Source organism: Candoia aspera, chromosome 2 (genome assembly GCF_035149785.1).
Source record: "Candoia aspera isolate rCanAsp1 chromosome 2, rCanAsp1.hap2, whole genome shotgun sequence".
Classification (NCBI taxonomy): Eukaryota; Metazoa; Chordata; class Lepidosauria; order Squamata; family Boidae; genus Candoia; species Candoia aspera.
Window position 1 is genome coordinate 124,727,562 of NC_086154.1, and position 262,252 is coordinate 124,989,813.

General features: G+C 42.4%; 6 protein-coding genes across 13 annotated transcripts; 2 read left to right on the forward strand and 4 right to left on the reverse strand.

Annotated features, from left to right (window-relative positions):
* Positions 1 to 4,353: 4,353 nt before the first annotated feature.
* SUOX (sulfite oxidase) lies at positions 4,354 to 17,042 on the reverse strand. Of its 2 annotated transcripts, none has more exons than XM_063293511.1 (4): positions 16,101 to 17,042; positions 10,366 to 10,432; positions 6,646 to 6,817; positions 4,354 to 6,168 (listed from the first exon to the last, which is right to left on the reverse strand). In XM_063293511.1, exons 2-4 carry the CDS (start codon positions 10,419 to 10,421, stop codon positions 4,738 to 4,740), a joined length of 1,659 nt encoding a protein of 552 aa, XP_063149581.1. In that variant the 5' UTR covers positions 10,422 to 10,432; positions 16,101 to 17,042; the 3' UTR covers positions 4,354 to 4,737. The 2 variants fall into 2 exon arrangements, with proteins under 2 accessions (XP_063149581.1, XP_063149580.1); XM_063293510.1 differs by lacking the exon at positions 16,101 to 17,042 and adding an exon at positions 14,166 to 14,846.
* Positions 17,043 to 20,243: 3,201 nt separating this feature from the next.
* Positions 20,244 to 56,814, reverse strand: RAB5B (RAB5B, member RAS oncogene family). 3 transcript variants are annotated; one of them, XM_063293513.1, is made up of 7 exons: positions 56,716 to 56,806; positions 54,831 to 54,915; positions 37,255 to 37,553; positions 36,089 to 36,240; positions 27,357 to 27,479; positions 25,539 to 25,632; positions 20,244 to 23,285 (listed from the first exon to the last, which is right to left on the reverse strand). In XM_063293513.1, the coding sequence occupies exons 3-7, from the start codon at positions 37,415 to 37,417 to the stop codon at positions 23,173 to 23,175; spliced, it is 645 nt and encodes a 214-aa protein (XP_063149583.1). In that variant the 5' UTR covers positions 37,418 to 37,553; positions 54,831 to 54,915; positions 56,716 to 56,806; the 3' UTR covers positions 20,244 to 23,172. The 3 variants fall into 3 exon arrangements, with proteins under 3 accessions (XP_063149583.1, XP_063149582.1, XP_063149584.1); XM_063293512.1 differs by lacking the exon at positions 54,831 to 54,915 and having other exon boundaries at positions 56,716 to 56,814; XM_063293514.1 differs by lacking the exons at positions 54,831 to 54,915; positions 56,716 to 56,806 and adding an exon at positions 37,988 to 38,009.
* A 4,265-nt stretch (positions 56,815 to 61,079) lies between these two features.
* CDK2 (cyclin dependent kinase 2) lies at positions 61,080 to 70,839 on the reverse strand. The gene is made up of 7 exons (XM_063293515.1): positions 70,427 to 70,839; positions 69,131 to 69,208; positions 68,604 to 68,727; positions 67,176 to 67,346; positions 64,450 to 64,551; positions 63,438 to 63,641; positions 61,080 to 62,819 (listed from the first exon to the last, which is right to left on the reverse strand). The coding sequence occupies exons 1-7, from the start codon at positions 70,540 to 70,542 to the stop codon at positions 62,715 to 62,717; spliced, it is 900 nt and encodes a 299-aa protein (XP_063149585.1). The 5' UTR covers positions 70,543 to 70,839; the 3' UTR covers positions 61,080 to 62,714.
* A 3,463-nt stretch (positions 70,840 to 74,302) lies between these two features.
* On the forward strand, positions 74,303 to 90,500 carry PMEL (premelanosome protein). Its single transcript, XM_063293516.1, has 12 exons — positions 74,303 to 74,457; positions 78,151 to 78,279; positions 78,724 to 78,870; positions 78,987 to 79,124; positions 82,829 to 82,990; positions 83,319 to 83,723; positions 85,042 to 85,443; positions 86,754 to 86,915; positions 87,896 to 87,989; positions 88,277 to 88,479; positions 88,923 to 89,013; positions 90,043 to 90,500. The coding sequence occupies exons 1-12, from the start codon at positions 74,355 to 74,357 to the stop codon at positions 90,200 to 90,202; spliced, it is 2,196 nt and encodes a 731-aa protein (XP_063149586.1). The 5' UTR covers positions 74,303 to 74,354; the 3' UTR covers positions 90,203 to 90,500.
* Positions 90,501 to 95,281: 4,781 nt separating this feature from the next.
* On the reverse strand, positions 95,282 to 177,611 carry DGKA (diacylglycerol kinase alpha). 5 transcript variants are annotated; one of them, XM_063293519.1, is made up of 24 exons: positions 177,457 to 177,611; positions 128,169 to 128,264; positions 127,390 to 127,466; positions 124,911 to 125,040; positions 124,610 to 124,690; positions 123,820 to 123,869; positions 122,762 to 122,836; positions 121,676 to 121,795; positions 120,344 to 120,461; positions 113,192 to 113,280; positions 111,887 to 112,006; positions 109,862 to 109,960; positions 108,285 to 108,368; positions 106,381 to 106,454; positions 104,967 to 105,041; positions 104,766 to 104,851; positions 103,134 to 103,223; positions 101,128 to 101,288; positions 100,614 to 100,678; positions 100,159 to 100,249; positions 99,521 to 99,719; positions 99,132 to 99,252; positions 98,539 to 98,599; positions 95,282 to 96,955 (listed from the first exon to the last, which is right to left on the reverse strand). In XM_063293519.1, exons 2-24 carry the CDS (start codon positions 128,236 to 128,238, stop codon positions 96,857 to 96,859), a joined length of 2,235 nt encoding a protein of 744 aa, XP_063149589.1. In that variant the 5' UTR covers positions 128,239 to 128,264; positions 177,457 to 177,611; the 3' UTR covers positions 95,282 to 96,856. The 5 variants fall into 5 exon arrangements, with proteins under 5 accessions (XP_063149589.1, XP_063149588.1, XP_063149587.1 ...); XM_063293518.1 differs by lacking the exon at positions 177,457 to 177,611 and adding an exon at positions 177,177 to 177,269; XM_063293517.1 differs by lacking the exon at positions 177,457 to 177,611 and adding an exon at positions 128,372 to 128,790.
* A 43,475-nt stretch (positions 177,612 to 221,086) lies between these two features.
* PYM1 (PYM homolog 1, exon junction complex associated factor) lies at positions 221,087 to 228,580 on the forward strand. The gene is made up of 3 exons (XM_063293522.1): positions 221,087 to 221,153; positions 223,235 to 223,328; positions 226,848 to 228,580. Exons 1-3 carry the CDS (start codon positions 221,093 to 221,095, stop codon positions 227,365 to 227,367), a joined length of 675 nt encoding a protein of 224 aa, XP_063149592.1. The 5' UTR covers positions 221,087 to 221,092; the 3' UTR covers positions 227,368 to 228,580.
* The last annotated feature ends 33,672 nt before the right edge of the window (positions 228,581 to 262,252 follow it).

Here is a 262,252-nt window from a genome sequence, read left to right on the forward strand (position 1 = left end):
TTGCTTATAGATATGGTGGCATTTCCTGAATTCTTTCTTCCACGTGATGCAATCCAGATGTATTGGAGAACAGCTTTCAACATCCCCAGCCAACAGGACCACCAAGGTATCCGCTTGGGAAAGGCAATCTTGTAGGCTCAGCCATAGTGACTGGACAAAGCACTTGGCCCCTTCACAGCCAGCACAGTCCAGACCAGTTTCTCAACCCTGGCAACTTTAAGTTGTGTGGACTCCCAGAATTCCTCAGCCAATTCCCCCTCCCATGTGGGAGTTGAAGTCCACACATCTTAAAGTTGCCAAGATTGAGAAACTCTGGTCTAGACAGCCTTCCAGTTAGATACCATAGCCCACCTGATGTCCTTCCAATACCAGTGAAGGCTAAAGAGATTATGAGAACTGTAGTCTGAAACACATGAGGGGTGCCAAGTTACTCATCCCTAATACTGTTGCTTGTTCTTTTTGGCTAATTAACTAAACCTCCTTGGGCAACAGAACAGCTGCTTCTTCTGGAATAGCCCAGGGCATACATAGAAATTACTTCCCCCTTATCATTTCAAGATGATGGAGCAGTGGAGAGAACACTTTGTTTCCCCTCTTTTAACCCCTTTCCTTGATTGCACCTGTTTGATTCTGGGGCTCCCCCACTGGCTATAAGGACAATGGAACTGAGAAAATCTGCACCAGGCAGGAGAAAATTAAAGGGCAGCTCCCTTCTTTCTTGGACTCTTCAAGGTCCTGAAACAACTTCTTGCAATTTTCCCGCTGGCTATGATCAAGCATGCTCACAGGAGAGGTGCACACTCTCCAGGTCAGATCAGGAAGGGAAAGTTTCCACTGTAGCTACATTATCATAGCAGAAAACATTAGGTTCAGTTATGTATCCATTTGTCATGTATTTCTTTGTATCTCAGTATATGTATTGTCCAGGTTTTGTGAAATTGGCTGGAGTCAGTAATTGCTGGTCCAGGCCCTTCTCTGAGACAGAGAGGACTTGTCCAGATCAAGCCCAGAGGAAGGACAATGGTTGGGAGTCCAGTCTTCACACTGGAACCTCTCAAACTACACCCATCCAGCTTATTTGCTATGCTATAAATACAACCAAGGAAGCCAGAAACAACAAAGGAAACAAAAACAACAATGCTTACATCAGTCTTCCAGTTTTTAAAGAGACAGTGACTTCAGCCAGAGTACAGAAAGGCTTAACTTGGTCTCAATTAATGATGAAAAAATATGCTAAGTTCCTCATTTCAGAATTAGAATTTTGACTCAGGAGATTCCATGCTATGTTGGCTCTTATTCAAGTGATAGGTTTGTACTGTGCTTTCAAAAATTATGCTTGGGCTTTGTTTGAATCATGATGCTGTATCAAACCAGCTTTCTCAACACTGCACCACTTGAGGTATTGCTCTATGTTCCACCATTTCCAGCCAGTTCATTTTGGTCTGAGGGTGACAGACGTCATGATCCAACACCAGCCAACTTGGGAGTCAGCCTCTGTTGCTGAATTATTGAAAGGTCCTTTCCCCACCACTGGTCTTCCTGGAATTAACTGGATCCAGGGTCTAACCAAACAGAATAATTTCTTGGAATTGCCCATAAAATGTAGTTACCTCAGAAAAAGTAAAACAATTCCTGATTGTTTTTCCCCTTGTGAAGTGCTATAGCATGGTGAGATTGGGGAAGATCCACCTAGCCCTAGAATTTCTGCAAGTCCCCAACTTCCGGTGGGCACATGGTGGACTGAACAGCTGTGCTCGCGGGCTCAGCAGGCAGAACTGACATGTTTTCTTTCAGGCTCAGACAGGTTTTTCCTGAAGCCCAGGAGTGCTTTTCTGGTGAAGGAAAACACCTGGAATCACTTCTGCTTGCAGCCAGAAGATCGCAAACAGCATTTGTGTTCGACTGGTAAGAGCAGCCGGGAGGTGGGGACGTCACCATTTCCTTTTTTTAATTATTATTATGCAGAACCCGCTAGTATCAATTGGCTATTTATTAGATAAATTGCAAGAATTTGGAAAATTAGCAGGCTTCAAAATAAATAATCAGAAAATGAAAATGATAAACTTAAATATGACACAAAATAGTCAAGCTATGTTAGAAAATAAGACAGGCTTCAAAAGTGTAAAAAAATATTTGGGAGAAACTGCAACAAAGAACAACGACCTATTTCAAAATAACTACTCCAAAATATGGAATGAAATAATGTTAATGTTTTCTACTACAGATTAAGGTTACTATGGTAACTAATTATTTTGGCCGGGTGAAGAGGTTGAATTCAACTGTCCCCTTTTCGGATGTTAATTTTTGCACCTGGGGGAGGTGTTGAGGGTTGATATAGCAGTGCTGCAGTGCCAACATTCAGGTGAACTGCAAACAAGCTCATAAATCAACCTTGAGGAATCAATCCAGCTGCCTGCTTGAACTGATGCCCGGAACAACAAAGCAATCTTGCAGAACAGCTTTCGCATAACCACATGCAGCCAAAACTGATGCCCTCCAGCTGTTTTGATCTACTGCTCTCGAGCAGGATGGCCCTAACCTGAAGGAAACAAAGAGTAATGCAACGAAAATTCAATTTGGGGCAGCAAAAAGGATCTCGGTCAAGGTTCAAATGACATACTAAGCTATCGTATAGTTTGTTTGGGTTTGGGATAGAATGCTGTGTGAACCCAGCCACTGACGGTTATAAAATATGGTTCATAGCTTTGTGAGTCATACAGCACCAGTTATGGTTTATTAAGTCACGGCTAAACTATGGTTTAGTTCCTTATGTGAATTCCATGGGCTTTCTATCCCTTTCTAGATAAAATTCAGTGTGCTGAGATACTGGGCTTAGTATCTTGGATTTGGGGCAGCTGAAGAGTCTCTGACTTCCCACTCTGCCTAGCTAAATAAAAACTAATGGGTCACAAACAGGGAACAGTTTTCTCTATGGCGGCATTCCACCTGTAGGCTGTTCTCCCAGGGCAGCTAATCTGTCACTTATTACTTTTAGGTAGCAGTCAATTTTTTTTTAACTGCTCTAGGACCTTAAATAATTCACTTCTGAATTTGAATTGGACCTAATCTATGCTGTCATTTATAGGACATATCATGGGTATCAAGAAGGGTGTCAGGAAGGTACAACATGCTCAAGATGGCACCAAGAAGACTTCTCTGTTCAAAAATGAAAATGGATCCCAGCACGGCCTGGAAGAATTAAATACCTGCTACCGCCAGGAGCAGCAGCTCTTGTGGCAACATGAATCCCTTTGTGAAGCTCAGGCCATGCAAAGAAAGAGATTACTTTTCCTACCAAAAGGCCCCCTGCTTGCCTGGCTGTTTTCACAGAACAGAATCCCTGTATGTGGCAGTCTCTCTTCTTGAGCCATTCTCTCTCTGACACCTGCTGGCTCAGGAGACTTAATTTAAAATGTTTCTCAAAGTGCATGTCAAGGCCCTTCTCCACAGATAAAGAACAGGGGTAGAACAGTTTGGTGTAGTGGTTAAGGCATCAGGCTAGAAACCGGGAGACAGTGAGTTCTAGTCCTGCCTTAGGCATGAAGCCAGCTGGGTGACCTTGGGCCAGTCACTCTCTCTCAGCCTGAGGAAGGAGGCAATGGCGAACCACTTCCAAAAAACCTTGCCAAGAAAACTGCAAGGACTTGTCCAGGCAGTTTCCGAGAAGCGGACACGATTGAACAGATTAAAAAAAAAAAAGACACAAAGAATTCCAGTGAGGATAAAAGCTGGTGAAATCTGCTCTTCTCCCTAGTCTTCCAATGGTTCAAGAATCCCATCCAATTTTACATCTGGGACAACTGAAGCACCTGTTTTAGGCAGGGATGAGAAATTAGAAACAGCTCTTATTTCAGCAGTAAGAACCTGTAAGTGCACTAACTGGACCAAGATCTAGCAGCAAAGATAATGGAGGCATACTGACAAAGGTTACAACAGACACACATTTGAAATATAAAAGGGAAAGCACTAAGCCAGGCATAAGCAAGTTTGTGTTGCTTGAGAGCAGTAGATCAAAGCAGCTGGGAGCATCAGGTTTCTTACCCTAGTAAGAGGACAGCAAAAGCTGCCCAGAATGATAGCTTAAGAGAAGAGGTGGACTAAGTGCATTCATGCAGCAAGAACTGATTTGCCAGACTTGATGTGGGGCAAAGTTCCAGGTCTTTAAATGGGGAACGCTTACAGTTTCTGATACTGCTCAGCATTACAGTGGGAGAAATATCAGCTACTTAAGTTCTCCCATAAAATAGCTAAAGACACTAAATATGGCAAGACTGAAGTGGGCACCCCATTGAACAGGGAAAGCAAAGTAATAAAGTGGGCCATGTTCCTAAAATGATGGGGTATTTAGTGGTAAGTGATCGAATACCTTTAATAAATATCTATCTTCGGAGGAGGTATTAAAAAAGCCAGCAAACAAGTAGGTAATTTTGACAACTGAAAAAATTCTGAATACTATAAAAGCCACAATCCAAAATTCCTAAGGAAAGTGGATCTCTGTTAGGGAGAAAGCTAAGTGAAGGAGAGTCATCAACACTTTCCTCTGAGACCACCACACCCTTAGAAAAAGAAGATAAGCACCCTAGCCCTAAAACTGCTACATTCAGGAGCTGCACAGAGAATGAGGAAAGCAGCCCAGAAGTTACAAGGCACCCACCCTTCTTCTTGGTTTCTTCAAGGGGCAGCAGCAGACAAATGTAGGGAAGCCAAGTTCCACAGCCCTCCATGCTTTTAGGCCTCTCAATCCTCTCCCACACGGATATGTACCCGATGCCAAGCATTGTTGAGTACTCCCAAAATGTTCCAGATTGGCCCCACGCACTCAGGTTGCACATTGTAGCTGGTATCCACAGCCTTGCAGACAATGTTCAACTCCTTGGTTCCAGCAGGCACAGAAGTGTCCAGCTGCCAAAGCTTCCAAGCCCAAGCTCGGCCAGGCAACTGCTCCTCACCAGTTAGTGATGCCTCTTGCCAGCTTTTTCCACCATCCAGCGAAACATCTACACGGATCACCCTTTGCCCCCCACCACTCCAGGCATAGCCTTTCACCTTGAGCTCCCCAGGGGAGACAGAGGTCTTAGGAGTTGGCTCAGTAATGGCAGACTGGATGGACATCTCTTGAATGGCAGGTGCCTTGGAGAAGTCCACGGTCTCCCACGTTACAGAACTAGAGAATCCTTTGTAATCCTTCTGCTGCCAGTGACTCTTGCTTTCCCCTGGTCCCACTGTAATCCGGGCCAGCCATTTAACATTACGAGCCCCCACTACACCTGGCACAATGACTCTGAGTGGGAACCCATGATCCCGAGGCAGCTCCTCCCCATTCATCTCATAAGCCAACAGGACATCCCCGTCAGGACTCATGGCTTTTTTAAAGGGGATGGAGGCTCCGTACACAGTGCCACTATGATCCTTGTCCAGGCCCTCAAAGCAGACATGCCCCTTATCACCTGGCTGATACCCAGCTTGTATCAGGACATCCCGAAGCCGGGCACCACCCCAACAAGCATTGCTAATGGCCCCAATGTTCCACCCGAGCCTGTTGGTATTCTGAATGGTGTTCATCTCTGCACGACGATTGCCAGCACACTGTAGGGTGGCTGTAACTTCATGTTTTTGAAAATTCTGTTTCAGGTCTTGCAGAGACAAGGACAGTGTCTGTCCAGAGGGACTCCGAATACACAGGCGGTAGGTTTCAGGGTCCACAACTGGCACAGGAAGATGGTTGCGCTTGAAGAAGAGCTGGTTGGGAGTCAGAAAATATTCTGAGAGTAACTCTGGAGGAGGTTCTGCATTGAAGGGCTTGACGGTATTGACTCGGAGGGCAGGGTGTCTTGGAGGATCGTTAGCATAAGGGTCGTCTGGGCTTGGCAGAGGAGGCTCTTCTGGGCTCAGTTCTCCCACTTTGTATTCCTGAAGGATGTCCTGAACGTGCTGTTGTTTGTGCATGGCGTAGAGAGCCCAGAATGGTTCCAAAGCACCACCTGCTGCCAGAAGAATCTTACTTCTGCCCCCAGGATGCAGCTCTATGAAATCGGTGACATCAAAAACCTCACTGCCGTAAGTCACCCACACCCGATTAGCTTCGTCATGATGGCGAGCCACCTCTTCTCGGGTAAAGCGAGGGAAGGAGGGAGCAGGTGTGGATATTGGAGGCTCAGCCTTTGTTGCCTAAAAGAAAACCAAGAGAGAGGCAATCAGGAAAGGAACAGTACTGGGGGACACACTTCTCTCAGCAAAAGAGCCACATCAGACGTGGTTTGAAATGTTAAGGGCTGCACTCCAAAAAATAGGGATGCAGGGCCTGTTTCAGGAGTTTTAAGCAGCAAAATAGCTGCCTTAAGCATCAGCCCCAAGCAAAAATTAAAAGGGAGGGGGCAAATATTTGACTCCCATCTGTTCCAGGGCTATGAAAGGGATAATGGTGACTGCACAGGGCCTAGGACAAACCTTTTGTGCCCCTTCAGTAATGGGGCCATTCAGCCTTAAATAGGGTCCATTTTTTTAAATCAGAAAGCTATGAAGCAAAGCATTTAAGTAGTCTCAGCTGAGGCAGAGTTTCAACAACTTCCTCTCACAACAGGTTCAAGCCTTTCCTGTTCCATTCCTCCCTTGGTGACATGCCATGCCATCCCACGTTTCACTCACCTGCCAACAGTGATTTCCATAAGCCAAGATGCTGCATACACCCAGACCTGCCCCTGCTGCTACCATAAGCCTGCGCCTCCTGCTTCCAGCAGCGTTCCAAGTGCTATGGGCACAGAAGGGGAGCCTGACCCAGCAAGTGGGTGGGTAGGTTCTCCAAGTCATTTCTCTTAACCTGTAAGAAAAACAGGCCAGATGCAGTACTTTAAGAAGACATATATAAAAAAATTCCCTTCTTACCCCACTGGGTGGTATGTGTCTTCCTCAATCTCGGATCCACTACCAGAGGCCTGGGAGTTTGAGGGTTCTGCGCAGTATCTTGGCTGTTCCTAGCACTGCACTCTTCTGACAGAGAGCTCTGATGTTCCTCCTGGGATCTGTTGGAGCCACTCCCCCAGCTTGGGGGTCACAGCCCCAAGTGCCCCTACCACCACTGGTAGGGACCGCTTTGGCCTTCACTTTCCACCTCCTCTCTAGTTCCTCCTTCAGGCCCTGGTACTTCTCCAGCTTCTCATATTCCTTCTTCCCGATGTTGCTGTCACTTGGCACTGCTACATCTATCACCACCACTGTCTTCTGGTCCTTGTCTATTACCACGATGTCCAGTTGATTGGCCAGTACCTGCCTGTCTGCCTGGATCTGGAAGTCCCACAGGATCTTAGCCCTGTCATTCTCCACGACCTTCTGTGGAATCTCCCATCCGGACTTGGGAGGGTCTAGCTTATAGACTGTGCAGATGTTCCTGTACACAATGCCAGCTACTTGATTGTGCCGTTCAGTATATGCTGTTCCTGCCTGCATCTTACCCCCTGCCACTATGTGTTGCTGTCATGAGTGCCGTTGAGCTGAAGTCATCAGCGCAATGGCACACATGACAATAGCAAGGAAACAGGGGAAGGGGCTCAAGATAAGTAGCCATCAACTCACAACGACTAAAGGTCAAGAAACAATAGCTAAACGGATTACGGAGCACACCCAAGCCATTAGCGCTAATACAACGGAGATCGCCCAGCTGACAGCAATCACCGGAGGAATAGAGAAACCGATGATGGGCGATCCCGGAACGCCAGCGGGGCCTCGCAACCCCTCACCCACCGGCAGGTCAACGTGTTGGACAAAGGGGGGTGACGTGACCGCGAGTGAGGGGGCGCTGACCGGCGCGGGGTATTTAAACCCCGCACCGGCGCGCTCCTGTCACTCTCAGCTTTTTTCCCGATGCTGTACCTGCGCTGTGAATAAACCAGAGCCTGTTCCACCGAACCAGTGTCTGAGCATTATTCAGAGGTAGGCAGCGCATGACAGTTGCACTGTCTCTGAGGCCTCTCTGCACAGTCTGCACCTCAGGTCCTGTCTAGTGTGGTAGAACCCTGCTTCTATGGATCTGGTGCTTAGTGCCTGTTCTTGTGCTGCTGTGATCAGTGCCTATGTTCCTGCCTGCATCTTATATATCTATATCTACACACACACCGAGTTAAGCCTTCCTAACTCTTAATGAAAGATCAGAGACGCATCACAGTTTCCCAAAGAAAGACAATGTGATATCCATTATCTTAGGGGGCTTTTAAAAAGAGGAGGAAGAAAAGAGAAACATTTATGGAAGATAACTTGGTAACAAGCTAGAAGCTATATCCCTGAACATTAGGGACAAGGAACATGTTCAGTGTTACCCAGTTTGCACAGTTCCTGGAAATGACAGGTTGTCACCCACAAAAGTAGGATGCCAAACTACATGGATATTTGATCCCTTCTACCAGGGCTGCTCTGTGTTCTGAAGGGCTTCAGGTTGCCAATACAGAATTCTCAGCAACCTCACAAAGCTATTTCCCATTCAGTTCTTCATGGATAGTAATAACAGCTAAATGGTTTTCAAGTTGGGTACTGCACACCATGACTGACTCCTTTCTGATCCTAGAAAGCACATACTGTATTCTGCAAGCAGTAATGTAAGAAGAGGTGTCCCAGTGTCCTTTAAACATGCTGTGTCGTAACTTTGATCTTTAGAATGTGCCGAATCATACTCCGCAGACTTACAACACCTGCCATGTAACACAGACACGCAAAGGCAAGGCAAACTGTAGAAATACATTACTGGAAGGAAGAGGGGGAAGCATTAAAGTGAGGCTGCCAGGAAGCAGGGGTGCTGAGAAAGAAAGAACTCCTTTCTGGTCTCCAAGCAACAAATCTTAAGAATTCCCTAGCCTACTTTCAAATAAATCTTCTTAAAGAAAATGAGTTTCCTATTTCTAGAGAGAAAAGTGTGAACATGCGACCTAGATGGCTGTTTGCCAGATCTATAAAACATGAGTTTGCTCAGTTCCCTGGCAGGCATTCTCATGGCTTGGCAGTGTTTGGTTTTCGTTTCTTAAAGCAGCCTGCATTCCCCACATGCAGCAGCTTCTGAAACTTTTAAAATAAAGTCAACAGGAAAGGAGCTTCTGGATTTTTTTTTTAATCCATTCAATTGTGTCCAATTCTCAGAGACTGCCTAGACAAGTCCCTGCAGTTTTCTTGGCAAGGTTTTTTGAAAGTGGTATCCCATTGCCTGCTTTCTAGGGCTAAGAGAAAGTGACTGGCCCAAGGTCACCCAGCTGGCTTTGTGCCTGAGGTGGGACTAGAACTCACGGCCTCCTGGTTTCTAGCCTGGTGCCTTGACCACTATACCAGACTGGCTCTGGATGATTATTAGAAACAGATAAAACATTTCCCTGAAAGCAGAGGCAAGCAAACTTTTTGCCGTTGGGTTGTTCCTTTTCCTTAAAATGTCTGAACATAGGATTCTTGCCATCATTAGCAATAGGGGGCAGATGTCTGCTTTCCAGGAAGCTCAGAGATTACTGATTAACTTCTGCCTCCACTCAAGGTGAAATTGAAGGGGTAATAAAAATGATCTCTAAGTTTGTTTCCTTCCTCTGGAGCTGCAGAGGCAGAAGCCTTGCTAAAAGGGAAAGGAAGCACTTATAGATAAGATTAGAGTCCATACATATATATATCAGGGTAAGGAGCCAAGGCAAATTAGTATGAGACAAGATTGTTTAGGGGAGTTCAGTCAAGGTGTCTGGCTTTCTTTTTATTAGGTTACAGAATGTGTAGCACCACCTGGGAGTGAGAAAAATGGTAGGACGGCATTGGGACAGGCTTGAAAGGAGAACAGCAAGAAGGTGATAGGCTAAGCTAAGCTCTTGGAAGACTTCTGTTATTTAATAAAATTGATTTAGTCTTGCCTGAGGTTAGAAGCTGGATAACTTAGAAGTTTTTTAACAGTATCAACACTCCTGGGTCAATTAAAAAGAAAACCTTTGAGCTTTACTGCCTTTCTTTTAATCCCATAAGACAGTAGCAATGCAAAAACAAATTCCCTGCCTAAAAATGGACCTAAAGGGGAAAGGTCAACAATGATATTCCAGTATCTTTTGAGTGATCTTAATATCATGACAAGTTATCTCCTCTTTCTTCTCCTTAGAGAAACTTTTAGCTGAATCCAAGAGTTTTACCTTTCTAACTTTGTCCAGATAGTTCTAACAAATAAAAAGCATCTCTGAAAATATCTTTATTCGTTGTCAAATGGAATCTCAGAAGTGGTGGCAAAGTGCTTTGTACAGCAGCTTTTAGCATCTTTGACAGGATTGTGGGTAACAGGAACTCTGAATTTGGATGTATTGTCTGAGATTAAACATTTCCCTTCACTGTAAATATGCTTTCAAATAAGTAACTCTTTTTCCATACCAGTATGTTCTCTGAAGAGTGCAGAGACCATTTCGGCTGGATCTGGACAGCGACATCTTTTCCAAACCTCTCTGCAAAAGAGAGAATCTGTGAAAGCTTGTACAAAAAAAAATCCCCCAAATGCCTACCAGATGCGCATTTGAAAACCACATTCTTTTCTCTAACTTTACTGCTGGCAAATACTTACATCTGCCTAGGCCTGGTAAACTTTATAAGAAAAAATATGGCAGGAGATTAGCACAGAAAACATTCAAATCTGTTTCTAAACAGCTATTCCTAGAAAGCAATTTGTGAAGCTAATTGTTACCAGTAGCGTCAAGATAGGTATGTCCATGAGTTACTTCACTGATATACTGCTTGATAAAAAAAATGTAGCAATTAAATTACAGGAAAAGGATGTTAGTTCTCCTTATAGGCAGAGACTTCAGTTCCCATGGTATCTGCCCAACTGGTTCAAACTGGCAGGGTTGGCGTGCTACGGGTTCCATCAATTAAACAATGCCACCTATCGGGACCCCAGAAGCGCACCTTCTCTGCAGCAGTGCCTGTCCTCTGGAATGAAATTCGAACAGCCCCCACCCTACTGGGATTCGAAGGGCCTTAAAGACCTGGCTCTTCACCAAGGCCATTGGAGAGGACGACTGATGCCTTCCTTCCTTCCTGCCTTCCTTCCTGTTCCCCGCTGCCATTGTTGTTCCTTGTCTTGTGCTGTTTTTGTGTTTTCTGCATTGTTCTTTGTTTTTAAAAAGTTTTAACCACTGTAAACCGCCCAGAGTTGCTGGGAGTTGGGCAACATATACATGTAATAAATTATCATTAGTTATAGTTCATGAACAATTGCAATCAGCGTAGGAGACAGCAAGCATAGTTCTGGACAAAGTCACACAACTCCTCCTCTTCCTCACTATTTTTTTTCATTGCAGGGAATTTAGAAACTGGTTGGTCAAGTTTGTATATTCTGTGGGACAGTATAGTGCCTATAAGAGCTGTAACTTCCTGTATGCAGGCAGGCAAGCTTGAAAATAAGATTCAGTGAAGCTGATCTCCGTCTGGTTTTGACAGAGCAAAGATTCTTTAGCCTAGCTACTTATTACAAAAAAGGCTGATATATAACCTAGATATCACATCATAGTACGAACTTTTTCAAAACAGCACTGGGAGTCATTCAGCTGCAGTTTCTTCCAGTCCTCTTTGAAAAAAAGACCCAGATAGCTGTTGGGGGCTATTGCTTGTTCTGGCAGATGGAAAGCTGGGAAATTGATATGGAGCAGGAGACGTGGACAGGCAAATCTCCAAATAACAACTGAGGAACCCTACCCATTTTAAGTGTGCAACATGGTCAATTTCTATTCCAATTATAAAGTAGACAGTATTTTGAAGTAACGTATCTGAACAAATACATAGCCATTAATCCCCTGAGGAATTACAAAAACTGGTGTCCTGGAGTACTTAGAAGCAAAGAATAACTTGTCCCAAGCCATCCAGTGAGCTTGTATTGAAAGGTTTCAAGTCCAGGTCCAAATCCAACTTTCTAGCCATTATTTCTGAAGCTTTTGGTTGGAGAAATAGGGATAGACTGTTTTTTAATGAAATCCATCAACTCTGAACAGATACCAAGAAATTTTCTGAAGCCACTGCCAGCTTTAGTAGCTTGATAGTCACAGATAAAGTTGAGCGGGTATCCATTTTGTTGGAAGATGCTGTACAGATGATCTTTTTCCTTTTTCTGGTGTTCTGGGTTGCTGCAGTGCATTTGTGCTTGTCTGAACAATGTCCTTACACAACTCCTCTTGTGGGAGGTTGGGTTGTTGCTTAGGTAATGGAGTACTTGGTTAGCGTGGGTTCATTTCTAGCAGATTTGTTTCTAGCTTGCCATCACTTCCTCTGCTGAAGAGGATGTCCAAGAAGGATAGTGTGTTATTGTTTTCTTCTTCCCTTGTGAATTTTATTCCTTTGAAGATGTTGTTGATGGTTTCATGTGTCTTATCCAGTTGTTCCTTTATTATGATGGTGTCATCAATGTTAATTTATTATGACGGTGTCATCAATTTTCTTGGCCCAGTACAGTGTATCAATTGGGTCCTATGCTACATATGGGAATGACTAGATTAGTCTATACTGCAAGGCATAGGCTAATCCTAGTTAATATATATGACAGCCTTTGAACGTGTGATATACATTAATTGTACAACATTGCTAAGAATGCCTTTTGCATTATGCACAACCACACACATAATTCTAAACAATTACACAATACAGCTGAGCAAGTTCATATATAAAGCTTCTTAAATCATAAATGAAATTAAGCAATTAAGGGCTGCAGGCACTCAGAGCGCCAGGAAATTAATTTGGAGTTGCAACATCTAGCACCCTTCCCTTGCTTCCCAAGCACAGTACAGGAAGATAATCTTGCCCATACTGATAAAAGTGACCTTTTAAAAAGTTATGCAAATATACAGATTTTGTGCAACCCACCAGCATCACTTCTGCAGCCTCCAGAGTTTCTCTAGCATGGGAGGAACCACACATTCTGGGGTATTTTTGGGAACTGCGGCAGTGAGGCTTAAGAGAAAATGGTGACTGAGGTTTGCAGAAACTAAATATATTTATTTTACCCCTTAAAATCCCCTGAACTCTCAAATAAAATAGCTGATGATCTACTCTCTTTTGGAGTGCAGCCCTGGAGAGCATGGCTACCAGATCAGGGCTGCAAAAATCCAAACAGACACTAACTGGCAGCCAAATTTTGAATTTTCTCCATCTCTTTGCTACTATCTGGGAGCTGGTTAGATTTTCAAAGGCCAGATCTAGTAGCCTACTTGATATAACATACAAAGTAACTGGCCCTCTGGTCAAGGAAGTTGTTTATTGCTACTTTACACCCATTTATATAATACTTTTTATTTTATACTGGTTTTCAATCCTGTTTTTATCTATTCAGGACCACAAAAATTACATGTTAGCAGTTTTCCCATCACTTTTTTTTTTAATCCATTCAATCGTGTCTGATTCTTGGAGACTTCCTGGACTAGTCCCTGAAGTTTTCTTGGCAAGGTTTTTCAAAAGTGGTTTGCTCTTTCCTGCTTCCTCAGACTGAGAGAGGGGGACTGGGCCAAGGTCCCCCAGCTGGTTTTGTGTCTAAGGAAGGATGCTTAGCCTGATGCCCTACCCACTACACCACTTTTATTAAGGAAGTTCAAACTGCTGTATGTCAGATTATGGGGAAAGAAACAAGAAGAACAGGAACAGGCCAAAAAAAGTTCAGCTAAAAATGAGTGTAGAACAAAAACATTTCCCTATACTAACAGTTGTGTGGTATGTGTGTCAAGCTAGCTTAGAAGTGATGTCTATTTTGTTTTACATGGAAAATACCTAATAGTTGTGAAACAAAAATACAAGTATATGCTAACTTTTTAGTGACGCAACCCAGAATTAAGCCCTACTGAATACAAATAAGCCATTCAACCAAGTACATGGTTTCTTCCAATCAGGTATAATCCCGATATATTTAGATTGTAATTTTATCACCCTTGGCTGTGTTAGTTGGGAATAATATTACTGTACCCCCGATTAAAAGCCCATGTGGTGTAATGATTATGGTAATGGACTAGGATGAGCCAGATTCAAGACCACCATAAACCATAGGGTGACTGTGGGCTGGTCACTCACTCTCAGTTGAAGCTATTGGCAACAATTAAAGAACAGGATATTACCTACACCACCTTCAGTTCCTGAAGAAAAGGTGGACACCACCTCTAAAAAAAAACCTCAATCACAGCGAAATAAAACCGGAGGCTCACCAAGTTCAGCGGCGCTGCCCTGTAAAGTCGCGCTGGGTGGAAATCGATTCTAGAGCGAACAACCGACGATAAGCCAAAATATAACACCACAGGTCTTCTCTTCGATCAAAGCAAGCGATAGGCCTCTTTGAATAAATGCTACATCGAAAGAGAAAAAGACTTTCGGAGCTTCGTCCCAAGGCCAGCTAACGCCATTCCCAGGAGCCCGGAGCCGTGATCCCGCGGGGCGCCCTCCAGTTCGAGAGGTCGCGCGCGCTCCGGGGAAGATTCCAAGAGCCAAGGACAGACCGAACACGTGTCACTTGGCCTTGCCAGATCACGGGAGCGCGTTGGAAAGACAACTTGCCCCAAACTCCACCCGATAAATCCGCTGGGATCTGGTTCGAAACGCTGTTGCTATTCCAAGTCCGATTTCTCCCAATCCCCACTGAAGGAAGAGCCGCCCATTCCTTTCCCTTCGGACCGAGCCCAGCACCTTCTCGATACCCGCGCCCTCGTCCCGCCTTCGAGTCAAGCCTGCTTGTGGTCCGAGGAAAGAGCGCTCTCAGCGACGACGACGCGCCTTCGCCTTGGAGGAACCGCAGGGAGAGGACCGGCTCTTACAATCTCGCCCAGCAGCGCCTGCCGCACAAGAGGAAGGCTTCGAAAAGCCAGGAAGGCGTCCCAGGCAGCTCCCACGCCAAGCTCAATGACGTGGGCATTCAAATCACTCGCACAGCTCCCTCCGGAACACTACTCACTACCAAGCGCTCTCGCCGGTGTACGCCTTTTAAGATGCTCCGATTACCGCGTGGAGTTCGTGATGCGCAGGTGCCGCCGGCTTGGCCCCGCCCTTTCCCGCACAACTTGAGCGTTGCTGATGTACAGCGCCCTGTGGTTGGTTCCAACTGCTTGATTTGGATCAAAGTACGTGAGGCCTCCTATAGAGTGGCTCAGCCTTTTACAAGCTATACCCTGCTCAGGCGCTGCGGTACAAACCCCATAGTCCTCGTACACCAGAGCCATTCACAGGGTTGTAGAAGTCTATTGTGTTTATTAATACCTATTGTGTTTTTAAATATATAGAATAAAAAGAATTACTAAGATAATTGGCATTTTGCCCAAGTAGGATTGCACAAAACTTCAACGTTTTATAATTATTTAATGATTTAATAACCCTGCATCAGCTAGAAACCAGGAAACTATTTATTATTCAAATTTAATTACCGCCCATCTCCCCCAAAAGAGGAACTCTTGTTCTAGTCCTGCCTTAGGCATGAAAGCCAGCCAGGTGACCTTGGGCCAGTCACTCTCTCAGCCCCACCCACCTCACAGGATTGTTGTTGTGGGGAAAAGAGGAGGAACGAGTAATAGGTACGTTCACCGCCTTATTTATAAAAATAAAGGCGAGATAGAAAATAAACCATTTAATTAATTAATTAATTAATTAAATACTATAGTCTAAAACAGAAGATGTAGTGGCTTGCGAAGTTTATAAATACTATGTCTGGAAGTAGTTTTCTCTACCAGTCTTTGCAAGTCCTTTATCTGTAAAGCCAAATGAAGATTAGGATAGTTGATATTCTAAGGCAGGAGGAAGCTTCTAAGCTAAAGCTACATGGAGTGATATTTGTTAGGTTTATAACCTACCTTTTCTTCCAAAAGATCAGCACTTGATCACTAGTCTTCTCCCCCCCCCCCATGGGAAGATTGAGTTTCCATGGCTAAGGGTGGACTTGAACCTACATTTCTCAAGACCAACACTGTGCATCACATTGCACAACTAAGCTTGAGTGTAAATCCCACTGAGCTGCATCCCCAAACCTCTGAGTAAACATGCTAAAACCTGAGCTCCAAGTGCCAAATTCACATAAAAGGCCTCAAGTAGCTCAAGGAAGAATAGAATACAAGGACTCCCAGCAAGATACTGGGCAAAAAGTAAAGGTGTCATCTCACCTTTAGTAATTAGTTAATACAGTAGCGCTGTTCCTATATGACAGAATAGTGCCCTACACAAAGAGATCAAGAAATTTATATGGTATTGTGGCGTGTTTTCCAAAACATGGAGACTGAATCTAAAACCTTGTCTACGCAAAGTACTTGCTGTACCACTGAGGTACAGACATTTGCTACATGGGAAAGCTTGTGAAGTTTCCACCTCCTCTCAAACCAGAGGATCATTAACAATCCTAGTTTACTTGATCCTCTCTGGCTAAATTTAGCAAAGGAAAAAAAATTGCAAGCCGAATGATAGCACTCAACCACTCTATCCCACTCTTTTTGACAAACATGTTCCAGCATGCAGAGTAGATCATTCTCAGAGTAGATAGTTTCTCCAGCACCTGGAATTCATATTGAATCTTTTATAACACAATTAAAATACATGAACATGGGTTAATAGTGGACTAAGGATTCCTATGCTGATTTTGCTTTACTAAAGAGAGCCAGCCTCCCCATTTATGATACTGCTGGTAATAAAAATAACAGGATGTAATTAAGATTGTAGCAATAAATGACCTGCTAGATAATGAATGATGAAGAGAGTCCTTTTCAAGATTTAGAAAGAGTATTTCTTCGTGTATCCTACATATTTAATGGCACAAACTTTTCCTATTCTCATTTCAGTGCAAACAAAATTGTTAAGTGTGCATGAGAGAATAACACAGCCAACTATCATTAACATTTATTCAGTGTACCTCTGCCATGTTAATATCAATGCATGACTTACAACTGCTAAAATGTAACAGTTAACATTCCTGGACAATTTTCATTAATGCCCAAGAATGTTCAGATCTTGATAGGTGCTACATGGAGTTAGCATTCATTAAGATACACCAAAACATCCTTGAGCAAAAAACGGTTCCAAAATGATTGAAACAGGGAATTTCAAATTTGAACTGTTTTACACACTTTATCTTTACTTGTTTAGAATACATTTCTGGCATTAAAAAGTATTAGCTGTGATAAAAAGAATGGAAAGACTGATTTAAAAGCACAGTGCAAGTGTTTTTATTCAATTTATATTCAAGAATGTTAAGACAGTTAAAGCTTTTGGAAATATAGTGTTTTAAATTAAATTTTAAAAGGGAGCCCTAGAAGATACTTTTTTTAAATAGAACACTGTATTTGAGGAGAACTGATTATACACTAAGGTTGAAGTGCAAAATCAGCCAGTGAATGTCTGGAAATGGGGATGCCTTTTATTAAAAAGTCACATCCTTCCAGCTAATTCTAAAAAGCATCTGAAACCATCTATATTCATAGATTTTAAAAGGGCTGCCCTACATAAAACAGGAAACAAACTTTGATATCATAAAATAATGGTGGCAAGCAGTTATCTGTTCAATTTTTGTAATTTCCCCAATAAAATTGGCAGAATGCAGGCAAGTACAGACGTAGAAAATAAATACCGGCCCTTAACAGGAAAGAGATTTTACCACTCACCGCCTCTGAACCCGATTATGGAATTTAAAAAATGGGAAAAGTATGTCATGTTATATTCATGTGAAGCATTCTGATAGGACCTAGCTTTCCTCCTGAAAGAGTGTTGGTTCTTGAGTTTCACATATATTTCCCATGCATCCCACTGAATTCCGTGGAACTTCAAAAATAAGCATATATTGGATTCAGGTTTAATACTACTGACTGATCAATTACAGGAGTATGTAATTTCAGTTTAAGCATGTCTTCCAAAATGATTAAAATTCTTAAGCTGTCCACATTCCAGAAAGGCAGACTGGGTGTTTGACAAACTGACACTATTGGGAGGGGAAAAAAAGGCATATTACTTTGACAAAACTTCCCCTGATCAAAGCTATCCATGCACAGTAGTTTTTTTTCAGTTATTGTTTCTGGAGGCCACCCTTTAAAGTCAAAAAAGGTCTTTTGCCTTATTATCAAGGACAAGATGTAACTCAGCTGGTTTACTTATAAGTTCTGATCAAGGATGCTGTTTTATCCAGTAACATAAATGCTGGCTAATATAGTCTATAATGTCTAAGTCTAAATTGAAAGGAACTGGGGTAGCAGGAAAGAAAGTAAGTTCTGGTAGGGGGTTGAGAAAGGACAGGGACAAGAATATGTGTATGGGGGTAATACTCCTGATTTTTAGTAATATTCAATAGAACAAATCCATTTAGGGCAAACACTGAACTGACACATTTGTTTGAAAGCCTTATCCACAAATACCAGGTTCCACTTTTAACCATTATCAGTACAACCAGCCTTCAGTAATTCAATAGTGTTTTGGTAATGACTGGGGAAGATAAAGGAATAGAACATGAAATATTAAGGGAGTTTGAATCCAGTGTATTAACCATCAGTGAATACCTTGATTAAAATAGGTTTAAGCCTCTGTTGTATTCAAGTAATTTGCTCATCCCAAGGAATATCCACAATACCTAATAATAATTTTTGGAACAAGTTTTTTCTTTTCATCCTTTTTGGAAATAACATATTCCATCTGAGGTCCCAGCTTCCCAAAATGACATTATTCAGCAGCACTCCCTACAGGCCACTACGCAGAAATACAGTCAAAACTTTTGCTGATCTGCAGTTGTCCATTTCTTTTAGGGTGAGTCCTTGCTTTCCATATACTAATTTAAAAGTTTATGGTGGCCAAACGGAAGAAGGGTCTATAAAGGGACAGAAAGAATGTGGTTTAGATGCAAGTTCAGGCTAACAAGCATTAATTATGGAATAATTTGTGTCGCAGCTCTGATTATACAGTATGTACAGAATGCAGTTCATAGCAAACTGTAATATGTAATATGCAATAAGCCAATATAGTCATGCTCTTATTTTGTCAGTTCATTTGCATGTTTGAAACATAAAACATATATTCATATTGCTTGATTTTAATAGGGAGAACAGTGAAATCTGAAGGTGGATGATTGTTACTATGGCCCAGTTACTGTGGCCCTCCAGATGTGACTGGACCAACTCCCATTAGTTTCTGCCAGGAAGGGAAACAAGCATTCCATCCCAACATTTGCAGAGTTATACATTACCAACCCTACCCACACAGCTGAATATATGTATGCTAGAGGCTCATGAAGACCACTGAAAATAAAGGGTTCCAGCCTCTGAAGATCTGGATTCTCCAACTTCAAAACCGGAAAATGTGCATGAGAAAGCAATGCCTAAAAGATTCCCCAAGACCGGGAGTTGGCTGTATTAAATATCTTTACCACTACCCTTGCAAAAGGTTTATACTATCATCAGGAAAAAAATGAGCAATTTTCACACACAGTTAAGTTGTTCATTTTGCTACCCAACATGTTTGGCAGTATTTACAGATGTCTTATTTACAAACTCATACAAGGTACCTTGTGAATGATGAATCGGGAGCATTTTTCACCCTTAGCCAATACCATTAACTCTTTTCAACTGAACTGACACTTCTTTCCTCAGGTGAATTTCAGTAGAAATGTCCAAGGTGCTAGTATGGGGAATTTTTCCATGCCTATCCTATGGTGATCACATTTCAGGGAGTAGCTGTCGGTATAAGATGGCTGAAATTTTATACTTTTTTGGGGAACAAAATCTTATTCATGTAAGTGGAACTATACCAAATAAGATGAGTAGCTTGGGCTAATAATTATACATATTTCTGTAACTTATTCTAAGAAAATTTGTTATAAAGTACTTCTATATCCTATCATCCATTTCAAATCCCTTTATTTTTCATTAGATAAAACTTGTGCTGCTTGAGTTTTAAGAGGGGTTTTATCTAAACCTGCTGGGTTTGGTTCTTCTACTGTCTTCTGCTATATAGAATCATATTCGCATACGGCAGGCTCAAGGTTTTAAGCTAAGTAATTATTTTATGTCAACTGATCTAGCATATGTAGCCCTATCTTTTCCAGTAGACTGACCAGAGTCCAAGAGCTAAGCCTGGTTTATTAGGCACTTTGGAGGAAACTTCTTGAACTCAAAAGTATCCTAAGTAGCCATCTAGTCTGCTTCTATGTCTGGGCTAGCTCTGGGTTGGTGCCATGTCTTTCCCCTTGCAAAAGGATATTTACACTTTTCAAAGTTACCTCGTATTTCTATCATCATTCGGCATGTATTTGAAATCACAATAAAGCAGCAAGCTCATCTAATACACTGATTTTTGTTTACTTACATTAAATACATTGGTAAATCAGCAGTTGAATTCTGTTACCATGATTTGTTATTTTAAATGCAATATAAGAAATTTCTCAAAAAAAAAGAATTCTGATCAGATGAGAAGAGTAAGTTGAAGAAAAAGGGGGACTGCTCTGTTTAGAGAAAGCTGCAGTGTCCTCACTTGATCTAGGAGCTAATAGCAAAGTAGTAAAAACAAGTTGTGGGCAATAACTGAAATAAATGAGTTTGTTTGATACTTAGATATAAAATCTACTTTTCCGTTGCCATGAACTGAGCACAGTGCAGTATTTCAGCTTTACTGAAGAGGGAAAGGACACGCTTACTGACTCCTCCCGGGTTCTCCACAATGGCTGCAAGTGTCATTTTATGCACATTAATCAGAGCACCGTCAGCAAAGAAGGGCTTTACAGTTAATGAATCTGTAAGCACAAGACTCCATTTCAGGATTCATGTAGAACTATGGGGGTTTGAACAAAATGAGAATTAGATCTGAAATGAGTCTCAGGAAGTACTGAGAAATTCTTAAGGTAATGTAGATGATCACAAATAGCTTTATAGACTATATGAGCCTTTTAGAGAAAAGCCAGATTAAACCTGCAGAGGTAACTGTATGGGTGAATTGGGTGAGAGAAGGTGTTATAGTATGTACAACTTAATCCTACAGCATCTTGCTGAAGAATTAAAGCTGTGGGCCAGTCTGCCTCCATTCATTGCTTCCAGCTCAATAAAGCCACCAGTAGAGATAGCTAGCCTTTATAGTGGCCGCATAGTGAAGTCATAGGCCAGCAGCAGTGCAGCGTTTAACAGTTTCCACATAAGGCTACAGGGTGGCTTCGAGTTCAAATGCTAAATGCTCACACCGATAAAGTGGACCTCAGTACTTAAGTTACACCAGTGAATGGGAGAAAATGCAAGCCTTTATATAGAACACAGGAGGAAATTATGTGCAAAACACAGTGTTAAAATGCATGGGCAGATAATGAAGAAAAGATGTGCTTGTGTGTGTTTATAAACCCATGTCAAGCTGTTGTGGTAGAACATTCAACCATGTGAGAAATTTGCATGGAGTAGACGTAATATAGCCAAGAGACGCTCCTAAAACCAGATCTAGATAGCACCGGGAAACAGCTCCTCTTCAGAAACTGTACTCAAGTTTGAAGCATGAAAAAAATATGAACACTTAGGGGGAGAGCATGGGGCTGGAGGAATATGCTATTAACTTTGTAAAGGCCACAGCTGAGAGGGGAGACAGTTCTTATGAAGGAAACAGATGGCTGCTGGCGAATTGAGAGTGTCGTGTACTTTGTTTTACAACACAGCACTATCTACAGTTAATTTTTAAAAGCTATTACTTTTGTTTAGCTAATAGCAGGAAAGTAAAAATCCCAGAGTCACCCACCTCCTCAATTTATTGTTTTTGCATGCACAAAAAACTGTTACTTTAAACAGTTCTCAAGTTTCGATGGCCTTTGAGGTCTGAGAGAAGGAACTGCTCAAGCAGCTACTCAAAGTGCTACTTCTCAGCAATGTAACAGACCCAAGACTTGTATGTCAGGAAGGATTCAGAAGGCAAAAAACTTGGCGCTTCTCAGCAAGGAAAACGTATCAAGTACAGTGCTAGTCCTCCTGCTCGTATTTCCTGCCAACAAGAGTGCTGCCTTTTTTCTCTCATTCTGCATCCCAACCACATAGCTTAAAACTTCTAAAATCTGCAGTGGCCCTTGGGAACGGTCCCTGTTCAAGTTTTGCTAAGGACACATGGACTTTTTTCCTTTTGGCAACTCAGAACACCTTTCTACTTAATGGACAAAGGTTGTACATAGGTTACTGCAAGGTGCAGGCTAAGCAGAAAGAACCTCTCCAAGGAGAATCCTGACACGGGGTCCAAGGTAACAAAGAGAACTTAGTCTTCTTTGTAGATTATTTCCACAGACAGCGATTCCGTCTTTCTTCACCTAATGGGACTGACAACTGAATGTTAACAGAGGCCTTCTGACTTGGAACACCAACTTTAAAAGCCATACTTATTTCCATTCCCCCCACCCACCCACCCACCCAGTATTGTCCTGGCCAACAAAAAATATAAGGCAACAATCAAGAGCAATCCAAGGGTCCTGAAAAGTATTTCTTATACTCTATATTTATAACCATTTAATTCCTGTATTCATGACATTGAGACATAGGACCACTCTCATGCCATAGTCAGGAAAAACCAAACAAATACAACCATCCTTTCCAATCTAGCCACAAAACTCTGCCCTGAAAAAAGTTAACTGAGGACACTGCAGCTTTTCTGAAAATGGAAAATGAGTAAGAGACCTCCTAATAGGATCCTCTCAAAAAACTGAGTATTTTTTGAGAAAGTCAGTTAATCTTGCTCTTAAAAAATAAATCTACAAGAATTATGTTTCTCCTTGTGACTGTCCCCCAGATTATTAAAGAAAATGAAGGAAAGGGGAGGAGGTGCAGGGTGGTGGTAGATGTTATAGGACAAAGGACACATATTTTATCAGAGCAAAGACAGTGTGAATGTGTGTGGGTGCACGTGCGCTGGAGGGGTAAAAGATGGCAAGGGAAAGGAGTAATTATCAGGGAGAACACAGAGCAGGGAAATCCAAATAAGTAGGTAGCTATTTGCACCTATAATACAAAGTGAATAAGAGTTTGTTTTTGGAAGTTAAGTCCCCGGTCGGTCTATCTCCACTTTCCTTTGGGTGGTGATAACAGACGTCTGGTGATGGTTTCTGAAGCATTAGAAGTGCAGTTAAACGGAGCTCTCAGGAGAAGGAAGGGGACGGCTTCCAAGTGTGCCAATGCTGTTATTGGAGGGGAGGGGAGGTGGAGTGGGGTAGAAATGGAGGTTATATCTTATCTCTCGCTGCCTGAACGCCACGATTCAGTTGCTACAACACTGGCTCTTGTTCTGCTGGGACTGCTCGTGAAGGTCCACACCTCGCCGCCCCACAGCACCACCTGTGCTCTGGGGCTCACTCTTTGGCAGCTTCTTAGCTAGAAGAACAGACAAAGATGTTACTGAGGGAAAGTGGTTACCTCATTTAATCCTACAGAGTTCTGAATAAATAAAATACATTTGTACTACAGCTATATGCTACTCCACCATTACTGGCCTTCGTCTGGCGAGTTAAAACTTACAGTATATTAGAAGCATGTTTGGGGCCCCTGCTGAACCAGAATTGCTTTTCTGCCATCGGTTTGTATTGCTTGAGTTACTTTATTGATTATATGTTGTTTTATTCTATAATTTACATATATTTAAATATTAATATATAGTAACACATGTTATTAATCCATTTACGTATCAACTTTTAGCCTTCAAAAACCCATCTTTAAAGACAATCTACAACATTAAACACAACAATCAAAACTAGAGAGAATTAAAGCAAGCCATCCACATGAGATAGCTTCATATGAACATTTTAAATAAAATACTTCAGGCTAGTTAATACTAAGCAATTCTTCTTGAATCTGCATTCTCATGCACAAGTGTAAGGTGCTTGCTAGACAATCACTGATACAACGGGCAGGTTGTAACTGAACACTGTGGCATCCATAGTTTGTGCAATCACAAGACAAAACAGATCCTACGTATCAGTCACATCACTCTGTACATCAAATGAAATCACCCTTTTCTTCTGGAATTATTTAGAACATACTAGACAGGAGAGTTTCTCTTTGCAAATTCACCTATATTTAATTGTCTAAAGCAGGGATTTTCAAACTTTTTCAGGCTGTGGGAACTTTAGGTTAAAAAAAATATGCCAGAGCCTTTGATCAAGAGGCAAAACTGTAGTGACAGAAAATTGGCTGTGCTTGAGTGGACATCTCTTATGAAAGCCCATCAAGTTCTTGCAGAACCCTAGGGGTTTGGGGACACAGTTTGAAAAACCCTGGTCTAGGGGACATTCCCAATGAGGTTTCCGCAATGTTGATATTGCTGAAGTTTTGTACCAGCAATGTCAGGTTTCTGCAGCACTGGCTAACCAAATGGTCCCTGCATGACCATTGGAATAATAGCAGCGAGCCTAGGTATACCAAAATAGGAGGTCTGCACTAAAACACCAATATTTCCATCCATCATGGAAATACTGAAATTAAAGTTAAAATAGATATTACATTGAATGCTAAATAGGTATGATCACATAAAAACCAGAACTGCAAAGGGCTATAGGACAGAGAAGTACACTTCTACCTAAGCTGGAACTTATAAGGGGCCAGTTTAAAACACCCCCCCTCTACCATTCAAACTTGATTAGGTGGGAGGTGGTATTTCTTTAGTTTTTGGTCAAGAATTTGATAAATGCATAATTATTTATATCAAAGTTACACAGTGTATGATCCCAGGGTTGCATACAGGCCCAAGGAATTGCAAAACTTGTTCCAAAATTGTAATTTAATTTGATGGGGGGAATTATTAAATATATGATTGGAAAATAAATGGTATCAAAGGCCAAATTAAATAATTTAATCTTGCCCACCCTTTTTTGGAGCATAACTCTCAACATACTATTTAAAAGCCAAGTGTAGCTCCTGGCACCAAAAAGCTGTACACTGAAGATTTATACAGAATAGGCTGAAATATGAAATTATAGCCCTTATAAATCCACTTGCTAGCACCAAGCAAACCCTGAAGAAAAACCAATAGTCTTTTGCTGCCCCCTGCTAGCTAACTAGGCTCAGAACTTCAATTTACAGATGACTTCACCAGTAAAGCAGCTGAGGTCCTCAGAGGGCACAAACTCTGAAGACAGTTAGAAAGCACAGCTGGTACCTGTCTCACTTTCTCCTTCTTGAGAATGCTAAGAACACAAAAACCATTTTGGGGGAAATGAAATATAAGCTCTACATTAGGGTGGGGAGCCTGTGACCCTTCAGAAATTGCTGAACTATCGCCAGAAGTTTGCAACCAGCATGGCTAATGGTGAGGGATGCTAAAAGCTGTAAGCTGGGCAACATCTGGAGGGCCACAGTTCCCTATCCCTGCTCTAAATTGTAGGTTATAAGTGTGTAACATAAAGCCTACAGAAATAGTTGCAAATAGCTCTCATTCTCTTCAGAAAATATTTGCATCTATTAAAACAGACTAGCTGGAGAATATTTCCCTATATGTGCTCTAATTAGTAGTTCTTAGCAAATACCTTTAAACAAGAGGAGGCAGTTTCACATGATATGAAACCAATCCATCTGAACTTTAATACAGCCAGAGCCCTTAGTAAGTATTGTAATGAATGCCTTGCCCGTTACCTATTGCCAGGAAGAGATCATTAACGTTCATTGCTGTCTTGGCTGATGTCTCCATAAACAATAGACTGTTGTCATCTGCATAAGCCTGGGCTTCCTACAGGACAATCATACAGAGAAGTACAGGATGAACTTTAGACAAGTTTAAATGCTCTAAATTAGATAAAGCAAAGTAGACAACATTGTTCACAGTTTAAAATACAATATCCTCAGAATGGATATCTTTGAAGAATAGCAATAAATGGCCTTGGGCAACTGGGAAGGGAAAGCATTTAGTCCTTCCTAACAGAACCACTAGGATGAAATAGGTTAAGTAGAGCCCCCATTTCAATCTAGAGCCTCTGCTATGATGCCAGATATAAGGGAATATCATACAAAGGTAAGTCTAAGACTGCAGTTTGGAAAAGTAAACAAACCGCAAATGGCATATGAGCTTCAGAGTCTACCTTCGATTTAAAATGCTGTGTTCACACATACTGCAAAACTTTCCTACTGAGTTTTACTACACTGAGCCTTGAACATCATAGATCTAAAAGGGCAAAAGAAAGCAACCCATCTCTCAACCTAAGCTAGATCTTAGGGTTAATGTGGGGATTAAGAGAAAAATGTACATTTTGGAGTCTAGAAAGAAAGATATTATATACATTCAATAAAAGTATCTTGCAACATTGAATAATCATTGCTGATTCTATTTCATTTCTATGCAATCTGGACCTGTTTTTATTTCGTTATTAATTTAATAAAAGCAATTTCTAACTGCTTCGCAGACATGGAAAATATGTGGAGAATGGCATGATGTTTGTAGCAGTTTTAAGCGCATAATCACCACAAGGGTTCAAGGGCCAATTCAGAAATTCCTCAATCAAAAATGTGCTTTTGAATGTTTATCATTCTCATTTCCTAGTGATATTATATTGTGAATAACATGTAGTACGCTGGTGTGAATTACTGCCTGTAACTGTGATCAAAGACTGCTAAATGTAATACTGTACATCCAAGCAGCTGCATCCACAAGCTTGCTTTGCATACAGTTTCACATACATGAACCATCTTTGCTGTCACCATTTTGAGGCTACTATTTGAGGGAAAATAAGGTTGAAGGATTCTGTATTCTGTGGCTCTGAGCCTTTTTCTTCTTGCTTTACCATTTGTAAACCTCCCTTTCTTAAATTTTAATTTTCCACACATTCCCAGGTACTATACTTATATACATTGCGACCATTTTGAACCCACATTATGTAGTTCCTTTGGGCCAAATTATCAATATAGTGGAATGGTATGGCAATAAGGGTAACTCATGGTAAAGGCCTTATAATAAAATGTGGGGAATACAGATCTGCTTTATGTCAGAGGCATGTAAAGTATTACATACGAAATAAAATAGAACATTTGTAAGCATGCCATACTTGCAACTTTTGGGGGTCACCCTTCATTGCAGAAACTCTAAAGATTAATCCTAGTTATCTCTAATTAAAAGGACAGGGCTAAAAGATATTTGCCTGAGGAATCAGAAAGCCAGAGTTGAAAATATTAAGCTGGATGGTCCCAAATTCTGATTCAGTATTAGCTTAGCCCAACAGCGGTCAGCCAATAGCTAATGAAGCTAATGATCACACGGAACAGAGATTAAGCTATGGAATTCCAACTGCACAAGCTAGGAAAGCCATAGGCTATCTCACTTTTCTTTTATCAGATGAAAGGGGGAGCTAACACCATTCACCTGGACATGTTCTTTAGCCTTGCAGAATTATAGAAGCCACCACCAAACTGTGAACAATCCCTTCTGTCCAAAATTAATCTTAGTCAAAAGATACCACTTACTTCATACTCTACCATGCGCTTGTTGGCAAGATCAGCCTTATTTCCTGCTAAGGCTATAACAATATTTGGGCTAGCTTGCCGTTGGAGTTCTTTCACCCATGTTTTTGCTCGTGCAAATGTTTCCTTTCAGATAAGAAAAACACAAAAATATCAGAAGTACAGACAAAAGAAAAATATACTTCCTAACTACTACCAATACAACATTTCAGCAGTTATTCAAACTGGCTGATTTTCATGGAATAAAAGGAGATCTTTTGGATTAAAATGAAGGTCTAACTACTTTAGCATTTCATTTTCCACAGTGGCCAAATCCCTCTGGGAAGCCATGAAAGGAAGAGGCCATGAAGGTAATATTTCTCTCCTATTATTAATCTCAGTAGCTCAGATCAAGTGGCAAATTGGCTCTTTTTTCCCCCTTTTTATTGTGTTATTATAAATCTTGATATATTATTTCAGTACAATTATATTTGTATAGCATAATCAAATTTTTGATGTTCTGTTATAAAGGTACCTTACAGTATTGGAAATGAAGAAAAAGAAGAAAAAGTATAAATTTTATCAATATTAATTACAATTAATTACAAAGTATCAGTGTTACAAGCATTATAATTGTTTTTTCCATTTAAAGTTAAATATAGCATTGGAAAGGAAGAGATGAAAGAACAACATGCTGAGACATACATCAAGGTATTTGTTATCTAGTAAAGGTTTCAGTCTTAAGTTAAATTACTTGATCTTGGTATATGTGTGTGTATTAACAAAAGGAAAAAATAATGGACAAAGCAAGTTTAACAAAATTAAAATACTAAAAAAATAAGAAAAAAAGAAGGCAAAGGAGAAAAAAAAGTAAAACTTTTCTTCAAAAAAAGCTATTAAATTTCTGACTTTCCCCTTTTTTTACATCTCCCAATTTGCAATATTTGTAAAGATTTAAGCCCTCTTAGATACCAAACTGTAGATGGTTATATCTGCAGTGCTGTGTGATGTGCTGTAGGTACGGGAACCATTCTTGCCTAAATTTGAACTTATATTATGTACAAATACAGTTAGTTTTGCCATTGCTGCATATTCTCCAGATTTGAGTTCCCAATCACATATTGTCAGAATTGTATCCTCCTTCAAACAATGAGCAAAATTCATTCTTGCTGCTGTAAACATATCTCATTAAATGATGTTTCTTGTTTTTTCTGAGATTATATCTAGTAGGAAAAGTGGTTTCATTTCAAATTTAAATCCCAAAATTTTCTGCATTGTACTAGGTATGTCTCTTCCAGCATTTTAGGAGTTTTTTACCTGTCCACATGCGATAAAATGTTCCTTCCGTTTCATGGCATTTCCAACATCTATTACTGTATTTATCTATCTTAGATATCATTGATGGGGTTGTGTACCATGTGTAGAACAGTTTGTACTAATCTTCCTTTAGGTTATAACTTGATGTAAACCTTACAGATTTAGTCCATAATTCTTCCCATTGTTGTGTTATGACTGGTTCTTTAAAATTTTGTGTCCATTTTATCATAGTTTTTTGTTTGTGTCATATCTAAGTAAAAAAGTATATAAATGTCCTAATAGGTGGTGTTGATTTTGTATTAACATTCCAAATTCTGTTTTTCTTCTTAGTATCTCTCCTTCCTTTTTGAGATCTGATTTTATCTTTCCAGCTATTTGTAGATACATAATCATGGTACATTACAGCCTTTACTAAGTAGTTGTTGTGTTTTTAATCTATTTGTAAAATCTGAGTGGACCATATCTGCATATATACAGGTAGCCCTTGCTTAGCCACCCTAATTGGGACCAGAATTTCCATCGCTAAGCAAAGCGGTCATTAGGTGAAACAGCATGTGACCGCCCTGCTTAGCAATGGCAGTTCCAGTAGTCCCAGTTGCGGTTGTTAGGCAAGGACCTCACACTTCTGCCCTGCCGCGCTTGCCTCTGCTTCAACTCTCTCCACCTGCCTACCTCCCCCACCTCTGCCCTTCTGGCCATCCTGCACTCTGCTGCTGCCTACCCCTGGTGCCCCCCCCCCGCTGGTCCCAGCTGACCTTGCCGTCTTCTTCATCCCACTGCTGATGAGGTGCACCTGGCCAAGGCAGCTGCTGGCAGTTTGCAAGGCCTCCCCATGGCCTTGCAGGGAGGCTGGGCCGCCTCATCAGCAGCAGGAAGAAGCTGGTGAAGGTTGGTGGGGGTCGGCGAAGGGTGGCCAAAAGGGCAGAGATGGGGAGGGAGATAGGCAGGTGGGGGTAGTTGAACCATATCCTGTGGCCATAAATGCAGGTGGGCTGCCAAGCACTCAAATTTTGATCACATGACCACACAGCAAAGATAAGCACAGCAATGTTCTTATTACTTCAATTCTAAAAATAATTATGGGAATAGAGATGTATATTGACCTGATGTACATGCAAAGAGTAAGCTTATTTCACATCCTTATGCACACAGAGCATGGATCAAGGAAAATTACAATTTTCTGTGAGGTCAAAATGTAATGCAAAAGAAATGATGTTGCCCTTCCACAGGACAGGGAATGTCACAGTTCCACAGTTTATAGACAAGAGTACTTTTACTGTCATAACATTTAAGCTAGCTTAATATAAACCTAAATTAATGAAAATATAAAGCTGACAATGTTTTATCTTCACATTAACACAGCAACAGACAGACAACAGCCAATAACAGGAATCAAAATGCCAACATGGTTGTACAATAAAACCCCACACATTTCCACATTTGAGATCAAATGTCATCAGGGAATATGAGATACAAACCCACCCCACAGTAGGTACCACAAAAATGGGCTCTAGAGCAACATTCAGTTGAAAATGTAAACATGGTGATTAGGAAGTAAATTCTATTTCAGTCTAAAGAACTTTTTAACCAGTACTCTTTAGAAATACCAGTTATATATTATCTTTTAAGCCTTCCAGAATGATTTGATTCTCTTTGGGGCAAGAGTTGTATTTACTAAATGCACCGAGAAGATCGCATATATATTCTTCAAATTAAGGGCCAAGCAGTTTTTCGGTGACAAAGGCTGCCCTTTTTTTGGTAACCAAGGGGCAGAGCTGACTGGCAATAATACTGTAACATCACACAAATGGTGTCATGAGTGCCGTTGAGCTGAAGTCATCAGCGCAATGGCACACATGACAATAGCAAGGAAATAGGTGAAGGGGTGCAAGATAAGTAGCCATCAACCCACAACGACTAACGGCCAACAAACAATAACTAAACGGATCACGGAGCACACCCAAGCCATCAGCGCCAATACAACGGAGATCGCCCAGCTGACAGCAATCAGCAGAGGAATAGAAAACCTGATGATGGGCGATCCCGGAACCCCTCACCCACCGGCAGGGCAATGTATTGGACAAAAGGGGGTGACGTGACCGCGAGTGAGGGGGCGCTGACCGGCGCGGGGTATTTAAACCCCGCACCGGCGCGCTCCTGTCACTCTCAGCTTTTTTCTTCCAACGCTGTAACTGCGCTGTGAATAAATCAGAGCCTGATCCACGAACCAGTGTCTGAGTATTATTCAGAGGCAGGCAGCGCATGACATAAAGCTGAGAGTGCTAAACTCAGCCTCGCCGAGCCCCACCGGACGACAACGAGCCGCGGGAGGAGTAGACGGCGAGAAGACCAGCAAGATGAGGCCGGAGCGGCGCGGGCAAGGAGGGCGAGCCACGCGGCAAGAGACAGAGGAGGACCGACCAAGGCCAGAGGCACCGCGGACTCCCGGAGCCATGGACGCCCACCCCACCCGACCCGAGCCTCAGCTCCAACCCCAAGGGGAGATGGCGACGGAGGCAACCCGACCGCGGGAGGGAGCAGCACGACTTCCGAGACCAGCGGAGGACCCCGCGCCCCACATCGCACCCCAGCAACGGGAGTGGAGCGACAGCCCAACGGCGGTCAACACGGTAGGACGAGCGGAGGCGACCACACAAGACAACGCCGCTACCACAGCAGACCTACCAGAACAATACGCCGACTTCTCCGAGGTCTTCGGAGAGGCAGAAGCTGACCAACTACCCCCCCACCGCAAGACGGATTGCCGGATCGACCTACTGCCCGACGTCCCCTTACCTAGACCAAAGATCTATTCGATGACCCCGAAGGAGATGGCAACCCTCCGGGAGTTCATCGATAAAAACCTAGACAGGGGATTCATAGAGCCAGCATGCTCACCGGTCGGAGCCCCCGTCTTATTCCGGGAGAAGAAAGACGGGACCCTACGGCTCTGCACCGACTACCGGGGCCTAAACGCGGCTTCCCTGTCCAACAAATACCCCTTACCCCTGGTGAAGGACATGCTCGCCCACCTGTCCACGGGCAAAGTCTTTTCCAAACTGGACCTTCGCGAGGCGTACTATCGCATCCGAATCAGGGAGGGGGACGAATGGAAGACGGCGTTCAACTGCCCCCTAGGCGCCTTCCAGTACAAAGTACTGCCCTTCGGACTCGCGGGGGCCCCTGGGGTGTTCATGCAGCTCATCAATGAGGTACTGCATGAACATCTGTTCAAAGGGGTCCTGGTTTACATCGACGACGTCCTTATTTACACAAAAACGCACGAGGAACATGTGACCCTAGTCAGGCAAGTCCTCGACAAGCTCAGAAGGGCGCAGCTCTATGCCAAGCCTACAAAGTGCGAGTTTCACAAAGAGCGCCTAGACTATCTGGGGTACCGAATCTCCGTGGACGGCATCGAAATGGACCCCGCAAAAGTCGAAACGGTGCTAAACTGGGAGCGCCCCCGCAACAGACGCCAACTACAGAGCTTCCTCGGATTCGCGAATTTTTACAGGTCATTCGCCCGGGGGTTCGCAGAGATAGCCCTCCCCCTAACGGACCTCCTCAAAACCAAAGGGGTGGGGGACACCCGACGCGCCAAGAACCCAGGCACAGTGCTGAATTGGACTCCCGCGTGCCAGACCGCATTCAACAAGCTGAAAGCGCTGTTCACTACGGAGCCAATCCTCGCGCACCCGGACCCAGAACGGCCGTTCGTGGTCCAAGCCGACGCCTCAGACTTCTCCCTGGGAGCCATCCTGCTACAGAAAGACCCCACGGGACTCCTGAAACCATGCGCCTACCTGTCAAGGAAGTTCTCCGAGACAGAAAGGCGATGGCACGTCTGGGAGAAAGAAGCCTTCGCGGTGAAATCAGCGCTAGAGACATGGCGACACCTACTCGAGGGAGCCACCCAACCATTCGAGGTCTGGACTGACCACCGGAACCTCGAGGCCCTACGAACGCCTAGACGCCTTAGCCCAAAACAGGTCCGATGGGCCCAATTCTTCAGCCGCTTTAATTTCCAGCTGAAGTTCATGCCGGGCAAAAAGAACTTCCTGGCCGACGCCCTCTCCCGACTGCCCCAAGACGAAGAGCCCGCCCCAGACGCCATTGGGACGGTCCTATCCGCCTCGCAACTGGGGATGGCCGTGACCACCCGAAGCGGCGCGCGGAGGCAGCTCGACTCTACGGCGCAGCCGACGGCGGGACAACCGGCGACCGGAAGAAGCCAACCGCAACTACCAGGGGGAATGCGCACGGACCTCGCCGCCGCCCTCAAAACCGACCCCTGGTTCCTGGCAAACCCCGACAAGGTAACGACGGCACAGGACCTGGCATGGGGGGAAGGCAGAATCTACGTCCCGGACTCGCAACGCCAGGCGATCTTGCATAGGTCACACGACGCCAAACAAGCGGGACACTTTGGGTTCCTCAAGACCCTACACCTAACACGGCGTCAATTCTGGTGGCCCGCGCTCAGGCGAGACGTAAAAACCTACGTAGCGTCCTGCCCAACGTGCGCTAGGGCCAAACGGGCACCAGGCAAACCCGCGGGGCTATTGCAACGGGTGGCAGAACCCTCCCGCCCATGGGAGGAAATCTCTATGGATTTTATAGTGGACCTCCCACCCAGCCAGAAGAAAACGGCCATTTGGGTGGTGAAGGACTACTTCTCAAAGCAGGCCCACTTCATCCCCTGCACGTCAGTCCCATCCTCACAACAGCTAGCCAAACTCTTCTTCATCCACGTGTACAGGCTACACGGATGTCCCGCACGTGTGGTGACCGACAGGGGCACACAGTTCACCTCCAAATTCTGGCGGGCCTTCCTAAAGCTGACGGGGACCCAACAGGCCCTATCTACGGCTTGGCACCCCCAGACGGACGGAGCCACAGAGGTTCTTAATGCCACCTTAGAGCAATTCATACGATCATATACTAACTACCACCAAGACGACTGGGCTGAACTGCTCCCGTTCGCCGAAGTCGCATACAACAACGCCGTCCACACGAGCACGGGGAAAACTCCGTTTGAAGTAGTCTCGGGGCGCGACTTCGTCCCCATACCGGAGCTACCTCAACCCCCGGAACCCCAGGTGGATGCTAGCGACTGGGGACGGAAGATCGCGGAAGCATGGCCAGTAATCACGGCGGCGCTGAAGGATGCACAGGCAGCCTACAAAGAGCAGGCCGACAAGCACCGGCGCCAACAACCGACGTTCCAAGCGGGGGATATGGCCTACCTATCCACCAAGTTCCTAAAGTCAACCCAACCCTCGAAAAAACTGGGGCCTAAGTACATCGGGCCATTCCGAGTCACGCAAATAGTGAACCCGGTAGCAATACGCTTGGACCTGCCACACAACCTACGGAGACTCCACCCGGTGTTCCACACCAGCCTCCTGAAACCGGCAACCACCTCCCGATGGCACCCAAGCACGCCACAGCCCGCACCGGTGATGATCGACGGGCAACACCACTTCGAGATAAGGGACATTCTCGACTCCCGCAAGCAACGAGGAACTCTACACTATCTGGTCAGGTGGAAACACTTCCCCCACCCGGAATGGGTGGCGGCGCACAACGTTAACGCGCCTGACCTGACCAGAGCATTTCACCGGGCATACCCCGACAAACCACAACCAAGGTCAGCAAGCCAACCCCCCCCCCGCAGGCCCCCCCCCGCCTCCCGTGCCCCAAGGGAAAGGGCCCCCCCAAGCCCGCGACTTGGGTGGACCTCCCCCCCCCGGGACTCACTCCCCCCGCCCCGGGCCCACGGGGTGGTGACAAGCGTTCGCCAGCACCCTCCCCCCGCCCCCCCGGCCGCGGGGGAGTGGCAAGCAAGTCAACAGGGCAACCTGGGGGCAACGCCCAGGAGATACAACAAAGGCGACGCACTTTAAATGAGAAAAAAGAAGGGCCCTACCTGGAGCTGATAAGCACCCGACCAGCCACGCCTCTCTCCTCGCCGAACTGAGCCAAACAAACAGGGTGTGGCTGGAGCATGCGCACGCCAGGACAGGACCCGAGCATGCGCACCATGGACACACCCTGGGAAGGCACGTGGTAGAGGGAGGAGCAAAGGGAGGGACGACAACTACTCCGGCGGGAATTTTGAAAAAAAAAAAAAAAAAAGTGCCGTTTTGACAGCTCCACTGAAAAAAAAAAAAAAAGAAAAAGAAAACCGGGGGGGAGCACTATTCGGACAGGGGGCAGTATGTCATGAGTGCCGTTGAGCTGAAGTCATCAGCGCAATGGCACACATGACAATAGCAAGGAAATAGGTGAAGGGGTGCAAGATAAGTAGCCATCAACCCACAACGACTAACGGCCAACAAACAATAACTAAACGGATCACGGAGCACACCCAAGCCATCAGCGCCAATACAACGGAGATCGCCCAGCTGACAGCAATCAGCAGAGGAATAGAAAACCTGATGATGGGCGATCCCGGAACCCCTCACCCACCGGCAGGGCAACGTATTGGACAAAGGGGGGTGACGTGACCGCGAGTGAGGGGGCGCTGACCGGCGCGGGGTATTTAAACCCCGCACCGGCGCGCTCCTGTCACTCTCAGCTTTTTTCTTCCAACGCTGTAACTGCGCTGTGAATAAATCAGAGCCTGATCCACGAACCAGTGTCTGAGTATTATTCAGAGGCAGGCAGCGCATGACAAATGGGCTGGATAAGAATCCTTCACAATCTGGGGAAGCCTTGGCTATTTAAGTGTGTTAAGCCTCTCCAATGATTCATATATATTTCTATCCAAAATTGTACCTGTTGTTTGCAGGAATTTGCCTTCTAATTTCAGCAGTGAGTTACCAGGGAGCTACAAAAAACAGGCCCCCCAAAAAACAGGTCCAGGGGCTGTGGATTGCCCATCCGCATTCCTGATAGACACAGATAGCAATGTATGGTTTTCAAAGAAATCAGAAGTCAACCACTATGAAGAATTCTGTGCCCATATTAAACTTGTATTGCACAAGTCTCTGATCAGGCAGGGGTAGCGTTTCTGATCAACTGTCACCTACTTTAAATGGGCAACTCAAAAACCCAGAAAGAACCTCCAACGTTCTGTGCGTTCTGAATCTGGTAGCTATTTTTCCCAATCGTCCAGCTGATCAAACATCTGGGGGGTAATGGGGACAACAACTGCAACAAAACAGTGACCTTTATCAAGGTTGCAATTCCAATAAGGAGGTCTGCAGGGAGAGGCTTTAACTCTCCTGGCACCCAGCAATCCCTAAACGGAAACAGCCATCTATAGCAGGAGACTGGAAGGAGGCTAAATTCTCTGCCCTGCACTAAAATGATCTGTATGTGCAGAGGATAGGGATAGGAGTTTAAAGAAGCTAAAACACTGCCTATTAGCAGACCCTTCAGGTTAACAATACCCCCTTCTCTCTGCACATTAGCAAACAGTGGAAACTTACTTGGTTGGTTATATCATATACCACAATGGCAGCCTGAGCCCCTCGGTAATACATAGGAGCCAAACTGTGATATCTTTCCTGACCAGCTGTGTCCCAGATTTCAAACTTTACCGTTGTATCATCTAGGCAGACAGACTGTGTGAGGAAAGCCGCTGTAAAACAAGACAACAGAAAGTCAGTTATTGAGATGAGAACAGAACGGGTACAATCCTTTAAATTTAAGATTACTAAGCCATTTGGTTCATCAAATTGTTAGAGGTCATTCAATGAACACCTATCTAATTATGCAAGGGGTAATTGGTACAGAGTTGCACACAAAAGTGAAAGGTGTGTTAAACTTTTGTCCTGCAAACAGTTTGCTAGAGCCAGCTAGACAGGTAGAGAGCATGTGATGCAGCCTTCCTAGGATCAACTTATTTCAAAGTAAGATAAAGAAACACATGCTTATGTTCTCTCAGAACAACTATATGCAGAAAAACAAACTTTCTTCCCACACTTCTCTAACTGGTACAGAATTCAGATCTCCTTTTATTCTAACTACAAACAAAAACTCTTAAAGTTTAAACAGTATTTTTAAATGAAACATTGTTTTATTTTACAAAAATGTAATATGTTCATACATAAACATGCTGTAACTCAGTGTAGTATTTCCCGTAAATGACAGGTTTTGATGACTCAGTGATTATAAAGGTGTCCCTATAAAAAGATTTTCTATGGCACTCTTATCAACCAATTATGTAAAAGGTCCATAAGTTATTTTTACAAGTGCATTATTTTAAAATATAATTTTAAAAACCAGTGAATAGTTTATCACCCCATATAAAGCCTTTTGTAGACAAAGTAAAACACTGAGCTGTGTAACACACATTTTAAAATGGGTGTTGATAAACTGGATTCTGATTTATATTAAGTGAATGAAATAGTGGCTTATTCTTATTTATTTACTTATTACATTATACCTCATCACTATCCCACAAGATTCTTGAAGGGGCAAGGTGATGAACAGAGTACTTAGGGATGAAAGCATTAGGAAGCACACAAATAAAATGTTGATGTCCTAAGGGAGACTATGAATTAATATAGCTATGATGGGATCTAGGGAGTATCTAAGGTTTAAGCTGTAGATTTTCCACCTTTGAAGAGGAGATATGCAGAAGGTTCCTTACCTCCAATGGTGCTCTCCTGATATTCATGGAACTGTCCCTTGACAAAACGCAGCACCAGGCTGGACTTGCCTACTGCTGATTCACCCAACAGTACTAGCTTGAATTGGCAGATCTTGCTGGCTTGTGATTGCCCATTCGGCCTGGCAGCTCCTCTGCTGGTCATGGCCTATACTCCGAGAGCAACCTGTGCTCTAGCCAATGCAAAAAGCTACCACCGACCAGAGCTTGTCACACAGGATGTTTTCCCCCACCTGCTTCGAACAGGATGACAATTGCTTCCAGTACCAAGTAGCTTATTTCTGAAATAAGAAATAGTTTAATGTTTTAATAAGTGAAAGATGCCAAGGAGGTTTGGATTTGGCTATAACGCAAATATATTAAGGAACTGACAGAACTAAGCAACAAAATTACTTCAATGGAACCTAAGTAATGTGGGGATAACAAGGCTAGTTCCTCCATGTATGAAATGAGGAAGGCAGCCCTATCATAAGAGGGCTTGCAAGTACAGGTATAGTATTGTTCTCCCCTCATTTTGTATTTAACAGTGTTTAGTCCATAAGCAGCCCAGACCATGCAATTCAGTTAAAATAAACTCAGCAAAAAAGCAGATTAGATTCTTGTGCTCTCTTATATTTTGCCTAAGCACCACATACAGGAATTGAAATGCTAAAACCCTGGTGCCCAATCTTCAAGAAACAATTCTTTTTGAAATGGACCGTTGAGGAAACCAAACTTTTTTTAAAATTCAGCCTTCCAGAGTTAAGACTAGAAAGAAAAGCACCACCATGTGTGATGAATCTCTGTGATCAATGAATCAGCAACTCATGCAGATGTCTGTCTTGCTCGCATTCTTTAAGGTGTAGCAAATGGCTCTTGGCATGGAATGCCTGTCGCATGTGATGAGTAGAGCCAGATCTGAAGGAGAAACATCATTGAACTTGCCCAAATATTAGATTAGGACAATGCTTAACATGCCAGTGACGTTACAAAATCTGGTCAGGACATCCCTAGGATTAATAGGCAACAGTCCATGAAAACTTCACAATGCAGAATGATCAGCCAAACATTTTTCATCACTTTTTTCAGGCAAATTTTTCTTTATACCTAACCTGATTTAAAGATTAATGTGAATATTAGAATAAAATGAATTTAATGACATATACAGAAGCTATGCTTTTCAAATTCCTAGGTATCCAGGTATTTTTGAGAATTCTCTGAGAATAAATCAAATCACAACTGTCAAGCCCTCAAAATCCATCAACATGTTATAGCCCACTACATTTGTCTGGCACAAGCAGTTCATAAACATATACATTCAATTTTTTTCTAGAACAAACTGACATCTCTGGCACAAATAGCCACATATTAAACCACCTGCATTTTGTATCTGCCCATTTCTTTCTATTTTAGATTCTATTATTGTTCTGGATTCACGAACTAGAAAAAGAAACCAAATAATAATGAGCGCCTAGGAAAAACTAGGAATGAACTACTGATCCCCAGTACCTGGACTAGCATGTTAATATGTCCACATAGAAGGGAATTCTATGATATGGTTTACACATTATGTAAGATGTGTTTTAGTCTGCTAGCTAGTCCAGCTAGCTAGTCTAGCACAGGACTGCTCAACTTTCTGTCTTTAGGGCCACTTAAGAAGACTAAAAATCACGAAGGTCAGGCAGTTCCTAAAATGGCAACAAGAGGAAGAGTGTACAACAACTATCATTGAAAGAAATAATTTTATGAGAAAAACATTCAATAAGAAAAATAATCCATTACTTCTAAGATTCTTTATCTTTTTGATCTCCTGCTATATTTTTCTTTTTAATTTGTTTTTATTGAAATTTTAAATACATAATTAAAAGTTAGAAATAGAAACACAAAATTAAGAAAAAGGAAAGAAAAAGTGTAGTAAAGTAATAGACCGAAAAAAGTATGAAAGATAAATAACTTCCAATCCATCTCTGGTCATAAAAACACAGGAATCTATCTTAAGTACTAGTTTTTCATACAATATATAGAAATAATTATTTGTCTAATATATCCTATTATATTTACAATCTAATCTTCAAATCCCCATGTAAGCTTTGCCCCTCCTGCATTTTGTAAATAATCCAATAATGGTTTCCACTCTTTGAGATAACAACTACTTAAGTTTTCTTTCAATAAACAAGTCAATTTGTCGTTTTCTGCCATGTCCATCAATTTTAACAACCATTCTTGTATCGTTGGTAAAGTCTGAGTTTTCCAAAATTGTGCATAAAGAAGTCTTGCTGTGGTGATCATATATTGTATAATTCTGACAAGGTGCTTTTCTATTTGTAGATCCAATATCCCCAACAAAAATAATTCTGGCTTCAATGGTACCTGTATCTTTAATATACTCTGCATCAACATACATATTTGGGACCAAAATTTCTTTGCAACCTCGTACATCCACCACACATGGTAAAATGACCCTTCTTGTTTATTACATTTCCAGCAAACATTGGAAACATTCCCATACATTTTAGAGAGTTTTTGGGGGGTCATATACCAACAGATCATCATCTTATAAAAGTTTTCCTTGAGATTATAACAGAGGGTAAATTTCAATCCTTTAGACCATGTATGTTCCCATTGCTGCATAGATATATTATGACCAAGGTTTTTCGCCCATTTAATCATGCATTCTTTCACTTGTTCTTCCACCATTTCCCCTCTCAACAATAATTTATACATTTTAGCAATTAAATGTTCATCTGTTTCACAAACTTGTACTTCAAATTCCGATTTATTCTGTTCAAATCCAAAGTCTTTTTTATCTAACTTAAATTTCTCTGTGTATAAGAAATTGTATATAAGAAAACCATTGAAAGGTATATCCTTCTAAAGCAAGTTGTTCTTCCAATTTGATTTTGTATTCTCCTTGTTCTTTTTCTAATAAATCCTGGTAACTCAATCATTTATCTTTATCTCGTTTCCGTTCTATAAAATGCTTCTTGTGGAGAGGTCCACAAGGGCATCCTAGGACATAGAATTGGTCTATATTTGTTCCAAAACCTTAGCAAAGATCATCTAACACAGTGGTTTTTAAAGTCCACATTAACTTTGACTTTACCATACCATAAATATCCGTGCCATCCGAATCTTAAATTATGGCCTTCTAAGTTCAATAATTTGTCATTCTTCAAAACTATCCATTCCTTAAGCCATACTAAACAACAAGCAGCATAATACAACTTAAGATCCGGAAGGCCCAGACCACCTCTCTCTTTCGCATCTTGCAATACCTTATATTTTATTCTAGGTTTCTTCCCTTGCCATATAAATTTAGAGTTGTCGCGTTGCCATATCTTAAAGGGCGTTTCTGTAGCCAATGTAGGTATTGTCTGAAAAAGATACAAGATTCTTGGCAAAACATTCATTTTAATCACTGATACTCTACCTAATAATGACAATTGTAATTTTTCCCATCGATCCAAGTCTTTTTTTATATCTAACCAAAGTGGGATATAATTATTCTGAAATAAATTAACATTCTTTGCTGTTAGATATATTCCCAAATATTTCACTTTTTTTTCTATTGTAAATCCAGTTAATTCTTCCAAGTTCTTTTGTTGATACCAATCCATATTCTTGGTCAAAACTTTTGTTTTCTGTAGATCCACTTTAAATCCTGCTAGCGACCCAAATTCTTTCAATTTTTCCATTAATACCTCAACCCCATCCAATGGATTTTGTAAAGTAATAACCAGGTCATTAGCAAAAGCTCTTAATTTATAAACTTCTTTCTTAACACGTATACCAGAAATGCCCTCATCCTGCCTAATATCTCAAAGTAACACCTCTAATACCGATATAGACAAGAGTGGAGAGAGGGGGCGGCCATCTTGTACCTTTTTGAATTTCACATGGTTTGCTAAGGGTCCCATTGACAATTATTTTAGCCGTTCGAGGGGTATAAATTGATTTAATCCATTTAATAAAGTTTCCCCCAAAATTCATAGATTCCAATATTTCAAACACAAAAGACCAACTTAAATTGTCGAAGGCTTTTTCAGCATCTAAAAATATCAAAGCAGCCTGTTTTTTGTTATGTTGTTCCAAATACTCCAGTATGTCCAAAACATTTTGTACATTATCTCGGATTTGCCTTTCAGGCAAAAAACCCACCTGGTCCTGATGGATAAAATCCTTAAGAATAATTTTCATTCTTTCCGCCAACCCTGTTGTAAATATTTTATAATCATTGTTCAATAAAGATATTGGTCTATAATTCTTCACTAAAGTCAAATCTTGATCTTTTGGAATCAATGCAATATTAGCTTCCTTCCAAGATTCTGGGATTACACCCGTTTTTAAAATCGAATTCATAGTCAATTGTAGGGGGAGGCAAAGCTCATCCCCAAAGCATTTATAATAAGCCGCTGGCAAACCATCAGGACCAGGCGCTTTTCCACTTCTAATTTTCTTAAGAGCAGTTGTTATTTCCTCTACTGTTATGGGACCATTAAGTATTAGCCTCTGTTGATCGGTTAGAACAGATAACTTTTGTTTACTCAGATATTTGTCAAAGTCTTCTATCAGAACATCCTGCTTTTTATATAATGTTGAATAGTAGCTATAGAATGCATCTTGAATAACTACATTATCCATCAAGTCCCTCCCCTCATGTTGTATTTTAGAGATTAAGTTCTTTTGTCTTTGTTTACGTAATTTATGAGCTAACCATCTACCTGGTTTATTTGCAAATTCAAAATGTTTCTGTTTCACAAATTTCATCTGAATCTCTAATTCCTGTATCATCAACACTGATATTTGTTTTTGTAAAAATTTAATTTGGGTCAAGGTCTCATTGAATGGATTGTCTCTCAAATCAGTCTCTTTATTTTTAATTTCATCTAAAATCAATTGAATTTTCTCTTGTTTTTGTCTCCTCATCTGAGCATTATACTGTATAAAATAACCCCTCATATATGCCTTACTGGCATCCCAGACAGTATATATATTAGTGCCTTTATCTAGATTCAATTGAAAAAATTCTAACTTTTTTTCCCAAATGTCAACTATTTCGATTTTCCTTAAAATTGTCTCATTTAATCTCCATCGAAATGTATTCCTTTTCCCTTTCATAGTCAACATGACTGGGTTATGATCTGAAAAGGTCTTAGGTAATATTTCGGCTTTAATAACATCCATCATCTGGTTTTTAGAGATCAAAAATATATCCATTCACGAAAATGATCTAAATCTCTCAGAAAAGTATGTATATTCCCTAGAATTTCCATTCAAGTCTCCATACATCTTGTAAATCAAACATATTTTTCAGATCAAAAAATGTTTGGGGTAATTTTCCCTGCATAAGTCTCAGTCCTTTTTGAGATTGTCTACCATCGGGGAGATTACCCCGTTCCAATCTCCCATGAGGCACCAATTCTCATAAGGTAAATCCAACAATTTATCCATTAAGTTTTTATAAAATATTCCTTTTTCAACATTTGGGGCATAAAGTCCAATAATCAACATTTTAGTCCCTTGTATATTAACTTCAACTCTGATGTATCTTCCTTCATCATCAGTCAATATCAATTGTGGATTCAATTTTGGTTGTATATAAAAGACAACGCCCTTAGTTTTCTTTAATCCAGCTGAAATAAATTCTTCTCCAAGTTGCTTATGAATCAGGTACTTGATATCTTTACAAATATGAGTATCTTGCAAGCAAATTATATCCAATTTCAGTTTCTTCAAAGAATGGAAACTTTTTGTCCTCTTTTGGGGTGAGTTTGCTCCATTTACATTCCAAGTTAGATATTTATAATCCATAGACATGTTTATGTTTAAATTTTTTTTTAATCCAATCCAGAAGCCCCCAACTCATATAGATGCCCACCTGTTTCAGTGTCTTCTAAAATAGTTTCTTTTTCTTCTAAATCTTTACCTGCAGCACTTAAATCTGTCTTATATTTCCTTAAGAATGCTCTCGCCTTCGGGATAGAATTTAATCTAAATCTTTGCTCCTTATACATAAGAGTTACGCCTTCTAATTTCTCCCATCTGAACAAAATATTATGTTGCTTTATCTGTAAGGAAGGAGTAATCTTCTCTTTTTCTTAATATTCTTAAAGGTATTTCGTTTAAAATAATCACTCCTTTTCCTTCTTTCAATCCAGTATTATAATATCTTTTCAAATCTTGATCTCTTGTAATTTTTCTCACAAAATGTATCAATATGTCTCTTGGGACTTTTCTTTGTCTAGCATAACGAGTTAACTCTAAAAATTTTATCGACTTCAAGGTCAAAATCCTGCTCTCTCATCTCCAACAGTTCAGCTAATGCAGAGACAATCCTTTCCCTTATAATCACATCCAGTTGTTCAGGAACTGCTCAGTCTCAAAATATATTCTTTCTCCCTCATTTCCACTAAAGCAATTACATCTAAATTTCGATGTCTCTCTTTAACAATTGTTTCTGATATAAATTCTAACTTCTGCACTCGTCCTTGTGTTTTTTTTAAATCAATTAACATATTGTCTACAGCTTCTTTGACTTTTTGAACCTCCTTCCTAAATTCCTGTTTTAAATCCTGAGTCAACTCTCTCTTCATATCTTCCATTTTTTTATCCACTTGGTGACCCAGTGTTGTAATTGCATCTAATACCTTTTGCATTTCTATAGAGGATCCCTCTGGTGTTTCTAATGAGGGTCTTCTAAAATCTTTCTCTTTCCTCCCTCTTGTGGCCATTATAAAAATATAGTATCACTACTATCAGACTTTAAAAAAGTCTCTTCTTAAACTGTAATTCACAAACTATATTAAGTTCAATCTAATCCCAAAAGAGGGGTAAAGAATTTCATCCGGCGGGGTCCAGGAAGCGTGCCTTCGCAGTAGCTCCCGCCCTGTGGAACACGCTGCCCCCGGAGGTAAGATTGGCCCCATCGCTCCTGGCCTTTCGGCGGAGTCTGAAGACCTGGTTCTGCCGCCTCGCTTGGGATGGAGAGGGGAATAGAGCTACATGGGGATGGTTGTTATAGACCACTCCTCCCACACTTGGACTGTTTTAGATGTTTCATCGCTTAGATTTTTTATTCTTTATTTTTTATTTCTATTTATAGTATTTTTACTGTATGTTATTTTTTGTATTATTGTGATGGTTTTAATTGCTTGTTGTAAACCGCCCAGAGGCCTCTGACGGGAGGAGATGGGCGGGGATAAATTAGATAAACCTTTTTTGTATTCAAAAAGTCTTCTAATCAAAATTCATAAAAAAAACCCTAATCCAGGCAAAGTCCATTTCTTATTTTCCACCATTTAACAGTTTCATGGCAAAGAATAGAAAGCAGTTCACCAGCATCCACATGTAAAGTCCAGAGATAAATCTTAGATAAGAATAAATTCAAGAGAAAACAAACAAAAATCCAAACAGGAGAGGGGGAGGGAAAGAATAAAAAATCCTCCTCCTCCTCCCCTCTAAGTGATCTAAGAAGTCAGAGTAAGCTGACGCTAAAGTCTCTACTTTGAGGTTTGCTGCGTTCCACAGAGCTCGTTGTTGCCCAGTTGCTTTCGCTGCTTCAACTCACCGCTTCTTTTGTGGTGGAAAGGACGATAGAGCCGAGAGGAGCAGCGATCCGGAACCCTTTCGGGAAATCTCCTGAACTCTCCTTATCCAGGGGAGTATTTTGGTGGTCACTCTCCCTCCAAGACCCACCGCACACTGAGTGCAGCTGGGACGAGCTTCTCAGAGCTTCGTCTAGCTTGTCGCCATGTTCTGACCAGAAGTGTCTTGCTCTTCTTTTTCCTATTCTCTTCTCTTTCTCTAAGTTCGTATGATTTTTTTTACTACTGCAATCAAAATTTTTAATAAAAATTACATTAAAAAAGAAATTACTCATGTAGCTTTGTTTTTGCAATTGTGGTCTGATTCACACAGTGCATTAAGTCAGAATGTTCTTGCACAGGGTACTACATAAACTCACTATTATAATTTATTCAAGCTACAGTTTAGCATAACGTGTAAAGCCTGTTACTATGAGATAAAACTAAAGCTGGAGATCAAGCCCAATACAATATTCAGCCATTGATAAATAACCACTGAAATTACAACTGACAAACAAAAGCTAATATGTAAATTTATACTACTTTTCTTTGGAGGTTACAAAGTAAAGCACTTTCTTTGGAAGCACTTTTGAGGAAACACAAACTATAGATGGAAACTTTATAGTTATAGCCACACTTTACTGTGAAAAGATCAGAGACCCATACCCGGGGAAAGGTCTCATATGAAAAGATGAGAAATGATCATCCAAATTGGGCATGAACAGAAAAACAATATAACACAGTACAAATATTAGTTCAGGCAGCTTAAGGATTACATATCCTCATGAAAAACTAAAGCTATTAATGACACAATAGCTATACGACCATCACACAAGATGGCAGGAAGCAACGATGGAAGAGATTATTGCTTTCACATTCTTTTTGTGCACTTCCCACAGGCTTGCGATTGGCCACTGCTTGAAAAACATTGCTGGACTAGACTGACCTTTGATATGATCCAGTAATTATCAGTGATATTCTTAACTTACTCTTCCCCAACTCAATATGTTCTAATGTAAATGTCTTATAATTCCTAACACATTGAGCCAATGCAACTCTTGGCAGTGGTAACCAAGAATTAAGGAAGTTGTCATTCAACACGTTAGGAGAATCAGATTGGAGGAGGCTGAACTATGTGTTTCTCAGATGCAAGCAGGGGTAGAATTTATTGGGCACTGAGGAAAAAAAAGCGAATCAGCAACATATGGACACGCATGCCAAGACAGTCAGGTGCAGCTTACAAAGCATCCACACAAATCTGGAAAAAACTGCAGTTACTTTTAATTATTTGGAAAGAGTTGGTTTGTGTGTACTCCTCCATGTTGTGAAAAAGAACTTCTGAAGGAGTTCCATAGTCTTAGTGTCAGATAAACCATCAGATATCACCCCCAACTTGAAAGACAGCTAAGTATTTTCGAAGACCTACATTAAAATATAAAACAGCTGAAAAATGAAGGTGTTGGCACCCTGTCCATATTTCTTAGACAAGCATTATACAACTGATTCTAGTCTATTCACACAAACTTGTTGACATGTTATGCTCTAATCATCTATCTAAATTTTCCAAAAGGTTCCTAAAGCTATCCAATATATCTAGCAGTTCACTTGTGGTCACAATATGAATTTAATGTATAGAATCATTATCTAAATGCTGGAAATTTTTCTATCCAAAGAATTGCACACACAGGAGTTAATCCAATTTGCTTCCATTTGACTGTGTAACAGGTTAGATGTTACAGGTAAGGTAAATAAGTAGAGCCTGCAGCAAAATATTTACATTAGGCCAATGGCATATATTTATAATTCACAAACCACAGAATATCTATGCACACTATTTCTGAATTTTCCATCAATGAGATAAACTCCACGATGAGTTAGCAGCGTGGGAAGAACCCAAGGTGCTGATTGGCCTGGATTCGGAGGAGGAACTGAATACTCCAATCAGCGCATGCCAACGACGAGCTGAAAAGCACACGGAGAAAGCAGCCTGATTGGCTACAGAAGGGTCCAAGCGCGCCAAAGATCAGAATAAAAGACAGCCGCGTGAAGAGCAAGCTGCCAGAGACTACCGATCCTCCAAGCCTGCAGCTTCAGAAGAAGAGTCCTTACCTGGGTGGGTGTCCTAACAGCCAGGAACCACGCTGAGACAAGGAATAGGTCTCTAGTGCTTTATTACTGCTACATTAGACAGAAAATCCTAACAAACTGAAGAAGCATGGGAAAAATGCAGACAGATAAACCCCAAAGGTTAAGGCGGGTCTGATCTGTGTCTCTTTGAATGGCTGCTTAACTCCTCAGTACTACGCATGCGTTTTCCCCCCTGGATAGAGGCCCCCTCCTGCTCATTATCAGTACTCATGACATCAGGAGACGGCATCTGTTGCTGAAGAGGAATCAGCGCCGTCACTCCACTCTGAGGAGGGATTGAAATCCGCTTCTGCTGCCACTGAGCAATCTGTGTCAGCTGCACCCAGCAACCTTCACCTTGCATCCAGCCTTGACACTCCGCGAGTTCCCCAGCAGCATAGCCGTGCCTTGAAGCTCCAGCACCATTTGTCCTCAATCCTGTGCATCCGCGCCTTGCACGCTCAACCATGTTCGGGAATTTCACACCTATCTTGTTCAGGATCTGGTTCCCAGCCTAGTCCAAGGCTTCCAGCTGAGTCCAGCCTTGTTCCGAGTTCCAAGCCTTGCTCCAAGTCTCCAGTCCAGAGAATCCCGCCTAGTTCGGGGCTTCCAGCCGAGTCCAGCCTTGCTCTGAGTTCTAGTCCTGCTTCAAGTCTTCAGCCCAGTCCATAGTTCTAGTCAAGCCCAGCCTTGTTTGCTGTTCGCAGTCCTGCTTCAAGGTTCCAGTTGCCGCTTCCAGTCCAAAGCAAGTCGCCAGATATCCAGTGATTCAGAGCCAGAACAGTTCCAGTACCGATCCAGTTCGAGACCTGTCTCCAGCACACTGCGTTCAGTCATATCCAGCTTATAGCTCCAGTGAGAAGTCCTGTCCCGCTGCCTTGTTGTGGCCCAGTTGGGCTCGTTGGACCAAGTCTTTGTTTAACAAGGACTCAATTATTATAAATAGTTATTAATAAAGGGTATTTTTGATAATACCTTGCCTGGTTGCGTAGTCTGAACAGGACACATTATATAATTTATACCAGCCTTCCCAAATATAGTGCCATCCGGATATATAAGGACTATAACACTAAGAATCCACAGTCAACATGAACAGGGTTGGGAACTCTAAGGCTACAGTCTCAACATACCTGCAGAGCCCAAATGACAGGGAAAGTTATACAATATTGTAATGATTTTATTGTAAACCACCCAGAGTCCCCTTTTTGGGAGAGATGGGCAGTAATAGAAATTTGAAATTATATATCTATATAATTTCATATTAAATTATATAGTTCCACAGAAGTATTGTATAACAGCTTATTTAGCAAAAAGCATTATGGCATTAATTCTTTGCTAGAAATACGTCAAGGAAATAGAAGAAACTGCCAGAATGGTTTCTGTTTTGGAATCTTTCCTAGAAATTGTTAAAAAAAAAAAAAGGACTTCCTAAAACAAAGTCATCTTTATAGCAAAGTCAAAGTCCATTCTCTTATTCAGCAGAAACTTAGAAAAAAGGACTAGCACATTATGCCATAAGACCTTGCTATATTTGCTGCAACAGGCTTCAAAAATTCTTCTAGGTGATTTAATCAGGTACTTTTAGAGGTGATCTGATTAGGAAGTGGTTTTACTTATTAACTGTGCAGAGCCATTACATACTGAATACAAGCCAGAATAACAAGAATTTATCAGCCACATTCCAGTTAGAGATAAGGTACAATCTGAAATATATAATCAGTGAAAAGACTAAGATTTCCAACACCCAGGTATAAATATATTGGCAGGACAAATAACTGGTTTAACAATGACATATGTATATACATTCATCCCTTTTGGGATAAGCAACTTTATGCAAAATGCAGAAAAACAGTAAGCAGTACTAAGGCAAAGAAAAGACAGGAAAGAAAAGGAAATCTAACAAGATCTAGTTTACACTGCCATTCACTATACCTCACCATACTTTTCTATCCTTGGTTCCAGTACTTCTATACAACATTTCATAAACTGACTTTTGTTCTTTAAACTTCTCACATCTGCTTTTCAGGATTCTATCAACTCTGTTCAAACATTTTTCTTATCCATTCCTTTCTCACAATTTATTCAAACTTCCTTCAAATATTTATTTTATAATTCAATCATCATTTACTCTATCTACATGATGAACTAACCTCCATGTAATGGTCACTCACTTTAGTATTGAATTCACATTCATTCATTCATCACTCATTCATTCTTAAACGTCTCTCTCATTATACCTACATAATAGGACTGGATTACTTCAACATATTTTTATGTTTCAGCTGCCATACCCAATTCTCACCCCTATATAACAAAATAGTTAGAAGCACACACATCACACTATACACAACCATTTTCACTTGTTTTGACATTCATCACAACTGAGCGCATACTATATACTACCTCTCTAACAACATTTGTACACCTCAAAATTTCTCCATCAATTTCCTATCCTATCTCCATCCACTTTCCCAACCTACCAAGACATATAAACTGATCTAGTTGCTCAATTTTTTTCACAATTCATGTATACCTTGCATCTGTTCACTCCATTCACCCTAATTGTTCACCACATTTACCCTATTAAACATGATGAAATTCAGTTGACCTGGGAATGTTTATATCCAAATGTGATGTTACATCCTTTACACGGCCCAAAAATTTGCATTGTCTTGATTTTTCAAAGTTATCCAGCTTCCCAAGCAGCAGTATCTCTCTATTATCCACAGAAGTATAACACATTGAATTAGGGAAGCAAAGCCTTTCAGAAGTTGGAAGGACACTGAATTATCCCACCCTGCTCTGTTAATGCCAGATGCAAGTAGGCTCTCAGGTTTGCACTATTAATCATCCAGATTCTAAAAGTGGGGAAACACAGGAAATTAGCAAGTCACTCAAAAACAATTCAGGGGCGGGTGACAACACCAATCTTATCTTTGGTAATCAAAATTAGCAGGAACGTCAGACTAAAATCAAGCAGAGTCAAACCATTTGCTATCCCTGAAAGTCATTGGACAGACTGAAATTTATAGTCACAATGATTATTTTTTGCTTCTGAAGCCTGAAACTCTAATAAAAATCAGAAAACAAGTAAAGGAATTATCATGTAGGATATATGTATACTTTGAGAGAACTCCTAATGCCAATTAACCATCTGAATGTAGAAAAAAGCTGAAACTGTTGATAGATCTTTGGGAGCTTTGTCCTCATATAACATACAAGTGATTGATTTCATTTTTCGTTCTTCATTAATGTACAGATTTCCCTACTGTACACCCAAGATGGCTGGCAGCAGAAAAACCAAGCATTTTATCAGCTGTCTTCCCCACCAACGCTAAAGCACACAAGAAATAATTTTTTGTGCAGCTTGCATAAAATCCAGAATTAAGTTTGATATGTTCTGAGATACGTTCCTCACCAGTCAACTGGTTCGTTAGTTGCAAAGATTTTTATTTTTTGAGCCACTTTATAATTCTACAGAGCCAGTTTTAGAGCTAAACCAGAGTCTTTGACTACAGCTTTCTTTTTGGCAATGAGATTCTTGTTTATAGCATCCATTCATGGGTTTTCCCTAGAAAGGTAGCATACAATATTTAAAACAAATTTAATGGTAGATTTGGTGATAGTTGCTTCAGTTGACAAACAACAAATGGTTCTAAACATTTCCCTGATTAAAAAGTCATTAATTTGTAGGAAATAATAGGTGTTTTTTCAGATACGGTGTTTAAAGATCTTTTTAAGTTCTACATACTTTCTGGAGAAAACGTTATCAATATTTGGTGAAATACCAGAATGGTCAACTCAGCAATTTTATATGTCTAAATAATTCTGTCCCTAAGATTTTATTCTATTTTTGTGAAGACAACTCACCTATCTATAAAATTTGGCATATATATAACGTCAATCTTGTTTTGACAAATCTCTACAAAATTATGTTCACATTGCTAGGCCTGGGGAAAAAAATATAAATATAAATATAAATATATATTCATTCATTCCAGGCCTAGCAATGTGAACATAATTTTGTAGAGATTTGTCAAAACAAGATTGACATTTTCTGCTACTCTGGAAGTGGTGTGTCATTATTATTTCAATTCAAAACCACTTTTTAAGCAAACCACCACTGTTAGCAGTAGTTCATGAGTCCACTTTGATTTTTCTGCAACACACTCAAAATCTGGCACAGCGTTCTTCTTCCATGCAACTTGTATTTCCTTCTGACTAATTTCGAACTGGAAAGAAAAAAGTTAACACTTCCTATCTTGCTCCAGTGAAGGCCCTTTATGAACTATATATATTAGGCAACCATTATATTCATAGGAAAAAAAACTCCTTGGACACAGAGCAAAGAAACTTAGGAGACTAACTGTAACCTTTGAACAGCAAAGATACAGAAGATAATGTGGTAAACTGGACACAACATGGATAGGAATGAATTTATATATATTTTGAGTAGTATTTGAGATGGGACAAGTTTTTACTTGTGCCAGCTAAGGATTAATGAGTCATGCTGATTTAACAAATAGATGCACAAATAGTTAAAGAGCCAATCTTCTTTCTTCTATCACCTTGATACCAGTTACTATATTCAAAATGTAAATCAGAATGGCCTCCCCTTCACAGAAACCTTTCCTTTTACAAATTCTATCCTGAAAGTATCTTTAACAACCATTAAGATATTGAAAAAACTGAGGTCAAAAACATCTTACAATCGTATCTCTTATGTGTGAAGTTATGAGCTTTATTTACAGCTAAACAAGTTAGTAGTTTTGTGGTGCTGTGACTAAGAACATTATAGATATAGTAAGTATAGAAAACTGCTAGAATTCTCACAGAAATACTTACCCTGGTAAACCTTGGACTCTTCAGTATAGTTTGCAAAGTTTTATAAACCGAATACTTTGTTCAAGTAATGGAAACTGGATTTTCTACAAAGAGTTCCTGCAGAAATCTAATTCACACTACTGTTTTACTATATACACTTCCCTAAAGACTAGGCAAAAACATGCTGAAGTGATTAGAATAAATAATTGAATATCCTAATTTCAAGTTTAATAACTGATGGACTTTGCCCCGAAGACAAGCTTTTCTCTATATTAAGCAGAAACATAAAATTTAATAGTTGCAACTAGCTATATTTGCACTGCACGCATGCTGACATACATCCAAGGACAAGCCTAGGAGATTTGGGATTACTTGTTCATTCATCCTATTGTCCTATCTTGAAAGTCTTTATATGCTAACAGAACAAGATGGGAAGCTAAAGTTTGCCAGGGATATTGCATCAGAGCTTAAGAGCAAGATGCAGAAAGCAGTTGAGATATTACCTCAGACTGTTCATCTCATGCATCCCAAGGCCTTTTGTTTCACTTATTTGTTAGCTAGATTGTGGCAATATTAAATGAACTATCAGACATAAGTCATTTTTTAGTAAAAAGATGAGTCTCTACCAGTATCAACAATATATTTTCTAAAGACTTCATTATATACAGGATATCCTTATTAGTGTACCTACTAACCACTAAGATTAATATTTTTCTCAATAAAATTTACAGGAGTATCCTATCCTAACCCTAAACCTTCAGCTATACCTCACTTAAGTGAGATGGTAGACAACCAATTGATTACTGCACATTAAAGCAGCAAATATACACTGGAGGACTCTAGCTATCATGAACTGTCATTATCTTCATATCACTATGTATAAACAGGTTACTTTTTTTTATTCTAAAGAAAAATTAGCCTTTTCTGCATGAAATCAAGAACCCTCACCTTTGTGAATACCTATGCATGCATAGAACTATATGCCTGCCCATCCCAAGGCACAATTCCCCTTTACTGTAGTTGCCTAAACAGACCAGGTCAGTTAGTAAAATTATGTAAGAGTCATACATGGGTAAGCAGTACAGTATGCATATAGCATGTATATATGTGATGCCCAAACATACAGGGATAAATAATAAAAAGATCTTTGTAACGTATGTTCTATACATTTAAAAAGGAATGAAAAAGGCTCTTAAAAGGATATGTTTGATTTCAAGAAATTGAAGTTGACAACACTAAAAGTATCAAATTAATTATAACACACAAATTAAATATGTTGGCCTTCAATTCAATAAAATTATTAGTGTCTTGAGCACTTTTTCTATCACTTACATCCTGTACTGTTGATAAGTTAACAATCTCAAGCTAGAGAGAATCTGAGACTGTTTCCAGCTGCTTGAACACTCAACCTACCACCGTAATCAGTTCTTTTTCCCATCTGGATCAACTCCTCAGTATAATTAAGCCTCAGCTGGTAAGAGATTCTATGTAGAGATACATTCCACCTTTGCAAGTGACCCCTAAAGGTAATACCTCATCTCTGAAGGGCTGATAGCAGGAAGTAGATGTTGCTACTACTCCAAAATTTACAGTGCCTTCAAGCAGCTAAGTCAACTCAAAGTACTGCTTATACCACAAGCCCTAAAGTGATTAGCCCTTATCTATTTTTAAGTAGCTTCCTTCTTTATATCTTACTTCTAGAGAGAACCACTGTCCAAATGAATGTTGAAGACCTAAACAGAAAAGCTACATCATGTTCATGGAACTCCTTGTACAGCTGATCTTACTTAAAAACCAATTCAATCTTAGATTTAGACTGCCCCTTTGCTGACAAGGGTTAAAGAGTAAAGCAGATTAATATACAATGAAGGAAGAACATACAAGGCTTGTTAAGGCCTAGTAGGAATTATATATTTAAAAAATACTCAATGCCCTGGAGAGTTAGAGCTCCTTACCAACAAAAACTACAATTACTTTTTCACTCAGATTAAGACAAAGGACCCCACTTTCTAATAGCTCAAGTCAGAAAGTTGCCTGATTATACAGTAAGGGCCAACCAAGAGAAGGAACCTTAATCCCCTAATATCAATAAAGAATGACACATACTGCCATGCTTAATCAGACCCAAGGTCAGTCTGCATTCTGTTTCTAAATTCCTGATTTATACTCAGAGGAAGTTTAAAATTATGAAGATAACAATTTTCCTTTACTACATAGCACTTAAAGCATAACCATAAAACCTGCTAAAGCTTTTGATTCTTTCTTGCAATCAGTATTTAATGCATACAATTGGTGAATTACCCAGTTTACCCTTGTGACCAAAAGAGCTGGATGTATTTCCAAGATGAAAAGCTTCTAGTTTTCAGATTCCGAGCTGTTTGTCATATAAAGTAACAAGTTAAAACCATTCTTTTCAATAATGGGAAAGATTTGTCACCAGGAAATAATATTAAACTAGTGATGGGACATTTTCAGAACTGGTAAGCAAATGTACACCTATAGACAGTAAGGAAGACAAAGAAGTTGAAATCTTTTTGCAAAGAAATAACTAAAGATAACATACAGAAAAAAAATGGAAGGATGAAATTTAAAACCAAGCATTTATATTTATTTATTTATATTTCAAATTTCCATCACTGCCCATCTCCCCCGAGAAGATCTAAGAATCTAAATGTCTTTTTCTTTCATTAAAATTATAATTAAAAAGTTACAAGTGCGCAGCCAAAGCTGAAAATAGATGGAAGACAATGTATTGGCCAAACATACAATACCACACTCATCATCAATTTTAAGTACAGTAATAGCAATTCACTTCTACACTAGTTTATCATTTCAGTCAGGTTTTTGTAAATATGCATACTTGCTTTATTTTTATAAACATTCTTTGATCTCAGTCATACTGATAATGAATAAACCCTCATCTTTTAAGAAGACCTTAGAAAAATCACTTGGTTGTCTAACAAAAAAGTTGCAACAATGGCTAAGGACAGTGATGATAAAACTAGGGAGAGATAATTTTGTGAAGATTAAAAGAAAGTTTCTCACCATTAAACAACAAAGTTTTCTGCTAGTCTCCAAGAGTCGTATCCTTCATAACATTCAGAATCTAGTTCAGAATCTAGTTCTACACCTGTGTGGATGAAGGAGAATTCAATCTAGGAAAACACTATTTCTTAGATAATCCGTATAGTAATGCAGTACATGGAAATTCATTAACTTATTCTTCACATTACACACTTCTTAGTTTTAAGTTTGGTATCAGTGCGTTTCCACCAGCTAGCAAAGCCTTATAGTACCTCATGGATGTAGGATACATTAAGCACTGCATCTTGGCTAAGTCTATTTCTCATACTGATTTAACAAAGAACAAGGCCAGTTTGGTCTAGTGGTTAAGGCAACGGGCTAGAAACCAGGAGACAGAGTTCTAGTCCCGCCTTAGGCATCAGAGCCAGCTGGGTGACCTTGGGCCAATCCCTCTCTCTCAGCCCAACCCACCTCATAGGGTTGCTGTTGTGGGGAAAATAGGAGGAAGGAGTATTACGTATGTTCCCCATGCTGAGTTATTTATAAAAATAATAAAGGCAGAATATTAAATAAATAAAATAAACATCAGGGTTTCTTCTCTCTTCCCTCTAGGTTCCTGGGCAGCTTTCCCATATCAATGCATTTTTAATGGAGTACAACTTTAAGGAAAACAGTAACCCCCTTAAAACATCCATGAAGCCTCAATATGCCTTTCAGAAGTTAATTACAAGGATCAGTAAAAGCATCACATATGCCTAACTATTACCATAAATTTAAACTGAATCACAGACACTTTGTGAATGCTGACCATGCAATTGGTGACTTCTTTTTGAAAGAGCAAAATCATTTGCCCCTCCTAGGTGACTACATTTAAAAAAGGAACCATAATTGATCAGGAAACCCATGGAAGGAGGAAAAAAACTCTGCAAAACTTTGCAGACATAAGTCTTTCAACATAAAGAAAACATGGAAAGACAAACGGCAAAAACTTTAACAAGTCAAGCAACCAAGTTTGGGTCGTACAACAGCTAGCAAAATCCTAAACAAATGTAAGTTCACTGACTGTCGTGGTAGTCCAAAGTTCTGCTTTCTTAACCCAAGAAGCTTTAATAGGTCCCTCCTACAGTAACTCAACCAGATTTTACTAATGAGTAAACACGCAATCTATACTAGAAATTCCTAATAGCTTTAAAACCAAGGGAAGCTTAACAGTATCGACCTGACTACGAGAACGACCCATACGCTGAGTTTATGACAACTACTTATCGATTATAACCTCTGAACTTCTCACTACAGCCCATTATTATTCTGACCCCACTCCACCATCATTTCCACTGAAGTAGCAAGTCTTCGTAACTCAGCCCAGTTGGTTCCCTACGTCAGAAAGGCTACATACAGAAACATCTCCTGGGAGAGACAGTCGCCATTCCGACGCGTATGTTCTACAACGTTCACGCCTGGAAACCCCGCTTCCACTCTACCTCCCATTCTTAATGGGAAGAAACGTCCTTCACCCCGCTCGTCACAGTTCCGCTGTCCTGGGTGTTAAAGATCCTTCGCTCCACCCCACTTCTGGCTTCTCCAGACCACCTCGCTCCGTGCACATATCCATCCCTCCCAAGTCCTCCCACTGTAGCCGGGTGGGAGGGGTCAGGCCCACCTCCCCAACACCCGCCGGGCTCTCCAATTAACCTCTTATTCCGTCCCTAGCCACAAGGCCGCCGTCTCCCCACCAGAAGGGATCGCGAGTCAAGCCCGCTCCCCCCCTTCCATACGAAGGGCCCAACTTTATCCTATCCCCCGCGTAGCCAAGCAACTGCTGTCCGAGGGAGCCACTCCCAGGGAGCAAAAACGATCCCTCGAGAAACCAGACCGCCAGCGCGGCCTAAGAACCCCACACAGGTACCTGAGACGGCTCTGGCTCCCCCCACTTCGCGGCCCTCGACTGTTTCGCACACAAACTACCTCAACCAAACCCAACTCTGTGCCGGAAGGCGGAGTTAGACTGTGTTCTAAACCAATGGACGCTAGGCACCTGGGGCGCGAGAACGCGTTTTCGACCAATCATCTTATGGGAAACCGCACCCTTGCCTCATCTAGCTAATTGGAACTCCGCTAAGGGAAGGACGGGCAGCAGCTCTAGCACCAATGCAGCGGAGGAGGCGGGATAACGAGTTAAAAAGCTTCTAGCCAATAGCAAAGACAAGTGCTGTTTTAATCGACGAGTAAATCAGCCAGTAGAAAGGTCGCCGATTCAGGAGGTTTCATAAACAACAAATAAGGTGACCTAAGAGGGCGGAGCTGTCTGGAATCGCCAACCAGTCACAACGCACACTGTAGCTGATATTGCCCAATCGCAGATCATATGTCCTCCATGGCTCCTCGCGAGAGGCCGAAGGTAATTGACAAGAAGGTAGGTGGACGTGCACCGAACTTGCTTTGCCCAATCAGCGATCACACTGTAGCCGAGGGCCAATGAGAAGCCACGGGGAATTTGAATGGCACGAAGAGAAAAGTGACTTCCTGGAGTCATGTGACTCTTGACCTCATTGGGCCGCCCGAGGTGGGGGCGGGGTTCTAGAAACGGGAAATTATGTGGGGGCGTTGCGAGCGCTGGGTCTCCCTGAGGCCGGAAACTGCGTTCCCAAGCGCCGTTGCTGATGAGGTATGTTCGCTGGTCCGAGTGGGACCTACTTCTGAGTAACGCTTAAAATTCATACAGTAAGGAGGTGCTGGACCGCAAAGAAGGAAACTCGGCTGAGGGGAGGATTAATCCAGTTCTTCTTCCTGTGAACTACCGCTTGGTGTTCTAGGACTACCGAGGTGCCGATCTCTTCCCGGCGTCCTGTGGCCCTTGAAGGCGGTGGGTCAGTCCTCTGGCTAGTATACAAAGTAAGGCTAGCTACAGGGTTAGATCTCAGCAACCGAGAGAGAGAAAGTGTAGGAACCATCGGCCCCTCGTTTTCTGTTTCCTCTGAGCTTTTTCCTTTCCTTTCACGCAGTCGAAACGGAACTAAGTCCACACGCAAGTTCACGGAACGAAAGCCGTTTCTGTGAAGTGTTTCTGTCGGGGAGCGAGATGGTAAATTAAGGATCCCTTCCCTGTGGTTAGCATGAGTCTGCTGTTGCCTACAGTCTTTTGATAGTGTTCAGCATCATTGATTCTTTTACATTAAATGTATATTTGATATGTATACAATGTGAATACTCGATAATATGAATGTAGGTCCTGTAGAAAGTAGTCAGTTTGTATGTTGCTAATATCATTAGCAGCATTAGCAATTAATAACAGAAACCAGGCTCATCATATAGATTGACAATTAAAAATAAGCAAGAATTCCCAACAATGTGAGTCCTTCAATGTGGAGGATAATACAAGCTTTAATTTTTAATTCTATCCTTATTGGATATTAACCCCATTTTTTTTTAGCAGCAGTGTCTTATTACTTAGCTTTGGCCTTCCTCCCAGAGTACAAAGCTGACCTGGACAGAACTGCAGATACCTGTGAACTGTTCTGAGTTAAAAGAACCCATACCATATTGCTTACTGTATAAGTCAGATTCAAGTTTTGCTACGAGCCAAACCCAAGTATGAAGGAACTGTTTTCTTCCTGGGCTGGGTATCACTGCATTACTAAATGCATACATCCTACATGAACAGCAATGGGGAGAAGAGTATAGTACATTTATCAGTGTTAGAACTCTGTAATCCAGCAATTCTAACAAAAATGCAACGTGAGTTTCATCGGAGTCCTATTAATTGTGCGTGTGTGTGTCCCTTTGAGTCAGTGTTGATTCCCAGCAACTGCTTGGACTAGCCTTCGGTTTACTTGGCAAGAATTCAGAAGTAGTTTGCCATCTCCTGCTTCCCAGGGCTGAGAGAGACTGGCCCAGGGTCACCCAGCTGGCTTTGTACCTGAGGCAGGACTAGAACTCAGCAGTCTTCCAGTTTCTAGCCTGGTGCCTTAACCCTACACCAAACTGTCTGTCCAATTAACAGAGTTCCTAGTTAAAAAAAATACAACACCCAAAACTATGTTGTGTGTCATTTTATTACTGAACAGTCAAGTTTTACTGTCTTTACTGGCAAAATATGTGAAGTTTTAGATTTAGCAACTGGCAACATCTCCTTTAGTAGCAATTACTTCAATCAAATCTTTCCTGTAACGTTGATCAGTGCCTGAAGTTGGCTTTAGACAAATTTTGGTCCATTCTTCTGTACAAAACTGCTTCAGCTCACTAATATTTTGGGGCATGTGCTGGGCTTCATGAACCACAGATACTTTGATAACCTCCTATAGAACCTGCTTGCAGAGTCCAGAATTCCCTTAGTGATTGTGAGCTTCCAAGTTAAAGACTGCAAAACAGCCCCAGGCCATAATGCTCCCACCATCACATCTCAGTGAGGTATGATATATCAGTGTCTTGCTTTCTCCAGCATAAAACCAAAATGTTCCACTTTCATCTGTCCACAAAACATTGCTCCAGTGGCCCGCCGGATCATTCAAGTGGCCTTTGACAAAGTTGGTATGGGCAGCAATCTGCTTTCTGGAGAGCAAGTTTCCTCCTTGATATCCTTCCGGGCACACCACTCTTCTTCAGTGTTTTGCTTATGGCAGACTCATGACTACTGACACAACAGTGTGGCTTGCAGACCCCATCATCATAGGGTTCTTTTGCAGCTTCCCAGCGTTGCATGCCTTAAGTGTTGTTTTGTTGGATAACCACTCCTGGGAAGAATAACTGGTGTTGCACTTTCTCCATTTCTATACTACCTAATTACAGATTGATGGAAGACATTTTTAGCAACAATTTAAAACTTTTCTAGCCCCATGAGCATCAACAATCCTTTTTCTGTGGCCCATAGATGTGTTTTAATTGGGATCTGATTCACTTCCACAAACCTGTTGTGAAGGTTTGTGATAGTGGTAACTGTTTAGAAGGGAAGACCCTTCAAACTAGCATGATCATGTGATTGAAATATCTGACTCAATTTATTCCTGTAAGAGAGAGGATTACCCTACTATTTCACATAATTTTTCAAAGAGGTAATGAGTTGTGGTTAAGGTGTTGGGCTAGGAGCAGGGAACCCAAGATTCTAATCTGCTGTTAGCCACAGTAGGTTAGTGGGTGACTTTGGGACATCATCTGAAAGTTGCCGAGTAACACATTTGAGGTCTCAAAGACTACAGCAATGTTAACAAACATCTTATGAAACATAAATTGGCACAATAGGAGTAGGCCTACAGGCTGTACCTACTCATAGTTCAGTGAGATTCACCCATATATCAATTTTCATTTTCACAAGCCTGCCTAACAGCAGTTCAAAACCTGAGATTTGCAAAGAAGAGGCAAGCACCATCTGACAAGCTTCAGTAGAGAGTATACACCATTTGTAGCAAAAGACAATTGTGTAAGTGAATCTTTTATATTTCAGAACAAAGTTTTAAACACAAGTTTCTATGTACAGTATATACAGGGGAAATGTAAAGTCTATACCAGGGGTTCTCAAGGGGTGGACTCGGGACTCCTGGGGGTTTCCGAGATCCTTTCAGGAGGTTGCAAAGTCAAATAAAATAACCCACATAATCCAAAGCTCTTTGGGGTCATCAATCATTTCTAGGACTGTAAAAGGATCCTGAAACCAAAATGCTTTAGAACTGCTGATCTAGACCATTTACATTTCATCCCAAAAATTCTTAACTTTGATGAAACTGATAATAAAATGAGTATCTTTGCTTTGAGGAAAAGGAAGCCACATGTTAAAATTGCTAGTACTTAATGATTTATAAACAGGTTTCACAGTAGTACTGTATTTAGAAATAGTTGTCATACAAAGAGCTAACAAAACAATTACTTTTCTTTAAAAAAGATTATATTACAAAAATGTCAAGGTGCTTAGACTAACAAATTCAGAACTCTTCTTTAAAACTAATAGCCTTATAAATATATATATAAATTTCCAGTCCAACAGTGAAGGAGAAGATACCATGGTTCTAATTATTGCTTGTAAATAGTGGCATGAATAAAACATTGATATTGCTGCATTATCACTCTAAGCAGTCTCATGTAAGAGTGTCCACTGTAACCCGGAGGTCCTGAAATAACCAACTTTCTTAATGAAGATTCATGCACATCAGACTCCTCAGTATTCTGTCCCAACTCAAAATATAGCAGTTCATAGGATATATAGAATTTTTGAAGTCTCCATATCTGAAACAATGGATATTTCATCTATGAGAATAAGAATTATGACTTAGAATGGGACGTTTCCCCCCATTGAGGAAAGTGCAGTCCTCACCATCTTAAAATGTTTCATTTCTACAATAAATGAGCATTACCCTAGCATGAATGCTTTTAATAAAAATATGCATTTCAGGAAAATGAATACCAGATGGCTTCATTGAGGCCTCATATTTAAGATGCATTACACAACTGGTTGAAAAAGACCAACATTTGGAATTATTTCAAAATTATTAAGTTAATGTTTCCAAGTTATTGCTCTATGCTAGCGACAGGCTTTAGGTTTTTGTACTTCATATTGCCTTACTCTGAAATAAAATCCTGAATTTTGCAGGAAAGTGTTCTACCATTAGGTCAGTTTAAGTGGCCCTTAAAAATTCTCCAATATGAAACTTTTATGACTATACATCACCTCCATGTGGCATCGACCAGAAACCAATCATGATTTGTAGTTTAGCTATCAAGATTTAAAAAAAAAAAAATCAGATCTTAGATGCCATTCAACTGATACAACCTGAGCAATCCAACTGCCTCCAAAACAGGTTGACACAAAGATGTAGATATCAGTATTTCCAGCTCTCTGGACTAGACCAGAAAAGTTTTCTGCTGTAAATTCTCTAGCTAAGTGGAAGGCTTACATTACTTTGCTCAAGGTGTGTGGCTGGAGATTATAGGAGAGACAGGAACTAGGTATGTATTTCAAAGCTCACACACAATTTAAGCAATATATATTTGCACGATACCTTACTTTAAGCCGAGGGTGTAAGGCCAACCCATCAGAACTATGGCATTTGAAACTTTCCCAGCTATTATAGGAAGACAGTCTTGGAATGGCAAACCACAATTGCCAAGGATAAGGCATTCATTGGCTGCGAGCACAGAAAGACCATCAGCTTACTGATATAGAAGAAAACAGGTATATAACACAATGCAATACTGAGTGAGTAAAGATTTGCCCATTTCCCCACCAAATAAGCAATTTTGGGAGGGTTTTTTCTTTTTTAAAAAAATATTCTGCATATCAAATGTCAAAAAGAGCTTAGTGATGCAGCCAGTATGCATTTGAAAGTTAGCAAGCCATACTGTGCCACCAAAGGCCACGCTTCAGCAGTTCCATCTCTTCAGGATTATTCTAGTGATCAGTGGGTTATACTGACTAGCATCACAGATGAAAAGGGTGCACCGTGACAGATGTTGCCGAAGTCCCTTAGCCCTCTAATAAAAGTTCCTTCTACACCTGAAGGAAAAAGAAGCAACTACAGTGTACTTGTGCCAAGATGTTAACAGCTGGAGAGTAAGCAAATACAGAATACGTTATTTTGTAGACGTCCCCAAGGAGGAAGGCATGGAACACATGGGGGGTAAAACGTGTGAAGAATGAAAGGGTGCTTCTCAAGCAAGTTGAATCCTTGTGGCTGGCAGCTTTGGAGGCCCTTCTCTCTCCACAAGGCAGCTTGGAACCAGCGAATCCTCAAGCTCAGCTTAGTGCTTTACGGTGAGTTCAGGAATAAAATCCTAAAGGTGTAGGCTGTGCCCCATTGGGCCACCAGGGTTCTCTTCAGGGTTAAGTTGAAAAGTTAAGTGCAAGCAACCAGGGCTGCCCGAGGAAAAGGTATGTTGCAGAGCCTGCACCACAGCAACTCTGCTGGCTCTAATTCCATTTCACAAGCGGAGGTGTGGCAAAGCTTTTGTGACATCTCGAAAGAAGGGGTGATTGAGAGCAGTCTTGGCCGAGATCCTCTTGTTGGGATCATAATGCAGCATTAGCTAAAGGGGAAAGAAGGGTGCCAAATCAAACCAAGATTCATTACAGTCTTACACCATAATATAGTCAAAATGTTGGTGGTTGAAGTGCTTTACACTTCCCAACTCTCACTTCAAGTATCTTGCTCAAGTCAGCACTATGGTGTTACATTCATATGACAAGTTGTTAGTGACAAGAAACAAAATCTAGCAACTAAAAGTGACTTTAGAGTCTGTCCCCTAAAAGGAATACAAACAGAGAGTGTCAGGAAACCAACCAACCAACCAACCAACAAAAAAGACCATTTTTTTCTCCTAGTCAACGATTGGTGGATAACGCATGCATAGAGCTTACAAGTCCTATACTGACATGGTTCGATCCTGGCACCAAGTGGAGAGAAAGAACTCAACTTTAAAGCAGGACAGCACATGAAAACATCGTAGTGCAAACTCTGAATAGGAATTTGATAAAAATACCAACATTTTATATATAGCACAAATCAGTAAGAGCACTTTTGATTTAGCATGAGTGCTGTTGCCAGTTCTGTCAGATGCTCTTTAAAGTACCCAGACCTTTTCTTAGGTTAGCATGGTAACCACATGCTTCAGATCAGAATACTTCTCACTCTACATAAAACTCACTGCTAGAAGTTTTCTGCCTTCTTCATCCAGCGGTGGTACTACTTTGCTAAAGTCCTGCCGGGCCCACTTGGGAAAACTGGACTTATAGTCAGGCATAGAGGTGACTCCTGGCCACACAATCTCATCCGGCGTGCCCAGTGTGCGGAAGATGCGAAACAGCTGGTCGATTTCTGAATCCCCAGGGAAGAGCGCTCTACGGGTTAGCTACTTGGCAGAAGAACAAAAGGTCAGAACGACAGTATAGTATGCTTTCCTAGCCTAGTTGCTCTGTCTTCCATTTACAGTGTGGTGTATTTAGCACTCCAATTTTTAATGGTAAGGATTGACATAACAATTTAACACTGTCTTTTTTACTGAGTGCTTTTATTCTGTTTCATTAGCTATTTGTTATACAATTATCAAAGCTATTATGCAAACTACAGTTATGTGATAAAAACAGCAGGATATAAAAACATAATTTTCATTATGATGGTTTTTCCCTTCCAAGAGCTAAAAGCCCCATATATGAAGACACTTGGATCAGGATTATATGGTAATACAGATCATCAATAATTAAGAGGGACAGGAGGAATCTGACCCATTCTTTCATTCTAATCATTTGACATGACAAACTGCCCTCAGCACATGCTCAATGTATGACCCAGTTCTCCACTCTCAGAGCACAAATAGCCCCTAGCAGGAAGGAAGCAGCTTTCTCCAAAGCCCAATTCACTCCTTGGAAGTCAACTGATCCTGTCAGCAGGCCTTAATTAATCTGACCTACCCATCCTTCCCACACTGAAATGAATGAATGAGAGCATGTTTTTACAGCAGTAAAGCTGGCCTTAAGAGGGATAACATTTTCCGATGTTTGAGGTCTGCAACAGCATAGTTATCCACATCTGTGCAATAACCTCGAGGCCTTAACATCACAAGCTACATTTCCTGCTCCTGCCAATCAAATGCCTCCTTTCAGTGCCAGACTCAAGTCCAATTTTCTGGTCCATTCCACCTTCATTTCCAAAATACATACCATCTCTGCAAAGATGCACCCCAGGCTCCATATGTCCACTGCTGTTGAATAGTATTTGCAGCCAAGGAGAATTTCTGGAGCTCGATACCAAAGAGTCACCACCTAGTGTGAAGCACAAAACCCATAATGGACGTACAATTAAATAGCAAGCTATTCAGGAATGGGCACTTTCAATCTGTTCTCTGCATCGCAAGCCCTATCCTCCCATTTTTTGTAATGCGTCACATAATACCACCAAATTAATTCAGATCAAGAGCTATAGTACTTAGGAAAAATACTGTATGGGTTGGAGTCACTTTTCAAGAGTTCAACACACGACCTGCATACAGAAGAGGCCAGATTCAGTTCTTGGCCTCTCCAGGGCGGACTGAGAAAGACTCTGAAACTAAGCTAGAGGCACCAATAAAAGGCAGCTCCCAACGTTTCTTGCAAAAGCCAAGAACAAAAAATGGGATCCCTGAGCTATTGTATCCTACTTTTATACCACAGGGCTCCTCACAAGGATTTCCCAGCAAGAAAAAGAAGCATGAACACCGAATTGCTATGCCATACAATTAAAACAAAACAACATAAAAAAACCCACAAAAACCCACAGGGCTTAATAAACAGGAAAATGTTTATCAATATTAATCACATGACTTCACTGTACATGTTCACAAGAATATCCTTGGCATCACCTCCTAGACTATCTCTGAGATGGCCCAACCCAGGAATGATTTCTGAAATACTTCTTCCTCTCCCCTTACCTAGAAAGCACATTCATTTAATCACTGTTGACACCAAGTTGCATTTCAGTCTGGTTCAGTAAGTCCAAGCTTCTAATTTCCAGGCCCCGTTTTAAATTGGGGTACAAGTATTTTTAAATGGTTATTAGCAGTCTAAAAGAACCAAGCATCTTTTGAACAGTTTTCATCACGTATCAGAAAGCAAGCCCAGAAAGCCAGCTATATGCTGCTTATGAGGGCAGTGATCCAAATACTCTTTACCCTGAGCCCTCCAATTGCAACAATCATACAGGTAGGATTCCTGCAATAGACATGTGCCCCTTTTTTGCGGATCCTGGACTTCCCATTGCAGTTGCTGCTGAAAGCCAGCAACAAAGTGTGCAATTAAAAGCTTAAAGGATTAATATAAATGTTTGCTTTAATGTGAAAATCTTTTGACTTTGCTTTCCCTACTCTGATTGCAGCTAGAAAGCAGTTGCCCTATCCTGGCCTACGACAAGGAACTCCCAAGGAGAGAACAACACCTCCACCAACACAAGCTGGACAAACCACAGTATATAAACAGACAGCAAGTCCCATTCCCTCTTCACATTGAAGATGTTGCCTAGTCTGGCAATGAAATGTCTGCAAGGAAACCACAAGGCTCAGAGAGCACCAAGGACTCCACAACAGAAAATGTAGGATCTCAGTGCTGACCAGAATGAAAGAATATTACTAAAATGTTCCAATCTTGTCCAAATCAGTGTTCTGAACTGAGCATAGAAATAAACCATAGCCAAAGATAGTTTAAGACACATGATCCAAACTTACTCCTAGAAAGTAATACAGCAGCTGTACTTCAACATAAACTTCTTAGAATCCAGTCACTTTCAACTGGAATGCAAATAACTTGTGTGCTATCAGCTTGGGAAATCTGAAGGAAATACATTTGTGCCACATGCATGAGCAGTGTGATATTAAAGAAGTGCTCTTGTTTTCCTAGCATTGCTCATGTTTGTGTCTACACATATGTACATATATACATATAGAAAGCCAAGAAAAAAATTGCATCATAAAACAAATCAATCCAGACTTCTCAAAGCACAAGATCAAATTCAAATTATCATACTTTGGACCTGATATGCAAAGACTGAGCTCTCTTGAGAAGTCTGGAAAAGGCAGAAAGAAAGAGAAACAGCAAGGTGAATGGATTCAATTACAGTAGCAAAGGGTACACCATTGGATAACTTGAAGGGCCAGATCATCCTGGAGAAGATCGCTAAACGTTAACCGCAGCTTAATGGCACACAATCATGTTTGTGTGTGCACAGATAGATATAAAATATAAAAGAGAAAGGGAAGAGCCAGTAATTGTATGTAGTTATAATGTGAAAATCAACATTTCCCAAATCAAACAGACTACAGGTAGTCCTCTACCTACAACCATTCAAAGTTACGACGGCACTGAATGGTGATTACAACTGGTTCTCAGAGTTCCAGCCATCCCAGCACCCCTGTGGTCACATGATTGCGATCTGGGTGCTTGGCAATCAGTTTGCACTTATGACTGGTTGCAGTGCCCATGATCACATAATCGCCATTTGCAATCTTTCCTGCTGGCTTCCCCAAAAAGTCAACGGGGATGCTGGCAGAGAATGTCGCAAGTCGCTGGGGTACACTTCCCCATCTGCACTCTCTCCCCCAGCCCTTGTGCTTGTGCTGCATCAGCCACTCATGCACACACTCTGAGCCTCACCGCTCTTCCTCTGTGTATCCTCTTACACTCCCCCGACCCATGCTGATTTGGCGGTGCTAAGCTGGCAGGAAGTTGCCTCACCTAATGGCCGTGGGATTCAGTTAACAACAGCAACCAGGACTGCAGGGATTGCCATCACTAAGTGATGTGGTCGCGCTTTGCGACATCGCTTAACGACAGAAATTCCGGTCCCAATTGCCATTGGAAGTCGAGGACTGCCTGTATAGGCCAGAGAATGCCAGAGTGAGGAAGGACAAATAGCTCACCTCATGTGTGTAGGTTCTCACTGGCACTCCAAACGCACGAGCAAGCCCAAAGTCAGCAAGTTTTATTGCTCCCTCTGCATTGATAAGGAGGTTCTGTGGCTTAAGATCTCGGTGGAGTACACGATGGGAGTGGCAGAAGGCAAGGCCCTGCAGCAGCTGGAACAGATAGCTCTAGGAGAAAACATGAACATGCTTTGAGTAAACCTGGGCTTTGGTTGTGCTTATGCCTATTGGCCAAAATGTGCCAAAACTAACCAGCACTGTCTTTACCATTAGCAAGGAATGTTGCATGTAACATGGGTATGACTATGGCTGGAACCTAGTCTACCGTGTCTTACTAAACAGTATTATTTGAATACCTTGATTGACCAAAGCCATGATGGGTTGTGAAGGCAGTACCAGTGGACCCATCTGGTATATGGAGGACTGCAACTTGGAACATAGGAGGAGTAAATTATAGAATATAAATTAACAAATGGAATGAAAGAAAAATACGCTGATGTGTTGTGGATTCAGTCTGAAGGAGCACAGTGCTGAGAACCATGTTTATTGCAAGAAAAGAGGGACTCCAAACAATGGAAAAGTAAAGATTCTCATAGAAGTTGAGGGATACAAGGCGGAAAATCTTAGGAATCTTCTATTGTTAGGCAAAATGGGATTCTCGGGAAGGCAGGAGAGCTGAGGAAGTTCATTGTTAAAGAGATGGGACACTGAGATCATCAGCTGATAGAGGATGAAAGGTTGGGGGTTCTCTGTTGCAATTCCCTTGTAAAGGTTGCCCTTGAGCTGGTGAGGCGGCTTCTATTCTCTGGTTTGATGGGATTGCAGGGGGCTTTGTCAGGGGCAGGGAGGGTTAATTTGTGTCTGATGGGATTAGGCAACGAGATGAACTGGATTTGACCCTGGTCATATCCAAAAGAGAGTGTGTGTCTAATTCAGCATTCTGTGTGCTATTTTATGAAGAACCATGTCTCCCAGACTCCCAGTGTATAAGGTCGCAAAAAGCCTGCCCTAAGGACAAGCCAGGGAGGGCTATACTGCTGGACTATATGGCCCCTGACCCCCATCTGGTAAGCCAAAGTAGAGGATTTTGTTGCTTTGTTTTACCATTTCAAAAAACATAAGCAAAAGGAAACACCTTAAACATTTAGCATAGGTATATAATTTCATTTGGGTCTATATTAAGATTTTAATCAACTCAGCAGTATTTAAGAGCAAAGCCAGTGTTACTGCACACATTCACAAAAAAGTTGTATATGACCTTCTACATTTAAATACATATTCCACTGAAGATATAAAACTCTCCTCAAAATCCTTGGTTTGTGCTCCTGTAGCTCTTTTGTCAAGTAAAAAGGAATGTACCTAGTGTGCCTGTGAACACAGGACTAGGTTGCTTTTTCCTTTGCCTACCTGCTCTGCATAGCTTACCTTGATAAGAGGTAACTCTACACCACTGATGGAAGTAGAAGAATCCATGAATTTCTTTAGATCTTGATGTAAGAACTCAAAGACCAAATAGAGTTTGTTCTCAGTATGGATTACATCCAACAGTCTGGGGAGTCAAGGAAGGGATAGGAAGAAGACAAACAGTAACATTTGGATGTCGACGATGAAACTGTAAACAGTTTTGTCGCAAGTTCAATGCCATTATTAGCCCAGAAGGTCACCAATTATATTCAAGCTGCCCATATAGTTCTAAATTTTGAGAAATAGAATTAATAAGGAACAAGTAATTGTGTAACTTCCAGTTTACTATGACATCTTCTTTGAAGCAACTTTTCTCAGATCAATTACTGTCAGATACTGGCCCATAAAAATGCCCATTCCAATTTAGCTGGGAAACTTCAACACTGGCACAATTATGTCTCCTTGTTAAATAGCCTGAAGACCTACCAAAAAATAGCATTCTATGCATTACTCTCCAGATCATCCCCTTCTGTCCTCCACATGCTTACTTGACTATGTTGGGATGGTTCAATTCCTTTAAGAGCGAAATCTCCCGGATGGCTGTGCTGGGAACACCTTCTGTCTCTCTGAAAGCAAAGAAAAGCATTAAGAAGGGAAGAGATGAAACTAGAGTTAATTTAGCCAAATAAATTGACTATTTGAGATGCTAAGATAGAAAACTAAGCACCAGAAAGTTGTAGACGAAAAGATTGTGCGTAATGGATGATTATTCAGTGCAGGTGGAATAATAGATCAGTAATGAAGATTAAATAGGATATGCTGGGACTTCCTGTATTAACAATCTTTGGTATATTACTGGCAACCATCCCCATTTTCTTGCTGCTTTTGTATCCTCTAATGTCTGGGTTCACCTATCAAACTGAACCCTTCAATTGATTTATAGACTAAAGTTAGTATACAGCACCTATTTCAGACATTAAACAATGAAGGTAAACTGCTCGGTTTATTTAGAACTGACTTTCTAGTTACCTAGCTTTGCAACAGCTTTGAGGAAGGCAGGGCCATGCTTTAAAAAAAATAAAGAGCTTGGCCTTCTAATCTAACTTCCTTAGCTTTACAGGGTCAAGTCCTGGGAAAATCCAGAATTTAAATATTCCCCAAATCATTCCCTCTTTCTCACAAGATTACTGGGAGGATAACATTTAGGGGAAGGAAGGAAATGAATCCTGGGAGTTCAAGTCCACACATATATTGAAATAATTACAAGGTAGGAACTTGTAAGGCAAGCTCCCTAGCGATTCCCATTCTATTGCCTCTTTTTCAAGAGCTTCTCTCAGCCCACGGGCCTCATCCTGCCTAGGCAGCAACCTATTTCGCCAGGTACCTACGCGGAGAAAGAGCTCGCGCGCTCTGCTCTGGGCCACGGAGCATTTGCACGCAGGCCAAGTTACCACCTTATGAAAGCAAAGCAAAGCAAAGCGGAGCCGACTAGATATCACGCGTCTCCTCTCGTCTTCATAACTTTCTAAAAAATTTCGACGTGGATCAAGAGCAGAGGAAAGCATGACCTCCCTCCTCTTAGCCAAGCCTTCAATCTAAGCCTTCATTAATGGCGAAGGAGGAGGAGCCGAGCAGGCAGCCAGGGATTACAAGTCTCACATTTTCCCCCCACACCCCCCTTGCTCCTCGCCCACCACTCCAAAACTACACTTCCCGGCTTCTTCCTAAGGCTCGGGCCACTCTTCCTCCTTTTAGCAGAGAGACGATCACTCTTCCCACTGCGTGTGTTTGTGCGTATGTGGGGGGCGGTGTTGGATGGAGGGGAGAAAAGGTCTTTCACTCACGTGTCCAAGCGGATTTTTTTAAGCGCAACCACCTCGCCGGTGACTTTGTTCTTTGCTTTATAAACCACGCCGTAGGTGCCTTCCCCGATCTTCTCCACTTTCTGGAAGTTCTCCATCGGGGGAGACGTTGGCTGGGGTGGATCCCAGTTTGCCCCGAAGATCCCCGGCGGCAGAGAGAAGGAAGGAGGTGGTGGTCCGCAAGAGCCAAGCAGAGCACGGTCGCAGGGCCGCCCGGCGGTGGCTGCGGTTAGGAGAGACTCGAATGGCCACGAACTCACGCAACGCCGATCGAACGCGGTGTGTTTTCACTCGGCAGTTGAGTTACTGCGGCTTCTCCTCCTTCGCTCTCTTTTCCCGCGCGCGACGCTAAACTTAAAACAATACTAACGATTCCAGCTCCCCTCCTCCTTTCCTCCGGCTTCCCGCGTTCCATTCGCTCCGCCCTTCCTTCTACCCTATTGGCTCCAGGGTTATAGCGAAGCTCGTTGGGTGGCGGGAGAGAAAGAGAATACGGGAAGTTTTTCTTAAAGGGCGAGTACGGTAGTTTTCGAGAAAGAGTTTTGGTAATAAGTGCCTAAGTACAGATTCTTGGGAAAATGCTGATCTAATGTCGTGTATATTGACGACAGTAGGGATAAGCTTCAAATTAATTCCGATTCAAGTAGAGTTTAAAAATCTACAAAAAAAGACCTTGAATACATATTAACACAAAGGAGAAAATCAGCTTGAACACGGTGGCTGAGTTTGCACAACACTCTCACTAGGCGGTCGGTGATGGTAGTTGGCCAGTCTAAAGATCACCATGTAAACTGAGGGAAGGATAACATGGTGTTGTGAGAACCATGGCCTTCTTTGACCCCACCCAGATGATCTCCATCCAACCCCACTATGAAATGGTATTAATTTTTAATAATTAAATATAGCTGAAATCTTTTGAGATCACTGTATCTCAAGTGTTTAGTGGTAAAATCTTGGGAGATTTGGGATGAGAATGCTAAAATCTTGCAAAATTTGTGATTCCAAGGGATTTGGGCATGCATGTGCACATAAACACATATTGTATGTAATGATGCCAACACCCAGGACCTTCTGTAGTATCTTCATAGACTATAAATTGTGCCCACACTCGGTTGAGAACCTCTGCTATGATGAGTACTAGAACATGGCTCCAAGGAACTGCTCTGCACTAGTACAGTGTTGTTACTCCTATCTTTTGTGGGATTTGTTTGTGTATGCATGTTTGAACAATGGAACCAGTTGTATTATTTTTTTCATTGGAAAAGCACCTGAAAAATGTTTTCAAAATTAGGTTCCCAATCCCCCTGTCCCCGCACACTGTTAAAATGTCTGTTTCTTCCGTGTTGTTATGGATGTGTTCTGGGTGTGAACAAATTAATACAATGTTGTGAAAAGGGTTTCCTCTCTAAAATACTGTTCTCAATGGCCTCTAAGGCAGGGGTATGCAAAGCTTTGGGTGCAGTCCCTGGAACTCCTCCAAAAGTTAGTTAGCTAGTTAGTTAATTTATTAAATTTAGCCACTGCCCATCTCCCCCCAAAGGAGGGACTCTGGGCGGTTTACAGCAAAAGTTTACAACAAAAGTTGCCGACAACTTGTAATATTTGACATGATACAAGGTTAAAATGGTGATATTTTAACTCAGTCATAAAGAATTTTTCTGTCCACTTCTCCTTTTTAGATTTTTTTTTCCCCAATGGGATTTAACATAATAATAGATGTGTTAGGCTTATTAGTAAGTTAATACATCTACTTTTGGTCATTTTCTGCCAAAAATTGACAAGACCTTGCACTGCTGTTATTTGGTAGTTGACCACTGAATGTTGGCAATTAGATGTCAAGATCCACAAAAAATGTGGCTGGGGAATTGCATGCAATTGGTGAGCTACAGATTGCCCACTGCTACTGTAGAATAACGGTGGCTTTTAGTAACAAATCCTGGGGAAATCCTCCTTTCTTCCACTGATTTCTGAATATTGTCGTGTTTGAAAAAAGATCTGTGCTCCACTTATTATTTTGCATGGAGTTTTGCTGGGACTCTGCTGGTTGAGATATAATCCGGTCCTCTCTCTGTAACAGTAACTCTGAGATACGAATGTTGGTTGATTTAAGAACTCTGGCAGTGGAAATCGTTAAAGAAACCTGTGTGGGAGACTCAATATGCTTCAGTGAGCCATTGCAGGCACAGAAATGAAAACAGGCACGTGCTGTGTAGATAGTTCAATCTCTATACTTTACCATGACATCTAATTATTCTGGGAGAGTTCTTAATGACCATGGAGCCTGCTGTGTAAAGTGGCTTTAATTTTCCCTATACCTGATGATGAGCCTTACAATTCTGGGAAATAAACCATCTCAGGAAAGGAACCAAAATCTAGTGGTTTCATGCAAAAAGGAGTAATTGAAATAGATAGATAGATAGATAGATAGATAGAGATAATAACTCTTATAAACAATCAAAATCCACTTAACTAAGGGACAAATTTGTTATACAAACTAGATACTGAAATTGGAAAGAACAAATCCCATTCCAGAAACTAAGCAGATATATACAGCCAGTCCTATATGGGCTTGTTTATTAAGGCAACTTATATTTTATAATACTTTTACGCTTAAAAGATATGGCAATCCATGACTTCATACTTTTAAAAGTGTATACTCCTGTATTTAGTATACACTCCTGTGTAATTCTGGAGATAGTGAAGTTGGAAATATCATACTTGCTTTCACAATAAGCTTATGAGGCAGGTGAGGTTGAGAGATAGTGTGAATAGCTGAAGATGAGCACTGGGTTTGAATGAAAAGCAGGAAATTAAGATGTGTTTCAGGGCTTACTGGCTCATCATCATGTTCTGATGGGCCTTGAAATAGTGACAAGTCCTTGATTTCTTAGAGTGGTGAAGATCCAGCCATGTAGCAGCATCTAGCTGATGTTTGGCAATCCTAAAATGTTAGCTAGGATCAGGCCTGATTTATACTTGGACGGGAGACTTTTGGGAAATTGCAGGGCTTTAGGCTAGATTAGGAGGTTTTTTTTAAGTATCCTGGAAGGGGACAATAGCAAACCACTTCTTTATCATTACCAAAAACCACTAGACAGATGCATCTGTAATGTTGGTGAGGAATCAAGTTCAACTTGAAGGGATTAACTGAAAATCTTTGCTTTTCCATCAGCTACCTCTCTGAGTCCTTTAGCTGCTTGGTATAGTTTGCTCGAGAGCTAGTTTGGTGTAGTAGTTAAGGCACAGGGCTAGAAACTGGGAGACAGTGAGATCTAGTCCCACTTGAGACACAAAGCCAAATAGGTGACCTTGGGCCAGTTGCTCTCTCTCAGCCCCAGGAAAGAGGCAATGGCAAACCACTTCTGAAAATCTTGCCAAGAAAACTGCAGGGACTAGTCCAGGCAGTCTCTGAGAATCAGACACAACTGAACTGATTAAAAAAAAGTTTGCTTAGGCTCCATTGTCTTAAAACTGGACTTGGAAAAGGTCCAGAGAGACAACCAAGAGGTGAGTGGTGTTGTGCCCTGTAATCTCACCCCCAGTGATGCCCTTTAATGAAGTTGCATAACTAGTCATTTGGCTCTCTCTTGTTATCTCTCCAATTACCCCAAACCTCCTTCTCTGCTGTGAAGCACCTCAGTGTTTAAGCATTGCCCATCCCCCGCCCTGGCATTCCAGCTATGGGATTAAAAAAGGGGGCCTCCTTGTATTCACCACAATGCAAACTTGTGACCAGATCACACAGTCTGTGGTCTCCCCCTTCCCCCATCCCAGTTATGAGAAAGAGGAGGGAGAAGGTCCCCTGTTGGAAAGAAAGCAATGCCTTCATGCTCCAAAGAGAGGTGGGTATATGCAAATGAGCTTCCTTTTTAATAGCGGGAGGTTCTTCCTTGCCTTCTTTTGCCATCAAATGTTCCAGAGACTACAAAGAACAAAAGATTTGAAGATGTCACGGATCTGGTTCCTGTGGGCTGCAGTTTGGGCCCTCCTGGCTACTGCCACAGCTCAGCGCAGTAAGTACAGCCCCATTTTCTCCTAGAGGGGCTCTGCTTCAAGAGATTAGGTTTATTTTACCCACAGAAATTGCCCACCATAAATTATAATCCCATGTGCCAGTTTATTTCCAAAGATCAGATTGAGCTACTGCCTTAACTCTGCTGTGAGTTAACCCCTTGCTGTAGCATGAGTAGCATCTATTAATTTGGTCTATGTAGAAGGTGTGAACTTCTTAATATTCTCTGGGTTGGACTTGTTCGAAAATGTTCACCGCTCAAGAGACTTAACAGCTGGTGCTTTACTGTGTTGTCATCAGCATCAGAAGGTAAGTTCCTAATTTGCACTTTCTTTTTCTAGAGAAAGAAAAAAATTGAATTGCAGAAGAATAATTCTAGTTTCGGAGTGTACAAACCAGGCAACTTAGTACAGGGATCAAAGGAACACAAAATCTTACAGTACGGTTAGGCCTACAACTGCTATAAATATTCATGTTGGGGGCATTTTATTCTGAATTTTTATATATATAAGTGCATTTATTACTTTACTGAATAAAGTATCCCTCTTATTATGCATATATGCCTTCAAAAATTTTATGCATGCAAAATCTAGATTTCCATTATATTGCAAACTTTCCTTTTTAATAAAAACATTCTCAGCAAAATATGATTCTATATAAGATCAAACTAGATGAAAGATTAAATAATATTTGTTTTAAATAATATATGTTACATGCACACACAATGCAAGTACATCTACAAATCAAACTAGATTTGATTCAATTCACAGCTGCTAACTATGCATGGCGGTAGTAGATTTTGCAGAAGGAACAGTGAGCAAATAAGATATGCAGTGAGGGGCAATGAGTGGAGAATCTGAACTGATTCTCTGGTACATAGAACTAACTTCTTAATCTAGAGGGCAACCATGGAGGAAAAAAATACTGGTGTCAAAAGAAAAGGCAATTTGCTGTGGTTATAAATTTTGGATCAGTTCTAGAATATTCAAAACCCTTATAAAAATGTTATTTGTAACTATTTCACCCCTACTCAGCTCATTCCAGTGTGAGAAAAAATAGCAATGCCACTTTGCCACTGAAGAGCCATTATAGCTTTGGGTAAATTTGATGGTTACATTAAACACCCACTCATGCACACACAGAGCTCTTGTAAAGCCAAACCTCCTGGTGATCTGGATTTGTGTCTAGGCAGACGAGACTCACTAATCCTCTTTTGTTGGTGCTTGAGGTTTGGGATATGGAATGTGTATGCCTAATTTGCCAAAGACTGATGATGGAGAGTCTCTCCCTACTTAGCCAGATCCAATTATTAATCACCCTGATTACCTTAAAATGGGTGTGTGGGAGGACGCTCCATTTCAAATCTTACCAGCCTTTAATTTCTAGCTACTGGTTGTGGTTGCGTATCCTTTGTTCTTTGTGAATTCTCCCTTTCTTTCCTCAGGGAAGTTTCCAGGCATGGGTCTTTCTTAGCAACTTCACTAAGAATTGGCAGAAACTAATGTTTACTGGACATAGCCCTGAGGAGGAGGAAAAAGGCCACAGTTTTGTGTTAGAACACCTATTTTACATGCAGCAAATCCCAAATTCAGTCCACTCCATGATATCCCCAAGTAAAGGGTAAAGTTGCCCTTGAACCAAACTCAATTCCTGCTGATGATATGCTGATATTTTCTCAGCAACGGTACAGAAGTGGCTTGCCTTGGTGTCTTTGGGGATGTTTTTGACTTTCCAATCTAGTTTATTGCCCTAAGATTTCCTGGTGATCTCACATCCAAGTATGACCTTGCTTATCTCTCAAGGCCAAAGAAGGTCCAACAGATGCTGCTACCTGCTGAAACATCTCCAGAGCGGTGGGCAAAAATTCTTGGCTGAATTCCAGACAGCCTCTGCCTTCCCCAACCTGATACTTTCCAGATCTGATGGACCTGAACTCCAATAATGCCCAGCCTGAACTGAAGTCCAACCCTTCTCACCAGTTTAGGGAAGACTAGCATAGACAATACTGAATGAAATGGCTGGCTAGGTGTGGGGCAGCTTCCCATTTATTGCGGGATTGTTTTTAGCAGAGAGTTCTCTCCATTGCTTCCCTTTTTACCTTGATTCAGGAGAACTGAAAGTTTTTGTTTGTTTGTTTTTTTAAAGAAAAGTGTCTTGGTGCAGCCTGTGTAACTAATGGTAAACCCTGGAAAACTGGGAAACCAACATATCTTCTAACTTTTGGCAAATGCTATTTTTCTTTTCACCCCACAGTTTCCTACATGTTTCCTCTGCTCCCCATAAGTTCCTTGGAACACCCTTCCCTGTGCTCTCTCCCCCCACTGGCAGTGGTGTGGCTGAGAGCTCAAGACTTTTTTACGCTGCTGTAGGTACAGACAGCATGTGACAGCTCAACCCACCCCAGTGCTGGGGGCGCTCATGTCACATGGGGCTCAGCGGCCTCTGTTCAAGCTCTTTCATGTGACTCTCAGCTGAGGCAGGCCTCTGTAGTCACTGTGCAGTAAGGAAGGTCAGCCTCTAGAGGTCTAAAGCTTGCCTAACCCCACCTCTGTCCCCCCATTCCACTAGAGGCTGATTCATACAACCACAGGGGCAAGAAGAGGTTCCTTTAGGTGATATGGGTGATGCACTATATGGCTCTCAAGCCTTGGATGCTGCCCCAGAAGCCTTCTGAAAGTTGCCTTCAAATTATAACATTTAACGTTAAAGAAGAAGGATGTTATTTAAAGTTTATCAGATTTAAATTTATTAAAATGTCAATTAAACAGATGTTGCTGTTATGGCCCAGTGGAGGGCATTCCTTTGCCAAACTATTCAAAGGCCAACTACAGCCCTCCAATTCTGAAGGTCTGTATGTGCTACCTTTGCTGCAATCTCCTCTTCTATGCTGCTGTTCAAGATGAGTGGCCCTTGGTCCTATGGTGTTGCTTCTTGGTGCTATTTTATGTCACTTTTCTTCTTTAAGTGAAAAATATGGAAAGCGGTAAAATAACCTGACAAACAATAAAATCAAAGATTGTGCAGTTCCTAAAATCCATTGCGTAGCTTTCCAGAGAAGACTTTGCAGAGTTTGGGAAGGACCCAGCATATTCAAGGACCTTCAGATCTGGGCAGGTTCAGAATGAGAAAGGGGGCCTCAAGATGACCAGAAAGGAATTAAGTAATGAGCAGAAAACATCAGGACTTCCCTTCGCTGTCCATCCAGCTCAGGATTGTCTTTAAGCAGGCATATATATGTGTGTACACACACACACACATTTATGTACACACACACAAGTTCATTTACTTATTCAGAAGCAGGCTTTGGCAGAATTAAGGTAACATATGGTTGCTATATTTTATTTTACAGAGAATGTTTTGAAATGAAAAATAAAAGTGTCTGGGGGAGAGGACAGGAATCACAAAGTGACTTTTAGAGTGATAATATTATTATACCATAGTGCCCAACTTTATCTCTGATATATTGGAAATTACGAGGCAGAAAACAGACTAGGGCAGGAGCATCTGTGGGGGAGGTGGCTGTCAAAAAATTCAAGAGGATGGTGGCAACTATACAACTGAAGCCTGCCCCCTTTTCTATGTGCCACACATGGAGGGCGGGGAGTTCAGCTGCACGGTCTTGTCTGCCCTCTGGACATTTTTGACCACTCCCCCAGTGGATGCCCCTGGACTGAAGTAAATGTCTTTCTTTTAGGGGTCAGTGGCAGGAACCACAGATGGGGACAAAACGGGAGCCGGAGGTACTCAGCATACAAGACGTGGAACTCCAGCCTTTACCCCTGGTGGAGAGAAGGTGATCCCAGGCAGTCCAACTGCTGGCGAGGTACAGGATAAGCTTGATGCAAGGGCAGAAGGTCTGAACAAGAAGGGGAAACAATCAGCTGAGGCTTCTAGGCCTCAGTGTTGGTTACGGTTGCCATGGACCCTACTTGCAGTCCTTCTTCCAAAAGGCTGTCAAAGGATCGTCCTCTGTGGGGAGGCATCCTCTGCCTGGCCTAAGTCCCACTTAACCATGAAGAACCCTAAGACCACATCTTTGCACCTGGACAGCAGTCTGTCACTTGGGCACCCGCTCGCAGGCCTCCTTATTGAGATGTACTGTGTCTTTCCTGCAGTTACCATATTTGTTTCTAAATGTGCTTCTGTTCTTTTAAGGTTGGCACTGAGACACTTTTTTGCAAGCCTGTGCCCTCTTTTATCCTTTTATCCTGTAGCGGAGATACAGTTCAGAAACTTCTGGACGCCTTCCTTTTCTTTTTCTTTCTAGGTGGCAAGGTGACAATTGACATCAGCAACGATGCCCCGACTTTAACAGGTGCCAAAGCCACATTCAGCATTGCTTTGCACTTTCCCGACAACCAAACTGTGCTGGCGGATGGACGCGTAGTCTGGAGCCAGAACTGCACCGTAAATGGTAAGCTGCACACATTCAAATGTAATATACCTGCAGGGGTGCTGTGATTTCAACTCGGGCCCTCCAGAGCCTTATTCGCCATTTTTTTCATTTCTCCATCCCATTCTTCTTTGCAGGCACCCATATGAGGCAAGGGGATCCTGTTTACCCAGACCAGGAAACTGATGCTTCTGATTATGTGTTTCCTGATGGACAACCCTTCTCCCCAAGAGATCGCCGGCGTGGAAAGTTCGTCTATGTCTGGCAGACATGGGGTAAGTTGCTGCTTGGGCACTAGGGGGAGGGTCCCATGCATTTTGGTGTCTTTCACAGCCTTTTCTCCTCCGTTACTCCAGCATAACAAGCTAGACAGTGGCTGAATTCACACATTGTGCTAAAAGATAAGATGGCTTTTGTGTGGCTTATGATAAATGTTTGCTTATATTTCTTTAAAATATTTTTATACAGCCTGTCATGCTAAGCATATCCAGGTGAGAAACATCAACAAAATACATGACATATGATTTGAAATAAAAATAGGTAAATCATAAACAAAAATAGTGATTTATATTTAATCACATAAAATGTATAAAGCCATGGTCTTGAGTCCTTAAACAGTACCATCACGAGATGCCATATGCTCCAGAGACTGAATATGTTTCAGTACGTGCATAAAACTGAAACAAAATTGGCACATGATAAGGAGAACGTGTCCCAGAGCAGAAAAGGCCCCTTCCTGGTTGACATAAAAGGAAAATCCACAGGATGTGGCACAGTTAGGAAGGTCTTCACTGTGAATGGGCAGATCTATCTGTGAGAATATGCTCTGTTGAGTTGGATGGCACATAAATAGATAAATAGACCTGCTCCTGAAAATTATTTTCCTTAAAAAAAATAGTGTTCTGCATTTTTAAAAAAAGCATATAGAGAAAGGTAGTCTGCCTTTGAAGATTACTTCCTTAGTACAGGTAGTCCTCGTTTAACAACTGCCTCAAATAGTGACCATTTGCAAATACAACAATAATAAACAGTAATAAAAAGTTAATTTTCTGACCAATGCGTACATTAACCACAACAAAAGCCTTTGGTGTGAAACTGATTTTTTTATATAGTATTTTTATTAAACATTTAAATTAAAAAAATACAAACTAAAAAAATTAAATAAAAAAATAGAAGGTGCAGGGAAAAAAGGAAGAAAAATAGAAAAGAAAAAATAAGAATGTAGTGAAGAAAAAAAAAGAAATGTATAAAGAAATAACTTTCCCCTTCATCACAACAGGTATAAATGAATTTAGTAACTTAGCACTTTCTCTTAAAATAGAACAAATGATCTCTTCTTCCTATATTTATTTGTTTGTTTTTTTATTTATCAGATTTCTCTGCCACCCATCTCATACCCAATGACTCTGGGCAGCTTACAGATAATAAAATAACAATCAGTTAAAACAGTACAATATAAAATCAATACAATATAGATATACATAAATAGCAATATATATATATGGATATGGATATGGATATGTATGTATATCTTCTGTTATCTATAAACAAATCCTTAAAGCCTCGTGGTTCAGTCCTGATCAGCAAAAGTCCATTGAGGGTTACCAGAGATAGCAACATAGCTATTTTAACTTTGATCAGATAAACCATCTTTATGTTCCTTCCTTTTACTTTTAACAGTCTTGATGTTTTATGCCTTCAAATAATGTCCTAGAAGTTGATTTCTTTTCATTGTTTCTTTGTTCCTTCTCACAAAATTCTTCAAAATTTAAACAAATCTTTTTTTGTAAATCCAATATAGGAAGGTTATCCAGATCACTCTTTTGGTTTTTTATTTGTATATCCCTTTTAATTATTAAAATATCAGCTGGTTTCATTTGTATATCCAGTGTAGCATCTTTTTCCATATCATTCTTATAGCCAGTCATTTTAAGTCTACTTTCAGATCAGTCTCAGTCTTGTCCAGTATAACTTGTTCTTCTTCCATAACATCTTTTAAACACAGTCTATCTATAATGGCAGACACTCTTAAAATGAACATCTGGGTCCATTGTTCACAAATATCCTTCAGGACGTCCAATGTTAAAGTATTTTGTTCCATTCTGTATTAGTAAGTCAAATTTAAGTGTCTTCTCCTTTAATTGTAATCTTTAATTCCTTCTGGTTTCCTCTAGTGTCCAACCTTCAAAGTCCCACCCTATCATGTTTTTTTTAAAAAGAATTCAAAAGAAAAACATTTACCCATGGGAAGGATTCTTATCATTAATTCCAAAAACTTAATTTCAAATCCATCTGGACCCTTACTCCATTTGTAACTTTCCAAAATCAAAATTCTAATCTCCCCTTTGCTGTTTATTACATACACACCCATTTTTTTAAGTCTTTAAAATTGTATTTAAAACTTCTTTTGCTAAGGATTGAAGGAAACTCACCTAGTGCTGTAAAACTTGTCAATCCAAAGGTTCCTAATAGCTGAAAAGCAGTTAACAAGAGATTTCTGAAAGTCATTAGAAAAGGAAGTTTGTGAACCCAGTGCCAACTGTGGTTTGAGCGAAGATGGCTTTCCCTCATCCCTCAGAGCTATAAACCCACTGGAGACCGCTGTCTTGCAGTTGCCTTGTGAGGAGCAACTGTCTGGAGCACTTGTGGGCAATCTCAAGTCCTCTCCTTCTCTGGAGAGGAATTACGAAGAGCTGGTCTACTTGCCGGCTCTTCATTCCACTGCGGTAGTCAGCTCCACTTTTAGCGGATTTGTCTTAGCTTTGCCATTTCTTCCCCGAAGTCCACTGTGAAACTGATTAAGGTCTGGTCAGTTTCAGGCAGCAACTGCCAGCAGCTGGAGGGTTCTAATCAACTAGTTAAGGTCACAGATGAGCTTGTTACCTTGTGGTTAGCACTTTGTAGGGAAGTGCTGCACTGTGGAGAAAAGCAGCTCAGGAAGAGATAGCTTGTTTAAGCAATCTCTCTGCCCAGCAAGAGGGCAAAAAAAGGAATAAAATGGGTCAGGCACAGGACACTGTATGAGAGATCTTTATCTGAATGAGATGACAGCAACCAGTGATCTTTGCAGTGTCTCTTTCTCTCTGTCACATGCTCGCTTAGCGACCATTTTAACGACTGAGTTGTCAGAACCAACTGCAGTCACTAAATGAGGACTACCTGTATGTCAGCCCTCCCAGGTAAACCAGACAGGAAGCATGACAAGATGAGCTAATTCTGCTTTATTGTAAAGCTACATTAACAGAATCTTGCAAGCCTGAAAGTACAGATCTCCTGCCCTCCCTATTTACTGCCTGAGTAGTTACGGCGGGTCCTTCCTAAGTTTCTTTCTTTGGCCATTACATGGTTGTGGGCTCCTTTCTCTTTTATCTGATCATTCCCTAGGTGGCATCTCTTCCCCAATCTTCCAGGGTCACCCTCACATTCCACCCCACTGTATTTGCATGATTTAGCTTTAAGATATGAGATTTATTACATAATTAGTATGATTAGGATTGTTTCTTTTCTGGACAGCTTCTTTCCAGATAGACAGACAGACAGACAGACAGACAGACAAAAAAAATGTCCTGCTAAAGTACTGTTTATTTATGCAGCAGTTGAAAGCACAAGATCCCTGCTAGAAAACATAGTTGGTAAACTGCCTAAGCTATGGTGGACTCTAAGTGTCTTACTGCATTCTTTTACATTCCTATTTTACTTCTTGACGTTAACTTGTATTCCTGCTATCTGAACTGAAAAAGGGATGCATTATTACCAAGTTTTAATTAGTTTCCCCAGACTTCTCAAATGGCAAGATGGCCAATGGACATGCTGGGTGGGAAATTGCAGGAGCAGTAGTAACCACATCTGGAAAGCATCCACTTCTGATGTAAATTGCACCAGGAGAAAGGACAGTTTCTCTTCTCAACTTAGGAAGTAGTATCTTGTGCCTGCAATCTTCATTACTGGTGTTTCTCCCATATTCTTTTTCTCCCTGCAGAGCACTACTGGCAAGTAGTAGATGGTCCCACATCCTTGTTGACTATTGAAACAGCTGATAGAGCTTTGGGTTCCTATACCATGGATGTGGAAGTCTATCATTACCGGGGACGTGAGAAATTCATCCCTATTGGTGGTACCTCATCACAGTTTAGCATCACGGGTAAATATGAATGGTAGACTCTGCTGGGGACAATGCTTGATAAATCTAGGGGTTTAGTGACATTGTCTCCTGCCTTCTAAACTTCGCCATCTAAAACATAGCCAAGGGATCCATAATAAAAGCAAGAGAGGCTAGGTTTCCTTGTAATTCCAGCTAGCTTTTGGTTGACAAAAGAGGAGCTGCTGGATTGGTAAGAAGACAAAGCCAGTTGTGGAGTAGCCAAGTTGGATTCCTGGGAGGAATGGGGAAGGTCTGTTCCATAAAAGCTGCCCACTCTCTCCAAATTAAGTTCCCATGCCCACTGTGGATCCTCTGCTTTCTTTCACAGACCAGATCCCGTTCAAAGTAAACATTGCACAAGTTCTTGATATAGACGGGACGGATAATCGTTTTGTGCGAAACCGAGCCATCTCCTTTGCTGTGCAGCTCCATGATCCTAGTCAATACCTCCATGATGCTGACGTCTCCTACTCCTGGGATTTTGGTGACCAGAGCGGGACACTGATTTCTCAGGCAACCATGGTCACTCACACTTACCTTTCTGCTGGTACCTTCAGCCCTCGTGTGGTGCTTCAGGCTGCCATTCCTGTGGCCTCATGTGGAAGCAGTACTTCAGAAGAGCCGTTCGTCATGCCCACCACCACTCTGAGTAGTACCACTGTTCCAGCTTCCAGTGTTTTTTCCACCATAAGTAACATAACTGGGGCAAGCTCTGAAGAGGTTCTCACCTCTGGTAAGTACCCAGCTCTTCTCCTTGCTAGCTGATTTGAGCCAGTATCCCATCTGTTTTCAGCTTTTTTTTTTCTGCACCAAAAAACAAGCTCAGGTTCTGTACTGAGGCTAAATACACTTTTCAAATAAATTGGGATGCAGCTAAGGAGTTGACATAATTCATTTTGTTTCTAGCATGAATTTTCAGGTCTAGGGTAGGATTGCTGATAATTAAGAGCTTTCAGCAGGAAGTGGAACAGCAATGTACTACCCCAGTAGAAAGTTGAGAACAATGTTTTTCAAACTCTTCTAGAAAAATTGGGATGTGAAGGGGTCCCCTTAGTCAATTGCCTAAAAGACATTTTGTCCATTTTTTCCCATCTTCAAAACCATCAAGGAGTTTTCTGTATGATGTAATCTCACTTTCCGTTCACACTGGCTGATGCGTCCAAACAAGAATGGACAGTAGCTGAATGAATCCTAAAGAACCAATGAATGAATGTATCCCAACCAATTGTCCTGGAAATGAATTGGGCTACAGCTCCCATGACTGTCAACTTTCAACTTTAGTGACCTTGAGGGTTGGGGTGATTAGGAATTGTAGTTGAAACCTGTGGTCTGGAGGGCAAAAGTTGGGGGAAGCTTCCTTACAATCCTTCACAATGGCAGCCAAGATTTGGGGAAGTTTCTTAAAGAAATTAAGAAACCCCAGAAACACCAAATGTTCCTGAGATCAAAAACAGTTAACCTTTCATTCTGTTCCTAGCTTTTTTCCAAATTCGATTAGTTGTTCTCTCTTTGATCACTCTAGAACAATAGCCAAGCATTTTCATAACAAGAATGTCTTTATAACAAGAGATGGCTTGAGAAAGAGTCTGTATTCTGATTCTAAATGTTGAATCCACAAAACTGCTTCTGCTTTTTCCTGGAGTATATATTTTCCCAGGCAAAAACTATCCTTGATACTCCATATTCTGGGTGGGATTCATATTCCAAATCAATCTTTGCTGACTTCTATGTGTTGGACTCTCTTGAGCCTGCATAAATCAAAGCCCAACCAATCTAGAGACATCCAGTTGGGAAAGGCTGTTCCAGTTTCTTGAAATAGTCCCATTGCCTAACTTATTCCATCAATAGCCAATCTGTGCCAAACTGAAAGGGGAGCTTTATATAAAAGAATAAAACGCAGGGTTCACACCAGCCCTTAATGGGGCATGTTATATCAGAAGAATTGGGCCCTAGTCAGTTTTAACTGTCCTACAGAAATTACGTTCAATACATTTCCTGTGTAATCTCTCATTCTCTCTTTCTTCTGTCCCACCTATCTTTTGCATCTTTAGTCCCAGCTTCTGCAACCTCAGTGCTTCCCACTGAACCACCAGCAGAAACTGAAGAGGCAGCATCTGTGGCCACAGTTGTAGCAGCTCCTGCCACAATCACTAATGCTGGGTCTGAAGGAGCAGATTTAGCAGCTGTTTCTGTGGAACCTGCAATTGTTGCACCATCCGATACAGCTGAAGATAGGGCACGCACTGTGGGTGTGACCGTAGCCACATCTGCATCTCCCCCAAATACCATGGCCCTTGTATCTACTGCAGCACCTGCATCTCTGCCAGGCTCTGTGGCTTCTGGTTCATCTACAACAGCACCTGAGAATGGCTCTGTGGCACCTACAACTGTGTTTTCAGGGGCTTCAACAACATTTTTTAGCACAGCTGATGCCCCTCTCTCTCTGGCAGCAGGTAGGCCTAGCAGGGGTTCCTTGTGCCTCTGAGAATAGTCTGGTATTTTGGCTATGCTTTTTACCTTTATCTGCATGTGAAGGGTAGAGTTTCTCAATGACATTTTAGAGCAGAGAGGGAATCCCAGTTGTGGCTCATCATCGGGAGTTTGACTGAGAAGCCAGGAGTGGAAAACTATTTGTAGGGAAAATACAGTAGCTGAATGATCTAAATCAGTTGGATGAATAGTAGACAATCTGGCGGACCATCTGGAGCTTCTACAAAGTTTCCCCTGATTAAAAAAAATGCAATTTTAGGGTAGTTCTAGAGCAGAGATGAGGCCCTCCAAATACTGCTCGAGTATCTCTTGCTGATTACCATGCTAGATGGGGCTAGTAGGAGTTGTGGTTCAGAAACATTTCAGGGGCATGAGGTTTCCAACCCATATGCAAGAAAGCATGTGTAATGGGCAGAAGGAATGATCTTGAGGAACAGGAAGAAGAGCCACTACCAAGACAACAGTCAGATAAAAGAAAGTTGAGTCCAGGCCAGAACTGTAATCTGAGAAAGCATCTCAGATAAGACCCTCCCTAGTTTGCCTGAAGATAAAGGGAGGGAGGGGGGAAGAACATTCAGACTTCCAAGTTTCTGTTACTATAACCCTATAATAAAAGTAGCATTAGCCTGCATGACTTTGGTTTCCTAGTCTGGTCTACCTCGAAGGGCTGACATCATGATAGCATTTCTTCTCTTGGATGTCCTAGTACTGCCTTCCCCAACTTGATGCCTTCTAGTGCTGGGACTGCATGTTCAGTTTCTTGAAACTGTAATATCTCTGAAAGCATCAGGTTAGTGAGTCCAGATGTTTAACCAGAATGGCAAACTTGTCATAGTATCATGACACAAGCACCACCACTTACGACTTTATACACACACACACACACACACACACACACACACAGTTTGTCATGACACAAATTTCATCATTTCCCCCCCAGATGCCCTGAGGAAGCTGCCTTGGCAACACTTACTTATTCTAATCCATTATCACATCCCCATTGCTCATCCTAAACCAGAAGTAGGCCACCTAGTGCCCCCCAGAAGTTTAATTTCAACTGCCATGAGCCGCAGGCAAGAGCCAATGGCAAGGGCTGTCAGAAGCTGTGGTCCAGAACATCTGGAAAGTACGTGGTTACTCAACTTCTGAGGCAGGCCAGATAATTTATGGCTATCCCTTCCAGCAAGTACCATTTCTGAGATGGAGATTCCTGAAGCCATGGGGGAATAAAAATGAGCCTTTATCCATGAATATTGTAATATTTTTCCAACAGATACATCTGAAGACCCAGCATCCATCAGCCTAATGGGTTCAGTTATGCCTGTCACAGTAACAGTTGCAGGAGATGTGGTCCAGCGCCTGGTGAAACGCCAGGCACCCACCAGATGCCTCCTCTATCGTTATGGAACCTTCTCCACTAATCTGGACATCATCCGTGAGTCTAGGGAATGGGGGGTGGGTAAGAGAAACAGTTGAACATCTATACAAATTAGGCCAAAGGTTGTTGAGCATCATTAGGCAAGGAGGATGGACCTAAACCACACAAAGAACCATCTACCTATAGAAGGTGACAGAATAATGCGATTACCATAAAACAGCCTTCCCCAATCCAATCAGCTTCACATACTTTTTTAAGTTCTAAGCTGTTATGGAATGTGTTTCTGAAGCGGGAGGTAATGTGGTGGATTTCAGTAATGCTGCTGGTTCTCAGGAAGGAGGGAGCACATTCTGAGGACGACGACAAGATAAGAGGAGACACAGTCCAGGAAGTGCATGTGGGAAAGCTAAGAGGTTCAGAATAGCCCCGCCCTAGAGCCTTCCCAGGTTATTTCCCCTTAGGTTAGGCAGAGTAGCTTTAGTCTGGCAAGATTCTGTCTATATGGTGTGAACAAATAAAGAACTGAAGTTTGACTGGATTGATTCTTTGAAGGTCTTGGGCTGGGCCTCACATAAGCTGGCAGGGAATTCTGGGAATTGTGGTCCCAGCACAACTAGAAGATAGATTAGGCAAGAATAATGTGACATGTCTGGGGCTAAGTTAGATAAATATGTCCTGTGGAAGTTAAAATGTCCATTCCACATCCTGCTTTCCAAATCTGAAAGCGTGTTCATTTTGTGGAGTCCTTGGTGCTCTCTGAGCTTAGTTGTTTGCTTGCACACTGATTAGGTTACCTATTTGGGTAATTAAACATCTGCAAGCAAACAACCAAGCTCAGAAAGCGCCAAGATATTCTCTTCTATAGGAACACCTATTTGATCTGAAAAATCATTTTCTTCCAACTTACTTTGGTGTTGCCTTAGTGTATAGAGGCCAGGTTTAAACAGCCTCCACATACAGGCATGATTCACTGGGTGAGGGGGAGAGCGTAGGACATCTATGCTGCAGAAACATTCCTTTGTTCTCTTTTATTGCAGAGGGCATAGAAAGTGTGGAAATTGTGCAAGTAATGCCGCTGATGCCCGCTATTGCTGAGAACGCAGTGGATCTCACTGTGACCTGCCAAGGAAGGTAGGTTTCAGAGTTAAAAATTAGACTCTGGTAGATTCCCACTTCCTTAAAGTGGTGGCTGAAGCACGTGGGATCGTGGAGCAAAAAGAAAGGTATTGGACATAGAGCAACCGGAGCTGTGGAACAGGCCACTCTCAGAATGGTGGGGAAGATTTTTGAATGGCAGCATTTGGACGGCATAGCAGTGATGTGGAAACCTTGGAGAGGCGGGTGTCGATATTCATGGTCACAGGAAGGGAACTGGCCTTTTTCTGATGGATGGACTAATAGCCTTGTTTCACTTGTAGTCTCCCTGAAGAAGTCTGCACAACTATTTCAGACCCCGAGTGTTCGATAGTCCAGGAGACGGGGTGCAGTCCTGTTCAGCCGAGCCCAGACTGCCAGTTTGTACTGCGCCAGGCCTTCAATCAGTCTGGCCTCTACTGTGTCAACATCTCACTGGCTGATGCCGACACCCTGGCTGTTGCCAGCACCCAAGTCAATGTCCAGGGTAAGGCCCACAGTTCCATAGTGAAATTAGTCTTCTGTAGGACAACATTCCTTCTGTTCCTCTTTATATTAACAGCAGTTTTATTGCAATCTCTCCTCCCAGTATCCTGACAACCAGGAGCCGAACACAGTGGCTGGGTTTATACATCATTCTAAGCCTTAAGCCATAGTTAACAACCACAGTAGCTAGGTTCACATACATACTAAGCCAAAAATAAATTGCATTATGGCTTAACACAACATGTGTGAACCTAACCAATTTCTCTGTTTTTTTCGCTCGTTAAGTATGGTAAAGTTGAGGTAGAGCTGCTCATAAGGAGTGTATAGTTTTCCAGTAGAAATATGGGGCTGATCTAAGGGAATGGTTTGTCCCACATTTCTCAAGGAAAAGCACACAATCCTTATTATAAGCAACACTAAATATTAGTCCTCTGTCTCTTATAGCAGAAAGAAGTCCAGCCTCAGCCAGAATTACATTTGTAATTGGAGTGCTGCTGGTTATTGCTGCCATGGGGGCTGCTATCTACACCTATCGGTGAGTCTACTCCCATTCCTATTTGGGTTGGAGGTGAGCCAGGAGTGAATATATCAACTTAACACATGGCTGAAAATAGGGGAGTCTGGCATCTCCCAACCACGCTCAAGGGTGGTTGTTAAATCCTGGCCTAATATTCGTACTCTGCTTTGGCTAGGAGATGATGCAAGGGGATCTGTGCTTTTGGCTACTCACCCACAAAAAACAAGCCCTTATGGCAGCTGGGATGGATCTGAAATAGCCAGGTGATTAATCTTTGGGCATATTAAGTTGCCCTAGACTACATCAGACAGAGAAAGGGTCTATCTGGCCTGACGTTGACTGACGTTGATTCTCCAAGATCACAAGCAAAGGTCTGCCTTGTAACTACACTCCTTAAACTAGGCATGCCACCGATGTGTTCTGCCCCAAGGACAGACTTCCTTCCATCTATTACAATTCTCCATTATGTACTTTGACATTTGGGGAGACAACAGCGGAGGTGGAGCAGCTTTACTATGGCCAGCCAGAATAGCATGGGCAATTGTAAAACATGGCATGCTACCTAAAAACATAGCAACGGAGTTAATTTGATCAGCAGATTTAAAAGCCTCCCAAACTGATTCATGTTCAAAGTTTCTGTAAAGCTTCTGCACAACCAATCTTCCTCCCCAGAAGTTCATTAATTGCTCCCACTGGTTGTTTTGGGTTTTTTCAGGGCTTCCTGTAGTATCTTGCCATTTGTTCCTTGGCCTTCTGTATACTATTCCAACTATAAACTAACCACTCTGAAGGGCCAGGTCACTTTTGTCATATTGTTTATGGCAGAAATTCTGCAGAGTCCACCTGATGAAGGTCTCTGTCCCTCATGGGGCTGTTGAACTGCAGAAGACTAAATCTTTACGGTTTGAGCTCTTCTCTTCTGCCAAACAAAGAATGTTAAGAGTTCTTATGCAAAAGAACAAGCAGGGTAAGAAAGAACGAGATACTTTTGGTGCTGTCGAACTCCCATTCACTCAAGATTGGTACTAACACCTTCCTTGGTTACAGGCATTTAAAATACATCCCTCTACGGGCCGTGATGTCTGCTGGCACTTCTCCAAGGAACTGGTTTCCTGACCGCACAGCTGTACGCCTCTTCCTTGGCCAGACTTTTGGCCAGGGGGCCAGGGGGGAGAGCAGCCCCTTGCTCAGTGGCAACGTTATCTAAAGATGGAAATGAAAGTAACAACCCTTGCAAACTAAAAACTGAATGCCGCGTTGAGCCCACACTCAGAAAGGAGATCATCCCCCCTACATTTCCCTTAAGTTGATGTTCTTCTGATGCCAGCCAAGTAAACACTCAGCCACCTTGAGGTACCATCTCAGTGCCTGCCTGGGTGGGGAGACACAGACAGCACCGAAGTGCAGTTGTTTTTAGAGCACCACAATCACATTCAGCCTGTGCTATGCTGCTCCTAGGGAAAAAGGAGACCCATTCATTTGGCTTTGTTCCCATAACATACTTAGTTGGGTCAGGGAGGAAGTCAGCAATAGGGTTTAGCTCTGGGATTGTTAGTGTCTAAATTAACCTCCCATAACTAGCCAATCTTCCAATAAGTGATAAGAGGGCTAACCCTGTTAACCAGTTTCTGGCATGGAGGCAACATCCTAAAGCAGCCCCTCAAAAATGGGGCTGCTTTAGTAACTCTGACCCCATTTTATTTTCTATGCCCCATTAGTGGCATCAGCCCTAATCAGCCACTGCAGATTTTTTTCCCAAAAAAAATTAAGGAAAAAAAACAAGCAGCAGAGAGTGACAGCACTCTGCCATGTTTGAAATGGCTCAGAGTTGGCTGCTTCCAAGGCATCTCCAATAGTGCATTACCATTATGCATAAGCATTTCCCCTTGGAAGAGCCAAATTAGGTTTAACCCATGACATGCAAACCCAGACAGAACCAACAAGATGGTAGGCTGGTATCATTCAAACCAATGGAGCATATCTGTATTTTTTAATTTTTTGTTTGTTCACCTTTTGTCCACCTTTATGCATCATGAACAAATATATCAAAAGTTTGATGGACTGCTTCTCAGTGTGATCATTGTCTATACAATGTGAGCTATTTACATGGGGAAGAGCAGTTGAATTGTGACATCCCATTAGCTAGCTGAATGACAGACTAGAACAGTGTTTCTCAACCTTGGCAGCTTGGGAGTTATGTAGACTTCAACTCCCAGAATTCCCCAGCCAGCATGTTGGCTGGGGACTTTTGGGAGTTGAAGTCCACACATCTTCAAGTTGAGAAACACTGGTCTAGAACTTGCCTGGCCTGGTCAGCACCAACAGGCCACCTCATAAGGGAATGGATTTCCAGCTGCCCCATTGATTGACACTGCACATGAGCAATATACCAGAGCTCAAACTGGGGTACTGGTTGCTCCAGGGAACACCCCAGAAAGAGGATGAAAGAGAAGAAATAGAAGCCTGGGCAATTCTAGAGGTGGAAGTGGGGAATGAGGGTTGCCACACATCAGAAAACAAATTCTGGAAAAGCTTCTTCCAAAGAGAGGTGCTAGTACTGAGAACAGGAGAAAGAGGACAGGCTGACATAAAGTGAGCATGAATATCTGCAACCATTTCATATTCTTGCAACTTCAGAGACTCCTTTGAAATTGGATGCCTGGGCAGACAGCGGTATAAGGCGAGTCAAAGCGGACAAAGGAATCCACAATTTATATGAAGAGTAAGTCTCAAGCCACGGCATGGTCTAGGTTTCTTGGAGAGCAGGTGAGGCAGAGTTTGCTGCGGTCCTACATTTCTGGACTAAGTCGTGGAATGCCAAGAGAAGGGTGAGCCATCTGTTAGAATGAAAGTCATTTAAGCACACAACCACTCCCACTTCAATACAGAATAGTAATTTGACACAGAGTAATTCAATAGGTGAAGACAAAATAGGGATGGGCCTCCTTATACATTCTGAAACTGCAGGGTGGGGGGGGCTTTGCCACTAAACTGGTATGCTTAACTCCCAGTCTAAGACTAGTTTAGCTGTCTTGACTTCTCTGAGTACAGATGGACATCCGTATGAGTAGCTACAAGCCATTTGGGGGGAAAAACACCCCCAAACAAATTAACCACTGCTACAGCAATATGAAGACTTCCTCTGTGGCCCTATAACCAAACTTTTGGGGAAAACAAAAACTGGCATAGCTCTGCAACAAGGCATCTCCAATAGTGATTAGGGTTTTCTTCTTTATTACATTTGTGTCATTATCCAGCAAAAGTAAGGTTGGGGTTTATCAGTTTTAATTTACCTGCAGTTGAGAGTGAGATAAGGCAGAAAGTGCAAAGGCAGCAAGCAAGAGCTGATTGCTTAAGTCATTTCAATCTATCAAAAGTTCTGATAAGGAAGATTTTGGAATGATCAGGGATTATCATTTGTCCCATTCTAGCCTATTACTGTAAGATGGTTTTGGTTCCTCCCACACACCAGTTTTTGCTCCTGAAACCCCAAAAGCAATCTGAAAACTCCAGAAATAAGGAGTGAAAAAAATTACTGCTGTACTCCAAGATGCCAAGAATGCAATACCAGAGAACCAAACCCAGTGCATGATGTTAAAGGTCAATAAAATAAATTACTTCCCCATCCCCATCCTTATTTCATACTGCATCTATTTGGCTGTCTGCAAAAAGCCCAGTTGTTCTTATGTGAAATGCTGAAAAGCCATCCAAACCCTTTTCCCCTGGAAACCCGTGCTGGTATGGTTGCAGGGAGGGTGAGGCAAGTGGTTCCACACATCAGTCAACAGCCCACCCATAAGCTCCCGAGAACCAGAGCATCTCAAAAAATAAACTAGCTTCACAGCACTTTTAAAACACGTTTTGCAGCCAAGGTAGAAATAACTCACCACAGCAGTGTCTGCTGAACAGATACTGCTAGAATTGCTGGGTGTGGAGCCAATCCTAGAGCAGTGAAAACTATGTTTAAAGCTGCCCATTTTTGGCCACAATGCCCATCTTTGGTGTACAAATTCTTCCATTTGCTAATTGACCCTTCCCCAATCAGGCATCCTTGACTTGTGATCATTGGTCAGGCTAGTTCCAGGATGTAAAAGCAGTAGTCCAACACATCCAGAGGGCCCCAGGCTCATGAAGGTTATATCAAATCAAGATTTGTTGAGGGCCTGAGTTCCAGCTGGACTAAAACTTTCACAATGTTACTAACGCCAAGACAGAGTAAAGGCTGTGTAAGACTAAATGCAGAGCTCTGAATGGAGTCCACTCTGGTGCAACCAACTGTTTTGTTCCCATTACAGTATTGTGGACAACCTGATCTCCTGCTCTCCTTCAAGCACCACTCATGCCATACTGTATTATAATTTCAACAGATACAAGTGTTCAGATTCATTCCATATTTCATAATAATACAGAAGTCCAATAAAATCTAAGAAAATATCTCTACATGCTGGCTTTTTAAACTAGCCATATGCTCAACAGGCCATAAAATAGTATTTCTCTTTTTTATGCAATGTCTGATGTCTTTTATTTTGAAATGTTTTTGTTTCCATTTTCCCTTTGTTTTCCCAGGCCATGCTGCTAAGCTGAGATCCGTGTTAGATGTTGCTTTTAAAACACGTTGAAATGACATACCAAGTGTCCTCATTATCAGTAATGCATAATACTTACATTGTGCTGTCTCTCTGGAAGCCCTAGGCCAGGTGCCTCTTGCTTCCTCTTGCTCCCATTTTAATCTCAGAACTCTGAGCATCATCACTCAGTGTGGCTCCTGGCTGAATGGGGATGAGAACTGGGTCTCCCCAGCCTGACTTTCTAACCAGGTTAGGGCTGTGCAGTGCTTCCGATTCAACCGGGAAGAGGCACTTGGGAGCACACAAGAGCACAAACACAGTGCTTGTCTGCAGCTCATGAAAACAACCACAGTAGTTTCCAGAACCTTGGAAACCACAGATATCAGCACATTGTACTTCTGAGACAAGTATCTGTGGGTTAAAACCACACATTGCTATGGATTTTCCCATATGGCCCTACAACACAAACACACCAACTGCATTTTTTTGTTGTACAAGTCACTAAACAAAAAGCGGCAGGGCCAGATTCTCTGTGTGTAAACATGATACTGCTCCAACAAATGTACAAACCTAGATGCAGCAGATGAACATCTGCACTTTTACTGTGTTAAAAATGTAAGTATGGAAAGGCCTTAATTCTTCAGACATGATGTGTTCATTGCCTTTGGCATCCTGCCCTTCCATTGAGGAAGGCGTGGTATCATCTGAGATACTGCATGGATCCCTATCCCCCATCCCAGGCCAAAAACAATACATTGCAACCAGGTCTAACAAGCCACAGTCTTCCTTCTTTATTGCACAGCCCCCCAGCAGAGGATGCTTTACTGAAGAAAGTGAGAGGGAGAGAATGGTTCATATATCACCTAGCTATGGTTTGCGGACTAAGCCACATTGGCTGGGCTGGGTTCACACTAAGCTATAAACCAGTGTTTACAAAGCACAGTGCTGGATTGTCACAGACAAACCACACTGATGTCTTAGAATGAGGTAAGCCCAGCCTTCACTAAATTCAGGGAAAAGAAATGTTCTCTTTTCCTAACCAACACTTGGCCCTTAAAGCTTGTCCCTCCAAAAGGTAGGCCTGGGACATTATGGGGATAAAATTAGCTAATGGTGAAGATGATTTCAGGGGAAAGGGAATAGGCTCTTCCACTCTTTTTCTGTTGCACTATGTTCTGCTTTCATGGGTGACTTGCAACAGAAATAGGTGTTGGGCCTTCACACAATACAACTGCACTGTAGTGCCGTGTGCCTGGAAATTTCAATTGGAGAAGAATGGTAGGGATCTTCTGTTGAGTCTCAGGATACATTCCAAAATAGAACACAACCCTAGTGCCAGAAAGGAATAAACAATAGGTTTTAATATAAAATAAAAAGCAACCTTCTGACTTCATAAGACTGATAGTGAAAAACATTCTTAACAATTGTCCCCTAATCTTACTGAACAAGTTTTCACACTTGGTACTAAGAAGCTATCCCAGTCCTTGACAGATAGAATTTGGGATGACTAAACCAAAGATCTTTCTCTGATAGACTATATTTTTTCCCCTAATCATGCCTATTATGCTTTTAGAACCACATTCTTTTGGGGGGGAGGGGGCTTTTTTGATATTGAAAAGATGGATGGATGGATATTCCTACTTACTTTCATCTACTTTTTTTTTTTAAAAGGAATGTAGGAAAAAACACTTTCCTTTAGAAGATAAACTGACAGCTGGTAAACTTGTCTTAAGAATTTAATCGTATCACAATCATTTATGGGAACAAAAAGAACTGAACAAGAGGCTTTTCCAACAGAAGCTATTTCTCTTAATGCACATGTTTAACTCAGCTCCCTGTCCCTCTTGTATTACATAGATCCACTCATCAACCTAACCCTCCTGGGTCGTGGTTGTTCCCATAGCAGGAATGAAGTTGCTTCCACTGCCCTAGAGTCATAACTATCCATATACTGTGCAGACTAATGGTAAAGGAGATTTGGGAAATCCAGTAACAGTGGAAATCTACAGTGCTTGCTATTACCCTTAAATGATTCCTGTGTTATCTCATATTGCCTTCTTGCACACAGTATAGTGCAGGACAACCCACCAAGCAGGAAACAAGCAGCAAGTCCATGCTGACACCTTTATAAATCCAGTTAAGGCTTTCATCATGAGCAGCTGTACCAGCAAATATGGTGGTCTTCAGTTTGGATCCTCTGTATGATTGCAATGCATTGCACAAGCGTTCCATGCTTCGGTGCATATTCTGCTGCACAGCTGCAAACAGTAACAAAGCCAGTGTGCAAAGAACCTGGGGGCCTGTGGCCCTCCAGATGTCGCTGAACACACCGTTCACCACTGGCTGTGTTGGTTAGGGGTTGAACTTCATCTCATCTGAAGGGCTGCTCCTGCCCTAGCATTCAATGCCAATGTAGCTATGCCTGACTGTCTGAGATAACGCTCCCACAATAGCAAGTAAATAATCCAATGGCAAGATTCCATTTCACTGTCCTTTGTGGGCCAGAAATCATATAACATTGTGTGCATGTTGTCACACTCACACATGCACATGCACATACATATCCCCAGCAAAATATGCCTTGTCGCATTTTCTACAAGCTTTGACCAAAAGGCAGATAAAGTTTTAAAAACGGGGATGCCCACAGCCTAAGAGCTAATTTCTGCTTATAGCCAAGAAAACTGACTACAGTGGGAGAACAGATCCAAGCCCGGCCCTTTATTACCACGTTGAAACTCTTCCGAGAAAACTGTACAGGGAAGGACTTGGCACAGAATCATAATAAATAAAAAGAGGGGAGGGGAGGGAAAGAACAGCTGGTGCCACCATTGTCTTTCAGTAGTTACTGCAAGTGCAAACAGGAAAATCTACAAGGAACAGAATTTGAAGGACAAGAGGCAGCAGTCTACAGAGACTTTTTAGTGGGCAAGAAAGGAAGAAATTGGCATCCACACATTAAAACGGATACTAGCATAGGCAGGAAACCTGAGGGCAACACCAAATTACTGGGTGCTGCAAAACCTAAAAGGGCAGAGGGCCCCAAGTTCTCCTGCTTCAGACTAGGAAATTGGCAAGGCCGATTTGTGTTGCAAAAGCTAAGAATTTGGATATAGCATACTCTCTCGCCTCGTCACGTACTAGATAGGAGAAGTTTGGCTTCTTCTAATTTGCTACGGATGGTGGTGACGGAACTAGACTCTCCTTGTGGCGCAAAGCGGCAGGATATCCCAACAGGGGCCCCAAGGTTGCATTTCTGTGGGGGCAGCTGCTCCCTGAAGGAAGAGAAGCCTTGTTTAGGTCTCCTGGGGTCCCTTTTTCAGGCCAAAAAAGCTGGAGGAACGGGGAGGTGGTGCAATGAGCATCGGAGCTTGGTTCTTGTGAGTTATTCTGATCTGAAAGAAAGACAAAATGAGATGCATCAATATTTCAGCAGGACTCATGCCTTTTCTCCACTTGCCTATTCAACACCCCATCGCACAGCTTTTGAATGATTAGAGCAGACGCACCACTGTCTGGCTGCATCTCCTCTTCACCAAACTAAGTCACAGATAGGTATCCATGTAGTCACTAAAAGTCAACCCTGGCCTGATGGCACTCAATCCATCCATCAAGATAGAGCTTCCAGCTCAGTTGACCTTTAAAGCCCTAATCCGAGTCCAGGTGACTTTGAAGACCACTTAACAGCTGCCAGCCTGTTTGAAGTGACACTTTGGCCTTTAGAGCTCTCTGGGTGGACAAGAATACACCTACCAGCTCAGTCCCCACCATGCCTGCTGCTACTCTTGGGCAACTATTTAATTAGTAATGTGGCTTGCTTGCTAGGGGTGGCCATCTTGCAAAACAGCCCACCAGTTTTTCTGGTGGCTGTCACTTCCTGGGTGTTTGGGAGTATTTCTGGGAAATTTGAGAAAAAAATATCCGAAGGAAAAAAAATCTGCAGTGACCCAGTTGGAGTTGGAACTACCCTCCAGCTTTTTTTTTTTTAACTGAAAACTAAAAAAAAAACCCGAACAAAAATAGAAGGCTCAGGCAGAGAGAGGGTTGATTCTCTTTAGTCTTTCTTCCAAGTATGTGTGACATTTAGGCCTGGATAGAATAAGTAACTCTACAATTAAGTTAGAGTTCTTGGTGGTGGTGGGTGTTCCTAGCCAAGAAAAGGTCAGGTTAGTGAATTTGCACAATACAACAGCGCTTATCTGATTACGCATGTTATGCAGTCATTTTCTCTTGCTCACAAGCAGAACCACTGGTGAGAGGAAAAGGCTTTAATTATACTCCACTGCATCAATCTTACTCCATCCTGATGAAGATCACTGCTGGAAATAATCATTTATTCCTCACTGCCCAGATGATCTCTTATGAGCTGTGTTGTAAGAAAGGGTGGTGGTGGTGGTGGTAGAAATGTTCTATTGGCTATACAGAGAGCAGCCAATGATCACTTGAAGCTTGACGTTTGCCTTCATATAACATGAACTTACTTAAGTTTTAAGATCACTCTTACAAGCCATCTTACTGACCACCCAAGAGATAGACTGCACGCTTCTCAGTGGCCCTGTTTATAAAATTTCCTCTCGGAAGGCAAATGGCTGGCCCCATCTGCAGCTGCTTTCAAGAGGGTTTGAAAAACTCATCTGTTCTTGATAGCTTTTAATTGGTATTCATTGCTGGTGGACATTCTGAAATTATATATTTAATTTGAAATAGTTTAGGTTACATATATTTTCATGAAATGTCTGCCTTTATAGATTAGCTTAGTAATAAAGCCCTCTCATTTACTGTTCCTAACAATTTTTATACTCCTGCAAGTAACACATTGCAGGTTTGAGATTTTGCCAAATGATACTGACTGTGTGCATAAGCTGGTTAGAAAGCCTCCCATAATGAGGCAGCCTTTAGCAGGAGTTCTATGCCCTCACCAAGGTAGGTCCGTTCCCAGCCCTACAAAACATAGAATATGGCCTTAGAAGATGCTTACTGTGCACGGCGCTTGCATCCATGGCTCTCCATCGATCTGCATGGGAAGATGTTTGAAGGTTCTGCAAAAAAGACATGAGAAAAACAGGAAGTTGGCATGAGATTATGAACACTCAGATTTTGCAGAGGTCCTCATGCCATTATCCAAAGAACAGATGCTGAAGACAACAGTAAATACTGGGCATCTTAGCACTGATTTCCTGTCTTGATTTGTCTGTATTACAGCTAGCACCATCACATCTTCATATCACTTATTATCACAGCAATCTTTACAATCAGGATTCTTAGTCTCATATGGCAGAAGTGGGGCTGGGGTGAGGCTCAGGGATAGTGGCTGCCTAAGAACGCTCACCAAGTCATTCTATACAACTGTACTGGTTCGACTCAGCCTAGGAAGGGTGTCCATTACCACTAATAGAAATTCACTCTGAATGTTCACAGAGGCATTATTATTATTTCATATGTACCAAGGCCACGTGCATGGCTTCTTTCCTCTCCTGCCCCCTTTGGGAAAGTTGAAGGAAAGTCTACAACAGTTCTAAACAGCAACTACAAGAGGAGACAATACACCCATTGACTTGACAGCCCACTTACTTCAGTGTGATCTCGGAGCACTTAGCCAGCCGTGTGCCTGCATTCTTCAAACCTGTGTAGATCTGTCCCATTTCAAACACACCCTCCAGGCCCACCACCTCCATCCGCCGATCACTCAGATCTGGATAGGAAATTGGAGGGAGAAAAGCCAAAGACAAGAAAAGTCACCCCATGAACTCAAGCTTTCCCAGTAAATCCTCACTGCAATGTTTCAGAAGGGGCAACACAGTATTAATCTACCTTGGCCTCTTAGGAATCGTATGCCATTCTTCATTCACCCTCTCAACCCATGCCTGCTTTGGTTATGGATAGTCATACCTACTACAATGTAAACAGCCCAATCTACAAGGCTCCAAACTGTGTACCATCTACCCACCCTTCTGGCTCACCTTGTACACAGTTCTTCAGGATTTCAGCTTCAGTGATGACTTGAGGCTGTGCTGCTCCTCCGGCTGTGCTACGTGCTGCTGCCTCCCCCAAAGGCCTTTTGGTTTCACCCCAGAGGTTGGAACCACCATGCATACTGGGAATATTGAGGACAGCTACTCCAGAAAGGGCTCCGCTGAGGTCAAGGGACTGCCCGCAGCACTTGGTGGAGATATACATAAAGGAAGGAAGGTGAGCAACACAATAACTAGCTTTTTAAGCATGCAATCCGAACAGCACTATATAATCCAAATTCTAGATCCATCCTTGCATGGCTGAGGACAAAGTGCAGAAAGGACACTGGTATGAGCAGGGAGGTCCGAGAGCTCAAGCTTCTTATCAACTATTTTGTCTGAGGTTGATGTCCTAATGCCAGATATGTAGTAGGTTGCTCCTGGCTAGTCAGTGTAAAAGAAAGAAAAACACTTTGCACATGTTCAAAGGAAACATAATTTGCAGGGCCAAAACAAAACCATTTTGGTACTAAAGCTTGACTCTGTGGTAGACACTGCTGCAAAGAAACGCATGCTGGTTACAGGAGTGAATAGTGTTCCCATCCCAGAACAGCTGCTCACCTCAAGACCAAAAAGGAGATGCTCACCTCTATAGACAGACACTCCTTGAGCTTTTTGCATGTGGCAAAGATAGTCTCTGATGTGGCAAATTCAAAATACCAGAGCTTGTTCTTCATCCTATTCAGAAAAGGGGCAATGTAGAAAGGGTGCGTAGTTGAGCCCCAGTTCTGCCCCAGCCAAGCATATCCACAGGCAGGGCTTGCCAGCCAAGAGCCCCCCTCCATGGCAGGGTATTCTCTCTTCGCTGCCCAGTGCAGAAACACCCTCTCTATGTGACCACATGGCAGCTGCCATTACATATTCCCAGGGAAATCAAATCATGGTGTCAAAGGTAGTGAGGACCTTGCTAGGGGCAGAGTCTCCTGAACACAAAAGAATTAGACAGGCCAGGTTTCAGAGGGAGACTTTTGATTCTAGAGCCTTGAAAAGGAACAGGATAGCAGCACTTGTAACCCTTCCCCACTCCCCCAGATGAACTAACCTGCTATTAAATTTCTCTGGGTATTTCTCTCTCATGACATGAAATCGATGGGCAATAGAGGCATCCTGAAGAAAAGGAAAGTGAAAGAGAGAAAGTCAGGGCTGAAGAGGTGCTTTGTGGACATGGGAGATGCCTGAGCACAGAGGCGACCATGAGGAAGGGTATGTCCCATGTAAGAGTCAGAGTGCAGCAACCCCCAACACTCTCTCCCTTCCATTTCTTAAATCCATTAACACCCTCTCTAGTTCATCCCAGTGCTACCACCTTGTCTCTTCCTGTTGGTTCAAACTCTACTAAACCCTGCCTCCTGCCTATTCATTGCTATCACTGTTTATGATGGCCATTTTCTTCCTGGGCCTATTGTCTTCAGGGGCATTAACAAGCTGACAGCAGTCCCAGCATCATCACTACTCTTTCTCTCAGCACAAGTAGAGAGTAAATATCCCCCCTGCCTTCTTGACCAAAGGATGACCCTTCTCTGGTGTTTTTGTTTGTTCCTCCACACCATACTTACTACGCCAATGGAGAAATAGTTATTGATTATCTCATAGGGCACAGGGTCTCCTTTCTCATCAGGGTTCTCTGGCATCACCTGCACTGACCAGCGATCCATCTGTAAGATGCTGCTTGCTTCAATATCTTTCAGTATCTTTACCAAATTCTCACCATCATAACCTGGGAAAGAACAGAGCAGGAAAATTAAAGGAAAATTAAAGGTCACTGATCTATGAGCACACTTTTTAGGAAAGGGAAGTGGATGGAAGAGGCCAGGTAAAATCTTTGTCATCTGGCCTCTTCTCACCTTGACCAGGCAAGCTTCAACTAAGAATGAATCCAGCCAGGCAGTTCAAACTCTTTTTCCCTGCTTATATAGTAACATTAATTCCCATGATACTGCTCATATTGGTAATGTTTAAGGGCAAAATTAAGGTTGTTTTCATACTAGCACCTAAAACATCTTCAAGCATCACCTACCCATCAGTGAAGTGATACAAAGTCTGCCTATTTTACTATTATTCTGGCACAAAAATGGTTAGATAACTCTAGAAGATGCTATAAATTGGCAGTGTGGAATAACCTAACCCAGAATGAAAAACAGTTGTGATACAGAGCTAACTCTGTCAGAAGCCCTTAAAAACAGAAGTTGATTCATTTCAGATGTGTAGCAGTGTTTCTGACTATTTACTCCTGCTCAGAAAGGTAGTGACCATGAGAAGTATGCAGAAATTACATGGCTGAGTGGAGATCCGAAGTAAGGGTGCCCCAACTGGGTTCCATCCCTCTTATTTGCTACATCTCATTATAAATGGTGAACTATTAATACTCAGACTCATATGCTCAACTCATGAATATATGAATTCAAATTCTATAGGTTGGTTTTTTTTAAAGATAGAATATAAGAGGACCCTAATCATGTTGTGGACGTTTACTTCTAAATGGGATTTATTTAGTGCTCAACTTGATCTGTCTCCTAAAGCTTTAGATTTTGATCTCTCCTTATTCCCAACAACAAACCCTGCTGTCAGAATAGAATCCTTTCCCAGAAATATTTCTAGACTTCATTTATCAATGTAAGTCTTCTTTCTTCATTTTAATGATTTCATTACAAATTAAAGGTACAGAAAAATATAAATATAATTAAAAGAGTACACAGTAGAGATGAAAAGAAACCAAATTAATGAACCAATGAATATGGGCCAGTCATTCTCTCTCAGCCCTAGGAAGCAGGCAATGGCAAACCACTTCTGAAATCTTGTCCAGGCAGTCACCAGGAGTCAACGATAACTTGAAGGCACTCTGCCCCCCAAAATAGAAAACAGAGTCCTTCATTCACTACTTAGTCCCACTTTCATCAATACTCTAATTCATAAAAGCAAGCAAGTGAAAAAAAATCCAAAGCTGCTCTCTATTTTCCTATCTTTTTTCTTCTCAGTACAAACAGTTTTTTCTTATCTCCCTAGTGCAGTTGAGAACTTTTTGATTACACTTCAGTCTAATCTCCCTCTCAGGACTCCAAACTATGTTAAATTATCAGTTTGCTCCTTCTCTGAAACTCTCTGGGTCAGATGCTGATTACGGTTTCACTACTGCATTCTTTTCTTTCCTTAATTGCTGCAATCCTTGTACGTGCAGAACTCTTGTTAGAAAAAACGAAAGGTCTCAATTTGAACCAATCGTTTACATTCCTTGGAGCAACATGGTGTCTCTAGCACATCTCTGAGGTGGGGATGGGGCCAGACATCAAATTTTGGGGTCTCCTGGAACTACAATAGATCACACTCAGAATCTAGAGCTCCAGAGACAAATCAAGAGACTGACTAAGCTCATGAGTTTGGTTGCCTTCCTCTCAAGTTCCTTTCCATGCTGGTATTCAGTAGGCTCAATGGTCATAATCAAGGCTTGGAAGAAATAGGATATGGTGAATAGTCTTCATGAGATCAAAGTGAATGCTCAAGCTCTGGGAGTTCATAGGTTTAGCAGAGGGAAGGACTACTAAGCCTGCTGTTAGCTGTTACTAACCTCCACCCCAACGAAGGCAGCGGGCCAGATCATTGCCAGTTCCTAGAGGCAAGACAGCCACCGGCGGCCGACTTGGTAGGTTGGCTTTGTCTGAGGAGGAAGTAACATGAAAATAATCTGTGCATAATTTGTTAGAATTATTTGGTAACAGTTCTTTATATGATGCCATGAGTGAAAACAGGGATGTTAGCTGACAGCCAGTTGATAGGAAGGTAAGTACATTACTGGCACTTTTAAGTGGCCTTTGGGTTTTGGTGCAAAAGCTATTGTTTTAATTAGTGATCCACAGCAACTAGGAAATTGTATTCACATTTCCCAAATACTTACCAATGGCGGTACAATAAAGTCAAGGTTAATGTGGATTTTAAAAATCATTATTTTAGATGAGCCATACTGAGAATATGAAATAGATACAAACCCAGGTTGTGCCTGAAAACATTTTTGTGGCTCTCAGCACAAGAAGCATTTTATAGACAAGAAATAATAGGCAAACACAAATGGCTAACTTATCACAAGATGCTAGAATTTTGTCAAGGGAATGTAAAATAAAATCGAGAGAAGAACTGGTGGCAGAGAGATATAGTTGTCAATGGTTCTCTTATTTACAATTCTTAGAAAGATTTAAAGTGGACAAAAGAATTTACAGTTCTGAACACTGTAAGACTGAGTTTGAAATAGAATTGTGTACAAACGATGAACATGTAGTAGCTAAAATGTATAAACTTTTATTGAAATTAAAACAGAAGAAGAACAAGTGAAAGAATGTATGATAAAGTGGGTTAAAATGTTTGGTTATAATATACAGATGGAACAATGGAAAAATATGTGACTGAAAGGATTGAAATTTACATTATGTTACAATCTTAGATTTTTAATAAAATGATATAGCATTGGTATATGATACCAGAGGAATTGTCAAGAATGTATAAAGGCCCATCAAATTTATATTGGAAATGTGAGCAACAAGGGACATTTTATCATGTTTGGTGGACATGTAAAAAAGCTAGAAGATTCTGGATTCAAATACATACACTGATTCAGAGGATTTTAAAGATTAATATACAATTGAGACCAGAGGTTTTTCTTTTGGGATTGATGGACAAACAGTTGGAAAAAAGCTATGGAACTTTGTTTTTGTACATGGTAACTGCAGCGAGATTATTGTATGCACAAGTATGGAAAAATTCGGCATTACCCACAACGGAGGAATGGTTGGTGAAGATGATGGAACTTGCTGAGATGGCTAAATTGACTGCTTTGATCAGAGAAAAGACAACATCTACATTTATTGCTGTCTGGAAACCCCTTATAGATTTTTTGCATGAAACAGAAAAAAATGAACGTATGATTTATGGTCTTGATGATTAGACAGAATAGATTATAGAAAGAAGAGAGTTATGTTGTAACCACAGAATAAAAGGTAAATTTATAATTGTACTTATAACTGCTGTAAAGAAAATTGGAAGCTATTTCTTTGTATCTTTGTATCTTTTTCTTTTTTTTCCTTTCTTGCACTTCTAGTTTTGTTTTTTATTTCTTTCTTCTTTTCTTTTTCTCACTTTATATTAGTTTGTATTAGATTTTATCTTCTTTAATTTTTTTAAAAAATAAAATTATATAAAAAATACTTACCAATGGCATCCAAGATCCACCCCACAGTGCCATCACCGCCACAAACTAGGATACGGAAGTCTGGTACATCTCGGAAAAAATTGAGGCTAGAACAAAAACACAAAAAGCACACACAAAAATTACTACTGATTCTGCAAAAAGACATGAAATACAGGTAAACAGGAAAATTAGGATGATGTCCAGAACTTCATGTTAACTCACCCAGGTCCAGGACCTCCCTTTAATAAGTTATAAACCTGTCGTGGGTTGAGGAGGTACTGAAATTTCCGCAGCACTCTGCCAACAAGATATAACCAGTCAAAAAAACTATTGTGGTGAAATCTGAACTAGAAATCCATTTTGACAGAGAAATAAATGTTGAATCACACAGAACAGGGATGCCAATGACCTTCAGATCTGATCAGGAATCCCAAATCTGGGTCCCTTGGGAACCTTCCCAAACATGGAAATAAAGCATGTTTGTATCTTCTACATCAGAGCTAGCCACCTGTTCAGCAATGGCTCCAATATTTTTTTAAACAAATTATTGACTAAAAATTAAGTATGTCCCATCGTTGGTGAACTTTCAGCAATCTCTCTACAGACAACCTGCAAGTTTTCATGCAAAAATATTGGAATTTCACAGGATTTGACAATTTTGATTTTGATTTTTTTTGCTATCTTCAAGTCAGTGTTGACTCTCGGTGACTGCCTGGACAAGTCCCTGCAGTTTTCTTGGCAAGGCTTTTCAGAATTGGTTTGCCATTTCCTCCTTCTTCTTAGGGCTGAGAGAGAGAGACTGGCCCAAGGTCACCCAGCTGGCTTCGTGTCTAAGGTGGGACTAGAACTTACCATCTCCTGGTTTCTGGCCTGGTGCCTTAACAACTACACCACGTTTTAGACATGCATGATTTGTATTTTTTTAATTTTGGGGTTCCACCAATGATGCTGGACTCATCAGCATTATATAGCCAGCCCAGGTTTTATATTATACCCAAGAGAAACATTTGGGTATGTAAGAAAAAATGTTCTGAAAACAACTTGGTTCTAGCTCAGTGATGGCAAACCTTTTGGGCTCAGCATGTCAAAAATTTGGAAAATGCCTAACTTGACTCTGCTGGCATGTCACTCCCCCCAAACATTATTGTTATTGTTAATTATTGTTATTGCAAATTGCAGGAACCAGCTTCACGCAAGAAGGAGTAAGAAGACAGCCAGGTGAGCTGAGATGGTGGAGGGCAAGGCAGCAGGGGTCTGGGAGGTGGCAGGGGCGACTGCAGCTGGGATTGGGCTGCGGCAGCTGCAGCTTCCCGGGGCATGGCAAGCAGCCTCAGAGCTGTGCAGCAGGGTGCAGGGCGGCCAAAAGGGCGGAGGGGGGGAGATAAGTGAATGGGGGGAGTTGCAGTGCCTTTTGTTCATTCAATTTCTTTGGTAACTCAAACAGAGAGAATAGTTGTCGGGTGTTGGTGAACACTGGTGTACCATCTAAAACGTGGCGTGTCACCTTGGACACGCATCTCATAGGTTTGCCATCACTGTTCTAGCTACTGTACTCAAAAGCAAAGTTGGCATGGATCCTAAGATGCCTAGCCGCCCTACTCCCACATTTGCACTTCCAACCCTATTCCGTTCTCACCTCTCTCCTTGTTTTCCACCACTCTTAGGATTGACAAAGACAAGCAAGGGGTGTGTGTCAGGCAAAGGGATGATCTGTGGAGAGGGGTTAGAAACACAAATAGCCTTGGTAAATGGCCAGATCTGACTGCCCTGTGTACTGTGACAGTAGGATTCAGGTTGGGATACAGCACAGCACACGCAGAGATAGGAAAACAGGGATAGACTGGGCTGGGTAGCTGGAAATTATATCAGTTGCAGTCATGCAGCTATGTGCCCTTCCCTTTACTATAAGCCTTGTTCCCAGAGAGGTCTACGGATAGCAAGTTGCCAGTAACAATTCTCATTATTGCTATGAACATATGTCAATCAGCTTTAAACAAAAAATACGTTTTTCCTCTTCCATCCCTTAATGGCTAAACTAAAATCAATTGTGCAAACATCTAAGAACATTAACATTATTAATCCCTAGATGCACCCACCAGAAATAGCTTTGCATTTGAATGTTCTGATCTGATAAATCTTCCACTGCAGTGAGGAGCAGCTGCATCTGGCTGAGTGGCTAATCTGCTGCTTTTGAACCATGACAGAGTATTTTCAGAAGAGATCTGGAATGCTCTAAAATAGCTTTCCTTTCCAAATGGAAAGGCAGGAGATAGCTGGGATTAACAGACAGCTGGGGTGGGATGGAGGGACTCCAGTTCATCTTTCCCTCTGGTCACAACTCCCAGCACTCTTCATTACTGGCCAAGTTGGCTGGGACTGCTGGAGGTTGCAGTTGAGCAATATCGGTACCTCCACAATTTGCCACATCTGAATCTGAGGTATTGAATTCTCTCTTTCGTCCTCCTCTGATTCCCAGGATGAAGAGGAGAACCTGACAGACCCCCACCCTGTAGCTGGGAGACAACACGCAGTCAGCCATCAGCACAGGTGACTGCTGTTCAGAGGCACCCACAGGATCTCATGCTTCCATCATTTTGAAACAACTTTGCCCATTTTGTCTCCATGTGATGCCACAACACATGTACAAAAGGGGTGGGGCTTGCAACGTGGCAGCACAACGCTGCTTTTGTCATTTGCGCCCCAGCTCCCCTTTGTGGTCACCTATGCTGCCGATTCAGAGAGTGTCAAGCCTTCAAGGATGCTATCAGCTAATGGAGAGCCAAGCAGTGGAAACTGGCATGTCTCCTGGAGAGGAAAGGGCATCAGTTCTTCTGCTTCGGCAAGACCTTGAATCCCAGGTCATTAAGGGCATCTCCAAGCCTCCCTCATGTTGGAAACCACTCCCCCCTACCAGACCCATGTTCCTCTAACTCTTGGCCCTGCTTATGGCCTGGGTACGGCCAGGGCCGCAACTGGGGGGGGCAAGTGGGGCATGTGCCCCGGGCGCTGTGCTGGGGGGGATGCCAAAATGAGTGCTGGAGGGGCGCCAAAATGGGTGCGGAATCCATGTTTGCCCCGGGTGACACAGACCCTAGTTGCAGGCCTGGATATGTCCGACTACAATGGCTCAGACTCCTGGACTGCAACAAGACCTGTTCTTCTTGGCAACTGAAGCTCCAGCTATGAGTTACAGGCAAAAGACACTTTCTATGCAGGTCTTTATCTAACTCACAGCCTGCAGCTCCTCTGTTGACTTATAACCAAACTGAAAAAAACAACAATGTTGGAAATGTGGTAATTGGTTCTGCTTGTTACCACTCACTCTAGTTTCTAACACATACTAATAACTAATTTCAGCATAAAAGTGCTTTTTTGAAAAGAAAATACACACAGGGAAGCCAGAAGCCCCAACAATGGCCTCTCTTCCCTCGCAGGCCCCCTTGCTCCAACCCTAAACAGCAGGGAGTGCTCAGCCAGCTTAGTGCTGAAGAGGGATGGAACGCCCGGCAACCAGCTCTGCCCACTTTACCCCAGACTCACCCGCAAGGCCTGTCCCTCAGGAGTCGTGAATGGCTGAACTGGCTCATCTGAAGGGGTCCCGTTCTTTTGGCTGTTCTGCCGCTCCTGTGACACACAGAGGGAAAGACGAGGGGGAGATGGGACAAATCAGACATTCCAGAGCTGGGTAGCAGCTTGGAGAGAAATGTTTGGGTAGGAACGCCACAGGCATGGCCTTTAAAAACAGCTCCTCTCTTGATGGTTCTGTTTGCAGGTCTCCAGAACAAAAACAGATCAGTTCCTCCCTCCCTCCTTCAAGCAGATGGTCTGTTTTGATTTGGAGGAGTTTTTTTTCCCCTTCCCAAGCACGAAGGGATTATTGCTCAAAGCTTTCTTGAAGTCTTTGCTTTCTGTTTTGAACCTGCTGAAAGGAGCTGCTTGTGGCTAGTCCCTTCAGATGCAAAGCCAGCTCATCTCATCTATTCACTGGCCTGTTTGGGGTGGGGTGGGGGAGACATTCCATGATTGGCAACCCCCCAACAAATATTTTACACAGCTTCTCAAAACTGGAGAGGGGTTTGCATGCACATCAGAAACGGGGTGAGCGTACTTCTACAGCAGATCCCCCAGAGGAGCATCAGAAGCCACTTTATTCTGAATCAAACTATTGCTCCGTTTACGGTGTACGTACTGACTGGTAGTACTTCTCCCGGAACTGAACGGGGAGCCTCCTGCATGCCTGGCATGTGCTCTGTCACTGAGCTGTGGCCCCTCCCTCTGACTCTCTCTTGTAGGTTAAATTATGCTGTAAGTAGCATGTGATGAAGGCAGTTTGAATCTCAGAGAAACACACATTCTTCGTAAGTGCTATGCACACAAGAGGCTGCACCCCACCCCAAAGGAATGAAACTAAAACAGTTTAAAAATAGTTTTGGGCCATTCCTCCCAAAAGAGGAAGTAGCCCATACCTCTCTTGCAGCAGCATCAACATGATAAATGACACATTGCACACCGTTTTGTTTTTTTTTCCTCCATCCACTGGTTTTTGTACCCTTCTGTTAGAAGAAGTGTTCTGGAGAACTTGGCAACTTGCCTTCCAAGCTTTTGTGGCATTTGGGCTGGTCCTGATAAAGACGTTGCCCAACTAGGGATTTTTTTCCCCTCAAGAACGGGCACTGCTTACTTTCCTTTTTTTATGTGCGTGGTAAGGATGTGCTTTAAATATCTATGCTATAGTCCAAGCACATGCAAAGCAAAACAACATGAGAGGATTCATAACAAAATAAGCATGCTTGCCTATTTTCTCTTCTGTGTGTTGAATGAGAAACACTGTCCTTCCTGTTGTCAGCCATGCTGTTGGGGTGACAAACGTCACAGTGTAACCTCTCTGTATATCCCATTGTAGGGATAGTTGATCTATATCAGTGTTTCCCCATCTGGGTCACTTTAAGATGTGTGACTGGCTGGGAAATTGTGGGAGTTGAAGTCCACGGATCTTAAAGTGGCCGAGATGGGGAAACACTGATCTATATGCAAATGTTACTCTAAACTATGCCTTCAAGTTTCTGCAACGTGACTGCCAATTACAACAACTGTCTCAAAAAGCTCCTTGCTCTCACCAACACCACAGGGTAGATTGCTGAAGGAGGCAGGATATGGTCCCTGAGGATTCCGCAGTCACAGGTGGAAGGCATGAGAGGCAGGCACTCATCATGAATCTAGAAGATCAAGACACACAGCAAGTGTTTCTCAATGCCATGGTATGCCTCAAAACTTTGAAAGTGGGCAGAGACACCACCACAACCTCAGATACAACTTCGTCTTCCCTCTCCCAGGCAACATCAGTTTGGGTTTGTTACTTATGATTTTGCCTTCTGTATCATGAAGCAAGGGAAAAAAACTACTCTGAGCTGATAAAACAAGATTTTGGCTTGTGAATATAAGATTGAACTCTAAATTTTTGGAAGAAATGCATTGTAAGCTCTTTGAAGATCCCTAAATTTACATCATATATGCCATATATGATTTTTTTTTAATCTGTTCAATCATGTCTGATTCTTGGAGACTGCCTGGACAATTGATATAATTTTCATATGAAAATTAGGCATGCTTATATGAAAACGAATTCTATTCCTTTGCTAGAATGATGTCCTGTAAAGGCAATTTGTTAAACAAACGATGACCTTATCTAGGCCTCTGCCCTTCCAACTCCATATACATCTATATCTATGAAAGAGTCAGCATTCAAAATGAGGTGAGTCTGAAACCTGAGAAATAAACTGATAAATCCCAACAGTCTCCAAAATACATTTGTGTATACGGTATCTCTAAAACAGGGGAACATATATTTTCAGACATGGATGAAAATTATCTAGCCCTGGCAAAATTTCCATGGGGTCATCACAAATGTTGGACAATCTATTCATAGGTAGAGAGCAGATACCGTGAGAGTTTCTGCTCTACTACAACCCTCATTTAGATCCTCCCTTCCCCAAAAACACTCCTGAGAACTCTTTCCTTTGTATTCTCCCTCCCTTCCAGTTTCATTTGAAATATAAGGCGACCCCGCATTATAGGACTAGAGATGGCGTAAATAGAGGTCCATGAAAGGAATGTCCCAGTGACATAAGCTCTGCTCAGATGTTAAGCCTGAAGCAGGTATTTCAACTTATATTAGGGGCATAGGACAGTAGAACTACTTAAACTTCTCTATAAAAAGCAGATCTGCAAGTTATGTCAGGGCAGGGGGGACGTCTATATTAATGTCTCAGCTAGTGGCAGCAGCTTGCCAGCCTCATCTGGACTCAGACGCTAAGCAGGGTTGACCCTCATTAGGACTTGAATGGGAAACTTCCAAGGAATCCCAGTGTCTTAGGCTAGATTGTTTCTGTCCTGCTGCCAAGAAAACTACAAGCATGTCTCCGTGATGTCACCTGGAGATAATTTTGAGTTGAAGGAGACTTACATGAATAGAAATTTACACCCAAGTGGAGATCTTGTTTCCTCTTCTAAAGAACATTAACTACATCCAAGGGGATGTGAATGGACCTTCACTTCAGATCCTGCTGTTAATCTTTGTTGGAAACAGGGAAGGCTGTCAGCCAGACCACGTGCATGCGAACACCTGCACTTAACATGCATTTAATTTGGGGGCTTAGTGTCAAAAGAGAGCACTCTTCGATCTCTAAATGCCACCATACTTTCGATCTGCCTTTTACACATCTACAGTTTGTATATGTAAAAGAATTTAGCTCTGTCCTCGAGATGCAGATGGGAGAGATGAAACAGTTGCTCAGTCCTGGAAAAGGAGAAATCATAAGAAAAAGACCCAGAACAACCCTGCCTTGACCTTCTTGTCCTTAAAAAGGGAAAGTGAAGGTTTTGGACAGGCTCTCAGGATTCTGTTAATGTACCCAACAACAATAAAGTAGGATTTCTAGAATCCCTGCAATGTCTGTTTCTTTACCTGGCCTACTTTGAAGGGAGGACATTATCTTGTAAGTTCAGTGATTGTTGTCACAGATGAACTTTCCTTGTGCATGCACTACCTACAGAATAGGAACCATCTAATGAAAAGCCCCTCCTGATTTTTGATGCCAGTATCTCCATTTAACGCAAGGAGAGTCAGGAGGTCATGAACTTGCCTTCTGATGGCACCAGACACAGTGCATGCCTGTGAGGCTCTGGAAACTCTTAATCTTCTTTTGACACTTGTCACACTTACTGCCATCACAGCCTCCTCTTACCCAAACATGTGCTTGCACCTGTAGGAGGAAAGTGAGGAATAATGAAATCTGGAGAGAAAACTCGCGTGCTGGATCAGCAGAGCTGCAGCCCCCAAGCTACGGGTTCTACCTTCGTGACGCTCTTCAAAAGAAGGGTGGTCTAAGAAGCTAAAATGGGGACAGGGGAAGGGAGGGGGACTAGAACTCCTGGGATCTTCTTGGCACTCTCACCTCTTGCAGGCAATTTAGTTAAGAATACTGTAAGTTTCCAAAAGCAAGGACTGAAGTTCTAATCACTCACTACTGAAAGAACTAAAGTCTTCAGGATTAGACAACAGCAGGGGTGGGCAGCTGGCAGCCACACACACTTCCTCCAGCCTCTTCATTTGCTACTGAGAATCCTTTGCTAATTCGAAAAATAGTAGCAAAGATACACAAGGGAGAATGGTTTCTTGTCTGCTCCCATGCCATACTTCTGGCCCTCCTGGAAGTACCTAGCTGGCCACTACCAGAAACAGTATATCTTTTATTTACTTTTAAATTAAATATTATTTTTCTTAAAAAATCTGTTCAATCATGTCTGATTCTCAGAGACTGCCTGGACAAAGTCCCTGCAGTTTTCTTGGCAAGGTTTTTCAGAAGTGGCTTGCCCTTGCCTCCTTCCTAGGGCTGAGAGAAAGTGACTGGCCCAAGGTCACCCAGCTGGCTTTGTGCCTAAGGTGGGACTAGAACTCCCAGTCTCCCGATTTCTAGCCCGGTGCCTTAACCTCTACACCAAACTGGCTCTCTAAATATTAATTTAGACATTGTCTAAAATCTTTTTAAGAGTGTCCCTTTTGGCTGCCAACTACTTTTTTCCTGGTCTTGTTTTTTTTTTAATATGTCCCTTAGCATACAACAAAAATGGGAAAACACATTCATCCCTCCAAGAGACTTCTGGAGAAGGTTATGACACTGATACCAAGGCCAGGGAAGGGTGGAGATAACAAATGAGTCAGGGTAAAAAGGAACCACGGCCAGGAATATAAGAAGGGCCAATTTTGATCTCACGTACTGAGGAATGGAAAGGGGAGTACCGCCTAGATTTCTTAGAAGAATGAAGGGATGGATTGGGAGGATGAAGGAGCCAATGGAAACAGAGGCAGCAGAAATCCTGGATAATGAAGGCAGAAATACCGAAGGCTGGCTGATGGATGCAGAACCCTCCCTTGCTGGGTTACTCACGTCGGTGTCACGGCGTTTCTTGGCATAGGTGCTGATGCAGCTGGGAGGCGCCTTCCGAGCACAGCGCTCATGCACAGTGTACTTGCAGACTGTTGGAAAATAGAAGGATGGATTCAGTCACACACTCGAAGTGGAAACGAAACAAACCCTCCTAGCCCACAAGCAGCATACAGCTTTTCTGCCTAAAATTTCTCCACCAACAGCTGATCCCACGAACTTAGTGTAACATCTCCTCCCCTCCCCTCCCCTCCCTCCCTATAGCTTCCCCACCCTCCCTTTTTGTTGAGCATTTTTTCAAACAGAGAGACCCAGCAACCACGTTCATGTGAAGCAGCTGAACCACCTGCTGCTGTCCTGGATAAAGCGCCCGCCCCCCCCCCCATGCCAGCAGCAGATTAGAAGGGAAGGCCTGGTCAAATGACCAGCAGCCATTTTCAAGAAATCTAGCTAGGCAAAAATCAGATGAGAAGAATCTGTGGCAAGTGACCCAGTCAGGATTGGCATCATCACAGACAAAATTGGAGGAGGCTGAGGCACCCTGAATCCCTTTCTGTCAGGTTTATCCCCAGGTATGACTGTTATGGAGAGGGAAGGCTGAAAAATAAAAGAACCAGAGGAGGAATTTCTAAAGAGGTCCTGTTTTTTGTGGGGCCACTGGATATTTGCCTGGAAGAGAGGGTTAACCTGTTATTAAGCCTCTCTTCTATGTTCTCATAACATGGTTGGCCGCGGAAGATCAGCTATTGTGGGGTAGAAGCAACTCTCCCTAACCCCACCGCTGGTTTAAATATTCACACGACACACTAACCAGTTTAGCGTGTGACGAGAACACAGCTAAAAAGAACTCTTGGAAAAGAGAACATGAGAATTCAGCACAGTTTTACCTTTTTGTTTAACGCCAGCATTAATTCTTAGACCTTCTGCTAAGCTCAAGCAGATGGTTGCTGAAGGAATTTCACCTTTTCTAAATAACCAAGCTGCGATTGTTTTGAATTTGGGATGCTGAGGCAGATTTCTGGGCTGGCATTTTTCTCTCTCTCTCTCTGAATGTTTTATAAACATCCAGAGAAAAAATTGCTGGATTGCTCAAAGGCAGAGAAAGCTAACTTTGTACTTTGGTGAGGGGGCAGATCACACAAATATTCCAAGTACTAAGGAAGAAATAACCCTGAACAAACAGCCCTGCACTGCTGTGAGTACAGGACACACACATGCACACATATATATGCAATGTCTCTAGCTATCACATATATCTAAAAAGGTATTTTAAAAAAAAAGATGAAGAACACTAGTGGGAAGTACTTATATTAGTGCTTGTTTCACAAGGGAGGGAAAATCCTCAAACTGATAGAATCTATAAAAGAATTCTTTTACATCTGTTTTTTTACCTAAGAATATTCAAAGACAAATGCTTGTCCCGGATAAAGTAAGTTACTGACATTATGAATGCTGTACTGAAAGTCTGGTCCACGGATGTTGTTGACATAATTAGTGATGAGCAGTGTTAATGTGCTCCAGCAGGTGGCAGCATGGGGCCGACATTGCCTAGCTCAGAAGCCAAGCAGAGAAAAACGTGATTAAAACTTGGATGGGAATCCATCATGGAACACCAGGATTGCAGGCTGGATTAGGAAATCAAAAAAATACCCCAGAAGATAGCAACAGCAAACAGCTTTCATACTGTTAGTGAGAAAACTGCATGGTTCAGTCTACACAGTCACCAGGCACTGAGTTCCACTGTACCACTAATTTAAAACATGATCTCACCCATCAAAAGCCTATGCAATTCTGTGAACCAGGTCTGAAAGGTTTCTACTTTCTCTTAAAGTGGCAGTTAAAACTGGGTGACTCAAGGGTTTGCATGCTCTTTTGTGACATTTTCATTGGTCCTAGTAGAAAATGATGGCTTCTGGAAATCCTTTCTTTTTTCTTTTAAAGAAAATTTAAGTTTCTTGTCCTTGTGATTATGGAGAACGCAACAAATCTAAATTTATTTTCTGGTTTTGCTAATATAAGAATATATAACTTTTATTTCTGCCTGGTGAGGATTCTTATGTATTTCATCCAAGGTAAAAGACAGATATAAATTACAACTAGGAATAGCAGGTTCATATAGAGCTTTGTGATTAATTCAATCCAACTGCAATCTCCATCTTCAGACTGAGTCTAAACAGAAGATTTAACGGCCACAACCAAGTGGCTTAATCTTTGCCCTTAAAAAAAAGAAATCTTTCTTCCACCTGTTTGCTGCATCTGACAAAGAATTCTGGGCAACTCAAAGTGATGAACAGTGTTTAAGTGCAAAGCAAAATCTGTATGTGATTATACAATGGCTTGTTTTGTTGTTTTTGTACTGTCTTTTGTTCAAATACAAAATACTTGATTTGATTCTCAAGAAGCTTAAAGAGGAAGTGCTTCTAGTGCCGGGTGGAATTCCATGGAGTTTTCAAAGTACAAGTGTGCACAGTTTTTGAGGACCCGCATATTTGATTCTCAGAAATTTTTGGGTGGTCAATTTCAGCCCTTCAGCAAACGATTGTTACCTTGTCGTGGTGCTGGAGCTTGAGCACCTCAATGATGCCATGAGCTAAACCGTGAAGGGCCACCCAAGACGGGAAGGTCATGACAGAGAGGTCAGACTAAATGCAATCCCTGGGGAAGGTAATGGCAACCCACCCCAGTATTCTTGCCGTGAAAACTAAATGGATCTGTACAACCAGAGATATGTTGGTATACCATCGGAAGATGAGACTCCCAGGTCGAAAGATGGTCAGAATGCTACTGGGGAGGAATAGAGGATGAGTTCAACTAGCCCCAGACGTGATGACGCAGCTAGCTCAAAGCCAAAAGGACAGCTAGCAGCCAACGGTGCTGGTGGTGAACGGCGAATCCGATGTTCTAAGGATCAACACACCATTGGAACCTGGAATGTAAGATCTATGAGCCAGGGCAAATTGGATGTGGTTATTGGTGAGATGTCAAGATTAAAGATAGACATTTTGGGCGTCAGTGAACTGAAATGGACTGGAATGGGCCACTTCACATCAAATGACCACCAGATCTACTACTGTGGACAAGAGGACCACAGAAGAAATGGAGTAGTCTTCATAATTAATAGTAAAGTGGCTAAAGCAGTGCTTGGATACAATCCAAAAAACAATAGAATGATCTCAATTTGAATTCAGGGCAAGCCACCTAACATCACAGTGATCCAAATATACGCCTCAACCACAGATGCTGAAGAAGCTGAAGTAGAGCAGTTCTGTGAGGATCTGCAGCACCTACTGGACAACATGCCTAAAAGAGATGTTATTTTCATCATGGGAGACTGGAATGCTAAGGTGGGCAGTCAAATGACACCTGGAATTACTGGTAAGCATGGCCTGGGAGAACAAAACAAAGCAGGACATAGGCTGATAGAATTTTGCCAAGACAACTCACTCTGCATAACAAACACTCTCTTCCAACAACCTAAGAGACGGCTTTATACGTGGACTTCCCCAGATGGACAACACCGAAATAAGACTGACTACATCCTTTGCAGCCAAAGGTGGCGGACATCTATACAGTCGGTAAAAACAAGACCTGGAGCTGACTGTAGTTCAGATCATGAACTTCTTATTGCACAATTTAGGATCAGACTAAAGAGATTAGGGAAGACCCACAGATCAGCTAGATATGAGCTCACTAATATTCCTAAGGAATATGCAGTGGAGGTGAAGAATAGATTTAAGGGAATGGACTTAGTAGATAGGGTCCCGGAAGAACTCTGGACAGAAGTTGGCAACATTGTTCAGGAGGCGGCAACAAAATACATCCCGAAGAAAGAGAAAACCAAGAAGGCAAAATGGCTGTCTGCTGAGACACTAGAAGTAGCCCAAGAAAGAAGGAAAGCAAAAGGCAACAGTGATAGGGGGAGATATGCCCAATTAAATGCAAAATTCCAGAGGTTAGCCAGAAGAGATAAGGAATTATTTTTAAACAAGCAATGCACGGAAGTGGAAGAAGACAATAGAATAGGAAGGACAAGAGACCTCTTCCAGAAAATTAGAAACATCGGAGGTAAATTCCAGGCCAAAATGGGTATGATCAAAAACAAAGATGGCAAGGACCTAACAGAAGAAGAAGAGATCAAGAAAAGGTGGCAAGAATATACAGAAGACCTGTATAGGAAGGATAACAATATCGGGGATAGCTTTGATGGTGTGGTCAGTGAGCTAGAGCCAGACATCCTGAAGAGTGAGGTTGAATGGGCCTTAAGAAGCATTGCTAATAACAAGGCAGCAGGAGATGACAGCATCCCAGCTGAACTATTCAAAATCTTGCAAGATGATGCTGTCAAGGTAATGCATGCTATATGCCAGCAAATTTGGAAAACACAAGAATGGCCATCAGACTGGAAAAAATCAACTTATATCCCCATACCAAAAAAGGGAAACACTAAAGAATGTTCAAACTATCGAACAGTGGCGCTCATTTCACATGCCAGTAAGGTAATGCTCAAGATCCTGCAAGGTAGACTTCAGCAATTCATGGAGCGAGAATTGCCAGATGTACAAGCTGGGTTTAGAAAAGGCAGAGGAACTAGGGACCAAATTGCCAATATCCGCTGGATAATGGAAAAAGCCAGGGAGTTTCAGAAAAACATCTATTTCTGTTTTATTGACTATTCTAAAGCCTTTGACTGTGTGGACCATAACAAATTGTGGCAAGTTCTTAGTGGTATGGGGATACCAAGTCATCTTGTCTGCCTCCTGAAGAACCTGTATAATGACCAAGTAGCAACAGTAAGAGCAGACCACGGAACAACGGACTGGTTTAAGATTGGGAAAGGAGTACGGCAGGGCTGTATACTCTCACCCTACCTATTCAACTTGTACGCAGAACACATCATGTGACATGCTGGACTTGAGGAATCCAAGGCTGGGGTTAAAATCCCTGGAAGAAACATGAAGAATCTCAGATATGCAGATGATACCACTTTGATGGCTGAAAGCGAAGAGGAACTGAGGAGCCTTATGATGAAGGTAAAAGAAGAAAGTGCAAAAGCTGGCTTGCAGCTACACCTCAAAAAAACCAAGATTATGGCAACCAGCTTGATTGGTAACTGGCAAATAGAGGGAGAAAATGTAGAAGCAGTGAAAGACTTTGTATTTCTAGGTGCGAAGATTACTGCAGATGCTGACTGCAGTCAGGAAATCAGAAGACGCTTAATCCTTGGGAGAAGAGCAATGACAAATCTCGATCAAATAGTTAAGAGCAGAGACATCACACTGACAACAAAGGTCCGCATAGTTAAAGCAATGGTGTTCCCCGTAGTAACATATGGCTGCGAGAGCTGGACCATAAGGAAGGCTGAGAGAAGGAAGATCGATGCTTTGGAACTGTGGCGTTGGAGGAAAATTCTGAGAGTGCCTTGGACTGCAAGAAGATCCAACCAGTCCATCCTCCAGGAAATCAAGCCAGACTGCTCACTTGAGGGAATGATATTCAAGGCAAAACTGAAATACTTTGGCCACATAATGAGAAGACAGGACACCCTGGAGAAGATGCTGATGCTAGGGAGGGTGGAGGGCAAAAGGAAGAGGGGCCAACCAAGGGCAAGATGAAGGATGATATTCTAGAGGTGACGGACTCGTCCCTGGGGGAGCTGGGGGTGTTGACGACCGACAGGAAGCTCTGGTGTGGGCTGGTCCATGAAGTCACGAAGCGTCGGAAGCGACTGAACGAATAAACAACAACAACAATTTCAGCCATAAGAGAAACCTCTAAAAGCCTCATCCTCCATTATAGTAGTGCTGGCCATGCTGCACCGAAGCTCTTAAAGTTCCCTTCCATTTTTTTGTTAGGCTTTGCCCAGGAACTATTTGAATTATTACAGAAACTTGGAAATCTAGTTTGGCAAAAGTCCATGCCTGTGCTAGATTATTCACCAAACATTTTCTCCACTATAATCCCCACTTCTGAAAAATTGTAATTGAGTAAAAATAAACAACTCCTTTATCTTTTTGGGGGGTTAGGTACAATCCTAAATTTAGGATTATTTCAGTTGTGCCTAATATATAGTATCTGATCCAATAAGAGAAACCCTTGAACAACACTACTCTTCTTCGCAATAAAGTTACTAGATCTGATTTTAGGTTACAGAATTCTGGATTTGGACTAGGACTAACACATGGCACAAGTCATACAATCCATGGCACTGCTTCTTTGGCAGATAGTTGGTGATTTGAAATGTATGTATACATCACTCCCTATACAGGTAGGAGAGTCTATTGTGGGAAGAGGGGTCCTTTTTGGTTCTTATCACAGCTTTCAAGTGCCAGTGCAATGTAGCCCTGCCCCATACCATTCTAGTAACACTGGAAATCTCAGGATCTGCAGGAGACCTTTATCACATCACTCCTTTCCATGTCACTGTTGCCTCCCAGAAAGGGGCAAGTGACATTAGAAGGGGAAGGACCTTTATTGTAGCAATGGCCACTGTGCAACTGAAGTCACACTGGGAGGGGCCTTTGGACATGGCATTTGTCCATACCTCCTTAGCAGAACTAGATGACAGGAAACACAGGAAGCTTTGTGCTTTTCTCGCCATTCTTTCTGGTCACGTCTAAGACAACTTACCCAAACCTGGTGCAATTCCCCAACCAGCAGGGCCACCTAGGGAGACTACACCAGGGTGGTATGTTGAACAATATGATGCCATCCTACTGTATGATAGATGTTAGCCAGAAGAGGGGTGAAAGAGCCACAGAACCACAGCAATTCTCAAGGAAGGACCAAGCTTTGTGACACAGTGCCTGCCTTGCACACAGGAGGTTCCAGTTTCTCTCGGCGTCTCCAGAGAGGCCTGGGAAAGACTCCTGTCAGACCAAGTTCAGTCTGATACCCTGGAGAGCCACTGCCAGCCAGGACTGACAAAACTAGGCTAGATGGATCAATGGAGTGACTTGGAACATCGCAGCTTCTCATTTGATCTCCTAGGGGAAGCAGTGGCTGGAGGAAACCCTCCCTCCTGCTTCCACCATCAGAATAGTCTCAAGCCCCTTGAAGTGCTGGAAGCCTGAGCCACCAGGAAGAGGAGGAGGAGGAAGGACCGTGGAGCCAAACCCCCTCTCCCCACACAACCCCAGGACAGAGCGACTCACTCACAAGTACAGCGCAGCCCCTGCTTGCGTAGCCCCAAGAGCAGCGTCTCACACACATTGCAGTAAACGGGACGGTTAAAGTGCTTCAGGCGCCACAGGTGCTGCCCATCGTCTTTCATCGTCTGAGGCAACGGAGAAAGTCAGCAATTAAGGAAGAGGTTGGTGGGGCGGCTGGTTTGGGAGCCAAAGGGACGGGGAGGTATCGAGGCTCCCTGAGGGGGAACAGAAGGTCGGAGGGGAGGCAGGATTGGGGATAAAAGTTGGTTTTTTTCCTGAGCACAAAAATAGTATTACTTTTGGAATATGCATGGGACAGTTGTACCTAAATGCCCATTGTATTCACGCTTCCCAGAAAAGACATTTCTGTTCATTCCTCCTCAAACAGCAATTAGATTGCTGTGGAGAAAAATGCAACCAAGTTCACTATGTGGCCACACAGCTGTGCCCTAGGGGCAAGCAACGACCCTTTTTAACCTCGCACCTACCATGGAACACACTTGTCCAGGCCACTTTATTTTCCTGCCGCGTCTTGTCATGCCTTCACCTTGTTCTTAGCCCAAGAGTGAGGTGGCCTTAAGTCCTCCTTAGCTGTTTGAGTAGTGACTTCCCCCTTAAGCCAACCCACATCCAAAGCTGCTCTGATGCAAACATGTAAAATTGGTTACTTTCACCATTCGTTATGTCAGAGGTGAAATCAGGTGCTTAGCTGCAGGTTCTGTGGCCATTTCAGGATGATGCTGGCCTTTTCCTCCAGGCCCCAGTCAGCCTTACATGCCATCGTTCTGCTGCAGTCCCCAATGGACCCAGAGCTGGCAGCAGAAGTGCAAACGGTGCTAGACTACTGACTCAACCCTCCTCTAAGTGCTTTAACTCCATGGCCGCTACCAGTTTAGGGCAAGGCTAAAATGCAGAAGAGTGGCATGCCAGAACAGCCCCTCCCCGCCAGGAGCATGGAGAAATAGGTAATTCCTTGTTTGTTGTCTATAGAAAAAGAGAAAAAAGGGGAGAAAAATCCTAAGTAAAAGTGCTGCTTATGACTCAGTTCTCTGTGATTCTGAACTGTTTTTTAAAACGTTTAACTTGATTCGCCCTGGGGTACAACAGAATGGGAGACAGGAGCAGGGTCACTGGAAGGCGCCTAGAGGCAAGAGACAGAGTCCTGCAGCCAGACCAGCATTCCTATTCTTGTGACCTTATGGGAAGAAGATGGATCAGGAAAGCCAAAGAAATCAACCAATTGCTTTCCTTATCACGTGTTGCACAAGGAAAATCAAAACACCACATTTGACAGTGAGTTGGAACCAAGGCAAAAAAGGCCTTTGTCCCCTGCACTTACCGCCTCCAGCCCAAGTAGCACCAGGAGGGGGACAGTGGTGGCACCACCGCGGAGCCATTCAGAGAGAGACACGGTCCCGCTGCTGTCGTAATCAATTTCACGCATCATCTCCTGCAGGATCTGGGGGGGGAAGGGAAGATCCAAAAAACGGAGCCTTAGGAGGGAACAATTTCAGTGCTTGTTCCATTTCGTTTGTCCCAAATTGGTGTGCCACCCTCATTTTAAGAGGAACATTTCAAGACAGCACATCATTCTTGTAAAAGGGGTACCCAATAGGCTACAATTAACTGCAGCATAAAGCAAGTACCACTTTTTCCTCATTCACAACACTGAATGGGCTCCTCATTCCCAGGACCTCATTGATGCAAATAGTTGAAAAAAGCTCCATTAATAAAGAGAAAAGAAACCCCAAGTTAAGATAATGCTGTACCTAAAATCAGGCATAGAGCTAATCACATTCCTCCAGAATTAGGACAACCTGTCCTTCAGTGTAAATAATTCGAAACAATAACACTTAATTATCTCTCATAACCATCCAGCATCCCCCATTCTTCTGCATACATAACTGAATGGCAACAACTAATGAGCAGAAATGTGGGACAAGAGCTTATACTCTCAGCCATTCTATCTCTTGCCAAAAACATACGAACAGACAAAAACAACAGCCCTCCTCAGAAGCCCAGAAAACTCAAAACCTCTCTCATCTCTTAACAGAAGAGAAGCAGGAAAGGAAGACATCATTCTATTAGGTAAGTCCCATTAACCAAATACTGATTCTACATACAGATGTCACATCCTGCTCTATCTCACTTAGCTCTAGGTTCCTTCCCTTCCAACTGACTCCTCCTCTTTCCTCCTAAAGTTATACAATATGGACTCTTTCTCTTTTGGTGCTGTTGCAAAAATTATCCTTGATAGCAACCCCGGTTCCAGAGCCCCTGACACAGACACCTTCCTTCTGGAGCCAACAGAGCCCATCATGGTGATATACGCATGCATGCATGCATGCATGCATACATATATATATATATATATATGTAGATGGGGAAGGGATACAAGAAGCAATTGAAGGAATTCTGCACTTACTGGTTTAAGCTCAGTGACATCCCAGTCCAGATATTCAGCTACGCGCATCATCTGTGTGATGATGCGATCTACCTCCTAGAGAACAACACAGTTTAGGACCAGTATTAAAATGCGGTGGCTCATATGAAAGGGCCAACGTGCAAGCATTTGCCAGCCTGGCACCTCCAACCATGTTAGACTATGGTTCTCAGAATTCCTAACAAGAGATGTCCATGATGTGGTAGCCCAATGCATCAAGGGGAACAGTTTTGTTGAAGACTGACCTAGAGAGGTAAGTTTAGAGCTCAGATTAAAAGCAGGTTCCCTCAGCTCTTATCAGAGAGCAGAGAGGAGTCAGACAGAAGCAGTATGTCCTAGCCTGCTGAAAATGAGCTATTTTTGTTTTCCAGGAGATGCAATGATGGGGCAAAGTGTCACCTGCTGATTTCCTTCCTGCCATGCAGCTGTTTAATTAGAAGGGAACAAATTTCTTCTCCCAAAGCTTCCACAGGATGTGGTCTCCAGAGTACCTTCAAAAGTTTTACCAAAATATCATTTATAATATGAAAGGGGAATCCTCATTCCTAAAACTTCTAAGAATTATTTTAACTCCATTTAATTAACTTGATTTAACAGTGATTACATTTATACTTACATTAAATCAAACCAAATTTAATTTTTGTTGTGGGCTCACCACAGCCCTTGGAGCAAGTTCACTGCACACTGCTCAGAAGCCATGTGCGGTCCTTGAACCAAAAAAAAAATGGTACCTTTTGGTGCTAAACAAACAGGAACCAACAAGAATCAGACTGATACATACTAGCAGGTGGATTAGCAATTGTAGCCGAATGCTTTGTCCGCAGCATGACTTTGGAAAGATTTGTACGAAAAGATTTGGCATCAAAATATCTTGGGCCTATTCTAGCACAAAAAGCTGAGCACTGTGTTTTGTGTGTGTGTGGGTGTGTGTGGGTGGTGTGGATAAACTAGTTCTTCTGCCAAAGGCAGAAGCAAAAGGAATAGGGAGATGGGATCCGGTACCAAAAGTTTATAATCTTCCATGGCCTCATGCTACTTACTGAATTGTCAAGAAGACCATTTCCATCTTTGTCATAAAGCTTGAAGGTGACTGTGGGAGACAAAAAGGAAATCAGGAATGGAAGCTTCTAGATGAGGGATCACCAAATACATGCAACTCTGCCTATCAAGCATATTATTAAAGCAGGCTTCTTCCGTTGGAGAGCAAGATCAATTTCTTTCGCACACACCCTGCACAAATTCCCCAACATTTTAAAAGGTCAGTTTCCAGAAAAGGTTTCAAAGGACTTCTACAAATTTAGAACATCAGAGGCATTCTTGTGTTGTTACCCCTCTGAATATCAAGCCAGTTAAAATTCTTCCATAGGAAAGTAAGTAAAAATTAATCAAAATTATACGTACTTATGATAATATATTTGGGAGGTGACTCTTGGGATGTTGAAGTGATATTTATGAGTGTGTGGGAAGGAAGGAAGGAAGGAAGGAAGGAAGGAAGGAAGGAAGGAAGGAAGGGAGGGAGGGAGGGAGACAGGAAGGAAGGAAGGAAGGAAGGAAGGAAGGAAGGAAGGAAGGAAGGAAGGAAGGAAGGAAGGAAGGAAGGAAGGGAGGCAGGCAGGCAGGCAGGCAGGCAGGGAGGCAGGCAGGCAGGCAGGCAGGCAGGCAGGCGATATCTTAATGACACTAAGTTGATTCTCTGTCCTGAAGAACTGCCAAGACCAGATTTCCCCTGTCAAAATGTGCCTCTCCTCCCCACTCATCCACCAAAAACCAAGCTCTAAACCAAGATCTTTGGCTGCTACTCCTGCTCTCTTGATCCTTTGCAGTACTCACATTCCAATTTGTCTTCGGGCCTCCCACCTTCTAGCAGGGAGAAGTAACAAGAGACGTCATTGACGCAAACAAAACCACTGGCTGAAAAGCAGAGAGTACACTGGGTTAAGATGTGCCAGTAATCCTTCATCCTAGGAACTGCTAGGTATTCCAGCTGCTAAACCCAACCCTCATCAAAGAGATCCTTAACAAAGAGAGAGATTGGACAAGGAGGGGACAGAAATGATGCAAACCCACCGCCTTCCCCAAACCCTCAGAGGAAAGACCATATTCTATGGGAGGCAGTTTCCAGATGGCATACCTGGCTCTTTTGTGGCTTGTCCTGCTGTAGTCTGGAAAGACATGAAGAGATGACAGCAAAGTTCATCTGAGATCTCCTCAGCTTCCAGGTAAGATTTCAGGAAGAGCTTGAAGCCTTCAAAGTCTATTAACTGAGAACAGCATTATTAGAGGAATAAGGCGAAGCAAAAGCAAAGAATGCGAGGAATCACAGCTACTGACATGCTCTATTGATTGTGCCAAAAGTGGAGCTTTGAGTCAGATAATAACGTGTCACTTCAGTGCTAGATATATTATTGTATGCAGGGAATGGTAAAAAAATTCTCTTCCTTTTTCATTTTAATGGGAAGGGAGGTAGATGTTCCACACCGCTTGGCTGCTCCTGGTACTAATGGAATTGTGATTAATGGACCCAGGAAGGAATCATCACACAGGAAGAGGAGTTCAAACGAGAAGAACATGTGGCGTGATGTGGGTAGGGGGGAGGCAGGTTTAGGATAAGCCATAGTGGAGCTGTAGAATCTCAGAATATAGGAAGGGGGGCTAAAGTCAGTTTTATAATATAAGCCAACTTAAATGTTCTCTTTGAACAGAAAGATGGAATATAAGTAGACTAAAATAAATCAGTAAAATTAGCAAAAGGGATTGTGGGACAAAAACTCATATTTGAGATTTTGGTTAAAAAGCTAGTTCATTGCAGACTAGAAGATGATACTGCAATAATCACAGAGCCTGGAGGGAGGTCATGAGAGGCGGACACATAACTGAGTTTTACACTTCTGAATGTGTTCAGTTTAGATGAAGGAGTGGGAGAATATCAGATCTGAGAGTAACATAAAAGTTAGAAGATTCACAACACCTCAGAAGGCAGAAATAAATCCTCAGATAACTGACAGAATGGAAAGCAAAAAACAAAGGCCAAGTTCTTCATAGGTTGGTGGGTGGGTAGGGGAAATAGTAGAAAACAGGGATGAATAGTAGAAAAAAAAGAAATTTAGTTAATGAAACAAAAGAAGAGCCAGGAGCACAACCAAGCTGCTGTAGTAGTGGTAATGATAATAATACTTCAGACTGTACTTGAAGTTATGCTTTCAGTTCTAAGCAAGAAACATTTTGAGAAGGACATAGACTGGAGCTAGACAACGCAGTACTTTCCAAACATTTTGGCCTACAACAACTTCCTGCTATTGGTCATGCAGACTAGAGCTGAGTCCAAAACATTTGAAGGTCACCATGTTGCCTACCACTGATACAGACACAGTGAAACTGGTTCAGAGGATGGCAACAAAGACATTTGGGAGTACAGGAAATAAGTCTTATGAAGAAATAGGAAAGGAAATGGGTATTTGTAGCCTGTAGCCTTGAGGAGGCTGTAGCCTTAAAGAGAAGACCAAGAGGGGATATGAGAGTCCCTCAGGTAGTTTTGGAAAGAGTTATCACACAAGACTGGGCAAAGGGTTGTTCTCTGCCTCTCCTGGGAGTAGAACTAGATCTAGATTACAAAATGGTAAGTGTTATCTAAACATTAGGAGAAACCTTTTAATCGTATGAAAGTTTGACAACCGAACCAATTACTTGGGGAGGGGGCTTCTCTCTGCTGGAAGTCTTCAATCAGAATCTGATTGATATCTTCTAGCTCCAGCACTGGATTTCCTGTCCTGAACTGGGTATTGGACTACAATGCCTACAAAGCCCTCCCTATAATTCTATGGCTCTGTTTGTATAGCACAGCTGACCCAGCTGGTATCTCACTTTCATATGCCAGCAGCACACCATCTGGAATAGCTGGATCAGACAGCAGCCATGTTCTTAGTCCCCACCCCACCCCCTGCAACTGCTACAAAGAAGGCTGACTGCAGTCACTTCCCTCACCATTCCTACATTTTTTTTTATTTTCCTCCAGGAGGGAGATAGGCATGAGCAATACAGGGATCGTGCTACCCTGGATAGGCTTCAGAGAGCCACATACTGTACTACCCCACTTGTTTCTGCTCCTTTTTCTCATGCGCAACCCCAGTGTGACCAAAGAGTGGCTGAAACCAAAACAGCTACACAGATGAACCATCTTCCTAAATGCAGCTCCATTTTCATGGGGCCTCTCTAGGACATTATCGTGATCATAGACACTGGGAAGGACCATTAATCTTTACAAAGTATCGTTATGACATAGCGGAGTGAGTTGATGGAGAAGTGATTTAATTGCAAACAAGATCAGGTCTCTTTGGAGCTAAAACTAACCCACTCTGGGTCAAACAGCTGGGTTTCAGAGTTTATATGACACTTTTACTGTCCCCCATGACATCCCATGATGCAGTTAAGCACAATGGAAACACAGGTTCTATGTGTGAAACACAGAAGATGCCCAAAGTGGTACATAGCTTTTGGAAATACATCATATTGATTTGCAAGGTCACCTTGCCTGTAAACACTTAAGGCAAATATACAACCTAGCAATGGAAAAGATGAAGATGTTTGGGAGGGAGGAAGAGGAGGATACTCACATCCCCTTGCAGATGCTGGGACAATGTACCCTCCCCATAGAATTCCTTCAGCACATCCTGCACTTTCTTGCTGCTATCTGTGGAGCAAAGAAAAGTGAAGACTGACAAGGGGGAAAAAACACTGTAGGAATCCTGATGCAGTACATGCCATAACCAGGAGATGTGTCAGGCAGAACACATGAATTGGCCAAGAATCAGAACTCTGTGAATTCTGTCCTAAGTTTCAACGTGGTCTAAATATCAGAAGGCTGCAGTGAGATGTCCAATCCAGCTGGCACAATTTCAGAACTTTCTGAATGTGGGGCATTAAAACGTTGGGCATCTAACTTTGTAGGATGGCCCAAGAATTTTAATTCAAGATAAGCCAAAGCCTAAAGATTATCTTGCCCAGCAGATTCCTCACAAACTAGACTGTCCCTTCCTGTGGATACTCAACTGTGATTTCAGCATACCACGTGAGATATCAAGCCAATACTACGAAGTTTGGGAGGGTGGGGGGGTGGTAGAGTGGAGGGAGGGAGGGAACAGATGGACATGGGGTAGCACAAAAGAATTATCCTATGAGCCTTGCGTGGACCGGCACAGAAATGGCTTCTCCTCCTTTCTCAAGGCTGAAGTAAACCAGGTTCAAGTTCTAAGGAGTTGGCATGGCCTCTGATCTTAGAGAGGGAGTTCTAGCTCTAATGGTCCTGGCCTGCCCATGGGGACTGCTTGCCTCTATTCCTATCAAGGGGTGGGGGGCAGCCTAGTGGCATAAGGGGAGAAGGAAAAGGACTCACAGTCAATATACTTCTGCAGCTGGGTGAACTCCTCCGGGCTGAGGGTGGCCCACTCCTTGCCGTCAGACATGATGCTGCTCTTGCTGCACTTTATGCCTGCAAGTAGAAGAGTCAGGAGATGTCATTAGACAGCAGGGGATGGAGATGAAATGGGCAGAGAAGGTGCTCTGGGCACAATCTCTTCCCCTCTCTAGTCTCCTCACATTCTCTGGACTGATCCGCTGAGCTGGCACATTCTTCCCTGGCACCGTTGGTTTCCAGAGCAGCAACCGGGAATTCTGCCACAGCACATGCAGCCACTGGAGAGGCAAGATCCCAGCTGCACAGGCTCAGAGAGAGAGACATACCACTGGTAGATTTAACTCCTGAAGGAACACAGATTTCCAAAGGACTTTGCTCCTGATGCAGGGGGAATCCCGACTGAAGCCGAGCAGAAGCTGAGCAAAACGGGGCATCACCAAAAGGAGAAAACATGTTGCACAGCGGCTTTTTAATCTGGACAAGCTCACGCATTCAGTCTGTTAAAGGGACAGTCCCCGATTACCTGCGTAAGTGGGTGAGCAGCTGGCGGAGCCGTTGCTGCACCTCTTGCCCCAGGGCAAGCCCATTTCCAGAGACCCCTGCAGGGTTAGGAGAGATGGAAAGATCCAGAGGAAAGGCAATAGATGAACAACAAGATCATCCAAGTAGGAGATTGAAGGAAAAGCCGTTTGTGGGGGAAAATCAATTTAGCAATTTATACCATTCTGCTGCAGATGGTGCCAAACTTGATCCCATTAAAATTTAATGGAGATTTTGAGTGGTATTGGAAGAAATGCCATACATTTTACACAGATAATAATCCTGGCAGTGAGTACAAGGGAGGTGTGCAGGAAGCTGGAGGGGGGGCACTTTTGGGCAGCTCACTTAAAGAAGAAAAGTTCTGGAACCTGAGATTATATCATAATCTGGAATCCCCAATCTGGTACCCACAGACACCAGTGAGCCTGCAAAATTCTCACTTCCCCACCCTAAGTATCCTGCTCATCCTGGTCTTTTAAAATTGTTTTAATTTTAATTGTTATTGATTGGTTAACTTGGGAGGTCAGTATGCTACAAAAGAAAGAAAACAGCCTCCAGTGCCATCTTTATTATCAAGAATGTCTCAGGACCTTGCCTAAACACATTAAAACCGTTAGCCTTCCCTGAATTCCTTATCAGTGGGTTCCACAGATGCATCTCAAGGTGAGGGTTAATGTGTGTGCCTCTCTCTGTGTGTGTACATATTTTACACACGTACACATGATCTACAATAAGATGAGGAAGGAAGGAACCAGAAACAAAAACTATTAATCCCATCCCATATCATCTACAGAAGGCCTGGGTGAAGAGATCAGTCTGAGATGTCATAGGTGAAGCCAATTCAGTGGCCTGCTAGAACCACTGAAATGGAGCCGAGCTTATAACACAGCTGAGAAGCTGACACAGAAAAAGAAAATTATCTCAGATAGCTTCAATGAGCATGTCAGAGAAACACAGGTTATTGTTCTTACACATTCAGCCCTCCCAAGCATAAAGAATTACATGCTTAGACAGAGTAAATTAAGAAGTGAAAAGAATCTTACTGACTTTATTCTTTGTTGTTCTGTTACATCCATCTTGGTGGAAAAGATGAAGTTCCTTTGTTCTTCTTTTCTTTCTAAATACTTAGTTTTGCCCTAAACCCTCAGCCCTATTTTGCTGCCAAGGGCTGTGTGGAAGAAAGGGGCAGAATCCTTCATCAAGGCCCGAGCACATGGCCCTGATGAATGGAGAACAGAGCAGCATGCTTGCTTCTCCCTGGGTGGAAGATGGAGGAAGAGAGAAAGAGGAAATGGGAGTGGAAACAAACAGCTTCCTCAGAGTTGCATTGTGGGACAACTCAATTTACATGCTAATTCACACGCTAATGAGAATCTGGTACCCACAGACACCAGTGAGCCTGCAAAATTCTCACTTCCCCACCCTAAGTATCCTGCTCATCCTGGTCTTTTAAAATTGTTTTAATTTTAATTGTTATTGATTGGTTAACTTGGGAGGTCAGTATGCTACAAAAGAAAGAAAACAGCCTCCAGTGCCATCTTTATTAACAAGAATGTCTCAGGACCTTGCCTAAACACATTAAAACCGTTAGCCTTCCCTGAATTCCTTATCAGTGGGTTCCACAGATGCATCTCAAGGTGAGGGTTAATGTGTGTGCCTCTCTCTTCCAGCAATAGGCTGCCATGAATTTCAGGGGAGAGAGCTTCCCAAAGTGTAGGTGCCAGCACAAGAAAAAGCCTATCTGCAAGCAATTCCAAGTCCAATCTCTAGATCTAGGCAGATGCAGTAAGGATCTCCCCAACAATTTCAGCAGTCAATAAGATCTTTAACAGTAAAGATGGAGATGGCTTATCAAGTGTCCTTCGATGCCATAAACAAAATCTTGAACTTGGCTCACCAGCTAATTGGTGGCCAGTGCAGCTGCTTCAGTACATACTTCAAGTGCCCTGCTCAGCAACCTGGCCAGTTTTCCCCAGCTCCAGCTTCCAGACCAAGCACAAGGGAAGCCCCAAACAGAGTACATTACAGTAATTGAAGTCTAAAGTGATCAAGGCATGAACATTGCAAGACTATCCAGGAAAGGTCACAGTTGATGTACAAGCTGAAGTTGGCAGTAGGCACTTCTGGACACAGAGTTTACTTAGGATTCCAGTAACAGCAGTGGGTCTAGGAACAGCCACAGGGCTCTTTAGACATTCAGATTCAAAGAGGGAAAGATGTTTTGGAACACCCATGGGTAGCATCAGCCCAGGGTCCAGAAGCACAGTCACCATACTGCTCTCTGAGGCTGCCCTGGAAAGTAGAAGCAAAGCGTGGACACAGACATGAGCCCACAGCTTATGAAGACAGTCCAGAAAGAGACTGTGTCAACAGTATTGACAGGTATAACATCAAACAAAATCAAAGGAGTCACACTCCCTTTGCCTTTTTTTCACAATTATCAGGCTGATAATTTTCCAAAACGGAGCCAGACCCCAGACTGAAAAAGATCAAGATAGCTGTTTATACTCAAGAACACTGGCAACTGTGTAGAAGCAACTTACCCAAACAAGCAATATTTACAATAAGGCAGTATTTGTTCAAATCCTCTGAATCTACAGAGACCTTCTTCAAGACTGGACAGAGCACTGTCTCTTTTAAAGCTGGAGGTACCGCTTCCTCACAAAGGAATGGATTCACCACTTTCTGGATCCACCTAGAGAACCTCCCTCAACTAGCATGAATAAGTCAAGATCAGCAGGAGTTAAAGGAGCATGTCATAGGCCAGAGAACTAAAACCATCTTGTCTATGACCTGAGGCTTCATAAAACGGAAAGTGATCCCACACAATTAGACCAAGTGGTATATTGCACATTGTGACCTGTATTAAAAGCGTCCTTTAAGTTGGCATAAAAGTGCTTCACAATCTGTCACACCAATTCTTTGAGAGCTGCAACATTGGGCTTTCTAGAGCAGATGACAATAACTCCTTGGCCACCCTATAGAATCTTACTGGACAGCTAGCTGAGGATGCAAGGGAGGCTACAAAGTAAGCCTTCTCTGCAGTCCTCAGTGCCATGCAGTAGGCACTGAAGTAATATCCAGTTGGCTTCAATGTGAATTATTCATTCAATCTTTTTTTAGATTTTTTTTATCCCGCCTTTATTATTTTTATAAATAACTCAAGTCAGGGAACATACCTAATGCTCCTTCCTTCTCCTATTTTCCCCACAACAACAACCCTGTGAGGGGAGTTGGGCTGAGAGAGAGTGACTGGCCCAAGGTCACCCAGCCAGCTTTCATGCCTAAGGCAGGCCTAGAACTCTCAATCTCCTGGTTTCTACCCTGGAGCCTTAACCACTAGACCACACTGGCTCTCATACCACTTATACCACTCATGCTCAAGCTGCCTCCTGGCCTGCTTCATTCCCCTGGAGCTCTCTCCAGGGTAACCAGGAGAAGCCCAGGTCCCACAGCCCTGAAGCTGATACTTAGTAGGGGTTGTTTCAGTGGCCTATTCTGTTTCCCTATTCCATAGGTCAATAACAGCTTCAACAAAATCACCTATTGTAGCTTCTGGACAATTCCCTGCAGTGCTCAAGAGTCCATCAGATTCCATACATCTTGGGAGGCTTACCATCCTAATTAACCACACCCACACAGGACCTGGTCTTCATTCCTCCACAGTTTCCCCAAAGTGCTGAGTGCCATTAGTGCCAGAGCTTTTTCTTTTTTCCGCTTTCCAGTCACTGTAACCTTTTCCAGCTGTCTTTCCTATGAGCCAAATTAGTCCTTTCCTATGAACCAAATTAGTCCTTTTTAAGTTATTTCCTGCTCTGCCATGCCCTTTATAAATTTTAAGAAACTGTTTGGGCCATTTCACTTATGTAGTTAGAAAAAAAGGGAAATAAATGAAACATGCTATATTCCAAGACCATCAACAATTATGCTACTTTAACTATGCAAATTAAAGAACTCCATTCAAATTTGTGGTAGTAATAATAAGCAGTAATAAATACACCATCTATGACTTAGTAGATAGGGTCCCGGAAGAACTCTGGACAGAAGTTGGCAGCATTGTTCAGGAGGCGGCAACAAAATACATCCCAAAGAAAGAGAAAACCAAGAAGGCAAAATGGCTGTCTGCTGAGACACTAGAAGTAGCCCAAGAAAGAAGGAAAGCAAAAGGCAACAGTGATAGGGGGAGATATGCCCAATTAAATGCAAAATTCCAGAGGTTAGCCAGAAGAGATAAGGAATTATTTTTAAACAAGCAATGTGCGGAAGTGGAAGAAGACAATAGAATAGGAAGGACAAGAGACCTCTTCCAGAAAATTAGAAACATTGGAGGTAAATTCCAGGCAAAAATGGGTATGATCAAAAACAAAGATGGCAAGGACCTAACAGAAGAAGAAGAGATCAAGAAAAGGTGGCAAGAATATACGGAAGACCTGTATAGGAAGGATAACAATATCGGGGATAGCTTTGACGGTGTGGTCGGTGAGCTAGAGCCAGACATCCTGAAGAGTGAGGTTGAGTGGGCCTTAAGAAGCATTGCTAATAACAAGGCAACAGGAGACGATGGCATCCCAGCTGAACTGTTCAAAATCTTACAAGATGATGCTGTCAAGGTAATGCATGCTATATGCCAGCAAATTTGGAAAACACAAGAATGGCCATCAGACTGGAAAAAATCAACTTATATCCCCATACCAAAAAAGGGAAACACTAAAGAATGTTCAAACTATCGAACAGTGGCACTCATTTCACATGCCAGTAAGGTAATGCTCAAGATCCTGCAAGGTAGACTTCAGCAGTTCATGGAGCGAGAATTGCCAGATGTACAAGCTGGGTTTAGAAAAGGCAGAGGAACTAGAGACCAAATTGCCAATATCCGCTGGATAATGGAAAAAGCCAGGGAGTTTCAGAAAAACATCTATTTCTGTTTTATTGACTATTCTAAAGCCTTTGACTGTGTGGACCATAACAAATTGTGGCAAGTTCTTAGTGGTATGGGGATACCAAGTCATCTTGTATGCCTCCTGAAGAATCTGTATAATGACCAAGTAGCAACAGTAAGAACAGACCACGGAACAACAGACTGGTTTAAGATTGGGAAAGGAGTACGGCAGGGCTGTATACTCTCACCCTACCTATTCAACTTGTATGCAGAACACATCATGCGACAAGCTGGCCTTGAGGAATCCAAGGCTGGAGTTAAAATCTCTGGAAGAAACATTAACAATCTCAGATATGCAGATGATACCACCTTGATGGCTGAAAGTGAAGAGGAACTGAGGAGCCTTATGATGAAGGTGAAAGAAGAAAGTGCAAAAGCTGGTTTGCAGCTAAACCTCAAAAAAACCAAGATTATGGCAACCAGCTTGATTGATAACTGGCAAATAGAGGGAGAAAATGTAGAAGCAGTGAAAGACTTTGTATTCCTAGGTGCAAAGATTACTGCAGATGCTGACTGCAGTCAGGAAATCAGAAGACGCTTAATCCTTGGAAGAAGAGCAATGACAAATCTCGATCAAATAGTTAAGAGCAGAGACATCACACTGACAACAAAGGCCCGCATAGTTAAAGCAATGGTGTTCCCTGTAGTAACATATGGCTGCGAGAGCTGGACCATAAGGAAGGCTGAGAGAAGGAAGATTGATGCTTTTGAACTGTGGTGTTGGAGGAAAATTCTGAGAGTGCCTTGGACTGCAAGAAGATCCAACCAGTCCATCCTCCAGGAAATCAAGCCAGACTGCTCACTTGAGGGAATGATATTAAAGGCAAAACTGAAATACTTTGGCCACATAATGAGAAGACAGGACACCCTGGAGAAGATGCTGATGGTAGGGAGAGTGGAAGGCAAAAGGAAGAGGGGCCGACCAAGGGCAAGATGGATGGATGATATTCTAGAGGTGACGGACTCGTCCCTGGGGGAGCTGGGGGTGTTGATGACCGACAGGAAGCTCTGGCGTGGGCTGGTCCATGAAGTCACGAAGAGTCGGAAGCGACTAAACGAATAAACAACAACAACAAACTTGCCTATGCTATCTTGTAACTGATTGGGGGGGGGTAGTCCAGTAGCAGATATATGAAAAAATCCCTGTGGCAGATATCCTGCAAATGTACACTGATTGGCAGAGACCAAGCCTTTTTTCCTTGCATCCATCTAGAGCAGGCTTTCTCAACCAGGGTTCCGTGGACCCCTCAGGTTCCACAAGAGTACACTAGGGGTTCCCTGGGAGATCATGATTTATTTAAAAAAATATTTTAAATTTGGGCAACTTCACATTAAAGAGGTAAGTTTCATTCTTTATTTTTAGTTTAAGAACACTGTTAATGAACATATACAGCCCTACATGTGAAACAAATACAATAATTTTGTAACTTCAGGCCTATACTTGAGTCTGAATGTGCAGGGGTTCCCCGAGGCCTGAACAATATTTCAATATTTGACTCCAGGGTCAAAAGGTTGAGAAAGGCTGATCTAGAGATTGCTAAGGACTCTTCCTTGTATACCTATGCACACAGCAAGTCCCATATCCCTGAGCTGTAACATTTCCACAAATATATAAAAGAAGGATTTCTGGGGTCCAAGGTAAGAAGGAACAGGAGGGACCTAGAATGAACCCTCAAAGTTGTGAGTCAAAGTTATAGCTACAATATGCCATGCCTCAGTTTCCCTACGTCCCTCCCCCCCAAAAGAGTCTGCACCTTCTTGGGTCAGATTTTTCCATTTCACTCCCAGGTTTGATCCAGCTGCTATTTATCATCATTCAGGCAGGAACCTCCCAGAAGTATCATCAATTCATGCTCTGACACATCCTGGTCTTATTTTGCAGAGCTAAAAAGGAACACCAAGCGCTCCACATTCTCCACTGGGTGTGCAGAAGAGGGCCCTGTGCTCAGACCCATTAGTGCTAATAGGACTAATTGCAATTAGCAGCATTTAACAGAATGGAAAAGGAAGGGCCCTCTCCAGTCCTAACAGCCATTTTATTGCCCACACGGATTTCCCCCATCCCTTTTAACCCTAGCGCTGCAGGTGTGCACGCTCTCGCTGTTAATTTTTTCACAGTTTTCCTCATTCTCTCCCACATTCCCCTTCCTTTGTCATCTTTTTAGCCACACTTGGTATTCATCAATACCGGGGGGGGGGGGGGGGGGAGGAAAGGAAAGGAAAGGAAAGGAAAGGAAAGGAAAGGAAAAACAAAACAAAACCACCCTAACCCACACTGGGCCTGCCAACTTTAGCACCAATTTGCAGCCCTTCATTACCTCTCTGCCCCCCTTTTCCAAAAAGGTGAAATACTTAAGGCAGATGTTCAGATTAAATTTCCTTCATGGGAAAGAGCACAGAAGATCTATGGTATTGTTATAAAACCCTCCTTCCCAAATAGACTGGGTAGCTAGCACAGAAAGCCCAACCAATACGGGCTCCAAAAGGCAACAACTGGGGTACTCCTTTTCTAGCCTCAGTGCTAAGCAGCAGCCACATCTTTTATTTTTAGAAACTCTAGGCATATCACACAGATTGTAACAATGCCATACATCAAGAAATTACCACCTAATCTTTAAGTATGTTAATTTGCTGAGAAGAATAGATGGGATAGTTTGTTTGTTTATTAGATTTATATTACCGCCCCTCTCCCCCAATGGGGGACTCTGGGTGGTTTACAATAAAAAAAAGTTCCCCTCTAGTCCCAGAGAATTAAGCAAACAAACAAAACGATGCTTCCAGATGGAACTCTGATAGTGCAACAGTTCTGCCTCAACCCAGAATCTTTATAAAGGGTCAAGGCAACAATTCTTCCATCCATGTCCCTCTCATGAATGAATTCTTTATTACGGCTAAAGGCCACTTAAAACAGCCTACAAGCCCAAAGAAATGGATGATCAGTTTTGATCATGAATGCTTGCAATTTGTAGCCGCCCTACAAGTGCCGCTGCACCCAATTTTGCTACCTGATAGGTCAGTGTTTCTCAACCTCAGCAACTTTAAGAGGCATGAACTTCAACTCCCAGAATTCCCCAGCCAGCAAGAGCTGAAGTCCATACCACTTAAAGTCGCTGAGGTTGAGAAACCCTGTGATAGTAGTAGCAAACTGCCTGACCTCAAGTGAAAGAGTGAATAGAAATTCAGCCCGGTAGCCTGGAAAGTTTGCTATGGCGGGGGGCGGTGACAACAGTCGGTTCACTGTTTTGATCCATATAAAATTGGCAGTATAGCTGGATAACCCCAGAACCTCAAGGACAGGGCTCGTTTTACAAAATTGGCCTTTCAGCAGAGCAGATGGAAGGATATTATTAAGTGTGACTTGGGAAAATTTTTACGATGGTTAAGGAACTCTGAGGTATTTTTCTAGCTACAGACTCAAGATTGAGAACCTACTATGTATAGGGCAATCTCTCACGTTTTCCATCACTTTTCTCCCCTCACCCTTTTTTTCAGAAAGAAAGAAAGAACATTTTCCAGGTGGGCAGGGGAAGCTACATACAGCATCATTATATCTGCAAGTGTATGTATAGAAGCGCACACACACACACACTCAAAATTAGCCATTCTAAATCAACACCATCCCCAATTGTTTTTTTTTCCTGAACATATTCTTTAACATATGGAGCGTATGTAGATACTGATCCCATTTTTTGCATCATAAATACTGCTTTAAAAAAAAAGTCTTGACTGGCAAAACAGAGTTCTGAGCATTTGAGGGCACAAGAGAGATTAGGATGTGCGATTTGCCAGGCGGCAGCATCCGGCACCAGGCAGTGGTGGCAATTTCCCCAGCACAGCCAAGTTCCATCACCTGCAGCCTTGGTCACGTTTCTGGAGGCTGGTCTGCATTTTAGGAGGGGGGGAAATGACGGTGCACGACAGACACAAGCAATTCATTTCCCCACCCACCCAGCCGCTCTACGCCAGTTCTAAGTATTCCCGTGTGTCTTGTTGCATCCTGCCAATTCTTTCTGCTCTTTGACAAAAAAGGAAATAAAGCAGAACATAAAAATATTTTTTTTAAAGAAACGTCAAGCTAGTCAACATATGGCCTGTCAATTAGGGTAAACATACATATCAGTGATCTTGCTTGTTTCGTGAATCTTAAGAGTTTAGGCGCTGTCCTTGAAGAATTAAGACTTTGGAGCTCGAATTGGCAAAAGTTGCAAAAGGGGCTGACCACCAGGACTGAAAAGAAATAAATCTCAGGGCACAAAGGCTTGGCTTAGGAGTTTCAATGTTTAGCATTTCAGTAATGCCGAAATAATTTCTTTCACAGGCTTCAGTCCTGTTCTCTTCCCAACTGTAACCTGCTTGTCAGGACCAAAATGTAAATAAATCCATAAATTACACCCAATAGTTTGTGGGCTCCAACAAAGGAAATGTTTCCCTAGCAACCAGAATAACATTGCCCAAGGTTATTGAAGCCACTAAATAACAGTAGTTCTGTTGCTGGAAACAAGAGCGTGGTTCTCACTGCTAAAACACAGTACAGCCCCATGCAGGGCAACCAGTGCATTCTGGGAGCAGAACTAAGTGGCTATAATCAGCCATAATTTCATACTTTTTAAGGGCAGAGAGATCCATTGAGATAATTGAGTTAGAAATGTTCCTCTTAAGCTACAGAACTCCCTTTGGTCTCTGTGAGTGCTAAACTATAAAGCCATGCCAATACCGAATCCTTCAAACACTTAATCCCATGAATCTGAGGCCCCATTCTTGCATGTAGCTAGCAAAGCTACCAAGATGGGCTAATACCATTTCATAAACACATGTATAAACACATCCCTTAGACAAAGAGAAGGAGCAAACACAGGACAGTGTTGGGGCTACAAGACAGTAGGATAAAGCATCTAATCTGTGAACTGGGCAGGCTCCAGGAGGGGGGAATTGTATGAATAGCAATCCCAAGGACCTAATACAGTAAATAGCAGATCAAAGCATTGTGATCCCACCTGGTAGTACATCAAGAAAGTCAATAACCACGCAGAGTTCCTCAGCTCATAAATGCTCTGAGACTGAAAACATTCAGAACCTAAGAAAAGTCCTGGTGAATTGGACCAAAGGCTTGCCTCACCCAATGTCTTCTTCTCAAAAGGGCCAGCCAGATATCTATGGGAAATCCATAAGAAGAACAGATGTTGGGAACAAGTTCCCATTTGGCAATTGTGCTATACTGCTGCGTATTTTAATTTTTGTATTTATGATGGAAATTTGTTTTTAATTTAAGATTGTTCACCGCCCAGAGTCACTTACTGAGATGGGCAGCCAATCAAATCAAATCAAATCAAATCAAATCAAATCAAATCAAATCAAATCATAAAATTGGTATTGACAATCAATAAAATTGGTACTGAAAGATATTGTTACTGGATGCAGCTTTGACCTCTGAGCCTGAACCAGAATTTGTGTGGTGCCTTTTAAAGCTATCCAATTTAGCAGCTATCATTACCAATGCAAAGGAAACAACATATCTGAACTATGCACTATGACAGGCAGGAATAGGAATCCTTCAGTCAGTGGGCTTAATCTGACCCAAGATATCTTGAATGGCACCTGCCACAGCCACTTGTCACCTGTGGTTCACCATCTTTTACTTCTCTGTGCCTTTCCAACAGGAAAAATGTAGGGCTTCAGAAGCAGAGCTTCACCTGCAGGTGGTCCAGCTGGAGCACAAACAACGTCCTCTTTTACTGGCCAAAGCTGACTAAAATCAGTATCTGTGTGTGTTAGAACTGGAGCATTTGCAAGCATAACTCATCCCACACAATTAAAGGGATAAGACTTTGAAGGAGGGGCTTCCTCTCCCCTCAGTCTCACTGGTTATATCCTCCAACTCACCACAATCTTTGGTCAGGCAATCTAAGGAAATACTTCCTTTTATTTGTCCTGAATTTCCCATTTAGCTTATCGTATGATTCCAGGTTCTAGAGTTATAAAAACATTTATTCATTGCTTTTCTAAGATAAAATGCACCAGATGTAACTTTTTCTTATAGAACAGATATTCTAGATCCTGAGTCATGTTGGTTGCCTTTTGGGGTGTATTTTATCCAGTTCCATAATGTTGTCTTCAGGTTTTGTGACCTGAATGCAGCACTCCGAATATGATAAGACTATAAAGTTGTATAAAAATATTATGATATTTACTGTGCTAACAGCCAGGAACCACACTGAGACAAGAATAGGTCTCTAGTGTTTTATTACTGCTACATGACAGAAAATCCTAACAAACTGAAGAAGCGTGGGAAAAACCCAGACATATAAACCCCAAAGGCTAAGGCGGGCCCGATCTGTGTCTCTTTGAATGGCTACCTAATTCCTCAGTACTACGCATGCGCTTTACAGCCTGGATGGGAGCCCCCTGCTCGCCATCCTTACTCATGACATTTACTGTGTGATTTTCTTTTCTGGATGATTCCAAATATAGAATTGGTATTTTTCACAACCTAATGGATTGATGTTTTCATCAAAGTAACCATGATAATTCCAAGGTGCTTTTTCCAGAGCCAATCAACACAAGCACTTTACCTTGACACTGTAATACATTCATTCACAAGGTATTGCATACATTTCCCAACCCAACTCATCCAGCAATTTTTTACCCCAACCACTTTTATAATGATTCCTTAAGCAATTGTCTCTTCTATGCTAGGAAAAATGAATTTCAGTCTTGTGGTATTATAGCTCTTACTAATGGAGATGGCTTCAACAGCTTCATAACTGTTTGCTAGGAGCACAGCTGAAGCAGATGTGCCTTCTTTGAATGTTACAGAACAGCTGGATACTGCTAAGAGGGAGGAAAATTCAAGGAGAAAAAAAATATCCTTCCATCTACTGTATTATGATGGGGACAACAAAGGATTATTTTCAGAAGGAAGAATTCATAGAAAGGTACAGTATGTGTTGGACCACCCTCACGCTTTATGTCTTGTTACCACTGTTAGCCTTTGTTTTTCAGATCCTTCCCTGAAAATATCAGTTCAAGCAACACATGCATCTGAAGTAATACAAAACCCCAGCCATTTTTGTTTCGGCTCAGAAGCTAAGCAGGGTCTGGGCCTGGTTAGTACTGGTGGGAGCCTGCCATAGAATACTAGAGTGATACGCTACTCTGGAAAGTTGAAAAACATCTCAAAAGAGGAACCTGACAACCACTTCTGTACAATTGCCAAGAAAACTACACATACGTGACATTATAGCCACCAGAAATCAAGCTCAGCTTGAGAGAATCTTCATCTTTACTTGCAAAACATTTCAGAACAGAACAAATTTTATTATGGTCAGTGATTAGTGCAAAAGAAAAGGAAAAAAACATCAAAATATTCATGTACGTATAAGTAAAATGGGTAAATTTAAGATGGCATAACTGATTATAAACTTAAAAGCTATACAACCTGTTGATTTAGTTAATTTTAGTTTATTAAACCTACAAAACTTGTTACCTATAAAATGTATCTACTTTATTTGCTACTTTGCAATCCTTGGCTGGATGCACAGGAGAATAAGTAAGAAAAAAATAGAGGAAGTAAATAATTTTATGGCATACAATATTGAAGTGGGATAAAACATAGAATTTTGCCTTGTAAAGCCTGATGTTTTTAATCTGTAAGGCACTTGTAAAGCCACACAAAAGCGTAGAATCTTGCAACTTGTGCCCAAATATTAGGGTTGTACCCTTCAGCAACAGGTGAAGGTAAAATTTTGTGGACCACCCTTTTAATAAGTGGAGTTATCCTTGGTTGCCTGGTTTACTTATAGACAGCTGGGAAGAATTGATTCTCTTTCCCTCTTTCCACATTGGCAGAGTTTTTCTATTCATGAAATCTTTTTATATCTACCCTCCAAGACTACAGAGGGGAAAGTATTAAGGAGCGCCCATGAAAAGGCCCATCTATGTTTGTAAAAAATAAGATTTTGGAAATAATTGGCCAGGCCACCATTAGTACCATCCACCCAATGAGCAATAGAAATGTGGGGCTTGGGCCAGCTCCTTCTGGTGTTCCAAATCACTATCCTTTCTTTACCCATTCTCATGGTATCCTCATATCCTGGTTGTCTTAGGTATAGAGGTGAGAAGCCAGAGGTAATGAGCTTTTTGTTTGCAAACTAATTGCGAGTTGTCTTTATCCATTAACAACAATGGAAATGATCCACTGGGGTTTAAAGTATTTCTGATCCAAGTTTTATTTATTTTTATTTTTATTTATTTATTTATTTTTATTTTTATTTATTTTCTATCCTGCCTTTATTATTTGTTAGTATTCTGGACCAGGCCTGAGTTTCAATGTTGGCAAGCCTGCTTCCAGCCTCAGGATTACGTAAGACATACATCTGGGGGCACCTATTGTGGCCTAAAGAAAGCTGATTGAATCTGTTCATAGGTTTTAAAATATAGATCCAACTGTATTGGATACATCATTTGTGCTAATCATTTGGCCTGAGATAGCTTAATCGCTGCCAGAGCAAATTTCCCTGTTGTCTATAAAATCTTAGAATGACTGTGGCACTCCTCTGTGCCTCCAAAGCAGCATGCATAATTTGAGCCTTTAATTTCCTACTGCTTTGGAAAATAACTGCTAGATACTTACACTGACTAACTTTCATGGTTATTAATTGTCCATTTATGCCTTCTTTTGCTGTTAGAAAGCACTACATCTTTTTTTCATAACTTATGATAAAATGTTCACTTTTGCATGGGGATGCCAAAGTTTTCATTTCTTGTTTCATGCCAATTTGTATGAAAGTATTATTGTATCATCTGCATATGAAAGAATTGGGGAATTCTTCTTTCTGCTAATTTTGGGGCATGAATACCCACAGAGGTTTTACTAGTGAGTTTATGTATCTCTTAAAAAGAAGTGGAGCTAATATACAACCTTGCTTTACCCCCCACCCCCAAAAGTCTTAATATGGCTAGAAAGGTCCCCTGGTGACTACACCTTATTTGTAAACCCATCTTCACATATGACATATATCAGAAGTGGGAGGTGCTTATCAATCAAGGAGTTACTTAAAATTACCCATAGCTTGCTTCTTCAAATCAGATCAAATGCCGCTCAAAAATCAACAAGCTCAGTATGAAATTTAGAAGAAGCTTTGTGATGTGTTTTTCAGCAAGGAACTGTGACTGAGTGATTAATTGTTGATCTACCCCCGTGGAGATCTACCCCCCTGGAACCCTGCTTGTTCAGGATCAATAATGTCCTCCTCAATAGCCCAGGTACTGAATGTTATATACAGATACCATGCATATAACATTTTTTTAATCCGTTCAATCCTGTCTGATTCTTGGAGACTGCCTGGACACGTCCCTGCAGTTTTCTTGGCAAGGTTTTTCAGAGGTGGTTTGCCCTTGCCTCCTTCCTAGGGCTGAGAGGGAGGGACTGGCCCAAGGTCAGGACTAGAACTGTCTCCCGGTTTCTAGCCTGATGCCTGAACCACTACGCCAAACTGGCTGTCTGCATATAACTTACTAATTAAAAGGTTAATAGGTCTATAATTGGCCAGGTTATTTCTATCACCTTTTTAAACAAAGCATTTCAAGGTCAAAGTGTCTAGTCTCCAAGCATTTTGTTCTGAGGTCAGATAGACTGTTCCAACCTCACGAGCTTCCTGGAAATGGTCCAACCTTGAAACAGGCCATTCTAACCCCTATTTGGCAGTCAGAGCATCCCATTTTAAGGTCAGGCCAGTTCCAGTAAATCTGGAATAGCCCATTTTGATGTCAGAAGACTTCTGGTGAGATCAGAACAAACAGGAGTGGAACATTTTGACCTTAAAACATCTGCACCTCTACTTGCCAAATACCTTCTCTCAGATATATATATTACCTTCCCTCCAATCTTTTCAATACTTTTTGAATTTTCTTGTCATCCAAGAAACCATCTCTCACTAGCTAACTTCCTGCTTCTGATGTATTTGTATTTTTCTTATTCTTGGTTGCCGTGTTGGTAAATATACGCTCCACTAAAGCTCTTGTAATCTACTTGCATTCTCTAATGTGAGTTTGAGTTGTGATGAGATGGGTGGAAAGACAGCACATTGTAGCTGCCTTTCGGTAGGCATGTGAAGTGGCCTGTCTCAGATGGAAGATTTTGGAAAATAAATCAAGAGCAGCACACTAAAAATAAATTTTCTTTATTGGTATAGGGTTTTTTTCAGTGTAGATGGGCACTTACTCAATCCCTAAAGTGTCTTTGGTTGTTATGTGAACAACATGAAGGGACACTTTATCATGTTTGGTGTATGTGTAAAAAAGCTAGAAAATTTTGGATTCAAATACATGCACTAATTCAGAAGATTTTAAAGACTAATGTAACAATTAAAAACAGACTTTTCTTTTAGGACTAGTGGATAAACAGCTGGAAAAAAGTCATGGAACTTTGTTTTTATATATGATGAACTGCAGCAAGATTATTATATGCTCAAAAGTGTAAGGTTCGGCACTACCCACAATGGAGGAATGGCTGGTGAAGATGATGGAACCTGCAGAGATGGCTAAATTGACTTCTTTGATCAGAGAAAAGACATCTACACTTATTGCTGTCTGGAAACCCCTTATAGATTTTTTGTGTGAAACAGAAAAAAATCAACTTTTGATTTGTGGTTTTGATGATTAGAAAATATTAGATAGTAGAAAAAAGAAAGCTTTTTTTGTAACAATAGAGTAAGAGATAATTTTGTAATCATACTTGTATTTGCTGTAAAGGAAATTAGAAGCATCTTCTTTCTATTTCTTTTTATCCTTTCTTTTTGCACCTTTGTCCTTTCTTTTCTTTTTCTTTCCTTACTTAGTTTTTGTTAGTTTTTGTCTTCTCTTTAAAACTTTTAATAAAATTTTTGTGTATGTGTCTCTTTGTTCCTTATCTTGAGAGAAAGAAGTTGGCTTTACTGTTGAAATGTAGTTGCTTTGCCTTTTTGCAAAATATTAAGCAACTGAAAATTTTTGTACATTCAGAAATACAGATCTGGCATTTTAGTGTAATTTAATGTTTAGAAATAGTTTGCGAAACAGCACCCAGTGAAGGATTCCTTCCCTCCTTACATTTCTTTCAGTGCAGCAAGCTCAAATTACAGATCTACTTTTCTCAATCTTGCACTGTCATCAGGCTTCCTGCTTGTCTTCTGCTGTTTTGGGGATTTGGAAACAAGAACTCAACATTCTTGGATGACACCAATTTATCTGTCAAGATGAAGTTATGATGTTACTTGGAACAATGAAAGATTCCATGTACATTTTTACTTATTTTACAGTGGAAGTAATTACTTCTGTATATCAGAAGATAAAATGATTCTCACCAGATTGTCATTTATCTTCAATCCCTATTACCATTATTCAATTAAGCCACCATTTACCATTAAAAAAACCAAAAACGTGACTGGTCAAATCCCAGAACTGTATTTGGTAACATTTAAAGTAAAATAGAGGCAGGTAATGGTGCCAATGATGGCTGCACTTGGGTTTCTGAGAGCCCCAGGGGTACATTCCTTGTGATGCAGGGACATCACAGGGTGAGAAGGGAATTTAGCAGATGAAAATAATCATTTTGACCCCCCTTTCCTCCTCTCCTGCCTCCTAACTAGGGATGATTTTGGCAAACGAGAAATGATAACAAGTCTTCTTAAATAAAATGGTGCCAATTACTTAAAATAAATAAGCTGAGTTGAATCCAGTTGTCCAATGGAGGATATTTTAATAAGGATTCCACAACTGGATTCAATGGCATTTGGATCTCTAGTTTTCAGCATTCAAGTCTTATCCTTGATATTCACATTAGAGAAAAATAGGAAAGTGGGAAATAATTTATCTTTGACAGGGAGAAAATCCCATCACTTATATTTTAAAATAATCAGACACATGCTTCTCATCTATACCAGAATTTTCATAATAGGAGTCCAGAGTTCACTAAGTATCTGTCTATTCCATCTTTCAGTTTGTTCAATTAGCTCCAGTGTCTTCCTGTTAATGGATTCATCTTGAAGAAGTACAGCTTCTTTTCTAGCTCAGCCCTCAAATGCAACTTATAATGTGCCTAATGGTCAGTAATTCAAAATTATTCAAGTCAAACAACTTGGATCTTTTGCAACCTGGCTCTGGAAATACGAATTCCCAGCTACTTAGACCCCACAGATCTCAGTTCCTCTAAGGGAGCCAGCTAAGGGCCTGGACAACATCGTGGCTAGGGGGGGAAGGGGGGGGAAGAGGGTCCTGAGAATAAAAAAGTACAGACTAGCAAAGTAAAATTCCATTTCATTCATACAGTGGCAATGTATATTTATCAGGTAAATGCATGATTTCATAATGTTATGAATGTCATGAACATCTGAGCCAACAGGGATAATCTCTTTCAATCTCCAGATATCTGGTGACCTGACTTCCCCTGCTATTTTTCCATTGGGCAGAAAGGAAAGCAGCAAAGATTGGTTGTTTTGGCAGCAGGGACAAATAAACCCCATCCTTTCATGTAAGTCTTTTCTGTATGAATGATAGAGACATTTTCCCCCATGTACTGTTATGGTATCTATTTTATATTACCTCATTTAATTTATTTGAGTTTTATGATTGCTTTCAAACTGCTCCAATATGTTTTAATAGGAAGTGTTACATATAGATGTTTTTAATAAATAATAAAAGGGCAGAAGCAGTGGTGATGAAGTGAGTACTCCACAGCAGAAGGCCTAAAGGGCAATAAAAAGATTCAAGCAAACTGCAAGAAGATGGTCATCACTTTGCATCACAGATGCCTCTTGGAAGAACAGAAGAAGAAAAAGATATACAGTACTTGCAGTAAGGCCTTGTGATCAACCTTCTGTAATTTGCACGATAGCTTGTTGATGTTTTGCACTGGCCCCAGGAACACCTGAATTGTGTACGACAAAGACAGACAGATTTGTATGCAACAGTTGGACATGGTACTCTTCTTTCTATCTTGTAACACTGTACCCATTTCACAGGAACAGCTAATGCTCTGCCGTTCAGAACAAGTTTAAGACAAATGCCAATGCTGTTGAATGGATGGCATTTGTGAAGTCCCTTTGCCTCCCTTTTCTTCAGAGCAGGGAGTGGCACTTCATGAGCTTCATATCTGAGGTCACAGGAGAAACTTTTGTTTGGGCCAAGCCCTACAGGACTTGGGGGAATTACTGTTCCCTTCATCCAGTATGTGCTCTAAATCAGTTCTTATTTTATCCTACCAGAATGACTGAGTAGCAAGGGTCTCCCCCTTACCCTAGAGCTCAGCTGCAGGATGCCACAAAAATGCTGTCTTACATAGTGAATTCTGTGGCCCATCTCATAATCTGTTGAGGCCTGTGCCAGCAGGCACAGCACAAAAGAAGAGCCTATTCTTCCACCCAACCCTGAATGCTGAAAGAGCCAATCCCAGCAATGAAATTGAAACCAAACAGCTTGCAGCAAATAGGTTAGGGAAACACATTCCTCTATCACTATTAGAACTACAAAAATGATACCCAAGAGAGCATTGCTACACTAGGCATGAATCTAATCACACTTTCACAAATATCTGAGCAGAATACATTGAATAGAAGAACTGAGTCAGCTCTGGAGCCAGCCCAGGAGGCTGGAGTCACCAAGCCCAGCTAACTAGATCAACATATACTGCTAATTTTAGATTTTCAGCAGATGCCCTTGGCTTGAGGGGGCAGGAGTTCACAACGCAAACCAGATGCTAGAAAGAAAGAAGCCAGAGATCAATGTCACAGCTTCTTAGGCTGGGCTCAGATCGCAGGGGAAGAAACCCTTGGAATCTGCTTGAGAAGTTTCCTTATCAGAAAGTCATAGCAGTATCTGCCCAAATGCAATGAATATTATCTGAAAGTGATAGGAAAGAGCAATGAGATGATAGCCCTTGAATCATCAAATGCAGGCCATCATAACAGAGTTCTGAAAGTAGACAACAGGCCACATGCCACCAAGATAGTCTAGCCATAAAGAAAGAAAATACATATGCATGACATGGTCTGTAAGGCGGATGGGGTAAAGAGATATACACTTAAAAGTAAAACCCTGGTGAATTGGCAATACCCAACCATAAACCATAGGTTTCATTTTGAGCCTAAAACAAATAGGCAAAAGGACCCCAAATTCAAGAAGAATTTATATGTATACAGTACTGGTAGCTTGTAGGATGTAATTACTAATTACACCATATGCTAGCTAGACTACCTTTCTCTTATGTTTTATTCAGTTGATGCATAAAGCTGTCTTCTGTCAGCAGCAACTAAGCAACCCTAATTCCCAAGAAGAAGATAGGTGGCCTTTTATTTTTTTTTAAAGAAAATGCTCAAGTTAATGTCTTCATAAGAACCTTCCATAATGTAATAGGGAACACAAATGGGTCAGGCTAGATATTTCCAGCACATGCTGGTCTTCAATTTTCCAAAACTTAATGTTCATTGGTAAGCATGTGAGCAATGAATTTCCCGTGTTACATTTATGTACATAAAACAAATAGAGGCTCAGGTATATATGTTGATGTTACCAAGACACACCGAAAAGTCAACTTAATTATGTACAACATGAAGTTGGAATATAATCCAAGAGATAACAAAATAGTTAGGTGAGAAAGAAGGCAGACTCCCCAGTTTCTGCTCTTGATGTTGGGTTTCTCTTGCTCCAACAATGGTATCAGTAGCAAACGTATCTGAACACAGCACTCGCTCACCACCTTTCTAGACTGTGCCATATAAGAATGGTAAAACTTGGCAGCATGAACTGAGCCTGGAGCTAATTGTCTTCCTCCCTTAATCAAACCCTATAAGCACCCAACAAAAGGAAAGGGGGAGAAATGCTTATTTGCCATGAACTGAGAGCATTCACTGGTAAAGGTGGATCAATTTTTTTTTTTTTGGCTAAGGATCAACTTTAAGTACCTAGAAAGTTTACAATTTTTAATTATTTCTTATTCAGCAACTACTTGGAAAGAAAAAAAAGAGGTTTAATCCTCCATTTCATTGTTCTATGCATTATGATGTAGTTGAGAGATACACAGAGCTCGTTTAAAGCTTTCTGGCTTTTTCTTGTGAAAAAAATGAAACCTTCCTTAATGGAGCACGAAGGATCAACCACCTATCCTACAAGGCCTGGTCATGGGCCTGCTATACTGCAAAAAAAAAAAAAAAAGACACCCATGGCTGTGTTTTTCAACTCTCTGTTTCCTTCCCTTTACCCCCACTGTGTACATCAATGGAAGGCAACCTGAATCCTCAAGGCTGCATGTGTTCTCCAACCCCCTTTGCAGTTCCAGAACCTTCTCCTGTCATAATTAATAAAACGTGGTGCCAGTTTCCCACCATTTTGAGGGAGGAAATATCCAGGACCTGTAATGTAAGTGCTACAAATAGTTTAACAGGTAACATAAAGAAACACCACCCCCAAACTCCCCCCCCCCACAACTCAGATAAAAACCTGGCCTTATAGTACAGGCACATACTGTACATTTGTGACACATCACCCTCCCACTCTGCCACCTCTTCCCATCTCCACCGTCCTCAGGCCTCCCAAAATTGGATGAAAGCTTGTTTACACCTTGTCTTTAACTGGCAATAGGGAAAGACGGTCCTTTCTTCCACCCCATATAACCAAAAGAGAAGATCCATCAAGGCATCAAGGATCCAACGTTGTGGCACCGACCCAGAGCTAAGAATCAGCCTTTAGAACTAAACCCATTTGGGTGATGGTGATACATACAAAGGTAACTAAACTTTGTAACCATACCAGTATTCACTCAAAGCAGAGATGAGCAACATGTGGTCTTCCAGATGTTGACATGAGGCTCCCATCAACTCTAGGCAACGTGGCTAATGGTAGAGAATTATATGAGCTGCATTTGGAGGGCCACACATCATCCAATCCTCTCATATACAGTATTAGGTCCATGAATTTGTTACATTACAACCAGCATTCAAACACCAACTTGCAGTTCCACCTGCTGCCCAATCAATAGGAAGAGGCACAATTATTGTTCAGTTGACACAATCCTCTACTGGGACTGTCACCAGGCTCCCAACAACTGCAACATTTGAGCTGTCAGTTTCCTCGCCCACTCCTTCCCCTCCGCCGTTTTCTTTTCAAAACCGCCAACAAGTACACTTCTTTCAAAACAACCCGTGTAGATTTTTTTAAACAATTATGTTTTCTTTCTGTCTTCAAGAATTCCATGAACTTCAAATTAGGCCAAAGATTGCCTAATAATGCTGAAAAACATATATTTTCATAGGTCACTTAGGTGGCTGCCTAAAGAAACAGGAAGTACAACAACCCCATATTTGGGGGCAAGAGAGCCAGTTCCTCACAATTCAATTAACAGAAGCTAATCAATGTTTATCTCACGTTCCCTCTCAGGGCCGCTCTTCCCCTGACATCTGCAGGCTAAAATATACAGCAGTCCCTGAGGATGCCTGGCTAGAGTTTGTTCTGCCACACTTCGAGGTTTTGAAACTGATTAACACTTGTGGGATGGTGTGGGCAGAAAAAATGCATAACTCAACAAAAGCAAGAGAATGACAAACAGAGGAAAAGGGAATCTATAATGATTTTTCTCAATCCTACAAAATTGTCATAATTTAATTAGTTTTTCTGCTGGCTTAATCCAAGGCGATGACACACTCTTTCTTAAATTACTTGAATTCTATAGTCTAGCTATAGAAGCCTGGATATTCCTTTGTACTCGGATTCAAGTGCTAAAAGCTTCAGTAACAATATTAGTAGGTGAAACAATTAGAACTTCTTAATGCTCAGTTTTCTCCCTCCAGATATCTGCAAAATCCAATCTTGGGTTGCATTCCAAAGTCTAGCAAATGCCTTTCTTTGTCAGGAGGCCTTTGGAATCGTGAGACATGCAGCTTTATATATATAGTTCTTAATCTTAGGTTTCGGCTTCTTTATGATTTATTTATATGTTTATTTTTTCCAACCACTTCAGATCTGTGCTTTTAGTCAAAGGTGGACAGCAGATGTACTTCCTAAATGGGTGATTAGCTCATTTTCCAGGTAACAGGTGCCACCTCCAGTCTGAAATGTTCCTGCCCCCACACATTTTCAAACAGCACCCTCCTGTGTCACATCAGAGCAACCTATTATATGATTACATTGCACCAATGTGTACTTATAATGCTTCTCAGAAATTGCCAGAAAAAAGAATAAGCTGCACATTGAGTTTATATTGCATATAAATTGCCATCAAAGAACAGTAAAATGACTAATGCAAAAGGAGCTACAGTAAGCAGCACGTATCTTGTTTGCACTTAAAGTCAATTAAGTTGCTTACAATTCCATGGTTAATTTGTACATTGATGCTCAACCAATCCCATTAATGGTAACAATTCTTCAAGACTGCTTGCACACTGACAAATGCATTAGGGGTACTGTTCTCTACACTGACAAGGAATGGTCCTGGTACAGGATTCTGCTACTTGACCTAATCTAATTGGATAACCTTCTACCCATCTTCAACCAGTAGAATCCAATTATAAATATTCCATCAGTCTTCTACGGAAAAAAGGTTCACCAAGACTGCATGTCTGCCCTGTAAAATTATCAGTGACTTTCCATATCTTAGTCTTGCCTATAGGTATACATGAAATAAAAACACATTTTGTTTTAAGGACATCACCAGAAATTTTCTGTCAGAACACTGAGAATCGGCTGCATTCTCAGAACAAAACTCAAAAAGAAGTTGAGTGCTCTGTGTTCTATTGCAGTGAAAACTCAAAGAATGCTCCAGCCATATGAAACAATAGGAAACAACAGGAACTTGGTATGAGTTCCTTGCTCCCTTAATTTTTACTCCACAGCCATAAAAACAAGTTAGGTTGGTACCCCATGCTGACTGCTACCGACCAGCCAACTTGCAGAAAAAATGGCAAAAGGTACTATTGCAACAATTTGAGAACACACACAAACACACATACTGTAGATAACTGATAGAGAACTCTCTGTTCTTACATTGAGGCAATGGATCCAGTACTAGGACAAACAGCTAATTCTCTTACATCCCTCAATTAGCAGTTAGTTAGCATCTCCCAATCTGAACATTCCATCAACTGCTATGATACAGGGTTTTTGTTTTTTTTAAGTTTCTAATCATGTGCAAAATTCATTATTCCAGGGATGGAATAGTTTGTTAGCTCTAAGAAAGTTCTGTTTTTTTTTCTTGGAACATGCAGTTCTAACCATTTGGAGATAGCTCAGTACTTTTCCAGAAGTAAATCTTCTGTAACAGGAGATCTACTTCATAGACAGATCAGAAAAATGGAGCATTTGGGGGGAAACCAGAATAGTCTATTCCATAACTGTAAATTTTGCATATCCTTAACTATTTCCAACATCCCATTCAGGTGGCTATGCTTAGTGCAAAAGGAGGCTGAACTATTCATGCAATTAAGCAGCATTAAAATGACAAAATAATTAGAATACCACCCACTCCCACTTTTATTTTCGCTTGGATTTTTTATTCTTTATTCTTTATTTCTATTTATTGTATTTTTACTGTATTTCACTTTTTGTATTATTGTGATGGTTTTTGTCCTAACAACCAGGAAACACGCTGAGACAAGGAACTGGTCTCTAATGCTTTATTGCTAGTACATAACAGGAATCCTAACAAACTGAAGAAGCGTGGGAAAACCCCAGCCATATAAACCCCAAAGGTTAAGGCGGTCCCGATCTGTGTCTCTTTGAATGGCTGCCCAATTCCTCAGTGCTACGCATGTGCTTAACAGTCTGGATGGGAGCCCCCTGCTCGCCATCCTTACTCATGACAGTTTTAATCATTTGTTGTAAACCACCCAGAGGCCTCCGATGGGAGGAGATAGGCTGGGATAAATTAGATAAATAAATAAATAATTTTCCCAAGCTTTGACAGCAACAGCACCCTTTTACGGCTCAAATAAGATGCAAAACTCTACCTACAACCAACAACCAAATCAATAAAGACAGTATTTCCAGTTTCTTAAATTTATCCCTGAATGAAAAAGCAGCACATACAGAGTACATACACACTAAACGATTGCATGTGAGAAGCCATGGAAGGGAGGTAGCTGTATAGGAGCCTCCCCATTCTCTAGCTCAGTGTTTCTTAAACTTGGAAACTTTAAGATGTGTGGACTTCCAACTCCCAGAATTCCCCAGCCAGCATGCTGGGAGCTGAAGTCCACACATCTTAAAGTGGCCAAGTTTGAGAAACACTGAGCTAGCTTATGCTACCCCAAGATGAGGTTGGCATGCTCAGGCCTGCCAAGGAGACCCCTATGCAGGAATCAGGACTTTAGCAGCTGCTAAGAGTGGAACATCTGGATGCCTAGCCCTCTTCTCCTAGATGTGGTATTCTTGGTTGAAGGCTCCTTCCACAACCATGGGGGCTTTAGCTGCTGCATGACTAGAATCAGGCTACAAAGTCTCCACTGTCCTTGGATCCAACTTCTCCTGGAATTCTTACAGGGATTTATACTAAAGGCAGATCTTGTCTAACTGCACTTGTCTCTGTTTTTTTATATGTAGTTAATTGTTTTATTATAAGATGCAACTTATATATTAGAGAATGCCTCTGTTCTTAAGAGGTCTGACAAAAAGAAAATGGCTCAAGTGGAGAAACTCCCTTAGCCATGAGTCTGTATTCTCAGCAGTCGGGAGGGACACAGTTGCATGCTTGTCATGTCACACATGGCCAGGATTTTCTGAAACTGGTGCTTGAACAGCAGGTAGGTGGAGTTCCACCAGCCGGGGACTTGGCCTGGAACTGGTTTAGCATCCTCCTTTCTTGGTGGAAATGCCAAGAAATCTTACAGCACTTCTCTGTTACCATGCTGGCCCCTTCCAGACCAGCACAATCAAGTGTTCTTTGTATGCATGCAATTGATGCTGCTAAACTACACCTGACAGACTCTTCTTCACAGGCTAGGAAATGTTTCAGAATCAACTAGGAAGAGATTCATCACAATGCACAGAAGCACAAACTCAGCACTCATGTGCAACTCAATAAAGCGGCCACATCTTTTCCCAGGATGATGGGGCTGCACAATCATGAAAACAGACATGGCTGCTTTAATGAGCTGCAGACAGGAGCTGCCTTGTATTTTGAAGCACCTCCGCCCAGTCAAAAATGCTCTGCACAGTCTAATGACTATAAAACTATGCTTGAAATTTAGTTCCCAGTCAGTCAGTTCTTTCCTATAAGCAACATGGACACGCTCACCTTGTCTTCCATGAGTCAGGCCTAGCACTTTGTTGGAGTAAAAGGAGGTGCTGGTGGTTATAGTGGCAGATAGCCCTATGAATGCACAGTGAGAGAGGGAGAAGCAAGATGTGTTCACTCCATCTTCACTGGACCAAATGTCTGCAGTGAATGTTTGCACCAGGGCTACTCCATCAGTAACACTGGAGGGCCTCATCTGCCTGCTAAAGACAGTGCACAAAGGGAGCTGACAGTCAGGAACAAGCAGATAAACCTCTGGAATCCACCTTTCTCCACTACACCTAAGAGCTGTTCATCCAAACCACCACCTGTTCAACAGCTGTCATCAGATCTGTAGCCTCTGGACTATCTCAGTAATGGCAAACCTATGACACGCATGTCAAAGGTGACACGCCATGACGTTTTGGGTGACATGCCAGTGTTCACCAGCACCCAACAACAACTATTCTCCCTGTTTGAGTTACCAAAGAAACTGAACAAAAGGCACTGCAACTCCCCCCACTCACCTATCTCCCCCCCATCTCTGCCCTTTTGGCTGCCCTGCACCCTGCCTTGTGGGGTGGCAAGCAGCCCCAGAACTGCGCTGTTCTGGGACTGCTTGCCACACCCCAGGAAGCCGCAGCCACCCCAGCCCAGTCCCAGCTGCAGTTGCCTTGCCACCTCCAAGCCCCCTACTGCCCTGCTCTCCTTGGCCCAGCTCACCTGGCCATCTTCTTGCTTCGTACTGTGCGAAGCCAGTTCCTGGAGAAGCTGCTTACAAATTGCAAGTGGCTTCTCTAGGAACCAGCTTTGCATGAAGCCAGCAAAAGTGCACCCCTTTGCGCCAAGGCATGCCCCTTTGCACAAATTGCAATGATAACCTTTTCTGACTCTGAAATGGTGGAGGTGACATTGGAAAAGGAAAAATGAAGGTTGGAAGAGGGATCCTAGGTTTTATTCCTTCCATTGCAGTTTAGTTGTTTATAATGCCTCCTGCTCTGTCCCTTTAACCGGCTTCTTCAAAATAGCTCTGTTCTGGCTGCTACCTTGTAAAATCAGAAAGGGGTCCAAACTGCCTGTCCATGTCATTTGGGATCCTCCCAGTGGCTTCAATCTCACCCAGCCACATGACAGGCTCTGTGACTAGTGATTCAAGCAAGTAAAAAGGAGAAAATCCATCTCTCTCCTTTCAATGCTTTTCCTTCATCAGGCTTTCTTTCACCATTTCATCAGCAGTCTTGAATTAACTCACAAGCTGGAGGGCTGTTTCAACTTCACAATTAGACCCAGAGTTTGGCAGGAACAATGCCAGGTAGACAACAACATTTAGTGCTTATAACACAGCCTGTTGTGCCTGAAACAAGTTCTGCATTCATGACTGGCAATTTACTGCTTTGGACAGAGACACAGATTAAAACATGGGCTGAAATCACAGTTCTACTTCCTCCCTGCATGAAAGAAGTCTCTCATAATTTGCTATTTGTTCTTCGTCTGATCCCTATCCTGCTCCCTTATTTATGTATTTATTCTTCATATTTATATAGCTGCCCATCTCACAAATATGACTCTGGGTGGCGTACAATAAAAAACCATAACAAAATAAACGTTAAAAACATTCCACATTAAGAACATCAATATCATTTTTTTTAAAAGACTAGAAGAGAACATCTGTGGTGTTACAGACAACATACCAGTTGTCTAGTGGTTAAGGTGCTGGGCTAGAAACCAGGAGACAGAGTTCTAGTCCCGCTGTAGGTATGAAAGCCGGCTGGGTGACCTTGGGCCAGTCCCTCTCTTTCAGCCCAACTCACCCCACAGGGTTGTTGTTGTGGGGAAAATAGGAGGAGGAAGGAGTATTTGGTATGTTTGCCGCCTTGAGTTATTTATAGAAATAATAAAGGTGGGATAGAAAATAAATAAACAAACACCACCTCATTACAGCACAATTTCCTTGAGACCCCCAAGCCTGTTGACATAACCATGTTTTGAGGGACTTCCGGAGGGCTACCAAGGATGGGGCCAGTCTCACCTCCGGGGAGATGATGTTCCACCGGGCAGGCCATGGCAGAAAAGGCCCGTCTCCTGGGTCCTGCCAGATGTAACTATTAACAGACAGGACCCACAACATACCTCTTCTGCTGGACCTGATGGGATGGGCAGATGTAATCAAGAAGAGGCAGTCCTTAGTCCAGCCATATAAATACAGGCTGGAGAAAGACTGCACTTTGAGGGAGACTTCACATTTCAAACCTGTCCTGTTTGGTCAATTCTCATCAAACAGATTCGTGGAAAAATGCAGTAACCTGCTTGCTGCAGGTGAACCTGGAAGAGTATATAGAATATATCGGCAATCCTTCGTTCAAGGTCTCTTGGGTTGGTGGCAGAAGAGGAACCTTGTAGTGCATCTCAATCCCAGGATAGGAGAAAGGCAAAGGTCCCACATGGGTTTTCCCCTGCTCTATGTCATGTTCACTGTTTCAATGTAGTTTATACATCGTAACGTTTCACATGCCATGGCACTGACGCGCGTTTCTGTTTGGGAGGGAGCTGCTGTGAAACCTTGTACCAAGCTCTGTATCTGAATTCATTACAATGGAATGTGTTTGGGTTATGTTATCTGTTCAAGGCCTTTTCCCGCAGACCATCAGAAACCGTTGGGAGCACCTGGGATTGTGAACTTGAGAAGATTCTACGGGGGGAGGGATTTCATTTGCACCGAGGGTTTTTAGTTTGCATTTGGCGCGCTTTTATCATTCTCAGCTTTCTCTGTGATCCTGCATACTATTCTTTAATAAATCAGATATCTTTGAATTCCTGTTCATGAGTCTGACAGTGTTTTAGAATAGGCAACCATTACATAAAGCTGAGAATCCCCAAAGTTGTACCATTAGCTCCTACCAAGATCAGTTTCTTGCGAGGGAAAATAGTTAACGATGGCCAAATCCAAGCTCACGACCGGGGGACTTGAGGAGACGGCTAGCTTGATGCCTGAGTCGACGGTCAAGAACGGAGAACTGAACCTCACCCCAGAACCTTCAGACTCCCGGGATGGATAGAGTTCCAATTCTGAGGTGGAGGAATCTAACGATGGGGAAGAGCCAGAGCAACCAGCACCCAGCAAATTGCTCGCAGAGTTGATCACCTTGAATGAAGTAGGGGAACCACAGCCAGGGACGTCAGGGGCGTCCTGGAAGTATCGGTTCCCACTAACCCCAGACAAAGAATCTACTACGGTGTCAACACAGAGAAAGCCGAACACGCGAGCAAGGGAGGACTCTCAAACCCCTGAAAGACTAAGAGTGATGGAGGCCAAAATAGAATCGATAGAGTACATGCTAAGAAACCTGTCTCTGTCACTGGAGGGGCAGGGGAGGCGCAGAGGAGATCCCAGCTTCCCGCAACCATCCCCCATCCTCCCATCCGGACCGCCGGTGGAGCAGGGCCAGAGACGACTCCGGGATAAATCTCCACCCCGCAGAGCTCGATCACCAGTGTCCCCACCCTGAAGAGGGAAAGCTACTGTAACCTGGGGCCCAACCACTCAAGTGGCTGCCGATTCCACTCCAACTGGAGCGGGGGTGAGAGACTTTTCTGTCAAGTTTGATGGGGACCCAACAAAGTTATCTTTTTAACTAATGCTAAAAGTTATATGAGGCAGTTTGGAGCATACTTCCCTTCCGAAGAGGCTAAAATAACTGCCATTGCTACCAAGTTGAAGGGTCGAGTGGCTGACTGGTATGTTCAGTTAAGTGATGCTGACTCCCCTGCACTTGATTATTTTGATGATTTCATGTGGGTGTTAAAGCTGCATTTTGAGGATCCTCTGGCCAAGGCACAAGCTAAGAAGGCACCGAAGGATCTTACCCAGGGCCAAATGTCCGTAGCTGATTACACCCTAGAGTTTAAGGCTCTAGCTGGGAAAATCCCTGACTAGTCTCAGTCAACCCTAATAGAACGGTTTAAAGAGGGACTCAACTGGGACGTCCTACAGTGGGCGTTGTGTAGAGACGACCCAGAGTCATTGTACGACTGGATCTGCATGGCAGGCAAGGCTGAGCACACTCAGCATACCTTCATGCAAACTAGAAAATCTGAAAAACCACCCACCACCATGAGGGGACCCCGAAGTGCTACGACTGCTGCCTGGCCAAGCTATAGAACTTGGGATCAGGAGAGAGATCGGCGCTACGCAAGGGGTCAGTGTCTCCGATGTGGAAAGGAGGGCCACTGAGCAGCTGATTGCCCAAAAGCCAAAGCTGGAGATCGAGTGGGGAAGCCGCCGGCCAAATCGCCCCCCCCCCTCACGGCGGATGACAGCAGCCAAGGGGACAGCCAACATTGAGGAAGTAATCTACTTCTCGGGAGAGGCTGAAGATGACTCTAAGGAGCCGGTGGGAAACACCAGCCACCTGCCATGAAGAGCGCCTGCGGGCAGATGGAGGAGGATGGGAGCGAAGATGCTATGGTGAGTGCTGACTGTCCCACTTAAGCAGTAAAAGTGAAATTGGGTTCCCGCACAAAAACTACAGAGGTATGGGCTTTAGTTGACTCTGGGTGTTCCAGGTGTTTAATTCACCCTGATCTGGTTGCTGCTTTGGACCTGCCTAGCTTCCCCCTCCAGCAGCCTTTGATCTTCACACAGTTGGATGGTTCAACGGTGGGGGGGGGGGGTGGCGACCCATTTCACTGTAACTGTCGCAATGCAAATGGGCAGCCACCATGAGACTTTGAAATTCGTTGTAGCACCTGTTGGCAATCCCTTGGTAATTCTGGGGATCCCCTGGTTGACCTATTGAAGCCCCTATATAAACTGGGAGCACAGAACTGTGACTTTTAAAGATGGTTTTTACCAAGCTCCTACAGTGGAGAGAGTTGCACATGCAGGGGTTGGAAGGGCAGCGATCGCCACGCCGCGCCCTAACTTGCCATATTTAGAAGGCTTGCCTGATCAATACCAAGACTTTGCAGATGTATTTGGGGAGATGGAAGCAGATCAGCTACACCCCCACCAGAAAACTGACTGTGCAATAGAGTTGGTCCCCAATGCTCAATTGCCCAAGCCTAAAATTTATCCGATGACTCAGAAGGAGCTTGAGGCATTACAGGACTTCATTGACAAAAATCTGTCAAGGGGATTTATTGAACCTGCTACTTCCCCAGTTGGGGCCCCTGTGTTATTCCGGGAAAAGAAAGATGGCACGCTTCGACTCTGTACGGACTATCAAGGGTTAAATTCCATCTCTATTGTCAACAAGTACCCTCTCCCGCTCATGAAGGACATGTTAGCTCATTTGTCAAAGGGCAAGATTTTCTCTAAGCTCGATCTTCGCGAAGCCTATTTCCGCATTCGCATAAGAGCTGGGGATGAGTGGAAAACTGCTTTTAATTTCCCACTAGAATCATTTCAGTACAAAGTCCTCCCTTTTTGGTTGGCAGGGGCACCTGGAGTCTTCATGCAGTTGATTAATGAAGTTTTACATGATCATTTGTTTAAAGGGGTCCTGGTTTACTTAGATGATGTTCTCATTTACACTGAAACTGAGGAGGAACACGAACGCCTCCTCAAATAGGTGTTACACAAACTTAGAGATGCCAAACTCTATGCCAAACTTTCCAAATGTGAATTTCACAAAACCCAGCTTGACTATCTGGGCTATCGGGTGTCTGACAAGGGTATTGAGATGGACCCTGCAAAAATTCAGGCGATTCTAAGTTGGGAACGTCCCCGCACCCGGAGGCATTTGCAAAGTTTCCTTGGGTTTAGTAATTATTATCGCCAGTTTATCCAGGGGTTCGCTGAGATTGCCTTGCCCCTCACTGATTTACTCTGTACCAAAGGCTTGGGGGAGACACGCAAAGTAAAACACCCTGGGGCCGTGCTGAATTGGACGCCTGAATGCCAGGCAGCATTTGAAAAGTTGAAAACTCTTTTCACTGCTGAGCCTATTCTACAGCACCCTGATCCTGAATGCCCCTTTGTGGTCCAAGTTGATGCTTCTGACTCCTCAGTTGGGGCTATTTTGTTACAGAGGGATTCTGAAAATCACTTAAAACCCTGCGCTTATCTGTCCAGGCAATTTTCTGAAACCGAACGCCATTGGCACGTTTGGGAAAAGGAGGCGTTTGCTGTAAAAAATGCTTTGGAAACCTGGCGTCACCTCCTTGAAAGCACTAAATGCCCTTTCAAGGTTTGGACCGATCACAGGAATTTGCAAGCCTTCCACACACCCCGGCGTCTCAGCCCTAAACAAATTCGCTGGGCTCAGTTTTTCAGTCGCTTTAACTTCCAGTTAAAATTTATCCTGGGAAAGAAAAACTTTCTGGCCAATGCTTTGTCACGTTTACCTCAGGACCTTGATCAGGTGGCAGATGTGGTTGGGACTGTTCTCATTGAACCACAACTGGGCTTGGTTGCTGTCACTCGGAGCCAGACCCGTGCACAGGCAACCCCACCCCCAGCCCAGTCTGGGAAGTGGAAAGTGCAAGTTCCTTGTCAGTTACAGAAGGACTTTCTCCAGGCACTGAAATCTGACACTTGGTTGCTAGCTAATAGAGACAATGTTTCTTTTGAAAACGGTCTGGCGTGGGTGGAACACAGCCTTTATGTGCCTGAAACTTTAAGAGCTGATGTTTTGCAGCGTTCCCATGATGATAAACTTTGGTTTTGTCAAAACCTTGCATTTGGTTCATTGTCAATTTTGGTGGCCAACCTTAAGACGTGATGTAAAAGACTATGTTGCTTCCTGTCCTGTTTGTGCCGTGTCAAAATGAAAGGGGGGGAAACCACAGGGGCTTCTACGGCCAGTGGCCAGCCCATCCCGTCCCTGGGATGAGATTTCTATAGATTTTATTGTGGATCTTCCTCCCAGTCAGAAGAAAACTGTAATTTGGGTTGTAAAAGATTTTTTCTCCCAGCAAGTGCATTTCATTCCATGTGCATCCATCCCGTCAGCCCCACAACTGGCACGCCTATTTCTCCTCCATATCTACCGCCTCCACAGTAGCTCCTCCAGTTTGGTCAGTGACCACGGGACACAGTTTACTTCCCAGTTTTGGAAATCATTTTTAAAATTAATTGGCACCAAACAAGCACTATCCACATCGTCCCATCCTCAGACTGACGGTTCTACTGAGATTTTGAACTCCACTCTTGAACAGTTTCTAAGAGCATACATTAACTACCATCAGGACGATTGGGTGGACTTATTGCCTTTTGCTGAAGTTGCTTATAACAATGCTGTGCATCAAAGTACCGGACAAACCCCTTTTCGCGTGGTTTCTGGTCACGACTTTGTTCCCATCCCTGAACTGCCACAGCCCCCTTCCCAAACATGTTCTATATCTGACTGGGCTGTTAAGCTAATTCCTGGCCAGTCATTCAGCAAGCTTTGGCTGACGCCCAAGCTGCTTACAAGTCTCAAGCTGATAAGCATCGCTCTTTACAACACGACTTCAAAGTTGGGGATCAGGTGTATCTATCTACTAAATTTATCAAATCACCACAACCTTCTAAAAAACTTGCTCCTAAATTCATTGGTCCTTTTCCTATTGTTGGTCTTGTCAATCCAGTTACTGTTAAATTGGAACTGCCTCACAATTTGAAACGCTTGCACCCTGTTTTCCATTGCAGCTTGTTTAAGCCTGTGCACCACTCACCACATTGGCACCCTCAACCTCCTCCTCCCGCTCCAATTATGATTGACAGCCAACAACACTTTGAAGTCAAGGACATCGTTGATTCTCGCAAGCTTTGAGGCACCCTTCAGTATCTGGTCTGATGGAAACACTTTCCTCATCCTGAATGGGTGTCTGCCCACCACGTTAATGCTCCTGATTTAGTTCGCCGTTTCCACCTTGCTTACCCTTAGAAGCCTGCTGCTTAATGTATTCTTTATTTTGGGGGGGCAGTATGTCATGTTCACTGTTTCAATGTAGAGTATACATCGTAACGTTTCACATGCCATGGCACTGACGGGCATTTCTGTTTGGGAGGGAGCTGCTGTGAAACCTTGTACCAAGCTCTGTATCTGTGTTCATTACAATGGAATGTGTTTGGGTTATGTTATCTGTTCAAGGCCTTTTCCCGCAGACCATCAGAAACCGTTGGGAGCACCTGGGATTGCAAACTTGAGAAGACTCTACGGGGGGAGGGATTTCATTTGCACCAAGGGTTTTTAGTTTGAATTTGGCGCGCTTTCATCCTTCTCAGCTTTCTCTGTGATCCTGCATACTATTCTTTAATAAATCAGATATCTTTGAGTTCCTGCTCATGAGCCTGTGTTTTAGAATAGGCATTCATTACACTCTATTACACAGCACTGGAGGATTTGGATTTTATTGTTTTATTGTTATTCAACAGCCTGGGAGAAAGAGAGAAGCAATAAAAAGGAGATTCTGAAGATTTTGTTTTATCTTCCTTCCTGAAAGAGCTGTATATAATGCAGAGATGGGAGGGATTTTTCATCCTCATGGCACATATCCCCCCACCCCCAATACTAATCCTCTCCTTAATTACCACCTCCCAAAGATTCTCTCAGCAATCAATGTTGGAGCACCAATTCCCATTTTTCCCATCTCCAATTTCTGTCATCTCAACCAACATCTCAGTGTACTATTTACTCTCAAAGTCCTTCTCAAAGCAATTGTGGGCTTTCTAAAAAATGTATGTTTTTCTTCTTATTTAGAAACTTTGATTAACTGGGTGGGAGGGGAGTTTTCCTCTGGTTATGCAAAAACCATCACGGCTGTGCAGATTTGGTTCTTAAAAAGCACTTCTGAGCACACGCGTACCTCCCTGCAGCAGCCGCATGATCCTGGGAAAAAAGGCACAATTTAATGAACGTGCTACATTTGCACTCCCACATATGCCAAGCTACCTTTTCTGAACTAAATCCAAGCATTACACAGTCCCAGGAAAAGGAAGAATAGAAAAGGCCAGAGTACTTCTGAGACAGGAAGTGTTCTCAAATCCATTAGTTATGTTTCCCTCCATGTCCCTAACCTCCAGTGCATTCTACCCAATATCGAAAATGTACTTAGGGTCCCTTCCCTTTGTTCTTCTCATGTTGTTCCTGCTTTCCCCATTCACATATTTTCAGAGCTTTCCTTTTATAACAAGGTCAGGAAACAACAGTTCCCTTCTTCCCCTTCTCACATCTCAGCCCTCAATTTCTCTCTCGCCCTCTCCCCCTCCATCTGCTCCAACCAATACATCTCACATGGGGAAATGCAGGTATGAAATACAGCAGGTTGCGTCTCCACCCATCAGGTAAGTTCAAAGGCTGACAAGTTACAAGCAGCTGTTAAAGAACAATTCCTTCCTTCCTTTGACTACAATGTCCATCACCCAGGGAATAAGCACACCTTAAGAAACAATTGTAATCCCAAAGCAAACACCCCTGGGCTTATTAGATCCCTGTATGGACTTTGCACAATTTAAAAGAGAGAACAGATGTTTGCTTGCACAGAGAAAACAATCTTCTGTTGACATTTCTTACAACCACATCTCCTGACATGGCAGAAAGTCAGATCCTCATGCTAGCTGCATGGAAGGCAGCTTGAACAAGATATCCCTAGCACTGATTCTGTATTCAATAGGCCCATTTTGCAATTAATGGGCTCTCCCATCTTTCCCAGCTTCCATGAATCAGGCTTCCAAATGACAAATTAGAAAGAGCCGCATGGTTCCCTCTTGTTTTGGTATATCAGACTATCTAAGGGTAACCCTGCGATATAAAAGTTTATAGGACTTGTTCAATAAAGAAAAGCATATTATTTAGGAAAGGGAGAACTAGAAGGTTAGGCAGACATTCCAAGTTTTTTTTTTCCATAATCAATTTTTCAAAACACATGCTTATGTTTGTTTGCCTGATTAAGTGCCATTGAGTCAGTCTTGACTCTTAGCAACTACATAGATTTTCTCCATGAGGATCCATCCCTAATCTGGTCTTTCAGGTCTTCCAATGGGGCACCCACTGCAACTGAGTCCAGCCACCTTGCTGGTGTTGTTCTCTTTTCTTCCCTCTACCTTTCTCTGCATTAGAGCTAAGTCGTCTCAAAATACTTCATAAAGAACATCCAAAAATAAACCCAACATTTTAGGTCTTTATAAATACATATATCCTCTATCTACCAGTTGTCACATCCTGCTCCATTCAATAAATTCAATTTTTTGTCAGAGCCTTGCTACTCCTGTACAGTACTTTTACAATCCAAATATATTGTGGATTGTCCCCAGTATGCTGGATAGAAAAGTCCTTACAAGGGCAGTGAGATTCCAGATGTCCAAATTACTTACAGGTCTTGATATATCCACTTTTGGATTAATGATAACGTTCTCTTGCAGATTAGTGCCCAAATTGGTTTTTGAGTTAATTTTTGGACAGGAAGTTCTTTGATATACCTAAATTTAAAATCATTGCATTTTAAATTGGTAAAGTTCACTGATCTTTGTTCAAGAACAGCCTCCTGTCTCATGAGTAAATATGGACTTTGACACCTGTAGGTATCTGTGTTGCAGCTATTCAGAAATCAGCTAAATAGGCAAAATAATGATGAGATGTCTGTGATTTCATCTCCTATGGATATTTTTAAAAATCAGGCAGTCATAGTGGCTTATCAGTCCAGACCGTAAAGGTGGTTCCAAGATGTGTTGCTGTTTCATCCATTTTCCCCCCCTCAGATTGAACTGACACATAAGAAGAAACATGGTGGTATCTGCAGAATGTCTCCATATTTCTGCTTCACTTCCAAAGGGCAATTTTAAAATAAAAAATACAGCACGTGTATGGCTGGTGGCGGACAGGATAGGTTAACGTTTCTTACTGCAGCACTGCCCTTCCTTTCTCCCAAACAAAACTAACAAAATAAGCAGCTCATCAATCTAGTTTGGGTAGGCAGCTGTACACATAGATCAATATACTGTCAATTGGTTTTATGCCAATTTTCCCGGATGAGATGGCTGTTGAATCATAACAGAGTATTAATAGCTTAACAGTAAATAAATCAATAAGATTAAGATAAACAGGGAAAGTACAAAGGATATAAGAAATCAAAATGCTTGGAATCCAGTGGAATGCAATCTGGGGCACAGATGGATAGCGTAGAACATGAAACACAGGATGTGTTTTCAATGATCCACTGGATTCCAATCAGATTTCCAAAAATCTGCAAATAACTTTTTAAAAGACATAGTCATAAAAATACAAAACATTATTTTAATATTGCAGACCAGCAATACAAATAAACTTGAATTTATTGTTCCCACTGTATCAGGATTTTTAGTATCGTTTATTAAAAAAAAGTCTAGCAATTAACTGAGACTGTTTGCAAACAAACATCTTTACAAGGAATTATTGTATCAAAATATCTAAAAATATTTTCATGTGTACATCGACTTCACCACATTTAACGGTTCAATTTAAAATGAATTTGGGGACACACACACTCTTTTAAAGCTGCGTTTATATGGCAAAATATAGTTATTGCTAACCACTGTCAGGCAAACTGCAACTCAGTGGTACAACCTTCCCCATCGTGCAGAGATGTGTTTTGACTGCAATTGTCAGCTGGCAACAGCCAATGCTCTGCTGGATGGGAATTCTGAGGGCTGTAATCCCAGCTCATCTGCAGGATGCTAGTCTGAGAAAGCCGGATAGACTACATGATCAACTACAGTCACCATTTCTGAGATATTTGCCACAGAATGTTATCAGCTATACATGCTATCACTTCTCCAACATTGTCCCATGGCTATTTTCACTTTGAGCCAAACTGTTCTACTATTCTGCAAATACTACAGCTGTAACCCACCAACTCACTTTTCTGCTTTTTGCTCCCTCTGGGGTAAATCTGAGGGTTGCCCCCACACTACTGAATTAAGGGGAAAGGAAGGCTGTGCGCCACCTTCCCTGAATCTTAGCTCCACTTGAGGCCAGAAGTGAGCTTAAGGCAAGATCTTCCAGCAGACAAAAGAAGAGTGGTTGCTTTTCATCTGCAGAAGAACCTGTGCCTGGCACTGGTGTTCTGTAATTAACAGAAAGTAGAATAAAACAATGGCTGTGCACAGGCACTAAATATCGTGCCATGCTGTATTATGAACCATGCCATCTCCCTGTGGCTCAGATTCTCTTATAATATTGATTTATTATTAAAAGTATTTTTAATCTGCCCTTCATCCTAGGATATCAGTACAGCAGACAAAAGGCAGAACAGGCAAAACAAACTACCCGATAGAATCATGAAACACTGCAATAATAAGAAATAAAAAGCACATCTTTTTCCTATTCAGCAGTAGATCCCAGCAACATTTATGTATTGTCTCCTCCTTGTTTGTCCAGCCAGTTTTATTTATTTTTAATGTTGGCAGATGGAGTATTGGAGCAGTTTATAGGCTATTCATCACTAATATGTACCGGAGGGAGAGGCTTTATTTATTGATTTGCTCTCAGAATGTTTCTTTTCACATTTATAATGAATTATCTATAAATAGCTGTAAGACTATAGTAATTAAAGGTTCCCATTGCCCATGTGGCAACTTTAAGAAATCCTTCATTATTAATCCTCCAGTCATGCTGAACAATAAATTATAAAAGCAGGCTATACCTACAAATAGAAGTTGGTTAAAGGCAAAGGAGCTTTTAAAAGTGGACAGCGGCACCTTCACTATCTGCACTGCACGCTGATACTATATTTTATTACTAATTTGCCACACGTCAGGTCAGCACAAAACTTTGGGATGCAAAGTGCTGGTAACAGCACCCATGGAATGGTTTCCAAAACACAGGAAACAAAGGATGACAATTCCAGATCAAAGGGGGAGTGTGGATGCATATCATTTTCTTCCAGCTCCATCCACTTTTTGGATTGCAGGGCCACATTGGTCAAAGAAAAGTGCAACCTTAGATAAGAAAGAAAGTTGTAGGCCCTTGGATTAATGTATTCATAGTTTTTTTTTTTAGGTGAGGAGACAACCTGGTGTTCTTCAGAGCTCTAGACTACAGCTACTATAATTTTCCTGTGGCCATACTGATGGGAACTGAAGTCCAAACCATACATTTGGCATCAGATTATCTGATGTCATAGACTCACTTTTGGATGATGAGGATGTTCCTGGGGAAGAATCTGAAGTTGGCAAATGCCCAGAACTCAGGTCTAATTGAGAAGGCAGGGAAAATATGATGCCTATGAGCATAGATCACTCAATCCAAAATTCTGCCAAAGATGCCTCCAAACCATATTTAAACTTGTGGGAGGACAGCATCACCAAGTGGATTTTCAGAAGTTTGGACGGCTCACAAGTGTATGCATGCAAGCAAGAATTCCTTGGGAGTAAAAGTTCACTTCCAAGTAGTTCTGCATTCTGGATAGAGCTGATTGCGGGTGTCCACAGGAGGACACAGGGCACAAAAGATGAAATGTGCATAGCAATAATGCAATGCAAGCCACCATGATCTACACATCAGGATTTAGATACAGAAGACCAGGGTGTGTGTCATGACATGGCAATGCACATTTCATCATTTTTGCATCATCATGGTTTGTACCAGCCACCTGTGAAGTTAGTTGATGTAACTAACTAACCCAGCTATGTTGTGGGTAAAGGTTTGCTGTCTCTGAAATAAACCTCACCATTGGAATGTAACCCAGACCTGGGATCAACAGCTTTGCTGTGACTGGCTGCCTCAACCCGTCTCCCACACCAGATCAAAACTCTTGGATTTACTGTAGTTCTTTTGCAGCCTGATTTAATACTTTCATGGAACCCTGGTTGTTTGGAACTAATCACAAGCTTCAATGATTCTTGGACTGTGTGCTAAACCATGTCTCTGCTCCATCAGCTGTTTGCTTGTTTGATTACAAAAAATATTTATGCTTAGCAATTCTCATCTCTGTCCATGCAAAGAGCCGCCTCTGTGGGACAGGACAACTGCCCATGCTTTAGATTTTGTTTCTGAATGCTGATTCTTTCTATTCAAGCAACCTGTTCCCTAGCCTTTTCCATCTGTACAAAAAAGTTTCTCCAATCCTAGGAAACAACTTAAAGAATTACAAATATGCCAAGCCATATATTACAGAGTGAAAACCCAGATTTTTGGTTGTAATTCTAATATACACTTGCAAATTCAACAGAATTATGTTCTCAATAGATGTGCATAAAATTGCCCTGTTAAATACTGGCTGATAGTCCCATTAAAGGTATCACCCTGCACACTTAGAGTGCTTCACATCTGAATAACACAGCAGTCACACTTTATATTAAACTAGACATTCTTCTTGGCAAATAGTGATGTGTTAATAGCTGGAAAAAAAAGTACTCGCTCAGCATAGTTGAGGAATTTTTACTGACCACAAATAGTGAAACCTAAAGATACATTCTTTATAACTCTTGCCTATCTCCTTTCCACTACATCCAACCTCAACAAAACATAGTTACAAAATATATAATGCATGCTTGTATACATATTGGAAGATACTCAAGGAAATATTTTCCCTCCCAAAATAAATGGTACATCCTAGATGTGCAACTCTCCAGACTTGTATTCTCCCCAAAACTTCATATTTACAAGAACCACAAAGAATTTTTAAAAAATCACCCACAAGGCTCTAAGCTGAGTAGCTGCATCTTAAAAAAATAAATACGCTCAAACATTCAAGATCCACTTCTGCAAGATCAGGCAGTATGCTTAAACCTTGTGAGATTATTTACAGCAGCCTTCTCCAAACCACTATACTGTTTTGCACACATGCAGTAACACGGCTTGTTTTCTGGCTTTACCACCTTGATGACACATAATATTTTCAGAATTTCTGAACTATCAGAAAAATGCTTGGCAGGTTTATCCAAAACATGAGGTAAGTGAATCCAGCAAGAAATCACAAGCCTTGTTTAGAACCATTGCCATTCCCTCCAGGAAGCTAAGAGTTATTGCTTGGTTCTTCTGCATAGCAGCCTCGGCAGATTTTAACACTACTAAATGATATGCCTCAATTTTATCATTGCTGGCATAACAATTTTAGTCACAACCTCAACAGGGATGGTAGGGGGCAAATTTATTAAAGATTTTGTTACTAATTCTTAGGAATATTCACTATCCAAAGCACTTTATAATTTTATTCTCATTTGATGTACATTACCTAAAAAAAAATACAATAATTATTCAAGGCCGCCTCTGAGACAGATGACTTGATCTGTTTGCCTCTCAACGTAACTATTCAATTAAATGTTGATAACAGCACTCAGAAATACATGGAAATGCACTTTTAACTGCAGATCTAATCTATCTAACTTCTATAACATTGCATATTCCCAGACAGAAAGCTTCTGGTACTTCCAATGAAAAGTCACAGTGCAGCTACCCTTATCTTTAAAAAAAAAACTACAAAAATCTGCTTTCAGGGAAAATGTAGAAGTGCTGAATGTGACATGGAAAAGTGACCACCTTTCTTCCAAATCAAAGATAAAAATGTCTGTAACACAACATCTTGTCCTGTAGCATAAAGGCTTGTGACTGGTGATTTCAGCCCTTCTTCCTACCTTTGTGAGATAAAACAATTTATTTATTTATCAAATTTGTCACCGCCCATCTCCTCCGACCGGAGGGACTCTGGGCAGTTTACAACACAGAATAAATATACAATAAAATCTCAAATAAATACACGATAAAATTCCAATAAAATCCCATAAAACCAAAACAACTTCTTAGCTACCCCAGCTCATAAAATCCAGATGGCTATGATCTCTTCAACCTTCATGCAGGAGGGGCACATACATGATAAACAAAATCAAGCTTTACTTTAAAAATGTAATTCAAAAGACATGATATGGGAAGCTCAATTTCTTTGTGTATTAAAAGAACAAAACTTTTCCTCATCAAGCAGGGGAGGGGTTGAGGGCATCCCTCAAGTCTCCATGCCTAGGAGCAGATGAGTATTCTGACTCAGACACGGTGTAGCAGTTACATTGGCAGTGAGGCTGCAGTATTGACAATGAGGCTGGTTATTCAAAGCACCTTCCATTCCTTCCATTATTTGATCAACGTTTCCTCTACAGTCCACTACGATCCACTGACTTCCTCAAAGGAATCTCTGGGCAACACATCTAGCGCTGTGTTTATCCTCCCTGGAATTTATTTAATGTTGAAATCATAATCCTCTGGGCAAGACTCCAGTGCACAAACTTCTTCTTGTGTTGGATTTACTTTAGCCACTTCAATGTTACATGGGCAGTTCTGAGTTCAAAACAATGCCCCACAGGTAACGTGATAATGGTTCAGCTTCTCAAGGGTACAGACAACGGCATCACGTCCCTTCTTTGATGCAAACCAATGTGATTCCCTCTGTGAGAGTTTATCATTAGGAGATTCCCCACATGAAGAGCTTGGTTTGCACCTGTTTGCATTAACCCTGTCTCACTACCCTTTGCTGAGGGATCAGTGGCTAACACAGCAAAGTCTGGAACTCATACCATCAGACAACTGCTGAGGACAATTTCAGCTGCTCAAAAGCAACCTAGCCCTCCTCAGTCTACACCACCATTTCTTGTGAGTTGACTTCCTTGGCACAAACTCCCAGCAGTAAGTGGCTAATCCCAAGAAAAATCACATCTATTTTTTCCTGTTCAGACAGGCCATTCCTAGATAGCCTGTTCCTTTCCGATCAAAGGAAATAAAACAAAATGGCCTACCCAACTATCTGGTTCAGGTCAATTGTGAATATCTTGGTCTCAGTAGTGAATCTGGTATCCCTGATATACTGAAAACCATTTCTAGGTGTTCCAGCTGCTGCTTTCAGGTGGTTGAAAAGATGGCCACATTACCTAAATATGCCATGGCAAAGCCGTTTAGGGAGAATCAGTTTGGTGTAGTGGTTAAGGCACCAGGAGACTGAGTTCTAGTCCTACCTTAGGCATGAAGCCAGCTGGGTGACCTGGGGCTAGTCACTCCCTCAGCCCTAAGGAACAGGGAAGGGCAAACCACTTCTGAAATCTTGCCAAGAAAACTGCAGGGACTGGTCCAGGCAGTCTCCAGGAGTCAATACCAAAAGAAGAAAGCCATTTAAATCCCTGAGCAGCTTAGGGACAGTTTTTGGAAAGACCAAGCAGGAACATGTTAAATTCAAACTTATGGTGCATGATGTAGGCTGACTTCTCTGTATCACTTTTGGCTAAGGGCCTTTGCCAGTATCCTTTGGCCAACTCCAATATATTTGGTTCTCCAAAGTTGCTCCAGCAGGTCATCAGTTCAAGGCACAGGAGAGCTGTTTGGCTGTTTTCTTAATAAGCTTTCTATACACAGAAACATCTTTCTTCCCCAGACGCCGGAGACAAAGATGACTGAGGAGGCTCATGCTAGTTCTAAGGTCTAATTCTGTTCCATCTAACTGATGTTGAGATCCTGGGTGAGTGGACCTATTCTCTGCTACCAGAGGTACTTGGCCTTTCAACTTCATCCTGCATCTGAACTCAGTTCCTCCACAGCTGATCCCTTATGTCAGGATCAGGAAGTCCATTCTCAGCTGATTCTTGAGCCTTCTTGGTGGCTCTTCCATACATGTTCTATTCAGTCATCCCTAAATAGCATGGCATAGGGATGATCCTCCATCATTTCAAAATTCTACTCCAGTTTTTTTCATTGAAAAGATAGCTTAACAAGAGCTGTTTCTGCTTGTCTCTTGATAAAGTAGTGTCCTTGACAAGTGAGATGCATGCAGTAGAGACGACTGTGGCTCCAATGTCTCTCCACATCACTACAGGATGTCCATCTAATATCACATCCACTGCCTTATGGGTGAACTATTCTCCTGAGAAAGTCTTTACTGGACAGATCTTCTGGCCCATGACTTGCAGATGCAATCAGATTTACTTTGGCATTTACTTTGGGACATTTGTGATTGGTCAGGTTTCCTCTCATCTTACAAATACCTTGAGGTGGTTGGATTGATACATCTCCAAGGCCCCCAAGGTCTGGAATCCACTAGCTTCTGGGTCATCTCTCCAACTGCTTCTGTGGTTTTAAGTCCAAAGTGGAAGACCTGATTATGTTAATGTTTCCTACTACAGATTAAGGTTGCTATAGTAACTAATCATTTTGGCCGGGTGAAGAGGTTGAATTTAATTGTCTCCTTTTCACGTGTTAAATGGTTGCATCACCTGGGGGGGAGGAACTTGCCCGAACTTCTTGTTAGTTCCTTTTTTTCTTTTGTGCAGACATGTAGAAAGTCAGGCTGCTCTCACTGAGAGCCAAGTCCTTTAAATATGTTTTGCTTTTGTTTTGCTTTCTGTAAATAAATTATTTTTATAGAAATGCCTGGTGTGTGACTTTTCTGATCTCTCCTGGGCCAAAGGCTTTCCCAGCAATCTGCCAACAGGTTATGGGCCTGGTAAACAGCCCAGTAAAACCCAGAGAGAAAAGAGAGATCAGCTCCACACCTCATGCACAATCTAAAGGCAGATAGCAAAGACCTGTGAAGATTTTCTTTGGAGCCGCCTGGAGATTTTCCAGCAACTGCCTGTCTACAGGACAAAGAAGCCAGCTGAGGTGACTTGCAAAAGAAGGAAGAAGCCATGGCTACCTCCCAGCCCTCAGCGATGCCTCTGGAGCACCTATCAGAGACCAACTATTTGAATTGGGCCCTGAAGATGGAGATGTATCTTCACAGAGAGAATCTTTGGCTGCCAATTGGTGAGCAAACCCCCCAAAATCCCAGTGCTGAATGGCTGAGACAGGATGAGCGGGCTAGAGCCACCATTATCCTGGGAGTTGAGGACAATCAGCTAGTCCACGTGCGAGGCATGCAGTCTGCAAAGCAACTTTGGGACGCTGTGGGAGACTTGTATGTAAAGGCAACAGCAGGGAGTAAAGTTACCCTGACGAAAAAGCTGTACAAAGCCTACCTTGCAGAAGGAGATAGCCTTCCTGAGCACCTGCATTATATTCAGCAGCTGTTTGTTGAGTTGCAGGAGAGAGGAATGGAATTTACACCTCTCACAAAATCATATATCCTCCTGTCCTCACTAAATGAAACGTTAGCCACTCTGATTTGTACCCTGGAGGCTATACCTGAAGCAGACCTCGCCCCATCGTATGTTACACAGCACTTACTTGCTGAATGGGAGAAGAGAGAGGAAAGATGCCCCCCCATCTCTTCTGGAAAGCTGCAATACCAGAAAACAAGGGAAAAGAAGGGAAAGGAAGCTGAGGCCACAGTGCTAGCCAGCCAGCAATGCTTCACTTGTGGTTCAGCTGGACATTTGCAGAAAGACTGTGCCTTGAGACCCAAGAGTAGAAAGACAGAGAAGAAGAACACAAGGGCAACACAGAAGAAGGCTCTTCAGACAACCCAAATTGCACAGGTTGCTGAGAAGGGTAATTCTGATGTATGGGTGTTAGATTCTGGGGCCAATTGTCATTTATGTAATTGTAAAAGCTCTTTTGTGTCACTGTCTAAAACTGAAAGACAAAGTGTATCTTTGGCTGATGGGTCTGTGACCAAAATTATGGGACAAGGTGACTTGTATTTATCCTGCTTAGGAGAAACTGTAAAAGGTGTGTTGTATGTGCCAAATTTACAATCAAACCTTTTATCTGTGGCACAATTGGCTGCAACAGGGTATATCATAACATTTAAGAAAAATGGTTGTGAGATATGTAAAAATGGAAAATTGTGTGCTACTGGTATGTTAAAAGACTCCTTGTACATTGTGCAAAATGCAAGGAAGCCAAGCTGCAAGGCTGCAGTTGGCAACATGCCATATCATGACCAATGTGTACACCTGATGCACAGGAGATTTGGTCATGCTAATTTCAAATATATAGCACAAATGCCACAGCTGTGTGCTGACCTAAAGATAAAGCCCTGTGACAAATACTTAGATTGTGTAGTTTGCAAAGAATGCAAAATACTAAAAGCTCCTGTGACAGAGTTACAACTAGACCTTTGGAAATTGTACACTCTGACATTATTGGTCCATTTGCTCCAAGTCTTGGACAAGCAAGGTATGCAATGACCATCATTGATGATTTCTCAAGATACACATTTATCTACATCTTAAAACATAAAGATGAGGCATTTGAGAAATTTAAAGGTTTTGTGACATGGGCAAATGGAAAATTCCCTAGGCCTGTACCTGCACTCCAATGTGATAGAGGAGGAGAATACCTTTCTCACAAATTCAAAAGGTTCCTAGTGGAAAAGGGGATAGAACAAATTCTTTCTAACCCTTACACCCCTCAACAAAATGGTGTTGCTGAAAGGGAAGAACCTTGCAAAATGCAATGGAATGCATGCTGAAAGATTCACATTTATCTTTTAAGTATTGGGGAGAGGCAATATCTACTGCCTCTTATGTACAAAACAGATTGTATAACTCTGATTCAGGACACTCCATTCCATTTGTTTTATGGTGTGAAACCAAAGGTAAACCATCTTAGAGTGTTTGGTAGCACTGCATGGGTTCACATTCCAAAACAGCAGAGAAGGAAAGGAGGCCTCACAACAAAGAAAGCCATCTTTGTTGGCTATGAACAAAGCCAAAGGAGCTACAGGTTCATAATGGGAGAGAAATTGATAATTAGCAAAAGCGCTTCTTTTGCTGAACAAAACTGGGGGAGATTAAATTCTAGCTCTCCAGTTGATCTGTTGCCTGATGAGGACATTAAACCAGAAAAGCAAACTGAAGATCTGTCTGATGAGACAGAAGCTTCTCAGGAAAGTGATAGGAGTCAAAATTTAAGCCCTGTATTACCTCACAGATCTCAGAGGAGTAATAAAGGCATTCCTCCATCACGTTTTCAGGCTGAAACAGTAAAGGCTTTTCACATATTCACAGAACCTGAGTCTTTAGAACAAGTGAATGCTTTACCACCTGAGATTGCACAAAATTGGCATTCTGCCATGCAACAGGAATTAGCATCCTTGAAAGAAAATAAAACATGGAAACTGGTAAATCTACCTCCCAATGAACGCTGTCTGGGTTGTAGGTGGGTTTTCAAACTGAAAAGGGATGCTGATGGCAAAATCCAAAAATATAAAGCAAGGTTAGTTGCAAAAGGGTTCACTCAAAGGAAAGATTTAGACTTTGACAAGACTTTTGCACCAGTTACTAAAGGTGAATCAATTAGATTACTGTTAAAAGTTGCTGCACTGAAAGGAATGTCAGTTCACCACTATGACATTCAAACTGCATTTCTCTATGGTGATTTAGACCACAAATTATACATGCAGCAACCCCCTGGCTATGAAAAAGGGGAGAATCTAGTCTGAACTGCAGAAGTCAATCTATGGGTTAAAACAAGCTGCTAAATCCTAGAACCAAAAATTAGATGAAAAACTGCAGAATTTTGGTTTTGAAAAAGGAAAGGCAGATCCATGTGTATATATGAAGAAAGACAAACAAGGCTGTATGTATCTGTGCATTTATGTTGATGATTTGCTGCTGTTCACATCAACAGAAAAACAAAGGCTTGATTTTGAAGCCTGCATGAAAAGCCATTTCACATTAAAAAGCCTTGGAATTATAACAAATAACCTAGGTTTAGAAATACACAGGAAGAAGGATGGTAGCTTTCTGTTAAACCAAAGGAGATAATGTTAAAATAATGTGAATGGAAAGACATACAGAGTTGTCAAAGAAAATTGGTTGGCATCTTAATCTGTAGTATAAAAAGGAGTGTTAATGTTTCCTACTACAGATTAAGGTTGCTATAGTAACTAATCATTTTGGCCGGGTGAAGAGGATTATAGATCTGATCAGGTAGTTGGACCACAAACTGTTCAAATTATGTCAGTTCCCTGATTTCCTTGGTTGTATTGGCTCCCACACATTTGAACCAGTATATGGTCTTTTCATTCTGTGTGCAAAGGAATAAGGCTCCTTCTGCTGCAAATTCCTGAATTTCCTCCTGAAGTTTTCTGGTGGGGAGGACTGAGGGACTCTCCTGATGCCTGAGAGGTATATATTGAAACTCAGCTGCTACCATTTAGACTGGCAGAGAGGCCATAGCACAGTAATGCAAGCTAGCTATTCAAAAATACTGTCTCTTACATTTCCACATTTTCATTTAAGAGTCCTCCGGAAGGAAACTAGAGAAAACTTATGTCTGATACTTTTATAGTGTGGGCTGTGGAATAAATCCTACTGGCAGAAAAAGAGGCTGTTTTTCTCAGACCATGTTGTATGCAGAACCACCAAGAGATGTGGTCCTGGCTACCGGTTTGGCTGGCTTCAAAAAACAGCTGGGCCAATTCATAGACAACATGGGGATCAAGGGCTATTAGCCTTGATGGGACTGCCTCTGAAGGCCATCTGCTGGGAGACTAATGGGCTTCCATGGGCAGCTGGTTGGCCACTGTGAGAGCAGGCTGCTGCACCAGATGGGCCAGGGGTCCAATCCAGCAGGGCACTGCTTATGTTCTTATTCCTAGGAAGGGACTTCACCATTATTTAGGATGAAGAAATATCAAGCACTTCTTCCAAATGTGCTTTTTTTTTCCTGGGGGAAACCACTTAAATGATAATTGGCAGTAATTATCTTCTGCATTGCAGAGATAGATAGAGCCATGTGGAAAGAGCGCAAGCATACTCAGATCCTCAGTGCAGGATCATGTTCCATACTTAAGCCACTAAACTGAGGCATGCTATCCTCAATAAATCCAAAGAATCAACGCCCACTTACTCACAGGAAATGAAGCCAAGGAGGCCTTCCCCCAGGGTCAGATAAAGCCGCAGAATCTTCAAAGGAGGAATAGCTGACAGCAGCAGGGCAACATCCACGTTTCAAGTAGTTCTCAACACGCACTCTCCAACCCACAACCGCCTGGATTAAAATAGTTTTCCTTCCTCTTAGAAGGCGGGGAGGGGCGGTTTAAAAGTAAAGAAAGTTTGCGGCTTGCATGGCTTCTTGGGGCAACACTGCATGCCATTTTTGCAAGGCAGCCAGAGGTGAATCACCAGAGACGCTACCGCGCAGTTTCAATACCCATCTTTTCTCTCTTGAAACACACAAAGTTCTCTTTCTTTCGCTCCCTCCCTCCGCCGCTCCCTCCCTCCGCCGCTGCTAAAATAAGAAGTCGTCAACTTGCTTCTTCAAGGACCTGCCTCGGAGTCATACATATTTTAAAGAAACCTATTTTTTGACCCTTCCCAGATTGCATCTCTCCCAGGCTCCCGGTCGCATACACATATACACATACACAAACGCACACTCCCCCTCCCCCAAATCGTGCTGGAAGACAAGCGGGCGAGTTGGGAGCAGGAATGGTAATTAGGATCTCACACCATTTATACAGGTTTCCCTCCAACCAATCTCAGCTACTTCGGTTACGGCCAACAGCGCAATCAGGGGCTCGGACATCTGCTTCAGAAGCCCTTTGCCACCAAAGGACGCCTCGCCGGCCCCGAGAGCGTCCACGCTTTCCACCTTCTCCAACTTCTACCACCGCCGCCCGCCGCCCAGCTCCCCTTGCCGGATGCCTTCCTTCGGCGCGCGCACGCCACGCTCTTTCTCGAGCGAGCAAGCGAGGCGAGAAGAAGGGGAAAGCGGGGAGGGGTTCCGTACCTTGTCCGTGCAGCCCGTCTCAGCAGACTGGACGTTAGCAGGAAAACATAGAGGGTTGTCTGAAGCTCAGCCAAACGCAATCACACCCTCTTGCGAGCCAGCCTACGCTTGACATCAGCACGAAGGAGTTCCCTCTCGACTTCGCTCTTGCGTTATATACCTTCAACGTGCACCTCTCGAGGGTGGAGGCGGCCGGCCAAAAGACCGCAGTTGCTTTCAGGGAAGAGAACGCAGGGCCGCGGCCGGCGGGCGGGCGGGCGCACCCGGGGCATGTGCCCCGGGTGCCGCGCTGGGGGGGCGCCAAAATGGGGGCGAAATCCATGTTTGCCCCGGGCGACACAGACCCGAGTTGCGGGCCTGAGAGAACGGGCCGTCCCAAGGGTGGGACTTAAACTGAACTTAGCCCCAGGAATTTAAAGAGCACACCTATCTCTTAAGAACAAGGTTGGTGGAATGGGGAGATGCCTGGGGGCGCTCCCCGCGCCTTCAGTATTCCTTCGATTGCCTCGCCCCAAGTCTTTTGCAGCCCTTTCACATCCAGGCTTACACAGTTCACTTGTTTATGAAGAAGTTTTCATAGGAAGCACAAGAATACAAGGAGGGGGACAGTTATAAGTAACATTCTGGAGGAAAAGAGCATCCCAACTTGGTGATTTTCAAGCCATTATATTTGGAGTCTTTTCCACGAAAATGTGACCGGTCTTTCTTCTGCAGATAATTCTACCCCTTCCTAGAATCTAGAAGGTGCAGATGGAGATTGTCATTTCACCAGAGCCAGATTTGCTCCTCATGTGGACAGTATGAGAAAAATCGGTATTGAATGACCCAGATAAGCCTCTTGTGTTTCCAGAAGCTGTTTGAAAATTCCTTGTCCTTGATATGTAGATGAAAGACCTACCAAATCTCATCAGCAATTAAAAACAACTAGCCAACTATTATTAAACTCATTGAGGTCATTTCCACGTCATCAAACTATTAATTATCCTGTATGCTAGAAACAAACTTGTACACTATGTAATAAAGACTATATAGTCAAAATTGGGCTGCTGAAAACAAAAGGGTCAGTGTTGGAGAAGCAAAAGGAAAAAAGAACAAGACAACTAGGGCTGTTTGTTGTAAGAAAGATAGATGGAAGGGGCTGTATCCTGAAAGAAGGCAGATTTGCAAGCTAGAATACCAGGCAAAGCCCTCCATGCTTAAACATTTTGTTGCAGTGAACCCACTTTTGTTTGTGGGTGTTCATCTCTTTGCCAACCACACACACACTGACACACCACATCTGTCAGAATGGTATATTTTAAATAGCATATAATTAAAAAAACCTCATGGACATTGTTTTCTTATTTAACTTCCTTCAAGTGCACTGAAAGATGTTAGTGGGTGTGCTCCTAGATCATGTTAGAAGCCAGCTTTGCTGGACTTGGTTGCCTTCGGACATGTTGGGCCTGCTAACCCCAGAGTTCCTGGCCAGCATAGGAATGACCAGGGGCATTGCAATCCCAATTAATCTGAAGGGCACCAATTAAAGAGGGCCATGCCAAGCAAATTGAGGTTTGGTTGGTTGGTTGTAAATCTATCCAACTGCAGGTTTCACAACAAATCACGGTTAAAACAAATCACGGTTTAGCACAAACTTAAGCAGTTTCTTAGGACTGATACAAGGTACAAAGCTGGGAGCTTATTCCAAAAAAAAAAAAGCAAACCCCATAGTATATATATTTTAACATCTCACTTTGGCAGTGATTGGCTATATAAATTAGTCTGACACAATGCTGGATAGCTAACATATCCACTAAGGACTGTGCTTGAAAAATTAGGAATAATTTTCATTCCCATCCCATACAGTGAACAATCTATAGCTTTGGAGGCCATCCATCCATCCATCCATCCATCCATCCATCCTTCCCTCCAACAAAACAACAGTCTGCCACCTACAGACTGATTTTACACTGATGGTTCTTTTCCATACATAGCTGTATCTTACTGGCTGAAAGAAAATAATTTGATTTCTTGAAATCCTGAAATCTCACATTCTATTTTACAGTTCCCATCATGTCTGCGGCAGTGCAGATTTGTGAGCCTTATGCATTATGCCTATAACTTGGTAATGGAAACTGCTGGCTCCTCCTTCTTCCAGGAGTTTAGATATTTGCATTAGGACAAAATGGGAGCATCTGGGCACTTAGAGGCAGCCTCTAAGGAGTATTGAAATGGGAATAGGTGCTTGTGAAAATCTGGCCCGCAACGGCCTCTAAACAAACACATTCCATGCACCCTGCTCACTCTTTGGCTCAGCAGAAGTTACACCCATCACTGTTGTTTATTTCCTCCACAGAGTTTTCTTCTTGGCAGAAAATTAAGCCTAGAGCCAGGACAAGGCTGCTTGTATACTTGTGTCTACCTGCAGCTAAAGAAGAGAGGGAGAAAAAAACTCAGGCAAGAGAGCAGGTGAGCAACAAGCAGATGGTGTTGACCCCATCCTCTGTCTGTCCTCTATTGTGCATGTTCATGTCTTTCTCAGCCTTGCTGCTTGGCACATGGTGGAAGGTCAAAGTACACTTGGCTGTTGGGTTTCATATCTTTTAACTGTCATACTAGATAAAAAATACATAATGGGTGGTTCTATGATTGACAACATTATTATCTATATATATTTGGAGGTGTGCAAGTGGATATGAAAAATGCAAGCAGTGCCTTGCTTCCCCATTTCTTTCCCTCTCTCTGTGTGGCATGCTTAGGCATCTTGGAATCAAGATGCTTTCTGCTGAGTGTGATCTTAGCTTGCCTCAGATGAACCAGTTAAAATTCAATGTATTGGATAAAGGGACTTGGCATCCACAGTAGGCATTCTGTGGAAGGAAGCATGCGTGGGTGGTGGCGGGGGTGCTTTGGACTCAATAGGCCTGTGCACTTTTGTATAAATTCTGTATGCCTGTATCAACCCATCTGTGTGAACAGATGTGATCAAGCTACAACTGAAATTTGTTTATTTGTTTTTTATTGATTAAATATTTAACCTTTTTGCTTCATTCCAGCTAGGGTCATATACTGTAAGGGGAGCATGATAAGTAATGCATTAAGATTTGTAGAGGAAGTTCTTCTCCAATCATTTTGGTAAAGACACATGTATTATGCATCTATATATTAGGAAAATTGTGATTTTGGAGTGCCCTTTCCAAGGATATACAAATTATGTTGACTCTGTATTTTTTTGCTCCAAATGAAACATATCTGTTGCCCAGATGTGTTGACATTTCAGAGTATATGTGAATGTGCTTTAAACGGTGTAAGTCACAACATTGATCCATTAATAGGCCTTCTCCAACCAGCAAATAATGGTCTTCCCCATATTTTCTAGAAGAGGGTACTGTAAATGGCAATAAAGAGACCACAAAGCCTTTACAAACCAGAAAAAAAATATTCCTGTATTGGCTTTGTTTCCACAGTAATGTGAAATATTATCTGAATGAGTCTCGGATGGTCAAACTGGAAGCACCCACTTACTATGTCCAGATCAACTTAGTGAGCAATGGGAAGTGGGTGCAGTTTTACAAATACTCAGGTTGCAATCCTGTACACATTTACCTGAGAGCACCTATCATCTTATTTTCTGAACAGACATGTATCTGTAGGCTTACAACATCAGTAACTAACTTCCATCAGTAAATTACTCCTGTGTGGTTGAAACCTTAAGCACGCACTGCTTATTAAAGAGAAGTCCTTCTGGGAAGTGGCTGGGACTGCTTCTGAGTAGATATGCTCAGAATTGGACACTAAGAGTCTTTCCAAGTTTCATCTTAAAATCTTAGCCAGGTAATAATTCTGGTTTGGCACAGGGTGGAAGGAACTCTAGTTATTCCCTGTGGCATACTTTGCCATGATCTGTGGTTTGAAATATATTCTGTTGTGAATTATTACATCCCTATAACTGTGAGTCCCTGAAGGGATAACTCTGGGAGGACACACATGTACAAACAAATTAAGTAGCCCATATCTTCTAGTAGACCTGAGTTTTGCACTTCTGGTGGCTGGTATCAAGAGTTGTCCTATATTGGGGGAAGAAGAAGGGAGAAGGTACAATTTCACCATTGTCCCTGAATACCTAAGCTGGTAGCTGAAGAGCTAGTATGGCTGTGACATTGAGCCTTCTCTAGAGAAATCAGTCTGGCACTGCTTACAACTCTTCCGCAGGTCTGGAGTGGTTGTTTGTTGTTGTTTAACTCAGTCCACTTCATTGCAGAGACTGCTGAACTGACTATTTATAGTCGGTGATCTTTCTTAACCCTGTTGATGTAATCTCACAAGTCTCAAGAGACAAAGTTTGCTTCCATGGGACTGGTGAAAACTTAGGTTGCAACTGAAATTGTTAGGTTTCATTATGTGGTCAGTCTTGTTATTTTTCCTCTCCCCCCCCCCCACGCTGGAAGTGATTTCTTTAAGATAGTTAACTTGGTTTCCTTCTTTCTGGTGAGATAGGATCTACTGGTGCTATACCCAGATAAGGGGATGCCTGGAGAAGAACTCCCTCCCACTTATGATGTCATAAATGCTGCATCTGGAATTTCCCCTTTCAAGGCTGCAGATGTCTTTTCTGTCTGTTAAATGTGCGTGGGTGGGAGGTGTTGGTACTGCGGTTTGTAAACAGTCACATACACACAGACACTTGCAGCCCACTCAGCAGTTACATTTCTCGATCCAATTACTATCATTAGCTAATTAATCCTTCCAGCCCCACATCTCAATGGCAAGAAAATGTCATCCTTTTAGTCTCTACTCCCAAAGAAAGTCCCACCTGCTAGCAGAGAGTAAAATAACATAAAGAGAAAGGAACTGTTACTTCAACTCTGAAAACACCAGGTGCACAGAATGCCAAGTCTGTAGGTGGGAGGCTCAAGGGCCTGCCTATTAGCAACTTCCTATACTGCCCTGGACTCCTCTGACTGGTCTGAGGTCCAGAGGGGTAGCTGGGGAAGTGGGCTGCAACCAAACCAGCCAACAATCTTCTGGTCCCTTAAGCCTCACCAGTGTATTATAGATAAACTTTTTTGGGCAATCACAGTTTACTTCCTAACAACTGAACAAGAGACTGCTTAAAATCTTTTGCTGTATTCCAGTTCAGCAATCATAGACACAATGGGTTTTTAACATATTATAGTTGCTAATTGATAAGGGACAAGTCATCTGCATCACATATAACCTGCATCTGTATAAACAACCTGTCTTCCTCCTTTTAACTGCTACAGCAGTCTAGCCACTCTGTGCATCTGATGACATGAGCTATAGCTGGTGAAAGCTTGCCTTTAATAACGTTTGCTGGTCAGAGAAGGTGCTATCAGTCAACTTTCTGGACTATTATCCTGGAGAGGAATATCTGTGTGTGTGTGTGTGTGTGTGTGTGTAGACAGACATTGCTGGGCAGGGAGTGGGAGACTTATAAAACAAAGGTCAGAAGAAGTGTGACTTGCCAACTGATAGAGTTGTGGGTGTAACATCCTTGCACTGCGGAGCTGAGCAATTCATAGAGGTTGGATTTTCTCAATTTGCTAAGCTGTTAGGAGGTCTTGTCTGGCTTCAATAGTTATATAAACTTGGCTGTTGTGAGTTGTAAAACATTTATTCAGTAAAGAGTGGCTGAGGATGGCTCAGTGCAATGTATAATCCAGTTGTACTGTGATGAGAAATTCTGGTCAGTTTAATTTCTGTGAAATAAATACCCAAACATCTGTTTCCTGATAGATCTTTCCAGTAGCTCTGCTTAAGGAGGGCCACCTTGAGGTGAGAGAGAGTGTCTTGAAACTGGTATGTTTCCCCTTTTGTTTTCTTTTTCTAAAATACTGCTAGTTCCGCTGTCAGATTTATGTCTGTTCATTATGTCTACAGAAAGATAAGTCAACTTGTTCAATGTAAAGATGAACAGGATTATTAATCCATATGGAAGATGAACATATTTATATATTTACTTGTCAACTTCGTATTACACTTTTCCTCCAGAAACTCAAAGCAGCTTAACATGATACAACATTCCCTCTCACGACATGTTCTCTCAGGTCATAACCCCATAAGATGGATTTTGTTGAGAGATAGTGACTGGGCCAAAATCAGCCTGTAAGCTTCCATGGCTGATGCTGGACTGACATTCGGGTTTCCCCAGTCCCAGTCCAATACCTTAGCCACTATACTGTCCTGACTCCCAGCAATATGAATCCTCTGATGTGCTGGTTGAACTTACTCAAGATTGAAGCAATGTTGATAAAATAGATATGGGAGTAGGGTTTGATCCTTGTGTTTCATGGTGGCTTGGTCCACTGTAGATGGTTAGTAGCTGTTTAAAATATTTGGTGTCTGTGGGTATACAAGTGCAAGCCTATTATCCAAGGCTGTGAAAGGGAAGGGTTGTTGCCCAAGACAGGTATTGATCATGAATCTTGGTTCCGTTGAGTGGCATTACCTGTAAATGTAGATGATAGGTCTATGCAGTTGGATTCAGTTCCAAAAAGGTGCTTTGGAGTGACTGGGGGTACAAATATAGCCCCTGTCTGCAGCTCTTTAAAGCAGCTGTCTTTTCCTGGGATCATGCATTGTGGAAGTACAGTGCTCTTATTTTCTTTTGGGACTCTTGAATTTTTTGAATTGTAGCTTGAGAAATGCCTCCAGAACCAGTTGGTTCCTTCTCCAGGAACCGGCTTCACACAAGAGGGAACAAGAGGATGGCCAGGTGAGTTGGGGCGGCAGAGGCTAGGACAGCAGGAATCTCAGAGGTGGCGAGGGCGGCTGCAGCTGTGACTGGGCTTGGACAGCTTCCTGGGGAAGCCAACTTTGCATGAAGGGGCAATAATAATAATAATAATAATAATAATAATAATAATAATAATAATAATAAGAGTTATTGTTGTTAGTGCCCCTTCATGCAAAGCCGGTTCCTGGAGAAGCCACTTGCAGTTTGCACGAAGGGGTGTGCCTTGGCATAAAGGGGTGCCTTTGAGTGAAGGGGCATGCTTTTGCTGGCTTTGCACAAAGCTTTTTTTGGTTTGCTTTTTTTTTTTTTTTTGCTGGGGGTGGTGACATGCCAGCAGAGTCAAGTTAGGCAGTTTCTGAATTTTTGAACACTGAGCCCAAAAGGTTTGCCATCACTGTCCTACCTTTTGGCACTATGGAAAATAAATCCGCATTCTCTTCCTATGACAAATATTGGAAACTGCTATCAAATATTGGAAGTCTCCTTAACCTCTCATCTTTAGGTCAAGCATAACCAATTCCTTTAACCATTCTTCATAGAATTTAGCTTCCAAGCCTTTCGTCACTTTTCTCTGCACTCTTTCCAGGTCCTCAGCATCCGTCTTGTATTGAGGGGACCAGAAGTGGACACAGTATTCCACATGATAAGTGGAGCAAAAATTATGGAAATTCTGATGGACCATTACTGGGCCCTGATGGCCATGTATGCAAATAGTAGAGTTGTCAATCTATTTCAGATAAAGAAGAAACTTTTAGTAAGAGCTGAAGAAATATATAAAGCCATGAAAGTGTCCATGACTGTGGAATCAATATACGTTTTCCCCCAAACTGAAATACTTAAGTAACATCCCACAAAAATTATGGGTGACTACAAAATAATGAATCCAGGGGGCAGAAGCTGCAAATACAAGGATAAAATTTTGCGATCAATCTAAGATTGAGACAGATATGTTCCTGCTTGGTCCTTGAATTTAGCAGTACAATAGATCAGAAATAGTTCGAAGAGTTATTTGGTAGTATAGTAAATTTTGCTATGTCACAAACAATGAGACCTCTACTTTCATTTTTTGGTGAGACAGATCCATAGTGCAGAGTTATAGAAGGTTGTTACTGATTAGTGCTGTAAAGAATAGGGATGTTCAAGCAAAGTGCTTTGTTTATTAAAACAATATTTATTTATTTATTTATTTATTTATTATTCGAATTTTGCTACCGCCCATGTCCCCCAAAAGAGGGACTCTGGGTGGTTTACAATAAAAGTAAAACTATAATAATAAACAATTAAAATCCTATAAAAATAAGAATTTACAAATATAAAATACAATATAAATAAGTGTAAAATCCAAGAGGCTGGGAAATTCTAATCAGGTGGGAGGGGCTCTAAGGCACGAGCCAACCCCAGGAATGGCTGCCCACCTTCCCACCCCACGCGAGACGGCAGAGCCAGGTTTTCAGGGCCCTCCTGAAGGTCGAAGTGAAGGGGCCTGCCTCATCTCTGGGGGCAAGATGTTCCAAAGGGTGGGGGCTACTGCAGAGAAGGCCTGCTTCCTGGACCCCGACAGATGAAGTTCTCTTAGAGACAGGGTCTGTAACATTCCCTCTCTGCCTGATTGGGTGGGGCAGGTTGATGTTGTGGGGATGAGACGGTCCCTCAGGTAGCCTGGCCCCATGCCATGTAGGGCTTTAAAGGTGATAACCAACACCTTGAATTGGACCCAGAAGCAAACTGGCACCCAGTGCAGCTCATGCAGAAAAGGTGTTATATGCGCCCTTCTGGGGGCACCAAAAATAACCCGCACGGCTGCATTCTGGACCAGCTGAAGCTTCTGGATACTCTTCAAAGGTAGCCCCATGTAGAGCGCATTGCAGTAGGGCATGAGTGACCATTCAGAGGGCCTCTCACTCCAGGAACGGGCGTAACTGGTGCACAACCCAAAGTTGAGCAAAGGCCCTCCTGGCCACGACTGCCACCTGCTCTATGAGCAGGAGTCGTGAGTCCAGAAGAACCCCCAGATTACACACTACTTGCAGCACAGTGTAAACTGGCTGGTCCCTTTATGCCTTGTATGCCGATTACTCATTTGAGAAGCAAAAGAAGGATCATTATATTCATACTGACCTGCATCTATGGTCCATCTCCCTTCAAGAAGACCATCAGGATTGTTGTAAGATCCTACTACACAGGGACAAGAGAGAGGGTGGTAGGCATACAGTAGCTCCCCCCTAAGTATGAAGGGGGTCAATATGGTTAAATACTCATGACCATTCCAGTAACTTATTACATGATATCTTTCAATGAAATGTCCATAGCTGCTTAGGTCACTCATTGTCATGGGAGGCTTGGGCTCGGAGTCCATGGGGGGTTTGGACTCGGAGTCAGAGTCAGACAACGAGGGCGAGCAGACAGCTCCAGATGAACGGCCGCCTGAGCAGACAGAGGAGGCTGGGCTGGTCAGTGAGCGGCAGGCACAGGGGCCGCTGATTGGTGAGAACAAAGACTCTGAGCTGCCGCCCCCTCTCAGTGCTTGAGAAAGGAGAGCAGAAGGGCAAGCAGAGCACGAAGGTTAATGAAGCTTCTCACACGCAAGCAGACATGCCCTCCTGAATGTGTGCATGCACCACCGGGGCGGCACATCTATAAAGATAGCCCAGAACACAGAGAGGTTGTCAGAGACAACTGTTCGTCCAACTCGACCCCTGTGCCTTGCCTCAACGCTGAACCTGACTGTCAACTTTCCTGACCTCCTGGACTTTGGATTGCTTGACCACTCTTGCGATTGCCCCTTTGGACTTGAAACTTCCTCAGTAAGCGAATTACCGAGCTGGGGTGAATTTTGTGGGTCTCTATGTATGTGAGCGCACTCATTGGCTATTGTTTATTAAAGTCAACGTTGTAACCACTTCCTGCGTTTTGTGCACCATAGCTGAGACAGGACAGTTTGTCTCCGAACCCCACTGTCATGATCACCGTTGCGATGCTTGTGACATCGCAACGGCTCGCATGACAATGCAGGGAAAGGGTCCCGGGTGGATTAAGGGAAAAGGCAACTAGGTAACAAAAGAGAGCAACAGGTGCTGGCAACAAAGTATCAACTCTAGCCAGAGGCACAGAAGAGAAAGATACAATGTTGCAAAGAAAGCAATTGACAAGACCAGACCAAGAGGCGCGCCCGAGCTGTCAAAGAGATTACGAACCTGATCGCCTGGCAATGAACCATCACAGGCCAGGGAAGCAATCGAGGAAATGCCCGGAGCACAGGAGGGGCTCCACGACCCCTCACCTACCGAAGACGGAACCGACGGGGCTTGGGGGTGCACCCAGAGTAAGAAGGGGTGGAGCGCTGACCGGCGCGGGCTATTTAAATCCCGTTCCAGCGCGCTCCACTCACTCTCAGCTTTCTTAAAGGGCACGCATACTGTTACTCAAATAAATCCAGAACCTAAGCCTACGCTAGCGTCTGTGTTTTTACTGGGTAACAGGCAGAGCCTGACACCCACCTCCCTCTTGGGGAAAACAGGAGGTGGTTGTTTGCTGAACCTGCTTAAAAACGGAGCAGCTTCTAGTGGAGAATGCATAGCTCTCCCAGCAAGTCGCTCTCCTGACCACTCTGTTGGCTCAACTCCAGCCTTCGCAGCCCTCCACAGCAGCAGCTGCACCCCTACGCCATAAATGCTCAGGTTTAGCACTGGAGAAATTCAATGGGATGCTAGCTCAGTTTCCTGCCTTTTTTGCTCAGTGCAAATTTTACATGAGTCTCTACCCTGAAGACTTCCCATCAGAGCGCCATAAGGTGGGGGTTTTGATAAGTGCGTTGTCGGGTTCTACAGCTAGATGGGCTTCTTCTTTGATTATACAGCAGAGTCCCCTGCTAGATGATTTTGATGAGTTTAGCTGACAACTGCAGCTTGTGTATGAAGACCCTGTTAAAACACAATCTGCGAATAGACGTATTAGAGAATTAAAGCAGGGATGCCGGCCAGTGGCAGAGTATATTAGTGACTTCCCTCTCCTGGCTCAGGACTTGAAATAGAATAATGAGGCCTTCGTGGACCAATTCCAGGAGGATCTGTCTTTAGAGATTTTGGGTGAGTTGGCCCGGACTGAGTGTCCACAGGACCTCCAGGACCTCACACACCTATGTCTCTGTATTGATGGCTGCCTCCAGCAGTGAAAGGTGAAGCAACACTTCAATGGCTCCTTTTCTCGCCACATCTCAGGAACCCAGGGAACCTCCTGTGGAAGAGCCCGTGCAAGTGGGGGGTGCTTGGCCTCGCCTTACTCAGGCAGAAAAGGACAGGTGCCGGCGTGAAGGGTTGTGCCTGTACTGTGGAGGCCAGGGCCACCTCGTCACTAAGTGCCCCTCCAAGAAGATCAGACCTTCCCCATTGGAAAACGGACTCAGCCTGGCCTAAAAGGGCAGTTAGGCTGGGCCAAGTTGGCCACTAGTCGACCCCAGATGCCCTGTGTTACTCCTGCCAAACACCTTGTCGTGACTGTTTCTTTACAGACCCTGGGAAGGCCAGCTTTACTGGTCTGTGCCATGATTGATTCATGGGCCACCACAAATTTTATGGATGAAAAGTTTGCCAAGGAGTGGGATATTCCACAGCATGCAGTAGCCCCCCTTTGGTAGTTGAGACGATTGACGTTAACGTTCAGAGCCAGTGGCCTCAGCGACTGACCCTGTACAAATGCAATTGGACAGTAATCTAGAACGGGTGGAATTTTACCTGGCTGCAGCACCTCATTTTCCTCTTGTGTTGGGGCCTGAGTGGCTTCAGGTCCACAGTCCTTCTATCATGTGGTCCTCAGGGGTTGTTATATTCAGGAGTCCCTGTTGCAAGACTCATGTGTTAAACATCCTTGCTGCGGGGCAACCAGTCATGCCTCTCCAGAATCTCCCTCCTCAATTCATGGACTATGCAGATGTGTTCAGTGAGGAGGAGGCAGACCAACTTCCACCTCATCAGCCCTATGGCTACCCCATTGATCTGATTCCAGGTGCCAGGCTTCCAGTGGGGTGCATATACTCCTTGTCAGAACCGAAGCTGGCAGCTCTTAGAGACTTTATTGACAAGAACCTGAAAAGAGGGTTTATCAGACCCTCCTCTTCTCCTGTAGCTGCCCCTGTGCTGTCTGTAAAAAAAATAGTCAGGGGATCTGAGATTGTGTTGTGATTATAGAAAATTAAATGAGATTACCGTAAAAAAAATCGCTATCCACTGCCATTAATCTCAGAGCTCTTGGAACAGTTGCGAAATGCTCAGGTCTTCACCATACTCGACCTGCATGGTGCGTACAATCTAGTGCGGATCTGGAAGGGGGATGAGTGGAAAACTGCATTTCATACCTGCTATGGACACTTTGAATACATGGTAATGCTGTTCGCGTTGTCCAATGCTCCTGGGGTCTTCATGCACTTTATGCACAATGTGTTCTAGGACCTCCTTGATAGGTACATCATAATTTACTTGGATGACATCCTGGTCTTCTCCTCCTCTCCAGCAGAACACGCACAACATGTAAAAACCGTGTTACAGTGTCTACGAGAACATCATCTATACACCAAGCTGGAGAAATGCCAGTTTGCACAAAACACCATTGACTTTTTGGGCATTGTATTTCTGCTACTGGCATCTCCATGGACCCGGGCAAGGTCAAAACACTCCAGACTTGGCAACCCCTGCGTTGGGCTAAGGATGTACAATGTTTATTAGGTTTTGCCAACTCTTACCAGGTGTTCATACCTCAGTTCGCTGAATCACTGCACCCTTGACCAATTTGCTACAAAAAAAGAACCAAGTTTATTTGGGGTGAGGCCGAGCAGCAATCTTTTGAAATCCTGAAGGCTGCATTTGCCTCTGAGCCCATTCTCTGGCATCCAGACCCCTCACGGCCATTCATATTAGAGACCAACGCTTCAGATGTGGCCATTGAGGAAGTTTGCTTCAAGCAGATCAGCAGACGGGCACCCTGTTTCCAAGCACTTATTACTCCCAGAAGCTTGCACCTACAGAAAGAAACCATACTATTTGGGACAAGGAACCTTTAGCTATTAAGGTGGCTTTTGAAGTTTGGCGGCACCATCTGGAAGGGGCTCAACATTCTGTGGAAGTGTGAACCAACCACTGGAACCTGGAACACTTAAAGACTGCTAGAAAATTAAACCAATGGCAGATCCAGTGGTCCCTGTTCTTCTCTCAGTTCGACTTCAAGGTAACATACATTCCCAGGGGGCAGAATCAACAAGCAGATGCCCTCTCCCATAAACCAGAATACAGCCACTTGGAAAACCAAACACCACCTCAACCTATCATCCCTCTAGAAAAGTTTGCTGCTGCTCAGACTTCGGTATACCTTCTCCAGCAAATTCAAGAGCAGCAGCAACAGGACCCTTATGTCCAAGCTCGGAGACAGGAACTCTCGCAGTTACCTGGGGATCAACCTACCCCTTGGACTTGGACACATGACATATTGTGCTTCCAGGGATGCTACTACGTAACAGCAGGGTCGATACAGGGCGTATTTCTACAACTGTGCCATGATGTCATGTTCATCATTTCAATGTTCTGTTAACATCGTAACGTTTCTCATGTCATACCTCTAACTCGTATATTACATGCTTGCACGTTTGCGGGTATTTTCCATTTCTGCTGTGTTCTTTATCTTGTACTTCGGAATGTATGTTTGGGTTACTGACTCTTTTCAAGGTTATTTTCCCAGGCGCATGTAATGGTTGCTAGCACCTGGGAGGAGGGTGGTTGCTAACGAGCATGGGGGGCGGGACCACTTCGGACGCAAGGCTTTTAAATTTGTATTTGGCGTGCTTTTGCTCATTCTCAGCTTTCTCTGTATTTGCATACTATTCCTTTAATAAATCAGTTATCTTTAAGCCCTGGCTTGTGAGACTGAGTATTTGGGATTAGGCAACCATTACATAAAGCTGAGAATGATTTATATCATCTTCCGCTAGCCCCGTCCAAGTTTGGGTAAAAGGGAGCACTAGCGATGACAGAACCTCAACTGCGCGAGAGTGATGGGAGCGAAGAAGAGCCGGACTCGACAAAGACCCTGGTAGCTCCGAGTTCGCGAGCCCAAAGGGCAGCACGTCGAGATAAGCGGGATGCCCAATTGGATGATCTATTGTTGGTGGTGCAGGGTGCTATAAGGGGTGAACTCCAACCCGAGGTGGAAGCAAGAACGGGGAGGGAATCACCACAGCCATCCTGGGAACATGAAATCCCCTTATCACCGAGGGTGGTAGTGACCACTGGACCCTTAGAAGAACCTGTCACCCCTGCCCGCATGAAAGCAATAGAGGATAAAATGGACATGATAGTGGCCCTCCTGAAGGATATCCCCAGAGGGTCGGGGTCCCTGCAGGAAGATTGAGAGGAAGACCCCACCCAACTGGCTAACCCGAGAGAGAGGTCCCCGTCGCTCAGGGGAAGAAGTAGGACTCAGACTTCCTGACAATCAAGGGGAAGGGAGTCGAGAACGACCAGGGATCAGCCACCACCGGGGGCTCGACGTGCGTTGACGTTTGTGGAGCCATCACAGCCAGCGGAGCCGATAAGAACCCTTCCACCGTTTGGGGTAAAGTTTGATGGCGACCCTACCAAGCTATCTTTTTTCATTACCAATGCTAGACATTATATGGAAGATTGGGGGCGATGTTTTCGTTCGGAACAGGGTAAAATTAATATTATTGCCAACAAGCTGAAGGGGAGGGCAGCGGATTGGTATGTGCAGTTATGCCAAACAGAAGCTACGGAGTTAGAGGACTTTGATGAGTTTCTGTGGGCACTAAAACAGCATTTTGAAGACCCCTTGGCCCAAGAGAGAGCGAAAAGGGCACTGAAAAAACTTTATCAGGGAACCCTCTCCGTCGCAGACTACGCTTTGGAATTTAAAGCCCTGGCGGGAAAGGTGGAGGATTGGTCCCAGTCAACTTTAGTGGAAATGTTTAAACAAGGACTGGAGACGGAGGTCCTCCGGTGGGCTTTGTATCGGGACGATCCCAAAACGTTGTATGGGTGGATACAGTTGGCGGGCAGCGCGGAAAATGCTCTAGAAACATTCGCCCATAGCAAGGAACTGAAGCAAGGCAGAGCAAGTAAAGGGGCTCGTGCCATGGGATTTTCAAGCCGCCCTAAAACAAAAAGTTGGGAGGAAGAAAGAGAACGACGATTTGCGAAAGGTCAATGCCTGAGATGCGGGAAGGAAGGGCATCATGCATCGTCCTGTGGCCGGCCACTTTGGATTTTTTAAGACTTTGCACTTGATCTCAAGAGATTTTTGGTGGCCGCATATTCAAAATGATGTGAATCAATACGTGACATCCTGTCCCATTTGTCAACAAGCCATGAACCCAACCGAAAAACTTCCAGGTCTCTTACTACCACTTTTTACACCAAGGTGCCCATGGGAAGCTGTATCCATGGACTTTATCACTGATCTGCCTGCATCAAGAGGAACATCAACAATCCTTGTCGTGGTTGATATGTTAACTAAGATGGCACATTTCATTGCCTGCTCTGGGGTGCCCACAGCTCAAGAAACTGCACAGCCGTATACATGCCACATCCTTAGACTTCATGGATTGGCTAAGAGTGTAGTCTCAGATCGAGGCCTGCAATTCGCTGACCGCTTCTGGCGGGCCCTTTCAAGAACCTGGGGATCCAAATTGTTCTGTCTTCGGTGCACCACCCAGAGTCAGACAGAGGAACTGAATGGGTTAATGCCACCCTGGAACAATATTTGCGCTGCTACATGAATTTCCAGCAGGATAACTGGGCAGACCTTTTGGCATTAGCAGAATTTGCATATTACAATGCACAGCATACTTCCACTCAGATGTCTCCTTTCCTGGCCAATTACGGTTTTCATCCTCGGCTCTTTTCTTTGTCTGCCCCGGATTCCTCAGTCCCCGCTGCTGATCAGTTTATCCTCCAAGAATTACAAGTGATCCATCAGATCCTTCATGAGCAACTGGAAAAGGCCAAGGAGGATTACAAATAGTTTGCTGATCGTCATTGTCAAGTGGGTCCTTTGCTAGCCGTTAGTGATCTACTCTGGCTCTCCACTAAGCATCTTCCCTCTCTGTGCCTGTCAAAAAAACTGGATCACCATTTCTTGGGACCTTTTTGTGGAAGCTGTTATTAATCCGGTAACCTTTCAGCTGACATTACCACCCCGCATTTGTATACATCCTGTCTTTCATCAATCCCTTCTGGTTCCCGCGGTGCCCACCAGCCCGCATCAGTCAGTGGCACCTCCACCTCCACCTGTCAAGATTTCTGGGGAGCCTGAATACGAGGTGGCCTGCATCTTAGACTCTTGCATTCGCCGTGGACACCTCCAGTATCTAATTGACTGGAAAGGGTATGGCCCTGACGAATACTACTGGGAAGATGAGTGTGATGTGCATGCTCCCCGGCTTATGCAGCAATTTCACTGGCAATACACGCAGAAGCCCAAACTGCAAACTTTGGGGAAGGCAGGTCCTGAGAGGAGGGATTGTCATGAGTAAGGATGGCGAGCAGGGGGCTCCCATCCAGACTGTCAAGCGCATGCGTAGCACTGAGGAATTGGTCAGCCATTCAAAGAGACACAGATCGGGACCGCCTTAACCTTTGGGGTTTATATGTCTGGGTTTTCCCACGCTTCTTCAGTTTGTTAGGATTCCTGTTATGTACTAGCAATAAACATTAGAGACCCGTTCCTTGTCTCAGCGTGTTTCCTGGCTGTTAGGACAGGGATAGTGTCATGGGAGGCTTGGGCTCAGAGTCCATGGGGGGTTTGGACTCGGAGTCAGAGTCAGACGACGAGGGCGAGCAGACAGCTCCAGACGAATGGCCACCTGAGCAGACAGAGGAGGCTGGTCTGGTCAGCGAGCGGCAGGCACAGGTGCCGCTGATTGGTGAGAACAAAGACTCTGAGCTGCTGCCCCCTCCCACTGCTTGAGAAAGGAGAGCAGAAAGGTGAGCAGAGCAACGAAGGTTAACGAGGCTTCTCACGTGCCAGCAGACACGCCCTCCTGAATGCGCATGCACGCCACTGGGGTGATGCCTATATAAAGAGAGCCCAGAACACAGAGAGGTTGTCAGAGACAACCGTTCATCCAGTGGACCCCCGTGCCATGCCTTGACACTGGACTGGACTGACTGACGGCTTTCCTGTCCTCCTGGACTTTGGATTGCTTGACTGCTCTTGTGATTTCCCTTTGGACTTGAAACTTCCTCAGTAAGCGAATTACTGAGCTGGGATGAATTTCTTGGGGCTGTGTGTGTGAGCGCACTTAATGACTGTTGTTTGTTAAAGTCAACATTGCAACCACTTCCTGCATTTTGTGTGCCATAGCTGAGACAGGACACTCATGACTCCAAAGCCTCTTTTCTTATGGTCCTCAGAGCTCAAAATTACACAGCCAAAATTGAGTGGTAAATGTTGCATAACAGAGGCATGATTTTCTGCCAGCTTTTGCCAGGAAATCAAGTAAAATTGATGCATTAAGACCCCAATAAATAGAAAACACCTGTAAAAGTTGGCCCTTCCCCAAAAAATCCAAAGGAAAAAAATTGGGCCCCAAATCCTGTTCCTTCCTCTCAGTGACATATCTGCAGAACAAAGTACCAGCCATAAACATAATCTATTTCCAAGAAGGCTTCAGGCCACTCCTCTATTCCAGAGCCATTCTTAGAAAATAAGGATGATAGAGGCTGCAGCATAATATTTGGGGAATGGATATTTTGTGATGGTCATGCCCACCATGATAGTCGTTTTGTGAGAATGTTCATAACATGTTGTCAAATTTCTCTGTGTGTCCACTGGCCCAGAAAGAGAGGGAACTGCTGACATAGCATATAATTGAACATTTTTCCAGTAAATTCCCAAGCAATAATAACTTTAAAAATATGAGAAAATATGAAATATTGTATCTCTTGGATTGTTTATTGTTTTAATTATGTTTTAAGGTTTCTTGCAATTGTATTTCTCTAGGTTTAATTGTGTTTCTGTAAGCTGAGAAATAGTCTAAATACATAAATTTTGCCTAGTTGCAGTTTCATGGCTGCCATTTATCTGCTCTGCTAAGACCTTATTGATCCACAATCACATTCCTATAAAAATATAGCCATATAATGTTGTTGCTGCTGCTTAATGAAAACCAGTGTGGTGCTGGACTAGGAGGGCAAAACCCAGGTCCACCTTCAGTCAGGAAAGCTCCCTTGGTGATTTTGGTCCCCTTAAGCCCAACCCACCTCATAGGGTTGTTGTTGTGAGGAGAAATAGGTGGCAGGAGTGCTATATATGCTGCCCTGAGTTCTTCTACAAAAGGCAGGACATAATCTGAATAATTGAATAATAAATAATTTGTCTTTCACCAAATGTAGCACCTGCCCAAATTCTTCAGTTTGCCATGAGTTTTCCACTGGAATTCCCATCTTGGTGCATTAACCTCTTCTTAAAATGGCTTGTGCACAGTGAAGCCTCTGAAGGTGCATCCCAGGAACAATGTGCGCAGCTCTGTTGTCCTTTCTCAGGCATATGTAAGCATCATCATACAAAAGAGACCCTTGCAGCATGTTAAAGATTACCAAGTTTATTGTGGCATGAACTTTGATTATAACTTGAAACATATGGATGAAGTCTGTACATTGTGAAATAACATGGCATTATATATCTATAAGATTTTGAGATGCTACCAAGGATTATTTTGTTTCTAATAATTGGTATTCTATTATACCAGTTATTATTGTTATCATAGTAAAATGCTATAACAGTTCAACATTTTATCACAGATGCTGCTGACCCAGAAAACAGGCTGTGTTTTCAACACCTCAAAGGCAGCAAAAAAATCGTACTCTAAATTCGCTTCCTCTGCCCCATTGTTGGTTCTTTAGAAAAGACAGACAAATTCTCAGTACTGAATGAAAAATAGGAAGCCCTTTACGGGAGCAAGTCTTTGAAGTATCTTCAGAAGATGCAGAAGTAGCAGCTGACTTGACCTTCCCCCTTAGAAGCAAGTATTTGTTTTTCACGTCTTACGGTTGTTTCCCACAGTCTTCTGAGCGTCATTCAAAATCTGTTCTCAAGCTATACATCTCGAATCAGAAAGCAATTTAACTTAGAGCAGAGGTAAGCAACGTGTGGTGCTCCAAGTGTCGAAGTCAATTTTCATCAGCTCTAGCCAACCTGTGCCAAAGTGAGGAAGGATGGAGTTCTTGCTCCACAATTGGAAGGCCACACGTTGCCTATCCCTGCTTAAACCAAGTTGGGGCGCTTCCTCTGTTTTCATGAATGCAGTACAAATACCAGCCTGCGGTTTCATGCACTATCCTGGTAGAAGGAGAAACAACTTGTATTCAGTTATACCAGTGCTCTACATGAGGGACTGTTGCTAGGTTTCCCCAACAGCATCACTTCAGTTGTCAGTTTCGTCGCCCACTCCTTCCTCCGCATTATCTCCCCACCATTTTCCTTCCAGAAAAACAATCAAGTGAACTTAATTGAATTGCAATGATAGGTTTGGTTTTTTTTTTTAGAGTTTTACAGGCTTTGTTTGTTTGTTTGTTTGTTTGTTTGTTTCCAGGATTCCATGAACCACAAAATAAATAAATACCTAATAACACTGACATTTTACACTTATTTTTCTCTATGTGGCTGGGCCTGACAGTGGCTTAGAAGCTTCTCCTGTCTCTTTCCCTCATGGTCTGAAAAAACAGAAGGTACAGCAAGCCACCTTTAAAAGTTGTTGAACTTTAGCTACCATATGGCCAATGCGAGTTTACATTGCCCACTTCTGCCATAGGGGGTTGAGAAATATTTCTATGGTAGCTGTTAACAATATTAATATTGCAGACTTATGCAAGAAGAAGCTCCACCATAGCCAGTATGAGTTCTAAGCAGACAGCTATAGAACTGCACTGATTTGCATCTGGTCCTCAAGAAATGTTCTGTTGAGACTTAGGAAACTGAGTATTTTATGACAGTTAGCTCTCTGAAAGCGAATTGTTTGATGTCTTGTAAGCTGAGGCTGGCACTTAAGAATACTGTATGATGTACGTTTTTCCACTCAAAACATGGAAGTTATAATACCATATACAGTATCACTTTTATTTTCCAACCTTCCTATTACGTTACAATGTAAGATACTGGTGTGCACACCGAGCATTGTGGGGGCAGTGAAAAACATAGGTCGTGTTTTGAGTCAAGCATATACATGTGCTTATATATGATAATAAATGTAATATAATAAATTTTTATACAACTCTTATACAGAACTAAATTAGAAATATACGACTGTTTGCCTCTCGAAATCTAATTGAATTATTAAATTGAAGCAGATATGGCATGTTCTAGAAACAAAAATACGTCACTGGGGCCAGTGTAAATTCTCCTCTGCTGCATGATATGTGGGTAAAGAGAATAAAATTGCACTCAACCACTAGTGAATTGGCTTACATTTCCATACCTAAGATTCAGAAATACATCAATTCATATCACAAACACTGACAATTTAATATAAAATGCATCCATTTTAGACTTTTTCAGCAGTCAGAAGCCATTCACAGAGTTATACACAGCTACTCATGATGCTGACCAGTGTATATAATGATGTCACAGTGCGAGCTCCGCCCTTTCGTAATTGCGTCATGATGTTGCACACAAGTACATAAGGGGCAGATTTGGGTCCCAATGTGGTGATGCAAGCTATGACGCTTGCTTCCCCTCCAATACCCCCATGACTGCTCATGGCGATTTCAGCTTCCAATCTCAGTGTCTTAACAGTTTCATACAGCTTGTATGCTATCAGGAACTGTATTTTTTTACTTAGAAAAACCCAAATCATACTTTATTTTTCAGGTAAATTTTTGCAAGGCAGGATGCAATAATGACAAAGCAGCAATAAAAACAAAGCCAAATTAAACAGCAGGAAAAACCATAAAAACAATAGTGAGAAACAATGAAACATCTATTGCAAAGCCACAAAATGACTGTACTTAAACCAGTTTATCGTAAATGGCATTCTGGACTTGGAAGAGTTAACACATAGGCAGCTCTCAGCTAAGGGATGCAACAAGGGGCATGGATTTGAAAACAGTGGTTGAGTTTGACAACTTTGTCTAAGTTTGGCAGGGACAAAGGAGTGAATGATTGCAAGTTGAACATAAAATGCAAAAACCTAGATCAAGTAGATGAATTTGTAGTAGAATGTTTACTAAAGATGGGAATTGGACTGAGAAATGTTAAGATGTGCAGATGCTAGGAGAAAAATCATGGGAAGCATCTGGGGTCTGGTCTATTGCAAGGCATGAACAATTCTTGGAAGAAATGAAAACAGTTGTATGTAAGAGTGGGCTTCTACCCACTTTGTTATATGAAAGGGAGAGTTGAGTATATCAGGGAAAGTAAGTTGCATGCAGTGGGAAGAGGGTTCCTAAGAACAATAAGGGAGAGAGTCAAGAAGGAATGGGTGATGAATGAATGTAGATTGAACACCAAAGTAAGAAAGAGGTACCTCGAGGTGGTTTGGTCATACAGAAAGAATGAATGAGGATTGAATCACAGTATCAAGAAGGAAGAAGGGAGGGGTTGAGACAAACAGGAAGACTGAGAAATTCATGGTTAGATGGAGTTGAAGAGAACCTTAAAAAGAGAGGCGAGGAGTTTAAGAATGAAAGGCAAGGTATCAAGCCTCTGATGGATGCAGAGGAAGCAAAGAGGGTTTGTAAGGATGGAAAGCCACGGAGACACATAGTGCATGGTGTTGGTAGAAACTACATTTAGATGTGTTTCTTTCCCTTTTTCTTATCTCATACCTTTAACTCATTTAGCTTACCATTATTATTCTTTTTGTGTGCTTTGTATAATATTGTTCACCCAAAGGGGAATAGCGTTGTTGGAATGTATGTATGTAGCTGCTTATTAACAACCTCCTGATTCAAACGAAATGCTTCAGCATCTCATTTCCTTACTGATGTTTAGCACCTTGACAAAAAATAAAATAAAACAAAACCACAGAGCTGTTCTTTTTCAGCCTGTAAACACCTTGGGCGCAGTAATGCTGCAGAAATTCAAGCCTATAGCCAAAAATAGCACAAGAACCAAAGACACTAAATAGGCTGCTGTTATCTACCTAAAGATCTAGGCTCTCTGTACCCACGCCAACGTTTCAGGATGTTCAAAGCTACTCTGAAATTTCCTGGCCCTCACTCTGGGGTTACAGCTGTGACAAACAAGTCAAGTAAAAATACTACATTTGCTCTGCTGCCTCTGTGCATACAATCAGAAAATTTTAAAAGGCACAGATATTAAAAATAATGGAATCCTATCAGGCCTCAGACACCATGAGGCTGCCTGATAAAATGTGATTTTCTCCCAAGGAGTTTGCATAGTGAGCCATTGCAAACAGCACAGTTTCTGCTCTCCAGTCCTTTAAAAGTGTTTTGAATGTGCCCATGCAAATGTCTTCACTCCAGCTGGCCTTGGATTGCTGGCAGTGAGTCCGTCCCCACGGCCTCCGTGCTCCAGCTTCAGGATGGCTCACCTCCCTCTCACAGATAACTTGTCTTCATAGCAGTGGCTCCATTGTGTTATCAGCCCACTACGAAGGCAGGCTGTAGCCAGAACAAGGTGATCCGGCAATGATGTCTTCCCTTCTTTGAAACCCTCCTGTCTTGCAGGGAGGAAGAGGAGGAGGGTGGAGGTGGCTGACCGGTGGGGCTGCATTGATGCCCTGCAGAATCACCCCATCCTGTCCAGTTGCAGGGCTCCCCGTGCCTTCGTGGCTATTTCTTCTTTGCTGCTGGAGGGTGCCTTCTTTTCTTTTTTGCTCAGGGGAATATTGACTGTGTGGAATGCTTTCCATGAGGTCCCCATTCCCACCAGTAACCACTCCCCAACCAGTCTCAGTCTCCTTTGACTTTCCTGCCTTATTCTTCCCCTGCCTGCCCCCTTTCTCTCCCTACCAGACACCCAAGCAAAGAGAAGCAGGAAAGGGGAAGGGAACTAACCTCTGTATTGCCTGCCTGCCTGCCTGCCTGTGTCCCTGACCCAGCTGTGCCTTTCCTGTTCCCCTCCCTTTGCTGCATCTTTCTTTACTTCCATCCTTGCTGGAGATCACCACCACCACCCTGGGCAGCAGAAACAGCTGCAGCCCTCTGCCATCCCTGTAAGGCAGCCTTTCTCAACCTTTTGACCCTGAAGGAACCCTTGAAATGTTTTGCAGCCTCAGGGAACCCCTGCACATCCAGGCTCAAATGTAGGCCAGAAGATACAAAATAATTATATTCGTTTCACGTGTAGGCCTGTATATACTGTATGCATTAACAGTGTTCTTAAACTAAGAATAAAGAATGAAACTTACCTATCTAATGGGAAGTTGCCCGAATGTGAAATAAGTTTTAAATAAATCGTGATCTCCCAGGGAACCCCTAGTGACCTCTCGTGGAACCCAAGGGTCCCACAGAACCCTGGCTGAGAAACTCTGCTGTAAGGATTTGTGCTAGGCCTGGATGTGGCGGTGACTTGCTACTGTTTCTGTGGTCAGTCAGAACGAGCAGAGAAGGTAAAGAATATGTGCCTGGCCTGGGGAGAGAAAGGCAGGCAGCAGAAAAGGAGACGAATCCTCTTTGCTGTGCTTCACTCCTGTGATAGGAGCCACGTCTAACCCTCACTCCCTTATGATGGCAGTGTCTCTACCAACCACATTCTGGAGGCACAGAAAGGGGAATGCTGTGGGGGCAGCGCTTCTCCAATCAACAGATGTTCCTTCCACCTCAAGCATGGGAGGGAAGCACATCAACAAGAGTGTGTGGATGAGGCCAGGGGGCAGGGAACATGATGAAGCCATCAGTGCTGCCTCCAGCTGACCAGTTGGAGAGTGCAAATATCGTATTTCTGTCAGTACCCTGCTTTCTGAATTACAGCAGTTCTTGGAGTAACAAAAATCTCTTGGACCCATTCCATACACTGGACCAAGCCTTAAGGACTATAGGATCTAAACTAAGCATACTTCCTCAGGCATTCCCATTTCCATATAGATTTTTCTCCTGCGTGGATAGTATCTAGCCAGTAGAAGCATTCTGATGACAGTATGTAGCACTGGCAGAATAATATTATTACACAACTATAATTGTAATCCTGTACAACAATAATAGTTTGTGGATGGGACCACTGTCTGCCAACCATTTCTTTCCCTTTGGGTTACAAAAAATGTTCATTTGGGGCATGTTGTTGTTTATTCGTTTAGTCATTTCCGACTCTTTGTAACTTCATGGACCAGCCCACGCCAGAGCTTCCTGTCGGTCGTCAACACCCCCAGCTCCCCCAGGGACGAGTCTGTCACCTCTAGAATATCATCCATCCATCTTGCCCTTGGTCGGCCCCTCTTCCTTTTGCCCTCCACTCTCCCTAGCATCAGCATCTTCTCCAGGGTGTCCTGTCTTCTCATTATGTGGCCAAAGTATTTCAGTTTTGCCTTTAATATCATTCCCTCAAGTGAGCAGTCTGGCTTGATTTCCTGGAGGATGGACTGGTTTGATCTTCTTGCAGTCCAAAGCACTCTCAGAATTTTCCTCCAACACCACAGTTCAAAAGCATCGGTCTTCCTTCTCTCAGCCTTCCTTATGGTCCAGCTCTCGCAGCCATATGTTACTACGGGGAACACCATTGCTTTAACTATGCGGACCTTTGTTGTCAGTGTCATGTCTCTGCTCTTAACTATTTGATCGAGATTTGTCATTGCTCTTCTCCCAAGGATTAAGCGTCTTCTGATTTCCTGACTGCAGTCAGCATCTGCAGTAATCTTCGCACCTAGAAATACAAAGTCTTTCACTGCCTCTACGTTTTCTCCCTCTATTTGCCAGTTATCAATCAAGCTGGTTGCCATAATCTTGGTTTTTTTGAGGTGTAGCTGCAAGCCAGCTTTTGCACTTTCTTCTTTCACCTTCATCATAAGGCTCCTCAGTTCCTCTTCGCTTTCAGCCATCGAAGTGGTATCATCTGCATATCTGAGATTGTTCATGTTTCTTCCAGCGATTTTAACTCCAGCCTTGGATTCCTCAAGCCCAGCATGTCGCATGATGTGTTCTGCATACAAGTTGAATAGGTAGGGTGAGAGTATACAGCCCTGCCGTACTCCTTTCCCAATCTTAAACCAGTCCGTTGTTCCGTGGTCTGTTCTTACTGTTGCTACTTGGTCGTTATACAGATTCTTCAGGAGGCAGACAAGATGACTTGGTATCCCCATACCACTAAGAACTTGCCACAATTTGTTATGGTCCACACAGTCAAAGGCTTTAGAATAGTCAATAAAACAGATGTTTTTCTGAAACTCCCTGGCTTTTTCCATTATCCAGCGGATATTGGCAATTTGGTCCCTAGTTCCTCTGCCTTTTCTAAACCCAGCTGGTACATCTGGCAATTCTCGCTCCATGAATTGCTGAAGTCTACCTTGCAGGATCTTGAGCATTACCTTACTGGCATGTGAAATGAGCGCCACTGTTCAATAGTTTGAACATTGTTTAGTGTTTCCCTTTTTTGGTATGGGGATATAAGTTGATTTTTTCCAGTCTGATGGCCATTCTTGTGTTTTCCAAATTTGCTGGCATATAGCATGCATTACCTTGACAGCATCATCTTGCAAGATTTTGAACAGTTCAGCTGGGATGCTGTCGTCTCCTGCTGCCTTGTTATTAGCAATGCTTCTTAAGGCCCATTCAACCTCACTCTTCAGGATGTCTGGCTCTAGCTCACTGACCACACCGTCAAAGCTATCCCCGATATTGTTATCCTTCCTATACAGGTCTTCTTTATATTCTTGCCACCTTTTCTTGATCTCTTCTTCTTCTGTTAGGTCCTTGCCATCTTTCTTTTTGATCATACCCATTTTTGCCTGGAATTTACCTCCGATGTTTCTAATTTTCTGGAAGAAGTCTCTTGTCCTTCCTATTCTATTGTCTTCTTCCACTTCTGCGCATTGCTTGTTTAAAAATAATTCCTTATCTCTTCTGGCTAACCTCTGGAATTTTGCATTTAATTGGGCATATCTCCCCCTATCACTGTTGCCTTTTGCTTTCCTTCTTTCTTGGGCTACTTCTAGTGTCTCAGCAGACAGCTACTTTGCCTTCTTGCTTTTCTCTTTCTTTGGGATGTTTTGTTGCCGGCTCCTGAACAATGTTGCAAACTTCTGTCCATAGTTCTTCCGGGACCCTATCTACTAAGTCCAGTCCCTTAAATCTATTCTTCACCTCCACTGCATATTCCTTAGGAATATTACTGAGCTCATATCTAGCTGATCTGTGGGTCTTCCCTAATCTCTTTAGTCTGATCCTAAATTGTGCAATAAGAAGTTCATGATCGGAACTACAGTCAGCTCCAGGTCTTGTTTTTACCGACTATATAGATGTCCGCCACCTTTGGCTGCAAAGGATGTAGTCAATCTGATTTCGGTGTTGTCCATCTGGTGAAGTCCATGTATAAAGCCGTCTCTTAGGTTGTTATGCAGAGTGAGTTGTCTTGGCAAAATTCTATCAGCCTATGTCCTGCTTCGTTTTGTTCTCCCAGGCCATGCTTACCAGTAATTCTAGGTGTCATTTGACTGCCCACCTTAGCATTCCAGTCTCCCGTGATGAAAATAACATCTCTTTTAGGCGTGTTGTCTAGTAGGTGCTGCAGATCCTCATAGAACTGCTCTACTTCAGCTTCTTCAGCATTTGTGGTTGGGGCGTATATCTGGATCACTGTGATGTTAGATGACTTGCCCTGAATTTGAATTGAGATCATTCTATCGTTTTTTGGATTGTATCCAACCACTGCTTTAGCCACTTTACTATTAATTATGAAGGCTACTCCATTTCTTCTGTGGTCCTCTTGTCCACAGTAGTAGATCTGGTGGTCATTTGATGTGAAGTGGCCCATTCCAGACCATTTCAGTTCACTGATGCCCAAAATGTCTATCTTTAATCTTGACATCTCACCAATAACCACATCCAATTTGCCCTGGCTCATAGATCTTACATTCCAGGTTCCAATGGCGTGTTGATCCTTAGAACATCGGATTCACCGTTCACCACCAGCACCGTCAGCCACTAGCTGTCCTTTCAGCTTTGAGCTAGCTGCGTCATCATGTCTGGGGCTAGTTGAACTCATTCTCTGTTCCTCCCCAGTAGCATTTTGACCATCTTCTGACCTGGGGGTCTCATCTTCCGATGGTATACTGACATATCTCTGGTTGTACTGATCCATTTAGTTTTCATGGCAAGAATACTGGGGTGGGTTGCCATTACCTTCCCCAGGGATCGCATTTAGTCTGACCTCTCTGTCATGACCTTCCCGTCTTGGGTGGCCCTTCACGGTTTAGCTCATGGCATCATTGAGGTGCTCAAGCTCCAGCACCACGGCAAGGTAATGATCCTTTGCTGAAGCATTTGGGGCATGCAGTTCACATATTCCATTTAGCCTTCGGCCCAGTGGTCTTCCCAGGAACCCCTCTTGGCAGGACAGCCAAAAGGACTTGCTGCCTGAAAGTTGGGGGAGACACACTAAGTGGGATGGAATGTGAGGGTGACCCTGGAAGATTGGGGAAGAGATGCCACCTAGAGAACTATCAGATAAAAGAGAAAGGAGCCCACAACAGAGTAACAGCCAGAGAAAGAAACTTAGGAAGGACCCACCATAACTACTCAGGCAGTAAGTAGGGGGGGCGGGAGATCTGTACTTTCAGGCTTGCAAGATTCTGTTAATGTAGCCTTACAATAAAGCAGAATTAGCTCATCTTGTCATGCGTCCTGTCTGGTTTACCTGGGAGGGCTGACACTAAGCCACCGACTAATGACAATCCATCTGTCCCCTCCTACCCTACTTGGTGTTGCTCAGAAGGACCTTCACTGGGAAGCACTGTGAGTGAAATAACTATGGAGATCACCTATGGCTGCGGCAGCCAGCTCTTCCACAGTACTTTCCTCTAAGGCCTGCTCAGAATGAGTCATTTGTGTCTGGCATGTGTTCTGGAGAGCCATGCCAGGCACCATTCTTCTGTGTCAGGAAAATAGCTGGCCTGGCTCTTCAGAACACACGGTACTTTTGATGCCTCATTTCAAAGAGTCCTTCGAAGGAAGCATTGGAACAGGCATGAGACTTCCCCACCGTGACTTGCTCAGAGCAGGGTGTCAGCAGGCAGCTACTGGGTGCTCCAGGGAGCCAGCCCTGTTTCCTCCCTCCTAAGAGTCTTCAGAACAATACTGGGCTGGCTGATACAGCTTTCCACATGGCTTTCAGCAGAGCTACCAGACCACCCTGTTGCCAAGGCTTAGAGGACAGATGCTTCAGAGAGCTGTGCACGTGCTTAATTTCAAGGGATACGAATTTGAAGAAATGCAAATTTAAAACACAAGTAGTCAATGGCACAAATCTCCCTCCCCCAACAAAAATCATCTATCTTCGTGTTAATTAAATGTAGATAGAATGTGGCAGTATTATCAGTGCAAAGTCAAGGATGTCATACTTAAAATAAGTCTGTGGCATATAAAAGCTACTTACTGAAAAAAAATTAAGACATTGGCAACATTTCTTATTGCACTATTTAGTTTATTTAATAGAAGAGTTAAACTCTAAGGAAAATCACAATGATGCAGTGCCTGTGATCTTCATGTCTCGTAGCAAAGGGCAGCACAGCATGTACAAATAAAGAAGTGGCAGAAAAAATACTCTTTTTCCAGTTGTCATCCTAGCCACTATACAACAGTGGAAACAAAGTCTGAAAGAAATGACAGCCCAAGATTTGGAGGTCAGATAGCGATGTTAGCACTCTTTCCTGAGAACAAATTTACGCAAGGGGATTGGAGAATAAGCCAATTACTTGAAGTTGTGATCAGAATCTTGATATTTCTTGAACTTACAGTTGGGAATCCCAAGGTTTTCTCAAAAGAATAAAAGCTAAATCCCTGGTTACTTGCCTACTTATGTATAAATTATCTGACTCGTGTGTCTTTTCTTCCTCCTCCACACAGTTTCTACCATTTTGCGATTTTTTCCACAACATGCAATTTTCCCTTTGAGTCAGACTGGCTTGCATACCCTATATTTTCTCTTCTCTGCTCTGCTCTGCTCTGCTTGATCTTTGAATCACCTGAAGCTGTTTACCAGTTAGGTGCTCAACCATGGTATGCTTTGACACAGCTCTGTAGTCTGGATGACCTATAGCAGGTTGATAGAAAAATTGGGTTCACACAAATCACTCATGATTAATAACAATTTAATAGCCCAGTTTCCCGAGTTTGCAAGACTGACCTAACCTCCATAAACAACACGCATACGCTCAGTTCACACAACAAGCTGATCTAAAAAGATGGTTTATTAGTTTGTGATTCAGTGTTCCATGAAAACACAAAGGAAATTCTTGCTTTGTAGTGAAAGATTGCATTCTGACAGTGCAGTCTTTTTGTTTGTCAACTGAGATCGATCTCTCTGTGGATCAGAGAAATTTAAGGGGCTTAATTTAATATCTAGCATGGCCTATTCAACATTTCAGTGTGTTTAATAACAACCTTAAGCACTGTATAGCTTGATTTGGGAAGCAAAATTATGCAAACTAATTTGGATTTATTTGCATGAAGTATTCAAATGGCACAACTTGTGCTTTATCAAAGCAGAACTGGATATTTAGGGGGTAAAAGAACGGAGAATACAGACCTTGCTGTAAATAAAAACAGTTATTTTACTACATGCAAATAGCTCTATGGGACAAAAAGAGGTGACTATTCAAGTATTTCAAAATGGGTCACTTCATACACTGTATTTTTTTCCACATTCAAGCAATCAAGAAGCCTATTTTCGTGTTTGATTTTCATGTTGCGTTTACCCATAGTGGGAAGCCAGTCCTAGTATACACACGCAGTGCAAAATGCATTCACACTAGAGGATCATACATAACAATCTGCATTTTGTTTGTCTGGTATTTCTGATATATGTACATTGCCATTATGATGAATTAAACCATTTCAGAGGAAAACCAAACAAAAAGAATAAGGCTCCTCTTTTAAAAATGTTCACTGTTCTGTGCAATCAGCAAGCAGCTAAAACAGGCTTGGTGTGCGGCTGTGCAAGAAAGGTCTGATTCTTTGGGGGAACTGGTGGGCCCTCTGGTTGCAGGCCACTTTGAAAGCAGGTGGGAGAGGAAGCGCAGAGGAAGCCGGAGACCTCCTTCAGAACAGACTGGTCCCAACGAAGCCGTATGTTCTTTGCAGAGCATGAGTCACCGTGCCCTTGCTTTCACGCGCACCAACGCAGCCTCCGCCTGCTCTTCTCTGTGCAATAGCTGCCTTGCCCATCCCTAAGTAAAAGCAAGCAGGGACAAAAGTACCCAAGAGCAGAACAGAGGAAAGAATTGCATTTGAATTCCCAGCTGTGAAAATTATGAGCTGCTCAGCGCAGGAGGCAGAAATGGCAGAAGGACAAATATGAAGGAATGGGCCCATCCTGCACTGCCCTGGTGTTTGGCAGAACGGCCAGGAGTCATTTTCTTTTCCTTCTCCTGCCAGCCCCCCAGCCGTATTCTGACCTGATTGAAAACAGTCCCAAAGGCAAGGGAGAAAGAAACACACTCTATTTACACGTATCTGTCCCTCAGTAGCATGGAATACAAAGCTGGTGACAGTGTGAGGAAGAAGAGTCACACACCCATCATGTACCGCCTCTAATGTGCAAAGTACTTCTCATTCCAAAAATAAACTGACTTTCTCCTCACTGCTCGTGAGTTGGTAGGAGGCTTTGGGGCCATTGAGTCCAACGTCCTGTTCCTTGTAGGAATCCAGATTAAATATGGCTGTCTAGCCTCTGCTTGTACACAGCCAGCAAAGGGGAGTCAGCCTCCTTCTGTGTGATTTTCTTTCAGGTCGTGAAGAGGGCCCTCACTCTTCTTTTCCCAAGGCTAAACATTCCCAGACCCTTCCTTTTGTCTTTCCTCATAGGACTTAGTTCCCTGATCATCCTTTGTCTTTCACTGAACGTATTCCACTCTGTCTGAATTCTTCTCCAAAAGTGGTCCCCAGAACTGGACATCATAGTCAGTAGGATGATCAGGGCAGAATAAAATGGAACAATTTCAGTACTTCATACAACTTAATATTTCTGTATTTAATGCAGCCTAAAATTGAATTTGGCTTTCTCACAGCCATTTTACACTGATATTCAGTCCATAATCAATTACCATCTTAAGACCTTCAGCAGTGTTATCAAGCCAAGGATGCCTCATTTTATACCTGCATATTTGGTTACTGCTTTTAAATGTACTTTGCATTTGTTAAATTTAATTCTGCTAATTTCAGGCCATTTTTAACCTATTAAGATCGTTCTGAATTTGATTTCTGTCTTCTAGAGCAGTTGTTATTCTGCCCAGTTTTGCATCCTCTGCAAATTTAATAAGCATTCCATCCACTTAGCAAGATCACTCACGAAAGTGTTGAAGATTTCAGAATTCAGGACCCCATTAGAATCTTCCTTCTAATTGGATTAAAAATAACTAATGAGCACTGTTTAAATATGATTCTCAAGCAAGCTATATTTCATCTTGATTCTTATGCCGTCCAGCCCACTCTCAACTAAACTGCTAATCAGAATACTGTACCATGGGATAGGGTATTTCAAAATGCTTTATTGAAGTTAAGAAATACTATGAGTACAATGTTCTTCTACTCTGCTAGGGAAGTTACCAGCTTGAAAAAAAGAGGTAAGTTTAGTCAGGTAAGACTTGTTCTTACCATGCTGACTTCTGGTAATCACCTATTGTTTTCAAGAAATTCTTTAGGAACTTTTCTAGAATCTTTCCAGGTATTTAATTCAGACTAACTAGTCTATAGTTCTCTGAATTCTCCTTCCTGAACATAGAGTTAACATTTGCCTCCTTCCAGCTGCTTGGCACTTCACTCATTCTTCAGGATTTCTCAAGGATAATACATATAAATTCAGCCAGACTATCAGCAATTTCTTTTGGTGCCTACAGTATGATGAAATTCATCTGGCCCTGGAGATTTAGTTGTGTAAAGCAAATGATATCCAGTAGATATTCCATTATCATGTTTCTGTCAGTTTCAGGCTTCAATCCTCCCTTCATCTTGCTCTTCAGTCACCTTGTAGAACAAGTACCTCCTTTTCAGAAAAGACTGAGGCAAAATAAGTGATTTTCCTTTGTTACTTGCTGGCATTTTCTACCCGCTTGAAACAGCTGATATACTGGGGATTTCCCCCCTTTTATTTTTAACGTATTTAAGTTATTTTTGTTGTTCTTAACATCCTTTGCTAACCTCAGCTCATTCTGAGCCTTAGCCTTTCTGACACCATCATCTCTACTGGCCTGGACTATTGTTGTGTTCTCTTCCTTGACGACTTCTCCCTCATTCCATCTCCTATATGTGTCCTTTTGGTTTCTTTGTTTTCATAACCTCACTAAACTTTTTGTGTAATCGCACTGGCTTCTTCTACAGTCTTCAGGTTATTTTCCTCTGATGAAACAGTTTGCAATTCTTCTTTAAGTATCTTTTTTTAGGGACTTTCACCCTAACCCTTTTCATAATTCTATTCATCATTGTTTTTGATGGAGTTTTTAAAAGTTAATAAAAGAACTCCAAGCAGCTAACAGCAATCTTGCAGAGTAGAAGCATGAACCAAAAGAGAACTTGCACATTAAGCTTAATTACCTTCAGAAACAAATTCAGTCTTCACACTGTAGTTAGATGAAGAAAAAATAGAGATAGCTTACTTTTATTCAGTAGCTCTGGATACAGGTAGGTTCATAGTAGAAAGCACTTAATCATCTCTGGTTCTTTGTAGACACTTTCTATGTGGAATAGAAAGGGCGAGGAGCTGCATTCTGCAGTCCCCCTGCTTGCATGTCTGCCCACGAGGTAATGGAGATTGTTAATCCCCAAGCCCAAGAAGGAGGAGGAAGTGGAAATCAGGTGACCCATGTGACTCCCACAAGCACAATAGAGATGCGTTTGCTAGAGAGGCCCCCTTATGCTTATGAGACAATGCTGAGTTGACCCCCTGATAATTCCAACAGTTTTGAGGTTATTCAGATTTGGTTCTTTGGTCCAAAATATGCATTTCAAGAACTCTAGCAATACCTAGTAATTTTCTTCCAATATGCTTTCTCTATGTATGGCTCCCACCCTTTATGTTTCTGGAAGTCTCTCAAGATCTGACTCTGTTCCCCGGCCTGGGGTTAGGTATTTGTGGCACCCCATTTTTTTCCTGGATGTGATTTATGTGATTTTCTCTGGGCACTCATGTTTTTTTTTCAATGATATATTCTTTTAAATATTGTCAGCCCCCCCCCCCAAGATTTTTAAAAGTTGGACAGCCTTGAAATCCAATTAATAATAATAACAACAATAATGCCATTTAATTAATTAAGACTTCCTACTGATGCATATCAAATCAAGGATACCTGAACTTCTTGTGCCTTCCTCCATTCTCAGAAGGTGTAACGGTCTGTGGGAATGATCTGGGGAGACAGGAGGGAGAGCCGCAGACTGGACAACCGGCATGTAAAAGATGTCTCAGCCCACAAAAGGGGGGATGGTGTGGGAAACGTTTCAGAAGGTTTTCTGGAGAGTAAAACATTTCCCTATTTTTCCGTATAGTAAAAGGAAAGGAGGGGAGAGATGTACTTTCAGTCTTGCAAGATTCTGTTGATGTAACCAAACAATAAGATAGAGCTAGTATTCCTGGGTGTGTTTCTTGTATGGATTACCTCATAGGGCTAACAGAAGGAAACATCTGTCAGCAAGGTAAGTCAGAATTTTTTTGGAAGGACCCTATTAAGAAGGATGTGTGTTTCAACATGTTGTGGTAATTAGAGAATCACATCATTACTGCTAATGTGATGTGACCTCATTTAGATTTAAATCTATTTGATACCAGAAGATAAAGGTTTCAGTATCACAATGAAGGTTATTGAGAGGTTTGAAGCCGTTTTAAGAGGCATTGGTGTAACATGACAATGCAAGAAAATAATCATGTTTTCAATCTTGCAGATAAAGGGGAACTGATTGTTGTACTTGATCAAATGGAATTTAAGAATGAGATGATAAATAAAAATAATAATAGCACAATTATTATGCAAGATCAAACAAAGAGTGTTACAGGTAATCCTCACTTAACAATAGTATCTGGGACTGGAATTTCCATCGTAAAGCACGACATCATGTGACTGCGCCCCTTAGCGATGGGAATTCTGGCACTTCTGGTTCCCATTGTTAAGTAAATCAATGCAGGTCATTAAGTGAGGACATCACATGGTTGCCATTTGTGACCTCCTGACGGCTTCCCCATTGACTTTGCTTGTAGGAAGCTGGCAGTGGAGGTCACAAATGGCAATCACGTGACCATGGGACACTGCAGTGACATAATTGCGAGCCAGGTGCCAAGCATCTGGATCACAATCACATGGCCATGGGGACACTGCAACTGTTGTAAGTTTGAATGGTTGCTGAATGAGTAGTCATTAAGCGAGGACCACCTGTATGTGAACCTAATCAAGGTCACTGGGCAGGAGAGCAGGATACAAATCCTTTGTCTATATCAGTTGAGAGTCCATTGATTTTCTTATTAATAAAAGACCAAATGTTCCTGTGTTGTACATTTTGCTGAAGACTGATAAATCAGATTACCTCAAAAAATAGTCCATCATTTCTTATACTATTAGTTCTTTGTTTATAATTTACTATATCCATAGGTAAAAGAAACTTCTGTCTATATAAAGATTTTATTGAGATTATAGGAAATATCATAATAGATCATATCCTTCTGTCTATATTAGGTAGCTGATCTAACGCCATCAAGGCAAATACAGCTAGTAATTAGTGAGGAAACTAAATAAAATAACCAATGTGTAATGTTGTGTGCAGCACTTTGTTTCCTCTGGCAGCAAAGAACATGATGGAGAATATCTTCTGACTGAGTTCATCAACCAGAGCTACATTTGAATTCTCAAGGCTCTCGTAGATTAAATGCAGTACATTATTGAGACTAAGGGCAGCTTTGCACTTTTTGCTTGCCCCATCACCAAAATGAGCCACCCACCTCTTCTTGAGTGCCAGAGCAGATGACTTTAAGCTAATGAACTTTCCTCACCCCAAGTTTTCCCATTCCCTCTAGAAGCTCATCACTCACTGGAACCCTTACATCTCCTGTTGTAAAGGAATTTAGAAACCTTGTTATGAAAGAACTATTAAGGAGGGACTTGGAGAAGAAATTACACAATCCAGACATTGAAGCGAGTGTGAGAAAGAAACTCAGAATAAACTCACCTTGATTTTGTTAGTATAAGAGGGGACAGAGAGAAATTCTGATTGATGTCACCCTTTGAGGTAGGCCAGATCAGGAAAAAGACACTGCAAGGATTCCAGGAATGCTACATTATTGTTATAGGATATAATAACAGAAACTTGAAAGCCTGTCCAAGCCTCTCTTTGTCTCCTCTGGGCTATGTCAGTACTTCTCCAATTCCTCCTTAAAAGATTCTTTCGAACCTAGGTAATCTGTAATTTCCTTTACACCCAGTGGGCACCATTTCAGTTTCTCCCCAGGCTGGGTGAAGCATGCTCCCTTTGCTTTCCCACCCCCTGCCCACAGCAAAATTTCTCTGTCCTTTTTTATTTCTGAATCTTTTAAGTTGCAACGTAGGCACGTTGGAATGAATCTACACTTCCAGTGAATATTACTTTGCTTCTGTGGAAGTGAAACCTCTGCTCTTTCTTGCTACAAAGTTTCTACAGTCTTACAGTAGAACATGAGAAGAAAAGAATAGCCTGTTCCCCTTCTCCTTGATTATTTATTTATTTTATTTTCTATCCCGCCTTTATTATTTTTATAAATAACTCAAGGCGGTGAGCATACCTAATACTCCTTCCTCCTCCTATTTTCCCCACAAAAAAACAGCCCTGTGAGGTGAGTTGGGTTGAGAGAGAGTATAGCATCAGAGCAATGATGATCTAGGAGGAATAAGAAATAATTCCTAAAAAAAGGAAAAAAGAAAGTGTTTGCATTAGTATCAAAAGGAAACATGGAACAGGATGTGAAGGTGACCATGTGGGCAAACGCTTCTGGAGAAGCAAAGGAAAGGCACAAACACTAGTGAGGAGGAAACAGGCCGTAAAAGGAAAGGCAGGCACCGGTCAACTGGTCCACTCAACACGGCATGCCTTCCCTGCATGGGTGGGAAGGGCAAGAAGCAAGGGAATGATGAGTCAGGTCATGTGGTGGCTGAAGTTCAGACTGAACTCCAACCTGGCCCCACTGACAACCTATGCTGATTTGGGTTGGAATTTTTAAAGTCCGCTTCAGGAACAGCCAGGAGCAGCACGGACAAACTGTTCAGGCTGCAGTGTGGGATTGCGTTACATATTTGTCTCTATACAAATCCTTATATTTAACAGCTTAACTGGTAGCCAGGGCTTAGGTGACTAAAGTGGTGGAGGAGGCAGAGACTGCTCCATCTTCTCTCTGCTGGCCAGCTCAGTAACTGGTTTTGTGTTTTTAAGTTAACCTCCAGAGAAGAGGAGGAGGAGGAGGAGAGCTTCCTCCCCCCACAGCCAGCTGGGAACAGGAAATTAGTAAAAATGTTGCAGCATCACAGTTTATTTGGAAGTCTGAAATAATAATTACATATATACTTTCAGGAAATAAAGCTAAATAACAAATATAACTATATTATTATAAAAAACTATGAACATTAAAAAAAAAGAAACCAACCTGTTATATAAAAAAAACTTTGTAAGAAGAAAAAACTACTAAATTCCTGTCAGCCCAACAAGGTAGGCCAGACTAGGAAACGGCTACCCTAAGGTCAGGACTACTTATATTGTAACAGCTCTAGTAACAGAATCTTGCAAGTCTGAATGTGCTTCCCCTCTCCCTGACTATCTTCGTGTGAACTAGGAAGAAGCTTGTCTGAGATGTTTTCTCAAGTTGTTTTCTTGGCCTGGGCTCAAGTCCCGCTCATCTGACCATTGCCTTGGCAGTTCTTCCTTCAGGCCTTCAAGGCCATTCCCTCTGCCCTCTACAATTACCCACAGAAGGGAAAAAACAAGGAAAACCCTAAAAACACCCCCCCAAACAACTAAATAAGACTCAAAACTGAAACTAATACCTAAGTTAAACCTGATTTTAATATATAAAAAGAGCCCACTTAACAAAGAAAAAATTTTTATCAAGCTATTAAGCTCATGTAACTCTTTTCAGTTTCAACATTATGATACAGATCTTATTATTCCTCTGTTCTCCTGGCTAAACAAAACTTTGGTGATGGTCTATCTCAGGATCCTAAAATTAACATTTCCTAAGCTGAAAATGAAGCAATATACTAATTCAGCCACAAATCTAGGGGTGGGCAAATAAGTAAAATTCTTCCAGGTTAGTAAAATAGCTTTCTGGTTCAGTGAATATTTCTGAGAATATTAAATATATATATATATTTAAAATTTTGTATACATTTATGTTCATATTTGTACACATTTTCTAAGTTACATAATAGTCAGTGTAAATTGCCAAAGAATTTTTTTTGTAGAAAATGCAAGTTAACTTGGTTTCATGGAAAATGCAGATTCTCTACATATTTTTATATAAGTTCCCTTCTTCTTCTTTTAAATCAGCTATTTATACATAATTTCAATAATGTATGTTTCCTTTCTTCCATGTGTTTTGTTTGTTTGATTTTTTTTCACTGGGAAAGATGAAGGCTAGCCATATTTCATTAAAAACTAGCATGTCTGCTGGTGTAAAATATATTTGGAGCAGAATGGCCAAATTTGCTCTCAATTAATTCTGTGGCGGAATCTTTTCCAATCCTCTACATATCATGTAGTTTGGGTATCTCAGTCAACAGGGTCAGCTAAAGAAAGCTGTCTTGTAATAGCGAAGTGCAAATGCTGCAGATAGGCCCGCAACTAGGGTGTGTGTCACCCAGGGCAAACATGGATTCCGTGCTCATTTTGGCGCCCCCCAAGTGCGGCGCCCAGGGCACATGCCCCGCTTGCCCCCCGCCCCCTAGTTGCGGCCCTGGCTGCAGAAGCATTAAGCAATCCAGAAACAAATTCATGCATGCAAGAAATGGCCACGTTAAAGAAATGTCATTCCTTGAAACTCACTGGGATACTAGCCCACCTCATAGACTCACTGGGCAGAGAGGGTAGTACGTTGCCTCAAGTCCCTTAGACAAAGAGCAGAACAAAATTGGCATTGGTCAGAAAAACCGAGGAATATACTATATTACCAAACATAGAAACATTACAGGTTTCACCATTTCATCACAGAAAGCACAATGGAAGAATTCATAGGTTTGGAATGTGTTTGCTTCTGCTTCCTGGGTCCTGTCTATTAAACAGGGTCACCTTGCAGGACACAGGGGGCACACCTACTCAGTCGCAGCATCTCCCTCTGGGATGATATCCCCATGGAGATTCGTGCAGTTCTCACCCTTAGACATTCCTTAGTCAAAATCTGGTTGTTCTCCCAGGCCTTGGGTTAAGGAGGTTTGTGGAGCCCTTTTTAGTTAGTTTAATTTTATTTAATTTAAGGTTGGGTATTTGTTCTTCTGGTTGGCTGTATTCTTTTTATGAAAGTTACTTTATTTCCTCTTTTATTTGTAAGCCACCCGGAGTCGCTGAGGTTAGGTGGCCTCGAAATTTAAATAAATGAAAATAAATAGAGTGAGGAGACAGGATATGGATGCAAAATGATCATACCAAGAATCCTTAGGGTGGGACTGCAGCATTCCAAAGATACGATGTTACGATTTACACTAGGCATGTAAAAAGTTCTAGACCCTGGCATGCTTGTAGTATTCTAGGGACCAAGAGGATAAATATTGTGTAATTAAGTATTATCTTCAGTGTATCAATAATACTGAGATTGAGCAGATTCCTTGATTAATTGGTGCTGCAGTATAAGATGCCTCTCTGGAACATCCTGCTCTGCGAGCTGGATTTCTTTGGCTTTGCAGCAGCTCCAGTTCCTAGTTTAGATAAAATATGAAGGAGGGCAGATTTATTAACCAGCACAAAGAGTAGACTGTGCATTGGTGAACTACACAGCAGGGCCAAAAACCAGCTGTTTTTTTAATAGTGTGGTTACTAACCACATCTTTATTATTATTGTTATGGCCACAAAAAGGATACGGATTGCATCAAGACTGCAGTGCACAGTAAGGAGCTGAACCCTTTCTCATTCATCTAAAATCTCAGTAAGAATCTATTTCCTCCTCCCTTTATTTAAAAGGTTTATATAGCCCTCCATCTTATGCAACATAACCCTGGGTGGTTCACAAACTACAGTAGAAGCGATAAAAAACATAAAAACCAACACAGAAACTCCCATCGCCCCCAACCGCAACACATTTCCACGCATCCACAAGGAACCTTTCTGGGATCCAGCCTCCCACTACCCTGATGCTTGTGGAAAAGGCAGGCCTTCAAGGCTTTCTGGAAGGCCAGGAGGGTGGGGACCTACCAGTTCCCAGAGATAAAGGTGTTCCAAAGGCTATTGCCTACACACAGCATGTTCATATAAAATGCAAACTGGACTGTATCAAAAAGTCACAATTTTTCCTGTTTCTCTTGTGGGGTTTTGGGTGTGGTGAGGGTGGGATGTAACCATCTGAACTGCTGAAGATGAATTTGGGATTTTTCTTCTGGCCCTGATAGCTGTTTTTCTAAGCTAACTTGGCCCTGTGAGAGGAAAAATCTGGATGTATAAAGGCAAGTGAAAGAATTTATGGGATGTATGTGTGAGATGCGAGCTCCAGATTAAAATTTACCACAGGCTACCCATGACTATTGATACAGCGCAGTGAAGACACTGCTTTCTCATGCCACCCAATGAGACCAGAGAAAGAAATCAGACCTCCTTTCCTTGGTTCATTATAGTATTCTTCCCTACAGCTAGCAAGCTGCAGTGACACCTAGAGTACTGGGAAGTATATTCCAAGCATAGCATTGCCTTCATCAGTGGAAGTAGGGAAAATTAGGGAAAGGCTGCTCTCTGTCCTCTGCATAAATCTTCACCTGTGCTGGTGCTTTATCTGGAATGCCTGCTCCGTAGCTTCCTAGCTGTTAACGTTTAGCATTACTGTGAGCTGTTTCTTGCAGCTGCTGCTAAGAATGAGCCTCTGCTTACTGGATAGGTCAGCCATTATACAACAGATACTGCTCAGAACAGGAATAAAAAAAATGATCAAAGTTGGGATTGGTAAGAGTCACTATCCTACTGATCCAGCAGATTAGGATTTTCTACCTAATATGGCTATCGATACTGAAAGTGACAGTATAGACTGAAAGGGTGCTCATGCAGTAGAAGTTGCTACTTGTTCTTTCAACAGTCTTCCTCCATCCTTAATTTAAACAGAGCAAAGGCTTCGTACTGTGAGATGGAATTATTTTTATAGACTATTTCTTAGGAAAATGATTAGACACTGTTTTATTATTGTGGCTGATTTCTCCTTAGGGAAGTTAAAATGTATGATAATCTCATAGTTAAAACAGGTAGAATTATATTATCCCAACAATATTACAACCTCCTAGGAGAACATTAGTAAGTATTCCATTTGGTCTTACCTTCTCTAAAGCCACACTGCACATCTGGAAAGTTTTAATCTTTTATCTAATACTCTGCTTTTGATCCTGACATTATTTAATATATATAGATGCATTGAGGCAAGGCATTTATTGTGCAATTACTTGGCATCATTTGTGGAATGTTACAGGGTGCAGATGTCAGCATCTTATCATTTTAAATCTCTTGTTGCCCCTAAATTCTTCCATTATTTTATTTTTTAAAAAATTATTTATCAAATTTATATGGCCTCCCATCTCACACAAGGTGACTCGGTGGTGTACAATAAAACTGACAAAATATATTACAAAGATTGCTTAAAATAAATTAAAAAACTGTAAAGATCATAAGAGGGTTAAAATCAGAATGTTATACATGAGGCAACCCACATGCGGGCTCTCTGCTGTCAGGGGACCCCCAAGCCTGTTGAGAAAACCACATTTTAAGGGATTTCTGGAAGGTCACAAGGGTTGGGGCTAACCTCACCTCAGGGGGGATGATGTTCCAAAGGGCAGGTTCCACGCAGAAAAGGGTCTTCTCCTGGGTCCCATCAGATGACATTCCTTCAGGGATGGGACCTGCAACATGCCTCTCCTGCTGGACCTGATGGGATGGGCAGATGTAATCAGGAAGAGGCAGTCCCTCAGATAACCTGGCCCATGCCATGCAGTCTTGACTGGCAAACTGGCAACCAATGCAGCTCATGGAGCAGAAGTGCAACATGTATCCTTCTAGTTGCACACATAACTGCCCATGCCGCTGCATTTTGCACCAGCTGAATCTTCCAGATACTCTCCAAAGGCGGCCCGATTGTCTCTCCTCCACCACCACCTTTTCTTCTCCCCACTGAAAGAGCGAGGCACAGGTACAGGGTCTTCACTGTGTTCATTGAGCCCGCAGCAGTGTTGAATTTGAAAGATTTGGGCTCTCCTGAGACCCTGGTAAAGCAGGACAGCCTTTCCTGGTTACACTGACCTCCGTGGGCTGGCATAGGTGCCAGTTTTGGAAAGACCTGTGCTCTCTTGTTTTTGCCCTGCTCTCAGAAGAATGCAAGGATAGTACTCTTTCAAAACTCTGCCCTTCTACACGTCTGTTCAACAGGTTTAGAGGCGGGAGATTTTGAAAGGGTGGTAAACTGTCTATCTTGAGGAAGCTGATCTCTGTGTACTTTTGTGGGACACTCAAGCACTGTGTGCTTGTAAGCACTGCAGGAGAGCCATGTTCTCTTCCTGATCCCAGCCAGCCTTTACCCATTGATAGGAAAGGCACACAACATCAAAGATGCCAGATTCTGGATATCCCATTCTGATGCAAGGCTGTGAATGACGGATAGTTTCCTGATAGCTGCTGATGCTTAGAAAGAGGGAGAGTAGAAAACTGCAGAAAGTTTAACCAGTTTCTTTGCTTATTATATCCTGCATATACCAAACAGGACAAAACAAAGGCTACATACAGAGGATACAGATTAGCAATTGTGGCAGCAAATTTTATGCTAGTGTAGTTTTCTGATGACTAAAGGATGGTGGATAGCTCTTTGAGTTGATGGTAGGGAAAGACCCACAGAGGGTCAAAAGAACTCACAGCTTATTTCCACCCATTCAAAACTCAGGAAAAACATTCCTTCCTCCCAAGAAAATTCCTGCCACTGAGAAATCTCTACTCTCCAGTCTGATTTTTTCCTTAGATTTTTCTCCAGAATCTAAGGAAATGTTTCAAAATCAAGTACAGCAATTCACTATTAAACATGTCTCCACAGCTGATGGAACAGGCATCACAGAATTAAAGATTCTGGCAAAATAATATTAAATAAAAGAAAGAAGGGTAAGAAGCTTAGTAAATGCCATAGAAGGGGTCTATAGGCTTTGCATTCCGGTTTTGAATTATTTACTAATTATTTCTCCATTTAAACACAAGAATTTAATAAATTGCTGACAGATTCATCCAGTATAAGTTATCTAAAGTACTCCATCTGAAGAACAGTTCTTAAAGCCCAGCTATACCATATGTGATTTAATTTGATGGTATCATACAAATTAAGCGGCAAATCTCTCTTTAGAGGCAAAACTAGTCTGCTCAGATGGAAACACTTGCTCAACAATGTTGGGATTATAATGCAGTTAGTGTTACATGTGTGATTTTTGTTGTTTTCAGGTGAAAGGACACAACCAGTGTCCTTTCTCACCAGTATTTTTTCCAGAAAATCATGTGGTAAATTGACATATCAATTGTAGAAAGTATTTAGAAACAGACAATGCATCCTCTCCCAAATGACAACTATTTTGTCAGTATCCATAGTATGGCTAACTTGGTCTACTTAAAATGGCATATGCTACTATATTAATCTGATTATAATCCAGCAAATTTACCTTAGCCCTAGCTTTGTGTGCTTAAAGGTCTCTGTGTTCTGAGGGATAACCTCTCACAATAGACTCTCAGTTAACAGGCACCCATGGGGATTGGTAGATGCCGGATAAATGTAGTTTCTGGTTGAGAGTTACTATTACTTTAAAGTATAATTTGTTCAATCTTTTTGCCAGTTGCTTGTGAGTTCCAATTAACTGAGAGTCTACTGTATTATTTATTTGATTTTTTTGCCGGTTGCTTGAGAGAGCCGGTTGCTTGAGTTCCAGTTAACTGAGTCTACTATAATAGAAATCAGTTTTCAGCCTTGAACTTCTTAATTTCATCATTTGAATTCGTGGGTTGACATTTCCCAGCGTTATTCTAAGGTACTGTACATTCAAAGTATATTTGCACCCTGCTTACCCATGGTTAACGCCTTACTGTAGTTTATTTAGTTTTCTAGAGTCCCATAAGACACTGAAGCATAAATTAACTACAGAAACTGGCAGTCAGCATCCTAAACTAAAACAAGGCCACCTTAGCAACGCTGTCTCTGTTTCAGATACTTACAAAACAGGATTTGCAAGATCAGGAAAAGTATTTAAAATAAAATTGGGAAGGAGAGTTGTGCTACACTGCAAAAAACAGGTGGAATATAGAAAAGTTCTTTGGGGTGCAATATTTGCTTAGTAAAAAAGAATGCAGTGAAAAGATGTTATTGACCGATCCTCAGAGAGACACTTGGAAGCTAAGCAACTTGGCTTCCAGGTTCAATACAGATTTTAAATTTTATTTTTTGCACGCATAAGTGCTGGCCTGGCCTCCCGGGACATTTATGCGACGGGCGGAAGAGAGGAAGCAGAGGAGCAGTTCCGCTCCGGACAAAATGGCCGCTGGAGCGCTCCTCTCCTCCTCCCCTCCGCGCCATATCCGGGGGAGGGGGGAATGCGACCGGAAGTGGGTCGCGTTTCCAAGATGGCGACTCCCTATGTCACTGATGAAACCGGTGAGTGAGGGAGCTGCGGTTCGGGTGCGGGGGGTGTAATTTGCAGTGCGAGACTCTTTCTTCCCCTGACTCCCTCCAAATCGGCCACGCGCCCCCCACTCCGCGCCCGGTCGCTCCATCTCCGGATCTTGCCGAGGCGAGGCTCCTCCCCCTCTCCATCCTCGCTTGTCCGTCCCGCTCTTATGGCACGCCCCCTCCCGGAGTGCGTCCCTCCCTCCCTCCTCTGGGCTGCCTGTTCTCCTCGCCGCTGGGCCCCGCCCCTTCCCGGGCTCGCCTTCTCGCGCCACGCCCCTTGCAGTAAGGGAGCCACCTCCGCGCCCGCGGGAAACGAGCCTGGTGGCGGGGCCGAGGACGCATAGGATTGCCCTTGTTCGCTTTCTCACGTGCGTAACAGCGGAGAGCGGCCTCTACGGTGATTTCACTTGCCATATCCCAAGAATTCTCGTGGGACTGTTACCTCTGAGGACGTCTAATTCTAAATAAAGCTGCTTATGCTAAGGATGTGGCTTCATTGTATACGCATAAATGCATCCTTTTCCACCGAAGTTCTTGTGGAAGTGCTGGACCATCAATCCCTATCATCCTCAACCATTTTAGGTGGGGATGATGGGGATTGCAGTCCAACATATCCGAAGAACATCAGCTTTGGGAAAAAATGGTTTAGGGATCTAATTATATCAGTGATAGGATCCAGCAAAGTAACCTGGTATAGATACGGTTCTATAATCAATCCTATTTTTTCTTCCTCCCCACCTTTTCTCATAAGGAACTTGCCTGATGAAAGCATTTGTTGCTTAAAAGCTTTCAATTATTTTTTAAAACTTCAGTAGGTCTAATAAATTCCTAATAAAATAATACAGTAAAATTCCTAAGGAAGTCCTGCCACTGATTTTGCTTTTTTTCCCCATAACCATCTACAATTCTATATGCATAGCTTGTACATGCCAAGCATCTGGTGTGGTTCTTAAGCCCACTGTTCTGTTTTTAAGTGAATTGGCATCCATTTTCAGATTGCAGATGTTACTGGTTTCTTCCCCTCTACCTTGCTTCTATGAATATAACAGTTGTGCAGAATTTCTGAAGAAATTAGAATAGCTGGACTTTTGTCCCTTGACCAATCAAGCTTCAGAATAATCCTCCTGGGCTTTTGAGTCAAATCCATATATAACAGGAGGGTCTATTTTATTATTTGATTTTATCTATATAAAAACCTTGTTTATGTTTTTTTCCCCTTATAATACCCTTATGAGGTGGATTAGATTGAGAGAGAAATCAACCAAAGTTGCACTGTGAACTTTGTGTCCGAACTAGAGATTTGAATCCAGGTCTCCTTAGTAAATTGGTGCAGTTGGTTTAAGGAAGCAGTATAGCCTTTCATCCTCTGAAGAATAATAGTGATTTCTATATGTGTCTGTTTTCCCCATGGCAATTTTAATTCTTTTTGTCATGCATTTCATGTATTAAGTGTTTGGCATATGATCATATGCTGCACATCTGCTGTATTATCTTCATTTTGATGAAAATCCTGTGCTACCTTACAGGATCCCTGACAAGAATATTTTGGAAGTATTAAGTATTGTCCTATAAGAAATCCATCATAACATATGAGGAGCTGCAGGGGCATTTTGCTTTCATTTCTTTATATTTTTATCTTTCATATAAAAAGTTAAAGTCTCCTTCAAGTTAAGCTCAGTTCCTCATGACATCATGGAACCCCCCACCTAGCTTTATCACCAAGGGTACCAAAGTGATTTACCATTGCCTTTTTCTACAAGATTTTTTTGACTTCTTGATCTAGCCCACAGCCCTGGTATTTCTTGGTGGTCAGTGGTTTCCCTTCCAAATACTAACCAGGGTTAGATTTTCATGATTAGTTGAGTTTGGCTTTTTGTGGAATTTGAATGGCTGATTGGGTTTGTGTGCATCCTTTTCCTGTTTTGCAGAGGAATTTTTCACAAGATTTTTTTTTTAAAAGAACTTTGAAAATCCTAATGGTCACCAAGGAAAATATCCCAGATGGATGGATGGATGGATGGATGGATGTTCACTTCACAAACTAAAATAACTAATCAATATTTCAGGAAAATACATCGCATCCACACAGCGTCCAGATGGTACCTGGAGAAAACAAAGACGGGTGAAAGAAGGCTATGTTCCACAAGAAGAGGTGCCAGTGTAAGTCTGATCCTTATCCTGGTCCTCTTGTGGATGTTTCCAGAGAAGTAGCCACACAAGCAAAAATAAAAACTCTTGTGACAACTTATAGGCTAACATAAGTATTATTGCAGTGGGCCACAGGCCACCTTATCTGATGCATAAAATGTTGTTCTGTATAGTCTTTACCCTCTCCCTGTAACAGTTATGTATATGTACTGCTCCATGCATTTGCTGAAGTAGACTGTAGTTCATGAAAGCTCATTTGATCAGAAATGTATTAGTCTTTAAGGTGGCACAAGACACTGTTGCTTCTTGGGGGAAGGGGGGCACGAAAGCAAAAAAAGTGGCTTGGCGGTGTGTCTGATATAGTCCAGGACACTCAGGCTATAATTTTCCCTCACTTTCTTCAGTCTTTGGAATCAAAGATGCTCTTGATTCCATTAGTTTTCATTAGTGATGTGGCCTCAGATCAGGAGGAATTTGGTCTACTTTTGATAGGAAAAGCTCAGAATTCTCACGAAACATTTGGTGCTTTAGATTTCTTTTTTTTTTTAGATCCCAGCTACTGCCTTTTTGAACATTCAGTTGTTCAAGGCAATATATGCTTGTACTTCTGACTATCTGAGTTTCCCTTTCCCCATAATAGCATTTCTTTAGCTGTGATGGTTGAAGCAAAATTCTCCTGTTCAAGGGCAATATGTTTCTGAACACTAGTTACTACATTATATTTTCTCCTTACCTTTAACAATAGATAGTTTTTTCAGTCTTTTTTTTTTTTGGTGACATGTGCTGTGTTAAAAGTTGTTGGTTGATTGTGAAAGTTTAGTTTCATGGCTACAATGGTGAGATCCAATTTGTGAATCCTTTAGAACTATGCAGGACTGTGACTTCAGTGTGAACAGCTTCATTTAAGTCCTATTAATAAAGAGATTTATAAGAGATAAAGAGACAATAAACAATATTCAAAGAGCTAACTGTGTCATGTCTCTATTGAACACATTGAGCCAACATTCACTGTCTTTGTTGGGGGGGGGAAATTGAGGCCCCACAATAATCAGCACCCTTAGAGGGGTAATTTGAGTCAGATATTCCAGACAATGAGGTGAGTTTGAGAGGCCCTCCAAATTTAAAAAAAAAAAAAGCACCGTTGCCAACATTGGGAGCTGCTCTTCACAACACAGGTTTGTGGAACTGAATCATTCCGATCAAGAGATCTCTGTGAACCTCAGAAAAGGGGCTGTTGATGCTCACGAGGCTGGAAAAGACCACAAAACCATTGCCAAAGATTTTGACTTCCATCAAGTCAGTCAGGCAGATCACTGAAGGAAATGCAACACCATCGTTATTATTCCCAGAAGTAGTTATTCAGTAAAAATCACCCACACAATATTCCTGGAGGTCATAAAGAACCCCAGGTAACAGCAAAGGATTTGCTAGCAACTCTTGCATTCTTTAATGTTAGTGTTCAGGAACCCAGTGATCAAAAGTGGTGTGCAGGGGAGAATATCAAGGAGAAAGTCACTGCTCTCCAGAAAACAGCTTGCCACCCATCTCAACTTTGTCAAAGAAAACCTGGATGATCCAGCAGACTTTCGGAGCAATGCTCAGTGGAGAGATGAGACAGTAATGGACACACACACACACACGTTAATGGGAAACATTATGTTTGAAGAAAATGAAACACTGTATTCCACAAAGGGACCACATCTCAGCTGTGAAAGAGGCAATGGAAGGGCTATCACTCAGGTTTGATCTGCAACCTTGACAATTATTGAGGGGATTATGGATTATACCAGCAGTTTCTGCAGGAGATTGTCAAGAGTATCTGTCCATGAACTGAAGCTTAAATGAATATAATGCAGCATGACAATGATCTTAAACAGAGAAGTACATCTACAACAGAATTGCTGAAGCAGAAGAAAATCCACACTTTGGAATGGCCAAGGCAAAACCCTGAACTTAACCCAATTGAAATGTTTCATAAGCAGTTCAGAAATATTAATGAGCCCAATATTAATATGTTTAAACTAAAATGGACCAAAATACCTCCAAGCTGATATGTGAGATTAATCAACAGGTACAGGAAACATTTGGTTGAAGTCACTGCTGCTAAAGGAGCAGTTGAAGTTACTGCTGCCATCAGTTTCTAAATCTAAACCTTCACATACTTTTTCCAGCAAAGACGGTGAATGTTGGCTCATTGTGTTCCATAAAGACATGACATAGTACACTGTTTGGGGTGCTGTTTGTTTAGCTGGAATCTCTTCTCTCTATTAATAAGACCTAAGCAAAGCTCACACCACTTGGCATGTCACACTACTGTAGGATTACGAATAGTTCTGAACAGTTCACAGTGTTTCTCCCGGGACTGTAATAGGAATCATGATTTTTATAGCCCACCCCTGGAGGGCGCCAGGCTGGGGAAAGCTGCTTTAGAATGTCCCAAAAAGTGTCCTAAAAGAATGCCCATTGATCCAGTCAGCAGCAAGAAAGATGCAGTGCCTGCTAAACTATTTTCATTTAGCTGGAATGTGAAGCAGCAGGAAACACAGAGCATTGAGGCACTTTGTGGAGCTATGCAGTAGCCAGATTTAAAGGCAAAAAAGGGTGTCAGTGTGTCTGGGATGCTAATGCAGCACCTGTCTGCAACTCCTTAAAGCAGCTGCCATTTTCCCCAGGTTTGGATAGTGGTCCTTTGCAGTTGCAGCATGATCCCAGGAAAAGCTGTGTTCTTTTAAGGAGCTCAAGACAGGTGCTTTGTGCACTCCCCTGCATGCTGTGCAGCACCTTTTTGCCTTTGAATGGGAACATTGCACAGCCACACTCCTTTTAGACCAGAAGTGATTGTCCCAGGTTCCAGGGTTCATCTAGGAGGCATAAAGCAACATGAACTGTTACACTGCTTGCAGTGGGATGGAAAGATGGAGTCCACTCTCTGAAAAACTACTGTGAAATGTGCAACCACCTGACCTGAGCCACGCTCTTGAAGCTTAGTATACAATCCTTCCATTCTGTAGGTTGCTATGGTTAAGGCACCAGGCTAGAAATCAGGAGACTGTGAGTTCTAGTCCTACCTTAGGCAAAAAGCCAGCTGGGTGACCTTGGGACAGTCCCTCTCTCTCAGCCCAACCCACCTCACAGGGTTGTTGTTGTGGGGAAAAGAGGAGGAGGAAGGCATATTGGCTATGTTGGCCACCTTGAGTTATTTATAAAAATAATAAAGGCAGGATAGAAAATAAATAATAAATAAAATAAAATAACCCTTTCCAGATGACCTGTGTGCTCTTAAGTTAGTCTTCCCCAGCTTGGTGTCCTCCAGATGTTGTAATAACAACTTGTATCATTCCCACATTGCACTTTTTTTGTAATTGCAGCACTTCTAAGGAGGCTTTCAAGCAGTCACTCCTCTCAGTCCAACCTATTTTACACAAGTTCTCTGTGTGGATAAAGTGAAGGTAATCCTCTGTGTGGGCTGCCTTGAGCTTCCAAAGGAAACCTGGGCTTTCTTTACATAACATTATCTTTTATTTCATGCAGGTATGAGAATAAATATGTGAAGTTCTTTAAAAGCAAGCCAGAGTTACCTCCAGGCTTGAATCCAGAAGTGAACACACCTGTGGCCCGGCAAACTTCAAAGGGACCCGAGGGTGGAGAGACGGGGCTCTCCAAAACAGCTAAGAGGAATCTCAAGCGAAAGGAGAAGAGAAAACAGCAGCAGGAAAAGGGGGACCGGGATGCAGATGACCTGATTCAGTCTCTGGAGAAAACAACCTTGTCGGCGACACCAAGCCGCTGTGGGGATGGTAAGCTGGCCGTGCCCGATGGCAACCCAAGAGCCCCTGCTGGCAGCAGGGATGTTTCATCCGCTTCTGCCACTGCCACCTTAGAGAAGAACAAGAAAATAAAAAACCTGAAAAAGAAACTACGGCAGGTGGAGGAGCTGCAGGCGCGGATTGACTCTGGGGAGATCAAGCAACCGACCAAAGAGCAGTTAGACAAGCTGGCTCGGCGGAAAGCTTTGGAGGAGGAACTCGAGGACCTGGAACTGGATTTGTGAAGGGTTGGGATATCAACTGGACATAGCGTGCGTAGGAACAAACCGTCCTGGGGGAACCTTCTCAGAACTGTGCAACAAAAAGACCAGAAGATGGTGATGTCTTCAGGCTTCTCCTTCGTACCATTATTTTATTTTATGTTGGTGCTGTCTGAATTTTTAAAAGTATTTCTCCCAGCTGTTGATGTGTTAGCTATCTAGGAACTCTAAGAACCACTTTGCCACCTTCCTAGTTCTTTCTAGTTTCTTCCTTCGCTTCCCCCTCCATTCCTGTTTCAGGTGGGTGGCTGAAATGTCACGTGGCACAGAGGGGCTGACTTTCAGAGGCACCTGAGCAGGGGGAGCAGTCTGTCTCTTCCTCCTGCCCCTGTATTATATTCAACACTTTCATGTTCTCTGTAACAGTCGCTCCACCTTCCATCTTCTCTTCCTCCTCATTTTTAAAAGGGATGCAATAATAAAAATTGTAGTAGTGACTTCTGAGTCTAGGACATCTGTATTTTTCCCCCAATATACATTTTTTAAAAGTCTTCTGTATGGTATCAGCAATTTCATAGGCTTTCCTTTCTTTGGCTGGTGGATACAGCCCAGGGTCAAAACCTCTGGCTTGTGATAGATGTGAAAAAGGCAAAAGAGACAGTAGCTCAGTGATAGAACATACGTTTTATATGCAGAGGTTCTGAAGTCTGATCCCAATTATCTTCTGATCGGCTTGGAAAAAAGTCCTGCTTGAAGCTTTGGGTAGCCACTGTCAATCGGTCTTAACAATACTGGTCTCACTGGACCAGTGCTCTGGTTTAGGTAAGACAACTTCCAGGCTGGGTTTGCATAACATGCTAGTTGAGGTTAAAATGGAACTGGATAATTTGTAATGCAGCTTGTTGTGTGAGCCTAGACATTGTCTTATGTTGTGTGATCCAGACTATCAAATTTAAGTGACACTTATTTGTTTAGGCAGAGCATGTTGTATTAGGACTATCATATCTGGGCAGCAAATCTGCTTGACCGCCAAGTGGCAGTAAAAGAGATGAATCTAATCACTGCCCTCTAATCATTGTCCAGAGTTTTTGCATCCCAGATAAAGTCCCCCTGGACATAGCAATTGTGTTTGGTTAACCAAGAGCTGGATGTTTTGTGTGAACCTGGTCCCTATGTTTCATGTAAGGGATTATTAGAAATAGAACTGAAAATAAATGTGTGGATATGGTGTGGTCATACTTGGTGTAGTGGGCACAGTTCTTGTCACCATCATATAACAGTAAATATTATAGACCTGGGGAAAGTGAAGGGAAAGTGAAAGTGAACAGGGCTATTCTTCCATATGAACCAAGTTCCTAGGGCTTCTTAGCCAAGACAACTAAATGTGAAGAAAGTTAGATAGAGAACCCATCTCTCCCTCCCTCCCTCCCTCCCTCCCTCCCTCCCTCCCTCCCTCATATATTTCTATGTTAGGACAGTGGTCATGAACTTCCATAACCTCAGAACAATTTCCGGAATAGGTTCACTTAAAACATAGCAAGGGCCAAATTCTGAGGGGGAAATAAGCAACGTTGGGGTGGCCAGAAGCTACACTTAACTTTTGGAGTGGTGGGAATAAAGTCTACAAAGGAAAGGACAGTTGTGCAGAATGTGTGTAGCTGCTTTATACACATGGCCAGACAAAGATTTTATTTTTTTCCCTGTGGGGTGTTCTTTGTTACTGAAACTGTGTTAAGATTTAGTTTATTTACTTGATTAACGTATTGATTGATATGCCTTTCATTCGGGAACTCAGCGTGGCAAAAATAACACTGCCTCTTTCTAGTTTTCCTCACAACAACCCTGGCTTAAACTGCCATTTTTCATATATTTTCCATCTCACATGGCAGGAAGCTGAAGCTGAGTAACGTAGTTGGAAGAACTTGTTAAAATGTGTGGTTTTACACACACACACACACACACACAGGATTGAGGCTGCAGGGGTCCCTACAGCACAGGGTATCTCTCTGGTTATGGGAAAGGATTGCTCTGCAGTTTGATGGCCTTATGCCTAGATATACTAAATATGAAATTTTCCTCAGTGTCAGAGGATCTTTGGTGTGCCCCAGCAAGGTGTCTCTTCAGTTTAAGAAAACAAATTTAATTTCACACTTCCAGTTTAAATTGGGAAAGGCTTTTCTTTCTGTCTCTTAACTAATGTTGGCATCTTGGGCTGAGTGAGGTGCAGTCTCTCTATCTCAGTCTCTGAGCAAAGAGTTGAGGCTCTCCAGGTACCACTGGGTTATGCTGAAATTTGCCAAAAACAGGAGAAGCCAGGAAGTTCAAAAATCAGACTAAAGTTTCAGCCATGAAATCAGTTCCTCAGTTCAAAGTCAGTGTCAAGAAGCAGAGTACACTGAATGCCTCGCTTAGTGGTAGGTCTCTTTGGTGTCAGATTACACCTCCTGTTCAGGAACAAAAAAATCCCCAGTAGCTGCTGCTGCTGCTGCAGCTGTGTGAAAACAAAGGACAATAACAGGGTAAATTAGGGTTCTTGTTACCTTTGTCCAGCAGGTGGTGCTAAAAGGTCTTATTAATAGGGCACTATTGTAAACTCTGCTATTTCACAATCATCATTTTGTCCTTGAAGCCACCAATCCATACACATGCAAATATACCTTTAGATGGAGTAGCAAAAACTCATCCCCCAGGGTGACACCCCTCCCATATATTGAATGACAACTTTTCAGGTCCCTTTTTAGGCCAATGTGTCTGGCCAAGGCATTGGGGTGTATAGCTAACCTGGTTCCCATCCCAGACTGATTTTTCCACATTCCTCCGTCAGCCATACCTATCATAGCCAATAGCCAGGAACTACTCTCATTGTGGTGGAAGTGTATTGGAGAACCACATGTTTCCAATATATCCTTTACCTGCTGTTTACACAGCTCTCCTTTCGTTTTACGCAGAAAGATGAAAGGATCACCTGGAGAAGCTTAGGGAGAAATCAAGAACCCAGCTGCTGCTTTTCTCACCCTCCCGTTGTTTCTTTCCCAACAACTTGTATGTTCCTCCCATCTGTACTAGGAGCAGAGGGTGGCTGATAGGTGTGGTGAAATGCATGTTAATGAAAGCTGAAGTCCCTAGATAAGACTTCCAGGAGTCATCCGGATAATTATTCTTCAAACTCTCTGATCCTGTATTTTCCTTTACTGTGATTGTGCTCATTGTCAAGTCATTTTGAACATAGAGTAAGCTTTGAATGTTCCTCTTGTGTTTTTTTATCTTCCTTTCAAGAAGCTCAGTGCAACATAGGTGATCCACCTGCCCATGCTCCTTTTGACTAAGAGTCCGTGGGGTCAGATTTCTGTAGTTCAAAAGCACAAGTTGACAGGGTTACAGATTCTGGTTGAAAAATAAAGTCAAGTCTTGCAATCTGAAGTACCTGCTGTACATGATGGATGAAGCTTTTAAATATTTGAAGTGGGGAAGTCCATTCTGCAGTCACCATAGGGAAACATTTCGGTTATTTCATCCTCTGTTTTCATTTGCCACTTGCCTCAGACTTTGATTTTCCTGCCAGTCCACAAGGAAGACCACATAATGCCAAGGGAAGCTGAGATTAAGTCAAGTGATATAATAATACTGGGTTGTTGTTGTTTTTTTTCAGTTAATGTTAGAGTTGTCTCCTGAATTTCAGAAATCAGTTAATACATGGTATAGGTCTTAAATTTAGAAAAATGTAGATTCTAGAGTATAGTATGCTTTTTTTTATTGTTGTTGTTGTTTATTCGTTTAGTCGCTTCCGACTCTTCGTGACTTCATGGACCAGCCCACGCCAGAGCTTCCTGTCGGTCGTCGACACCCCCAGCTCCCCCAGGGACGAGTCCGTCACCTCTAGAATATCATCCATCCATCTTGCCTTTGGTCGGCCCCTCTTCCTTTTGCCTTCCACTCTCCCTAGCATCAGCATCTTCTCCAGGGTGTCCTGTCTTCTCATTATGTGGCCAAAGTATTTCAGTTTTGCCTTTAATATCATTCCCTCAAGTGAGCAGTCTGGCTTTATTTCCTGGAGGATGGACTGGTTTGATCTTCTTGCAGTCCAAGGCACTCTCAGAATTTTCCTCCAACACCACAGTTCAAAAGCATTGATCTTCCTTCTCTCAGCCTTCCTTATGGTCCAGCTCTCGCAGCCATATGTTACTATGGGGAACACCATTGCTTTAACTATGCGGGCCTTTGTTGTCAGTGTGATGTCTCTGCTCTTAACTATTTGATCGAGATTTGTCATTGCTCTTCTCCCAAGGATTAAGCGTCTTCTGATTTCCTGACTGCAGTCAGCATCTGCAGTAATCTTCGCACCTAGAAATACAAAGTCTTTCACTGCCTCTACGTTTTCTCCCTCTATTTGCCAGTTATCAATCAAGCTGGTTGCCATAATCTTGGTTTTTTTGAGGTTTAGCTGTAAGCCAGCTTTCGCACTTCCTTCTTTCACCTTCATCATAAGGCTCCTCAGTTCCTCTTCGCTTTCAGCCATCAGTGGTATCATCTGCATATCTGAGATTGTTCATGTTTCTTCCAGCGATTTTAACTCCAGCCTTGGATTCCTCAAGCCCAGCTTGTTGCATGATGTGTTCTGCATACAAGTTGAATAGGTAGGGTGAGAGTATACAGCCCTGCCGTACTCCTTTCCCAATCAAACCAGTTCGTTGTTCCATGGTCTGTTCTTACTGTTGCTACTTGGTCGTTATACAGATTCTTCAGGAGGCAGACAAGATGACTTGGTATCCCCATACCACTAAGAACTTGCCACAATTTGTTATGGTCCACACAGTCAAAGGCTTTAGAATAGTCAAACAGAAATAGATGTTTTTCTGAAACTCCCTGGCTTTTTCCATTATCCATCGGATATTGGCAATTTGGTCTCTAGTTCCTCTGCCTTTTCTAAAGCCAGCTTGTACATCTGGCAATTCTCGCTCCATGAACTGCTGAAGTCTACCTTGAAGGATCTTGAGCATTACCTTACTGGCATGTGAAATGAGCACCACTGTTCGATAGTTTGAACATTCTTTAGTGTTTCCCTTTTTTGGTATGGGGATATAAGTTGATTTTTTCCAATCTGATGGCCATTCTTGTGTTTTCCAAATTTGCTGGCATATAGCATGCATTACCTTGACAGCATCATCTTGCAAGATTTTGAACTGTTCAGCTGGGATGCCATCATCTCCTGCTGCCTTCTTATTAGCAATGCTTCTTAAGGCCCACTCAACGTCACTCTTCAGGATGTCTGGCTCTAGCTCACTGACCACACCGTCAAAGCTATCCCCGATATTGTTATCCTTCCTATACAGGTCTTCTGTATATTCTTGCCACCTTTTCTTGATCTCTTCTTCTTCTGTTAGGTCCTTGCCATCTTTGTTTTTGATCATACCCATTTTTGCCTGGAATTTACCTCCGATGTTTCTAATTTTCTGGAAGAGGTCTCTTGTCCTTCCTATTCTATTGTCTTCTTCCACTTCCGCGCATTGCTTGTTTAAAAATAATTCCTTATCTCTTCTGGCTAACCTCTGGAATTTTGCATTTAATTGGGCATATCTCCCCCTATCACTGTTGCCTTTTGCTTTCCTTCTTTCTTGGGCTACTTCTAGTGTCTCAGCAGACAGCCATTTTGCCTTCTTGGTTTTCTCTTTCTTTGGGATGTATTTTGTTGCCGCCTCCTGAACAGTGCTGCGAACTTCTGTCCAGAGTTCTTCCGGGACCCTATCTACTAAGTCCAGTCCCTTAAATCTATTCTTCACTCCACTGCATATTCCTTAGGGATATTAGTGAGCTCATATCTAGCTGATCTGTGGGTCTTCCCTAATCTCTTTAGTCTGATCCTAAATTGTGCAAGAAGAAGTTCGTGATCTGAACTACAGTCAGCTCCAGGTCTTGTTTTTACCGACTGTATAGATGTCCACCACCTTTGGCTGCAAAGGATGTAGTCAGTCTTATTTCGGTGTTGTCCATCTGGGGAAGTCCACGTATAAAGCCGTCTCTTAGGTTGTTGGAAGAGAGTGTTTGTTATGCAGAGTGAGTTGTCTTGGCAAAATTCTATCAGCCTATGTCCTGCTTTGTTTTGTTCTCCCAGGCCATGCTTACCAGTAATTCCAGGTGTCATTTGACTGCCCACCTTAGCATTCCAGTCTCCCGTGATGAAAATAACATCTCTTTTAGGCATGTTGTCCAGTAGGTGCTGCAGATCCTCACAGAACTGCTCTACTTCAGCTTCTTCAGCATCTGTGGTTGGGGCGTATATTTGGATCACTGTGATGTTAGATGGCTTGCCCTGAATTCAAATTGAGATCATTCTATTGTTTTTTGGATTGTATCCAAGCACTGCTTTAGCCACTTTACTATTAATTATGAAGGCTACTCCATTTCTTCTGTGGTCCTCTTGTCCACAGTAGTAGATCTGGTGGTCATTTGATGTGAAGTGGCCCATTCCAGTCCATTTCAGTTCACTGACGCCCAAAATGTCTATCTTTAATCTTGACATCTCACCAATAACCACATCCAATTTGCCCTGGCTCATAGATCTTACATTCCAGGTTCCAATGGTGTGTTGATCCTTAGAACATGGGATTCGCCGTTCACCACCAGCACCGTCGGCTGCTAGCCGTCCTTTCGGCTTTGAGCTAGCTGCGTCATCACGTCTGGGGCTAGTTGAACTCATTCTCTGTTCCTCCCCAGTAGCATTTTGACCATCTTCCAACCTGGGGGTCTCATCTTCCGATGGTATACCGACATATCTCTGGTTGTACTGATCCATTTAGTTTTCACGGCAGGAATACTGGGGTGCGTTGCCATTACCTTCCCCAGGGATCGCACTTAGTCTGACCTCTCTGTCATGACCTTCCCGTCTTGGGTGGCCCTTCACGGTTTAGCTCATGGCATCATTGAGGTGCTCAAGCTCCAGCACCACGACAAGGAAAGTAGAGGAGCTTCCATTCACCTGCTGGATGGCATGCATCCGCCAGATGTCAAAATTACTAGTATTAAAACAAAGCTGTTAGCCAGTTGTTCTTTGCAGGATCCTTTACTGACCAAATACATCTCTAGTTTATTTTGACAATGTTGAGATGAGATTTATCTGCAAAATCCATTCTGATAGGTTCTTTAGCATTTATGTTTCCAGATAAGGGAAGCATCTATCAAAGACAGACTTCACACATTTCACTAAGCAAAAACATGGTTTGGGATTTTAGGACAGTGGGGAGTTTAGTATGTATAAACCCAACTATTGTGGTTTATATGCTGTGATTTATGACTTAATCTAATATGTGAATTTAGCCATTTATTGAACAAATATGACACAATTGAACGGATTTTTTAAAAATGGTCTTACTAGTTTTTGCACTCCAGATCTGGGAACCCTAAAATTTTGGATCATCATGTTGGACAAACCAAAGCCATTAAATTAAACCATGTATTAACTATACCATATGGGCCAAAATACGATTATTAGTTTGTGGGTCAGTTTGTTGAATAAACCATGCTGGGCTGGTTAGTTTATGAACCAGTATATTGAGTGAATCCAGACAATGGGTTAATTACGTAAATTATAGGTAATTAAACTAGGGTTTACTTGCGTTAACTGCCAGTCATGAAGCACTAAGAAGACAAACACATTTCAGATTATAATGTTCTGCAAACCTGGGCTGTATGGTAAGTTTTTGGTTTGTCGTATCATGCAAAGTCAGACAATGGGCTACATATTGTTGGATAAGTGGGCTTTGGTTACAGTAACCATGGATTAGTATGTATGAACACAAACATTACAATTCAATTTTCCCTCTTCTTTCTTTCAGTCTTTCCACTAACACCTTGTGAATTGAATTAATAGCATTCATATCTGTATTGCTATTTTAATTAGAGCCATGTCATGAATATCTAGCCACATTCTCCAATCTGGCGCTCTCCCGATGTGTTGGAGGGGGCATGGCCCATGAGGAAGAAATTGTGACCGACTGCCCTTTTCCCTTGCTGTGGCCAACTATTTGGGGGCCCTCCTTTCTCTGGACAAAAAGTCATGACAAGCAACTGTCCTGCAAGTAAGACGCACCAGCTAACAGCTCTATGGATTAAGCTACTATGTGCCTCTTCTGGAATAACCTATTTCCATCCTAGCTGGCCTTTATCAGAATTACAACATTTTAAGAACTGCTCCTGAATCCTCTAGTTTTCCTGTTTGCCTCTCATCCCTATTTGCTTTTGTGTTGAATCATAAGCATGTTTGTTGTTGTTTTATTTTCTGTAAGCCACTCTGGGAGTTTATTGTTTTCAGCTTTTGTTCTGGTCTCATGTTTTCAGTTCCTTAGTTTGAGAAATCAAATGTGGAACATCACAATAGATATACTGTATATCTGTTGCATACATATGAATATTGCCTAGATCTTAAATATCACAGTAAAACATTGTGTGATTTTTATTTTATTTTGGCTTATTAGCGTGTTGTCTGAACATGCTAAGCCAGTCTGTGGTTTATTTAGGAAGCATTATGCTAAGTCACAGTTCAGCAAACTGTGACTTAGCATCATGTGTAACAGAGTGCTTCGTTAAGGAAATCTCAGATAAGCTTTCAGTCTAATGTATCCTAGAATATATTTTGAAAGTAGTAGGCCAACTATTATGCCCTCAAGCCATTCTTTTAGTTTCTCTCTGACTCTGACATTCTTAACCAGATATATTTCAGCCTAATACATGATCCCAGTCTGTGTGATTAGATTAGGTTATATTTCAGTGGATCAAGGGAACTCAGAAAATTGAACCACTAATTCAACCATGGTAAGTGCATAAGCACAGGCTGTATGTAGTCTTGTAGCAATTCAGAAAGCCTCTGCTTAATTCCACCGTAGTTCCTTTTATGCATTAAGCTCCTTCAGTACATTATTCCTTCACATTTTGCTTCACTCCCTTTGGGCCTCCAGACTGGCTACATTTCCAATGAATGCAGTTTGTTATGCCTTGCAGCAGATATTTATAAAGTTGTTGGGCAGTGCAAACTCTGAGAGGGAAGAGATGTAAGTTCCCTGTGGAGAGAATTAGCAACTGCTTAGATGTAAAGGGCTGGTGGGGGAAAAGGGGAAAAATAGAAATGTAAAGTCATAATCATACAGTGATGCTTGGTGGGCACCATTCGTTAAAAAAATCCTAACATTGAAATATTATTCCTGCCCTTAGTCCCCTCCTTTGAACATACCTGAATAGGTTCAAAAGCTGCTTCCAGCTTTTTGAGATTAGCTGGTAGTGCTAAGTTTGCATAAAGTTTCAGTGAAGAGTTGAAAGTTACCTGACAGTGACTACACTCTCAGACCAATATAGCATCCTTCACATCTGTAATACCAATGCAGGATTCATTATTGCAAACTGTTCATTAGTAAAGATAATTCTAGTCACTTGTGGAAATACAGAAAAAGGTGTATTTGAGGTGGAAAACATACCCTTCCCTGTTTGTTTGAGGCACAATCTCACGATGTAGATTCTAGCAAATACAGACAGGTGGATATATATATATATATATATATATATATATATATATTCAATATATCTGTGTGTGCAGTGGCTGAGAGAAAGAGAGACAATTGTGTGATTGCACATGAACGAGGGAGGGAGGCATGTAAGCATCAGTGACTTCTCAAGCAGACTAAGCATGCTACTACTTAACCCCTCAAACATAAGTTTATAAATGAGCAATGACTCCAACTGCTCCGGAAAGAAATACCTTTGCTTTCAAAGAAAGAGAACATCTCCCCTCCATTCAGGCCATCAGTATGCCACAAATGACTAACAAAGGCATGTGTGGGCAGTCTAAGGGGTCAAGCATCTTGTAGGCCAGTAACTTTGCTTGATTCCTTTGCAGGGCGATGGGGAAAGGAATTGGCAATGAGGTAAAGCAGCTCTTCTCACAAAGGGCCTCCCAAAGCTAATATGTCCTCTGCTTTGTGTTCAGCTCAGTTCTTTTGGAGTGCCTGATGCATTCCAGATGTGCTGCTATGAGTTCACAAAGGTTAACAATCTGCAGTTCCTCATTTCCTAGGGCTTGTGTGTGTATTAGCAACAGTATTTGTAAGCGATAATGCCTGACTAATTAAAATGTTCATCGCTGGCAAGGACAGGACAATGAACATGTGGTAGACATTTCCATGGTGACCAGGACATGACTCACCCATCCACATGCCAACAAAGTTCTGGTCTGTCTGAAGGATGACTACTATACCATCACAGTAAAAGAGCTCAGGATGAGTCTGATAAAGAAAAGAAATGGAGCAGCTCACTTCCAAAGGCAAGAGAGAGAAATGTACATCCCTCTATCTATATTTTCCCCTAACCTTCTGATATATGTGTGCAGTTCCTCCCACCTTCAACATACTCATTCAAAACAGGAGGCACCTATTGTCCCATTTCCGCAGGGATTACTTTCACAGGATGAGATTAAACATCATCTACCTTTGCAGGATCCACCTGCATGAGTTAATGCTCTGAGGATGACTCCTAGCAGAATGGACATCAGGCCAGAACTGTGACTTGCAGAAACAAAAAGAGGTCCACCACTCCCAGAGGAAAACCCCACATTTGCTGCAGGAGACCCAGTCTGTTCAGTGGAATCTGAAGATGGTAGTTAATTTGTAGAAGAGGTGCCCCTGGTCACTCAGGAAACAAGATTTTTGTGTGATTCAAGCATAGCTGGAAGTGTGCTCCTCTCTATGGTTGCCTGTGATCCTCCCAACTAGTATTTTTCCCCAGAGCAGTAGGAAAGCAAACTGCCCCACCGTGCAACAGATCCCTCCCTTCCTCAGAGAGTCTAAGAGCCTTGATCTTCCAGCACAGCTGCAACTCCTGAGGCAAGAACTCAGTGATGACATTTGGAAATGAGGGCTGGTGAGGACTCAATGGGGGGAGGATATGGTGGTAAGGGTAGGTTGGGGATGAGTTGAGCATGGAGTGGATAATACTCTGGCAGAGCACAAAGAAAGCCCCCTGTGTGGGCGAGAGGGCTTCTGTTCTATTGCAGCCTCAAGAATAAGTTGAATGGTTAATCCGTGCCTCCTGCAGAGACACAAAAGGCTTACCATGCCTGGCATCATCAGGGGGGACCTTTCCGCCGTAATCAGGATTTTGGCAATTGTACTTCCATACATTTGTTGTTGTTCAGTCATTAAGTCGTGTCTGATTCTTCGTGACCCCATGACTTTCACTTCCATACACAGGGCCGCAACTAGTGGGGGGGCAACCGGGGCATGTGCCCGGGGCGCTGCGCTGGTGGGGTGCCAAAATGAGTGCTGGGGGGGCACCAAAATAGGTGCGGAATCCATGTTTGCTCCAGATGACAGAGACCCTAGTTGGGGCCCTGTCCATACATACTGCTTTTTAAAATAATTTTCTAGTATTCAGCTACATGCCAAAATAATGGGTTTGGGAGCAGATGCTGCTTTAATTGCCTACAGTGCCTGCCCCACCCCACCCCGTCATGTGGCATTGTACCAGGGCATTATGGAAATAAAAATGGCAGATACTCCTCATCCTTATTAGAGGGCAACTGTTTGACTGCAGTTCCAACAGTCCGTGCCAGCCATGAAGCCTGCTGGGAGCAACTAAGGTAAACAAGTGCCTGCTAAAAGGCCTGTTGCCAAGGGGGCTGCAATTCTGCTGTGATCCTGGGATTACACATACACACATCCAGCAGAAGCGGGTAGGAGGCCACAGCTGAGCAGAGAATCACCAGTGATATGAGCTGCAGCCACCATTATGGGTGGAACTCTTTTGGCACTATGTGGGAACCTTTTGTTTAGGGCAATAGTGGTTTGTGGAAGTCATGGTTCACTACTGCAGTGTGCCCCCCCCCACCTTTCACTGCCATCCAACTGGCCAAATCAGAGCCTACATCAGCCTGCCCCCCACACACACATTCACTACCACTCAGCTGATTTGCAAAAATATATCAGTAGCCAAGTCTGATGTAGGTTAAGGCACCGACCTAGAAACCAGGAGACTGTGAATTCTAGTCCTGCCTTAGGTGCAAAGCCAGCTGGGTGACCTTGGGCCAGTCACACTATCTCTGCCCTAGGAAGCAGGCAAGGGCAAACCATTTCTAAAAAAACCTTGCCAAGAAAACTGCAGGGACTAGTCTGGGCAGTTGCCGGGAATCTACATAGACTTAAAGACACCAACCTGCCCCCCCCACACCAGTAGCCAAAAATTGGCTCACTGAAGCATGCCAGTAATAATACAAGTAGTAATATAAGTACTAACTTTCAGAAAACCAACAATAATATACAGTTGTTGACTGTGAGTCTATCTATGTGGTGCTAAATAGAATTACAACCTCATACAACCTAAAGTGTGAATAGAAAATCTCTGGTTGGTTAGGCTGGTGGCTGAGACCTGTCTCCCCTCCAGCTCTCTGTATTCATCCCAAAGATCAGATCACTGAATCCGTGGTTTCAGATTGGGAGATAGCATTGAGGTACCATTGGTCGCATTTGCAGATGACCTCTGGCAGAGCTAGGATGGGGGTTGTGCAACCATCCTGGTTGCCCTCCACGTCTCAGTGCTTTGGATGCCATTGCCATGGTAGCCTCCTGAACCATGTATGGAGATTAGCAGTTGGAGGCATGAAGTCCTCCTGTCTCTGTAGTGGGATCCAGTTGGTTTTGGCAGGCAGGGAGAACCAGAGACCCCTGACATGCAGGGTGCCTTGTCCCTCCTGTTTAAAAGCTACATGAAGCTGCTGGATGAGGTCATTCATCAATTGGGGAGTCAGGTATCATCATTACGCTAATGATACCCAGTTGTAAATCCTGACCCCCAGCTGACCAGATGATGCTGTCAAGGTTTTGTACCAGTGTATGGAGGCTGTATGGAGACGGCTTTATACATGGACTTCACCAGATGGACAACACCGAAATCAGATTGATTACATCCTTTGCAGCCAAAGGTGGCGGACATCTGTACAGTCAGTAAAAACAAGGCCTGGAACTGACTGTAGTTCAGATCACGAACTTCTTCTTGCACAATTTAGGATCAGACTAAAGAGATTAGGGAAGACCCACAGATCAGCTAGATATGAGCTCACTAATATTCCTAAGGAATATGCAGTGGAGGTGAAGAATAGATTTAAGGGACTGGACTTAGTAGATAGGGTCCCGGAAGAACTCTGGACAGAAGTTGGCAGCATTGTTCAGGAGGCAGCAACAAAATACATCCCAAAGAAAGAGAAAACCAAGAAGGCACAGCTAAGAGACTAGGCCTTAGCACAAAATTGAGACTAACTATTGCATTCCAGAGAATGACATATGTTTTGACACATGAAATTAAGACAGCTAGCTGCAAAGGATAGCCTCCTAGAAATAAAATCTACATTCAGCATGACATTTCTGTCAGCATGGAGAAGCTTTTAATATGCCCCCTTCCCTGTCCACCACAATCCCCTCTCTGAGTCAGAAACAAATGAGAGGCGGTTAGTATCTTTGAGCCAAATCTTCTTGTTCCTAAATCCTTGTTTCCAGCTTCTTGATAATAGGCCAGTATTCCAGTATGGCCTTTATTTTCTGGTTCATGTTCTGCTTTTATGCCAAAAAGTGACACTCAGTGCAGCCGCCAACAATAAAGAGAAAGCTAGAATTATAATCAAACTATTCCACAATAAATTAAAATACACATATATGAAAAGAGACAAAGACCACTCAGTATTAACAGGCAAGCCCGTTTAACAGCCAAACACTTGCTAGAAGAAAACCTCTCTTTGTGTGCTGGTGGAAAGATGATGGAGAGGGAGCAACTGTGATTACCCTGACAGAGGCTCCAAAAGCCTGGGAGGAGCCAAGCTTGTGAAGCATCTTTATTCCTCCTTTTTATCCTTTGCGCAGTGTGATGCTGGTATTATACAGCCTGAAACCCAAAGGCTTAACATGCTGTTTGCATTCACACAACATGCTAAGTGTCATGCTCCTCGATCAAATGTTCCCAGAACATCTTATCGGATTTGCATCCATCTTCCAGCAACCAGTATCAACCCACGAGTTGCCAACAGGGAGAGAGAGCTGGATTGGAATGTGAATCGTCTTGTTTGGGCTAGATGCTCCTTGCCCCAAGGTCATTGGGAGAGAAACCGTTCTAGCCATCTGCTGGCACAAGAAGGAAGAGGCACATACCTAAGGGGGCAGTGGGGGGGAATTTGAAGTCTCTGTGATTTTAAAATGTTTAAAACCACACGGTTTAGAAACACACGGGAAATGCCATTCGCAACTGTTTCTCTGTACTGAACGCTTCGCTTTATTAAATAGATTTATAAGCAACCACTTATGAGTTGTAACTGAGTGAAAGCTCAAGTGTTCCAGTCATTACACTAAGGCTAAGTCAGATTTGTTCATTTTAAGTTCACAGAAGACGTGTTCTGGGCTTCTTCCTTGTGACTTATGGCTTGATAGGTTGTGCTAAGTCAGCCAATTCAATAAGCCATGGTTAGGGAAACCGTGGCCTGGTAAAACCTGTTATTTACTCATGTCAGTAATTCCTATTAGTAGCAATGGCTCTGGCTCTTCCTGAAATCTCTTTGTCCCTGATTATGAACTATCACGTGAATATTCATCCTCTTCTGCCCACTCTGCGTTGGCTGAGATCCCTCACACACACGATGTTCCAGTAAGAACTAATACTTTAGGATGTGTAGTTTTTGACTGCATGACAAAAACAATCACTTCTTTGTTCTCCAGTTTGTGTCCCAGAAGAGGCAACCTTTGCTTGAATTGGACTAGGGCCTCAGTGGACAGGCAATGACACAAAGTAGAGATGACCGTGCCACATACGTCAGCAAGGCCAGGAATGTATGTGTTCTTTCCCTGTGTTGGGGAGAATTAGTTTGATTTTGTTTTCCATAAAGGAGCTGTGTGGATGGCAAATAACTTGGATTAACAGCCAGGCGTTTTACTTCTAGAAGTTAGAGGCCAGTAATGACTTCGTTTGTTTCTTTGGGAGTAAGTTTTCAGAGAGTAGTTGGTACCATGGAGCCATTGCTTCTATATCTAAAGGCACCATGTATATATCTGAAGACCTTCCCAAATCCATCTGTCACCGTAACCTGATACAGACATGGTTGAAACTGTGTTGCCTCAATATGGTTTGGGGAATCTTTGTGTCAGCTGATCCACTATTGCTTTCTAGGCCTTTCATAGCTGGGACATTCCTGATCGATATTCCTTAGACTTGAGACTCCATCATGTTTTTCTCAGAAGCCTGTAATAATCAGACGAACACACACCCACACACACCCTCCTCTGCTACATCTCTTCCTGCTTACCCAGCCATTATGGCACAGTTATTTATTTGCCCATTGATTAAACTATTATTCAAGTTTCTGATTTGACAGCAAGATTTTGGATGATTGTGGATAGAATTGGGGGTGACTAAGCTATGCCAACTACTTCCTGTTCCAAGGGAAGAGGCTAGTAGGAGGATGGGAAATGGAGTGGAAGCTGCTGGGCAAGAGGGAGATGAGGAAAAAAATATGCCACAAGGGCATGGAGAAAACAGAGCAGATGGGGAATGGAAGAATATTTTCGTGTTTTGAGGTTCAGACTGATCCCGTACTCATTTTGTGGGGTGCAAATTTATTGATTTACTAGTTTGCTACTGTGATGAATGATGCCAGGCTCACTAGAGCAGCCATTTTTGAATGAGCATCTTCCCATGGAAGCATCTTATGATAAGAAGTGCTCTACCCTTGCAGAGTTCCAAAAGCATCAGTAGGATCCAAAATTTGGGAATCCCTGTTCTCAGGTAACATCTGCCAAATCTGACCACGTTCCTCTTGGTGATCAGGCCGCAGCACAAGCCTCCCGTGGAACTGATATCGTATCCTCACTTTCCTTCTGCTACGCTTGTCCCTTGTAAATGTAAAGAGTGCGAAGAAGAGGGGATCCCAACAGACCTGCTTTATCTTGTGTGTGCATGACAAACTGTAACGGATAAACTCCTTTCTTCTTTACAGCTATTAAATACTCAAGAGTTTGGTCTTGCAACTGGACACTGTAATCAGGCGCATTTCAGTGCTTGGCCCACCTAGAGCAAGGGAGGAGATTCTGGCTCCACATTTCTCTGCTGTTCTGGCAAATGCACTGGCTAGATTGCCCACATCCTTCCTATTAAGTGAAGAAAGTATGATGGAAGGAGACATAAAATCTTAGCTCAGAATGTGAGGTTTCCCTTGATAACATTGTGTGATAGACATTTCCTCTCTAGCCTTGAATGAATCACTTGCAGGATGTGCATCTGCTCATGCTGAGAAAAGTGAAATTTAAAAAAAAATCTCTCCATGCATGTACTTTTATTCATTCCATATTCATGTATCAGAGGCAGGTATACACACACTGAGCTCTGAATATGCCAACGTAATATTTCCCATGCCTGTCTGTCATCCCTCTCTCTCTCTCTCTCAAAATACATACTGGCACTCTTGGCTCTTTCATCATGCGAAATACTCATTCTAGAGCAGGAAAAACCACTTTGGGGAGAGATCTTGCCCAAGATTTAGTTTAGTGAAATCTTCCTCTTTTAAAATCTGGTGTTGGAATACAAACCTGCTAGAGTATTTTGAGCAGAAAGATGGTGCTTGGGTCCACATATTGAGGGTTTCCACACTATGATGTATAGCATCTTCCAGCCATTGTTGTAATGATAAATTCCTAAAACAGGTTTTATATTGTTGCAGGGATGACTGGGTGGTATTATAATATGCCAGTGAATAAAGATTAACAGAAGCTAAGCCAAAATGTTGTGTGTTTAGTTTTAGTTTACTGAGTTTTTGAACCCAGCCATTTTGTTGTATGAACCATCTTTTATAATTTAGCGTGATGTACGAACTTGGCCAATCGTGGCATATTTGTTTAACCATGGTTTAACAAGATGTATCAGCCTAGCCCTTCTACTCTAGCAGGGCCACATCTCCATCTTGAGAAATTACAGTAACTTTTTCTCAAACTTCTAGGATCTTTTGGACTCTTAGCTCAGTATTTCCAGCTTTTATTGGCACCAGCTCTCCTGAAACTTAGACACAGTGTCTTTCCCACCAGCTGCTACTCAGCTGCTCCTCCTTTTGAACTGGAGACGCCAAGGGCTGACCTTGGAGCTTCTTGCAAGTCCTGTCCTCTGTCTGCCACTCACTTATGATCCTTTCTTGCCACATCGCTGTAAAAGGCACAAAGGCTTTCCTTGAAGGACAAACACCAACCCCAGTGACAGGAGGAGCCCTTCCCTTGGCAGGAAGAAAGTTTAGATAAGATAAGGAGAATGGAAAATTTTCTGATTAAGGGAGAATGCAGTGATATGTCCTTCATCTGAGCTTCTGTAAGGTGTTCTTGGGAAAGAGCAGCTAGAAGTGGCTGTTTGGATCTGATTGTTCCTTCAAGGCAGATAGAGGAAGAATAGATCAGCAAGATTTAATCAGTTCTTAATACTATGCATTGTTTTGTTGTTGTTGTTTATTCGTTTAGTCGCTTCCACGACTCTTCGTGACTTCATGGACCAGCCCACGCCAGAGCTTCCTGTCAACACCCCCAGCTCCCACAGGGACGAGTCCGTCACCTCTAGAATATCATCCATCCATCCATCTTGCCTTTGGTCGGCCCCTCTTCCTTTTGCCTTCCACTCTCCCTAGCATCAGCATCTTCTCCAGGGTGTCCTGTCTTCTCATTATGTGGCCAAAGTATTTCAGTTTTGCCTTTAATATCATTCCCTCAAGTGAGCAGTCTGGCTTTATTTCCTGGAGGATGGACTGGTTTGATCTTCTTGTAGTCCAAGGCACTCTCAGAATTTTCCTCCAACACCACAGTTCAAAAGCATTGATCTTCCTTCTCTCAGCCTTCCTTAAGGTCCAGCTCTCACAGCCATATGTTACTACAGGGAACACCATTGCTTTAACTATGCATTGTTTTATTTCCCCCAATTATGGCAAGGTCCAAGGGCAATTCATGTGAACCGAAGTCCGTCCTGGAAACAAATAGATTTTGTTTTAGTTTCAGTAAGAGTGTTTGCTTACAAAGATACAGGTTGCACAATGGGAGAGGGGAACAGGCCAGGATCCAATTTCTAAGGCAACATAATTGTCCCTGTTTTAAGGGAACTTAGACAAGATGGGTTGTCTTGTCATCCCATGCACAGAAACACAAAGTACTGTCTTCCTTCAACATCTAAAGTCTTAAGTCTTTCCTCAACACCCAAACCTGCATTGTCAGCACCCAGCTGAATAGCTTAGAGCAGCCTTTCTCAACCTTCTGACCCTGGTGGAACCCTTGAAATACTTTTCAGGCCTCGGGGAACCCCTGCACATTCAGGCTCAAACATAGGCCAGAAGTTGCAAAATTATTATATTTGTTTCATGTGTAGGCCTGTATGTATGCACTAATGGTGTTCTTCAACCAAAAATAAACAAACTTACCTCTTCAATATGAAGTTGCCTGAATTTGAAGTAATTTATTAAATAAACTGTGATTTCACAGGGAACCCCTAGTGACCTCTCACAGAACCCTAAGGTTCCATGGAACCCTGGTTGAGAAACCCTGGCTTAGAGGATGCAACCTAGGATATACAGTATGGCACATCCTGCTGTGTCCATCTCCAGTATACCTTGCTGTTTTCCCCTTCTGCACTCACCATCAAATGACTGACTCTCTCTCACAGGAGAGCTGGCCCTGCTCCAATGCATGTATCTGAAATCTTTCCTATGGTGCCCAAGTTCTTTTCATGAGCCAACTTTCATTTCTAAACCCTCTCTAATTAATCAGAAGCTATGTAGAGGTAGAGCTAGTATCCATCAAAGAAAATGCCTAAATTGTAGAATCATAAAATAATAGAATCACAGGGTTGGATGGGACCTTGGAGGTGACTGATGGCCTTCCTCAAATTGATATAGACCTAGCTCTTCCAGAGGACCTTCTGGGATTGATTGTGAGGACATAAACACCAAATTAGTTGTATTGCATTGCTTATTGTATTATATTCTTATTATATTCTTTTATACTACTACTACTGCATTTTTATTATATATACTTGTAAATCAGCTGGAGTCTGACCAGCCTGGGGCAGTGAATAAATCCATGAATAAATAAATTATTGGCAGTTATTGCCAGGGACAGTTGCGACTACCTGGTTTGGCATTGTATGAGATCAATGGTTTCTTATTGACCCCTTCCAATCCATCAGTTCTATAATTAGAAGCTCAGATCCATGGTTTCCTGCTGAAATTTCTATGCATTGTTAACTTCTAACACTGCAGTGGTAGAAGAAATAACTCTTCTTGGATAAAATAGTTCTCTGCTGGGAGCCAAATGCCTACGAATGGTTGGAGTGGTATTGTGGAGGGTGATTTATCCAAGTGACAGATCCAACTGCCCAGGGATATAAATAGTTCTTCTTTTTCTTCTTGATGAAGTCAGCACATTTTGTACTTTCTTTTCCATGTCAGACCTGTGATTCACTTTTTTCTTTGTGCTTAGCATAATTGTCTTGGAGTATTTCTGGATGGTTGGGCCACACACGGTTCCTGGCAGCATTGCCTCATCCTTTTGTCACCAACCCCCTGTTTCACCCCCCAAGATACACATGGGATTCCTGCCACCATCATCCACTTAATCATTCTGGAAAGATGTTGAAAGCCACAAAGGAAGCATTTCCAATTCATTAGTTTGTCCTTTGTAGGGGAAGGTTAAACTTCTCGCCAGTGGTAGAAGGGGAACCATCTTCCTTTTCCCTGTCAGCCATTGATCATGCTGCTCTGTTGCAGCCTTAGCTCCTTGCATGCAATTTGACACAACCTTGGGTTGATGCAAGTGTTCAGCTGTGACTGAATAATTAAAACAACATGTTTTCAATGCACAAAGCTACTATGTAAATGCTATGCCATTTTCTTAATTGCTGTTCTCCTGATGGGCAGTGTTATAGAAGAAGGTCCTGACTCATACAAATCCCTGCAGTGACCAAGATCTTGGTTGTACAAGCATCTCCATAAGAGAACCTCAGGGCTAATCCTCACATAAAACCAGACTATTTTAAGGTACACACGTGGAATTAGATTCAGACATCTTCCACCCTCTCTACTTTGCTTCCTCATCCTGTAACCACACCCTACTTGAAGCCATTATATACAGAAGATAAGGTTACGGTTAACTGAGGTAAAGGACATCAGAGTAATATAAAGCGCACACATTGTCCTTAGAGGTACTGGGATACTCTGTCAACTCTCTCTCCCTCTCCAGCCATCCAATCATTGTTTATTTTATAACTGCTCAAACTGCAGCATTCCTATGTTTCCAAGTGGGGCGTTTCCCCCTTCATGGGGGAATAGTTTTATCTGGTTTGTCCCTCTATCTCAGTGTTTCTCAACCTTGGCAGTTTTAAGATGGGTGGACTTCAACTCCCAGAATTCCCCAGCCAGAATGCTGGGAGTTGAAGTCCACCCATCTTAAAGCTGCCAGGTTTGAGAAACACTACTCTATTTAGTACAGGTTTGAGTGGCCTGTGGTCTGTATGCCCAATGTGGCTTTGAACATCCCTTTGACCCCATTCTGTGGTTGCACCATTGGCAGTTTCAGCATTGTGATTTTTGCTCTGCGTAGGTCTCTTTTTCCTAGCACTTTAAATGGTGGGAGTAGGAGCACAAGACTTCCCTGAGATAAAATGCTCCCATTCTCATTCTTAACCCCACAACTCCAAAACTGAGTTGGATACGGGACCAACATTATTCAGCTCCTCACGAAGTCCTTCTGCAGCCTTGACGCAGATACTGTTGCCCATGCCTGATCTAAGGCAAAGTGGTTTTTCTGTCTCATTCCCCAATGGCATCTATCCACAAAAGTGGAAAGAACAAGAAAGATCAGATTAAGTTCTTAAAATGTCATTCTTGGAGAGACCTGCAAAATCAGGACACCTTCAAGAAAGGAACCCAGCCAACGAGAAGGCACGTTCACGTAGTCATGTGGGAGATTCTTGGTATGAACATTGCATCCTTGCAACCAGACAGGGCCAAATTTATTTATTTATTTATTTATTTATTTAATACATGTGTACGGCCACCCATCTCATATGCATGACTCTGGGTGGCTAACAGGTAAAAACAGAATAAGAACAGTGAAACAACCAAAATTAAAACCAACAGAAATAACAGCAGATAAGAACATTCATTTAACACAGCCATGGCCAAGAAACAGGCTCACCCATACTGTCAGGGCTCTTCCCTCCTATGGTCCTCTCTGCTGTCTCTCCAGCACTTTGCGTCTTTGCTGCAGGGTTTCTCAACCAGGGTTCCATGGAAGCCTGGGGTTCTGCGAGAGGTCACTTCCTAACTGTGGACTTGAAAACTGCCCATTATTCAGAGAAGTATATGGAACTCAAAGGGGCTGAGAAAGAGAGAAGGAGAGTGGTAATTTCTCCACATTACTCAGGAATCTTTGGTATAAATTTCAGCTTCTACTTTGGTCTCTCCCCACAAGTCACACTGAGCTATTTCCTGCATCAGCACTGTTCTTTTCCACTGCTGGGGGCATGCTATGATCCAGATTACACATGGTGGAATAAAAGAATGTAAGGGCAGGAGGGGACCTTGAAAATTACCTAGTCAGCCCTCTGCCTAACACAGGAATCCTCTTCAACATACGGCCATTCAGCCTCTCTTTAAATATTTCCAATGACAGAGAATCCATTATCTCCCAAGCAGTCTGCTCCATTGTTGAATAATTCTTACTATTAGGAAAAAGGAGGAGGTATCACTAAAAACTTCTTTTCTTTTTATTTTCATGTTGTTTTTTAAATTATTTAAATGTAGCAGTCTTTTTGCTTTATCTTGCTTTTTTCTACTTTTTTCAATATTGCTATTATGAAACATAGGGATTATAAAAAAGAAAAAGGAAAGGGAGAAGAATTGGAATCAGAATTAATCCCTTCCTGATGTCCAACTGAGGTCTGCTTCTTCTAATTTAAACCCGTTGTGTCTTGTCTTGTCTTCAGGAATAAAACTGAATAGGTCTACCTATTGTTTATACTTTGGAAACTACCATGTCTCCCAGCAAGTCTTCTCTTCTCCAGGCTAACCATACCAATGCCTCCATTCCTCATAACTTTTTTCACCCAAGGTGCCTTTTCATCCAAGTTACTTGCTCTACTTTCTTCTAGATAGGTTCCTATTTATCAGCGCTCTTCCTAAAAAAAGCAGTGCTCAGAACTGGTTTTAATATTCTGACCAATGCAGGAGGGTTGTGACCAATGCAGAACAGAGAGAAATCATTACTTCTCTTGAGCTGGACACTCTTAGGATTGCATTTGATTGCAGTTTAAGATTGCATTTGCTGCTTTTGCAGCTACATCACACTGTTGCCTCATGTTCAGCTGCCCAGGATGGTCTCCCTCTTCCTATCATTTTTCTTACCCAAATGAAAAACTGCATTTGAACCTGTTGAAATTCAGTGTATTGTTCTAGCTTGTTGAGATCTTCCTGAATCTTCACTGTCCTTAGGATGTTTGCTACCCCTCATCTCTGTGTCATCTGCAAATGTGATAACCATATTTTCCAACTTCTCATCCAAGTTACTTGCTCTACATTATTCAACCGCTCTTTCCTGTTTGTGCACAGCTATTGTACATACACTTTGGGGGGGGGTGATTGTTGAACCAGCTCTGCATTCATCTAATAGTGTCATAGTCCAGCCCACATATTGCCTTCTTGTCTATTAATGCCCCTCTCATCAGGCTAGCCTTTTCTCAAATTAACTGTGTTTCTATGCAAGCACGTGTGTTCGCATGAAGAGGGAATGGGATTAATTCGTTTTTTTTCCGCTCAAGCTTCAAAGCATAATTGAAAGCTGCACAAGATCACACATACTCAGAGCCTTTGCACATACAGTCTATGTGCTTCACCACTATTCAAATCTTTGGAAGGGTGTGGGAGAAAGGAACGTAGTTTCCAGGTACGGCAAATACAGTGCCCAGCAGATTGTGCCACCAAGGTCAATAGTGAGAGATCTTGCAGGTAGAGTTCAGCAACCTTTAGAGGCCCCAGACATGAAGGACAGAACAAGGGGACTAGAACAATCTTACTTCAACAGCCAGATGTTCGTTTGAAGCAGGTTGTTAAGATTAGGGAAGAGATATGGAAGGTAAGGCTAGGTGACATATTGGTCTGCTGTTCTGTATTAAAATTCAGCATGCATCGGATTGTTGAGCTAAGAGAAAGCCCACGAACCCACCAATATGCTGGACTTCAAAATGTGGTAGAGTCTGTTAGAAAACTCTTGCATGGATTTTAATCCTTCCCAGGCCCGTTGACTGTTTTTGTTGGAAATGCTGGTGTAATAATGGCAGTGGCAAGCCTGTGGCGGTGTGATGCATGCTGGGCTGCCCCACCCTCTCCCTGAGGGTATCCGCCACAAAGGCCTGATGCCATTCCTCGGGGTTTGCAAATCAGAAAAATATTTGACCCTACAAATGCAAGCAAGCGGCATGTAAAATAAGAGGCGTGGGGTGGTTATTCCAGCCCTTTGACTAAGGCCTGTAGATTCCCTGAGGCGTGTAGCTCTTCCACGCTTCTCTAGCTGTCTGTCTACAGCACATCATTGTCACGCCCCGTCCTCTGGAATGGCTGCTGGCCAGTGTTGGTTGAGGAATCTTAAGCTGTCCTTGGTCTGCGGTGACACATGTACTCTAACCACAGGTGTTTGGACAAGTATTGGCCACTATTGATCTTAAGGCCAACCGAGACCCGTTCTGAAGGGTCAAGCCAAGTGTCAATAAAAGAACTGGAGCTATTCTTGCTAAATGTGAATCTCAGCAGAGGAAGGTCTTCGTCTCTCTCTGTCTCTATTCACACTGTGTATGGGAAGAATTAAATCAACAGCAATACACTGTATGTTCTCAAGGGACATTTGCAAGCACCGCTGTGTTTGTCATTTGTAGTCATCACTTACTCTCCTACACAGTGGCTCTATTTCTACATTGCAAATAATGGTTATTTGTGTACCTAATCTGCCTGTACTACCCAGCTCCAAAAGCAATAGCTTCTGAATCTGTTCATACGGCACAGGGGTGGAAGTTGTGCACTTCGCTTCATTGGCACATCTCATCTAGTCTCCTTCCCAAATCTGCTTTGCACAAGTGTTTAAAAATTGCACCTAACCCATGAGATGGCAAGTCAGGCTCTTTGCTGAAGTGCTGCACAAATGAAATAGACGGGGCCAACCTGTTTTCGCCGCCTGCCTGCCTGTCTGACGGGCCTCGGCAAGGACCAACTCCAGCCTGCTAGGGGATGTGTCTCAGGGAAGACAGCCGCATTCCAAGGGCCAGAAGCTGCTAGTTGTGTGGTCTAAGGTAGTTTGAGGTCATCTTTCAGAACTTCCAAAGACCAGAGAACAACGCACACACAAAATAAAGTAGCAAGAGAACAAGTACTATTTTCTTCTCTCCAGTATAAATTACTCAGAATGAGTGGTAAGTTCTCAGAGCAAGCTAGGTATTTATAGAGATTAAAGGTTAGAGACTGATCCTTGAAGTCAGCCAACTAAAAGCTCAGGCAGGTGCTGCAGCCTAGATGGTGCCTGTGTTCCTCCTTCCCTCCCTCTTATATGACTGCCCACTCACCAAGGCAACTCTAGACGGCTAACAAGACATTAAACCATAGCCAATAAAAATAAAAACAGGCATACATCACACCATGTCATACCATCTCCCAAGATGGCCACATCTAACATGCTGGTGTGAATACTTGGGGGAAAATAGTTTTTTAATGCCTTACAAAAGTCTAGTGGGGGGGGAGGGGAATTGAATCACGGAGGGGAGATCATCCTAGAGCAGTGTTTCTCAACTTTGGTGAGTTTAAGATGGGTGGACTTCAACTCCCAGAATTCCCCAGCCAGCACTTCCTAGGCCCAGCCATATGATGTTGGTGCAGAAAAGGGCCTTGAGCACGCCCAGCCTGAAAGAGTGATAAGCTCTATAAATATCCTGGTTCTGTGCCATGTAGGGCTTTATATGTGATAACCAGTTCCTTGAATTGGACCCAGAAGCCATGGGGCACCCAGCACAGGCAGGTTCCAGTGGAAATGGGGCACTACTGATGTCAGAGGGAAAGTGACGGAGCCACCAGCAGCTCTGAATGCTTACCTGGGACACTCAGAACCAGTGTCTTCCACTCCAGTGAGAACCAGGCTCAGGCAAAGTGTGTAGCTGCATTGTGTTGGACCTGACGTGAGTCCCAAGTTGTTCAAGACTGATGTAAGGGACTGTAGAAGAAACTGTATCTGGCAAGGGTCTCCCTGTGAAACCTAAAGAAATGCCTTCTCCATTTGCAGGCCCTGCACGTTTCAGTGCGACCATCATTGGAATATAAGGATAGGTGTTCACATAAGAGGTAGTGGGCCTCATTGCCTGGGCAAAGAGGGTAAATGTGATGTTCTCCTCCCCACTCTTTCTCTTCAAGCCGCAGATGAAATAAACAAGATAGCTTCCAAAAATTTTTTCAAAAGAAAATGGTGTTCCCCTTCAGATTGGGAATTGTCCTGTCCACAGTTTATTTTAAAACTCCAGCAGTTTAAATACGGTTTTTATAACGTAGCTGATAAAATAATTCAAAATTTCCAATTGTGAAAAAAGAAAAAAAAGTGGAATATTGTTCCTCTCCATCCAGTACTACCAGCGCAATACGCAGATGGATACTTAGCCACCTGTGATGCAGTTTGTGATGCAGAGTTTGGTCCCTGTATGAGAGGTAAAAGTCTATGTGTTTTCTTGGGTATGGGAAACGGCGCTTCTCCTGGGCTTTGTTTGCCTCTAAAAGCATGTTATTTTGTTTTAAAATAAGATTTATAAGATTTTATTATAATTTAACATAATTAATATAACCAATTATTAGCATTGCTTGAAAGCATTTTTGGGAGGATTGTTATCCTGAAAAGCAGGACATCAATAATTACAATAAACAAAAAGATAAACATTTATGCTTTCATCTTCCAGCACATATATTTATATATTTACTCAGTGTTATTTTTACTATTTTATGTCTGAATGTACTATGTTCTAACTGCAAACTGTCTTGAGTGTATTTTCTGAATAGAATAACACTAGAAAAATCACATAAAAAAATAAAGTTTGCTTAACTAAACATCGGTGGTTACTAGCTGTGCCAGCACATAACTTTTGATTAGTTAGAGACTGGAGAAAATGTTTGGAAATGGGAAGCTAGTTAGTGAAAAGAGCCTGGACTATATGCAGAGTGATTTAGTAATTTTATTTATTTGTTTCAAGTTTTCCAGGCTGCCCTTTAAAAGCTGGTGGGGAGCAGAACTATACTGGACAGAGCAGGGTGTACCATCTAATTGTGCTGTCTCTTCTAAGTTCACCTGTTAGATGCAGCTGGCGACACTGACGAAGATGCTGCAGGGAGGCCCTTGCCAGTCAAGCTAGTTTCTGTAGAGGGCATTAAGGGGGGGGGGGGAAATTGCCCTTTCTTCAGGAAGCTATGGGAAATTATAAAATAGATACTTGGCTGGTGCCTGATATCCCCTGTTCAAACTATATTAACATGAACATTAACAGATGGATGATAGACAGAGAGACAGATAATTACAAAAGAACATTCATTTTTTACTACTACCAATTTTTCCTTCACTGAAAACAAAGAAATGGATCATTGAACAAATCAACTCAGAGTCCTCACTTGAGGTACAAAGGGCCAAGCTCAAATTACCCTACTTTGGACACATTATGTGAAGACCTAGCTCTTTGGAGAAGGCTTTAATGCTGGGAAAGATAGAAAGAAAGAGGAGAAGGGGATGACCAGCAGCAAGTTGGACATACTCAATTACAGTGGTGATGGGGGTACTGTTGGGAGACCTGAAGGACCAAATTAGGGACAGATCATCATGGAGAAAAATCTATGTTTTTCGCTAAAAGTTGACAATGACTTGATGGCACATTGTTAATCATCAGTCAAATTGGATATTTCCACAGTTTTGAGAAGTTAAAGGAAGTGTCTAGAACTGAAGGACTTATTTTATATATTGCTTTGCAATTGGTGCAGTGCATAAAGGAGGGCTTGCATCATGAAAATCAAACCTCACGAACACTCAGCACAGCAGTAGTTGATTCATTGTGCAAAAACATGTATCCTTTGACTCATGATCAGTCACATTATCTGATGGCAATGAAATGAGTCCGTTTGACATTTGTTTGTGTCAATTGGTGTGCTGGCAGTTGATTCACAGATCTCTCTCTCTGTGTACAGTATTTCTGTACAGCATATTTGCAAAACTCATTAAATCCTTAAGATAAAGTTAAATGTCAGTGATTTGGCATGAAGGATGGGAAAAACAGATAGTGGCTTCTTTGATGCTTTATCCTGGACTGTGTTTTTCTTCTTTCTTGCAACCACTGTAGAAAAAGTGGAATCTGGGATTGTTGCCTGTTTTTTTTTAAACCCTTACTGTGAAATTTAAATAGAAACATACCCTCTTAGGGCATGAGAGAGACAATCTGCTTAGAAATTAGAGAGGGCCATTGACTTATATTACAGCAAATAATACTTGTTCATGGTTGAATCAAATTATTTAGTGAGCCAGATTATTATATCAATTGTCTTCACACTCCTGGAATCAAAAGAAAGTAATATTCAGCTAATGCTAATTGCAGTGCTAAATTCTATGAAATAGATGCAATATGTCTAATTCTGAGGGACAGTCCTATCTATATGTAGGGCTTTTAATTGTTTTAAATTAAATGATAATGTCCCATTTAGTCCTAATTTTCACATGCACTCACTCACACACACACACACATATGTATACACACTGTCCACTGTCTATCAAAAAAACTTGAGCTCAGAGTTTGGGAGGTTGGATCATCAGTGGAGTAGGACAAAACTGTCAGGCTTGGGCACTGCCCCCTGTAGAAAGCCACAACTTTAATGCTGTCAAGCAAAAGCTACTTTCTAAAACAGGATTCAGAGGTTTGGTAGAATTTTGGATGGTTTCATAATGCATCCTTGCCCCTAAACCAGACTGACCAGCAATTCAATGGGCAGATTGTTGTCCATCTTGCATCATGTGATCTGATGACTTGATTCCCTGTCTTCTGTCAACTCAAACTATTTGCTTTGTAAGCATTTTTTCTGCAGTGTGCTAGATTTCTGCTTGTGAAACTTTTTTTAATATAATTTTATTAAGAATTTTAATTACAATATTACAATACAATACTATAATATACTATACAATATACTAATAAATTACAATACAAACTAAGAGAAGAGAATGGAAAAAAAGAATAAAAAGTGCAGGAGAAAAGAAAAAGAAAAGAAAGAATATAATAAAGAAAAAGAAAAGAAATATATAAAGAAGTGACTTCCAAACTTCACCACAAGTATAAATAAATTTAGTAACTCCTCACCCCTATAAGGTTACAAACAGATATCTCTTCATCCCATATCCCATCCCTTATCTATATGCAAATCCATAAAGCATCAACTTTTCAATCCTGACGTCAGCAAAAACTCCATAAAGGGTTGCCAGACCTTCACAAAAAAAAGGTCTTATTTTAACCTTGATCAAATAAACCAACTTTATATTCCTTCCTTTTATTTCTAGCAGTCTTAACCTTTAATTCAATCAAATATTGTCATAGGATTTGATTTCTCTTCAATTCTTTTTTATCCCATCGCATTTCTTCAAGGCTTTAACAAGCCTCTTTTGTAGATCAAATAACAAAACATTTTCCAGGTCATTCTCTTGGTTTATCATTTGTATTTCCCTTTTAAGTTTTAAAACTTCAGCCAGTTTCTTTTGTATATCTAGTAAAACATCCTTTTCCAAATCATTCTCTTGGCCTGTCATTTGTAGTTCCACTTTTGGTACTTACTCTGCTTGTCAGATAAAATTTGTTCCGCATCTGTCATTCCTTAATGAAGGAATCACAGATGTGGAACAAATTTTATCTGAACATACATAATACACCTTTTGAACATAGTAGATCCATAGAAGCAGACATCATTATTGACAGTGCTGATATTGTAGCTACTAATTTCTGGCTCCATTCTTCAAAGATCTTTAATATTTCTGATATTATAATGTTTTGTGTCATTTTGTAAGTCCCAGTATTAACTGACATCAGGAACTGACTTGTGTTTTTTTCCCTTCTGCTTAGAATCTTTAGTCACCTCTAGTGTCCAATTTCTAAAATGATCACTTCTTTTATGATTACTTGCAATTGCCAGGATAATCAAAACAGGTCTGTTTTCCATGAGAAGTTGTTCATTTTTTATAGTTAATTCCAAAATCTTATAGTAAAAGTTAATATTCCAATATTCAAAATTTCAAAATTCCAATGGACTCAAGCCATTTCTAACTTTCTCAGATCAAAAACTTATTTAGCCTTTTGCTGTTTATTTCAAAATTCTTTTAAGTTTATTTCAAATTCTTTAAGTTCTTAAGCTTATAATTCATTTTTCTTTTGTTCAGAATTGAAGATAAACTCACCAATGAAGAGTTTCAGACTTGTCATTCCAAAGGTCTCTAATAGCTTTAAGATGGCTAATAGGTAATTTCTGAAAGTGATTAGAAAGTGAGGTTTGCAAACTTAGTGTCCTTTAAAAGGCTCCACTGTGGTTGCAAACAAGATGGCTGATCCTGTTGTCTCCTGGTGTTCAAACCCCCAGAAAACTGCTGTTCTGCAGTCTCCTTGGGAGGAGCAGCCATGTGGAGCACATGTCCTCTCCTGTCCTCTCCTCATCTGTCCTCTCCTTATCCAGTCTACTTACCGGTTCCTTGGTCTTTGCTGCTGTTGTTGGCTCTGCTTTCTCAGAGCCGTATTCAGTCCGCCATACCTCCCCCGGAAGTCCCTCTGCTTGTGAAACTGTAGGAATGTAGACAGATGATTTATGGAAGTGCTGTTAAATTATTTATAATGGGAGCTGTATGCTGGGGCCAGGAACCTGTGGCCCTTCAGATGTTGCTAACCTCGACTTCCATCAGTCCCAATCAACATGTTCCAATGTCCTTTGTCAGCTGGTTCGGAAAAGACCTGTTTTTATTTTCAATGTTCATGCTGCTGCTTCTTGCTGGGAAATCCTTGCAAGGTCCAGCAGCCAAAATATAAAAGCAGTGGACACCCATATAAAAGCAGTGGACACCCAGCTTAACCACACTATGAGGCTAATATCAGGAACCATTAAATCGATGCCTTCCAAATGGCTACCGATATTATCCAGCATACCACTCCCAAATTTTAGAAGACAACTTGCCTTAAAAAGGGAGTGGCAGAAATGCAAGGCAAATCGATTACTACCTATACACGAGGATTGCCACGATCAAATATTTAGACTCAAATCTCGGAACCCGCTGTGGAAACTTGGACAGCAATTAGTCAGAGAAGACTTTGACATTGAGACAGCATGGCACCAGGAGTGGGCAACTTTTAACCCGGACCTGTTAAATTTAGTGTCTGATCCAGCACAATGCCCTTATGGCTTTGATCTCCCAAAGAAAAACTGGACTGCGCTTAATTGGATTTGAACTAATCATGGCAGATGCCAATATTGGAAACATAAATGGGGGCTGGTTGATAATCCTAACTGTGACTGTGGAAATGTCCCACAAAGTTTACATCACATTGCGATGGAATGTCCCCTCAGAAGCTTTCCTGGCTCCCTGCAAGAACTTCATCATTTCGAGGGTACTGCTGTCCAATGGCTAAACTATCTAGATATCAGGCCATAGGCTTAGTTGCTTTAGTAACTGCTCATACATAACTTAATTTATTCATAATTTTATTCATCATTTGTATTAATGTGTTTTTAAAATAATTTATTGTCCCAATGTCCTATATTTTATACACTTTCATATATTGTTTTTGTGATTTTTATGCAACAATGCTGCATTCTGCTATGCCATATGAAATAAATAAATAAAACATGTTCCAATAGTAAAGTATGTAGGGAATTGTGGTTCAGCAACAGCTGGAGGACATAGGTTCCATATGTCTGCTATATTTGTTGTTGTTTATTCATTTAGTCGCTTCCGACTCTTCGTGACTTCATGGACCAGCCCACCCCAGAGCTTCCTGTCAGTCGTCAACACCCCCAGCTCCCCCAGGGACGGGTCTGTCACCTCTAGAATATCATCCATCCATCTAGAATATCATCCATCCATCTTGCCCTTGGTCGGCCCCTCTTCCTTTTGCCCTCCACTCTCCCTAGCATCAGCATCTTCTCCAGGGTGTCCTGTCTTCTCATTATGTGGCCAAAGTATTTCAGTTTAGCCTTTAATATCATTCCCTCAAGTGAGCAGTCCGGCTTTATTTCCTGGAGGATGGACTGGTTTGATCTTCTTGCAGTCCAAGGCACTCTCAGGATTTTCCTCCAACACCACAGTTCAAAAGCATTGATCTTCCTTCTCTCAGCCTTCCTTATGGTCCAGCTCTCGCAGCCATATGTTACTATGGGGAACACCATTGCTTTAACTATGCGGACCTTTATTGTCAGTGTGATGTCTCTGCTCTTAACTATTTTATCGAGATTGGTCATTGCTCTTCTCCCAAGGATTAAGCGTCTTCTGATTTCCTGACTGCAGTCAGCATCTGCAGTAATCTTTGCACCTAGGAATACAAAGTCTTTCACTGCCTCTACATTTTCTCCCTCTATTTGCCAGTTATCAATCAAGCTGGTTGCCATAATCTTGGTTTTTTTGAGGTTTAGCTGCAAGCCAGCTTTCGCACTTCCTTCTTTCACCTTCATCATAAGGCTCCTCAGTTCCTCTTCGCTTTCAGCCATCGAAGTGGTATCATCTGCATATCTGAGATTGTTCATGTTTCTTCCAGCGATTTTAACTCCAGCCTTGGATTCCTCAAGCCCAGCATGTCGCATGATGTGTTCTGCGTACAAGTTGAATAGGTAGGGTGAGAGCATACAGCCCTGCCGTACTCCTTTCCCAATCTTAAACCAGTCCGTTGTTCCGTGGTGTGTTCTTACTGTTGCTACTTGGTCATTATACAGATTCTTCAGGAGGCATACAAGATGACTTGGTATCCCCATACCGCTAAGAACTTGCCACAATTTGTTATGGTCCACACAGTCAAAGGCTTTAGAATAGTCAATAAAACAGAAATAGATGTTTTTCTGAAACTCCCTGGCTTTTTCCATTATCCAGCGGATATTGGCAATTTGGTCCCTAGTTCCTCTGCCTTTTCTAAACCCAGCTTGTACATCTGGCAATTCTCGCTCCATGAATTGCTGAAGTCTACCTTGCAGGATCTTGAGCATTACCTTACTGGCATGTGAAATGAGCGCCACTGTTCGATAGTTTGAACATTCTTTAGTGTTTCCCTTTTTTGGTATGGGGATATAAGTTGATTTTTTCCAGTCTGATGGCCATTCTTGTGTTTTCCAAATTTGCTGGCATATAGCATGCATTACCTTGACAGCATCATCTTGCAAGATTTTGAACAGTTCAGCTGGAATGCCGTCGTCTCCTGCTGCCTTGTTATTAGCAATGCTTCTTAAGGCCCACTCAACCTCACTCTTCAGGATGTCTGGCTCTAGCTCACTGACCACACCGTCAAAGCTATCCCCAATATTGTTATCCTTCCTATACAGGTCTTCTGTATATTCTTGCCACCTTTTCTTGATCTCTTCTTCTTCTGTCAGGTCCTTGCCATCTTTGTTTTTGATCATACCCATTTTGGCCTGGAATTTACCTCCGATGTTTCTAATTTTCTGGAAGAGGTCTCTTGTCCTTCCTATTCTATTGTCTTCTTCCACTTCCGCGCATTGCTTGTTTAAAAATAATTCCTTATCTCTTCTGGCTAACCTCTGGAATTTTGCATTTAATTGGGCATATCTCCCCCTATCACTGTTGCCTTTTGCTTTCCTTCTTTCTTGGGCTACTTCTAGTGTCTCAGCAGACAGCCATTTTGCCTTCTTGGTTTTCTCTTTCTTTGGGATGTATTTTGTGGCCGCCTCCTGAACAATGTTGCGAACTTCTGTCCAGAGTTCTTCCGGGACCCTATCTACTAAGTCCAGTCCCTTAAATCTATTCTTCACCTCCACTGCATATTCCTTAGGAATATTAGTGAGCTCATATCTAGCTGATCTGTGGGTCTTCCCTAATCTCTTTAGTCTGATCCTAAATTGTGCAAGAAGAAGTTCGTGATCTGAACTACAGTCAGCTCCAGGTCTTGTTTTTACCGACTGTATAGATGTCCGCCACCTTTGGCTGCAAAGGATGTAGTCAATCTGATTTCGGTGTTGTCCATCTGGTGAAGTCCATGTATAAAGCCGTCTCTTAGGTTGTTGGAAGAGAGTGTTTGTTATGCAGAGTGAGTTGTCTTGGCAAAATTCTATCAGCCTATGTCCTCCTTCGTTTTGTTCTCCCAGGCCATGCTTACCAGTAATTCCAGGTGTCATTTGACTGCCCACCTTAGCATTCCAGTCTCCCATGATGAAAATAACATCTCTTTTAGGCGTGTTGTCCAGTAGGTGCTGCAGATCCTCATAGAACTGCTCTACTTCAGCTTCTTCAGCATCTGTGGTTGGGGCATATATTTGGATCACTGTGATGTTAGATGGCTTGCCCTGAATTCGAATTGAGATCATTCTATTGTTTTTTGGATTGTATCCAAGCACTGCTTTAGCCACTTTACTATTAATTATGAAAGCTACTCCATTTCTTCTGTGGTCCTCTTGTCCACAGTAGTAGATCTGGTGGTCATTTGATGTGAAGTGGCCCATTCCAGTCCATTTCAGTTCACTGACGCCCAAAATGTCTATCTTTAATCTTGACATCTCACCGATAACCACATCCAATTTGCCCTGGCTCATAGATCTTACATTCCAGGTTCCAATGGTGTGTTGATCCTTAGAATTATTGGATTCGCCGTTCACCACCAGTACTGTCAGCTGCTAGCCGTCCTTTTGGCTTTGAGCTAGCTGCGTCATCATGTCTGGGGCTAGCTGAACTCATCCTCTGTTCCTCCCCAGTAGCATTTTGACCATCTTCCGACCTGGGGGTCTCATCTTCTGATGGTATACCGACATATCTCTGGTTGTACTGATCCATTTAGTTTTCACGGCAAGAATACTGGGGTGGGTTGCCATTACCTTCCCCAGGGATCGCCTTTAGTCTGACCTGTCTGTCATGACCTTCCCGTCTTGGGTGGCCCTTCACGGTTTAGCTCATGGCATCATTGAGGTGCTCAAGCTCCAGCACCACGACAAGGTAACGGTCCTTTGCTGAAGTGTCTGCTATATACAGTATGCTAAATCATGGTTGGGACTTAGGTGGCTCCAGGACCACAGGCAGTACTCTGGTTTGCTTTTTGAGTGTGTATGTGTGTGACCCTCAGAGCTCCCTTGAACCATAGGACTGAAAACTGGCAGCAGTTTGCTACCATTTTGAGATGGGAAATACATGCAAACTGTAGGGTAAGCCCTACGATTTGCATATCACTGTTTAAAAAACAAAGAATTCCCTCAGAATTCATGTCAAATCGAATGGCCATATTCAGATTACAGCCCTCAACCTCCCTCCCCCAAAGTGTCAGGTGCCATCCTTGACTGACAAAAAATTGCCCATCCCTGCACTAAATGGCATTCAAGACTTGGACAACTCTTGGATACTTGAGGGGGAGGGCAAGCTGATATTGCTTAGCACTGTGAGAACATGCACTTTTTCCAGGTCAGGATAGGGCTGAAGCTTGATTAGCTCTGTTCTTAGTTTAGGCAATCTATAACAGGAGGAAGGGGGCAGGAATCAAGGAAAGACTTGAATTAGACCTGCTAAACGTAGGCAGGGTTTTGTGGGCTTCATTCCTAGTATTACTACATTTCTCCAGCTGAACAGAATCCCTGGATTCAATTAAAACAACTCGTGCA

What these genes read in the sequence shown, in the direction of transcription:
- SUOX (XM_063293511.1), bottom strand. Translation starts at nt 10,421, where the DNA reads ATGTCGCTGTCCAGATCCAGCCGAAATGGTCTCTGCACTCTTCAGAGA. An exon ending in ACTCTTCAGAGAACATACTG is followed by an intron (nt 6,818 to 10,365) that starts GTATGGAAAAAG and finishes TTTTTCTTACAG; the next exon opens with GTTAAGAGAAATGACTTGGA. An exon ending in ATGGAAATCACTGTTGGCAG is followed by an intron (nt 6,169 to 6,645) that starts GTGAGTGAAACG and finishes GTTTTCTTTTAG; the next exon opens with GCAACAAAGGCTGAGCCTCC.
- PYM1 (XM_063293522.1), top strand. Translation starts at nt 221,093, where the DNA reads ATGCGACCGGAAGTGGGTCGCGTTTCCAAGATGGCGACTCCCTATGTC. An exon ending in CTATGTCACTGATGAAACCG is followed by an intron (nt 221,154 to 223,234) that starts GTGAGTGAGGGA and finishes TCAATATTTCAG; the next exon opens with GAAAATACATCGCATCCACA. An exon ending in CCACAAGAAGAGGTGCCAGT is followed by an intron (nt 223,329 to 226,847) that starts GTAAGTCTGATC and finishes TATTTCATGCAG; the next exon opens with GTATGAGAATAAATATGTGA.
- CDK2 (XM_063293515.1), bottom strand. Translation starts at nt 70,542, where the DNA reads ATGGAGAACTTCCAGAAAGTGGAGAAGATCGGGGAAGGCACCTACGGC. An exon ending in AACCATCCCAACATAGTCAA is followed by an intron (nt 68,728 to 69,130) that starts GTAAGCATGTGG and finishes TTGACTCCCCAG; the next exon opens with ACTGTTGGATGTAATCCATA. An exon ending in AAGGCAGAAAACTTCTAGCA is followed by an intron (nt 62,820 to 63,437) that starts GTGAGTTTTATG and finishes TTTCCCCTTTAG; the next exon opens with CTAATGCTGCATTATGATCC.
- PMEL (XM_063293516.1), top strand. Translation starts at nt 74,355, where the DNA reads ATGTTCCAGAGACTACAAAGAACAAAAGATTTGAAGATGTCACGGATC. An exon ending in GCAGTCCAACTGCTGGCGAG is followed by an intron (nt 78,280 to 78,723) that starts GTACAGGATAAG and finishes TTTTCTTTCTAG; the next exon opens with GTGGCAAGGTGACAATTGAC. An exon ending in TGAAGAGGTTCTCACCTCTG is followed by an intron (nt 83,724 to 85,041) that starts GTAAGTACCCAG and finishes TTGCATCTTTAG; the next exon opens with TCCCAGCTTCTGCAACCTCA.
- RAB5B (XM_063293512.1), bottom strand. Translation starts at nt 37,417, where the DNA reads ATGACCAGCAGAGGAGCTGCCAGGCCGAATGGGCAATCACAAGCCAGC. An exon ending in AGCGCATGGTAGAGTATGAA is followed by an intron (nt 25,633 to 27,356) that starts GTAAGTGGTATC and finishes ATTGTCCTGTAG; the next exon opens with GAAGCCCAGGCTTATGCAGA. An exon ending in TGATCTCTTCCTGGCAATAG is followed by an intron (nt 23,286 to 25,538) that starts GTAACGGGCAAG and finishes CTGTTCTTCTAG; the next exon opens with CTAAGAAGCTGCCAAAGAGT.
- DGKA (XM_063293517.1), bottom strand. Translation starts at nt 128,681, where the DNA reads ATGCGTGAGCTTGTCCAGATTAAAAAGCCGCTGTGCAACATGTTTTCT. An exon ending in AGCGGATCAGTCCAGAGAAT is followed by an intron (nt 128,265 to 128,371) that starts GTGAGGAGACTA and finishes TTCTACTTGCAG; the next exon opens with GCATAAAGTGCAGCAAGAGC. An exon ending in GGATGCAAGCGCCGTGCACA is followed by an intron (nt 96,956 to 98,538) that starts GTAAGCATCTTC and finishes TCTTTCTTTCAG; the next exon opens with ATCAGAATAACTCACAAGAA.